The following is a 250476-nucleotide window of genomic DNA, read 5'->3' on the forward strand; positions in this document are numbered from 1 at the left end:
CGAGTCCAGCCTCCACTAGTCACTCAAACGTCAAAAGAAAGGGTTAAACATGTAGTCTGAGGATGCTGGAGGTTAATGTCAACAACAGGAGAGGTCAGGAGAAGTGTCTGGCACCAAAGTTCCGATTTACAAAATAATGAAAAAAATTAAGTATTTTCCCCTAAACAAACAAACAAACAAACAAACAAACTAGCACTTGGCATGTGTTACTGTGTGCCTGGCAGTGTTTTAAAGGCCCTGCCTTATTTCATCCTCACCAGAACCAGGTAGTTGGTAAGTTGCCATCCCCACAGGCGACACCTTGAGGAGATGGAAGACCAGGAGGATAAGTAACTTCCTAGGAGTTGTATAGACAGCAGGTCCAAAGCCAGGATCCAAAGCCAGGCAAGCTGGCATGGGAATCCATGGATTAATCCCTGGGAGAAACCAGGAACATTTATCAATCCCTGGAGTTGAGACACTGTCTTAAATACCAATCTTACCGCTGGCCCAGGGTTGGGAGTGCAGGCCTCTAATTCCAGTACTTGGGAGGCAGAGGCAGGAGGATATTGAGTTGGAACCCAGCCTGAGAAATATATTGAACTCCTATCTCAAAAAAAAATGAGAGAGACACAGAGAGAGAGAGAGACAGAGACAGAGAGACAGAGAGAGACAGAGAGAGAGGGGTAGGGGGAGAGGGAGGGAGAGAGGGGGAGAGGGAGGGAGGGAGAGAGGGAGAGGGAGAGAGAGAGAGAGAGAGAGAGAGAGAGAGAGAGAGAGAGAGAGAGAGAGAACCTGTTTTATATGGAATGTCTCATTTAATCCTTATAGTGGCCCCTGTTTCACAGATAAACTAACTGGATATGGTGACTAATTCAAGTCCCTGGTCCCGGAAATCTAAAACTGTAGTAAAAGAACATTTTGCCTTTTCATGCCACAAACTAAATATCCCGAGGTGTCACTGATGAGTAAACATGTGGCAGGTTTTTTTTTGTTTTTGTTTTTGTTTTTTTTTTTTGCAACATCTTCTTCAAAGGGCCTTTGTGTTGTTTATGACTGTTGGGGCATATTCAAACAAACAAATAAAAAAGGACAAATGGAGGCCATGGGCCTCCTGCTCCGCTTGCCTATCTGTTCAGCAAAAACCCCATCTGTCTCCACCACACCACACTGTGAATTCATTTCTGCTGCTTCTACCCAGATGTGAAAGACATTACTAATGAGGTCTGTGCTCGTGGCAAGCAGGGAACGTGCCCAGCTGTTCCTTAGAACGTTCCATTAGCAACTCTCTGTGCTTCCTGTAACCCTCTGAAGCCCATCCCAGATGATGGGTCTCATGGATCCAGTTTTCTTTCTTACCATGTAAAACCAAAGGCAATTATTTTGCTGTTGTTGCTGGTTTGGTTTGGTTTGGTTTTGAGACAGGGTTTCTCTGTGTAGCCCTGGCTGTCCTTCCTAGAACTCACTCTGTAGACCAGGCTGGCCTCGAACTCACAGAGATCTGCCTGCCTCTGTCTCCCCAGTGCTGGGATTAAAGGTGTGTGCTACCGCCTCCTGGCAAAAAGGCAATTCTTAAAGTTCTATGCTTTGGGTATTTTTTTCTCTCTCTTTCTCTTTCTGTAACCAACCTCAGACGGCCGGCTGTCACGTCTCAGAAGGATCAGTTCCTCTGTAGTTTCCTCAGAAGTGATGAGTTGATGGTATTTGGGGCTTGGGGTTTGAGGTAGGGAAAATTTGGGGAAGGAAACAGTGCGGCAGCCCAGGGTTTCTTCGTAACTGACGCTGAAGTGGAAGAAATGGCATGTGAGGAGCTCAGGCAGGCTGGCACTGTCACAGGAGTCTCATGGGAGGTCACCACAGATGTGAGCACAAGACAAGACTGTGCCCAAGGAATGGCATCACTCTGAAAAGTGAACGGGGATGACATTTAGGGCGGCAAACGGCTTTCTTGGGATTTCCCCCAAACAGGAGCCCGTGAAATATGCCAGGTTACTTCCCAAAGGTGCTCTGTTACTTTTCTATTGTGACTCCAAGTCCATGCAGATCCCGGTTCTAATCCCTCAGCCCCCTCGCCCAGCTCTGGCAACCAGCAGGTCCCAAGCCCTAGGAACAGAGCTGACAAAACCTGCCAGCCCCTCAACCTATGAGGCGGCCCTTCCTCCCTGTGCTTAGCAGTCGTGGGAGAAGACTAGAGACTAGCAGGCAGATTTGCTAGGGGGAATCAATCTGCCATGAGAGCAGAGAGAGGAAGGCAGAGCCTGAAAGCATCTGTGTATCTCTCTTTTGCATGCACTTTTCCTGAAGGCTTTCTCCCTTCTCTCCCCATTGAAGCCCGCCTTCTCTGGGCTTCACCTCCTGAGAAAAAGCTTCCTCCTATTTGGTAGCTCAGTGAGCATCCAAGCTCACTGGGAAGAGGTAGCAAATCCAAGGTAGCGTTCAGAGCACACTCAGACCACAGTAGTCCACCTGGTGTTCTGTGAGACTCTGAAAAGGCCGCCCTCTTCAGATGAGCTATTGGTGTAGAAAGATGACCATGGGCTAGTTCTCAGCCACGCACGACCCCTTGGCCCGGAGCCCTTGAACTAAGCACAAAATGCACAGCCTCATGGGACAACCTTGGAGAAGACGATTAAAATCTTCAGATCAATGTAACACGCTGCATGTGGGCATGACTCATACACGCCTGGGCACAGAAAGATGGAGAAGAATGCTCTATGTAGAAGGTGGGCTCTCGCCGGGCGGTGGTGGCACATGCCTTTATCCCAGCACTTGGGAGGCAGAGGCAGGTGGATCTCTGTGAGTTCAAGGCCAGCCTGGGCTACAGAGTGAGTTCCAGGAAAGGCGCAAAGCTACACAGAGAAACCCTGTCTCGAAAAACCGAAGAAGAAGAAGAAGAAGAAGAAGAAGAAGAAGAAGAAGAAGAAGAAGAAGAAGAAGAAGAAGAAGAAGAAGAAGAAAGGCTATGGACTAGTGGAGTTAACAGGAAGGTCACCTTCTGAATGGGGAGGACATTGCATAGGAGAAAATTAGATGACCGAGAAGTAAAGGTGAGAGGAAGCATCACCAGGTCCCATACCTCTTCAAGCTGTTTCTCCCTCCCTTTTGTTCCTGTTGGCCTTCGTTTAAAATATTTCCTCCGATGCCTTGGTTTCACTCATTCCTCATCCTTCCCTGGGATCTGTGTGCATGAGGAAGCCTGTGCTGATGCTGTCTGGGTTGAGCCTTCTCAGCGGGAAGTCACATCAGTCTCCATAGTTACGAACCTCAAAAAAAGCCATACGCTGCAGAGACGCAGTCAAAACAGAGACAGTCGAGGCTGCACAAACATCAGAGTTCCTGAATCTCTGAGGTTATTTTGGCCTTATCCTTCAGCCCAGGCAGCTGATTTTTCGTTACTGTCTCTCTGTGTGGTTTTAAAAGATAGGATTGAAGTATAAGAGACATTAACGCCAACACACTGGATCCATGGATACACATACCAGGCTTTCTTTTGGGCCATCAGCCAGCTCCCAAATCATGACACAGAGACTTATTATTAGTCATGAATGCTCACCCTTATCTTATGCTTGTCCCACTAGCTCTTAGAACTTAATTTTACCTGTTTCTCTTCACTATGTTTTTGCCTCGGGGTTTTATATCTTTCTTTCATTCTGTATGTCCTGCTCTGTGTCTGGCTGGGCGGTGGCTGCCTGATTGGCAGCCTAAGTGTCTCTCTTTTTCTCCCTTGTTCCATCTCTCCTATTTATCCTCTCTGCCCAGCATCCCTGCCTATCCTTCTCTGCCTAGCTATTGGCTGTTCAGCTTTTTATTAGACCAATCAGATGCCTTAGGCAGGCAAAGCAACACATCTTTACATCATTAAATAAATGCAACATGAACAAATGTAACACACCTTTGCCTAGTTAAACAAACAATGCAAATAAATGTAACACACCTTTACATAGTTGAAGTAATATTCCACAACAGAAACACTGTAACACACCTTTACATAGTTACAGTAATAGTCCACAACAGAAACAAATGTAACAACCTTTACATAGTTGAGGGAATATTCCACAACAGATACATGTTTGATACAATGTATGTGAGTCATTTGCCTGTTGCTCCTCCAAATAATTTTTTTTTCAAATGAAAGTATATCTTCAGAGCCCACCCCTAGGTAGCAGCAAACTGACAGATTAGAAGAACAGGCTGCCAACATATTTGTGTGTTTCCTTCCTTGCCTAATACAAATGAAGCACATAAATACAAATAAAGCTGCAAAGAAGGTTATCCGAAGTCTTCTCCTGTGAAGGAATCTTTTTTCTTTCTTTCTTTCTTTCTTTCTTTCTTTCTTTCTTTCTTTCTTTCTTTCTTTCTTTCTTTCTTTCTTTCTTTCCTTTCTTTTGTTTGAGACAGGGTTTCTCTGTGTAGCTTTGGAGCCTGTCCTGGAACTCACCCTGTAGACTAGACTGGCTTAGAACTCACAGAGATCCGTCTGTCTCTGACTCCAGAGGGTTGGGATTAAAGACATGAGCCACCCCCACCCAGCGAAGGAATCTTTTCTAAGCTATAGAGTATCTAAATTCTCCTTTAAAAGTACCATTGACAGAATTCATGGGACTCTCCTTCCATTGTTAGGGAGTACTTTCTGCTTTGTTTTGAGACAGGATTTTATTTACTTTGCAGCCAAGGTTGCCCTCCAGTTGTGATCCTCCTGCCTCAGATTCCCCAGTGATGAGATTATAAATACATGCCACTACACTTGGCTTCTTACTGGTTTGTTTTGTTTTTTGTATTGGGGGTTGTTTGTTTTGTTTTATGTGTATGTGTGTGTTTATTTACATTGAATTTACTGTATTCTGCCTTAAGGACACACCTTGCCCCCAAAGAGGCCTGTATTCTAGTCCCAGCACCCCAGCATCCCAGCATCCCCCTTTTAAGCACAAAGTGAAGTTAATTTCTTTGAGCATCAAACAGTGAGAACAGTGTCTTCTGGTTTCCCTCCCAGTCAAAGTAAGAATTAAACAGTAAGAGTCAAGGATCATTGAGAACTGAAAGGCTCTGTACAAAGTTTTCCTTTATTCCCACGCAAATCTTCCAAATATCTGAAGACATCTAACTGGCCCTTTGGTCTATGTGAGCATGGTAGTTCTGTATTTTTTTTTTTTTTTTTTAATCTGGGACAACTGTCCTCAACAGGAAGCTTCCCACTTGCCATTTCTCTTTAAAGCTCCGGGATCAAAGCGACACCCCAGGAATGGTAGAACTAGCAGAGGAGAAGGATGTGATCATGTGATCTGTGGTCATTCCCTCCACTCTGCGCCGTCCCCCCACCCCCTGCCCGGACTCCAGGCTGCTCATGGATCACTCCTTTTGTTTTTTTTATATTTTTGCTGCCCTTGGTGGCACTGGGGCTTTTACTGGCCTTTTCTGTACAGTACGTTAGGGTCAATTAATGATTCACTTAAAAAAAAAAAAAAAAAACAGACGTTTTTTAAGAATAAATTTTGGTTCACGGTAAACTTGAGTGGTGGGGAGAGAGATTTCCCATATGCTCCCTGGCCCTCTCATTTTTCTAAGATTGTTTTTTTCTTACATGAGTTGCTGTCACAGCTGACCCAGCTTTTCCTGAGTTCATTTCATGTTAGGGTGCGCGTCCACAAACAGTTTTATGTTTATACCCAATGAACTCCTCTCTGTGGAGTATCATCGTATTGCTGTCGGTCACTGTCGGGGACAGGGGGGCTGTCACACTGGCGGGGACAGGGGGGCTGTCACACTGGCGGGGACGGGGGGGGGGCTGTCACACTGTCGGGGACAGGGGGCTGTCACATCTGCCTTCAGCTGCCTTGACCTCGTGTACATGGAATGGTCTTCTGGCAGTGGGTTTCCCAGCATGACTTCTGCGAAGTTTCCAAATGTTCAGTAAACAAAACTACTTGGAGGAAGATCTGTGCTCCACAGAAGGAAATCTCCCTAATGAAGGTCTCATAACTATCATTCCTGTGGTGAGAAAAGCTTGTTTTAATAAGATTAAGATGATTGATCTATCGAAGTATTTTTAACATTAATAGATGTTTCCTTTTCTAGAGAGCTACAAACATAATTGTATTCCCAGAGACTGAAAACACGTTTCTTTGTTCTGAGCATTTTACATGGGTTGTTTTTTTTTTTAATTAAAATACTTGCTCAATAAAACACCACCTACAGATTCATGTTCTCCATCCTGTCAAACAGGATTGATGAGCCCCCACCAAAGAACAGCCGATGACGAAAAAAAGCAAAAAGGTTTCTTCTTCTGCCACTTCCTGAATGTCAGGCTAACGGGATATGGTACCCCAGCTGTGCATGCCATAAACAAACCTGTTGCTGAAACTTAAGAGAGCAAGCTGGAGACAGAGACAGAGACAGGGAGAGAATTTACTGGTTATATGCAATTAGAACACCCAGAGACTGGTGAGGTAACTCAGCAAGTGTGTTAGGACTCTGGAAAAACAGAACTGGTAGAACACATGAACACACACACACACTCTCTCTCACACACACACACACTCATTTATCAGCTTGACTTACATCCTGTGGTCTGGGTAGTACAAAAATGGCTGCCTCCTGCTGTTCCAGGCTGGTGCTGGGGTCCTGAAAGTTTCCTGGAGAGCTGCTGGTCTTCAGCCTGGGTTGGACCCCTGAAGAAGTTGGCTTCCCTATCAACCACAGCAAGAGGGTAGACCCCTTGCCGGCCAGACGGAGGGCACAGCAGACAGAAAGCAACGTTTCCTTCCCCCTTGTCCTTTGACGGCCCAGATTTAGCCAGGGTCGTCCTGCTTCCAACAATCTGCTGATGAACAGCCCTCACAGCTGTGCCCAGCAGCTTGAGTTTTAGTGGATTCCAGATGTCGTCAGGTTGACACTCAGGACCAGCCACCACACAAAGTGAAGGTCCCTGTCACCAAGACTGGTAGCCTGAGTTCAATCCCTGGGACCCACATGACCTCCTCAAATTGTCCTCTAAGCTCCACTCCCTTACTGTAGGACACACACACACACACACACACACACACACACACACACACACCACGTGCGCGCGCACGCACACGCGCACGCGCACAAGTAAATAAATAAATAAAATTTAAAATCCCCAGCAGTTGACTTCAGCAGTTCCATTCCTGGGCATGAAGACTGTAGTAACAAAATAGCTTTATTTTATTTCATATTTTATTTTCCACCCGCTTTGCTTAAAACTTTTTCTTTCCAATCTCATTTTTTTTCAGCCCCAAACAATAGTTTGATCAAACTGAAAACCTTCCCCCCCCAACCCCCTATCCCCCCACCTCCGGCACGCTTCCCGTTTGATCACAGTGCTGTCTGCAGGTGATGTTTAGGCTTTAATCTTCTTTAGTATCCAACCTTCGCTCCTTCATGCCTCTCCCACCTACAATCTAGGTCAGCACTCCTGGGTCTTAGTAACCTGCAATGAGGAAGGAGAACACAGTTTTTGTTCCAGCCGCACCCAACTCCATCTGCTGCTCACTGTGGCTCCTTAGCTGAGAGGTAGAGGAGAGAGAAGAACCCAAGAAGCAGAGGGTGAGCCTGGTGGTGTGTGCCCAGAATCCCAGCACTTGGGATTCTGAGGCAGTAGTATTGCTACAAGTTCAAGGCTAGCCTGGTCTAGATGGTGAGGCTGTATCTCAAATTTAAAGAGAAGAAGCAAAAAGGTCTTCATTATTTAGCCGGTTCTATTTTCTATTAGCCACTGGTATCCTCTGTGGGGAAAGGTATTCGTATGTCAGATGACCCTATTTGGAGGGAATCTATGGCTTTCCTTTAGAAAAACTCAAAACCAGAGCTGGAGAGGACTCATCAGTCAAGAGCCCTGCCTGCTTTTCCAGAGGACCTGGGTTCAATTCCCAGCATCCACAAGGCAGCTGAGAACTATCTGTAACTCCAGTCCTAGGGGATCTAACACTGTCTTCTGGCCTCCAAGGGCACTAGGCATGGGTATGGTGCACAGACATACAAGCAGAAGAAACACATTTTCAAAATTATTATAGGAAACACACTCAACCCTTCAAACAATCAACAGCAGTTGTCTTTCAGATAGATGTCAGTCTCCTGTTGACCTCTGATCCTCTGTTTAGATAATAAATTCCTCATACAGAGAACATTCGTGTGCAGTATCCTTTTACTGGTCACCATGTCCACCTGTACTTATCTTATTGCTGTGATAAAATACGGAATGAAAGTCAATTAAGGAAAGAAGAGTTTCCTTTGGCTTGCAGTCTGAGGATACACTTCATCATGCTGGGAACAGCAAGGTGGCAGAAACATGAGGCAGCTGGTCACACTGCACCCACAGCCAAGAGAGAAATGTCCCCCATCGGCTCAGACATTTGAATATGTACTTCTCAGATGGTGGTGCTGTTTGGGGAGCTCTAGGAGGTACAACTTGTAAGAGGAAGTGTATCAGCCTGGTGGTGGTGACACACCTTTAATCTCAGTACTCGGGAGGCAGAGGCGGGTGGATCTCTGTGAGTTCAAGGCCAGCCTGGTCTACAGAGTGAGATCCAGGGCAGCCAAGGCTACACAGAGAAACCCTGTCTCAAAAAAAAAAAAAAAACAGAGAGAGAGAGAGAGAGAGGAAGGGAGGAGGGAGGGAGGGAGGAAGGAGGGAAGGAAGGAAGGAGGGAAGTGAGGGAAGGAAGGAGGGAGGGAAGGAAGAAGGAAGGAGGGAAGGAGGGAAGGAAGGAAGGAAGGAAGGAAGGAAGGAAGGAAGAAGGAAGAAGGAAGGAAGAAGGAAGGAAAGGGAAGGAAGGAAGGAAGGAAGGAAAAGGAGGAGGAGGGAAGGAAGGAAGGAAGGAAAAGGGAGGAAAGGAAGGAAGGAAGGAAGGAAGGAAGGAAGGAAGGAAAAGAGAGAGGGGGAAGTACTTCACTGGTAGCAGCTTTGGGAGTGGATAGTTTATAGCGTTGCCACCCTTCTAGTTTGCCCTCTGCTTCCTGATGTGATCGCTCAGCTTCTGGTTCTTACTGCCTTGTCTACCATTTGCTGCCGAAATGGACTCCGACCCCCCTGGAACAGCAAGTCAAAACAAACTCTTCCTTAGTTACGCTTCGGCGTGGCGTTTGTCACAGCCACAGAAAAGTAACTAATGCAGAGGTTAATGCTGGTATTCGCTCCTTGTTATTCAACCCAGGATCCAAGCCCGAGGGACGATGTGGCCCAACATTTAGGGTGGGTCTTCTCTCTTCCACTAAGCCTTCCTGGAAATACCACACTGAGGGGTGGCTCCAGACGGTCTCATGCCAAAGCAAAGAGAAGACTCTGTACTCTGCTCACAAACCTCAAAGAACAAAGGTCAAATTCACACAAGATCGCAGAAAAATGTGTGCACGGATATTCACAGCCACACTCTTCATAACAGTCCTGTGTTAATCAGCCTCCTTATACTATAACAAAATGCCCGAGATAACTGACTTGGACAAGGAACAATTTTCTCAGCTCATGTGTTCTGAGATTCCAGTCCATGATCAAGTGACCCCAATGCTTGGGAACTCGGAAGGCAGTCCAGGGGTGAGAGTAATGAAGCAAAGTCTCTATACCATGAACCAGGAGGCAGCAGAGAGAAAGAGGAAGAGGCAGCGTTTCACAGGCCCCTACAAGAACATTTCCCCAGTGACCTAAGGGCCTCCAACTAGGCTGCACCTCCTAAAGGGCCCACTATCTCCCAACAGTGCCTTTAAAACCTGTGGGTCAGCAAGATGGTCCAGCAGGTAAAAAACATGGGTGGGCAAGCCTGATGACCTGAGTTCAATCCCTGGGACCCATGTGAAAAAGCCAGATGCATAGTTCCTATCTATAATCGCAGCACTCCTTGAGCAATATGGGAGGCATGGATAGGAAAATCGCTTGGAAGTTCACCGCCCAGCTACTCCGGAGTGCACAGCACAGCAGAAGCAACAAGTCAGACAATCTCTCAGAAAGGTAGGAAGACAGAACCAACTCCTGAAGGTTGTCTTCTGACCGCCACGGTGTGCCATGGTAGGCACATATATACACAACAATAATAACACATAAAATAAAAATTAAAAAAAAAAGTACATGGACTTTTGGGAGATGTTTCTCTAAATGATAGCAAGCCCCAAAGTCAAAACAAGCCACATTCCCAACAGCAGGTGAATAGGTTAACAAAACATGGTACAGTCGTACAATGAATAACTCCAGCTGTAAAACAGTGAAGTGCTAATAGGTGCTACACTGATGAACCTTGAAAACGTCATTCTAACTGTAAGACACCAGACACAGAAGCCACATAAGGTATGATTCCATTCAAGTAAAATATCCAGGACAGACAAACCCATAGAGACAGAAAGCAGACTGGTGCCAGGCGGTGGTGGCGCACGCCTTTAATCCCAGCACTTGGGAGGCAGAGCCAGGTGAATCTCTGTGAGATCGAGGCCAGCCTGGGCTACCAAGTGAGTTTCAGGAAAGGCGCAAAGCTACACAGAGAAACCCTGTCTCGAAAAACCAAGAAAGAAAGAAAGAAAGAAAGAAAGAAAGGAAGGAAGGAAGGAAGGAAGGAAGGAAGAAAGGAAGGAAGGAAGAAAGGAAGGAAGAAAGGAAGAAAGAAGAAAGAAAGCAGACTGGTGCTTGCTAGGGACCAGGAGAAGAGAGAGAGAGCGGCTATTTCTTGTGGCGATAGTAAATATGTTCTAAGATTAGAAAGTGGCACAACCTCATGAATGCACTCAAAACCATCGACTGCTTTGAAAGTGGACATGCGGGCTAAACAGATTACTCTGTTAATAGTAAAGTGCCTGCCTTATAAGCGCAGAGACCTGCGTTTGCTCCCCAGATCCTACATAAAAAGCTGGACACAGAGGCACACACTAGAAATGCCAGTGCTGGAGAGGCTAAGAGGGACTGAGACTCACTTGCCACACAGTCTACATAGCCTATTTGAAGAGTTTGAGAACAGAGAGACCCTGTCTCCAAAAAATGGTGATTAGAGACCCAGGGAATGACCTGAGGTTGTCCTTTGGCCCTCCACACATAGGCGTGCGTGAACGCGCACGTGCACACACACACCATGAAATTAGTGGAATATGAATTATGTCTCAATAAACTTATTATTTAAAAAAAATTCCAAGGGCCCTTTTGTTGGGAATTGTTAAGGCACCACAGGTTGTAAAAACATTCTGGGCACCTCTTAGCAAGCCCTGGAGTTGGTTTAACTCTTCTCAATCAAATGTAGGATGCTTGTCCCCTTCTGGCTCTTTGAGAGCCTCTGTCTGAGTACAAAGGAAACCCCCATCTGGCAACTTTTCACTTGGTTCTATTTCCAGGCTCTTACTAAGTAACCAAGATGCTCATGGTGTCCTCACCACCCTCCGTATGGAATAGTCATCTTTCAAAACCTCTAGCAGAGGTATAAATCCCCTTCCACACGGCTTCAGAGACTACCACTGTCTAGTCGAAAGCCAAGGACACTACAGGGCTTTGTGATCTCAGAAATACAGGAAGCGTATTCACTAAATAACATCGGGTAGGTCAACCACACTCTAGTGGTTGGCCCTAAACCCTGGAGTATATGAGCAGCACAAAATACCCTCTATCAGTTACTTTAAAATGAGAGAGAGGACAGAAGTTGGGGAGGGAGATGGGGATTCAGTGTAGGAGGAGTTAAGGGAAAGAGTGGAGGTGAATATGATCAAAATGCATTGCACAAAGTTCTCAAATAATTAATAAAATGCTATAGTAAAGGTAAAAAGAAATCCAAACACAATATTGAATGTACTGCACAGAGACCTGGTAGCTTAATCTCACACAGAGAGGTCATTTTTAGTTTTGTTCATCTTGCAGCAATTATTTCCACCACTGGCAATTATAATCATTGTCATAGTTACTGGAGGACATGTTTTGTTCACTCACAACTTTAGTGAGGGCCCACTAGTTTACACAGATGACTCCTTATTCGCATTAAGCTTATTTCATTTTAGTTACCAATTGTACTCTGAGCTGGGGTTAGAGCCCAGAGGCTGAGTACTTACCTTGCATGCACAAGACTCTGGGTTCAAACCCAGAAGAATCCCAATGATGCTGTCATACTTCTATCTGTGATTACTCATGATCAATAAAAGAGAAAAAGGGCTGGAGATGTAGGTTTAGTGGTCGATGATATGAGCAAAGTATAGGCAAGGTCCTGGGTTTGATCCCCAACACCACGATAAAGGAGGTGATGGGGGGGGGGGCAGAGAAGGAGGAGGAGGAAAGGAAGAGAAAACATTGTGGTTTAGCAGACACCAGTAATTGTCTCTAGAAAATCATCAGAAACAACTGACCTACACATGTGTGGACACACACACATACACACACACAAGCACTGTGTAAGCCTGAAATCCAACTCTTTCCAGAGTTCGTGTTTCCAAACATATACTCTTATGATCTTGTTTTCCCCACTTTCTTGTTACTGGTTACATCATAGCCAACACAGCAGGAGGAAGGAAAGGGTTTCTCCTTCCTAAAATGTTACAGCAAGATTTATACAAATATTAATAAGTAATTAATAATTGATTAATTAATATTTAATAAAAATAATTCATTGGGTTTTTTTAAGGACATTTCACAATTTCAGTGTGTAGAAGTGGTTATGGGATGTTTTTCTCTTCTTTTTTTGGTCCAAATCCTAATGCTTACCACATTTCCATTAACCAACAGACAAGAAAGCTGCCATTGATGTCCAGTTCGTCTCGCCCCTAAAAGGAGATGCTTTCCAACTTCCTCCCAACTTACAGTCCCTCCAGAACTTCATGGAACTGGCCAAAAGCTGGCTCAATGGGGACTTGCCGCCTCACTGCATCTAGAATGACTAACTATGTTCTTTTCAAGGACAAGTCCAGTTAGTTCCCTGGGCCTCTCCGTCCAGGACCAGCACTGACTTGGCCTTACTTTAGGATTGTTTGGTCTCCACTGGCCTCCACTCTTGCTCCAAAAGAGCACTTGGGGGGGGGGAGGGGGGACTGGGGGTGGGAGGTGGGCCAAAGAAACACCATACATGTTTTGGAAGGGAGTCTAAATCTAGAAGGAAGTTCCTCCTCTTTCAGATGAAGAATGGCATGTCTGGAGGGGTTAAGGAATGGATGGAGATAGATGCACCCAGTTGGTACACAGTCAGTCCTGTCTGGGCTGCATGTGCTGGGCCGGCAGCATCCTTCCAGCACTGTTTGTACACGGTTCTCCGGCATCCTTCCCTGGTACCATTCCTTCCTAATCTGTAACCTAATGACGATAATAACAGTTCTGCTCCTCTCACGAAGCCGCTGTGAGCGATGACATGTGCAAATGTGCATTAAAGCCCTTGCAAATGTCAGATGCTATTTAAAGGGGGAAATTATTTCAATCAAGAAAATAGATGCATACCATAAAGCATGGATGAGAAAACAATTCGTAAATGGGAAACACTCTGCAAATGACTTGCAGCCCTGATAATTAAGCTTTCAATTACGTCTAAGTGCCAAATAGAACGGAGGGGGAAATAAGATTGTCTTCTGCGCACAGGGCCAGAAGAAATCAGCATGTGCCTAATGGAAATTCCACAACTACATGGGCCTAATGAAAATTAGGTTGTGTCACTACAAGCCGGGCATTTTACTTTTTCCAACTCCACTGTTGACTCTGTTCATGACACCCTTGTCAGTGATGACGCTCTGAAGTTATTACCATTAGTGGAGGTGATGGGCATTTCTCATTCAGGAAGAAAGTGAGTAGCCAGGGTCAATGGAAGCGAGTCCAAGGAGAGAGACATGATTTGGAATGGTATTTAAACTGTGTTCCAGTTTTAGAAAATTCTGAGGAGCAAAAACAGGAACAGAAGAAATAAAGAAACAAACCACAGGTTCCTAAGACACTCAGCCTGCATGCAAGTCATGCAGAAAAGCTGGAGTCAAAAACATGGACCCACAGCAGGATGATTCCACTAGACTGAGTCAGAAGCACGCGTGACTGGCGTGGGGAAGGCCAGTTATACAAAAAGATAAACTAGGAGATGATTTTACCTTTTTATTTAGTTTTTAGGTTAGCATACAAAGTGCTGGGTTCTGTCACGGCGTTTTCATACATAGGTGTCATTATGCTTTGTTCTAATGTGTCATGGTTCCCTTCCTCTTCTCAGTGGCTCTCAACCTTCCTAACGCTGCGACCCTTTAATACAGCTCCTCATGTTGATATTGTGGTGACCGCCAACCATAAAATGATTGCATTGCCACTTCATAACAGTCATTTTGCTACCGTTAGGAATAGCAATGTAAACATCTAGTATGTGACTGGCAAAGGGGTCGCGACCCCCAGGTTGAAAACCACCACTCTAAATTGTCTTCCTTCTTAACATGTACCCATTACCCTCTCCACTTCCCACCTCCCTCCAGACCTCATGATTTCCTTCCCAGTTTCATCACATGTATACACGCACAGCACGCATTCACACACTGCACATGCACAGATACATATCAATATATAATTTCAAGCCTAGGCTCTGCATAGAAGAGAAAACAGGCAGTATTTGTCATCTGAGTCTGATTTATCCACTTAACATAATGATTGTCAGTTCTACACATATTCCTAAAAGTAATATTATTTCACTTTTCTATAGGATAAACAAAATTTCATTGTGTGTATACCACATGTTCATTATCTGTCTGTCGAGAGACATCTTGGCTGGCTTCCTGACCATTGTGAATAGCACAGCAATAAACAGATGTGTGCAAGTATCAAACTCTGGAATAGGTTGACGTAGTGTCCTTCAGGTATATACCCAGGTGTGGGACAACTAGGATTACTAAGAAATTTTTCTTAACCTGAGCATCAAGTAAAGACACTCCCTCCACCCCGCACATCGAGTAGCAAACTTTATTTAGTAACTCCCTCCTAAGCACAGTTATTTCTTACAGCGACCTCCTGATACACACACAGAGAGAGAGAGAGAGAGAGAGAGAGAGAGAGAGAGAGAGAGAGAGAGAGAGAGAGAGAGAGAGAGAGAAATTCCTCAACTGGTCAGCTAAACTAGATGACTCCATTAGCAGAGCAGGAGCGTCTGACTCAGCCCTTCTCGCTTGCTTCCTCCTCCCGTCAGGAGGGAAGAGTAAAAGAGGGTAGAACGAGTCATCTAGATAAGACCAGACACTAAACACTGTCCCCTGAGCGGGCGGGCAAACGGAAAGACGAGAGCAGTGAGTGGGTAGGGCATAGTGTCAGGAGAGTAAAAATAGCAGGCGGGTGGGGCAGAACGGGTCGGAGGATTTAGCGGCGCGGAAGCCTAGAGCGAGTACTGTATAGAAATCCAGACAGCAAGCAGATCTGATGACTGGCAGGCTGGAGCCTGGAACCCCGGTGAACAACAGAACGCAAGGGCAGCTTGGCAACATCAAGGCAAGACTCCTGAAGAACCAAAGACTTAACCAGAAACGAAGGCAGAGACTGGGAAAGTGGGACAGAGGTCCAGGTGTTGCTATAGAGACACAGGTGGAAGTTTGGGGAACAGACGCGCGGGGGCTCGTTCCTGGGAATGCAGAGCGGAATTAGGACCGGCTGGCCTGCACTAACACTGCAATGGCGCGGACAGTCAAACTCTGGCTCGACTCACTTCTTTTGTATTTTCCTAAATTGAAAGATGTCCCCAAATCTGGAACAACGCTAAGGGTGTGAAAGTTTAATCTTGCTGATTGGACTATGTGTTCCCATAATACCCTGTGCTATATTTCTTTTATCACTCACTTATTCATTAATTTAACCAATACATAATGCATAGTACTAACTATGTTTCAGGCATTTTGCATATCCTTAAATATCAGTGCCTACAATGACCCTATGAGGTTGGCACAATGTCAGTCACCATTTTATAAATAAGCACACTAGGCACGGAGCCGTGAAAGAACTGGCCCAAGATCACACAGCCCGCAAGTGATGAGCATGAACCCAAACATTCAGACTCAAAGTCCCGAATTGTCAACACGACCCCACACCATGTTGTGGCCTTTGTCCTGTTCCATCTGTATTTCTGTTTCCTCTAGAGTCTAAGATACCATTGCGGCTATCAAGGACTTGAGTCATCTCCAAATCCCAGTGCCTAGTGCAATGCCTAGCATGTAGGGTACCTTAATATCATAAATGCCTAACAAATCAATGAATGGGTGCCTGCCATAATGAATGCACAAACAGTCGGAGCTACAGGGTCCGTGACAGAAGAAGCAACAAAGGAGTACTGGATTTGGTTAGCATAATCTGCTTGGCAGTACAGCAGAAGGCATTCGACACCCAAGGCAAGCCGCATCCGTGTGGTGGTCTGAGTAAGAACGGCTCCCATAGGCTCATATATTTAAATGCTCAGGGAGTGGCCTTGTTGGAGTGGGTGTGGCCTTGTTAGGGTAGGCGTGGCCTTGTTGGAGGAGGTGTGTCACTAGGGTTGGGCTTTGAGGTTTTAGAAGCCAAAGCTGGGTTGGGGATTTAGCTCAGTGGTAGAGCGTTTGCCTAGCAAGCACAAGGCCCTGGGTTCGACCCAGGGCTCTTGCTCTTCCTGCTGCCTACAGATCCAATTGCAGAACTCTCGACTCCTCCAACACCACGTTTACCTATGTGCCGGCATGCTCCCCGCCATGAGGATAATGGACTAAACCTCTGAAATTGTAAGCAAGCCCCCAAGTAAATGCCTTTCTTTTATAAGAGTTGTGTCATGAGCTGGGCGGCAGTGGCTCACACCTTTAATCCCAGCACTCGGGAGGCAGAGCCAGGCAGATCTCTGTGAGTTCGAGGCCAGCCTGGTGTACAGAGCAAGATCCAGGACAGGCACCAAAACTACACAGAGAAACCCTGTCTCAAAAAACCAAATGGGGAAAAAAAAGAAGAGTTGTCATGGTCATGGTGTCTCTTCACATCAATAGAACACTGACTAAGACAGTCTGGTAGAGGCTAGGGTATGGCTCATACCCAGAGCTGTGAGTGAGTAACTTTAAAAAGTAACTGAGGTCATAAAAGACTGAGACACAGGAAATATCTGTGCAGTGAATGGTCTGCTACTTATTAATGCCCCCTTCCCCCACCTCCCACTTGCCCCATGCTCTTTTATGTCCTGCCTCTCACCTGAGAGAATACATAGACTTAGTCAATCATGATTTGCACACGGAAAATGACTGTTCCCTAGATCATTGCCAACCATCCTATATGATTGGCATACAACCATCCCTGGATAAGAGTCAGCTATAATAAGCACAGCTTGTATTCAAAACATCCAAAGAACAGAGCGGTAGTAAGCATAGAATTGATCCTGCTAATAGCATGCAGCCAGAAAGATCTCTTCTGAGAAAAGCTTTCATGAACGTTTGAGCACTTAATGGTCCCTTTGTTGCTACTGTGCACAGATACGGATAAACCTGGGAGTTAAGATGGACATTTGACACATCCACAAGTTTCCCACTGTCTCATAAGTCCCTCTCTAACCAGAAGGATAGTAGTTAGGTGGCATCACTTGTAATTTCAAGAGAAGGAGGGAAAAAAATGGCTAATATATGTTGAGCACATACTTGGCAGTGGATCTGATTCCAAGTGCCTTGTACACATTCTCTCACTGAAACATCACAACAACCTCTGTTTGATAGAAGCAGAGGACATAATGAACTTGGGCAATTTGTCCAAGGTCACTTGCCAAATAATTAGTAGAGGCTGGGTTCAAAGTCAAGCCAGTGTGTCTCCAGAGCCTGTGCTTGGAACTACAACATTAACTGGGTCATCAGCTCTTGAGTAGAGCAAACACTCAAATGACTAAAATGCAGAACTGACTTCCAAAGCCATCCCAGTTCGTTCCAGACACTCATTCAAACACCCATGCACTGGCTGCGTGCTCCAGACTGGGTCCAATCACCCAGAATGCTTGTCATCTCCTTGTAATAGACATGAAGGAATCTAAAAACGCTCAAAGGGATTCCACCAAAGCACACTAGAGTCTCCTAATAAAGCTTCCTCTAATCAGAGATGTATGAAAATAGAATCCAAGTCATCGTCTAACCAAGGTGACCGTGAACTCTGCTCCATGCTGGCGGTCGGTTCCAACTACAATTAGCTTCAAGCCGAGATCACTGTGCCTGCTGCTCCAGCACACTTTCTTTGGGTCAAACATATTATAGTTAGAGATTGCCCTAACAGGACCAGGGTGCCTTTGGCATCCAGTTTCTACCACTGGCAAGAACCCAGACTAAGAAGGCACTCTTTGGCTCATAAGGACCAAGCCCATCCAAAGCAAACAGTTCCCATCACTGTTTACAGCAGAACAAGCTTCTTCCTTTAAACAGGGCGAATGTGGAAAATCACTCTGCCAGACATTGCTTGTTATTTCAGCTTCTGAGACTCAGAGAGGAGCCCCGCCCAGCCAAGGGATCCAGTGCTCCTCCAATGGGAAATGCATAGGTTGGAAAACACATCAAGCATCCTATCAGTGCCTGTTTTTCTAAAAGAGCATCCCTGTCTTCACCACTTAGCCCAAACAGCACAGCTTGGCCCAACTTGGAAAGTCTCCCCTCTTCGATGGCACCTCAGGACTGGCATTGGCAAGAGCAGAGAAAGACCTTAGTGAGTGGCTGTTTCATCATTAGCTTTCACTGCCGTATCGTTACAGACTCCTAATTAAAAATAAGGATTCTCACATATTACCGAAATGTTTCAGACAACCAATAACGCATGCTAAGTTTCAAAAAACAGGGGTGGAGAGATGGCTCAGAGGTTAAGAGCACTGGCTGCTCTTGCAGAGGACCTGGGTTCAATTTCCAGCATCCACGTGGCGGCTCATAATCATCTGTAACTCCAGTTCTAGGGGATCCAACATCCTCTTCTGGCCTCTGTGGGCATCTGCACACACATGGATTGCATTCACACAGACACATTTTTTTATAAAGTAAAGAAAACTGAGTCTTCACAGACCCACATCTGAAATTCAGTGAGTCATGGTAAGCTATCTGGATGACATGCCCATTAGTTGACAGCTGGGTGAAACTGGAGCCGTTAAGTAGGAGAGAAAAGACATACGTGTTTGGATGAGCTGCAAGGATCTTAGCTGTTCCCCACATCCTCCATTTCTAGTTCTCAAGTACCAGGCATCTTTGACTGAAGCTTAACAGAATATTAACTGCTTTAAACTCCGAAATGACTAGGCCAACTGAAATATCAGTGTTAAGTGTACTGGGAATAGCAGTACTTATTTATATGGAAGCTGTTCTAGAAATGGAAACAGTACGCAAAGAAAAAAAAAAAGTGCTTACTTCGATTCTCCCCATTCCTAGCCTACTACAGGGAGGGGTGGGCCTCGGGGTGCAACAGCAACCTCTAAGGGCTTATTTCCGTTTAAGATATGGTTAAGTATTCAAATGCCTTACAGGGGTTAATTTGTGGCTGTCCGAGATCCTGGCAGCTGATGATCATGGGCACTACTGGCTCTGCCTTTCGTGCTTACAATGGAGCATGAGACGGCCCTCCGACAGCATCTGCTTCTCTTTGCCCTGAAGTGGAAGGCAGAGGGTAGACGTCAGCTCTCCCGTCAGACTGGCTAATGTGCCTGCCGCACATGCCTCCAGAAAGCTCTGCTCCCACAGATCAGCTTTCATAGCCCTAATCCCAGGAATCTGTGTGCTATGCATGAAATGACAGCCGCTGCCCTATCGGTCCAGGAAGTGGACAGCACCCACACCAGGCACCAGAGCTATCAGTTTGCTTATCACTCACCAAAGCATGAAGAAAACAAATACGGACATCTTTGTGTACTCTTTTTAAAATAAGAATTGCTTGAAATGTGGAAAAAAATGTATGTAATTCATTATGTCTTTTTTTTTTAATGGGAAAGATAAATTTATAGAGACTCAGATTTTCTTAAAGAGAACTTTCTCCGCTGGCTAGTTTTCATTGTTCAGGAGGATGCTATGAAGTCTAGGGAAGAAGAGTCATCACAGTCTTACTCACCCCGCTGTGAACCCTCCAAGCTACCATACAAGATTTGCCCTTAGGGCAATAGCAGCATGACTTTTGTGGGGGTAAATCAACCACTCTCTTCGGATTTAGGCTTCACAGGACGGAATCCCTAGAATTATAAACCTGGTCAAAAGCCCATGGTTGGGAAGGCCACGGGCTCTCAGGGTTGAAGGGAGGGACCCACCACTGTTGTCTTAATACATGGGCATCTTTTCAAACTGTCTCCTAAATATTTATGTTTCTATTCATAGATTAGTGCTTTTCTCAGCCTTGGTCAAGAAGTGTCCCTTTGCAGTGGATGATGATTAATACAGAGACTCCCAACTGTTCAAGGCACTGTGAACAAGTGACCGAGTACTCAGCACTAAATGGAACATCTATATCACCATTTTCAAGGCTCAGGGAGGAAGTGGAAAGATTGTAGGAGGTAGAGGTTGGGGATGGATGTTGTGAGACGCTGTCTTCTAGACGTGACCTGGCCATTGCACTCATGGACACCCAGCGGATGGGGTTACTTGCACAAGATCAGCACAAGATAAGGCCCATCTACACTCTCTCCTGAGTAGAAGAAGGGCTCATGAGGCACCACCCCTCTCTGAGGGAATGTTGACAGCTCATTATTGCTGGAGGAGAGGGAGCGATTTTCTTCAGTGGCATGAAACTATCAAAGAATAAGAAGTTTTAATTAAAAACAAGAATTCTGGCTTTGAAGGTGAGGAATTGGTAGAATAATTTCACAACCAATACTGGGTTATTTTAAAACAGACTTTAAAAGCGTATGTTCTAAGTGTCTAATACACTAATCACTATTAACGGGCAGGGTTTTATTTTGTTTTATTAAAATACATAACACCCACCTCAATTAATTTTCAATGCTCTTGAATTAAGCACGACTACCCTATCAAATCAGTGCCGCGAACTTCCGTTTGAGTCAGGTATGTTTGCCTTCTGTGTGTTTATAAGCCCCGCCTCTTCCCAGAGAGGACTTGAAGTTGCTGTTACAGTCGGTCACACAAGTCCTTCAATCTCCAAGACTCTGTGAAAACCAGTATTTCTGGTTCCTTGCTGCTTATGGAACCTTACAAGTACTGATTCATCGCGACCCGAGACCTGTGCAGACTGGCTCCAATAACCCTGAGCAGATCTTGGTGGCGAGCGCTTGGCCAAGAGTGGAGCCAGCCGAAGTTTTGAATCCTGTATGGGCTGTGTCTTTTTTTTATTGATCCAGGGCAGACAATCACTTCTGCCACTACCCCTGAGTGCACCAGGCAAAAGCTATACCCAGCTTCAGAGCAAATGTCTCAAAGGCGTCGTGTCCTTGGCTCTGATTGTCAACTGTCAACACAACCAACATTATCTCCGTTCTGCCAGCTCACGGACCTGCCTGGGTTCTGTCATCGCTGCGCTTTCTTCTCATCAAGACAACTTTCCAAATGTAGGCTTCCCATTCACATGTCTCCACAGCTTATTAGGAGCCAGGGATTTTCCAGGAAATCCCTGCTAAAGGGCTGGACGGGTGATCAGTGTTATGATAACCCAGAGACACAATGTTCTTTGGGCTATGAACCTGTTAGCCGTCACCTAACGCCAAACAATTCTTATGCAAGAGCCTTCAGAAACGAAAAAACTTCTGCTTCTACAGAAACTGGGGTTCGTGATTCAAGGGGCAATTTTTCCCTTTCAAGTTGGAGTTGAATTAACACTATTTGAAGCATGGTCCTCGAGGACTGGTTTTTTGTTTGTTTGTTTGTTTTGTTTTTTTAATGTATCATTGCTCACTAAAAGAATCTGGAAGATATTTTAATTCATTCCTAAGCATTTTTATGGTCTCTAATTAGAGGCTAGGCGGAGGTTTCTCCAACCCTCTTGTAAAATCTTCCAGGTGCGGGGTAAAAATGATTTGCCCAGCAGCGGCTCAGCATGAAGATCCACATGAGAACTCTTCAGGCCTGTTTCTTCCCCCAGCCTTTCTTCCTGGGAGCAGCCACTGTTCTTGAAGAAAATGGAAGTGGGCAGTGATAGCCCACCCCTTGTTACTGTTCAGGAAGTTACTTTGGGATCCCTTCACCTCTGTACCTCTTCAGCTCTGATTGGCAGCAAGCTCTTCTTCAATAACAGAGTGGTTCCAAGACTTACAGGAAAGACTTTTCCTTTCCAAAGAGTATTTTTTTCTTCCTCTTCCTGTATCAGAAAGTCCTTCACCAAAGCAATTCTACATTCCTTACCCAGCACATTATCTAACTCATAGCAATACCAGTAGCTTCGAAATGAATGGCTGGATGAGAAAATTTATGAATGAATGATTTTTACTCTCTTCCACTCTCCTCTTTTAACTCCAATCTCCTGGGTACTCTTTCATTTATTCTAAATTGTTAATCCACTCAGTGGGGACTTGCTTGTCAAGTTGAAAGGGAGAAGATTTCCAAGTACAAATCAGACCGCCCTATTCACCGCAGCCTTAATATTGATTGGCAACTTGACAGGGCTAGAATCACCTAGAATAAAGCCTCAGGGCACGCCTGTGAGGTTATCTAGTTTAAATTAATTTAGGAAGACCCACCTTGTCTGTCAAAAGTACCCAGCCCAGGAGCTGGGGCCTTGGGCTGAATAAAAGGAAGCCACGTACTAGGATTAATCTCCCCCTACTTCCTGGCTGCGGTACAATATGGCCAGCCACCTTATGTTCCTGTTGTTTAAAGTATTTTTTTTTCATACCTCATACCCCGATCAGTTTCCCCTCCCCTAACTCTTCCCATATCCTCCCCACCGCCTCACCCATCCAACTGCCTGCCTTTTCTCCCTCTTTAGAAAACAAACAAGTTCTAAACAAACCGAAATTAAAAACAACAAAACAAAAACAATAACAGAAAACAAGAAGAAGCACAAGAAACTTACACACAAAACCCATAAAGACACAAAATTAGAAGCCATAATATACAAGCAAAAAAAAAGTAAGACAAAAACAAAAAACAAAACCAAAAAAAAACCCAAAGCTGTCACATCCTTAAACTTTGAGTCAAGACAAACCCTACTTCTCTAAGTGGCTTTTGTCTGGTATTTTGTTCCAACAAGACACATTATTAACACAAGAGTTAACTCCACACTCAGTATTACTTTCAATGAGTGTCAGGACTCTCACAGATATTGGGGATTTCTAATTGCTCAGTCTTTATGAGCACACAGGATTTGAAAAAAGGGAAAAAAGAAATAAAAGAAAATAATTTTTAAGAATGGCAGTCTCACTGGGTATACAGATTACACTTAAGGACAGGCCCCATGCCCAGCAGTAGATGGCCAACACAAAATTAACTTAGTATTTTTGTAGACTTTTTGTCTCATATTGCTTTGTTTGGGCATATATTATATGAAAAAAATATTTTCAACAACATATACATGCATATATGTGTTGAAATATCTACACATATGTGTATATATTAAAAATGGCAGTGTGGAGGATGGCGGTACTTAGTACTAGGGACAGACAGAAAGCCTGAAAATCTGAAGACAGCCTGGGCCACACTGAAGGGCAGTTCTTTATGGTGGTAACCCATACCAGTAGTCATCGTCCTAAAGAAGATGAAACAAGAGGACTGGGAGTTCAAATCCAGGCTGGGCTACTGTCTTAGTTAGGTTTCTAGGGCTGTGAAGAGACACCATGACCACAGCAGCTCTTATAAAGGAAAACGTTTAACTGGGCTGGCTTACAGTTCAGAGGTTGGTCCATTATCATCATGGTGGGACATGGTGACAGGCAGGCAGACGTGGTGCTGGAGAAGCAGCCAAGTGTCCTACATCTTGACTTACAGGCAACAGGAAGTGGTCTACCTCGCTGGGCATGGCTTGAGCATATGAGACCACAAAGCCCGCCCCCACAGTGACACACTTCCTCTAACAAAGCCACACCTCCTATTAGTGCCACTCCCTTTGGGGGCCCTTTTCTTTCAAACCACCTCAGCTACACTGAAGGATCCTGTCTCTTTTTTTTTTTTCCAAAGAGATGTCATAGAAATAATATTTACTGAATATCTTTTTTTTTTTTTATTGACAGGGAAAATATTGCCTAAAAAAGAAGACAGTATTTACAATGGAACTGCAAAGATTCATAACTAAATCCCACATTCTTTCTGCCTCATTATTCCTATCCAAAAGACCTCTGTTTATCCACACCATCCGAAATTAAACGGGAGCAGGTTTGCAAATGGGTCTTGAGAGGTAGAAAACAATAAAGAAGTAAAAGATGTAGACATTGCCATCTCTCTATTTCCATAGCTATCAGCTGTTAATCTTACAAAAGAAAGCAGATGAAGGTGTTTGTCATCATACCTAGTAGCCTTTATCCTGTTATCATCCTTTACTACTCAAGACACTTCTGATGGGAAAAATCCAGGGTCCAAAGAGAAGCACATCAGCCCGTCAAGACAGACTAAAAACCGACTGGAGTGGTTTCACATGCTCAGCCCTTGGAACCAGAAACTTCTCTGCTGTGATTTGAGAGTGAGTCTAGACATCACCCACTTCTGTACCCAGTGATATGCAGTTTCTATTCATGGTATTAACAAGTGTGAGTAACAAGTGTGACGACCAGGCACTCCATTATCTCAAGGATAGGTTTACACGATTATGTATGAGAACGCCTAAGATAGCCTTGCCAAGTGGTATTAGTGAGTTCCCTGACACTCAGGGACAGAGTAGTTGCTCTAACATGAAAATGTCTCGTCTTCACGTCATCTGTCTTATAAATGTCAGCGAATTTTAAATAATCAGTCTGACTTCTACATTCTACTGAAGAACTCCCTCACCCATCGCCTTCTGACCACTAAACTGTGTTCTATCTTCCTGTCTTCATCCCCTTAGAGCACTCAGTTGTAATCCTCAGGAGCTCACCGTCTTTCTGAAACTCTATCTGAATCACTTCACACTGCGTGCCTCTCCACAGGATTTAGGCCATTCCTTCGGGGCCTTAATATTACTTCCTCCACTCTGTCCTGTACTGTCAAGTTCTGAATGCTTTTCTTTTTCTCTCTATGTCATTAGGTTGAGTGTGTGTGTGTGTGTTTGGTGTTGTGTGTGTGTTTTTTTTTTTTTTTTTTTTTTTTTTTTTTTTTTTTTTTTTTTTTTTTTTTTTTTTTTTTTTTTTTTTTGTCATTGTGTTTTGTGTGTGTGTGTGTGTGTGTGTGTGTGTGTGTGTGTGTGTGTGTCATTGGGTGGACTGTGTGTGTGTGTAGAAGTCAGGACAACCTCAGGTATAAGTCCCTCCCTTGCACTTGGTTTGAAACAGGGTCTCTCTTTGTTCGCTGCTGCATACTTCAGGCTGCCTGGCTCCCAAGCATCCAGCAGCTGTCCTGCCTCAGCCATGCACACTGGGTGACACTTACACTACTGCATACACCTTCTATATGGATCTCGGGGTTCCTGACTTGGGCCATTTAGGTCAGGAAGCCCTTTACACAGACAACCATCTCCCCACCCCCTCTCCCTAGTTTTTCTTGGTTCACAACTTCTACTATTACAACTGCGTGTCCAGCCGCATCACTGGTCTCAAATCTTCTCCGGAAAGAGTTCCACCTACCTCTAGGAAATCAGACTGATCATATCTAATTTGTTCCCCAAATGGCACATTCACAGGCAAACTTCCTACTCCTTCTGACTTCGAAATGTCCATGAATGGGCCACCATCTTCCCAGCACCCCAAATTCTGAAGATCTGGCCCTAATTCTTCCTGTTTCACGGACAGCTTCCTGTCTGAAGCCACGTCTTTGCTGTGTACGCATTCATACACCGCACCCCTTCTAAGCTCTTCTGTTGTACATGCGGTTTGTGGTCCTCACTGGATCTAAGCTCCGTGAGGAAAACATGCTTTGCTCAATGTAGGCCACCTAGCAGACCCAGCACAGCAGAAGTGCAAAGCAGAGACTAATAGCCATGCGTGGGTGATACATGCCTGTAACCCCAGCACACCGCATGCCGAGACAGGTGGATGCAGAGTTCAGAGTCATCTACATAGTAAGACCCTGTCTCAAAAACACAATGAATAAACAAAAAAGCACAATTCAAAAAGGACACAGGAGCATTCTTGGATACATTTCATTTGCATCTCCCACTGTTCTCTTCACATCCACAGTCCGTGGCAGTGAGCTATAATCCTGTTTAATCAGAGGAAAACGACCAGAGAAGCATTCTAAGTGATACCACAGCATGCAGAGCCCCTGCTGTATGGGGTTTATTATGTGTGTGACCAACATTGTGAGTCATCAGTGAACCACATGAAAACCAAAAAATCTATATTTGGAAGGGACAGTGAAATGCGTGGGGGACCAAATTCATGCCTCCCATTAGAGCTCTTCCCTTGGTCTGCTCCCCAGTGGTGGTGGAATTCCATCTCCAGTTGCCTGCAATTTGTTTGGCCTGTCCTCACTCCCACACTTGGTTGTGAGAGCTCCGCATTGCTAGAAGCGACACTCGAAACACTGCAGCCCTAACTCCGTGGACGCACACGCCTCTGAGAGCGACGCAGCACTGTGGTGGTGCCACATTCCCGCTGTGGCCGACGGCGGCCTGGGCCAGCGCTGTGTCGGGCGCTGCCTGGAGTTAACTAAGCGCAGATAACAACCCTTAGGCCTAGGGTTTGCTTGCTTACTTTTGTTTGACAACAAAATCAGCACACATTAAAGGTAGTGTGCTCAGACTTGCCGCTTGCCCGGACAGAGGCGTAGATTTAATCCACCAATAGGAAGGCCGCGGGTTCGGAGTTCCTTGTAGCCTGGAGCCCTGGAACAAGGCTTGCACCCACCCGCACACTGCCACAGACGACTTGAACAAACCCCTCCACTGGGCTCCTCTTATCGCGCAGGGACTATAAACAGGCAAATGAGGCATTTTTAAGAGCCGTTCATGCCACAATTTTTATTACTGTCTGGCTAGTGGGCAGTATCAAACGAGCTCCTACATACGGGGCACCAGTGCTCTGTGAAGTCTGGTTCACTGTCAGTCAGAATGCTATAGCCAGTTGTTCATTCTGGCAGAAGTAACAATGCGTTCAGAAGGCACATCTGATTCCTCTTGAATGGCTGCCATTTCAAGCTGGTGTGAGGGAGGACGTTGGCACCCTGTTCCACATAGAGCTCTCCCTGAAACAACACGACCAGGCTGTGTTCCCTAAAGCAAAGCTCAGGTGGTACCACTCCGCTGTTCACATCTTACTTCCTGTCGCCGTAGACTCATCAGTTGCTGCTACCTTAGTCCAAGCCCTCCCTGTCATACTCCGAGTCCCAGACGGTGGAACAACTAACTAGCTAACTCGGTCCCCTCACGGACCTTTGCTTCTCCTCACTCAGTGTGACAGCCAGCTCACTAATCTCACCCTCAAGTCTCAGTTCAAACCTCAATTCCCGTGACTCTCCTTCAGACCAGATACTCGCTTTATCTATTTCCGTCAGATAATTACCATTGCTTCCTGTTTTGCATTTAGTTTTTGTTATTTCTGCCTCCCTCCATTCCTTCTTACTAACATGTAAATTCCCTCCAGGTCAAACTATTTTTTTTTTTTTTTTTGTATACTTACAGCATATGCCAAGTTTTTGCATTTAGGTGTCTATTAATACAGCTTGGCATCAAAGTACAGATGTTTCCAATGTTATGCATGGAAATGGGAAGTCTTTGGTGACTTGGATGTGCTTTCCGGTCATTTTCTCTAAGCCTTCCCTTTAGGCTAATGGTCACTGCTAGGATTAGTGTGGCCTCTCATGGTGTTCTTTCCACTCCATGCTTGCTCTGTGCCGATCTTCTCTGTGGACAGTTGCAATTCTTCAGTGCCTAGTGGCTCCACAAGACTTTCTTTCCATAAGTTATGTCTGAATCAAGCGTGAGGCATGCGTTTTTAAATTGCATAAAAAGAACAAAAAAGCAGTAAGTAGCTATTTCATTTCTCCTAAACAAAGCCAGCAGTTCTGAAGCAGCCAGCCCAGAGTCAATCCCGCCTTTCCAAGTCTCCTTCCATTACCGTCTCCTCTGACATCAAAGGCATCATCATTGTCTATAACTTACTCAGTTGCCAAAATATGCCTGGCATCGTACTAAGCCCTTGAATAAAACTATAGCTTAATTGTGAAGAGTCCAGTCCCTATGTCCTTGGAATTTCCTTCTGAGTCAAGTCACGTTAGCATAAAGTATCATAAATAAGTTACAAGGCTGAATTTTCACAAGTGAATCATAAGTTAAATTTTTTAAGCAGACCCTTGGAAGAAATGCAATTCCAATGATGTTGGCAGTATCTGAAATTATTTTCAATTTCTCTTTTGATTTGTTTTAAAAGTCAGTTTATATGCTGTGTATATATAAGAATCTTTTAATCAAGTCTTATGTTTATAAAATTTTTTTTGGCTTTACCCTCAAGTGGAATTATTCAATCTGATTATCTGGATTTGTCCCTAAATGTCCATTGATGATTTATAAAAATCACTTCTATCTTCAAAAGCTGAAAACTTCCCCTAACTGGGGATATTTGAGAGAGCATGCCAGTAGCCCTGAAGGCTATTCTATAAATACCTTGAACAATAGCAGTATTATTTGAGTATATGTAGAAAAGAAGACTATTTAGACATGCTTACTTTATAGTTGTACTTAACAGGTTTCCAGAAAACCACAAGGGCAAACAGAAAAATCATTTAGAGATTATATATATATATCTTTTTCCAGGTATAGTTGACAAATAAAAGTCATATATATTTAATGCGAACAATGTATTTTTATTCACTAAGAAATGATTATCACAATCAGACTAATTAACCTAGCTATCACTCACATATTTACCTTGAAAAAAGGTATATTGTGATAAAACACTCTGACCAAAACAACCTAGGGAAGGAAAGCGCTATTTTAGCTTACAAACATAGATAACACTGAGCAACGTCAGGGCAGAAACTCAAAGCAGCAGCTGGAAGGCAAGCCTGCTTGCTCTTCCACACAGCACTACCTCCTACCAAGGGACTCATTTGTTGTGTGGAGCTGTGGAGAATGTTGCGTCACTAGCTGATTCACTGGCTGGCTTTCTTACATACTTCAGGACCATCTAGAGTGGACTGCACCCTCCTACATCTATTAACAGTCAAGACACGCCCCCACAGACATACCAACAGGTCCATCTGATCTAGGCAATTCCTTAGTCAAGGCTCTCCTCTCAGATGACTCTAGGATGAGTCAAGTTGATAGCTAATACTAACCAGGACAGAATATTTAAGATCTACCATATTAGCAAGTTTCAAATACATTGTTATTATTATAGTAATAATATCTTTAGGTCGCCATATTCGTCTTACAATTGAAAGTTTTGATAAAGTGCATGCATCAGCTTTTAAAGAAAATGTCTAAGGACTTCAGATATTCTACAGAATGCAAATACCTACTGGCTTAATTCCTCAGCTAACAGAATGATGGTATATAATAAGCCTCCTTTGACTGGTAATAGACAGCCACCCAATGTGTTCAAGGCCCTGCATGAGGTCTCTAGCACTGAAAAACATTAACAAGAATTCATTCTATTGAAGATTAACTTCTAAAAGAGCCAAAACTGAGGCCGAGGTTAGGCTGGACTCAACAAAACCCTCACACAGCCCACACAGGTGTGTAACGGTTGGAAGACGGTTCATAAATTTCTACTGTTTCTTGGGATAGCTAAATTTTATTTTAGTACTGAAAAGTTGCCATCTATTTTTCTAAATCATAATAAAAAAAAAAAGTTTAGCAAATTCGAGCTTCCAACAATGACGTTTGTGTTTCCTAACCTGTCACACAGGCATTGAGTAGAACCTTAACTCCACTGGAATGCAGGCCAGACAGCAGAAGCTATGGCCGCCACTGTGCACCCAAGACAGCACAGCTGAGTCACACCAGTTTGTGGTGGTAATCTAATTGTACTGAAATGTGATTTTGATTGTATGTTAATAAATAAAGTTCCCCCGGGGGTCAGAGCTATTAGAATCATAGCAAGAGTGTGGCAGTGGTGGCACACGCCTTTAATCCCATAGATCTCTGTGTGTTCAGGGATACAGCCAGCATTAGAGACATATGCCTTTAAGACCTAGGGGGCTGTACATTCAGACAGTGACAAGGCAGTCACGTGTTTGGGTTTACAACCAATGAGAAGGCAGAACAAAATACTTAAATAGACGAACAGACAGGAAATAGAACCCTCATTCGGGAAGCTGGGACACCGCAGGAGGAAAGGTGAGATTTTAGCTCTGAGCTCTGACCTCTTGGCTTTCTCTTTTACATTGTTTCTGTGTTTCTTATTTAATAAGACTGTTGGATACATCAACACCAGTTGGCCATGTCACACCGTCAGACTGGAGGGGGAGTGAGCAAAGCCCATGGTAGAGAAACAGACTTCCTGTGTCTTAAGTACTCTGCAGGCATCCTGCCTGATGGTGATGCTTGTACCTGTCGATGTAAACACCTCACGAACCAAATTGTATGTAAAGAGCCTTCCTACAACAATCAAAACAACCTAAGCTATAAAGATGTCAAAGGAAAAATCCTTCAAGTAAAACATTGTCATAGGAAAGGTACAGAATTAGTACAAGTACCATATCTCCCCGCCCCACCCCCAAAAATTCCTGAAGAAACCACCTTCAGTGTTATAAAGGTAATGAATTACGTAGGAAGGCCCTAAGTCTAAACAGTAATGATCACAATGCTTCTGTCTACTGAGCACCTAACATGTACATACTTAAAGGCACTGTCCTCACGTTGGCTGACAGAAAATGAACCTCAGAGGCACACAGCTAGCCGACGGACAGACTCTGTGTTGTGTGATTAGAAGCCGAGTGAGAGCTTTCTTTGGAACCTGATTTCTCTGCGAACCCGCCTCCGTTCTCATGGCTAACTTAGGTGACAATGGGAAAGGAAGAAGGAAGAAAAGCAGGGTGAGTGAGAGGGGAAAGGGGGAGATTGCAACACGTGATCCACTGCAGACAGTTTCAACGATTCCAAACACACAACCCCTCTACATCATATCCACACTCTGGTTTTTTCGGAGGACAGAACCTTTTGTCGTAGTGATGGAAGTCGCTATTAACAACCTGGCCTCCACATACGATAGTACCATCTTCTTGGAGTTTGTATCCAGCAAGACAGCATTTTCTGTGTTTTCTGACTAGTAGGTCCCCAGCACGTCGTACAAGGCCCATCACAAATTATGCCCAATTAGTATATATTGCTGAAAGGTGTATCAAATGGAGTGTTTCAAAGGGAATATGGGTAAATTTAGGGGGAAAAAAGCCACCCAACAGGACTAAAGAGCAACAGACACTTCCCCCTACTCAAATGAATCCCCCAGTGACATTCTACACTTAAGGTCCACGTAGGGTCATGTGTCCCTGATGAAGACGGTAGCATAGCAGTTGTTCACACCTTGGCGTCAATGCCTTTATTAAGTGTCTGTGACTAGGAGAGGGCGTTAAAGGAAAGAGGCATAGGAAGCATAACCAGATTTCATTCATGAGGGATAACCTGCTGCCTTTGCACCTGGGATTCCCTCTCCACTTGACTCTCAATGTTTCAGTGAGTCTCTTCTTGGGCCAACGGTTCTTTACTAAGTAAGACTTGTCAAAAGCATCTAATAACATCATCAATGCAACAATATGAGGATGGCTCTGTTTATACACTTCCTAATGGCTGACTTCCGCTACTTCTGTTCATGGTCACAAGGGTGTGGCTCTCGCCTGAGTTCTTTAATACGCCATCACTCACCGCTTGGTCTCCTGGATTTCGGCTTTATCTAGGGAGAGCAACAATATCTGCAGCTGTGATTCTCGTGTGTTATTTATCCAAATACACAATACATAGATGAAAGAGAGTTGTAAACAAATGAGAAACACAGAGCAAATAAATAAATAATACAAAATTTTTCATTTTTTATTTTTTCAAAACAGGGTTTCTCTGTGTAACAGCTGTGGCTGTCCTGGAACTCTCTCTGCAGACCAGGCTGGCCTCAAACTCACAGAGATCCGCCTGGCTCTGCCTCCCAAGTGCTGGGATTAAAGGCATGTGTCACCACCACCCAGCCTGCATTTTTTTTTAAAGAGGAACTGGTTTGCCCTCAGTCTTCAGTAGTGTGATGGAAAAACTGATAAATTTAGTCTCATAAATCAAGTCCTATCCCATGACCATAAGTACTTTACAGCTTCCTTATAACAATACATACCTCATGGAGTTGTTAGGAATGTGAAGAACGATAACATAGGGTATAGTACTTTATGAAATATAGAGCTCTATTGCTATTTAAAGGAATGGACTTGGGCTGGGAACATGGCTCAGTCTTTAAAGTGTCTAAGTACCTGAGTTCAGATCCCTAGCATACATGTAAAATCTGGGCACAGCGGTGCATGTCTACAACCCCAGGACAAGTCAAAGAGTAGAGACAGGGATCCTGAAGCTCATTGACCAACCAGATAACCAAACTGATGAGATCCAGTTTAATGGGAGAAGATATCTCACAAATAATGTAGAAGGGGATACAGGACACCTGATATTAACCTCTAGCTTGTACACACACATGCACACACCTGCAGGAAAAGTAAGACAGACAGACAGACAGACAGGCAGGCAGGCAGGCAGACAGACTTAATGGGAAATAGGCAAACTTGGATTCCAATTCAGACTCTATCATTTTTGAGCTGTGTTACATTAGGCAATTATATAATCCAAATCTCACAGTCTTCATTTTAAGGTGGAGACAATAATGCCTTTCAGGTGTGTTTTGAGGATAAAACAGAAGAGAATGCTTTGGGAGCTCTGCCTGAAACACAGTAAATACCCTGTTCTCCTGAAATGGGACTAACTTCCGCCGCCGCTTTCTATTGCACAATAATGTACAAGATAAATAATGGTAAGCGATGAAACAACAAAATAGTAAATCAATGATAAGACATAAATTGTGGTGTTTTCCTGTCTAACGATGATCTCTCCTTGTACTGGAACCGTCAGCAGCAAATTACATCATCAGACGCCCAGTCAACAGTCAAGGAAACAGCGTGAAGTAAACATGACAAGGCGAGCCAGACTGGGAAGCTCAAGGAAACTGAGGGATAACCGGGAAGAATCCTATGTGCATCCAATAACGTAAGGTACAAATTTGCTCAGACAAACAAGGTATATTCAAAGAGACTTGGAACATTTTACCAGAGAACTGTTTTTGGCTCTCAGAGATCTTGGGTTCATGCCACAAAAGCTATTGCACCATTATTGTTATTTATTTTTGGTGGTGGGGGGGGTGTAGCGAAGACAACTGTTTCTCACCACAAACAATCAAAAATGGATAACATCACACACTCTGCCCCTAAGCTCTGCTGTGTGTTATTTCCTAACTAAGGCTGCAGACAGCCTGCCCAGTAACGACGATTGATGTCTGCTGCAGGTCTCTGCGAGGAGCAAGGTGGGAGTGAGCGTTAGCTCCAGCCCACAGGAGAAATGTGGTAATTGCTATCGCTTGCTACACGGCAAATCACATCTTCCAGGAATTGCAGAAGAGCCATTAAGAGTGGAGAATCAGACCGCATAAAATTGGAGCTCTGCTCATCTTGAGGGAGCATCCCACGAGGCCGTCTCCTCAACTGTTTTCAGGTTATAAATTAATGACAATGTCATTTTTTACCATTTCAGTTCAGTTGGGGCATCATAACACTCAAAATAACAGTTTATTTTTTTTCGATCTTCTGAAATGAACCTCATTCATGTATTACCTGTGCGTGTGCACACTCGTGCATGAGTGTGCACAGATGTGCAATGGCACACGCATGTGGAGGTCAGAGGACAACTCCCAGGAGTCAGTTCTTTCTGCCTACCATGTGGCTTCCTGGGATTGGGAGTAAGAACCTTTACCCACTGAGTAATCTTGTCAACCCATCGCTTGGGTTAGCTTTACCTTTGCATCCTATGATTTCTCAGCTCTCTGGTCTGTATTTATCCTTGGCAGCTTGAAACAGGCTTTTATAATGTTAACGATGATAACCATCCTTGAAATGACGAGAAAACGTTTATGAGTGAAAAGCAATCTGGCCACTCCCATCATTGCATATCTGAGTCTCAGTTTGCTTCTTTCCTCTGCATTGAAACATGACTGTTCTCACCAATTAAATGAGAAACATAGGAAATGCATGAAACTGCACTGGATATCATGTAGATTTTACAGCGTAGGCAAGAGTTGCCTTCAGAGAATACCCCCTAATCCTCAAGAAAGACACACCTCCTACCAAAGCCATTCTTAGAAAGCAGACTGCATCAAAAATCCGATGTTGCATATGCCTCGCCTTCCAACTCATCTACCTCAGAAAAGTAAAGTTAAAATTGACCTCCAGCTCATCAGCTGGAGATCAATTCAATGATTTCCAGTATATTAAGACATTATCTAGCCACAAGACAGAAAACAAAGGTGGATGGATAGAATAAGGCTGTTTATGGAAAGTGAATGAACGTGAATATATGAATGTGTTGTACATATATATGCTCTGAAATGGAATAGTGCACAGAATGTGAGCTTATTTCTTTAAGAAAGAGAGAAAAATCTCAGTTCGTGTGTACTAAAAATTTCTAGAAGGGTCTTTGTATATCATCTTCCACATACTTGCATTATTTGCTTTTTTCTTTTACAATTTTTGTTAACCTGAAGAAATCTGGTGCAACCTAAGTCTCCGATTCCCCAAGCTCTGCAGCTCACCTCCTTCTGCACTGGTCGAGAATAACTCTATTTCAGTGGGAACCCCAACATGCTTGTTTTCTGCCAAGGGAACATATTGGCGAAGGATGCTGACAAGAGACTCAATAGTAGCTTGAAGCCTGAAAAGGGTGTCGAGCTCATATTTTGTCTAGGGTTTTCCCAAATCAGAAAGAACCCCGCCACCTGGGTTTCATACACGGTTTGGTGGTTGCTTGGGATCAGGGGAAGGTAATAAACATGTTCTCATACGAAGAAGCTCTGAGTGAATCAGAATGGACCTCAGGCTGCATTTTAAAGGATAATGTGCCCCACTCTGAAAAGAAAGACAGAAGTAAACCAAGACTTAAGGCTCAATAGAGCAGAAGAAATTGGGCTTTGGGGGCTATTTTATACATGGAAAAAAAAAAAGTGTTGTGAATGAGTTCACAGATAATGCCTTCTAGAACAAAAAGCTAAGTCCAAGCCCGGAGAGGTGGGGCTCCAGTGCAGCTGCTTGAACTCTGCCCCGGGTCAGGAACTGCCCTTCACCTGAGACAGCTTGAGGTGTAGTCACAGAACAAGAATGAGAAGCAGTTTTGAATTTGCCCTCGAAGCTGTCTCCCTACGCAAAACAGAAATGTCAGGGACAACACTCCTCGGTGCGTTTCCCTCAGTCTGCTCTTCCTTTGGAGTGAAACAGCCCTTCGTTCTACCAATGGATCAGAACAGGCTGGGGAGCGGGGGTGGGAGGCGTGGGGGGGGGGTGTTTGTTCAAGTTCCCCAGTCAGAGGCTCCTGGAGCAGAAATTAGAATCTCTCTCCGTGGTCTTAGCACCCTGGCCAGCTCTTTCCACTCTATCGCCAGCCTCTGCTCTAAACTCTCCAAATATTTCCACTAACACAAGAATTGCTTGTTTCTGGAGTGTCCTTAGCAGACAATGGTCTAGTGTTGTATTTTATCAAAGGCTCTAGCGTTCCTCTGCTAACCCCGGAAGAAAATATCTTACCACAAAGGAGCAAATCTCAAATGATGGGGAGTTTGGAGTACCCTCAAACGGGTGCTTCCTTTTTTTCCCTCTGTCTTCATACACTAAGGTTACTCCACCAGCAGTGACTTTAACGAATCTCCGTTTTAACTGAGTTGGAGGATAGACTATGGTATGAGTTTCCAGAAGCAACTCCAAACTTCAAGGCTGTACCAATCATGTCTGACTTTGGAATTTAGTTTCCAACTAAGAGCAGCACTCTTTTTCTGAGTCAGTTCCATTATTTGGAAAGTAAATAAAAGAAATATTTTCAGTCCCCAAAATATCATTTCAAATGCAAATACTTAAAAAAAAACTCTCAAAGAACACCATCAGAAAAGAAGTAGACTTTGGATGTTAGCCTTTTCAAGCAGAAGAGGAAGGGAAAAAAGTATTTTTCAAATAGAGGATTAAGCGTTCTTCTATTTACACATGGAGGAAAGTGACTAAATGTTGACATTGGTCTTTACTATAGTTAGAATTACACAAGAAGCAGTAAACTCTAGACAAGCCAGACAAAAGCAAACCTAAAGAATTTCCCTTCCCATCAGTGCAATAAGAAAAGATGGTCTTGGGCCGGGCAGTGGATGGCGCACGCCTTTAATTACAGCACTCGGGAGGCAGAGGCAGGCGGATCTCTGTGAGTTCAAGGCCAGCCTGGTCTACAGAGTGAGTTCCAGGAAAGGCTCAAAGCTACACAGAGAAACCCTGTCTCAAAAAACCAAGACAAAAGAGAGAGAGAGAGAAAGAGAGAGAGAGAGAGAGAGAGAGAGAGAGAGAGAGAGAGAGAGAGAGAAAAGATGGTCTTATAAATAATATTTAGTCTTCATCATCCCAAACTAGCAAAAAAGATCCAAGATTCCTCTTTTGCAAAAAGATGGTCCCCAAGGTTCTCTTCATTTGCAGGCTTTGCTTCTTTCTTTTCTGCAAGAGGCAGGGGAGTAGCAGTCCATCAAATTAGTTAATTGCAATGAATCAGTGGTAATAGGACTTTTACCTTGGGCAATTATTTTATGTCTTACCATGTTAATGAAGTTCCTAGACTTAAACCAAAACCCAGATGGTTTAATTTGTAATGTCAGGAATAGGAAAGAGGTTTTGTTTTGTTTTTTCCTTATGGCAAGCAATTTATCTCAGAAGGCAAGACAGTATACAACCTTCCAGGTCTTTTCACATTGTTTTGTTACAGACTCTATTGTATTGAAATTTATCGACCCATGATGGTAGAACCCGACAGGATTGAGTGCCTAATAGGCCTCATGGTGTTTAAGAGAAATATACAACATTGCTTTTGGTAAGCCTTCCCAGAGCAATGTGTGAATTCCCTTTCTAAGGGGGAAAAAAAAAACCAATTACTATCTCACAGGTTTCCATTCCTCCAACTGTTTTCTCCTTTTGCTTCATAGCACTTTCATATTCGCTGCTTTTCTATTGCTATGATAAACAATTTGACTAAGGCAATGCATAAAAGAAAGAATTTGGGGTTTATAGTTCCAGAAGGTTTGGGTCCACAATGTCAGGGACAGCAGGTGGCCAACACAGTGGCTGGCCTGGAAGCTGAGAACTCTCAACTCAGACTACAAGCAGGAAACAGAGTGTGCCCTGGAAGTGTCCCGTGGCTTTTGAAACCTCAGAGCTGGCCCCCACTAACATACTTCCTCCAGCAAAAGGCGCCTCCTAGACCTACCCAAACAACGTCCCCGATGCATCTCATTCAAACCACAACTTTCAGATTAGAATTTGGATGAAGCAGTTAAGTTGGTTCTAATAAAGTTTTAGTGTCCAATTTAACAAACAGGCTTTTTGGAAAATAAGCACTGAAGAAGTTTAGTCTGTTTAATATACTTTCCACATAATTAAATGTAAATTCTAGTCAGAGGAGCATGACCACTACCTTAAATTTTAGATTAGAAGTCTAATCATAGTAATAATTTGGGAGAAAGAAGAGAAATTCATTAGCTCCCTAACAATTTAACTTTAAAAAATACGAGACTATTTTATTATTTGACTTTGGATTTACAGTATTGTTTCTTGTCTAGGGAAGACTATTATCTTGAATTTTTTTTTTTTTAATTTAACTGGAACCTCTCGCCATAATTGCTTTGGGTGTCCACTCAAAGCTCATGCCACGGTTTTCTTCCCCTCAACATTAGTCCTTCCTGAACAAAGAGTTCCACTTTCGTTTCTTCTTAACCATGGCCTCCTGTCCAGCCCTTCAGGTCCCCTATCTCCCCACCCTGCAACTCCACCAATAAGCAAGTGCCACACCCATTTGACAGATAGGAAAATGAAACTCAAGGGTGGTACATGCTATTCCAGAACCTTCTGACTCTAAACCCAAATTGTTAGGAATAGTGAATTTCGTATGAAGTCGGTAGGTTCTGAAACATGGTTTCTAAGATCAGTCATTTACTAAAGAAAATTATAGAGTCTGAGGTCAAAGGATGTGAACACGCTTCTGCCTGTGGATTCCTCAAGGGCTGATTGTTGCACTTTTTCCAGCATATAACACTGTATCTGAGACTGCAGCCTTTCCATGAATCTCAGTTGGATCAATGAAATATAATTCAAAAAAGTATATGATTTGCAACTCAGTAGTGTCTTTTCTTGTTCCCCTAAAATGATATTTTCCCCATTGTGCTTTCCAGAAGTCCCCAGAGAGATTAATAGCTACACCGTGAGAATGGGTTCTAATGGTGGTTTGAGAAATATTATTAAAGACTTTCAAAGAGAATTTACAACGTATATTAGCTTTAAGGTTCGAGAGCTCCTATGATAATATTATTTAATTTCATTTAACTCTTTGCCCAAAGAAATCAACCTTCCTTCCTTTTGCAGAATTCTTTTTAACATCCTTCCATACATCCATGATGTATGAACTACAGCTTCAGAAGAAAAGAAAATCCTTTTAACCTGGGCTTGATGACACGCATATATAAACCCAGCACTTGGCAGGCAAGGAGTCACGACAATCACAAGTTCAAAGCCAGGCTGAGATACATAGTGAGACCTTGTCTCAAGACAAGCCTTTTAAACTAAAAATCAAAAAGATAAGAGTGGCAAAATAACATCACAAAAAAGGAGAACAATATTCTAGAAAAGGAGCAATATTTTGAAAGAAAAAAAAAAAGGAAAAAAACAACTGGTAGCTATTTGTCAGCCATTTGAAGAATTAACCCCCCAAAAGCCAGAGAATCTAGGCTGTAATGGCTCATCAGGGGTGCTTCTGTGAATGGGAAGCTCCGAGGTTGTTCCAGGTAGACACTAGAAAGAAACCCAGACGAGAAAGGCACAAAAGTCTGAAAGATTCTGTGTCAGAAAAGACATCAAGTGCCAGAGAACAGTGAGAGCAGGCTGAGAGCAAGGTTAGGAAGAACCATCTCCACGAGGGATTGGAACTGAGGGCCACAGGTTAGGTCTAAGAGCCAAGTGAGGAAAGTAGAAACTCCAGCCTTGAGAGAGCCCGGGATATGGCAAAAAGAAACAAGTTGAGAAGATACCTGTACAACTTGTGTACCTGCCAACAACACAATACTAGAGCAGGCTTTCCTGGACCACCAGCCCCCAAATCACGACATAGAGACTTATTATTAACTATGAATGCTCAGTCTTAGCTTAGGCTTATTTCTAGCTAGCTTTTTTTTTTTTTTAACTTACATCAACTCATTTCTATTAATCTACATGCAGCCCTGAGGCTCGTTTACTTCATCTACATACTTCCCATCCTGCTTTCCTGCTTCCTCCATGTCTGGCTGGCTGGCTCCCTTTTTCTCTCTGCCTGCCAACCCCACCTACCCCTCCTCTGCCTAGCTATTGGCCATTCAGCTTTTTATTAGGCTAATTAGGTGCCTTAGGCAGGCAAGGTGAAACTGCAGCACATCTTTACATCGTTAAACAAATGACTGCATAAGCTTTAAAAGCAACACACCTTTACATAATTAAATAACTGCAGCATAAATAAATAAATGCAACACACCTTTACATAGTTAAACAATCATTCTGCAACACAAACAAATGTAACATATCTTTACATAGTTAAACATTCTATTCCACAACACAATACTATATTTTAATATAGATGACATTGTATCAGGCACACAGTACAATGAGCAAGGGGCTGCCCCTGATACTAGAGCCAAACTTTGGGGTTCACTACACTCCCACCCATAGCATCTAGAGCACTAAGAACTGCTACAGTTTCTAACACACAAGGTGGGTGCTTGGAACTAAGTATCTACGTTGGTTGTGCTGGAGTCCCTTCTGCAGAAAATGAAAACTAGGCCATCTTCAGTCCCTTCCCTAAAAAAGGAAGGAAGTACGCTTATACTCGAGGGCTGCCACAAAAAAAAAAGCTGGCTAGATTGTGCACTACTACAGAGGACACTGTTACAAGATGACATGATTTGGTCACATGCTTTCTTCCCGCCTCACGTAAGAAGCATTCTTCCATGCACTCGGCTTCTGTGTCTTCACTCATAGCGCATCATGCTGGGCCCCCCTCTCCTCTTGCTCAGTTGCTATTTGCTTCACCTATGTAATAAAATTGCTTCCCAGCTGAGAGTGCTAAAGAAAAAGACGCGGCTGGTCATAGTGCACGAATGCATCTCCACCGCCCCACTCCTACAGACATGTCAAATACGTATGAAATAAACTTTCAACTGTGTTCAGCTACTGTGAGGAATGTGTCAGGACTCCCAAGACTCCTACAGACATGTCAAATACATATGAGATAAACTTTCAACTGTGTTCAGCTACTGTGAGGAATGTGTCAGGACTCCCAAGACTCCTACAGACATGTCAAATATATATGAAATAAACTTTCGACTGTGTTCAGCTACTATGAGGGAAGAAATGTGTCAGGACTCCCAAGAAAATACTGAGATTATCAGCGACGTCCACAGATTTCTTCAGTGAGTCCTCTAACTCTTCTACATTTTTCCCTTATCCCTCTACCCTTACCCAACCTCCTACCCCATCCCTGGCCTCTTCTGCTGAGCCCAAGACTTAACCTCTGACTTCCTAAGATAACCATGACCGTCAGAAAGGAACTTCCCCAGCTTTGGAATGTTCGGCTGTCTTGCATTCCTATCCACCCGTTTCTTTTCTTCTCCCCAGCGTAAAAGCATCCCCCACCCCTTACCCAAGGCTAGCTCCTCCCCAACCCCTTTGCTATCCCACCTTCTAGACTTTACTTTCCCTTCTCTCCTGGAATCACCCTTCTCGTGGATTTCTCTAGTGACTCTTATCACCAGAGTCTAAAGAGTTTCTCTCTCCAACTGTACAGTAACTACACTCCATCCCTTAACAATTCTTGGATTCTCTAGTCTTCCAGATGGCCCTCTGGAATCTACCCCCTGTCCTGAGTTTGCTTCTCTCTCCAACTCACTCTCCACCATGCCTTGCCTCCAGTTTACTATATATAAATATATATTTATATATATTATAAATATAATATATAAATATAAATAAATATATATTGCTATAAAATGGCTTATTGCATCATCCTCCTGAACCCCTGCAGGTAGAATATCACTGGGGCTCTAGCCTGTTCCTATCTTATACCGTCTTGCGAGCAATCATCAAGTGCCTCCTTCAGGCTCCGGCCACAGGAAGGCTCTAGATCAATGGTTCTCAACCTTTGGGTTGGAACCTCTTTGGAAAACCTCTATCTCCAAAATTAGTTACTTTACAATTCATAACAATATTACGTTACAAAGTGACAGCAAAAATAGTTTTGTGGTTGGGGGGGCAGGGGGTGTCACCGCAACATGAGGAACTGTATGAAAGGGTCGGGGCATTAGTACGGTTGAGAACCACTGCTCTGGAGTTTCTCCTTTCTCTCTGGTTACTCCTCAGACTCTCCAAGGGCTCCTGCCTTTTCCTCCGTTTCTTCAGTGGGGATCTTTCTCAATACTTGGATCTTCTTTTTCCCAGCCTACTTGGCCTCCATGAATGATCTTACCTGTAGTCCTGGGCCTTCACATATCCTCTTAGAACTGATTACTTCCAGTTCTTGCCTTTAGAACCAGATACCCTGCTGAGGAGCATTTACAGCTGCTGCCACAGGCACCTCAAAAGTCACGCACGAACTCATCCCCTTCCCAGCACACCCTGCTCCTCCAAGCATCTCCTTCCCCAGTGGCCATCCTGTAGCCCAGAGAATGGATTAAGAAGCCCCATGTCTTCCCACAAGGTGCTCTGGCCAGAGCAAATTTTCCTCCCAAACTCTCCAAACAGATAGACGTTCATACTGCAGCTTCAGGACCTGTTTAAAGCTGCATTCCAGCACCATGCTGTCCCCACGGTTCCTACGGGCAAGAACAAGGAAAAAGCAAATGGTTCTAAAGCCCAGACTTCTTACGAGGGCATAAAGGGTGTGGGGGTCCACGGAGGCTCCCTACTAAGGCCTTACTCAAGATCTGAGAATCTGAGCTTGCTTTGCCCAGCAGGGCTGCATGACAGGATGATTTGGGCCAAGGGCTCAGTTACCAGATGTTTTGAAGGGTCTACACTTGGCTGTACATTGTGCTTTGATCTTGAGAAGGGGAGGTTTTTTGCCTCTCCCCTTGGTAGTATATAAAAAGCCCATTAGAATAAAACTCTGGGCAACTGAGTGTTGACCCAGGGCCCTCCAGAAGCTACCCTGTGTTTTATATCTTTTCTCTCCATCTATTTTTGTACCTAATACTTCCTCATTCCTCTTTCCTCCCGGCAAGAACCCTTTGACAGGTTGGACCTGGACCCACAAAAGGGTCTTCTTTAGCCACTCCCTCTCTTTCATCCGATACAGTGGCTAACTAATAACACATCATCATCATCATCACTATGTGACATGCCGGAACCGTTCTGAGCACTTGTGCTGATTGGGTTTATTAGTTCTCACCACCATCTTGTCAGGCTGCTGCTTTGACTGTTCTTCCCAGATGAGGACGATGAGATCACACATCCTGACTAAAAGCAAAAGAGTCAGAGCTCAAACCCAGGGGGTCTGGCTTTAAGACTACAATTGCCCTCCCCGACACACCTGAACAAAACAGGGTCTCACTTTGCAGTCCAGGCTGACCTGCAACTCACTCCTACATGGCCCAGACTGGGCTTAAACTCAGCAATTCTGCTTTCAGCCTTCCAAATCCCAGGATCACAGGCGTGAGCCACCACCACCCAACTCTGAAGCCATGATTTTATCAACTGTGTTATACTCCAAACAGAGCCACTTAGAGATTCTAGATTGTTCTAGGCTCTCCTTTTTCTCTGGCCTCCCCCACCCCGACTCCCACCTAGGTAATCCCTATTCATCTTTCACATCTTTATACAGAAAAAAATAGTCTTTGGGGGAAGCATTCTGAGATTTCACCTCCATCCCAAGGCTGTGACATCACCTGGGAGCTCCCCCACCCTTCTGCGAGGCTGGCTAACTCCTCCGCCTACCTCTAAACTGAAGGGCACTCATAAAGTGTGTCTTGTGCAGTGAGTCACAGCCCAGGGTACACAGGGCAAGAGGACAGCAGGGAATGGTGGCCTCTGAATCAATGCAAGGAAAGTGAAAATACCATCTACCGACAGACTGACTCAAGGCGGACTTGCCCAGGAACGAGCTGAAAGCTCTTTCACATCTCCAGACGCGACAGAGACCACTTCCCTAACCCAAAGCCCTGGGGAGCCTGTGAGGGAAGCACTTGGGAGGCCAGCTGTCGGAACTCAGAAGGGGGGAATGCAGGAAGTCAGGAGCAGACGAAGGCTTTAGCCTCGAAGGGAGACAGACAGATCTTCTAAAGGGACTTGGGGTGTAAGAGAACCTAAAAGCAGACAACCAAGGATTAAAGAGAGCATTATTCTGGAAGGTTAAAAATCAAGGGGAGAGGATGGGAATTTGATACGAGAGTTTGATCTAAATTTAAACTCGAGAGCTTGAGGTTCTCCACCCTACACTACTAATTTGGGAGAGGCAGCCACGTCAGGGAGCAGCCCCCAGTGCATTTACTGTAGGCAGGCTTGTGTGGTTTGAAGTAGGCTCGAGTAGCTGGTAACCATTCAGTTCTTGTGGGGCAAAGTTACTTTACCACTCCAGAGAGAGACCATACTATCGAAGTCAATATGGCAGGAGATAAAATTTCTGTTCTGCTTGAAGGTCCATCAGCAATCCTTTGATATGCTTTCTCGATGAAGAGTGGTCTTAAGTTATAATCGGCCCATTCACCAGATCTTTTCATGAATCCCCGAGTCTAGGACAGACAAATCAATGTTCTACGCTAGTTCAGATTAAAGAAAGCATGGCACTGAGAATTCATTCCGGGAGCTGGGGAGGTGGCGCAGTAGTCAAGAGCACTTGCTGCTCTTCCAGAGGACCTGGGTTCAGTCCCCAGCACCCACACAAAAGCCTGCAACTCTAGGCCCAGGGAATCTGACTCCCTCTTCGGGCCTCCAAGGCTATGCATGAAGCATGCTGTGCACATGCTACACCCCACAAACGACGAGGAGCCCCAAGTCATCCTTTATTATGTAGCAAGGTCGAGGCCAGTCTGAGTGACACTTGAACTAGCCTTAGAACAAAAATTATTATAATTATTTTAAATATTATTCTTTATGTAACGCTATTAATTTGAAAAATATTATTATCCATTTCAGATTCATTAATGTGAAAGGTGAAAAAAAAAACAGTAAAAAGTTTTGATATAGACAAAGAAGTCTGCCTCTTAAACAGTTTTATAAGCATGCTTGGTATCTTACACTTGTAATCCCAGTACTTGGAAGGCTGAAGTAGGAAGTTCCAGAGCTACAGAGTAAGGCTATAAATAAATAAATAATAAATAAATAAATAAATAAATAGTGCAGAGTAAGGTTCTGCCTAAATAAATAAATAAGTAAAAAGTAAACAAATTTTTATTTCTCCCCCAGTCCCATAGAAGATTTGAACATTTTTGTTGTTGTTAAATAGAGCCTGGTGGTACAACCTTTAATTCCATCTACTCAGGAGGCTAAGGCAGGAGGATCACAAGTTCAAAGTCAACCTGGGCTACAGTGTAAGTTCAAGGCCAGCCTGGGTAAATAAGTGAGAGCCTGTCTCAAACAGTTAAAAAGTGGGGCTGGGGATAGAGCTCAGTGGCAGACCACCCATCAAGCTATGAGCCCAGGTTCGGTTCAGTTCCCAGTACCACATTTCTTTTCTACATTCTTATAACCCTACCTGGCACATAGGAAGAGCCATAAATATTAAATAATATGCTATGCTTATGCTGAAACTAAAACTTCAAGAAAATATTTTTAGCCAATTATGATTGACACAAGTCTGCAGTCCTACTACTCAGAAGGTGAAGGCAGGAGAAAAGAGAGCTCAAAGCTAGTCCATGCTGCGTAGTGAGCTCCAGGACACTCCAGAGCTGCATGACGAGACCTTGTCTCCAAAAAGAAAGAAAAGTGGGAAGGGAGGGAGAGAGGGACGGAGGAAGGAAGGAGAAATAGAGAAAAGAAAATATTTTATTTTCTTAAGAGCATAAATTTTCACTGAAACTTTAAAAGTCTATGTGCAGTTGTTGTTGCTCAATGTGTATAGCTTTTAGTCGTGTAAGATGTAAAAGTTCTGCCAGGTGGTGGTGGCACGTGCCTTTAATCCCAGCACTCGAGAGGCAGAGACAGGTAGATCTCTGTGAGTTCAAGGCCAGCCTGGTCTGCTGATGGAGCTCCAGGACAGGCTCTAAAGCTTCAGAGAAACCCTGTCTTGAAAAACCAAGAGAGAGAGAGAGATGTAAAAGCTCTAGAAAACAAAATTACACACAGAGTTAATAATACTTTAATAGACACTTACATTTAAGAGGGTCATTTTGTTATTCTATTCTAGGATGGCTTCTCAAACCAACTACATAGACCAAGTTATCCTTAAACTTGTGGCCGTTACATGTGAGGTTTTCCTTTTTAAGTATAAATTTTAGAATCTGAGTTCAAATCATGCCACTTATTAAAAGCAGATTGGGGCTGGAAAGATGGCTCGCTGATTAAGAGCATGCTCTTCCAACGGACCTGGATTCCATTCCAAGCACCCACACGGGGGTTCACAACCATTTGTAACTCCAGGCTTATAGGACCAACACCCTCCTCTGGCTATGAGGGTATCAGGGGCGCATGTAGTGCACAGCTATAAATACAGATGAAAAAGAGACCCATATTTCATTACATGACAGTCTGAGGGCTCTTGTGTTGCTAGAGCAGTTTTGGCTGCTGTAGCAAATAAACCTTGATGGTCAACGAGCCATTACGCATTCCGGAACTATATACTCTCAAGTGGTATTTATGGTGGCCAGTCAGCTTCCTTCCTGACTGAGGGACGCCGATTCCTGTGCATGTGTGACTCTAGCTTCCTTAGGGCCCGTTTGCACGTTTCTCCAGCTAGATCAAGGAAGAGGAAGAGCTGGGAGAAAGACGGAAGGTATTTAAAAACACACCTGCCCAGCAGGGCAAAGATCACTCCTGCTCACACTGTGCTGACCAGAACTATCACATGACCACGTCTAAACGCAAGAAAGACTGGGCGGTCTAGGCCCTGACTCAGCAGCCATGTTCTGGCAAGAGTTCTAGCCATGTAAGGAAAAACACATTTTGTTAGACTCCTGGCCACCTCTACTGCAGTCCTTGAATATAATGTCTATAAACGTGTTTAACCTTAATTTCAAAGGGCTCACAAAATAAATTGTCACTTTCTGCAGCACTCAACGCATTTTAATGGCAAATCAAAACAAAAAACAAAAATGTGAAAATTGTTTCGGGATTCTCTTTTCCCATTTTTTTTTTTCATTTTCCTTTCATCGTGTTTTTAATCTCCATAGAGCAATGCTCTAAATCTGATTTAAAATGATTTCAGAATCAGAATCACAAAATGTTTGTTAGTCTACCCCTGGCCACTGGGATGTTTTGCTTAATAGCCTATTACTCTTGGGAGGAGCCTTATTTATCCACACAGATTACTTCCATCCACATTTTTGATTTTATATTTTGATTAGCTTGTCAAATGTCAGACTTCCTTATGGCTTTTTCCCACATCCTTAGTTTGGGTTGACCCTCACAGACGAATCCCAGGATTCTCCCTTCTACTCTTGTATTACATGCATCCTACTACCCTTCTGCACTCCTAGTCCTTTGAAGACTCTTTCCCCCTTTTTATAGGCTCTTTCTGTTTTGTCTAGGCCCTGCATACACTCATTCCTTCACAAATACACATATAGGAAAGTTAGAAGGTAAGTGGATGGTGCACGCCTTTAATCCCAGCACTGGGGGGGGGGGGCAGAGGCAGGCAGATCTCTGTGATGGAGATCTAGCCTGGACGGAGGTCAGCCTGGTCTATGGAGTGAGACCTTATCTCCAACAAACTGCTCTGCTCTGCATGGGCACAAAGTCAGTTGGGGTTTTTAGGGACAAAACTTCAGGGCTTTATAGTTTTGTTGGAGAAAATTCAAAGCCCCTGGCTCTACAAAGTAGATGAGCTCTTTTTATTTGTTTTTCCTTTAGATGTATTTATTTGGTTTTATATGTCTGAGTGTTTTGCTTGCAGGTGCCCAATAGAGGTCAGAAGAAGGTGTCAGTTCCCCCAGAAGTAGAGTTACAGACATTTGTGAGCCATCATGTGGTTAGTGGGTATTGAACCCTGGTCCTCCCCAAGAACAGCAAACGCTCTTAACCACTAAGCCATCTCTCCAGCCCCCAGTGAGCTCTTTCTTGATGGAGCTCTGTAAGAGCTTCCTTTAGGTAAACACGGAACTTTAACATCAGGGAGGTTCAAAGTCCCAGACAAAACCCAGGTAATCCTCGGGCTTTTCTGTCTGCTAGCTTTCCCTCTCTTTCCTCCAGGATTCCTGGTATCTATTACAATGGCTAGATCCCCCTCCCCATGCTTTCTTTAGCTTCACTTATAATTTAAAGTGTGCATTCAGGAGCTCCGGGGGGGGGGGCACACCCAGTCAGCATGTGGCACTGTTAATTGTATGTTCAAATGATGTCTTATTTTTCAGACATCTTCTACCTGCTGCATCCTTCCTGCTTTTCAGTAACTAAAGTCCTGGCCATCTTCTTATGGAAATCATGTTCTCTGCTAGCATAATACTATACCCATGTTGTTGCCATCCTGTGGGCTGAATCACAGGACTCGAGGGTGTTGGTTCTCTTTGGTCTCTTCACTCCAATTTTTGCACTTTAGATCCATCATTTTAATAGACATTTTAATCACCTTTTGAATGGGGTATACACTTTGCAGTTTTCCATGAAGAACCTCATAGAAACAGTGTTTCCTTTTTTTGGTTTATGTAGTGGACATCATCTTTAAAGCTTTCAAACAGTGGGATGAAATTTTAAGAGCTATTTGACAATGGAAGACAGCTTCTCTGCCTTCAAAACTCTCCATGTCTTAAACAGCATCCTGTTTCTGGCTACAGGGGATTTAAGACGACTGAAAATCAGCCTTCAGCAGGTTTTCTTCTGTCTGGACACTGTTCCCTCATCCCAATCACCAGCATCACTCACTCCCATCCCCTTATTTTCTGTGGAGATTTTAGCTCGGTTCCCTCTTTCCTGCTCCCTTTCTTCCTTCCTTCTTTTCATTTACTATAAACAGTGGAAATCCCAATGGCTGTTCAGCCATGAAAGTATTAACTTTATTCATTCAACAAGAAATCTGGAACGAGGCCCTTCAGGACGGAGCAATGTCTGCCATGTCAAAGAGCCAGCCTGCTCCTCTCTTGTTCCACTCTCCTTAGCATGTTGCCTATAGAGTGCTCATACACTGCACATCATATAAGTATCATATGGTACATATTAATACATGTGTTAGAGGCTGGAAGGCAAACGGTCTTGGCCAGTTATGTTTATCTCCATTGGTTAAAAAAAAAAAAAAAAAAGCAAATTATTCCCCCAAATCCTGCCCCTTACTCTCAACAGATGTTCTTTTATATTTCTTGGGTTAGAATTGGATTACATGGTGACCTCTGAAGTGAAACTAGGAAGATTTTGTGGCAAACAATTTTTTTTTTTTTTTTTTTTTTTTTTTTGGTGTTTCCATTCCAGTTCCTGTGGACCTGGGATCCATATTGTTCTAGTACTCTTAGGAAATGAAATAGCATCAGGAACTCTAGACTCATCCCAGGGCAGTGCTACCCGCTCTGTCCTCCCCCGTATCCACCACCTACTGAGGCTGTCCGTGCCTATCCTACAACTGCACAGCTGTTACACTCAGTCGACTCCCTAGATGGACAGCTTTCCATTGATTTAGCTGAACTCACCTTCAAAGCATCGGCTTTATGCCAGGTACAGAGTCAAAGCACTGAGACCCCAAGTCCTCTAAACCAAGCTGGGAAGCTGGGCTCCCACACAAGCTTTGGGATACAATTCAATTTAGCTGAATTTGCTCTTATGTTCCTTGGAGTATACCCAATGCACGGTAAGACTTCAACCAATGTTTTTATGAATGAATGAATGAATGAATGAATGAATGAATGAATGAATGAATGGAAATATCTTCCTGGTGGATGTGGCTTTGAATGAGAAGATTATGCAAAGCTGAAAATCCAGAGGGAATAATCTGTAATTCTTTGTTCTGTGTGTCACTCGGAGCACAGACTTCTGGGTAATAAAAGTTCTCACTAATGATTTCTTCTTCCATTGCTATGCTACTTAGAGAAGACTGGACGATAAAGTTTTTCTCTTCCTCCTTAGAGCTTTGGGAAGAAATCAAACACACTTACTCATGTCACACAGAGAGCTGATGACCTTTTCAGCTAGCCTTCCACGTGTACAGTTTCAGCGTCTCCAACTCTGTGAGCCATGATCTATAGACGAGGATAATCGGCAGCAGATGGACCCATCTTCCTCAGAATAACTTTAAGGAAATATGACCTAACTAAGGAACCATGATAGTTTAAACACACACTGATATTTAGCTAAAGGTCATCGTCTCTTTGAATAATAGCTAAAGAAAAAACATTTTTGTGACACAAATAAAAACATAAAAGATGTTTAAAGTGCCAAAAGTATTAAGGAAAGGGGGGAAAAAACCTTTTATTTGGTGGACAGTAGAACTTCAACAAATGCTCTATGTGAGAACTCTTCAAATGAAGATGCCAGAGACGCATGAAGAGCCTTTGCAGCTTCTCATCTGTCATGGTCACTGTCAAGAAGCTTTGCAGTAGATACCCATACACATGGCCCTACCGTACCATGTCATTCTAATTATAACCTCTACTTAGTACTGCGGTCGCGTGCACAGATACAGCCAACCCTGGAGCAGAGGGACAGAGCCCGAGCAAGGCTCCAGACAAAACGGAAGCTCCTCCACGTCCCTTTGTAGACTCCTAAGTGTTGAGGGAACGAGAAAGGGCAGTAATAGAGCAAAGGCTGCTGCTGCAGCTGTGAATGCTCCCTGGTGGAACTCTTGGCAGTGCTTCGCCTTGCTAAATTATTTAGGAATAAGTTAAAAAATCAGAATGTGAGTTAAATGAGTGTGGGTGAGTAGATTTACTACAGTCTCGTGTCCTTCACATAAAACCGGTTGCAACTTGCTCGAAGGAAGAGTGTAGCTTTTCCACCAACAGTTTCTTCCCCACCCCCACCTCTCTCTGAGTTAAGAGTCCCACACGGTAGCCCAGGCTGGCCTGGGCTTGACCATGCAGCTCAGACTGGCCTCAAACTCATGGCAGTCCTCCTGCCTCAACCTCTCCAGTCCAGTGCTGCTGTCATAGAAACGAGCCACAGTTGGCGGCTACTGAAATTTTCTAACTTTGTCCACGGACCCCGGTTTGTAGGTGTTGAAACTAACATTTTACAGATTTGTAAGGAAGGTGGATACTGAGTAATTTCCTGATCAACTCTTTTGCATTAAGTGTTCAGGCAAAGCATATTCCCTGTTAACTCAGCTGGGCTGTGAAAACTGCTGGTACGTATGTATGACTTCATCTTCCTGTTCCATAATCAGAGCCGGAAGCCGCTGCTGAGCTTCTTTGCCGCGGGGAGTATGTCACGAGTAGGAAAGCAGAAGTTGCCTGCGCCGTACTTCTCTTCTGGGTTTTAAATTCCAACCTCCTAAACCCACAGAAAAGCCTGTGCTGGACCGGATGGAGGGAAAAGGGAACTGGATTTGCTTTCAGGGAGGAGGGTGGGGTGCCTAGGAAGTATGAAAAGTTGCGAAGGCCAACCCTTCTTCTTCATGCTTTTCCCTCCTACTGCCTAGAGGCACCAAAGCAGTTCTAGCTCACTGAAGACTCTCCTGCCTCCAGGTGCTGTTAAAGCAACAAGGGTCTCCATTAAAGGAGCTTCTAGGAGTACGGCAGTGAGCGCGTCCCGGGAACCTTCGTGGGCTGATGGTGGATGGGACCTGTGGCTCTCTAAGTTTGTGGGCTTGCTTGGCAGAGGGTAGGGGGTCGAGGGAGGAAACCCCAATGGTAACTAAGGTTGGATTTCTCTGCTTCCAAGGAAAGGGGGACCCAGTCAAAGTTAAATTAACTCCCCAAACCCAAACAAATGGGGCAATGTTTCCCCCCAAACAGGAGTTTGAGGATTCATGAGTGCAGGTGTTGAGAACCACAGGAAGAAAAGACTTCTTGCTTGATGAGAAAAGATTCTTCTTACCAACAACTGAAAGTCTTTTTTAAAAAAGACATCTGGTTGTTTCGGGTTTGTTTTCGTTTTTGTTTTTGTTTTCCTCTCCTGTGGTGAACCACACAGAAGAGCATTTGAGAATGTGACTTTGGAACACATATGAAGCTCTCCATACACCAACGTACATTTAAATATACAATCCTGTATCATTCCCCAGGTCTCCCCATTCATCCAAGTAATTATTTCATCCCCCCATTCATCTGTTCCCTGGGCTCACAGACACCATTTATTCCCTGTCTATATTTCCTATTACACACTCCTGTAGAATGCTTTTACTTGGCTTTAAAAACATTCAGCTTCCGACTTCTGCTATAGGTTGTAAAGCCCATAAGAGAAAAAGTTTTGAAAGGATTTTTTTCTTTCTGATGCCCTGGTAAACCCATTATTTGTTGAAGTTCTAAGAGATGGTATAATGACAAGAACAGTGAATGCAAATGTGAACCTTGATCTATCACCATCCAGCACTATTGCCAACACAGTGTCCCTCCTCCAAATTAAAGTCCAGATGGATACTGAGATGTTGCTATGGACAGGGAGGCAGAAAAGGAAGAGAGGAAATTTGCCGCAAGTATTTGCCGTTACTACGAAGCACAATTTGGTATTCTCCCAAGTATTGGCTCACAATGGGTAAGCTATAATATTTGCATTCGAATTTCTGAGAAAAGAGCATCATTGTCCAGGCACAGAATATTGTTTAGTGTTGAGAGTTGTTTGTTTTTATATCATTTTTTTGTTGTTTAGTGCTTTTAAGACCTACTATGGGCTGGACATTTACACCTCCACTTGATGTAAAAGAGGCAGGTGTGATATCAAAAGAAGAAAGGAATTACATTTGAGCACAGTTATTTTTTTTCCCCTTGGAAGAAAGCAGATAAATAAATCAAAGATTTTTAACTTATCCCTTGTATGTGTTTGAAATAATTCTTTCCTTTAGCAGAGGAAACAATAAAAAAAAAAAAACCTGAGTGTCAGATGCAGTATTTTAATGCAATTAAAATTATTTTCTTCCTTCTTGTCACATGTAGGCAGACTCACCCTTAATCTAGTTTCAAAAGTTGGTTGTTTTTGTTGTTGTTGTTGAGAAGTACCATAGAAATACATTATCCAAGCAAAGAATTCATTTCAACTGTTTGACTCCCTCACAGAGAAAGAAAAAAAATCCATCCAGACACAATTCTCATTATGTGGTTAGACATGTCCCTCCACATCCGTCCTGATTCCTATGCTTTGGCACAGCCGATCGTCACGAATGGCAAGAGTCTTTGTCTCTCTTGTGTATTTTGTCTTCTTGCAATTAATAATTCTGCTTCCCCCCTCCATCAGGTTTTCCTTCCCATTTTTAATTTATCTCTGAAGCGATGATGAGAAGGCATGCAGCATGAGGGTGACAACTTTGTGTCACCAAAGTGTCCCCAACATAGCAGGCCACTCTGCTTCCTTCTGTTGATTGATAACAATATCGCTGAGCTATTATTTAACATGTTGTGTAATCCATCAATAGCTCTACAGGTGACATCTTTGTATCATTTTAGACAGAGTCTCATGTGGCGCAGCCTATCTTTAAGCTTACTACACAGTTTAGGCTGGCCTTGAACTCTTAATCTTCCTGTCCTTACACCTTCTACGTGCTCAGGATGACAGATGTGCACCACCACACCCAGCTTTGAGTGCAATTTTTTAAGACCTAATAAGTTCTTATGCCATAGACTGATGATCTACATGATCTCCAACTATAAAACATGGACCCATGAATGACCTGCATGACACGGGCCTCACATAGTACAAAAATTTAGGGAAGGAGGCCCTTCCTGGCTGATTTGGGGGAGTTTGATGGAGGTGGCTGGGACAGGATACAGATGATCAGGGAAGGAAGAGGAGACAGTTCAGAGGAGAAATAAGGGAAACAAGAGCAGGACCACAGAAAGAGCCCAAGAACTGAGAAAAAAGACGAGAGGACTCGCCGAGTGGCATGGGGCTGAAAAGGAAGGACGCGAGGCTTTGAAGATGTCAGAAGAGCTCCCTGAGACTGTCCAGGCAACGGGGAATTGTGGCAGCCTTAAAAAATCCCTAACTATTTTCATCCTTGATGACTTGCTGCAATGGACGGAAACAGCCATTCTGGGTGGAAAGGGGACTCTGTAGATGTATATATCCAATCCTAGGTCGGGACAAAAACTGTGACCGCTCCTCAAGCACACTGAATCAAGGATGCAAACAGCTGTGGAAGTGTCTGTTCCTTGCCTTATCTTTGCTGTCCCGTTTTCTACAATATCCAGAACCATAACTAGTGTCTGTTGGTTGAATTTTCCTAAGCGCTCTATCTTTTCTCCTAGTGTTGGCAGAGAGAGAGAGAGAGAGAGAGAGAGAGACTATACACATGATATCGTCTGCAGTACCTTTCCTGTGAGCTGAGTGGAAAGGTGTTATGCTTGGCAGCAAACCGAGCTTGTGTCTGGGACAAGAGGAGCAATTTAAAAAGAAATCAGTGGGCTCTAGGTGGAAGGAAGGACCAACCAAATAGTGGATACCCGCTATAGGGAATATTTATGTCTTTTGTTGTTGATGTTTTTGATGAATACAAAAAGAAAAAAGCAAGACCATTTTGATTTTTTTTTTTTTTAAATAAAGGGTCTCTCCATGTAGCCCTGGCTGTCCTGGAACTTGATACATAGATCGATCTGGCTTCAGACTCTCAAAAATCCTCCTGCCTCTGCCTCAGAGTCCTGGGGTAGAAATTAAGGGCATGATGATTCTTTCTATGTCCTGTGCTACTATAACAAAATGACATAGGCTGTGTGACTTGCAGTGAAGAGAAACCAGTAGCTCCCAGTTCTGGAGGCTAGGAAGCCCCGTACCAAGGAATTAGCTGTGGCAGTGGCCTTCGGACCATGTGGAAGGCTGAAGGGCATAGGAAACAAGAGAGTGAACCCACTTTTGCCAGTACCAGCATTTTTATTGTGCCATTAAAATATGCAGGGAGAGTCCTCATGACCTTACACTTCCCATCCCCCCTCCCAAGCCTGTTGCATTAGGAATTAAGTTTCTAAAACATGAATTCTGGGGAGGAAGTCAAACTGTAATGGTTATTCCGAGTTATTCACCTGAGTCTGATGAAACCACAATGGTCCTTATAAGAGGAAGGCAGGAAGGCTAGGCTGCTGGCGTTGAAGATGGAGAATAGGGTCATAAAGCCAAGGAAGGTAAGATGCTCCTAGAGGCCAGAAAAGACAGTGGATATACTTGTAGAGTCTCCGGAAGGAATTAAGTTCTTTCGATATTTAACTTTAGCCTACTAACACTGACGATGAACTTCTGATCTTAAGAACTGTAAGATAATGATTTATATTGCTTGTAACCACTGAGTTTATGGTAATTTGTTATAACAATAAGTAATACAATAGATGTACACATGTACATGATTGTGGATTACAGCTCTTATTTTTAACACTATCAGAATCACACTGTTTATGATGTTTTGTGAGGTTGTGTTGGTTTGCTTCTTTCCTTCCTTCCTTTCTTCTTTCTTTCTTTCCTTCCTTCCTTCCTTTTTTCCTTTCATTTTTCCAAGACAGGTTTTTTCTGTGTATCCCTGGCCATCCTGGAACTCCCTCTGTACACCAGGCTGGCCTCAAACTCCAAGATTTGCCTGCCTCTGCCTCCCAAGGACTGAGATTAAAGGCGTGCACCACCATTGCCTGGTGAGTGATGTTGCATTTTCAAAGTAAAAATACCATACTTTTATTGTTGTTGGCTTGTTTGGGGAAAAATTACTTTGTAAGTAGTTCTGGTAGCAGGAAAGACTGTTTAGGATATTCTGTAAGGTGTTTCAAGGAAAAGAGAGGGTCCTGTGAGGGAGCGTGCCCACGGGTTCCTGTACAACCCACGTATGATGCACTGAAAGTTTGAAGAGCCGGCCTGGCAGCCCCGTGACAGCACTTAGGTGGAACCATGTTCTGTGGCAGAGCCTCGCCTCAAAGCACACGACTGAACAAAAGTTCTGAATATCAGCTGTTCATCCGTTTATTGTTTATTTTCCTTGACACGTTTCTCAAGTGACTTTTCTCAAACTGTTTAAGGAATCATATACATAAGACCACAAGGTAACAAAGGCAGAGAATAGTTCTTTAACTCATATCTGTATGCATATGCCATGAAATATGAGAAACCTAGATAATTTAATTTCTACAGATTGAGTTCCTTGTTTACACCTTCTGTGGCATACTACAGATGTATATTTATTCAATAAAAATCTGAGACACAGATGGATGTGCAGGATTTATGGAAAGATAGTACTAATTTATCATGTTCACTGCAATGCAATGGATTTCAATACTATTAAGTAATGTACTAAACACACCATTGAGTACATTGTGTATTATAATGTCAACAAAAATTTTGTTATATAGAATGTGTATGTACATATGTTTCCAGGCTCTTCAAACTTTCAGTGCATCATACATGATGTACAGGAACCCATGGGCATGTTTCCTCACAGGCCCCTCTCTTTTCTTTACAGACATCATGTGTGTGTGTAGCAGGCTTTCCTTTAGACCTTCAACCAGCTCCCAAATCATGACACGGAGACTTCTTATTAGTTAGGAATGCTTGGCCTTATCTTAGCTCTTTTTTAAATCTGTTTTTCTTTATCTGTGTTTTGCCTCTGGGCTTTCTACCTTTCTTTCTGTATATCTTACTTTCCTACTGTCTCCATGTCTGGCTTGGGGGCTGCCTGACTTCTGACCCCAGCATGTCCCTCTTTCTCCCTTATTCTCTCTCTCTCTCTCTCTCTGAGAGATAGACATAGATACAGATATATATATATATCCTCCTACTTATTCTCTCTGCCCACCAGCCCCACCTATCCCTCTCCTTCCTAGCTATTGGCAGTTCAGCTTTTTATTAGACCAATCAGGTGCCTTAGGCAGGCAAGGTGAAACAAATGCAAGACACCTTTAACATAATTAAACAAAATACAACACAAACAAATTTAACAATCTTTACATCCTTAACAAAGGCAACATAAACAAACGTAACATACTATTACTCAGTTAAAGTAATATTCCACAGCATAAACAAATGCAACACATCTTTACGTAGTTAAACATTCCACAACATGTGTGCCCTTCAATTCAAGAACTACTTATCAGGCAACTATAATGAGCTAAATTGTGTGCCCTTCAAAATTTGTATGCTGAAGCCTCAACCCCTAGTAACTCAAATTGTGAGTATATTTTCAGACCAGAGGAAATTAAGTTAAAATGGGGTTATTAGGATGTGCTCCAGTCCAGTATAACTATGGCCTTTATAAAAAGAAATTAGGCCACAGGCACATGTGAAGACACAGGGGAAAAATGTAGCCATGCCCAGACAAAGAGAGAAGCTCTGGGAGAAACTTTTTATCCTCTAGAACTGTGAGGCAATAAATTCCTGTTGTTTAAGTTATTCAGTGTGTAGTAATTTCTTATAATGCTCTAGTACAGCAATCCATTACCTCTTAAGCACAGTGATAGTGGACAGCGATGGGATCTTCAACAGTGTAAAAAGCGTATTTCTAAGCCTCAAGGATGATCTCGTTTCTGATTTCTAGCAACTAAAGGTACTGATTCACTTGACCGTTATTTCCAGTATAACTTGTCCAAAATTGTACTTGTGCCTCTCAGCTTCCCTGCTGGTGAGCAGGCTGTAACAGAAGAGGAGACACTTCCCTGTGGCCTCTCTGTCACCCACCACAGTGCCCTGAACTTGACAGGCAGTCAACATCTATCTGTGGACTTGGCAGTGATACTGATCCTCTGCTTGTAACCATTCTTCCACCCTGGGAACCCCCGGGGTCATCTTGGACTATTACGCTTATCCAATCTGTCACCTGTGCCTGTCAGTCTTTCCAAATAAAATTCAGTTCCCTGCCTTTTTCATTCTTCAGCACTTCATGTCTGGATTAATACAAGTGACCTCCAATTTTTTACCTGTTCAATTTTTTTTTACCTGTTCTTCAAGATCTGCCAAACTTTTCTTATCAGATCTTTTATCTTCCTTCTATTTTATAAATATTGCTGAACTTTTCTATATACAATATTTCATGCAAGATGCTGGGGGGGGCGGAAATCAGCATGAAGAATTCTTGGTTTCTGCCTTTTGAGAAACTCAAGGTCTTTTAAGAGAATCAGACAGATGTGCAAAGAATTGCACTACCACTGTGCAAAGAGTTTTTTGAAAGCATGGTACACAGCAATAGCTCTGTCGGCAGGAACTAGAGATAACAGAGGAGACGTGACTGATCTGTCACAAGCAAGAGCAGGGTAGAGAAGGGAGGGGGACATTCCAGGCAGAGGGAATCACATTGCAAGGCTCAGGCCTGGGGAAATAGCTGTCGGAGTCAAGTGTGGGCTTGATCACGTACTCTACTGCATTACTTCCCAAACTTTCTGCTTGGCCTTCGAGCCTCCATAATCTATGTCCTTTCATCTTCCATCCCTAAATGGACATCTTCAGCTAATCAAACAAATGCTCCTGTAATTCACTAAAAACCAACTGGCTACAATGTATTTGCTACAGCATCCTCCCACCCAAAGTACCTTTCTTTTTGTAGGGGTGATTCCAGCCCTGATGGTACTCTGCTTTAAAGGGATACCTGATGGAAGTTCATGTTTTGTCTGGTTTTTCTCTTGATAGACTTTCTAAAGCTAGGTATAACCTTTAAAGTTCAATATTGGGCATTACACACAAGCCATTCACTCTTTCAACTGATGTGAATGGCGAACACCACAAAAGCGGGTTAGTTATGTTATGTTGAAAAGCTAGCTTTAAAATAGCACTCCGTAGCTGTGCGTAATCAAAGAATTACTGGGCTCTGATTGACTGACTGCATTCACAGCCTGACGGACACAGACGTCAGGACATTCATAAGAATCCAGGTTGTTACGATAACTGCTATTGTGTAACAGTTTGCATTTGTTCCAAATAAATATCTGGAAATGTCCAGTTCTGTAGACTTTGTTGATAAAGTGCCTCCCAGGGCTACTTGTAAATATCAACTAAAATAATTTTAATATTACAAAGGGTATGTAATACCACATTCACATTCTGTGAGGCATACGAATCCCTCTTGTATAACAGTTGCCAGCTAAGGTCATAGGTTCTTCAGTTGATGGTCTGAAAGGGCCAAGGACTGTTCAGTGTGGAACACTGAGGTCTTTGACCCTCACCATTGCTACCCCAACTTCGTTTCCCCCTGGCATTCAGATGTAGTGCCAGCTGACTCTTCTGTTGCAATCTCAAGTTCTCCCCTTCCAATCCGTTTCTCTCTTCTAAACCCTACTGCACCTACAGTTTGTATCAGAGTTTTGGACTTATTTATCCTCCGGTTATTTTTTATAGGCCTTTGTCTCGTAAAATAATTTCTTGAACGCAGCGATCCTCTTTCAAATTTAAAATTGACTTTATGTATTTTGTATGTGGTTTTAAAGATTTGTCCATAAATGTGGACTTAGTTCTTTTTTGTTCGTTTGTTTTCTGAGACAAGGTCTCAGTATGTACCAACTGGCCATGAAGTCTTTCTTTTTTTCTTTTTAAGCATAACATGTTATTAACTTTGGAAAATTTCATACATGCATTCCCCTTAAGCCCTCCAAGATCCACCCCTGCCCTCAACCCTCTCAACTTCAACTTCTGTCTTCTTTTCTTTCTTTCTTTCTTTCTTTTTCTTTCTTTCTTTCTTTCTTTCTTTCTTTCTTTCTTTCTTTCTTTCTTTCTTTCTTTCTTTCTTTCTTTCTTTTTTTAAGCCCACTAACTGTAATTTGTGCTGCCCATAGACTCATGATGTGAGGTCATCCAGTGGAGACTGGTCGACCTACCAGGGCCACACCTTTCTGAATCTCTCTCCCCCAGAAGCCATCACCTGTTGATAGGGCCTCAGCAGCAACGTTGGCTGGCTTGGTCTTGTGCAGGTCTTAGGTCGGCAACCACGGCTGCTGTGAGTTCCTGAGTTCAGGCATCCTGCTGCTTCCAGAAGACTCTGTTTCAGTTTGGTCCTCCCCAACCTCAGCTCTTACAGTCTTTCCACTCCCCTTTCCACAATGGTCCCTACATCTTGGGGTAGCGGGTGAGGGACAAACACTCCATTAACAGTTGCTCTCTGCACTTGAACCAGTTGTGTGTTTCTGAATTAATTGCCATTCACTGCACAAAGATGTTTTGCTGATGAGGTCTGACAGCTGCACTAATATGTGAGTAGAGAGGTAAGAATTTAGAGGACGGTTTGATATTATGTCCATTCAGCAAAATAATGGCAGTAGGGTCACTCCTGTGGCCCTGAATTCTTATGTAGCCAAGGCTGGCCTTCAACTCAGGATCCTTCTATCTCAACTTTCCATATGCTGGGATTACAGGCAAGTGTCATCAAACAGCTGGCTAGTTGATTCATCTTAATTGTCAACTAAAGAATGCAGATTGATTGCTAAAAAATCAAGAAAAATTTAAAGCTTCATAATCGCATCACTGGACAACAAACACTTTCATCTTCTTGTAATTTCTTCTACATTTTCCCCATATTGTTTCATGAATTCACATTGCAGCTAATGTTCACAAGTTTTTATCAAGCAGGTACTGTGAACATCTTTTCAATATTTTAAATACTCCTGTAGCTAGAGTTTTCCTGCCTTGCCCACAGTCAGGACAAATCTTTATCACCCGTCAGTCCCACAGCCGCTCAGACTCAACCAAGTAAACACAGAGACTTATATTGCTTACAAACTGTATGGCCGTGGCAGGCTTCTTGCTAACTGTTCTCATAGCTTAAATTAATCCATTTCCATAAATCTATACCTTGCCATGTGGTTCATGGCTTACTGGTACTTTACATGCTGCTTGTCAGGGTGGCAGCTGGCTGTCTCTCTCTGCCTTCCTGTTCTTTTATTTCTCCTCTCTGTTAGTCCCGCCTATACTTCCTGCCTAGCCACTGGCCAATCAGTGTTTTATTTATTGACCAATCAGAGCAACTTGACATACAGACCATCCCACAGCACAGCCAAATGCAGAGCATCTCAGACACCTGCACTCAGGCCCGTGGTCCTAATCATCCTCTATGCAGACCTGCTGGGTAAAGCCACGAGGAACCCGAGAATGGGCTCCCACAAGACATACAGAACATCCCACAGCATACTCCTCTATAAACCATCATTTTCTTAAACAATTTCCTGTGAGTGGACATTTAAGAAATCTCCAGTTACTTTTCATTGCCCATGATATTTTAGATATTTTGTTCTTACTCTTTTTAGTATTTATTGTCAAATATGCAGATAAAGGGTGCATGACTCAAGTTCCCACATCTGGATTTCTTTTCATTCTTACTAATGATGAATGGCTTGTGTCTGAAGGCCAGAGACTACGTCTTATGTTTCTCTAGTAGAAACATTATTACAGAGGTGAGGACATAGTAGTCACCAAAATATTTCTGATAAGTGGATTAACAAATTAACTACTCATTCGTTGACCTATTAGTCTCATATCTGATAGCCTTTGACCTGGATATAAAAGTTATCAAAGAACGCCATCTGTTATTGACGCATAAATTAAGATGTTGACTAATATTAAAATGACCAGGGCCAAGGTGGGGGTTCTAGCTGAGCGCCTGCCAGCAGCAGATGTTTATAGTTGAGTCATTTCATGTATCAGGACAACCGCTTTCTAACTGTCAAATAAAAATCTGGGCATGGTCAGCATTTCCCAACATGTATTCTGTGGAACACTCGTCCAATGATCTGTTCCACTAGAGAAAGGGTTTCATAGTTGAACACACTTGGGATATGCTGCATCTAATACCTGTATGAAAACTTCACAGGGCACCTTACCGCGACCACTGCAAAGTCCTCCAGTTGAGGAATCCATTGTACATTGCTCATTTTTTTTTACTTGTTTGGTTAAAGGAACTCAAAGCTACTTTGGAAATCATGCCTACTGTATTAGTCAGGGTTCTCTAGAGTAACAGAACTTATAGAATATATATCTAGATAAGGGATTTATTATAATGTCTTACAGGCTGTGGTCCGGCTCATCCAACAATGGCTGCTTATGAACAGAAGTTCCAAGAACCCAGTAGCTGTTCAGTCCACGAGGCTGGCTGTCTCAGCTGGTGTTCAGTAGATGCTGGAATCCCAAAGGTTTAGGCTCTACTGCCAGTGAAGAAAGGGACTTGATAGTAAAGAAGAGGTCAAGCAGACAAGGAGAGGTCATTTCATTCTTCCATGTTTTTATACAGGCTGCCAGCAGACGGTGGGGTGTAGATTAAGGTGGGTCTTCCCACCTCGAAAGATCTGGATTGAAGGTTTTTCTTCCCACCTCAAATATCCAGATTAGAAGTCAATGTTCCCACTGCAAATGATTTAGTTAAAAGTCCCTCACAGATCATTGGGTTTTAGTTAATTCCAGTTGTAGTCAAGTTGGTAACCAAGAATAGCCATCACATCTACTAAAATCCTGTGAAGCTACTGTACTTAAGAACACACTTTGTGCTGGGCAGTGGTGGCACACGTCTTTAACCCTGGCACACTGGAGGCAGAGGCAGGCAGGTCTCTGTAAGTTCGAGGTCGACCTGGTCTACAAAACAAGTTCCAGGACAGCTAGGGCTACACAGAGAAACCCTATCTTGAAAATGGAATTACTTGGAAGTCTGGCCTCTTGGGCATGGCACTATTAAAGTTCATGCACCTGCACAGATGTTGTTGCCTTTGGAATGTTCCCTCCTTATCCGGTTAGCTCCTCCCTGTCATTAAACATGCCATTTATCTTCCCACTGGATAGGCTGTCCTGGTCTGGAAATAGACTAATTTTCTAGTAGTGGCTTCCCTACCTCCTTTATCCAGCAGTCTGTGACTTCTGAGGGCGGGAGGCAGCGAGTCTTTTTTTATCTTTGCATTCTTACACCTTAGTGGGAGCTCAATAAACTCTAATTAAGTGAATGGATTATTTCATGGCTTAATGAAACTGATGAGAACCTGCTTATTTTTCTCAATGGTGGAAAGTGACTGTTTTCTAAGATTTAGCCTTAACCAACCTTAAAACTCAGAAGAGCTGGCTAAGAGCTACCCAGAGAGCACTCATGAGCCTGTTTTGTAAAGGAGGTTTCTGTAAAAATGAGACTGCCTTGTCATGTTCATAGTCAATCTAGTAATAATATCTAGTAACAATAGGCTATTTGTTAGGTTTGGGCATCTAGGTGTTTTGAATCTCAACAAACCTAGTCACAAGGGAGCTGAAGAGGCCACAGACACATTTATATGATTTTTTTTTGTTTGTTTTGCTTTATCTTGTTTTTTGAGACAAGGTTTCACTGTGTAGCCCTGGCTATCCTGGAGCTCACTCTGTAGACCAGGCTGGTGTATGAATTATTGATTAAAAATTTTGAAGCGTTTGTCATTTATACAAAGGTCCACAGTAGATACTGTGTGGGGGGGTATAAGGATGAATAAACTGTATGATATTCATCAAGGGAAGAACATAGCATACTGAAATAACTGCAGGTAACAAATGATGAAGAGAGGTCATGGGAATTGGTTACATTCACCATTTTTAGTTTATGAGATGGTGTTTTTTTACACCAGATTATTGAAGTGCCTACTAAACTTAAAATACAAATTGCATGTATTTCCAAAGTACAGGTATCTCAAGTGTGAAGCAGCCAAATAATTGTATTGTACAGTTCTAAATACCAGTTTGGAACAGATTGTGCACCAGGTCAGGAAAGATTGTATGTCCAAAAGACGGAAACCACTTGGAAATCCTCAAGAATATCAGGAAGTAGAACGCAATTAATCAGACTAGGATTTGGTCCTAGAATAGAGAAATGAACACTCATTCTTAGAAAGAGAGCCAGAATTTCAGAAACACATGTTCTTTTTTTTTTTTTTTGGTGAAAATTCAAAATACAGAAACTATTAAAGAGCAGACAAGAAGACACGAAAAAATAACGCTGAACATTCAACGCAGCCAATTCCAGACCATAGTTCAATTTAATGCTAACAAAGTATATAGCCAAGCAAAGGTAATTTAATACTATTTTTTTCTTTCCTTTGATCAACTTTATATGAAGGTCATAATAAGGACGTAAATCGAAAGAAATCTAAGTCTGTCTAAGTCGAACCTGCATTAAAATAAGCAGTATCCGAGTAATTTGGAGCCTGGAATCATAAACTCAGTATTTAAGCGTAATACTCGGGGATACAGCTCAAGGCTAAGGAAAGACGCCAACACCGGTACTGTACTGCGAACAATTTCAATAGGGAGAACAGACACCGGGGACGTAGATGAACAGGCTTCGACGGGAAAAGGTGGAGATGAGTGGGATGCCTGAATCCTGAAAGCTCCCCATACATTGCCCGAAACTGCAGCGTTTAGGGCTAAAATCAGAGTCCCTAAAGCCGTGCTCCCACATTTTCACAATGGTCCGGGGTTGCCTGGGGCAGCCCGGGGGGTGGTTGCAGGAGACTTGAGTCCGTGGACGGCAGGCAAAGGCGCACAGCCGGGGACCGCTCTGCTCGTCGTCCCCTCGGTCTCCCAAGACCCTCGGACGGGATCCATGGAGCCGGGCTTCCCGGGAAAGGGCCACGGAGGGCGGGACCGCGGCGGGATTTTCCTCCCGGCTCATTCATTCTCTGATTCACTGGTTCCTGGAGGCGGCTCGCGGGGACGCGCGCAGGAAAGGCGGGGCGCGGAGGACGACCGCGGCTGGGTGCGGCCCCGGCGCCTGCGGGGCGGCCGGTGGTGGAGGAGGAGGCGGCGGCGGCGGCGGCGGCGGCACGGTGGGGTAGGGTGGTGGGGGCGGCTGGCCGGGGGACCCCCCGTGCGCGCGCGGCCGGAGAGGCGCGCGCCGCCGGAAGTGAGCCGGTGGCCGCGCACCCGCGCACCCGCGCGCCGCGGAGCGCGCGGCGGGGGCGCGAGCCGGTCCGCCCTTGGGCCGCACGGCCCGCTCAGCCCCGCCCTGTGTGCCGGGCCGGACGCGCGGGCTCTGTGATCCGCGCCCGGGAGGGGTGGAGTGGGGGGGGCGAGCCGCCGCCGCCGCCGCCGCCGCTGCGGCCGCCCCGCCCAGTCCCCGCCGACGCCCGCTCTGGGGCTCGGCTGGTCGTCAGTCCGTCAGTCGGAGCCGGAGCCGGAGCGCGCGCCGCGGGAGCTGCGGGCGCTCGCAGCGTTCGGGAGAGGAGCGTCGCGCCCGGCGAGGCGGCGGCGGCGGCGGCGGGGAGGAGGAGGGTGCGAGCAGCTGCTGCCTCGCGCGGGGGCCCCCGGGAGGGCCGAGGGGCTGCCACGGTGAGTGCCTGGGTCCTCGAGGTCGGGGAAAGCAAGGGATCCGGGTGCCCCGGAGGCGCTGCCGCCTCCATTTTCCCCGGCGCCCGGCGTGGCCCTCCGGGCGAGTGCGGACGGCTGCAGCCCGGGGCGGGGTCGCTGCCGGGCTTCTCCGCGTTCCGCTGCGCCCAGCCTGGCGGCCTGCGTTGGGTAGGGGGTTCGGCGGGGCCTGGGCTGTCCCTCCCGTGTCCCCCGGAGCTGCACCGTGCAGACAATGAGAGCGGGGGGCGCCCGGGTAGGTGCGGCGGGGCTTCTTACTCCGCGCTGGGCGCTGGTGCCTGGGGACCGCGCGCGGGGTGGAGAGGGACTGGCCCCCCGGGTAGCCGCAGAAACCGGTGGCTCGGTGCGGGATTTGTTCTAGCTTCCGTGCCCTGCCCGCCTTCGTAGATGAGTTCAATGCAGAGATTTAGAAAGGCGGGGCGCCTTCTGTGTCTTCTAATTAAGCCGGCGAAGAAATCGCTCCAGTGCTTCTGAGCCCCTTTCTCATTCCCGCCGGAAATCCAAACGGCAATTCAGTGGAGGACGGCAGAAAGGGAGGAGGCTGCCTAATGGTATCGGTAGGATGCCTTGGTTTTAAGACGCCTGAAGGATAGATAGCCTTTTCCTATTCAGACATTGTCCTCGGACGGCCCCACTATGTGACTTGGAGACTGCTTGATCCTTACGTAGACATCAAGATGTGCCTTAGTGTGAAATAAGAGCTTTTTGGAGAACGATCTAAGAGTTGTATGTTTCCTGTGTGTTGCATTTCATACATTCTGTGGGAAGGACAGTTTGGGGTGGATGCTGTCTGCAGCATTTCTCGTGGACAAGTGGAGAGCCGCCCAAGTAGGTAAAGTCCTCGGTAAAGGAACTGTAAAGGTAGCGGGCTAGGGGTGAGGCGTGATTTCATTATTAGAGGGTGACATTGTGTTCGAGAGAATATTGAAGTCAGCAAACAATTGCGGGAACCTCCTCAGGTACAGTGGGAGACAGAAAACGAACACCCCCCACAACACTGAGTGGTGGAAACATTGGCGCGTTGGAACAGAGTAAACCAACGAACGTTCCGTGCACTGGAATAGGCTAGCAACGTGATGGTGGCTCAGCAGGCCATTAACTCTGCAGTAGTTCCCTACAGGTGAACAGCAGTACACCACCTGTTTACCTTCCCAGCCTGTTGTCGGGAAGGTTGAATGAGATAATGTATGCACAGTTGGTAGCCCCTTGCCTGTCTGTGAGATGCCCAATGCATGTTAATTCCCTTTTCCTACTGCTGGGGGTGGGGTGTCAGGTGTTGGTCTTGTGAGAGGGTGGGTCAGAAGTGAATACTGGTAACAGTGTGTTGTAGAGGCATTAGCGTAAGGCAGAGAAGAAAAGGTTAATTCTACACTGAGGTCAGCGGGGGGAATCAACGGAAGCTGCCAATGCATAGGTGGAGCCTTTTAAATGGTTGGATCATATTTCTTTTAAAAATACCTTATCAGCACATATTAATTTTGCATAATAATGGGTTTTTATCATATTTCCATACATGTACATCATACATTTCGATTTCAACAGGACTGGTGGGATTTCAACTGTAGATTGGGAGAGAAAGACATTCCACGTGTAGGTGGTGATTATCCCTTTAGAGCTGGGTTCAGGAGCCAGACGCGGTGGATTATGCCTGTAGTTTCCGAACTCAGGAGGCTGAGGCAGGAGGATTGCAATGCCGTCCAGGTCAACCTGAGGCACAGAATGAGACCCTGTCTGAAAAACCAACAGATCAGCCCCCCCCCCCAAATCTGAATTCTCTAGGAAGAACCTTGGAGAAGCAGCAAAATAAGGACATGCTTGTTGGGTTTGCTCTTCAAATTATCTGTTATTTTTCTTTTTGTGGGGTTGAACTAATTTCCAGACACCAGTTATGGACAGCCCTGTTGAAATAAGTCCAAAAATGTCTCCAAAGCTTCATAGATGATTTTTTTTTGCACCAGAAGTTTTGTGGTATTTGGATTGCTACTTACTCCTGTTTGATTTTAATAAAGAACTATGTGTAGCCGATTCTTTGTGCTGAGTATTAGCTCTATTTAGTAGTCCACATAGACAGACTCTTCAGGCCTCACTATGATTATTCAGTTAGTGTCTGGCTGACAGTAGTGGGGTGGCATCTTTTGAGAATGTTTTCACAATTTTTAACACTTTGTTTTCTGGCCAGGTGTTTTTGACTGCTAGCTGTGAGGATAATTGTATTTTTTTTTTTTTTTTTTTTTTTTTTTGGTTTGGTTTTGCTGGGTTTTGGCTCTCTCCAAATAAATAAATGCTTAATGGACTAGGAACAAGGACAGCAGATTCTGGGATGTACGTTTGCTTTGGTTTGGAAGTCAGGAATGTCAGCATTGGTATTATCCAAAACTATTTCTTTAAGAAAAGTAATACTAATGGAGTAAGATACATAACCTCAGGCCAACTATTGAGTTCTTAATTTCTTTACCTGTTAAAGGAGGAGCTTGGAGTAGATTACTGGTTTTCATGTTATTTCTTACTGACTTTAAAATTTTTGAGGAGCGAGGATCGGTACATGAGCCTTGAGGGGCCCAGGTAGGAGATACTGAGTTTGAGGACAGTCTACCTTATGAGACTGCCTCAAAACAAAACAAAAGGACTAATTTAATTTTGATGAAGAGTTTCTAAGGGTCTTGAGACATTTGACCTAAAGTTCATTGAACAGTTTGGAGATAAAGCTCAGTGGACAAGCAGTTACTGCACATATGTATGGACGGACCTGGGTTTGATACCTACCACCCCAGAACCCAGAGTCTGACTTGTAATGTTTGAAGTCAGGAGTGGTGGCATGCTTTGAAATCAGAGCCCATGAGCAGCTAAGGCAGGAGGAGAAAGGCTAGATGAGGCTACATACCGAAGCCCCGCCTCACAAAAAATGTTTTCAATTACAATAACAAAAATGGTTACTATGTAATATGCACTATTTTCAACACTTTATGTATTGTTGGACTCCTCACCGTGCCTCTATGAAGGAGGTCTGTTAACTGAGAAAACAAGCCGCCATAATGAGTTACTTTCCCAAAGCTGTGAAGGAAACACAGAGCTTTCAAACCAGGCGCCTCATTCTTGTATTCTTACCACCTTCCTGTGCTCCCATGTGGTAAACTAACACATTTCCCCCCTTTTTAACGTGTGTTAAAGTCTTTGTACAACCTTGGCCATTTTAAGCATTAGGTAGTTAACTTTCAGTGACATGAAATATTTTCGCGTTGCTGGGCAGTGGTGGCGCACGGCTTGAATCCCAGTACTCTGGAGGCAGAGGCAGGCTGGTCTCTTGAGGTCCAGGCCAGAGCCAGTTCCAGGCCAGCCAGGGCTATACAGAGAAACCCTTTCTGCAGAAGGGAAAAAAGTTCATGTTGTTGTGTAACTGTATTTCCTGAGCCTTTTCACAATCCCAAAGTGAAATTCTACCTGTTAAACAGTAACTTCGGATCTCCCACTGCATCTTCTGGTAGTGCCTTCTCTATGCTTTTGACTACTCTGGCTACATTCTATCAGTGCAGTCATTGCTTTATTGTTGTGGGGCTTTTCTTTTTACCCAGAATCTTACAATGTAGCCCAGGCTGGACTAGAACTCATTGTATAGTTCAGGCTGACTGAAGCTCATCACTTTAGCATGTTTATTTAAAATTTTTTTTAACACGTTAGAGACCCAGATGTTCTATAGACTCAAGCTTACCTTACTATCTCTGTGTTTCCTTGTGAGTTTTAAATGAACAATTGACAGGTAACTAAATAGACGAGAGACTTTAAAACTTCAGTCTTGTGTACTGTTCATTCATATAAAATTGCCTCAGCGAACTATCACTGTGGCTAGTTTACTCTGTTCAATTAAATAAGCAAAATCAGACATTTCTATGGGGGTGTACTCATGCTGTTTAAGTCATTGCCTGTTAAAGACGACAATGAACATTTAACAGTAAGTTCTGGTAATATATCATAAATGTTTTTATAGCTCAGTGTGTTTCTTATTTTGCCTTGTGTGTTAAGCACTGTTGTAGTGCTGAGAAGAGACACCATGACCAAGGCAACTTTTACAAAAGAAAACATTTAATTAGGGGCTGGCTTACAGTTTCAGAGGCTTATTCCATTATCATCATGGCAGGGAGCTGGTGGCGTGCAGGCAGACACGGTGCTGGAGAAGGAGCTGAGAGCTACTTCCTGATCCACGGGCAGCAGACAGAGAGATGCTGGGCCTGCCATGGGCTTTTAAAAACTCAAAGCCCACCCTCAGTGACACATTCCCTCCAACAAGGCCACATCTCCTAACCCTTCCAAACAGTTTCACTCCTAGTGATTAAGCCTTCAAAATACTTGAGCCTATGGGGTGCATTTCTTCCTATTCAAGTCATCACATTGCCTTCCTGTTCCCGTAAGCTAATAGCCATACCATAATGCAAAAATGCATTCAGTCCAACCTAAGAAGTCCCCATAGTCTACCACAGTCTCAACACTGTTTAAAAGTTCAAAGTTTCTTCTAAGACTCTTGATAATCTGTAACCCCCTGTAAAACAAAATCAAAATGAAGACCACATACTTCCAACATACAATGGCACAGGATATACATTACCATTCCAAAAGGGAGGAAAGGGAGAATAGTGAGGAAATACTGGACCAAAGCAAGACCAAAACCAGTGGGCAAACTTCAGATTCTGTATTTCCATGTCTAATCAAAGGGCTCTTCAGATCTCCAGTTCCTTTGTGGACTGCAGCACACTCAGTCTGCAGCTCTTCTTAGCAGGTCTCTCAAGGCTCTGGCATCTCCAACATCGTGGGGTCTCCAACACAATCCAGGCTTCACCTCCACAGCTTCAAGCAATGGCCTTTCTGGGCTTCCATATAGGCACAACCCTGACACACTCCTGGCCTCAGCGACTTAGCTGAGGAAGGAGATTCTACAACCCCTTTCTCCTATCCTTGCTTCTAAAGGCGAAGCCACCAAGTTCTGCTGCTTGATGAGGCTGGAACCTGACCCCCTCTTCAGGAACATTTGCATCAGCTTTCTGTTGCTGATGGTTTCGTTCCTTCGCTGCTTAAGCTTTCTTTAAATCCTTTTCACAAGTTGGAAGCTTAGCTGGGTAGGGTCTTGCCCTGAGGTCACCACTCCTTTTATTTCGTTTAGCATCAGGTTTTTCTCTCAACTTTTTATCTCCTTGACCACTGGACTTAAGCTCCATTACACTTACTGGCATACCTTTTCTCCTCAAACTGTACATTTTGTATTTCTCTTCGTCCAGCTTGTTCCTTTTCATTATAGATCGGCATAAGAGTGATTACTAATAACCACACGACACAGTCAATTACTGTCCCTTGCCTTGAAATCCCTGCCAGTGTCATTAATCCCAAACTCTTCAATTTAACTTCAGGCAGATTTTTTTTAGGACAAGGCAAAAACCAGCCATAAATCTTTGCCAAAATATCGAGAGAATGTTCTCTAGGCTGCTTACTAATATTCTTCTCTGAAATGGCTTGAGCTGGGCTTCCACAGTTCAAATTGCCCTCAGCACTGTCTTTCATGCTCCTGCTAGGATGACCCATTAGACCCCACCTAAGTATCCAGCCGCTTTTCCAGTCCAAAGTCCCACAGTCTTCCACATTCCTCCAGCAGACAGCGTGGTCAGGCCATCACAGCAGTACCCCAGTCCTTCTAACACCTTCTGTCTTAGTCACGGTTCTAATCTTGTGAAGAGAAACCATGACCAAGGCAACTCTTAAAAAAGCAAGCATTTAATTGCTTGCAGTTTCAGAGTCTTAGTCCATTATTGTCATGGAAGAGAGCATGGTGGCAGGCAGGTGTGCTGGAGAAGGACCTGAGAACTACATCCTGATCACAGGCCTAGACCTGGCCAAAAAAAAAAAAAAATTCAAGTCTATCAAACAACACCGAAATACTAAATTAAATACTTACTGGATACACTGCTGGGGAAGGAATCCAGGGCCATTCACAAACCAGGCAAGGGCTCCACCACTGAGCTGTATCTCTGTTCTTTAATAGGCACTTAAAATTTTATTTGTATATTTCTTTACATCTTTTTATGTGTATGAGTATTTTTGCCTGCATGTATGTCTGTGTATCACATGTGTGCTTGGTGCCCACGGAAGTCCGAAGAGGGCATTGAATCCCCTGGAATTGGAATTACACATGGTTGTGAATCACCATGTGGGTGCTAGGAACTGAACCTGGATTCTCTGCAAATACAAGTGCTCTTGATCTCGCTCCGTATACCAGGCTGGTCTCGAACTCCCAGAGATCCACCTGGCTCTGCCTCCCAAGTGCTGGGATTAAAGGCATGCTCTACCACTGCCCAGCAACTTTTTATATTCTTATTAGTCATTTGGGATATAACTTTGTAAGACTTGCTTAATTTTAAAATTCAGTCTTTTGTTTTTAGGCTTGTAACAGTTCTTTGTGTACTAAATACAAGTTATTTATCCAGATATATTTTCTCCTAATTTGGTGCTTGCCTGCTTTTATTTATTCATTTTAATGACAAGGCTTGTCATGTATCCCAGGATGGCTTCATATTCATGGCAGTCCTTTGGCCTCGGCCTCCTGAGTACCAAGATTAACAGTGTGTGTCGTAACACCAGCTTACCTTTTTAAAATAGTTTTAATAGTGGACTTCATCAAGATTGTTAGTTTTCCTTCTTATGACTGTAGGTGTTTTCTGTGTCCTAATAAATTGCTGTTTCCAAGTAGAAAAGATATATTCCTATATTTTCTCTTGTATAAGCATTATAACTTCAGTTCTTGCACTGCAGGCTGTGATCTATTTTGAAATAAATTTTTATTATGGTACGATGTAGAAATTGAAACTTTCCTCCCTCTTTATGTCTAATTGTTTGAAGTTTTTTTTTCCCAAAAAATACTTTCCTCTTTACCTGCCTTGACCTCCTTGTTTTGAAAAATCATTTGATTATATAAGTGTAGGTTAATTCTGTTACATTGATGTAATAATTCCCTGTCCTTCTGCCAATATTAATTATTTTAAATATAATTAGTTTGAAATCAGGTAGAGTAAGTCCTTCAGTCTCTTCATGATTGTTTTGACGATTCAAAGTCATTTTTCATCATGTGAATTTTAGAATCATCTTGTTTGGTTTATTAATTTGTTTTTGTGATGCCAGGAGTTGAACCACTGAGCTACATTCCTACCTCTGTCTTGTTAATTTCTGTTTTTAAGAAAACGGCTTTCTTTTGATGTTGGTTGTAATAGCATCAACTTCCTAGTTTAGTTTGGGAAGAACTTACAAAATACTGCATTTTCTAATACATTGATAGTGTGCATCTGTCTGTTTAGGTCCCTAATTTCTCAGTAGTGTTCAATATTTTTCATATGTAACATTTTATTACACTGTTACATAAATATTGTATGCAGCCCTACTTCCTATACTCGAATCATCCTTTACACATACTTTCTTTTTACAATATAAATTAAGATTTGGTATGAAAATTTTCCAAGTGATAACTTTATCTGATGGATAGAGGAAGGGACTATTATCTATTCTGATGCCACAGTGCTAGAAATAGAAACTTAAACTGTCTTCAGAAATGTAAAACTGAAGATGTTCCCAGGGCTGGGGATTTAGCTCAGTGGTTGCCTAAACATTTAAAATTAGAAGTTTAAAGCTGTATAAATTCTTTTGGCTTGTGTGGTTTTGGATACTAATTTAGACAGACTATGTTAATGTCCTGGTTCCTTTTTTTGTCAACTTGACATAAAACCAGCCTTATCTAGGAAAGGAACACTGCTTGTAGGCAAGTCAGTGGGCCATTTTCTTGATTAATGATTGATGTGGGAAGGTCTAACTTCCCGGCAGGAGGACGCCACCCCTGGGCATGTGATCCTGGGTGTATAAGACAGCAAACAAAACAAACTAGGGCAGACAAACCAATAAGCGGTATTCCTCCAAGGCTTCTGCTTCAGTTCCTTCCTCTAGGTTCCTTCCATGACTCTTTGCTGGGAGGGACTTTTCTCCATCAGGTGAAAGAACCCCTTTTCTCCACAAGGAGTTCTGGTCGTGGTATTTTTCACAGCAGCGGAGTCCTAACTAGGACCATGAACATGGTCTAATCTTTTTAAGAATTTTAAAATTAAATTTATTTATTTATTTATTGGGGGGTGCAGTGTCAGGACAACTTTGGGAGTCCGTTCTCTCCCTCCACCACATGAGCTTGGGGAACTAGCTCAGGTCATTGGGCTCAGTGGCAGATGCTTTTATGCCCTAAGTCATTTTGCTAGCTCTGAGCTTTTTAGAATCTGAAAAACAGTAGTTTTACAAGTTTAATTGGAACGTACAATTTTACTAGTTTACATTTTATGGTTTGCTTTCTTTATTTCTTATACTAATATTAACACATCTAATGTACAAAGAAGAACACAAAACAGTCTTATTACTCAGAAATGACTACTAGTTATTGCTTTCTGATACATGTGTGTTTGTGTTTGCATAGTTCATGAGAGCACAGTTTAGTTTTGCTTCTTTTATTGAAACTGTTTTGCTTTCCTGAGCATATTTATATCTTATCTTTTCTACATTTTATATTTTATTTAAAAATAAATGTATTTTAAAATTCAAGTATAAACCATGATATAAAGTATAAAATACTACCTACCACTAGTAATAATCAGTTTATATTTTTCTTCAAATAATTATGTTTAAAGAGATGTATGATGAAACTCCTCCCCCCGATAATTTGTATTCCCAGGCATGTTTCAGAACACCCACATGTTCATAAACCTTTAGGTTTCTGGGTCGGAGAGATGGCTCAGTGATTAGAAACACTTGTTCTCACAGAGGACCCTGGGTTGATTCCCAGCACCCACATGGTGGCTCAGAACCATCCATAACTCCAGTTCTGGGGGATCTGATGCTCTCTTCTGACCTCCGTGGACAACAGAAATGCATGTGATTAACTAAAACACTCATATACATATAATTAGATACATTTGAAACACTCAGGTTGCTCTTCTGTACTTTTTGATTTATATACTTACGTTGTTTTAAAATGTGGGTTGGTTGGTTGGTTTTAGACAGTGTCTTACTCTACTCAGTCTTATTTGAACTCAAAATCCTTCACACCTAAGCCTCCAAAATGTACCTGATCAAAGATGTGATCAGCGGGCTTTTTTTTTTTTTTTTTTTTTTTTAAAGCTGAAGTCTTGCTATGTAGCTCTGGTTTGGGAGGGTTCGGATGACATTTAATGTTTCCTTTGGTGCTTGTCTCTAAGTTGGACATTTACAAGTGGTATCTTTGGAGCATCATAGATCAGTGATTCTCACTCAACCTATGTGTCACAACCCCCTCAAGGATCATATATATCAGATAGCCTGCATATGAGATATTTGCATTACAATTCATAAGAGTAGTAAAATTACAGTTATGAAGTAGCAATGAAATAATTTTATGCTTGGGGTCACCACAACATGAGGAACTGTCTTAAAGGGTTGCAGAATTAGGAAAGTTGAGAGCCACTGTTATAGATAATCTCCAATAGCTTTCCAAATGATGAGAAATGCCTACTAGAATGTTCTCCCATATCCTTCCAACCTCTGATTTACCATGCTGTTGTCACCTGGATAAGTATATATTTTTTTTAGATTTCTATAGATTTTTTTACTTAGGAAAATTGTATTGTAAATGTTTATCAAGAAGCAGTTTCAGTCACAAATTAAAACTTTTAAAGTGTGTGTGTGTGTGTGTGTGTGTGTGTGTGTGTGTGTGTGTGTGTGTATACACATGCTGATGTCATGGCCCATGCATAGAAAGGTCAGAGGACCACTTCAAGGAGTCAGTCTTCTCCTACCATGTTGGTTCCATAGATAGACTTCAAATGGTGAGACTTAGCACCAAGTGTCTTGACCCACTGAGCCGTATCAGTGGCCCCTACAAATGGAAACTTTCAGAAGAGGTTTGAATAAAAGCATTGCCTATATTTACTAATAGAGGGCAGAGGAGTTTACTGTAAAGAAATGTTAGCGGTCCTGGCAATAGGACTGATTGGAGAAGTATCTAAAATATATTAAGCCCTGAGCTGTAACATTTGTGTATGTAATTGAGATGGTTATTTGGCTAACAGAACCCATGCCTGTTTTTATTTTCTGTAAGCTTTCTGGGAGAACATATTTAATTCTTGGTAAAATAGGAAATTATAGTATTGAGCTATACTTGTGTTTATTTTAAAAAGTTAAAATTGTTTTCTTTTGTTTTAGTTTTGTCTGGTTGGTTTTTAGTTTCAAATATTTATTGAGTGCTTATGATGTTAGAGTAGAAATTACTTATTCTGAAAATGCTAACTGTATATTCTTACATCTTTATTTATATTTTTAGATAATGTCTCACTATGTAAACCTGGCTGTCCTGGAACTTGCTATGTTCCAGTATGGTCTACATAGCAACTCCAACTCACATTGATCTGCCTACCTCTGCCTCCTGAATGCTGACAAGGTGTACACCACCCACACCAGCACACTTTTTTTTTTTTTTTTTTTTTTTAACAAAACTGTTCATTTGGGGAAGGGGGTAATTTATTTTATTATTTTATGTGTGTGAGTATTTTGCCTGCATGCATGCATGTGTACCACATACTTGTCTGGTACCCATGGAGGTCAGAAGAGGGTTAGATCCTTAGGACTGGAGTTACAAATCCTGTGAGCCAGTAAATGGGTGCAGGGAATTGAACTGGTCCTTTGCAAGGACTAGTGCTCTTACAACTGATCCAACTCAGTCTAAACCTGCATTTTCTTACTTGTATATATTTGAAAAAGATTTCAGATTTAAAATATTACAACATATAGGTGAATTAATTTTCCTTTTTAATCTGAAGTTAGAAGTTAGGTGAGTTTTTTGTTTGGGGTACTTTTGCGGGGGGGGGGGATTGTTTTTGTTTTTGAGACAGTCTCTGTGTAAAGTAAGCTAGTCACATCACCAACCTCTTGCCTCAGCCTCCTGAGTACTAGATTACAGATGTGGGCTACCACACCTAACTCCACTGACTATTCTTCTGGAAGAAATTTATAGAGAATTGAAGTCATTTCTTACCTAAATACTTGCTAAAATTCACCAGTGAATACATTTAGACCTTATACTTTCTGTTTTGGAAGGCTTATTGCTTTGACAATGTCTTTCATAAAGAAGTTTAACTTTTTAATTATTCACCAGTGCTAAACCCAATGTATTCCAAATTTTCTTCTATTACCTTGTAAGAGTTATAGAGGTGGGTTTTTTTTAACCTTTTACATTTAATCTCTGTGAAATGTGTAGGTCTAGGTCTAGATTTATTTTACATATGAATGATCATTTGTTCCAGAAAAATTTGTTGAAAATAATGTTTTTCCTCCACTGAATTGTCTTTACTCCTTTGTCAAATATCAGCTGTCTCTCTATATATTTTTATTTTTATTTATTTATTTATTTTTTTTTTTTGAGACAGGGTTTCTATGTGTAGTTTTGGTGCCTGTCCTGGATCTTGCTTGGTAGACCAGGCTGACCTCGAACTCACAGAGATCCGCCTGGCTCTGCCTCCCCAGTGCTGTGCCTGGCTCAGCTGTCTATATTTGTGTGAGTCTGTTTCTGGACTTCCTGTTCTGTTTCTCTGTCCACTTGACTGTTCTTTTGCCAATACCTTCACTGTCTTGATTATTGTAGTATGTATAGAAGTCTTGAGGTTGAATATAGTATCGATTGTCAGATTTTGTTCAGTTCCTTCAGTATTGTGTTAACTATTATGGATCTTTTGCCATTCACTGGAACACCCAACTTTTCGATATAGGGACGTGGTGCTGTCATCTACAAAGTTCACTCTTGAACTGTGCAGTTGATTTACAAAAAAAAAAAATGCAAAAAGTTCTCACAGTATTTTAAGTACAGTATATATTCTTGTGTTGGCCCACATTCAAAGCTATCCTTCAGTACAGTGCAGTCCTTGAATTGGACACATTTGGTTGCCAATATCAATAAAATAACTTGGTAGACTTTTCATGGGGATTCTGTTGCCTCCATAAGTGAAGCCAAGAAGTAACATTTTGATAACAACCATGAAGGGTGATATTTATTCGGGGTTTGTTTTATATATTTATCAAATTGGGTTCCTCCTCTTTCCAGCTTACAAAGAGACTTTATCATGAATGAGTCTTGGATATGCCACCTTTTTACATCACTTGATATGATCATGCAGTGTTTCTTGGTGGTCCATTGTTGTAATGGATTACACTAATTGATTTTCAGATGTTGAGTTGGCATTGCATACTTGGGATAAATCTCACTTGGTCACAGTATATAATTTCTTTTGGTTAATTTTTGTTGAAGATATTTTCATAAATAATTTGTATGCTATTTTCTCATGTCTGGTTTTGGCATTAGGGTTATGCTAGCCTAATAGGAAGAGTTGGAAAGTGTTCTCTACTTGTATGTTCTAGAAGAGATTATAGAGAATTTAAGCAATTTCTTTCCTAAATATTTACTAGAATTCACCAGTGAACCTATCTGAACCTTGTGTTTTCTGCTTTGGAAGGTTATTAATTATTGATTCGGCTTCTCTTAGATTTGATTTTATGTGTATTAGTGTTTTGCCTACATGTGTGTCTGTATATCAATTGCATGCTTGGTGGCCATGGAGGCCAGCAGAGGGGGTCAGATCCCCTGGAACTGAAATTATAGACTGTTGTGAGCCACCATGTGGTTGCTCAAAATTGAACCCGGATCCTACAAAAGCAGCCAGTGGTCTTAACTGCTGAGCTCTCATTTTTCCAGCCTGATTCAGTTTCTTTAAGGTAATATTTTGTATGCACTTTCCTCGATATCTGTATGTATAACTTTACATTTAACATGTGTTTCTTCTAGGCCATAGGGATTTGTTGTTTTGTTTTTTAATTGCTAGGAATTGAACCTGAATACTTTTCCCTGGAGGCAAATGCTCTACCATTGAGCTACACCCTCAAACTCTAGGTTGTTTTATTTTTTATTTTTATTATTCTGTCAGTATCTATCTTTTAATATATATATATATATATATATATATATATATATATATATATATATCATCGTATTTCATGGTGATTATTAATATAATTGGATAAAATGTTTATTGGATTTGTTACTGTTATTTCTTTTTTTATTATTTTATTTTACAATATAATTTAATTCTACATATCAGCCACAGATTCCTTGTTCTCCCCCATCCTGCCCCCCTCCCCTTCCCCCAGCCTACCCTCCATTCCCACTTCCTCCAGGGGAAAGACTCCCCAGGATTGAGATCAACCTGGTAGACCCAGTCCAGGCAGGTCCAGTCCCCTCCTCCCAGACTGAGCCAAGCGTCCCTGCATAAGCCCAGGTTTCAAACAGCCAACTCATGCAATGAGCACAGGACCCGGTCCCACTGCCTAGATGCCTCCCAAACAGATCAAGCCAATCAACTGTTGTCTCACCTATTCAGAGGGCCTGATCCAGTTGGGGGCCCCTCAGCCATTGTTCCTGTTTTTATACTGTTCTCCCTTTCTGTCCCTTTTTGTTTTAATAGAATATTTTACATAAGTACATTTTCTCTTCTCCTTTGTAGATAGATCACTTAAACTTCCTTCCCTACTTTTTTGTGGTTCGTTGCCTTGGAGTTTGCCATATACATTATAGCTAATATAAACATTTTTTTTTTCTTTTTGGTTTTTTTTTTTTTTTTTTTTTTGAGACAGCCTTTTACTCTGTAGCTCTGGCTGTCCTGTAGACGAGGCTAGCCTCAAACTCACAAAGTTTTGCCCGCCTCTGCCTCCTGAGTGCTGGATAAAGCCGTCTGCCCCCCCCCCCCCCAACCTATAAACACATTTTCAGAAAGCACTGCTTCAAGAGGAGGACGGATTGTTCTGATTCTTCTCTGCTCTCCCTTGTGTCATGGTTACCATTCATTCCACTTACATGTAAGCACTCGCACAGCATGTAATACACGCCTTAGTGTACATAATCAGATACAGTGTTGCTACTGTTGGTTTGAACAAATGGGCTCAGAGGTTAAGATCACTGCTTGCTCTTCCAAAGGTCCTGAGTTCAATTCCCAGCAACCACATGGTGGCTCACAACCATCTGTAATGAGATCTGGTGCCCTCTTCTACCCTGTGGGGTTATGTGCAGACAGAACACTGTATACATAATAAATAAAACTTTTAAAAAAAAAAAAAGAAAAGAAAAGTTGATTGTGAGCTTGGTATTTCATGTCTGTGACGCCACTCTCAGGAGATTCAGGAAGGTCATCAATTTTAGGGCAGCCCAGTTGTATATTAAGATGTCTCTTATAATAATAAACAAAAGTTGAGGTTTTAGTTTATACCTTCGCTTATGCAACTGAATGACTATTGGATTCTTTGAACATTTCTTGTTAGGAGCTCCACTGGTAGTTATTCAAGTGTTGTTTGTCTCAGAATAGTTTGTTTTTCCTTCATGTTTTTCATTTGCATTAAGTTTATTTGTACCAGGACTGATGGCTTAGGGAGAAAATCTTAAAATTAGATAAAAACCAACATTTATCTAATTTTATCTAAAATTAGATTAAAATGACAACAAGCAACTTAGGATGTAACAAAAACTTTGGAGAAACGATTTTACTGAGTACTATAAATGATTTGTAAAAGTATTGAAGCCTACTATTAAGAATTTTTCATTTACATAAAGCAATAGATGTAATGCATTCATCTTCTCTTACTCTAGAAACTGCATAGAGATTACCTTCAGGGTCTTGCTTTAGCTAGAAATTCTGAGAACTAAACTTCTTGCACAGAAGCTCATCATAGTCCTCGTCTTAGCATGGGAAGTCTTACATACGTCATTGTGATAGGAGAAAGGGGAAAGAGACAGAAGTGTCTGGTAGAGTCCTGAAAGAGTCACTTAAAAAGGGACTGTGTGTGTGTCTCGGAAGCCTGTTCTCTTGTCAGAGTCACAGCAATCCTCCTGCCTCAGTCTCCCAAGTGTTGGGATTGCAGGCATGTGCCATCATGCCCAGCTTTCTTTTACTTTTGAAGGATATCTTTTCATGGTACAGAAGGCCTATGTTCATCGCTATTTCTTCTCTCAAAATATTAAATATTATACTTTAATCTTTCACAAATGGATTTTAAGATGTTAGGTGGAAGTCTTACCTAGTTTTATCTTTAAGTTCACAGAATGTTTAAAGTGTTTGACTTGGGATTCCAACTCAATAGTGTAAAAACTGGAACCCAGTTCTTAAAGTAAGGGCTGGGTGTGGCGATGCATGCCTTTAATCCCAACACTTGGAGGTAGAGGCAAGTGGGTCACAATAAGTTTGGTTAACCTGGTCTACATTGTAAGTACATGGCTAGCCAGAACTATAACATTTTTCATCTCAAAAAATGTTCCGTTTTAATAAAATGAAGTTCATTTGTCAACAGGTAATGTATATGAGACAGAAGTGGAATAAAGGACACTGGCTTATGAGCGGTATGCCTGTTTAGTATTCATAATCACAAGGAGACGGGGAACGAGAGTGGGAGAATCTACTGTAACGTGTGTGTATGTGTAGGCGTGTGTGTAGGTGTGTCTGTGTAGAATGGCTATGAGACCGTCAATCATTCACGATAGACTATTCTAACATCTTGGAAACTATTCAGTCAAAATTAAAGTGAAATATTTATTGAGAGAAGAAAAGGGTTATTTTAGCCATGATGAAAAACAGGCCATTAAACTCAATATACTGCCTGTTTATTTTTATTTCTATGCAGGTGGCAAGATGAGAACTGACAGTTTTAAATTTTGATTCTCTTTTTACTCAGTGTAGTGTCTGGTTGAAGTATCTAACAGCTAGGCATTGCGGCTTCTTTAGTGAAGTCAGTAGTTTTTTCTAAGTTTTGCTCACATTTCATTAAAAGGTTATTAGGAAAGTTAAGTAGCCTGTAAGGTCCTTACAGTCTTCCTTTTGTGATTCTCTGTGAATTTGTCTCTTTATGATAATAGAACAGAGATGATGCCACCGTTTTTTCCTTCTTTTCAAATTAGAATACTGTAATCCCTACCTCCACCCAGCTTTCCCAAATGCGTGTGTACATGTATACACAAGGTTTGGGAGCAGGAGAGGCACTAGGAATACCAAACTATAGAACGGATAAGACAGTGTTATCTTGAACCTTTAATTTTATTTGATAATAGTCACCTTTAAACACTATTCTAATCTATGTTATGGAGCAGATATGCTATCAGTTTTTAATATAGTTGTATAAAAAATTTAGGTATGAAGCAAGCCCTCTCTAGAATATTATTTATCATGGGTAGTTTGTGCTTTCTAGATTCCAGTTTTGTTGCACAGCATACCCATGACCATCCGTTCTATTCAGACAGTGGTTCTGAAAACAAGGGCAAGAATATTAAATGCATTCAGGTCAGTCACTAGAGGTCTGAGCACCTTGTACAGGGTCCAGACTCCTGCTGAGACTTCACGCATCACTGTGGATAGGGGTTTCTGGAGAAAGTGAGAAAGCCCTCACTTCACGCCTCTCCCTCCCCTTAATCAACTATGCCTAAAGGGTGAAGAGCAATTGGTGCCTCTCTTCCGGACCTAACTTAGAGAAGACTGACAGATTGGTTCAAAGTTAGAGTGAAATTAGTATTTGAATGCTCTACCTTCATGGGAGAGCGACCTGAGGAGGGGGAGGGGACCCCTCTGGCATCAGTTTATCTGTCTCACAGCTAACTAACTCCCTCCTACTTTCTGTCCCCTCTCTGCAGGTTAAGAAAACCAGTGCTAACGACTCGTTAGTGGTAAAATTAGACCAGAACGAGAATTTGAGTTTTTCAGACTCTGTTTAGTTCCAAGTTCAAACTAGAGGATTCTTACAGACTTGTTCCTCAAGCTGATCTTTGCAGTGTTGTGATGATCCGTTACTCATTCAGATTTGGGGCACACAAATAGAAGATTTACTTATTTGAAATTTCAAATTTAACAAGAAGTTGTTTTGTGGGCTGGATTGATAGCTCAGTACTTAAGAGCACTGACTGCTCTTCCAGAGGACCTGAGTTCAATTCCCAGCTCCCACATGGCAGCTCACAACTGTCTGTAACTCCAGTTCCAGGGGATCTGACACCCTCATACCAATGGACATAAAATAAAGTTAATTTTTTTTTTAAAAAAAAAAAAAAGTTTAAAAATACTTGGAGAGAGACACACAGAGATACAGTGGCATCCATGTCACTATAAGTCTAAACAAAAAGGAGACACTTACCATGTATTATTTGAATACTCAACAGCTTAAAAACTTGTATTTTATCTTAGGATTAGGTGTCACTCTGTAACACGGGCTGGACTGGAACTCACTGTGTAGAACAGGCTGGCCTGAACTCCCGAGTGCTGTAGGCTGCCTCACCCAGGTTCCACGTAGTTCAGGCTGGCCTCACAGTAGTTCAGGCTGGCCTCACATAGTTCAGGCTGGCCTCACATAGTTCAGGCTGGCCTCACAGTAGTTCAGGCTGGCCTCACAGCAGTTCCGGCTGGCCTCACAGTAGTTCAGGCTGGCCTCACAGTAGTTCAGGCTGGCCTCACATAGTTCAGGCTGGCCTCACATAGTTCAGGCTGGCCTCACATAGTTCAGGCTGGCCTCACATAGTTCAGCTGCCTCACGTAGTCACTGCCCACAGCATCAGCGCCCCACATAGTTCAGGCTGGCCTCACATAGTTCAGGCTGGCCTCACAGCAGTTCAGGCTGGCCTCACATAGTTCAGGCTGGCCTCACATAGTTCAGGCTGGCCTCACAGCAGTTCAGGCTGGCCTCACAGCAGTTCAGGCTGGCCTCATGCAGTTCAGGCTGGCCTCACAGTAGTTCAGGCTGGCCTCACGTAGTTCAGGCTTGCTTGCCTCACACTTGCTCTGTTACTGAGGGTGTCCCTGAACATTGCCAGGTAGGAGTAGAGCTTTTCAAAGAACACGTGGAACAGGGACACCAGTTCAAAGAACAGCTACATGACAAATGTGATTTCCTTTTAAAAAAAATACATTTATTAATGGGTATGCATGTACCCTCCACCCCCCCACACACACACACAGTGTGCCTTGGCACACTTGGAGATCAGAAAACAACCCACAGGAGTTGGTTTTCTCCTTCCACATGTGAATCCTGAGGCTCAAACTCAGTGCTTTGAGGCAAGCACATTTTCACCTGCCTTATGAGGTTTCTTAATATTTTGTATTTGAATGGATTCTTTTTTAAAACCAGTTTGAGTTTAGGCTTTGTCCTTACTAATATGCATTTGTTATTGTTAGCATAGCTGCTAAATCATGTCTTAAAATATCCTCAGGGAGACATTCAGCTCAAGTTGTGTATAGTAGAAGTTTTCTTAATAATTGTGCTATTAGTGGAGAAATCAATTTTAAAATGTGTTGGTTCCTTTGAGTATTTACTTATAACCAGATAAATTGATCTTTTTTTTTAAGAAGTGTACCTTTAACTTTGAGCCATCTTAAATTAACATTAGCTTAATTTTTAAGCATCTTAAATTGGTAATATTTTGGCAAAAGAGCAAGTGTTAAAATTTAGATCAGTAAAGAATATGATTCTCTGATCATTGCTCTAGAATGATAAATGGAAAGAAGCTGTTACGTTCTCTCTTTCCAGAAACTTGTAACCACATGGGTGCTGGGGCTGATGAGGCCAGTGCACAAATAGCCAGGACGTTGTACAAGGCTGATTAGCTGGCTTCAGGAGGTACAAGGTTCATGGTCCTTAAAGAGAAAGTAGTGGCTAGTTTCTGTTCATCTCGCACAGCGTTTTAACACGTTCGTTTTTTAAAAGCTGAACCAAGTGTGCGATGGGTATAGAAATACAAAAAAAAGAAAGGGCTGAGAAAGCTTCCTGCAGGTTTTTCTACTGTAGACCAACCACCTCTTGGGTGGAAATGGAACCAGGCAGCCAGTATACCACCTGCAAGAGATAAATAACAGCCCGCAGCAGTGAAGCCTAAGGACTCGGAAGGCAGAGTTTAGCTTAAATTTTTTTTCTAAGTTTATTTTGGAATTTGATAGTGGAAGGCTGTGTGGCATTGTGAATATAATCAGGAGTCACTGAATTGTACAAAGTTAAAAGGTTAGAGGCTATATGTTATGTCTGCTTTTGAAGAACAAAAATGAAAGCCTCCTGACACTGATGAATGTATAGTGGTGTCACTTTTAGTTGATTGGTTGGTTGCATGGGAAGCAATATTGAATTCATCTTCTCTCAGGAATTAGAAAATGTCTTTTCTTAGAAATCTTAAGTTTATACAATAGATGAAATGAACATCTGAAAACTTTGTCAGGTAGGGGATAGCCGATCAGTGTTGTTTCTGAATGTTGCCAAGAGGTCAGGGCATGCTGCATGCACGCGCGCGCGCGCGTGGTGAGGGGCCAAGAGACTTTGGTTTCTTTGGAGCTTGAGTTGCAGGCTGTCTTAGGCCACCTGACTGACTGGGTGCTGGGAACAGTGCACGCTCTAAACCGTCAAATCATCTCTCCAACCCCCATTTAAAAAAAAAAAAACCTAAAGTCTACGCTTTAGCCTATTTGGCAAGTAGCAGAGGCCTTTGATTTGGAGCTATGTTCTGATGTCTTCCTGATGTTGGTGTGACTTTAACCAGCTTCACCTGAGTTAGTTAGCGCTCCAGAGGGAATCGGAAGTGGAGTGGAGACATAGCCTTCCTCTAGTCCAGGCTGGCCTCAGCCTCCTCCTGAATGGTGTGATTATCAACTAATGGTTAGGGTTTGTAACGTTTAGAAGGGAGTCTTTGAATGTCTCTTTAAATTATCTGAGGAGTAATTATTTTTCCAATATGTTAAACTTCTCCCTGCATTAAATAAAGCTAAATTTTTATCATGGTCAGAATATGTCTAAAAAGATAGTTGAATAAGCCAGGAAAATACTTCAGGAAAAGTAATATATATGCACATATAATTTTTAAACTATATTTTAAAGAATTATATAATTATTTTTCAGTCCTTAGACTAAGTTGTATATTTAGTGTATTAAGAAATGTTTAATAGCCTATGTTTTATTATTTTAAGATTATTCTGAATTTCTATATATTGATTTTGTATCTCAACTAAATAACTTCCTAAGACAAAGACTCTCTCTCATCCCTCTTCTTTTTCTTTTTTTTTCTTCTTTTAGTTCCTTAGCTTATTTTAATATAATTTCAGAAAAGTGGTGATGTCACAGAAGTATAGACTTTGTCTCCTCAGATCCATCTGCTGTTTACATTTTGCCCATTTATCATTTCTTATCTACCCCCCTGAGTACCCCCCCATCGCACCTAACACATGCGTGCACACACTCTTTTCCTCCAGTCTGATGAAAATATCATTGCAGACATTGTGCCCCTTTACACAAGATTCTTTAAAACCTTTTCACTGTATATTCCTTGTACATGCTGCTACTTTACGTAAGGACGTGAGCGTTCACATTGAGCGTATCAGCCTCGGAGACCTCCCTCTCCTTCCCTTTTATCCTCTTCTTACCCTTTAATCCTATGTTCCCATGAACAGTTTAGCTTCTGCATCCATAGCGTATATATACACACACACACACACACACATATATACACACACACATGATTTTATATATTTATGTAAGTTAAAATCTAGAATCACACGAGATAACAAATGATATTTGTCTTTCTGGGAGACTGGATTAATTTGCTTAATACGATTATTTCCAGTTATATCCTGAAAGTCAATCATTTCATTGTTCTTTACAGCTGAAAACAATTCCGTTGTATTTATATGTCACATTTTCTTTGTCAGTTCATCTGTTGTTAGGCACCTCGGTCGACTCCGTACTTAACTATTCTGACGAGTGCCGCGGGAGACACGGCCACGAAAGTGCCATCTCTGTGGCGATGGTTTGAAGTCCTTGGGGCAGATACCTAGGAGTGCTATTGCAGCTGTGTCTTGCATGGTTGGAGCACCCCTTGAATGTGGAAGTCTTCACATACTGCCGACCGAAGTTTGCTTTACAAGTACGATCAACATTACCGCAGCTTAGGAGATGTGTCAACAGACCATTTCTGAGAGAGAGCTGATGAAAAATAACTGGAAATAAAGAACCAAAATTGTTGGAATAAGTGATTAAGAACAATTCTGTTGTAATAGAAGAGAAATAATTGGTTATTAGTTACTTTTTATCCCAGCGATGCCCAATTTCTTTATAGCATACTAGAATATTACTCTAGTTTGTTCTGTCTTTAATCTAGTTGCAGCTACATAAAACTGCATCACTTGCTGCCCTAAAGTCTTCCCAGTAACTGTAACAACACAGTCATTTATACTGTAGTTGGCAAGCTTTAGAGAACATAATGCCTGGAGGAACTTTTTTCAAATGTTCTACCTCCTTGACATTAGATAGGTCATTATATTCTGTCTCTTAGGGGGCTGGAGAGAAGGCTCAGTTCCTTAGAACACTTGCTGCTCTTCCAGAGAAAGATGCGGTTCCCAGCTCCCACATCAAGCAGCTCACAGCTGTCTGTAACTCCAGCTCCAGGGGAGTTTGACTCCCTCTCTTGGCCTACAAGACACCCACACATAATGGTATAAACTCGTGCAGCAGATATAGATACACATATACAAGAAAAGAAAACAAATCTTCAAACAAAAAAAACCCCTGGCTTTTAAACAACATCTACTCCCAGGTACTTTTGGTGTATAGCATGAACAGACCACAGCTAGAAAAACATTGTCCTACAGGATAAGCATCTAACTCTTTCATACGGTGTAGAGTTTTGCATCTCCTCATCCCCAGCCTCCTTTTCTTCCATGTTTGTACTGCGCCTCGGGAACACCAAGCCACTTAGAATTCATAACGTCTTACTTTCTCAAACCGTTCTACTCTTACACATAGTAAATGCTCTGCCTAAAACGCCCTTATCCGTCTCTCCCTTGTCCATTGGCTTCCTGTCTCACTGAAGTATGTCCCTCTCCTTCTGCCTTCTCAGACTAAGTTAAACTATACTCAACATACATAGCCTTGTGTATAGCACTTTTTATTTTATTATTGCTGGTTTATTGGTCCTCCTACTAGGTATCTATACCTTGAGATTAAACATCATTGTGTTCATCTGTTTTTCTGCTGTGTGGCACATAGAAAATATACCATAAATATTAAATGAAGTAGAAGCTTCTCGTGCAATTTTTGACACATTGAACATATTAGATCCAGGAGAATATTGTATGGGTAACCCCACTCTACTGTTTTCTGGGATTTAGGTGTTTTGTTTTTTGGCTGTTGTTGTTTATATGTGGTTTGGTCAGCAGATTATTTATTGCAATATTTTTCCTTGTTCTTAACTAGTGGGGTATTCTACTACATCACCAGTGATGTCATTTATGACATCATGAGGGTGGCAGCCATACACATTCCAGCTCACAGACCGTGCACTACAGAGGATCTCCTTAATAGTTCCACAGAGTTTTCTGGCTGTAGACTGGGCCACATCTGTCAGAGTGCTGGTAGTCTGTCCCTTCAGAAGTGGTGTTTCCACTGTGCTTAATGTTTTTCTGCTGCTTTCAATCTCCATGGGTCCTCAAGGACTTGGGTGATCAGGGCAGGAGGTACAGCCTGTCCAGGCCTGTCCATTCTGACTGGTCAGTTTCTCGGTCATCCTAAAACCTTGGCAGTCACTGTTTGCCTTGGCAGAGTCATTACCAACTTTTTTGGAGACAGACCCACTGGACTGAACTTGAGAGCAACACAGGTGTGGCTCTGACCTTACCTGTGCACCTCAGGTGCAGGACTTCGGCCTCCCTAGGATCGAAGGGGAGCCTGGTGTGGTGATATTATGTTCCCCAAAATATTGTGCACCCTAATAAACTTACCTTCTAAGATTCATGCAACAACCTGGTGTCAGATAAACTGTTGCCCATAACCATAGCTGCCTCTGAGTTAAACCTGAGTGCTTTCTGAGATTTTTAATGTGGTTCTAAATACAGAATACATAATTTTGTAAAAAGCATTTTTAATTAAAGGGACAAAAAAAAAAATCCTCTGTAATGAGTAAGGTACCCTGACTGTGTGTATCATGAGTTTTTCTCATGACTTCATAAGCTTATGACTTGTGTAAGTTGAGATTCCTCCTAGATCTTCAATTTCCTTAGATATAATTATCTCTGCCTAGTGTTTAGAATACCTTTCCAGTGATCTTTCCCTTCTTATGCAGTCACTCTGTCCTCTGAATAAAAACCAGCTCTGTCCCTTTCCCCCCATCTCTACCACATTAAGGCTGCAGTTGCTTCAGGGAGTTGTGGACGTGGACGACGAAAAGAGTGGCATACGAGCTTGGCTTCCCAGGCCTGTAAGACAAGACCTTGCCTTAGTCCTCTTGTGAGTTCTCTCTGCTCTGTTGTATTTGAGTCAGCCCCGAGACAGTCTCATCCACCCTCCCTCTCTCCCTCCCCTTGCTCACTCCCCCCTCACTTCTGTACAGCTTATCCTACCGAGAATATACTTAACCAGATTCCTAAGCCTCAAGAAGCCCACCCTTCTGCATAATTACAGTTCCCTCCTCTCTCAAAGAAGAAATTGACTAATAAATGAGATTCTCCTAAACAGAAAGTTCATAGGAGAAATGGGCATGAATAATTAGTTTCATGGAAAATTTAACAGGAATAATATTGTTTCATATTAAAGCATACCTAATGGATAGTTACATTGGGTACAGTTGAGTTTGCTATATATACTACAATCTTTGACCTTTAACAATGGAGCACAATTATTTACTGCCTAGCATATAAAAATGGTAGATTACCAGTCTTCTTCTCTTTGTTTCTTTAAGCCTTGATGGGACTGGCAAGATGATTCAGCAGGGAAGGGTGCTTGCCCCTAAGCTGGACAACCTGAGTTTGATCTCTGGGACCCCCATGCTGGGAAGACAGAAACGATTCCCACAAGTTATCTTCTGACTTTACATTCCTCACGCCAGTAGACTAGGGATCCACTAGGAAATGGATCTTAGCTGACCTCATGTCACTGTGCTTTCCTTAGCATAGTGCCCGGCATAGGAGAGCTAGCTACCCAGTAAGTGTTATTGAACAAATGAATAAAAATACGTGGTATTTAAATTATTTTACCCTTCTAGCCAGGTAGTGGTGGCGCACGCCTTTAATCCCAGCACTCAGGAGGCAGAGCCAGGTGGATCTCTGTGAGTTTGAGGCCAGCCTGGTCTACAGAGCGAGATCCAGGACAGGTACCAAAACTACACAGAGAAACCCTGTCTCGAAAAACCAAAAAAAGAAAAAGAAAAGAAATTTTTTACCCTCCTCAAACTTATCTATATACATAGTGGCCAGTAACAGCAACTCTAGAATAGTCAGTTCAGAAACCACTAATATAGTAAATAAGTCATACAATTTTTTACGCTGTTATTTACTGTTATTAAGCTTGGGGGAAGTTACTTAATTTTTCTTAGCCCGATTTTCTTCATTTGCAGTTAAATAGTTTTAAATAATTGGTATAATGTTAGCTGGGAATGTAGTTCAGCTGATACAGTGCTTGCCTAGTATGCATGAAGTCCTGGGTCCATCCCCGGGACCCCATAAATTCTAGTGTGCACACCTGGAAGTCCCCAAACTCAGGAGGTGGAGACAAGAGGATCAGAAGTTAACTATTTATCCCATGTGTATGTACCAAGCATACGCTTGTGGACTGTGTATATGCAGTGCGTGTGGAAACCAGAAGAGGGCATCAGATTCCTTAGAACTGGAGTTACAAACAGCTGTGAGCAGCTGGATCTGGAATCTGGGTCTTCACTCCTACAGAGTTAAGAACCTACCTGCTTCTGAAGGACTAGTACTCAGGGTTTGTTTTGGTCCTTTATTATTTGTGTAATAATATTTATCTTACGGGCTTTGGTCCTAAGTTCTTAGGGACCTTTTAAAAAGTGTGCGTGTGTGTGTGTGTGTGTGTGTGTGTGTGTGTGTGTGTGTATGTGTGTGTGTGTGTGGGCGCATTTAAATACTCATTTATTTAAGCAGATACTTAATGACACATCTGTGACCCAAGTGCCAGCCACTCAAAGTATGTAGATGCAGGAAGGAAATGGACCCTTACTCTTAGGGATCTTTCCTTCCAGTGGAGAAGAGAAAGGATAAATGTGACTGTGGCTAAAAGTGCTATGAAGACACCACCAGAAAACCCACAGAATCAGTCAACTAACCTGAGCTTATAGGGCTTCACAGAGACTGAACCAACAACCAGAGAGCCTGCATGGGACTGACCTAGGCCCTCTGTATATATGAGACAGTTGTGTGGCTTGGTCTTGTGGAGTTCCTAACAGTGGGAACGGGCTGTCTATGATTGTTGTGCCAGCTTTGGGGACCCTTATCCTCATAGTGAGTTGCCTCGTCCAGCCTTCAACTAGATATGCCGTGTTTGGTTGATATCCATGGGAGGCCTGCCTTTCTCTGAATAGAAATGGAGGAGGCGTGGGTGGGGGCGTGGCGGAGGGGACGCCATGAGAGAGGAGCTGGGAGGAGAGGAAAGAGGGGGAACAGTGGTCGGGTTGTCAAAAATAAGTGAAGAGAGAAAGAAAGGTGACAAGCCGGGTGTGGTGGCGCACACCTTTAATCCTAGCACCAGAAAGCGGAGGCAGGTGGATCTCTGTGAGTTCAAGGCCAGCCTGGGCTACAGAGAATTCTAGGACAGCCGGCACTACATAGGAAAACTCTGCCCTCCCCCTCAAATAAACAGTCCTATGAAGAAAACGGAAAGCACACAGGGGACAGAATGTGACAAGGATGGGATGCTCACTTAGGCCGAGACCTGAATGAAGCCAGGGCACAAACCTGCGCGGATCTGGAGGAGAGAGCCCGGTGGGAGAGTTGACTTAGAAAGGCTGGAGCTTGGAGCAGGTCCGTACGTTCCACAAGCAAGAGAGTTGAGTCTGGAAAACTGGAGGGGTGTGGTAGCAGGAGGAGATGGTGAGGGCGGTCCCCGAAGGCAGGGTTTTGCAGAGCTTCCTTGACCTGCCGGTGACTTTGGACTTTATTATATCTTCAGGAACTCTACGTGTTGGTACATGATTTGAAGTACAGTATGTTCAGGGTTTCAGAACATAGTCGTCCTCATGTCACAGATTGGGAATTTAAGTGAAATCTTAACATAGTCTACAAAATGTCTAGCCTCATATTTGTGGAACTGTGTTGAAGTCTTTGAAACTGTATTTGGAGTATTACAGAGCCAGTCAGCAGAGAGCCTGGCACGCTCTGCTGGTTGAAAGGACTACTCTGTATATTTTGGAAATCGCTGTTTGTGACTCTAGTCCTACTTGATAGTGTCCCTTTCTCAGGGGACTGACCTCCCGTGCTCGTCCGGTCCTTGAAGAACTGAGGCTTCTTACTCTGCTTGTCGCCATTGTCTTCATTAATCGTTCCTGTTTCCTAAGATCTGATTCCAGAGAGTCGCGTCATGTGTCAGGCCTTGTACTGAATCATTAAGTTGACTTTGTACCTGCTCGCTCAACACACGTACCTGCATTTCAGATGGAGCAGTTGTCGGATGAAGAGCTTGACCATGGTGCTGAGGAAGACAGCGACAAGGAAGACCAGGACCTGGATAAGATGTTTGGAGCCTGGCTCGGCGAACTGGACAAACTCACTCAGGTTAGACGGGTTACCTGAAAAGCTGGCTGCAGGTTGAAGCTCTCACCGCATGGTTAAAGTTTGACGTACACACAAAGGTGTGGGTGCAGGCTAAATTTTAAAGTACTGCTAAAAGAGAAGAAAACCATGAACAGGTAGAGGGATAGAAACTTTACAGTGCAAGGCAGTATCTTCTGTGGTTATTATTTGTGTATGCTTACGTGGACGTGTGTGTGTGTGTGTGTGTGTGTGTGTGTCTGTGTGTGTCTGTGTGTGTCTGTGTGTGTCTGTGTATGTGTGTGTGTGATACGTGTGTTCATCTGTGTGGACATGGCCATGCAGGTAGAGACCAGAGGATATCCTCAGGGTTTCTTCCTCGGAAGGCCACAACTTCTTTGAAACATAGGGTCCTTTCGCTCCTCTTCTTCCCCCTAAGCACCCCTCTTTTAGTGAAGCAGAGTTGGAGATTTTATTAAAGATAAGTTTAATACAGGTTTAAGCACCAGGACTAGATGTGGGCAAAGGCGCTCAGAAGAAGGTAGGGAAGCATGGGTATGGTTTCCGTAAGAGGAAGTCACCAGATGAAATAGGTCTTTCATTGGCTTTCATGATGCTTACCGATTGGGCCAGACCTGGGGGCTCTTCCTGTATCTGCCTCCCCAGGCTAGGATGACAAGAGCCCACCATCTAGACGTGGGTTGAGGAGGCAGATGCATGTCCGCGTGCTTGCAAGTGCTTTACCAGCCCAGCTGTCTCCCTAGCCCCTTTCTGTGCTTATTCTAAGGTTAAAAAACAAAACAGTTCTTTAACAGGGTTATGTTAATACGAAAGGTGATTTAATATCTTCCATAAATTTGAGATTGTAAGCTAAAACAATTTTAAAGTCCAAAGCTTAAAAATCTAAATTTTGACAAATTTTGCTCTATAACAAATTTAAATACACTTTATGGCATATATTGTTTGTATTTTCTGTCTCATATTTTCAAAATACTAACAAAAGTTCATTCCAGGCTACATTTGAAATGGTTCTAAAGTTTTTTGGTTTGGTTTGGTTTTTGCTTTGTTTTATTGGATTGTGGATTTCTTGTTGCTGACAGTGTGGTGAGTGGTTGGTTGGTTAGTTTTTGAGATGGGGTCTCATGTAGCTCAGGGTGGTCTTGGACTTGACATATTGATGTTATATGTCAAGGTCCAGGATGACCTTGAACTGCCAGTCTTGTGTCTGCTGCCCGAATGTTGAGATTATAGGCCTGGGACATCATGGTGTGCATGTGTTCATTTGTTTTGGATCATAGGTCTTAATTTTTTAATTTTTATCATTACGTTGTATGTGTGTATGTGGGGGCAGGGGGGGGGACCAGTGCATGCATGCCTCAGTTTGCATGTGGAGGTCAGGGTACAACTTTGTGGAGTCTGCTACCTTTGTATGGATTCCTGGGGTTGAGTTTAGGGGCCAGGTTCTCATGGCAAGCATTTTACTTGCTAAGCCGTTATCCCCTATGCCAGGACACTTTGGAATAAAAAGATGCAGTTTTTATTTCCCTGGTTAATATACTGTATGTAATAATGTATAAATATGGTTATATTTATTAAAACTAATTTCATAATACTGAGAACATTATAATTTATTTATGTTTAAATAATTTCTTTGGGAATGCATAACTATGAGATTCCATAGCTAATGGAAAAATAAGATGAATGTGTAAAATGAATGCTTACCTCTTAGCTGTGGGTCAGTTTGAAAGGCACATACATTTGTAGCGTTAGTCCGTTACTACTAGGTTTGGAGGAAAATGTTCTCAGCTCTGCTAGGATTTTGTGTGAATATTTCCCTTCTTCTCTGTCTTACTCTATTGCTATAAAGAGACACTATGACCAAGGCAACTTATAAAAGAAAGCATTCAGTTTGGGGCTTGCTCACAGTTTCAGAGAGTGAGTCCACATTCAGCATGGCAGGAGACAGGCAGGCATAGTGCCAGAGCAGTGGCTGAGTCTTAACAGCTAATCCACAAGCAGGAAGCAAAAAGAGAGAGGGAGACCTAAAAGCCCACCCCTCAGTGACACACCTCCTCCTACAAGGTCACGCCTCCTAATCCTTCCTATCCAGTCCACCAACTGGGAACTGAGCCGATGGGGGCCGTTCTCATTCAAAACTCTACAAGCTTTGTAGTCAGAAAAGGTAACATTTTTGTCGAAATGTCTTTTGGTGTCTGTAGATACCAAACCATTTCTGTTTAATTTTCTACTCTGCGAGTGCAGGGGCAGGCGTGTGGGGGTGGGGGGTGGGGTTACACATGTATATGGAGTCCAGAGGTTGACATCTGGCGGATGAGACACCATTCTCTAAAAGAACAGAATGAATGCATATATATTAAGGGGAGGGGTATCAGAGTGGCTTACAGACTGTGAACCAGCCAGCAGTGACTGCCTCCTGGTGGGAAGGCCAAGAATTCAGCAGTTGTGCCCAGCTGCTTGGGTTTTATTTGGTTCCAGAAGTAGCCAAATTGACAACCAAGATTAGCTGTCATATCTGGTCTCTTCTCTATCTTTTTATTGCGTATTCATGCTGTATGTGGAGGGAGGGAGTCATGCATGCCGTGGAGTCGGTGGAGGTCAGAGGAGAACTCGAGGGAGTTGTGGTTCTCTCCTTCTACCACGCGGGTCTCAGGGATTGAACTTAGATTGGAAGGTGAGGCAGCAAGGGCCTTCTTAACCTTCTCAGTTATCTCTCTGGCACTCCGCCTTATTCTCTGAAACAGTCTCCTGCTGAACCTGAAGCTCCAGTTGTCTAGACTGGCTGACCAGTAAGCCCCCGGGATCTTCATCTCTCTGCCACCCCCTTGCCAAGATGACAGGCCCACACCACTCAGGCACACATGCCCGTCCCTTACAGGGGTCCCGGGATCTATACTCAGGTCCTCGTGCATAAGCTACAAGCTCTTAACTGAGCCATTTTCTCAGTTCCTAAGTCTTCATTTTTACAGAAAGCAGTTTTGTCATAAAGACGATGACTAGTATTCAGTTCTGTGCTGGTATGGTGTTCTCAATAATAAATGTTCCCTATAGGATTAGGGTTTAACTACTTGGTCCGTAGTCAGTAGCTCTGTTGGATAGGTTATTGGATTGGTGGGTGGGGCAGCCTTGCTGAAGGAAATAGGACACTGGGGCACAGCTTGAGAGTTTAAAGCCTGACACTTATGATAGTTTGAATGTAATTGGCCCCCATAACCTCATAGGACCATAGGGAGTGGCACTACTATGGATGTGGCCTTGTTGGAGGGAGTGTGAGGACGGGCTTTGAGGTTTCCTATGCTCAGGATACTGCCCAGTGAGTCAGTTGACTTCCTGTTGCCTGCAAGATGTAGAACTCTTAGCTACTCCTCCAGCACCATGTCTACCTGCATGCTGCCATGCTTCCTGCCATGATGATAATGGACTGAACCTCAGAAACTGGAAGTCACCCCAATTAAATGTTTTCCTTTGTAAGAGTTGCTGTGGTCATGGTGTCTCTTCACAGCAGTAGACGCCCTAAGATGCACCTCTTCTAGTTTACTCTCTTTGCTTGTGTTTGTGGTAGAAGACGTGATCTCTTGACTTCCTGCTCTTACCAACCCTCTTCTCTGCCATGATGGACCAACTCTTATCCTTCTGGAACCCTAAACCCGAATAAACGCTTTTCTATGAGTTGCTTCTGTTGTGACATTTTTCACAGCAATAGAAAATTAAAGCAGTTGGGAAGAAATAGAAATGATAGTGTATAAAGGAAATTGTCCAAGGGCCAGCAGGTATGTTGGTTAGGGTGTCTGTGACCAGGTGGTTGTGTATTTCAGTAGGAGCCCAAAAGAGAAAATGGCAAGTAGGAATGAGCCAAGCTGCCTCCGTGAAGTAGGAACTCCAGTCAGGTGGCATTTCTCACTTGGTGCTATAGTCTCGCATGTATTTTTCGCTTGCCTACCTTTTCATCATAGAAATCTGTCATTAGAGAGACACATTAAAACCATTGCATATTGCATTTGTTTTTATACATATTTTAAGAAATAGTTGACTTACTAAGATTCAGATTTATGTCATTACTTAGCTCACTACAGGGTTACCTGTGCATGTATTCAGTGTTAATGGTTAATCAAACTTAAGATTTAAGGAGTTGATGATTCTTCTAAAAAATTTGTATGTTGTCCATTTTTCTGGGAGAGGATCTGTAGGTTTTTGTAAATTCTTAGCAACCTCCCCAAGAGTTAAAAATTGCCATATTACCAATTTCTTGAGCTGAGAAGTGTTTCTCCATATTTCCTTTGTTGCCTCAGCACCATGGACAGGTAATTAAAATACATGTTCATTTATTTGAACTGGAAAGAGGTTGACTTTTCATAGGTCTTCAGTGACAGTCAAGTTATTTTATAGAAAATATTTTCCCTTCAGCTCTATTGAAAGGAGTAATTAAAATTGCTTCTGAAGAATTAAGTTTGAGGCTAACGGAGAATTTCATAGCTGTCTTTTGAAATAAAACACTGAGTTGTGGATCACGTTTATTTGATAGATAGCTTCAAAAACAGGACGAAGAACTGGAGAGATGGCTCAGTGGTTAAAAACACTGGCTGTTCTTGCAGAGGACACAGGTTTGGTTCTCAGCACCCAAGTGGCAGCTTGTAACTGTCTGTAACTCCAGTTCTAGGGGATCCAACTCCCTCTTCTAGCCTCCACGGGTACTGCATGCACACATGATACACTTACATTCAGTCAAAATACTCACATACATAAAATAAAAGTAAATTTTTCAAAACATAATGGAGATTGGGAGTGTAGCTTAATTGGTAGCACGCTTCTCTAGCAACACAGAGACCAGGTCCCATTCTTAGGACCACATAACACACATAGCATATTGGTAGCATATAACTATAACCACAGCACTCTAGAGGTCATCTTCTGCTACATACAATGAGTTTTAGGCCAGTCTGAGCTATAGGAGAATCTATCTTAAAAACAAAACAAAACAAAACAAACAAACAAACAAAACCCCAAACAACAGAAAAAAATAAATGGGCCCTATTTGTATGAATTATCAAAATCTTGAGATATGTAAATAATAAAGATAGAATTCTAATATAACTTATGTTTCTATAAATAGAATACATGAAGTTCCTTATTTAGTTGAATTCCTTTTCCTTCTCTTTTTGTTGTTGTGGTTGTAATTTTCTGTTTAGACACCTCTTCCTTATTGTAGAAGGCTACAGGTGAAGAGTATCATTGTAAGAAGGGGATAAGGGCTAGACGTATAATCCAGTTGTAGATTTGAGTGTCTGCTACACACAAGGTCTTAGGTTCAGTCCCCAGCACCACAAAAGGGAGTGAATGAATGAAATTCAAGATTGTACTTTGCATTTAGTCATGGATGATACATGGATTAGGCTATGCTAGATCAAAAACACAACTCTTTGAGGAAAGAGATAGCAAAACTCCCTTCATGGTTCTTTACCATGTCCATATTCATATACTTGGATTATTTCACAGTGAGCTTATGTAGAATCATGTCACTGACTAAACCGTATATTTGAAAAGATGTTTACCCTGAACTGTGACAACTCTGAGTCTCGGGTATCTTAAAAGTATGTGTATATTTAGAAATGAGAGCTAGCTAATGAAAACCAGTTATGTTTTTCCTTGGGACTATCTTTTAGAAGAAACTTTAGCTTTGTTAATGTGTGTGCTGGATAGTTTTATGTCACCTTGACACATGCTAAAGTCTTCTGAGAGGAGGGAACCTCAATTAAGAAAATGGTTTCATAAGTTGAGGCTGCAAGCAAACCTGGAGGGCATTTTCTTACTTAGTGATCAATAGGGGAGGGTCCAGCCCATTGTGGGTGGAGCCATCCCTGGGCTGGTGGTCCTGGGTTCTATAAGAAAGCAGGCTGAGCAAGCCATGAAGAACAAGCCAGTAAGCAGCACCCATCCATGGCATCTGTCTGCATCAGCTCCTGCTCCAGGTTCCTGCTCTGTTGAGTTCCTTTCCTGACTTCTTCAGTGACAAACAGTGATATGGAAATAATTATAGTGTTTTATTGCTTCAGTAGAAACCCTAACTGAGACACTCATCTTTGTGTGTAATGGAAACCCACATTAATATTACTTGTTAAACTTTCTTTTTTTTAAAGAGTTTGGATTCTGACAAGCCCAAAGAACCAGTGAAAAGATCTCCTCTTCGCCAGGAAACGAATATGGCCAACTTTTCTTACCGTTTCTCCATATACAACTTGAATGGTAAGATCTGATTAAGTCAAGTCTAAAATAATATACTGAGTTCTATAACAGAGGAATAATAGAAATGCAATTCTAAATGTAAAACAGTATAAAAATTATATACATAACTTGACTGAGTTTTGTTTCTCCTTTTTTTTAAAATTGTGTGTGTGTGTGTGTGTGTGTGTGTGTGTGTGTGTGTAGGTGTAGGTATGCACATGAATGCAGGTACCTGCAGAAGCCAGAAGTGTAAGATCCTCTTAGAGCTGGAGTTGCAGGTGGTTGTGAACCATCTGATGTGGGCGATAGGAATTAGCCTCAGGTCGTCTGGAAGAAGAGTCCATGTTCTCAGGCACTGGGCCGTTTCTCCATTCTCAGTTCTGTCTTTCTTGATTTGTGCATATTAATTCAAGGTAATCAGAAGAGTTCAGAAGAAAAGGCAGCTAGAACATAACAAATGGTTTTCTTGTCGTGTATTTAATACTTGATACTGTGTGTGAAGAAATGAGAAAGCCCACAGCAATCTGACTGCATTGTTTTCTGGCTGGATTAAAGCCCCAAGAAAACTATTCTTGGTGATTTTAAATCAGCCCATGTGACCTTTATTTAATGTACCTAGCCACGTCTTAGTGTTTGGAATAAATGTTGTAAATGTTTTAGACTTTTTCCTCTTTATGCTCTTCTCTTGGTAGTACTGTATCGACCTGGACACTGACTAAATCTTGTAAATGTTTTAGACTTTTTTCTCTCTATGCTCTTCTCTTGGTAGTACTGTATCGACCTGGACACTGACCATGTTAAGTTGTTTTAGTTAGGGTTTGCGTCACTGCAGTGAAACACCATGACCAAAGGCAAGTTGGGGAGCAAAGGATTTATTTGCCTTACACTTCCACACTGTCGTCCATTATTGAAGGAAGTCAGGACAGGAACTCAAACAGGGCAGGAACCTGGAGGCAGGAGCTGATGCAGACAGATGCCATGGAGGGAGCTGCTTACTGGCTTGCTCCCCATGACTTGCTCAGCTTGCTCTCTTACAGAACCCAGGACCACCAGCCCAGAGATGGCTCCACCCACAATGGGCTGGGCCCTCCCCCATCAATCACTAATTAAGAAAAATGCCCTGAAGCCAGCTCTCATGGAGGCATTTTCTCAGTTGGAGGTCCCCTCCTGTCAGATACCTCACTTGTATCAAGTTGATGTAAAGCTGGCCAGCATAACTGCAGAGTTACTGGGAGATTTGGTTAAAACCACGGAACAGTACAAGGTGTTTTCAGTATTTTGTCTTTGAGCTTAAAACCTAATTTTCATTACCAGAGATCTTAAGAGATGGACTATTTTCTCCTAAAAGTTCTCTTAGAATATAAAACAAAACCTATTAAGTATCTTATTTGATTGGTTTTAGGCCCAGTGAAATGTATTCTTTTGCTTTTTTCCTTCTGCCTGTGGCTGATGTATGGTAGAATGTATAGATTTTGATTGTGTCCTGGAAACTCATGTCTTCTTTGCAGAAGCTCTGAATCAGGGAGAGACTGTGGATCTGGATGCCCTGATGGCCGACCTCTGCTCCATAGAGCAGGAGCTGAGCAGTATTGGCTCTGGAAGCAGTAAGCGCCAAGTCACAGAACCAAAGGGCACTCAGAAGCCACCTGCCGGCCGACATCCATCGAAACATGGCACCCTCAGAGCCTTACCATCTTCCTCCGCTAGAACAGCTAACCCTTCCCATGCCAACTACTCCCTGGATGACATCACCGCGCAGCTAGAACAGGCTTCCTTGAGCATGGATGAGGCCGCTCAGCAGTCCGTGGTAGAAGAGTCTAAGCCTGTAGTGACGAATCAGCACCGAAGGACTGCGTCGGCCGGCACCGTGAGCGATGCCGACGTCCGCTCTATCAGTAACTCCTCCCGTTCCAGCATCACTTCCGCAGCGTCTAGCATGGATTCTTTGGATATCGACAAAGTGATGCGTCCTCAGGAGCTGGATTTGACAACGCATCAGGGCCAGCCGATTACTGAGGTAAGTAGATGGAAAGGTTTCCTCTCTTAGTTTGGCCTCAAAATACAGAGAAATGATTGTTTTTGTTTTTTAGTCTTTTTTAAACTGACTTTCTTCTTTATCATTTAAAGTTTATCAAAAGTACTTCTCAGCTGAATAAGGCCACAGGAGAAATACACACCAGTCAGGGTAGTGTCACGAAGATGAGCTAGAAGAGGGTTGGAGTCTTCTTTCTGTCTTTTGACCTGTTAGAACCCTTCAATTAATATTTCACGTGATTAAAAAATTGAATTATGATTTACAAAGCCATGAATACTTAATAAGCTGGTAATCGTTTTTAACATGATTAAAGACCGTACGGCCACGTAAATCGTCATTGTAGTCTTTGGAGAGTCTCCTGTTTGGAGTTTGCTCCATTCTGTTATCAGAAGGGCTGGTTAGTGTGGTAGAAAGAAAAGCTGGACATGAAGAACCTTTTTGTCACTTGATACCATGGAACTCAGGTGAGTTTAGTTTCTCGGAAGAAAACTTTCATTCCTGTTACCTGGTCTGCCTTCCTCTCTTCCTCATAGGGTGATTCAGAGACTCAGAGTGATGTGGGTGATGTAAGATGACGTTTCCCTGGGTGTTTTAGCGTAAGAGTAGGAGATGGAGTTGTGATAATAGAGTTAACAAAAAGAAAGATTTCTCTCTTGATTCCTTTGCATCTAGAAGATAGCAGTTTTGTTGTATGATGGCAACAAGGAAAAAAAAATGAATGGAGCAGAACAGAGTCAGCCTTTCCAATGAGCTTGTGTTTATATATTCTCTTACAAAGCAAAAGGATGTGTGCGTTATCGGCACTAGTATGGAACGCCGTCAAACACTCTTGAAAGAATTACAGAGAAACTGGACATTTACTCTCTGGCATCGTTAGACTCTCCCCTACCCACCTGATTTAATTCTTCAGATTAATTTAAATGAATCAGCAACTCTTGGTACTTTACCCAAATGCTTAGCTTTGATTTAGGTACTGTGGAGCGCAAAAAGCATTAATCATCGTGGTTTAGAGACAAATGAGTTATTGCAAAGAAAGGAAGCAAGTCATATGAACCTAAAGAATAAACTCTGATTTATCTAAAATGGGTCTTGTCTGCATTCTGTAAAGAATTTGAAAACCAGTTTCTACTTTATGAAGAAACCCAATAGACTTTATGACCTAAGAATTCTAGCTAGCACCAGCTTCTCATTTCATGCCTGTCAGGTTTCCTGCTGAGATTGAAGTGAGCAGTGTTTTATTAGAGATGTGTTTTTACCTTCTTTGTCTTGTATGTTAATACCTCCCTTCTGCTCTGTTTTTTTGAGTTAGATCAAAATTCGTGAGAACAGATCTGAACTAATTACTAAGGATATTCTCTGTGGCTGTGGCTGTTGACTGCCTGTCCTGTCCATATGTCTTTCTGTCTGCAAAATACCACTCACCGAAGCTCAAACAATGTAAAAGAATATAAAGTGAAAAGACCCGTCTCTCAGGAAACATATCACATGCTTCTGGTGATACCCATGGACAAAGATAACAGTATTTGGTGGTGCAGTATTTAATATAATATTTTTAATGAGGTTTGGTAGGGGGAAATGGTCTAAAGTCTTATCTGGCCTCCTCTTTTAGTTTGTCCAGAGTGATTTTAAAAAAAATGGCTTAATAACTTGCTTCAGTATCCTTTTTTCTTGATAATACTGTGTTCTGATTCAAATGAACAAACTGAGATGAGCTCATTAGATCCAAAACCCATGTATCAAATCATCTTAAAATCAAATACAATTTTAAAACTTACAGTTAGCTTTCACACATGAAATTTAATAGTTCTGTCAGGCTTGTGAAATATTTTCTGCCATGCACATGTCACATTCTGCTCCCAGAAATAAGCACTTTCTAATCTTTGAGCTAGTTCTTATACCATTTATCTCCATATCATTAAATCCACACTTACATCACTGTATCACTTTTTTTTTTCTCCCTGCTTCGTATATCCTGTACTGATTTTGGAAAGTGAGACTCGGTCTTGTCTTTGGACGGCACCTTTCTCTTCTCTGCTCCTGTTCCATCCTTTCTAGCTCTCCCTTCTTCTTCCCGTCTCATGTTTAGTTACTGCTGTTTATTTCCTTTCTTTTTTGTGGTCTTAGCGCTCAAACCCAGGGCCTTCCTTGTGCTAGGCAAGCACACACTCCACCACTGAGCTAACCCGCCAGCCCCCAGTGCACTCGGTGCTTTTATTCTAGCGACCGTCCACTTGAATTTGCTGCACAGCTGCATATTCTTTACTTTCTTTTAAGGGATAGCAGTTTGCTTTTAAAACACAAACAAAAGCACTTCATTTCCTCTATGTTTATCATTGTTTCTGCTCTAATTTACCACGGTTGATTGAGTCTTGGTTAGCTTGAACAGAGTTCATTTCTATTCATTTCTTCCCTCTTCAAATTCTTTTTCCTCCTAGTCTCTTATTTAGGATTATTTGTGTCTTTTCTCTCAGACCACTAACCTTCTGCAGAGAAGATTCTGCCAGTTTCTGGCACGAAGGGCATGTGCCTGGCAGCCAGCATTTCAGCAGCCCAAGCAAAGGTTTGGATGTGGGACTGTTTCTCAATGTGAACTTCACCTGATCCTTTAGATTTCTCAACACAAATATAACCGACACTTTGGGCTACATGGATTTTAGTTATGAGAGGCTGCCCTGGACATTGTAGGGTGTCTAGAAGCACCCACCCCTAACCTCTATTCGGTAGGTGCCATTAGGTAGACATGTTTACATATCCATGAAAGATAAATTCACTCTCATTTGAGAATTTTCTCTCTAGGTAGAAAATTAAAGCAAGTCAGAACCCTCTTTTCAGGAAAAATGACCTTGTTTTTTTCTTGGAAACACACTGACTTAAGATTAATTGTAGATGGCTAGTACAGGAGGATAACTGTGAGTTCTGCAGCCTGGCTGTAGAGTGGGATACTGTTTCAAACAAAGCAGAGTGAAAGATTGGTTATAGACTCTCTCTAGGTAGGGCCAGAGATCTAGCCCAGTGGTAGATACACTGCTTAGCTGGCACACACAAGGCTCTGCGTTCAGTCTGCAGCACCAGAAAGAAAATGCTTGTCAGAAGAGTCGCCAGGTATTATTGTTTACTTTAAATATGCCCCGGAGTAGTAAGTGCATACAGAACAGGAAGAGTGCCTTGAAGACCATGGTAAGGCCTAGACCCTGACTTCCTCCTGTGGTATAACTTGTGTAAGTAAGAGCAGGTCTCCGAGGGGCCTTAGCACTTACATTCATTCCTATAAGATATGACCGGTTCCTGTGGAGTGTGGCGTTTTCCCAAGTCCTGCTCATTTCTGTTCTTGCCAGTGTGGTCTCTCTCCCGTACAGCCAGCTGGCAGTTAGTAGGCCCAGAAAGGTCCTTGTGGGCAGCACGGACTCCCTCTGAAGATGACATGCCAGAGGTGGCAGCGCTGAGTGAACTCATCTCCAGCAGTGGCCCAGTCTGTTGGGTCCTGTGAGTGACTATCAATCTGAACATGCGTCCATTGCCGATGGGCAGGTGAGGAAGGAACTCTAGGGATTTCCTGCTTTCTCAAATACAGTGTCTGTCTGTGGCCCACGGTCACGACTGCTGCCTCCGTGACAAAGCTGGGTGCTGGTCTGCTTTGCTCCGGGGCTGGCTCTGCGTTCACCGTGTGTTGGGCCTTTCGCGTAGGTCAACCTCGGCCGTGTGCTTTGTACCTGCCAGAAGTGGTCCTTGCCTGCGTGTACGTTTGTCATTTTGAAAGCGCTTGGTTTAGCGGGATTTGGAAAGAGAGGAAGTTCCTCATTAGCCCTCTTCCTCCCCGCAGCCTCTTGACTTCTGGAGTGCCCCACAGACTAACTGTTTTCATCACCTCCTTCTACACTGACAACTCCAATTGTAAACTTCTTTAAACAATTTGTATACAAAACAATCATGATTTCCCTCCCCCAGTTCCTCCCAGATCCTCCTTACCTCCTTACCCACCCAACTCAGTGTTCTCTCTCTCTCTCTCTCTCTCTCTCTCTCTCTCTCTCTCTCTCTCTCACTCTGTCTCTCTCTCAAATAAAAATAAAACAATAAAAACCAAGAAATAGACACACACCAAAAAAACTCTCAAAAACAAAAACAAAATCAAAAAAGAATAGAGACAAAAGATCGAATAAAGAGCAGAAAATGCCCAAAGAGAAAGCCAGAAATGAAATTACGAAGAAAGTCTACAGAAATACATTGAGTTCATTTGACGGTGCCTGCCCTGAGGTGTGATTCACATACCCTGTGAGACTCTCATGGAGAAAACTGGTTTTTCTTAGCCACAGAGTATTCATTGCAGACAGCTTCTCTAGGGATGGGGCCCCGCGTCCACTTCCCCCCCTTAGTGCTGGGACCCCACCAGGATTAAACCTGTGCGTGCCTTGTTCATGCTGCCGTGGTCTCTGTGAGTCCAGATGTTCATCCTGCTGTGTCTGGAATGTTACCTTTTCACTCATTTGATGTGTGTTTTTCCCTAAACTACTTGAGTTGGCTGCATTTGTCATGACCCTTTTCTGTTTGTCAAGTCTGCTACTGTCTCTATTTCCTGAGAACTATATTGACCACATAGAACTGATAGACCTTATTGATCTGGTAACTGAAACGGTGCTAAGAACATGTTTAATAGATAATACATAGAAAAGTGGAAAGTTTTTATCTGACCAAGCATATGACATGAAGGCAAAGCAGAATTAGGTATCCGTTCCATAAGTAGTTACTTAAATATTCCATAGATACTCAGTGCCTAGGCACTGCCCTGGAATATAGAGGATAAATTGCCCTTATCAGGGACTGGAGAGAGAGCCCAGTGAGGTAAGTGCTTGTTGGGCAAGCATGAGAAGCTGAGTTCAGATCCCAAGCATCCGTATAAAAACTGGGCATGATGATACAGGTCTGTAACTCCCGTGCTGAGGGCAGTGATTAGGTGGATCCCAGGGGGGTTGGTAGCCAGCCAGTGTTGTCAAATCAGTGAACTCCAAGTTTAGTAAGAGACCCTGCTTTAGCAAGTAAGGTGGAGCATTATTGAGGAAGACATCAGACGTCAGCCTGTGACCTACATAGGCACACACGAACCCAGCATCACACATGCAAGGTCATCAATAACACTGAAGATTGATTTCAGAATGCTTAGCAACTCGAAGGATGAGATCTTTGAGGGGAAAGATTGCAGAGAAGTAAGGAATTAATGAACGGCTAGGAAGTGGTAGAACTGCCGAGTATGGGTTCAGGAAATTTGGCAGGATGGAGAACGAGGCAAGAGGAAGGTTAGCCAGGAGAGCTGAACATTTTGTGGTCCCTTTCTGACCCCGGTGGGTTAATGTGATTGAATCCTGGAGGAGGGATGGGTCAGACTGAAACACACATAGCTTGGGGGGAGGCTGTTTCATATATTTATTCCTATAAAACTTGAAAGGATGGGTGGGAAAATAGGAATTTAGTAGAGAATACACTGCTGGCTGAGATGTGATTTTCTTTGTAAGAAAGAGGTAAAGGGAAAGCCAGAGCTTGAGGAATGAGGACTCAGCACAGGCTCTGAGGGGATGACTAACTGTGGGAGGAGATAAATAAGGTCCTGCCAGTGGTCCCGGGCAAGCAGAGGGTCCTTAGCATAACCTGCTTCCGGCCACAGCACTGCTGCTTGTTAGTGTTGGCGCAGAGCTGCATCGTCCAGAAGTGAAGTAGGCCATCCTGACTTCACTTGATGAGGAGTAGGATCATCTGGTTCTTAATTTTCTAATTTTCGTGTAAAAGAATGGACAGTGAGATAATTGCATGCAGTTTTTTATTGCTGTTTTTGTTTCGTTACTGTTTATTTCATTTCAGTGACCCATTTCTCTCCCTGCATGATGAAGAGCTGCTCTTTTCACCTCCATTACCTATCATTTTTTCCTTCCTCCATTTCCACAGCATGCTATTTCTCTGAGATGCCCCAGTAAGCAGGCCAAGCACCACTCTGACGTCACAGAAGAGCAGGCTGAGCTGACACCTGTAAGTTCTGTAAACACATCGTGGGGTTGTTTACATATCAGTGAAGAAAAACAGATTCATTAGAATTCCAAATGATGATGTCTGATCATATAATAATGTCAGTTTTTCTCTTATTCAATAAACTTAATTATTTTAAAAGACTTCTAAACAAACAAACAAATAAAAAAAAACCCACACCAAAATTAACCAGACCCAAAGTTAGTGAACTTCCATACAGTTAGAGTAGGCATTTGTAATGGGAAAGCCACGGAGCTTTACATTAAATTTTACAATTTCATTATTGAATATATTTTATGTACTTACCCATCGCCAAAAAAAAAAAAAAATCAAAATTCATGGCAGGCAGAAATAGAAAAACAATTAGCTTTATATCCTCTTTAACAATTCATGTCCATTACCTGCATTCAGTCCTTCCCTATCCCCTAAAATTTAACTTTTTGCGTTCTTTATTCATGTTATACACACATGTGCATTTGTTTACCTATATACACATTATTAGCCGGATTCTGCATATGAGAGTGAACATGCATTTTTTTTCTTTCTGAGATCATATATATTATATATACATTCTAAGCCTATTTTCCTGCAAATTTTTTAATAGCAAATACATATATCACTACCCCTTAGTAGGAATATCAGATATTAAAATAGTCTGTAGGAAAAATCAGAAGGAAATTATTACTAAGAACACACAGGAAGATTTTTAAGCTCTTATAGACTTTGCATGTCCTTTAATTGTAAAGATACATGTCTGAAAGATCCCATGCCCTACGTGATGGTCAGGGAGATACATCAAACTTCCCTTGCCATAAAGACTTCTTCCCACCCCCTGAAGGGGAATATGGAACGCTGCATGGACTTGTGTGTCTTCCTTGCACAGAGGCCATAATGACCCCTCTGTCTTGTTCCAGCGTTAGTGTATGTGCTGCGAAAGTGAGCACTCTTGAAAATTTGTTAACTTCATTTTTCTATAGAGCTGAATAGTATTCCGTTTTATAGATGTACCAGATTTTTATCATCCATTCATCTGCTGATAAACTAGATTGTTTACAATTCTTTGCTATAATGAATAAAGCAATAATAAACATGGGAATACAAATATCTCTGAGGTAGGGTGTGGGGTTCTCTGGGCATATGCCTAGGAGTGAAACACCTGGGTCATAAGATAGTCTATTTTCAAACTTCTGAGAAGTCTCCAAACTGATTTCTACAATGGCTATATTAAATTACACTCTCACCAGCAGTAAACGGGGGTGCCTTTCAACATCCCCCAAACTGGTTGTCATGCTTGTTGATGGCAGGCATTTTGATTAGGGTGAGGTGGTATCTCAAGAGTAGTTTGTTTTGGATTTTGGGTTTGTTTGTTTTGGTTTTTTTTGAGACAAGGTTTCTTCTTATAGCCTTGGCTGTCCTGGATCTCACTCTGTAGACTAGGCTGTCCTCGAACTCACAGAGATCCACCTGGCTCTGCCTCCCAAGTGCTGGGATTAAAGGCATGCACTGCCACTACCACCACCACCACCACCAGGCTTCAGAGTAGTTTTAATTTGCATTTCCCTGACGGCTAGGGATATTCAACACTTTCTAAAGATAATTATTGGCCGTTTGTATTTCTTTTTTTGAAAACGGTCTTTTCAGTTAATTTGCCCATTTGTTGATTGACAGTTTTATTTCCATAGTGTTTGATTTCTGCCATTCTTTGTAAGTTCTGGATATCAGCCCCTGTCTGGAGTGTGGCTGGTAAAGATTTCCTTCCATTGTGTTGGCTGTCTGTTAGCTGTGCCGAACTTTTTATTTTCTTGTAGCTCCATCTGTTGGTACTTGAGATTAGTTCCTGTGTTGTGTTCTTTTACGAGGTTTTGCCATCCCCAGGGTCCCCAGGATATCACCTGTTTCTTTTAAAAGTTTCAGTGTTCAGACTTTAAATTAAGGTCTTTGATCCATCTTGGATGGGTTTTTGTATACAATGTGAAAGATATAAATATAATTTCATTCTTCTGCAGGTAGAAATCCAATTTTCCTAGCACTGTATGTTGAATTTTTTCAAATAAAAATGAAACCAAATTTAAAAGAAAATGAGCAAAACCAATAGTCACCTTCCTAGAACAGTGCTGTTGGGTATTAACACTCTCTGTAGACTACCGACAGAAGGGATTTGTGTTGGAAGCACTTCTTCAATTCTGCCTCTAAGGGCTTTCACGAGCTTCTTCAGACACTGACGAGTTAGCTGTTCTTCAGGGCGGGTTCACGAAGTGCGGTGTCTCTTCCACACCGGTGCCTAACTAAATCCCTGGTCTCGGGCTGGTGTCCTCCTTACCAGGCAGTAGCTCCCAGTCCTTTTAATCCCAGCACCCCTTTTGAAGTAACATAATTTGTAATACCATCTTCACTACCCCCAACAAAACTCACAGCTAACATAATCTACCTACATTCCAACAGTATCAAAAAATATAATGTCTTAATGCCTAGGATGAAAAAAATTAACCCAAATAATTTGTAATAAGAATATTTAATACATAAATGTTTGGCTGCCACTATTGAAGGGTGTAAGACAGTAGGGAAAACCGACCTCCTCTTAGTCTAGAATTCTCACTGAAGTCATCAGGAGTGCATTTGCTGATGAATACCCAGGAGAGGAAGAGTGCCACACGAGCGACTCCCAGAGCTGCAGTGTGCCCCGAAAGTGACAGGCATGACCTAGGGGTGCGGTGAGAAGAGGGGAAGTGACCTTAGCTGAAGCAGGGATGCGGGGTGCTGAGACAGTCACAGTCCGAGAAGGGACAGTGGGAAGGTCTTTGCCTTCTTCTTGCCTTAGCAATACTGAGTGCTGGGGTCGTAAGCGTTCCCCATCTTATCTGGCTCCTGAGATAAGTGTCTTGCTGTAGTTACAGAGGTTAAGTGAGATGGGTTAGTAAGAAATGATTTTTTGAGAGTTGATTTTATAAAACATAACAATTCTCATTGTAGTATACTTAAACAAAATAATAGGAAATATTTTTAAACAGCTGTACTAATGAAGCTCGGAGAAATCCCTGCATTTCATATTTTTACCGATACAGCCTTTGTTCTTAACTTTGTTCCGAGGAATTTCCGACCCGGGTGTGTCTGACGCCGGCTTTGCCAGGCGTGACGTGGCAGCGCTTTCTTTGAGCGAGGGTTCCATTGGTCAGGGTCTCACGTCATTATAAACAGTTTATAAAAAAGGTTTTAAAGGACTCCGTGGAGGGTAGGGACAGCATGGTTAAGAGGAAATGTGAGTATAAGCAAAGCACCATGTTGATATGCACGAAAGTTAATCCAACCCATTATATTTGATATTCTTAAACAAAATGGAAAGTACAGAATTTCCTCAACCTATTTCATAAGATGAAATGCTCCAAAATTATTGAAAATTAACATTATACAAGATTACTTTGTGTTTATATGTAAAATATGCAAAGTTGTTCATCTATATCATTTTCCATGGAAGGACATAAATGTCTTGTGGGATGGGTTGGGGACTTTTATGCAGTATTGTGCCATGCTTTAGGACAGCTGGCATTTTCGATTTTCTTCTCAACAGATGCTTTTAACCCTTCCTCTTGTCTTTATTGTGACTCCCAAAACACCCTCACCATTTTCTGAGATGCCAAGTTAAGGACAGTACTGCACCCCGAGAACCAAGTATTTGCTTATTTTTTCATTTCCTCTGCTCGTCCATCCTTTTCAGCCTCCTTCTCGTCCTCCAAGACTGTGCATTTTTTCCTGAACACTCTCCTAAGCCCCTGACTTTGGCATAGGGTCTCCCCGCTCCTCCTTCCCGTACCACCTAGCACACTGCGTTGTAGTCAGTGGATGATGCAGGGCTGTGAGGGAGGTGCAGGCCAGGCAGAATGGGGAGAGCAAGTACCAAGTGCCTGCCCCGGCTCCAGGCTTGAGGTTAGTCTAAAAGATGACTGAATAGACACAGGGAGAGCATGCATGGAAGAGAAAAGGAAAACGTATAGGCCTTGGCTAGCTAGCTGGCCATTCATTCATTCATTCACTCATTTAATTTGGTTTTTCAAGACAGGGTTTCTCTCTCAAACAGTTGTGGCTGTCCTGGAACTCACTCTGTAGACCAGGCTGGCCTGGAACTCACAGAGATCTACTGCCTCTGCCTCCCAAGTGCTGGGATTAAAGGCGTGCATCACCATCACCCGGCCTTTTATTAATTTTTTTTTACTTTGATGTGTTTGTGTGGGCATGTGTGTCACAGTGTGCATAGGGGGTTCAGAGAACAGTGTTGTGAAGTTGGTTCTTCCCTTCCACTTGCATGGGTTCTGGGCACCAAATTCAGGTCCTTAGGCTTTCACAAGTGCTGAGCCATCTCGATGGCCAAGTGTGATTGTTAACTAGCAACACGTGCCGGGATACCTAGGCGTTAGCTGCATGCACACTCCTTTACATCTGTCTTCAGTGAGAAGGCGCATTCCTCCTTCCTTCTGAAAGCGGGACTTAGGAGCGGTGTGCGACTGAGGGCACTGAAGGGAGGGAGACGGGTAACGTAGGCACCGATTTAAAGGAGAATTTCTTTCAGCTTCTGGGTCCTAGGTGCATGTCTCCTGTTACCCGCGCCTGTAGTTTACATAGAAGGAACCTGGATCTGCCCTCCCTTAAAAGGTCCTGGCGTTCTGCTTCTAGTGAACCATGTCCTGTTCTTCAGTAAAAACTTAAGCTTATTATTTTGCTTCCAGAGTATTGCCCCCACTAGCAAAGTACATTACAGTAGTACTTTCGTTAAGTCAAAATTTTATTATCTATAGTAATCACTAAAAAGCATTATGATAATATATTTTTGGGTCTTTTTTTTAACCCCTGAGATCCAAACTATGGCTTTTTTTTTAAATATTTTAAAAATGACTTTGTGTTTAGGTGTTGTGTCTGCGTGTACGTCTGTGCACCATATGCATGGCTGGGGCCTGTGGAGGTTGAAAGAAGGCATCAATTCCCTAGAACTGGAGTTAGAGACAGTTGTGAGCCACCATATGGGTCCTGGAAATCAAATCTGGGTCCTCTCGGATCTCTGTGAGTTCGAGGCCAGCCTGGTCTACAGAGCAAATCCAGGGCAGGCTCCAAAGTTACACAGAGAAACCCTGTCTCAAAAACAAAAACCACTCAATTATTAAGTGGGGGAGAGGAGAACGTGCTCATGACGCCACACTTGTGGAGCAGCCAAAGAACAACCCCTTTGGGAATTGGTTCTCTCCCTCCAGGATGTTTTAAGATAGCATTGCTCTTACTGTCTCCCCCATACTGTATATTCCAGGCCCTTATATTGTCCGAAAAAGCCTGCCATAGGAGTGCTGGGACCACAAATGGCCATCTAGCCTTTTACCTGGGTTTTGGGATTCACTCGTGTGTGTGTGTGTGTGTGTGTGTGTGTGTGTGTGTGTGTGTGTGTGTGTGTGTGTGTATGCGCACGCGCGTGCAAGCACTTCCACTGCTGAGCCATCTGGTCCCCTGGATCTGTCTCTTAAGCAACAACCAGAATATTTTCTGAAAACCAGGTGCCAAAATGTTTATATCTGATTGCTACATTAGAATTCATGTCTGGAGTTACATTTCACCAAGTCATAGCTTTTGTGGATGGCATGAGGCAAATTTCATTTTTTTAAAACTTGAAATGCAAGGCTAGCAAGATGGCTCAGTGGCTAAAGGCACCTGTCACCCAGCTCTGTGACCTGGGTGTGACCCCCAGGACGTGCATGGTGGAAGAAGAGAACTGGATTCTTGCAAGTTATCCTCTGACCTCTACTCTGTAGAATATGTACACCAACACACACATATGCCATAGAGGCCCCAAGACATATGTACATACATGTCCACAAAATAAATACAATTATAAAAAAAATTAAACTTGAAGTATGGTTACATGAATATTGATATTCCACTATTTGGGGCTCTTTTTGGAAAAGTAACCTTTGGAAGATAAATTGAGATGTCTTCAAGGAATTACTTTCTTGGGCTGGAAAGATGGCTAAGGGGTAAAAAGCACTTCTTGTATAGATGTGAGGACTAGAGTTTGGATCCCTGGAACCCACATAAATGCCAAGTGGGCACGTAGCCTGCCTGTAGTCCCGGCCACTGGAGACAAAGAGGATTCCAAGAAAAAGCTAGCGAGCCAGACGAGTGAAGTCAATGAAAGACCCTGCCTCCTTACAGAAGCTGGAAACCAGCTGAGGAAGACACCCAATGTCAGTGTCTGGCCTCCACAGGCACACATACATGTAACTACAACATACACACATACCTATACCTGGAGACACAGGCACACACTATACACACATTGCTTTCTTCAAATCCATGCTGTGTTTTACATATTTGTGTAAAAATATTTTTTTCTTGTGTAGAAGACAAAATAATGAATGAGAATAGTGGAAGTTATAGCTGACATTTTTAAATTTTGCTTTTTAGTCTTTATACTTTTGTTTTCTCTCTGGTCTGGGCTGAGCAGTAACCTTAACCTAAATCTGAGTTTTCAGAAACTTCTGCCTACCTACAGTTTTACGGATGAGATACCTAGCCTTCCTCTTTGGGAGAACTGTAGCACATAGATAAATGAGGGTCTAGGAGTAATTGACTCAGTTCTTAATGTTTGTTCTTTTTAGTGGTGATCATGAGGAATCCCCTTCAGCACACACTGTTAGGTTTCTTTTTGTTGTTTTGGGGGAATGGATAAGAGGGGCCAGTTTTATAGGCTCATCTTAAACCAAAAGGAACTTTGGCAATACAAACAAGTACCATGTAACAGACTGAACGTAGTGTAGATCCGAGCTAAGTTAAAGGTGACATCTTTCATAGTAGTCTTCCAGTCTTGAAGGAATATGCTGTATCATCTATGTGGACTTGTGTCTACAGGTCTTGTATCTGCTCATTGGACTTGTTTCCAAAGAGCTTTGTCAGAATAATTTGATACTGTTAGATTTATAAAATATAACATTATGGAACATTTTCTTGGTACAGTACCTTCCATTCACATTCATTGCTTTCAGTGGTGAAGGTAAATACTAATTCAGATTTATTAAGGGACAGGCAAGTCCAATGATACACATACTAAACGGTCTCAGTTTAAGGATAAGTATAATACAGTTACATATGCTGGTACTGCAACGTGTTATTTATCAAGAGGGGCTTGAGAGATGAATCAGTTGTTCAGAGATTATACTGCTCTTCCAAAGAACCTGAGTTCGGTTCCCAGCACCCACACCAGGTGACTCACACCTGCCTGCATCTCCAGCTCCAGGGGGATCCAACACACCTGGCCCCCATGAACACCTGGACTCCCATGCACACACAGACACACAGACACATCATTAAAATAAAATGAATCTTTTTTTAAGTTACTAAGAAGGTGTAAATGGTGGTTAGGGACCATGTTATTTGTGTCATTGCTGGAAAAATATATTAATTGAATAAGTTTAAATCAGTTCAAGAGAAAAATATTCAGTGTTCATTTTCTATGAAAGTCCTTCACTGTGTAACACTGTCTTATAATGAATGGATTAATAAAATTTCACTGAAAACAAAAAGCAGGCAAAATACGTATGGGTGTTTTTCCTCTTGGTATGGCTCATTGAATTATGGGAAATGGCTGCCAGTTTTTCAAATGTTTCTGTTCTAAACACAGAATACTGTTGAAATCTCTGTAAACCTTTTACAGATTTTTTAATAGGAAGAACTATAGTCATCAGCCTTTGACACAGTTTTGTTTGTGCTCCGTGCACAGCCCTCTTGACCACTGACTTGTAAACCAGACTGGCTCTGTGATCTTTGGATATGTTATGTAGAGCCAGAAACCAGCAAGTCTCCTGGAGCACATCCACGGGCACAGACAGGCCTGCTCTTACTCCTTTCTGTGGGTGGTGGTGGTGGTGATTTGGTTTTTTTTAAATACTTTTTTCTGGATGGACATAGTTCATTTTACAAAAAATAGATATGAGATTAATTATAGAGTCATTCTTGCTCTGTTTTATTTTAAGCCACATAAGCGTCCACTGACTTCTCTCATTGCCTTTTGTTTTCTCTCTCTCTCTTCCTGCACAAGCACTCCTATCTGGACAGGGAAACCTCCCTTCTTCTGAGAAACATTGCAGGAAAACCTTCTCATTTGCTGACCAAGGTGACGCCATGTCCTCCACGTGCATGTAACTATTCACTGCCTGTAGACAGAACTTGATCTCTGGTTGGGATTGTATTCTCTGTATCTCTCTCTTATTCTGTAGTACCGCTGTCTTTAGTCCATGGTGCTTTTCCTCTTGCTAAAAGTAATTGTCTTCCTAAGCTAATGACTGTTAATATTCAGAGCCAAAAATATGTTCAGTAATTTCCACTTGTTTTTAACTTCTACAGATGCCCAGTGTTCTTCCAAGTGTGTTAAACTTTTTCTAGTGTAATTTTCTATTGCATTTCAAAGCCTAAAAACATCGCTTTAGTTTAACTTTTGCTATTAATGGTTTTATGCTATGGGTTTCTTTGGTAAGCTTTACAACCCTTGCTTACATTATTACCTCGGGTTTAATTACAACACATAATGACATAGACAGAGTTTTGATTTATATTAGCTTAGTCTTACTGGAAGAGAAGATCATAATGTGAATTTCTCGGTTTTCTACCTCAGTTTGATTCAGTTCAGCTGGATTTTGCTGGGATACTGTTTTACAACTTAAAATCTTTCATCAGTTCTCATTAGTAACTAAGTAACAGTAATCAAGGAGTCGAATGACTGTTTTCTTAATCATTGTCTTAATAATTATCTTATTTAAATAGCACAGTGTTAAGCTCAAGAATGCCAGATGTATATTTCTGAAGAATAAACAGTGTAGAGGCTATGTATGTTATTATACCTGAGAGGATTTTTTCTTTCATTTATTCATATTCATAGCATAAATTTTGGAGAGAAGGTAACTGACTAAACTCAAAATCCCTCTAAGAAGCAGCTCAAAGAAAAGACCCCTTGACAGAATAAGTAGTGAGACCTTTTCTTCCCCTACATTTCCTTTCTAAAACAAATCCAGAATCAGAAGCATAAAGGTAAGAGCAGTAAAGAAATGGAAGCAGGTTTCGTTCAAGTACTTTCTAGCCCAAGAGTCCACCATCATAGCTTAACTAGGATCTGTTCCAGAAGAGAGTGCGTGTGCACTGTCTCTCTGTCTGCCCCCTGCGTTTCCAGATAGTTGACAGCTGTTAGGGTTTCCTGACTATTACCAGCATCTTAATCACTAACACTTAAATCCTGCAGAAGCTCCTCATCGTCTCCCTGGGCCCACAACTCCCTACCAGTGACACAGGCTGAGCATTCTGACCGGCTGTCCTGGACTTCTCACTTAACATCTCAGATCTGTGATGAGCCTGTCGGAATCCTCAGAGTCTACTGGATTTCCCGTCTGTTCCGTTCCCTGGCCTCCGCCACACTAGCAGCCCCTTAGCGCTTGCTTACCCAAGCACTAGAGTTATCTAACTTTGTCCCTCATCTCTTTCTTACACTGTTCCAGATTGAGTTGAACGTTTCCCTTGCCTGTTTGTCTAGTCATCTGTATTGACCCTTGCACTACAAAGTAGACTAGTTAGTGTACAGCACTGTAAAATGGACACGTTCCTTGTAACAGTCTGTTATAAAGATTATAATAGCCAGGCACCGTGGTACACACCTGTAATCTTAGCACTTGGAAGATAAAGGCAAATGGATCAGGAGTTCAAGGCTATTCTCAGCTATCCAATGAATTCGAGGCCAGCCTGGGGCTATAGGAGACCCCCGTGTGTGTGTGTGTGTGTGTGTGTGTGTGTGTGTGTGTGTGTGTGTGTGTGTGTGTGTGTGTACGTACACATATGCATACACACACATAAAAATACCTAAATTATGTTAAGTGCTGTGAAGGGAACAAAGAAATAGAGGCTCCCGCGGAGAAGATAAACAATCCGTCTCACTGGTGGCGAGGCCAGAAAAGGCGTTTTTGGTAGGTGGAATTGAAGTTAAGTCTAAAGGATGAAAGAAGCCGGCCTGAAAAGAGAGGCATGTTCCATGTGGGTAGGCCCAGGGCCCAGGGGGTCCGACTTGAGAAGCAGCTAGAGTCTGTAGTGCTGAGACGACCACAAGACGACCATGATAAAGTGGAGCTACACATGCTTTACTTCGTACTGGTAAACATAAACAAGAGCCAGATCATTCGAGGCCTGCTCGGACCTTGACGTTTCTCTAAGTGCAGTGGAGGCTAGGGAGGGGAAGTCATCATCTGTTCAGTTCATATTCATTGGGTACCTCCTACGTGCCGATGTCTGTGGTCCTGGGAATTATAGGCAGTAAACCAGTTCTTCCCATGGAAAGAAGTGTACCTGGTAAGTCTGAGATTAAACGTGGTAGTAACTTCCCATCCCCTTCTGCCAAGGAAGCTGTAGTGCAGACTGAAATATGAAAGCTTTCTCCCTGCAGCTTAGAGTGCATTGGCAGTGTATCGGCTAGCAGCATCTGGGTTGCTAACCAGAGATAGCGCAGCGTAAGGAGGAATAGTAGTACCCCGCTTGTGCAGAAAGAAAGCTGAGCAAGAATGTGATTCAGTAGTGTGGAACCTAAACACTTAAGAACGGACTTGGGATGGCATCATGGGAGGCGGCACATATTCCTAACAACCCAGACCGCAGAGCTCCGATGAACCTTACTCTGAGGTTGTCGGTGCCCTCTATCAGAGCACCTGCCTCTTGGGAACTGTGTGTCCTTCCTTCTTTGGTGCTGGGCATTGAATCCTGAACCTTCCATATACCCACCATGTCCTCTGCCATTGGGCTCTCCCTTCAGCCCCAGGTATGTGTACCACGAACATACCAACCTACAGAGGAGTAGTCTGGCTTTCTACCAGCAAGCCTGATACCCCAGTTCCCAACCTCCAGATGTCTACCAGAGTTTAAGAACTATGCTAGTAGTAACCTTCGTTTTCTCTGCTTCAGAAAAGATGCTAAAATACTTTTACATTATGTCTTTAACAAGTACTTTTATTTATTGATACTCCAAAAGCCAAGGCTATAAACCATTAGGACATAGAAACTGAGATTATAGTATAATGAATATGTAGTTAACTAGTTAATAAATATGTGTATGATCTTAAGACAGCAATCTTTATGCATTGTAGTCGGCACAGTGACTATAATAATCACACAAGCCTTGTATCTTTGAATTTAAATTAGATATCATATACAACATAACTTGTGGTTCAGCAAATCTTAGATAATTAATGTTAGTTCTCTTGACGAGAGTTTAATATAATTTCATGATTTCTTCAGAGAAACAGTTAGCTATAATTACTTTGATTCTGGGCAGCATTATACATTAAAGCATCCAATGAATATTAGATTATCACTTCAAATTCTCTTTGAGTTCATTGGTTACTTTTTCATTGTTGCAGTCTTCCAGAGAAATTGCAAACCACTATTTAGCACCTTAATTTCATTATGTTTGTTCTGAACCTATAAAGTCTTAGTTTCTCCATGGAAGTCATTCACTGCCCCTCTCTCAGCAGCTGTAACTCTCTAAGTACTGATCTTCTGATCTTGACACCCCAGAGAATGTTTCACTCTGAAACGCAGCATTGGTTTTCATTTAATCACGAGATCTGTACCCTGTTTTTGTGCTATGTGCAAATTTGAGGAGGCTTGGCATTTGATGGCGAGTGATAGCCACACAGGAGTTTTTCAATAGAGAATGGGTTGTCTCTTGCTCTTTTAAGAGAAGAAGCAGGAGAGAAAGTTGTTTTTATATGAGTGAGGTATCACTTACTATGTTTAGGATAGCTGTGAGACAACATGAAGAAAGAACTAGTCAGAAAATACGGGGCAGAAGACTGACCATCTGAGCTGGTCAGCAGAAAATACAATGGAGGAAGCTTTGTCCTTTGAATTAGTGAACACAGGCTAGCGTTGCCTTTGTAAATAAACTACTGAAAGTCTTCCATGTGTTACCTAAACACATCACACAAATTTAGTGATCTGCTCCTTACTGCATAACACAAAGAATATATAAGATGGTTTTCTTTTTTCCAGTATTGCTATGGTTAAAAAAATACAGTATGGTTTAATTAGAAAATGCAAACAGAACCCACAGAGGAAGAGCATGAGGCCCAGAGGAAACGTGGAACATGCTACTTAATTGTTTTTATTTATAGTTTGTTCTAGTAGCAACGTTTAGATCCCACTGTAGCCAGTTCTGTTTGTTCAAGAAAGATTATCCTTGTAATAAACTTGAGAAGAAGAGACTAAAATTCACCTATTTTGAAATTTGAACAGCTGGCTCTTAAATTTGATGCTATTTCTATAGACCAGTTTATAAGGACCTGAGATGTAGCCCAGTGGTAGTTATTTGCTTTTCACATGCGAGGCCCTGAAAACAATTTTTAAAAGGAAATTATATTGACCAATTTTTATAGGTGAATTTGAATTTTTTAGGAAAGCTTTACATAGCTTTTTTGCATTAAAAAATGACTCCTTATTGGTGTGTGAGAAGTGTAATTTGTTAAACATTTGTGAATTGGTTACCCAGTTCTCTTACTGTTCAGTACTTGCAGTGTGTGGAGCAGGAACGAATCTCTGAGTTTAACGAAGCTAAACCTGTCATGGAATTGACATACAGTATACACTAAAGTAAAATGGGAGCATGCAGACACTAGTACTGTATGTATAACTAATAAAAGTCCAATGTTTACTTTTGTTTATTCTTTTGTAGACATTCTTAGAACAGTTTGTAGTTCTGACATGCTGACGTTATCATCCATTGCAATATGAGAAGCAATAGTCGCTCTGCTCTGAAGGCCTCTGTAGTCTGCCTAACAACCCTGTTTCCTTCTCAACCCTGACAACCACCGAACTCATTACTGCCCTTTCCAGAGCACAATATAGTTAGGATTTAATTGTATAATATGTCACTTTTACGGAATGAATTCTTTTATTTATTAACGTGTTTACAATCCCTCTGTGCCCTCTTGTTGCTTGATAGCTCATTTCTTTTTTAGTGCTGAATAATATTTAATTGCCAGGATGTACTTATTCTGTTAGCTTATTAGAGGTCATCTTTGTTGCTTCCAAGTACAGGTAATTATGAATAGAGCATATATAAACATTGTGTGCAGCTAATCGGAGTGAATACATAGAAGCGTGGTTACTGGATCATGTGGCAGTGGTACGTTTAAATTTGTGAGAATCAGCCAAATTGTCTCCCAAAGTGCCTGAACCATTCTGTGTTCACTGGTAGCGAACATCAGTTCTTACGTTCCACGTCCTCACCAGCATTCGGAGTTGGTGTTTTGGATTTGGGACATGGTAGTAAATGTATAGCTTTTTTTTTAATAACTTGCACTTCCCAAAAGACAAGAACTATTGGCCATCTTTTCATATATGTATTTTCTGGAGAGATGGCTCAGTGGTTAAGAGTTGCTGCTCTTCTAGAGGACGCACGTTTTATTCCCAATCCACATGGTGGCCCATAACCATCTATAATTCCAGTTTCAGGGAATCCAGTGTCCTCTTCTGACCTCTACAGGCAGTACACACACCACACACAAATACAAGAAGGCCAAACACCTGTACACATAAAATAAAAAAATGGCAAATTTATTTTTAAATATTTTATTTTTAGATGTTCATGTTTGTATTTCAAATATACAAAGCATTAATTCCAATTCAGTTTCTCCCCAATAGCCTTCAAATTTACTTTTCAGAGACATAAATGAAACTTGTAAATGAATACATTGGCGAATTTTCCTAATCTACAGCAGTCATTCATGCCAGTAAAACATTGAGGCAATGGTGAATGCTTTCTATTTTTTTTTTATTATATCAGTTACATGATTGTTTAAAGTATTTCAAATTTATTATAGAGCCTGGCTGTGTTCATCAACATTGCATATTTGGTGATTTACTTAATAATGATTTTGTTTTTCACTTCTAGAAGACTCCATTCTAGAAACAATTTTAATAATACCAGCTTAAGTTTCTTACAGCCTGTTTTTCAAAAAAAAAAAATTACATTAAATGTAATCTACATATTTTATGATGCTATTTAATCTTTTAGTCAGAGGAACAAATCTGTAATAGTACAAGAATTAAGTATTAATCCTCTTCATTATCAAAATAAAGTTCTTTGTTCTTTAACTGTTGGGTTTCCGGGCCCTGGTCATTCTGTTAATTCAGTGGCTCCATTCATTGAAAGGGATCCAGTTTCTGGACAGAAGCTCACTGCCTTCCCCTGCCCCCGTCTCTAGGCCACGGCAGTAACAGAAGCCTGTAAGGAGACACAGCCTAGGAGGGAATGGAGAGAAGAAGCCGTCGTAATTTTAGTGAATAGGAAAAAAAAAATCAGTAAATGGATTAGCTTTTTTTTCCCTCTACCCTGGAAGTGTTAGCTTTTTATGAAAACTAACACACATGGGTTGTGGGATTTGGGGCACAATCCAGAGAGGATAAAATTTGGCTGATAAAATTAGGTTTTCCTTTGTTTTTGTTTTTTAAACGAAGACATATAAAAGGATTACAGAAGATGGCAGTTATATGGATATTTAATGTTTTGTAACAGTATTCAAAAGCTTAGAAATAGAAAATAATCCTTTATAAACAGAAGTTTACTTATGTGAATTTTTTAAATTGGAAATTACAGCTACAGTGTTTATTATGGCCTATTGCTGGGCATTACCAGTAAGTATGAACTAGTGTAGAATACTGATGCTATTAGAAAAATGGACAATGCTTTGTTTTTAATTCTCTATAATTTTTACTATACTTTATAATAGGTTTTCTAAAGTAGAATTACTTACAATTGGGTTATTTGTAAAGTTACATTTAGCATTTTAAAAGAGCGCATTGATGGATTAATGAATTAGAATTTACTGACATGTTGTGTTGCATGATTTTCCAAATCAGTAAAACTTAAACTATAAGGCGACCTCTTATTTGTATTAGCCTGTTAGTGAGAATTAATATTAGTACCTATGCTTCTTATTTGTTAAGGGGTTTATATTATTGAAAATAAACTAGATTGGTTTTCTGCCATATATATTTTTACAGTGATATTAAATTTTCAGTGTAACAAAACAAAACTGTAAAAATCCTGCATGAACTCTGGAGGGGGTCTGAATGCAGAGGAGCGGTGTGGTGTAAAGGAAGGCAGGGGGCATCGGTCATTCTCTTTCCCCAAACCCACTGCTTGAAAGTCATTGGCTTTCCTTATGTTGACAGAATGGAACTTAATTACTGCTTCACGGATTTCTTTTTCCTCTGGAATATGGAATCTAATCTTACTCTCGCACCTGTTACAATATGTCCACTTCATTTCGTGAACACGGCCGTTTTAAAAATGGAGCATTATGTTCTTAGGGAGATTCAGTCCTAGCCCCTCTGAGGATGAAGCCTTCTCCGGTGTCCGCACCCTCTCGGCAGCAGTTGATCTGAAATGCTCTGTGTTTGCAGGAGGAACAGGCGGCGAAACTGAAAGCTGAGAAGATCAGAGTTGCCTTGGAGAAAATTAAAGAGGCCCAAGTCAAAAAGGTGAAAAGGTGGCGTGCGACTCTGTGGGGTCTGAAATGGTCACTGTGTTCCCGTTCCTTTTGCTTTGTGAAGGATTCTCTTGTTTCTAGATAATGTTCCCCTGGTTTATGGAAAGGTGGAAGTGTGTTCTTTCTGTTATCTGTTCATGTGTGGGTTTGTGGTGAGGTGTTCAGGAAAGCCAGCCTGTTTCTGGGCAGGTCCTGAGTGCCTGACTCAGACCCCTGCTTGTCGTACATCTGATCTGTCTTGTCACTCAGATATGAAATAAAGGCTTCTCGCTACTTTCAAAACAAACAAAAATCAGTAAGACAGAATCATCTTAGCACAATAATTTATATTTTAAAGGCTTAAAATTTATGTAGGCAGGTTTCTTGATATTCAGGTTTTACCTTTAATAGTAAGAGCAGCATAGTCATAATATGTCTTAATTTATTTCTAAAGACTTGAATCAGAATGCTATTTAACACTGGGGAAATGCTTTCCTGGAACACCATGTGTAAGTTGCCATCTAATTGCCTTTTTACCTGTTGCAGCTGGTGATCAGGGTCCACATGTCAGATGACAGTTCTAAAACAATGATGGTGGACGAGAGACAGACAGTAAGACAAGTGCTGGATAACCTGATGGACAAATCTCACTGTGGCTACAGTTTGGACTGGTCGCTGGTGGAGAGCATTTCTGAGCTACAGATGGGTGGGTAGTACGACTGCTTCGTTGCCTCTTAGTGTCTGTGTGACCCGAAGTCTTCATTTGATAGGGGCATCTTGAGACGTTTATGCTTTTCTTTCTATAAAATTATCAGGCACTTTATCTTATTTAAAATATGGCTTTTTAATATTTTTCCTAGTGTATCTGAAGAGTTCTTTGAATAAAAGATGAATTCCAGTTCACTTCGGGTTTTTAAAATGATTAAAGCAAAGTTTTTGGTTTTTTTGTTTTGTTTTTCCAAAAGAGGGTTTCTCTGTGTGGTTTTGGAGCCTGTCCTGGAACTCACTCTGTAGACCAGGCTGGCCTTGAACTCACAGGGATCTGCCTGCCTCTGCCTCCCGAGTGCTGGGATTACAGGCGTGTGCCACCATGTCCTGGCTCTAAAGCATTTTTTTAATGATAAACAAAATGCTTTTTCTTTGAAATAAGAGCTGCAGTCGGGCGGTGGTGGTGCACTCCTTTAATCCCAACACTCGGGACGCAGAGCCAGGCGGATCTCTGTGAGTTCGAGGCCAGCCTGGTCTACAAAACGAATTCCAGGAAAGGCGCAAAGCTACACAGAGAAACCCTGTCTCGAAAAACTAAAAGGAAGGAAGGAAGGAGGGAGGGAGGGAGGGAGGGGGGGGGGGGGGGGGGGAAGGAAGGAGGGGAAGGAAGGAAGGAAGGAAGGAAGGAAGGAAGGAAGGAAAGAAAGAAAGAAGAGCTGCATAAATACATTTACTAAAACCTGTTATGGAAGATTTTTACTTTTCCGTTTACTTATGTTATGTGTCTGGGTGTATGTACCTGCATCATGTGCATGAAGAAGCCAGAAGAGGGTGTGAGACCCTCGAGCACTGGAGGTACAGGGGGTGGTGAGCTGCCTGATGTGGGTGCTGAGAACTGAACCTGGATCCTGTGCAAGAGTGCTTGGTGCTGAGCCATCTTTCCAGCACCGATACTGTTAGCATTTACTGGTGTTTGTACAAAAAGCCTTTAACTCCAAGGGAGAACAAAGCACATCAACAAACCCGAAAGAATACTTTTAACATGCATTCAGTATTATTTCGTGTGTGCGCGCGCGCGCTCGTGCGTGTGTGCGTGCGTATGTGTGTCTGTGTCTGTGTGTGTGTCTGTGTGTACAGACTTTAGTCTGACACACACACACACCACCCTGAACCCACATTTTAAAAAAATCCAGTTGCAGAACCATGCATCTGTAATTCCAGCCCTGGGGGGATATAGAAAGGATGGCAGAGCTTGCTACCCAGTCAGGGTAGCTGAATTGGTGAGCTCCGTGTTCAGTGAGAGACTGTTTCAGAATGTAAGGTGGAGAGCAGTTGAGGATGATACCCGCCTTCAACCTTTGGCCTCTGCCCTCACAAAGATTCTGTAATTCTGATAGGCTTTATCTTGCCTTTTATGTAATTCTGGTGAATACTAACAAAGAGCTGGTATTTTATTTTGGAACAGAGAGAATCTTTGAAGACCATGAAAACTTGGTTGAAAATCTTCTTAATTGGACAAGAGACAGTCAAAACAAGCTTGTATTTATGGAGCGTATAGAAAAATACGCACTTTTTAAAAACCCCCAGGTAAGCCTGACTAACTTATAAGTGCTGAGTCATAGACTGGCAGACTATGATTGGGCATTGTAGCTGCAAACCCCTACAAGAGAGCATTCATGACTACTGAGGTGGACAGGAACTTGGGCAGGTGTTAGGCCTCAGGTTCCCAGTCCCACACAGGGTGAACTCTGATAGAAATGTAAATAGTTCCAGGGATCACTAGGTTTCTTCTCTGTAAATCCAGAGTTTGGTGAGCCCAGCAGCTCATTAACATTTGAGGCTCTTATTTCACCAAAGCAGGCCAGGGGGTTTTATCTAGCTAATTATTTTAATTTCTTTGCTGAATTACATAATACCTCTGTTTGTCATCTTTTATTATGACAATGTAATATCTGGGTTAGAATTCACAACACTTGTGCTTTGAAAATTAGCAGACTAAAGTAATGTGCTTCCTTATAGCATTTCCAGACATACTTTATTCTTTTTGTCCTCCTGCTTCTCCCCATGCCCCTCCCCTCCCCTCCCCCTCTTTCCCTCCCCTCCCCGTCTCCCCTCCCCCACTCCTGTCCGTCCACTTCCTCCCCAGTCGGTCAAGAAAAGCAAGAGCTCTGCACTAAAAGGCAGTCAGGTTCTACTCCTCAGACTAAGTTGTGGTTGTTTAATGAAGAATATATGTTAAGAAGTGTCAATGGGTCTTTTGTAATCATCATACTAATGATTACAGTTCAGATTTTAATTAAACCAAGCAAAGGAGACTCTTACAGCCATGGCAGAATTTGAGATTTCCTCTTAAAAAGCCAGAATATTAATCATCATCTGGAACGGCATGCTAGGTCCAGAATAGAACTATGCTGGCTTAGCATATCTCAGGAAACCTTTCCCGATTTCTTCTACTTAATTTCTAATGCTTTTGGGTATTTTTGTATAACAATGAAATATCTCAAAATACTTGCTGTTGCATATATTGTCACCTCAGAATGTGGGGGAGGGCGCTCTGTGGAATACTCCATAGCATGCGTTGGGCAAGGATGTCGGTGGATGAGGAACCTTTAATGATGATGCTTCCATGGAGGGAACTTCCCTCCCCTGCACACTGGCACAGCTGTGGAGTGGCCACTTCTCTAGAGCAAGTGATGTGTGTGTTTCCTCCCCAGGGAACGGCAGAGTGAGTTTATCCTTGCATTTTTGTCTCACTGTTTCTTTAGAATTATCTTCTTGGGAAAAAGGAAACGGTTGAAATGGCCGACAGGAACAAAGAAGTGCTGTTAGAGGTATGGTTCCCTCTCCCTTCCCGCACATTTGAAAGTGACGCGTTAGCATCGTTGGAAGTCAGCTCTGTCTGTGTGTGCCTGTGAGCCTCTAACAAATCTCTTACGAACTATTCTTTTTGCCAAGCAATGTTCTAGTGGATTAAAAGGAGTAATGACCTTTTAAGGGGTTCCAGATAGGAGGAAGAAAATATGGCTGTGCTGGTTACACCAGCTTTTCCGTCAGGTGGCCCGCAGTAGCACTTTCTGAGCAAGCATGGAGACGCGCTCCAGCCACCTACATGAGAGCCAGGCAGGGCAGTGTGCATTTGTAATTGAAGCAGGTTCCTGGTGTACACAAACCAGCTGACCTAGCCTCGGCGCTCTCGGTCAGTGAGAGTCCTTGTCTCAGAAACTTAGGTGGAAGGCAGCTGAGGAAGGCGCCTGACATCAGCCTTCAGCCTCCACACGTGGACGTGCTCATCACCACACATCCCAAACACGCAAAGAAGTGGGACTCAGTAGTGTTATATGCAACTCTGTAGAGTTCAGAGGGAAAGTCTTTTTTTGTTTGATTTGTTTTTTGTTTCGTTTTGTTTTGAGACAGGATTTCTCTGTGTAGCCCTGGCTATCGTGGAACTCGCTCTGTAGACCAGGCTAACCTCAGACTCACAGAGCTCTGCCTGCCTCTGTCATGACTATAATAAAGACTGTTTCCCACTGGGCAATGGTGACGTACACCTTTAATTCCCAGCACTTTGGTGGCAAACCTTTTTGTGGTGTGGTGTGTGTTGTGTATGTATGTACATGAGCATTTAGGATCACACATCCCTATCTGCAGACACAGGCTAGAGAAGAATGCAGTAGTCTTCTTTCTTTCTCTCTCTCTCTCTCTCTCTCTCTCTCTCTCTCTCTCTCTCTCTCTCTCTCTCTCTCTCTCTCTCTCTCTCTCTCTCTCTCTCTCTCCCTCCCTCTCTCCCTCTCTCCCTCTCTCCCTTTCTCCCTCAGTCCCTCTGAACTTGAAGCCCACCTTTTTAGCTAGATTGGCTACCCAGCAAGTACTTGCAGCCATACCCAGCTTTTTATAAGTGGTGGGATTCCAACTGTGAGGTCCCATGACACATTTTTATTATTAAACACTTTAGGATTGCTACGGTAATTCTAAAGTAAATTCCTGCTATGTTTAGAATAGAAAGTTCTTTCAGAAAGCTAGTGCAGTTTTCATACAAAACTGTTTTGCTTTATCTAGTGTTACGCATCTCACAGGAGTAGATAATTCATTTTCTGAAAATATAAGGATCATAAATCTTTCCAAATGATTTTTTTAAAGGAATGTTTTTGTGGAAGCTCTGTAACTGTCCCAGAAATTGAAGGAGTCCTTTGGCTGAAAGACGATGGCAAGAAGTCCTGGAAAAAGCGTTATTTTCTCTTGCGAGCATCTGGCATCTACTACGTCCCTAAAGGAAAAGCGAAGGTATGTCCCTTTTCTGCCCGTCTGTACTCCCGATGTTACACCAGCCCCTTTTACTCCATAGGAAGAATACTGTTGTGCCTGTGTCGGACATGCAGGAGATCATTTTGTTTATTCATCTATTGTAAAGAAGATCATTTTGTTTCTTCTGTTGTAAAGAAGAGGAACCTAAGAACTGTTCACTTCTCTGCCCATTAGTTGGCTTCATCTCAATTCGCTACCGTTTTGTTTTGTTTTGTTTTGTTTTTTTCCTGTCTGGATTTGTTGTAAGGGAGGATTTTATCCGTGTAGCCCAGGCTGGCCTCAGACTCACTCTGTAGATTAGGGTGACACTGAACTCTTGGTCCTCTTGACTCCCCTCTTCCACTTCACAGGTGCTGGGCTTACAGGTATGTATCACCACCTCAGCCAAACAGTTTTACTATTGGGGGGCAGGGGGAAGGTCTTGCTGGAGTTGTGGGAATTTCATTTAGGGAGAATGGCTTTCTAGGATTACATTGACTTCAATCTTGAGTAATGTGCTTTTGCTGAGGAATATGCTGTCATTCGTTCTTATTTGGGTTCAGAGCTGTCCTAAGCATTTACAGTATCATCCTAGTCCTATAAACTATGAGGGTCAGTTATTATTGCCTCTGCCTGCTCAGGGGTGACTCCCAGTTGAGAATCACAGTAGTAGAGGTTTGCATTATAGCCATTCAGCTACTTGATAGAGTCTTGTTTTTTCAAACTCAGAGTGTTGCTGTTCTCCTGTTAAAGTACCAGCATTTTAAATCAATATTCATTAGGAATTAGATATAACAAGCAAAGTAGATTGCCTTTTTGGTTACATTGTAGATGAAGAAAAATCTTATCATCTTACTTTCTACCTAATAAAGGTTTGGTTCTCAACTAAAAACCCTTACCTGGTGTGTGATACTTATTTATTTGCATTATTAAATTAATCTTAGGTATCTCGGGACCTGGTGTGCTTTCTACAGCTGGATCACGTCAACGTGTACTACGGGCAGGACTATCGGAGTAAATACAGAGCCCCCACAGACTGTTGTCTGGCGTTAAAGGTAACGCAGCTGCATCAGATAGAGGTCACTTGACATCTTAAAGTAAATAAAATTGCTGTGTCTGTGGAAAAGGATGGAAGGACTAGGGGTGCCTCAGCAGTTAAGCATTTGTTTCGCTCCATCCTAGCACCAGGGAGAGCAAGGGTAAGGGTAGAGTTTGGCCTAGCAGCTCACACCAATAATCCCAGCACTCAGGAGCATCAGGAGTCAAAACCAGACCCTGTGCTGGAGAAACGTTTTTTACAATAACACATGTATTTTTTGTGGTTTTCCTCAACTTTATCAGTAGACCCATCAGAGGGCACTGTTCCCAATTCAACACTCCCCTGCTTTCATCTAGCCAAGGAGTAATTCTGTCTCTACCATCCCCCCAGATTCTAGCCACACTAGTCTGTTGTCTATGCTGTTGTTAGGGAATTTCTTCTTTTTCAGTCAGACGTTAAGTTCCTCACACTAATTGTGGCCATGCATTAGAGAAGAGTGGACATGTTTTAGTATTTTTAGTCATCTGAATTGACGTTTATAAAGAAGATTCAGGAAGAATTACTGAGAGCAGTAGTTATACTTAGAGGCTCCATCTTCAGGACTCTCGATGTTACCTACGTCTGCATGTTTGAATCATACTTTTTTCTTGAGAAGTCTTAGTTGGGTTAGGGAGTGCCGTTTGTTTAGAAGTGGAGGTGGGATTCTGATTAGACAACATGAACGCATCGCTGAGGTTAGTTACAGAAGCAGCTTGGTTTGGTTTTGTTTTTTAACTTGACTTAGATTTTTTTGCTTATCTTTATTTTTTTTGAGACAGTCTTACAGTGTAGCCCATGCTAGCTTCAAACCTGGGCTCCTTCTGCCTCAGCCTTCGCAATTCCTGGGATTGCAGGTGTGTGTCACCTACAGTATCCAGTAATTCTTAAGAAGTTGACACAAGGTAACTTCAGCCAATGGATTGCAAAATAAAGTCCAAGGTCCCGTGGGAAACCCAAAGACCATGATAGCAACATTAGGTTTATAATACTGAGATGTTACATGTCTGCCACATTCTTGTTCTCTCAGTGTGTAGTAGAGTTTCCTCACAGCTTTCATAATGAGATTTTTCCTGTCTTAACTATTAGGAGGGATTTAGGGACAGTTGTGTTCTTCTATCTTAATGTTTTTCTCTTATTTTAACTTCTAATAAAGTAAATATTGCTGGGACATAGTAACCTTCAACACTGTCCTCTTGTCCCACCAAAGAGTTTGGGAGAGAGAGAAACCTACAGAGTATTGTTCCACCAGTCAGGTGTGACCCTGGACTTCTGTCCTGAGTATTGTGCTATATATATTCCTTACATGCCTGATGTAGTTGTTTACCCACAAGGAAGAACCTTCTCCTTTGCAGCTTCTAAACCACGATTTCCTGGGTAAACATTTCTTTTCCATTTTCAATCTTACAGACTGAGAATTCCACTGATTTAATCTTGATAGAGTTTTTCTTTGATATGTAAAAGGGAATATTTGAGAACTTCCCAAGTAGGAAGGTTTGCATGGACACCTTGACCTAAAATTTGACATGATATATACTTTATTTAAAAAAAAAAAAAAAAAGTATGGGCTGTTTTATTCCATTTTATGGTTGTATAAGAAGTATGTACTGAGCTGGGCATAGGGGTGCATGCCTTTAGTCCCAGCACTTTTGGGAGGCAGAGGCAGGCAGATCTTTGTGAGTTTGAGGCTGGCCTGGTCTACAGAGTGAGTTCTAGGACAGCCAGGACTACACAGAGAAACCCTGTCTCAAAAAACAAGCAAGAAAAAAGTATGCACCATTTACTATTTCTCTAAGACTGTAACTTCTCAGGGTATGTTTAAGTACCAGTTCCCTAGAAGACTTCCCTGGATTCTGCCTTTCCTTATGCAGCACCCACAGATCCAGAAGAAGTCTCAGTATATCAAGTACCTCTGTTGTGACGATGTGAGGACTCTGCATCAGTGGGTCAATGGGATCCGAATTGCAAAGGTACCTTTCCTTTTCCTTGGAGGCTGGAATAATGAAGGGTTAGTTAGACACTTGGGATTGTTGATGGTGGTTCTGGTTGTTGCATGCTCATCATTTGCTAGTGTCTAGTTTCCTCAGGCCTAAGGTCATGTTTTAAATGCCTTTTTTCCTTGGTGGTTGGGAAATATGTTAATGTTGTGAGGCAAGGCCAAGCTCTTCCCCCTGCATCAAGACTGGGTGAGGCATCCCTGCATGGGGAATAGGTTCCCAAAAGCCAGCCAATGTGCCAGGGACAGGTGCTGATCCCACTGCTGGGGTCCCACAAACAGACCAAGCTACACAACTGTCACCCACATGCAGAGGGCCTAGGTCAATCCCATACAGGTTTCCTAGCTGTCAGTCCAGAGTCCCTGAGCTCCCATGAGCTCAGGTCAGCTGTCTCTGTTGGTTTCTCCATCATGATCTTGACCCACCTTGCTTATATAATCCCTCCTTCCTCTCATCAACTGGACTCCAGGGACTCGACCCTGTGCTTGGCTGTGGATCTCTGCATTTGCTTCCATCAGTTACTGGATAAAGGCTCTTTGATAATAATTAGGGTAGTCACCAATCTAATTAAAGGAGAAGGCCAGTTCAGGCACCCTCTCCATTATTGCTAGGTGTCGTAGCTGGGGTCATCTTGTGGACTCCTGGGAATTTTCCTGACACTAGGTTTCTCCCTAACCCAAAAATGACCCCCTCTATCTAGATATCTCTTTCATTATTCTTCCCCTTCATCCCACCCCCAACTTGATCAATCCAATCCCTCATGTTCCCATCCTCCCATCCTCTCCTCTCCCCCCTACCCCCAGTTTACCCAGGAGATCTTATCTATTTCCCCTTCCCAGGGAAATCCATGCGTCCCTCTTAGGGTCCTCTTTGTTGCCTAGTTTCTCTGGGGCTGTAAATTGTAGCTTGGTTATCCTTTGCTTTACATCTGTTATCCACTTAAGAGTGAGTACATACCATGTTTGTCTTTCTGGGTCTGGGTTAACTCACTCAGGATGAACTTTTTTCTAGTTCCATCAATTTGCCTGCAAATTTTATGATGTCATTGTTTTTTTTATTACTGCTGAGTAATACTCTATTGTGTATATGTACCGCATTTTCTTTATCCAATTCCTCAGTTGAGGGGCATCTAGATTGTTTCCAGGTTCTGGCTATTATGAATAAAGATACTATGAACATAATTGAGCAAGTGTCCTTGTGGTATGATTGAACATCCTTTGGGTACATGCCCAAGATTGGTATAGCTGGGTCATGAGGTAGATTGATTCCCAATTTTCTGAGAAACCACCATAATGATTTCCAAAGTGTCTGTACAAGTTTGCACACCTACCAGCAGTGGAGGAGTGTTCCCCTTACTCCATATCCTCTGCAACATAGGCTGTCATCAGTGTTTTTGATCTTAGCCATTCTGATAGGTGTAAGATGGTATCTCAGAGTCATTTTGATTTATATTTCCCTGACAACTAAGGATGTTGAACACTTCCTTAAATGTCCCAGACATTTCATATTCTTCTGTTAAGAATTCTATTTAACTCTGTACCCCATTTTTTAATTGGATTATTTGGTATTTTGATTTTTAGTTTCTTTACTTCTTTATATATTTTAGAGATTAGCCTTCTGTCAGATGTGGGGTTGGTGAAAATCTTTTCCCATTCTGTAGGCTGCCATTTTGTCTTATTGACAGTGTCCTTTGCCTTATAGAAGCTTTTCAGTTTCAGGAGGTCTCATTTCTTAATTGTTGCTCTCAGTGTCTGTGCTACTGTTGTTATATTCAGGAAGTTGTCTCCTGTGTCAATGCATTCAAGGCTACTTCCCACTTTCTCTTCTATCAGGTTCAGTGTAGCTATATTTATGTTGACATCTTTGATCCACTTGAACTTAAGTTTTGTGCAGGGCAATAGATAGATACAGATCTATTGCTTTCTTCTACATGTTGACATCCAGTTAAGCCAGCACCATTTGCTCAAGATGCTTTCTTTTTTCCATTAAATAATTTTGGCTTCTTTGGCAAAAGTCAGGTGTTTTTAAGTATGTGAATTTACATCAGGGTCTTCAATTCATTTCCATTGATCCACCTGTCTGTTTTTGAGCCAATACCTTGCTGTTTTTATTTCTATAATTATATAGGAGAGCTTGAAGTCAGGAACTACCTCCAGAAGTTCCTTTATTGTACAGGATTTTTTTTAGCTATCCTGGATATTTTGTTTTTCCATATGAAGTTGAGTATTGTTCTTTCAAGGTCTGTAAAGAATTGTGTTAGAATTTTTATAGGGATTGCATTGAATCTGTAGATTGCTTTTGGTAAGATTGCCATTTTTACTATGTTAATCCTGCCTATCCATGAGCATGGGAGATCCTTCCATTTTCTGATAACTTCTTCAATTTCTTTCTTCAAAGACTTGAAGTTCTTGTTATACAGGTCTTTCACTTGTTTGGTTAGAATTATCCCAAGATATTTTATATTGTTTGTGGCTATTGTAAAGGGTTTTTTTTTTTTTTCTCTATTTCTTTCTCAGCCTGTTTATCATTTGTATATAGGAGAGCTACTGATTTTTTTTAAGTTAATCTTTTATCTAGCCATATTACTGAAGGTGTTTATCAGCTGTAGGAGTTCCCTCGTAGAATTTTTGAGGTCACTTATGTATACTATCATATCATCTACAAATAGCAAAAGTTTGACTTCTTCCTTTCCAGTTTGTATCCCCTTGATCTCCTTTTGTTGTCTTACTGCTCTAGCTAGAACTAGTACTATATTGAATAGATATGGAGAGAGTGGACAGCCTTGTCTTGTTCCTGATTTTAGTGGAATCATTTTGAGTTTCTCTCCATTTAAATATGATGTTGGCTGTCAGCTTGCTGTATATTGCTTTTATTATGTTTAGGTATGTTCCTTGTATTCCTGATCTCTCCAAGACTTTATGATGAAGGGGTGTTGGATTTTGTCAAAGGCTTTTTTGGCATCTAATAAGATGATCATGTAGTTTTTTTTTTTTTCCTTTCAGTTTGTTTATATGGTGGATATTGACAGATTTTTTTGTACGTTGAACCATCCCTGTATCTCATGCCTACTTGATCATGGTGGATGATTTTTTTGATGTGTCTTGGATTCAGTTTGCCAGTAGTTGAATATTTTTGCATCAATGTTCATGACGGAGATTGGTCTGTAATTCTTTTTCTTTGTTGCATCTTCATGTGGTTTGGGTATCAGGGCAACTGTGGCTTCATAAAAACAATTTGGCAGTGTTCCTTCTGTTTCTATTGTGTGGAACAATTTGAGGAGTATTGGTATTAGCTCTTCTTTGAAATTCTGATAGCATTTTGCAGTGAAACCATCTGGCCCTGGGCTCTTTTTTTTTTTTTTTTTTTTTTTTTTTGGGAGGCTTTTAATAACTGTTCTATTTCCCTTAGGGGTTAAATAAAGGTCTATTTAAATTGTTTCTCTAGTCTTGATTTAATTTTGGAATGTGGTACCTATGAAGAGAATTGTCGCATTTCTTTTAGATTTCCAATTTTATGGAGTACAGGTTTTTGAAGTGTGACCTAATGAGTCTCTGGATTTCCTCGGAGTCTGTTGTTATGTCCCCCTTTTTCACTTCTGATTTTGTTAATTTGGATTAATTATCTCTCTGCCTTTTGGTTAGTTTGCATAAAGGTTTTTCTACCTTGTTGATTTTTCTCAAAGAACCAACTCTTTGTTTTATTCTTTGTGTTGTTCTCTTTGTTTCTAATTTATTTTCAGCCCAGAATTTGATTATTTCCTGCCAAGTGAATTTTATTATTTCCTCCCCCTGGGTGAATTTGCTTCTTTTTGTTCTAGAGCTTTCAGTTGTGCTGTTAAGTCACTTGTGTAGGATTTCTCCAAATTCTTTTTTGTAGGCCCTTAATGCTATGAGCTTTCCTCTTAGCACTACTTTCATAGTGTCCCAATAACTTTGGGTATGAGCCGGGGGGGGGGGGGGGGGGGGGGGGGGGGGGGGGGGGGGGGGGGGGGGGGGGGGGGGGGGGGGGGGGGGGGGGGGGGGGTTGTGCACACCTTTAATCCCAGCACTCGGAGGCAGAGGCAGGTGGATCTCTGTGAGTTTGAGGCCAACCTGGGCTGCAGAGTGAGTTCCAGGACAGGTGCAAAGCTACACAGAGAAACCCTGTCTCAAAAAAGAAAAGAAAAGAAAAGAAAAACCTTCCAGTTTTTTTGTATCTGTTGAGATTTGCTTTGTAACTGAGTATGTGGTCAATTTTAGAGAAGGCTCCATGAGGTACTGAGAAGAAAGTATATTCTTTTGTGTTTGAGTGAAATGTTCTGTAGTTGTCTATTAAGTTCACTTGAGTCATAACATCTGCAAGTTCCCTTGTTTTTCTGTTAAGTTTCTTTCTGGCAGACCTGTCCAATGGTGAGAGTTGGGTGTTGGAAGTCTCACTTTTTGTTTTGTTTTGGAGACAGGATTTCTCTCTGTAGCTTTAGAACCTGTCCTGGAACTTGCGCTGTAGACCAGGCTGGCCTCGAACTCACAGAGATCCGCTTGCCTCTGCCTCCCAAGTGCTGAGATTAAAGGCGTGTGCCACCACCGCCCAGCTAGTCTCCCACTATTAATGTGTGGGGTTTGATGTGTGATATAAGCTTTAGTAATTTTTCTTTTACAAATTCAGGTACCCTTGTATTTGGGGCATAGATGTTCAGAATTGAGGCTTCATCTTGATGGATTTTTCCTGTGATGAATATGAAATGTTCTTCTCCATCTCTTTTGATTAATTTTAGTTTGAAGTCTGTTTTGTTAGATATTAGGATAGCTACATTGGCTTGCTTCTTAGATCCATTTGATTGGAAAATCTTTTCCCAACCCTTTTACTCCAAGGTAATGCCTGTCTTTTAAGTTGAGGTGTGTTTCTTGTATGCAGCAGAAGGGTGTATCCTGGGTTTCTTTTTTTTTTTTTTTTTAATCCATTCTGTTAGCCTATGTCTTTTTATTGGGAAATTGAGTCCATCCATGTTAAGAAATGTTAATGACAGTGATTATTAATTCCTGTTATTTTTTGGTTTTGGTGGTGGTGGCGGCGATGATAGTGTGTGTGTTTCACTTTTTTGGGTTTTGCTGGTATGAGATTATCTATTGCTTGTGTTTTCATGGATATAGCTAGCTAGCTTCCTTGTGTTGGAGTTTTCCCTATTGTACTTTCTGTAGGGCTGGATTTGTGTCTAGGTATTATTTAAACCTGGTTTTTGTCATGAAATATCTTGTTTTCTTTGTCTATGGTGATTGAAAGCTTTGCTGGGTAAAGTAGTCTGAGCTGGCATTCGTGGTCCCTTGGTGTCTGCAGGACATCTGTCCAGGACCTTCTGATTTTTAGAGTCTCCCTTGAGAAGTCAGGTGCAGTTCTGATGGGTCTGCCTTTATATGTTACTTGGCCTTTTTCCTTTGAAGCTCTTAATATTCTTCCTTTTATTCTGTAGTGTTTTGATTATTATGTAGTGAGGGGACTCTTTTTGGGGGGTGGGGTCCAGCCTATTTGGTGTTCTGTAAGCTTCTTGTACCTTCACAGGCATTTCCTTCTTTAGGTTGCGAAAGTTTTCTTCTATGATTTTGTTGAATATGTTTTCTGTGCCTTTGAGCTGGGATTCTTCTCCTTCTATTCCTGTTATTTTTATGTTTGGTTTTTTCATGGTGTTCCAGATTGCCTGGATGTTTTATGTTGGGAATTTATTGGATTTAACATTTTTTGACTGATGAATCTATTTCTCCTATCATATCCTCAAAGCTTGAGATTCTCTCTTCTATCTTATGTTAGTGATGCCTTCATCTGTAGTTCCTGTTTGATTCCCCAGATTTTCCACTTCCAGAATTCCCTCAGTTTATATTTTCGTTATTGTTTTTATTTCAATTATCAAGTCTTGAACCATTTCCTTCACTTGCTTGTTTTTTTCTTGGCTTTAAGGAGTTTATTAATTTCTGCCAATTTTTTGTCTGGTCTTTTCCTCGATTTTTTTTAAGGAATTTTTCATTTCCTCTTTTACGGGCCTCTCAGCTTCATAAAGTTGTTTTGAAGGTCATTTTCTTGTGTTTCAGCTGCACTGAAATGTTCAGGTCTTGCCGTTGTGGGATCACTGGGTTCTGTGGAGCCACACTGCTCATTCAGTTGTTGAATGTGTTCTGGCACTGGCGTTTACTCAACTGCTGTGGGCCGGGCCTGTGTCTGTGTCGTCTGTTCTAACCAGTGGTTGTGGGTTATGTCTGTGCCTGTTCCTCCAGTGGGTGTGGTTTGTACCTGTGCCTATGTAGTCTGCTGGGGTTGCGGAGGAGTGCTGGCCATGGGGAGGATGTTCAGGTGTGAGGGGTGGGGTGGGTCTTGGAGGGACAGAGTCCAGTGGGTGGTGGGGGTCGGGGTGCATCCTGGAGGAAGGTCTCTCACATTATATGATTATGTAGCCAAGTTTAGCCTAAGCAGATGGGTTTTGTTGTTGTTTGCAGATCTGTCCAGCCCCCAAATAAAAAGTCTTAAATTACGGTTATTTATCAAGTAGATCAAGTATCCCTGAATAGAATAAGAATCTAGTGGGGGGGGCAACTTTTATTTCTATTATAAACACCAATAAAATTGGCTTCCTGCTGTCCTTACAACTAAGGAAAACGAGTACAAATGTAGCTTTTCTAGAATTGAGGACTATTGAGAGTATTGTGGGTATCAGTACAGACTGAACAAGTACACCAGTGTTTCCCGCCCTTTCTCACATCCTTCCGTACCAACTTGGTTAACGTCATCATTTGTCTCCTTTGTTAGTATGGGAAGCAGCTCTACACAAACTACCAAGAAGCCTTGAAGAGGACAGAGTCCGCTTACGACTGGACTTCGTTATCCAGCTCCAGCATTAAATCTGGATCCAGTTCTTCCAGCATCCCAGGTAGTTCACAGTAGCACACAGCACGACTTTACTACCAATCTGATGTCCTTATCAAGAGTGATAGAACTTGAAATTTCAGCTTGTTTCTAAAAAAACCACAGCCATACCTAATTTCTGATCAGTGGATACTTTTTTTTGTCTTATTTCCCCACAAAGTTATTAAAAATGCAGTGCTATAAACTAGTTCACAAGCATCTGAAATGCACTTCTAATGCACTGTTATAGTTTATACTGATGACGTGATTTGAAAATTCACACATACTGATAAGACGTGATGTAGAAGCCACTTGGAGAAGTACTCACAAGCCCTCAGTCAGGACACTGCACTCCTACACAGCTTTCCTGACATTGCAGTGCAGTGAAAATAACTTCCAGCTAGTTCAGAATTACGGCGAGGCAGCCATTTAAGCTGTCACACTATTGGTGACACTCAGAGGGGCTTCTAGATCTCCACATCTTTAAAATCAGAATGTCGTACTTTAAAATCAGAATGTCAGTTAAATGCTTCTTTCAGAATCTTCCCTGAATGATAATCCATGTCATTCTTTAATGACTTGACATTATCTCTGAATAATAAAAGCATATTTGGGATTGTGGTACATATATACTAACCTGTGAAGATGTAATGTCTGTAACCCACGAAAGCACATATTTTCTGGTTCTGACAACTGAAGGGGCCTAGAAGAAGTAACACCCATAACAATGAGACTGACCACAGCCCAGTCACCGAAAGAGGGAATCAGTGCTGACTCTAAAGCTATGGGAGAGAATATACAAGATGATTCTTAAGCAGAAGGACTGAAAAATAGAGTAAGCGTTTCTCAGAGGGACATAGATGCCAACTTGAAAGAGCTTCAGTGCCTAAAGCTGGAATAACTTTGAGCAAAAGAAATATACAATGTAGCATAGAATTATAACCAAATTAGAAGATATATCACTGAATCCATGATAACATAATTTCCATACAAAAGATTTTAAAGATTTTAAATACATTTTTAATTAAAATATGACATCACCTTCTGTCCCTTCCCTCAGCTCCTTTCATGCCCCAACTCTAAAAAAGATTTATTTTTTATTATGTGTGTGTGTCTATATGAGTCATGTGTACCATGCACATGCTGGTGCTCACAGAAGCCAGAAGAGGGCATTGGGCCCCTGGAACTAGAGTTATTAGCAGTTGTGAGCTGCCTAATGTGGGTGCTGGGGCAGAATCCAGGTCCTCTGCAGGAAGGGTACGCTCTAATTGAGCTAGCACAAAATATTTTATTTATTTATTTATTATTCTTACATTTATTTATTTTTTTTTTATTAATGCCGAATGCCATTTATTGAAGGAGGGAGGAGGTCTTAAATACAGGCTTACAGCACAATGGGAGGACCCCGGAGGGCAGAAGTTCACTACTGATGTTTTACAATCTTGCATCTAAGCTGTTTATGCCCATTATGCAGGATACACAAACAAGGAACTTCCCTTAAGCATTCAGGAGCGTGGAACCCGGCAGAGAATTAGCATAGGGAAGATATCAAGGTCAAGGTCAGCAAGCAAGGCAACAGTCACCCAAAACAGGGGCCAGGGCCCTGCAGGTCCCCCTTTTACTAAAAAATGAGCTTCTGACTTAGGTTGCATGGGATGTCAGCAGGTCACCTTACCCGTCAAGGAGACACCTGCCCAGGCCACACAGGTGCTCTGTCTTAGGTTGGTGAGTGCCCCTCAGGCATTACCGGTCTCTGAATAAAAATATTTCTAAATGATTTCTGTATACACTTTGCCCTCTTAAAGAGCTACACATAGTGATTTCCTTAAAAAGGAATAGGGTTGAGAACGCAGTAACTTCACAGTGGGGAAAGCAGACAAGCAGCTTTAGTCACAGGGTCCCTTGATACAGTGTGATGAGACTTGGCCAGTAGTTCTCAAGACTATCAAAATCATTTTAAAAAAAAAACAACTGTCAGAGGACTCAAGATAACCAACTATAATGTGGCATCCTGGACCAGAATATGGATACATGTAGTGTGGCATGTGGTTATTAGTAAATCAGTGTCCACTTCATGGCTGTGGCAAATGCACTATAAATTTAAACAGAATTATGGGACAAGTAGGTGCTGAATCAGTAAGAATGCAAACTTACTCTATTCTAATATGAAAGTAATATATAAAAATCTAAAATGAGATGTTCATTAGAGTGGAAAAAATACTCTAGAAAGTTGGACTGGAAAGTTGGACTAGAAAGACCAAGGTAAGAAAACCGTGCAGCAAGTAGGATTCAGAGAAGGCCAGCAGGCTGAGGAAGGTGTATTCTGTTTTCACATCATGCAGCACTGAAGTCCATGTCCTACGTTCCCTCAGAAATACTGCACCTTCCCTTCACTGGTGTCCTTGTCCACTTTATTGAAATGTTAGGCTTTCAAGGGGAAAACATAAGAGCACAAAGATCCATGTGCTCCAGTCTCACAGTCTGTTGTTAGGGGTAATAAATGAGCTTTACTGTCACAGATTTTCATCATATTCCTTGTATTTTTACCTGAAGGATAGCCTTAATGAAGAACTTGGGGCTTAGGCTACTGAACTTAGGTTAATAGCTTCCATTCTTCACAAAGTGATTGATGGCTGGGAACAGCTTTGAGTCTCCACTGCTTGCCAGGCATCACCTAAGGTACATACATAATTACCTTAGAATCCAGAGAAGTCATCTTTCCAGCTCTTCCAGTCCAGACGTCAGTTTGAGGTGCATGTTACCCTCAGCCACAACCCCTGTGCCTGCTCCCCACTATCACCCAGCCTGAAGCTAGCTGTAGCCTGGCTGCTGCTCAGCGGTGCCAGGACCTAAATCCCTGGGAAAAACACTTTCTTCTCAGTTGGAGGACTCACTAAATACTGTTGATTGCTAGAGAAGGGTCTGAATTTAGAAGCTGCTCGGAAATGGCCTGAAAAAGACTGATTCTTAAAATAATGTAGATGTAATTGATGGCTCATCAATTCTTTTTTTTTTTTTAAACCTGTTCAGAGTAGATTTTTATCCAAGACAGGTTTTCAGGGTCCTAATGACTTGTGTCAGTCTCTCATGGTGAACAATTAAAAAAAAAAAAAAAATTAAAGAGTAAAATTTTCTAACTAACTGTAAGATAAGGTTTTTCTACTAGACTGTATTTTCTGAATCTAGAGTAAGAGAAGTCGATTTGCCATTCTACCTAGTCCTTAACCGTAACATTTAAAATGTGCATATCCATAGATCCAATGGTAACTGCTGAAAGTTTAACTATTTTAAACAGAGTCTCAGTCAAATCACTCCAACCAGTCTGACAGTGGAGTCTCTGACACCCTGCCAACAGGACACGTCCGTTCCCAAAGCACTGTGAGCTCCATCTTCTCGGAAGCCTGGAAGCGTGGCACTCAGCTGGAAGAGTCCGGCAAGGTAACACACGTTAACTTTACATATAAACCTGTGGTCGTCCACTGGCTAAGCTTGTGCTCCTTTAGTCCTTATTAGTCTCATTTGGCATGGTTTGTCTTCCTTCTTAGATCTTCAGTCATCTTCATCAGAGTGGGGAAACCATTTTAGAGTTGTCTGTCATGACCAGTGACCTAGGATCTTCATTTTTTAGGGGCAGTTGTTTACACACTTGAATCAGCGGCTTACATTTTTAAGTTATAACACACACCCCCCTCCAACTGTCACCGGTTGGCTGGAGCGACACCATGCAGTGCCATTGCCCAAAGCTCCAGAGAAGTTGCTCACAATTCTTTTTCCTTTTTAACTTAATTCAGATTCATTCCTTACTTTCAGTCTTGAGGTATGCCTGTAGGCCTCAATAAATTTTCTCAAGATATGTTTTATGCAGAAGGCTAAATTTAAATCATTCTTAAAATTTTGGGTTCCTGAATCTTGGACAATATTCAGTAATATTATACAGACTATAATATTGCGAGCTTTTTCTTTTTTTTTTTTTAACATATGAAAATTTCAGACATAAATACAAAGTATTTTAAGAATAACCCCCACTCCTTCCAGAACCACCTCACCTCCTAATCTCATTTCCTTTTTTTTCTTTAAAAAATCCACTTAGTTCAGTCTGTGCTGCTGACAGACACATAGGTGGCTATCCACTGGAACGTGGGTCATTCTCCAGGAGCCGCTCGGTGACAGAAAACTGGCTCTTCCATTTTCCAGAAGCCTCCAGCTATCAGTTGCTCCCCAGTTGGGGATGGGGGCTCATGACCCCCTCCCACTCTGCTAGAATGCCTTGAGGCCGGCAACCACAGCTGAGTCCATTGGTCCAGCGGTTCTCTCATGCCCTGAAGACATTATCCCACTTGGGTCCTCTCCACCTTAAACTTTTCCTTCTCCCTCTTCCATCACGGTCCCTGGCCTTGGGGAGAGGTGCTGTGACATACAGGTGTCCCTCTTGTAGCTGGGCCTCCGTGGTCACTTCCTCTCTGCACTTGACCTGTTGAGTTTCTGCATTCACCACTCTACCGCACAGAGAAACTTCTCTGCTAAGATTTGAGAGCTACCTTAGAGGCTTTTTTTTTAAGTTAAGTTGGAAGACATGGTAGTTCTTTGTCAAATAGCCTCAGAATTCCTATAGAAAGGATGTGTTCTGGCTGTAGTCACCACTTAAATCAGAAAGGGTGTGTTCCACCAAGGAACGAGTGACGCCCTGCCTGGACTATTTTGCTTTTTATACAGTCAGCATTTTGTTTTGGGTTTTTTGTTGTTGTTGTTCTTGTTTTTTGTTTTGTTTTTAGTTTTTTAGTTTTTTTTGGTTTTTTTTTTTTTTTTTTTTTGTTTTGTTCTTTTGGTCTGAGTCACAGATATAAGCACATTCACAAATGAGAATCAAAAGGAACATTTAATTTTGTCCTTAAAACAAATTAATTACATAATTTGCATATGTGGTTGATTAACTGGCATGGTGGGAGGTATGAAAATGAGTAGTCAGTGATTGGTTTTAATAACCTAAATTACTTAAACACAGTTAAAACTCCCCTATCAGAAAATTTTAATAAATCTCTTCCACCCTAGAGTCCTTTCCCCCAAGTACTGGGGATTGAACCTAGGACCTTGCACATGCTAGGCAAACCCTCTGTCACGGACCTGCGTCCCAGTCTTTTTTTAAATGTTTTGAGATAATCTGTCACACTTAGTTTTCCTGGCTGTCCTTCACCATGTAATCCTCTTGTCTCAGCCTCCAAGTAGGACTGTGTCACCAATCCCAGTTCCTTGTGAACCAATTTAGATGAAACTAATACTCTAAGCATACACTAGAAACAGTAGTCTATGTAATTTTAAATGTCTGAAGAATGAAATCTCAGCCTTGGCTGGAGATGTAGCTCAGTGGTAGAGCACTTGTCTAGCATGCACAAAACTCCAGGGTAAATTCCCGCTGCTGTCAAAAACAAAAAGCTTTTACCTTAAACATGATTAACAGTGAGACCCAGATGCTCTGTAATTAGGAAACAAGTCTGTCATTGTGGTTTCAGAAAGAGAATGACCCCCCGCCCTGCAGAAATGTCAGTTTGTTTGAGTCTTGATCCTTCTGTGTGTTTCTTCTGTTACCTCAGTCTCAGGTGCCACATGAGAAGGCCAGCACAGCTAAGGTCTGCATCCCTGAAGCAGCCAAGACAGGGTCAAGTTAAGGTCAGGGTCTATTCTCTGAAACACATTAACCTGGGTGACTCCTATAACCAAATCTTACAAACTAATGCTTTGATTTTGATGTATAATTTTTAGAGACACATGGGAACGTCCTGATAGACATTAGAATTCAGCCCTATGAATGAACACTTGAGTTCACTAACTTAAGTCCCCTCAGTGCCAATTAGATATCATTTGTGATGGAAAACCGATGGGTCACCTCATGTCTTCACAGTTGTTCGAAGAGCCTAAGAGGTGTTCCCAAAGTTATTAAATCAAAATTCCTTCCTTTGCTTATTTCAGAAGTCCTTGAACCACAGACTTGTTCATGGTTGGTTCAGGCAGTAGACAACCAGAATTAGTCATTTCAGCAGCGCCGAGTACCACCCAGAGGGCAGACCCTGGTTCCCGCTTGCTGATGAGTCCCGTTAGCTCTCCAGAGTTTCCTCTGGTTTTCATCCGGCTTTTTCTGTATGATGTTTTATCTTTTGCTGTAATGTTTACAACACATTTCTTTATGTATTTTCCAGTAAAGCAAATGTAAAGAATGCTCCCCCTTACCTGCATTGCTGGACTTCTGTGCATGTTGGATGTCGAGCGCTTCCACACCAGAGTGTGTGTGTCGGGTTCATTCACTCCCGTGTGACTGCACAGCTGCCGAGCATTCTCCTGCTCACGCGTCAGCTGACTAGAGTCAGAAAGCCGTCCTCACTCCTCGGGAGCCCCACTCCTCGGGAGCCCCCCACCAGCGAGCGTCCCCTCCCCTAGGACTCCATCTGCTTGATGTGGATGCAGTCATGGACTGAACTCTGGAGCCCAGGAGGGCCTGGGGCAGGGTTTATGACAGTCCCATTGCCAAGGTCAGAAATCATACATCCTGTCACCACCCAGATGGCTTTGCAACAGGAACTCATTCCTAGACTATTAGGCAGTGTAGCTGTTAAAAGAATATTGCAGGGTAAAACTAATTTTCTGTGTCCTTGTTACCTAGGGAATCAGATTTTAACCTTCCTGACATTGTCCGTCTTTATAATCACCAACCGCTGCATCCTCTTCATGCATGCCCCAGACCCCTTGCTTTTTGGTTTGATGGAGTCCGAGCTTGCTTACCTCTGTAACTGTTTTGTTCTGTTTCTCTCTCTCCCGCTGCCCTCTCTACCCCCTCTAGGCCAGAATGGAATCTATGAATCGGTCCTACACTTCACTCATGCCCCCTCTGTCCCCTCAAACTAAGATCCTCACCCCTTACACTGCCTCACAACCTTCACCCCCCCTGCCGCCTCCTCCACCGCCACCTCCTCCCCCTCCTCCACCCCCACCCCCTCCCCCTCCCCCTCCCCCTCTGCCCAGCCAGTCTGCACCTTCTGCAGGCTCCTCGGCCACCATGTTCGTCAAGTACAGCACAATCACCAGGCTGCAAAACGCAGCTCAGCATTCAGGGCCCCTGTTCAAGGCTCCCCCGCCCGCAGTGATGCAGCCCCCGCCTCTGGCTTCACAGTCCCTCAAGGCGCAGATGGTGGTGCCCCCCAATGGAGTTATTCCTCCACCCCCTCCTCCCCCACCACCCCCAACCCCTGGGTCAGCCATGGCCCAGTTAAAGCCGGTGCCGTGCGTCCCGTCCCTGCCCCAGTTCAGCCCCCAGCCACCTCCGCTGAAGATTCATCAAGTCCAGCATGGTCCTCAGGCGGCCCCTCCCACACCTCCACCGGCTCCTCCCATCCCTCCAGCTGGCCCCCCTCAAGCGCCCCCTAAGCCCCTGGTGACCATTCCTCCCTCAGCCAGCACCAAAACTGTGGCGCCCACGGTGGCCCAGTCCGTACCGCCCGCCCCTGCACCTCCAGTGCCCCCGGCAAAGAAGCAGCCCGCTTTCCCCGTTTCTCACATGGCACCCTCTCCCCCTGTCCAGCCTGCCCCGTGTCCCCCACCGACACTGCCCAAGCAGCAGAGCTTTGGGGTGAAGCCACCGCCCTCTCCTCTGTCCCCTGTGCCCTCGGTTGTAAAGCAGATAGCCAGTCAGTTTCCACCGCCTCCCACTCCTCCTCCTGTGGACGCGCAGCCCCCCAAACCCCTCCCAGCAAGTGTCACCCCACAGTCCCCTCCTGCGGTGAAAGCAAAACCCAAATGGCAGCCCAGCTCAATCCCTGTCCCTTCCCCAGATTTCCCTCCTCCCCCTCCAGAAAGCAGCCTGGTGTTTCCTCCTCCGCCTCCTCCAGCCCCGGCCCCGGCCCCGGCCCCGCCACCAGCGCCGCCCATGGCCTCACCTCTCCCCGACAAAGGCGGATCTCCGGGCAAAAAGCCGAGTAAGACGTCCAGCCCCGGGGGGAAGAAACCCCCCCCAACCCCGCAGCGCAACTCCAGCATGAAGTCGGGCAGTTGTGCGGAGCACCCCGAGCCCAAGCGACCCTCGGTCGACAGTCTAGTCAGCAAGTTCGCACCGCCAGCCGAGTCGGGGTCTCCCCACAAGGAGACGCCACCACCTCCGGCAGCACCCCCCAAACCTGGGAAACTACACCTGTCTGGAGTCAACCTCCCCGGAATCCACCAGCAAGGGAGTGTGTCTACAAAACCCTCCGTTCTGAGTGGCCGTGGGAAGGACTCCGTAGTGGAATTTCCGTCTCCTCCTTCCGACTCTGACTTCCCACCCCCTCCACCCGAGATAGAGCTTCCTCTGCCCCCTATTGAGATTCCCGCCGTGTTCTCGGGAAACACCTCCCCCAAAGTGGCAGTTGTTAACCCTCAGCCACAGCTATGGTCTAAAACATCAGTGAAGAAGGCCCCTCCGCCTACCCGGCCCAAACGAAACGACAGCACCCGCCTCACCCAAGCTGACATCTCTGAGCAACCAGCGATGACCACAGTTGTGCCCCAAGTGCCCACCTCCCCCAAATCCAGCCTTAGTGTCCAGCCTGGATTCCTAGCCGATCTTAACAGGACACTGCAGCGCAAGTCTATCACAAGGCATGGCTCCCTCTCCTCCTCACGCATGTCCAGAGCAGAACCCACAGCCACCATGGACGACATGGCGCTACCCCCACCCCCACCAGAACTGCTGTCCGACCAGCAGAAGGCTGGCTTTGGAGGTAGTCATATTTCCGGCTATGCAACATTGCGAAGAGGACCCCCTCCTGCTCCCCCTAAAAGAGACCAGAATACTAAGCTCTCGAGAGACTGGTAGCCACAAGACTTCTTTTCATGTTATCTATAATCAGTTCTACAATCAGTTCACCTGATCATCTGTGAATCCAGGTGTTCAGAGCCTCCCGATATGTTATTCAGGTAGTGTCCAGCTATGTGTGTGTTTGTGTGTATATGTGCTGCGTGTGTGTACATACATGTGCACACAGCTCTATAGATTGTGTGTGTATATACACGTATGTATACATCTGTGAATGTGTATATATAGAGAGAACTGATTCTATTTATTCCATTTGCCTCCTAATCAGAAAATGGGGTTTTGTATATTTTGAGTGGAAGGACACATAGGAGGGGATATGTTGTCATTTATAATTTGTTTATCATATGGATTGGACCAAAATCTAGAAGGTATTTCATCAGTGTCTGTCCATGTGCCACCTATCTGTGCATGTTTCTAGAAGGAAGAAATGGATGGGCAGTTTCTCAGTTTAAAACTATCGTCCAGATGTTTGGTATAGCTGTAGGCTGTTTTGTTGGGTTTTCCGGGTTGTCTTGACCGACACTTAAATACTCTATGGAAAGGGCACTTTCAATCAGGAAAACCTTCATGCTACAGAACGGGTAACTAGAGCAGGAAGGGCCATCCTGAGGACACTGTGGTTGGACGTGGGGAAGTCACGGCTCTTGTAGCTGCAGTAGGCCTGCCGGGACCCAGCCACACCTGCAATGGCTTCACAGGTCAGTTTTTTGCCTACAACACAACGAATATTTAATGCTCCACTTCTAATCCTAGCCACTTTCAGTACTGTCTTCAGAAGCCTCATCAACTTGGCTTCATGAGTCTTGCTTTATTGTGAGAACGTCCAGTACACACTGTAATGTACTACCCCAGTTATTTCTTTGGGTCAGTTACCTTTGCATATAGTATGTACATTAACAGACATTTGAATCCGTGGATAGTCCAAATATGAAATATACTCCGTGTGCCCAATGCAGTACATCATTTAAAACAAAGTCAACTTCTGCAATGCCTTCTTTACAAGTTGTTCTCTACGAGAGATGAGGAAGAAAAGACAGAACTGGGCTTTTCCTGTCTGTCAGAACTGTCTGTCATTTCAGACAGAATGGCCCTGGACCAGTGTCATTCATCAGGTTGTATTGCAAAGAATCCATTTAGGATATAACAAAATGAGTTTTCATAATTTCACCCATAGCTACTGGAGCTGCTAAGATCTTTGCTGTTTACAGCTGGAGTGTAGAGATTTTACAGGTGACCAGGTGTTCTGATGGAGCAGTGTCATAGTCCAGTTACAGTGACAGTAGCATATGCATGTACCGTTGGGCAAAACTTAGGAGCACTACTCTGATGACACTACTGTGCTTAATTTTTTTCTTGGTACATGAGAAAAGTATGTGCTTGTCAACTTACAGTGATAGGTTGATGGGACTAAAATGCAGTCTTAGCTATTTTTAAGTAAGAGAATAAAAACTGGCCATCCCACCAATTACAAATGAACACATCTCGTAAAGAGAGTCTGTGCCTATTATAAAGATAACCAGTGCTAAATGCAGACATCTTCTGGTCCAGTCCCTCGAGCAGAAAATAACTCCAGCGAATCTGGGTAAAGAAGATAAACAATTGTTGAATATAGTCTCAGTACTGTGTGCCAAGTTTCACTACAATACTCTCCAATGAGGAACTGCATCATAAAGATGTGTAAGTGGCACTGCCCATCACATCTGCAGCCATTCGTCACTACAGCCATGAAGTTAGGGGGAAATGACTGTAAGTCATTGTGCTTTTTAAAAACCCAACTTAAAGTTACTTTTTGGATCTTTCAAATTGCTCACCAAGTATTTATGTGCTTGCTATTCTTATGATTATGACCTTTAATCTACCTGCACTGTGAGTTTCAACATGCACAACAAACGTAGCTAATCTGAGCACAGACGCCAGGCCACACTGAAGTACTTCCTCATGCTCATCAACCTGCAGCTCTACATTCAATCTACAACAAACCTCGAGTGTGGATCCAGTGACCTCTGGTGCTTATCTCCGGGGGTGTTTTTGTTTTCTTTTTAAATTAAGCCAGGTAGATAACTTAAGGCTTCCTTGAGTGGAAAAATACGTACCTCCAATCTAGACTGAGCCCTAAATCAACAACTTTGATTTCTTCAGGGTTGACTTCAGGGAATTCTTAGGTCCATCCCCAGCCACTGCTCCTGGTTTTGTTTTCAAGGGAGAACAGGTATCTTTGAACACTAGTAATGTTCAGAAAATGAGAGGAGGTCAACTGTCCATTTCTGACTCCTCATGTGACAGATGCAGTTTCTTTCTATTTCTCCAAAGACAGACATAGCTGTTAATTTAAAAAAACACCAAAGGTGACACATTGCCATCTTCCTTTCACTGCCCAGTGTGGGGAGGCTCTGCTGAGGCTCTGCTGAGGTGTAGCTTCAGTCTTGCTCTGGTGGGTTCATGGACAAGACCTGCTGCCCGCTGACACCAGTTCTGACGCCTTCACTGCCTGCCCTCAGCTCAGCAGCTCCAGCCTCATGACCTTCGCAGGAGGCTGCCTGGACACTACCTAGTGGGCAGGATAAATAAGTGCTTTTCAGAATCGGTGACCCCCTCAAGTTTTACTATATAGGGAATTTCAAGTCTCTTAGTGCTTAAAGTCTGGGCACCAACTCTGAAGCAGAACTTATTCCGACTATAACAACCTACCTGCGGTTCACAGGTTTTGGCATGAATACTGTTCTTTCTCTTTTCTTTTAAGTTTTTCGAGACAGGGTTTCTCTGTGTAGCTTTGTGCCTTTCCTGGGCACAGAGATCCGCCTGCCTCTGCCTCCCGAGTGCTGGGATTAAAGGCATGCGCCACCACCGCCCAGCATGAATACTGTTCTTAGTAAATCTCCTCAGCTTGGCTTTTACTCCCACAAGATTTAAATGCACTTTCTCTTTTCAGTTGCTGGAATTCTCATTTGGAGGGGGGGGAAAGTTTTCTTCAGACATCCACGTAACTGTATAATGATTTTTTTTCAATGTCTAAATTTTTAATGAGAGAAAGATGGCTGGATCTTAATGATCAAAAAGACCTATTTTCATTAGACAATTAAAAGTAAGGAACAATGGGTTTTTTGTTTTGTTTTTATAAAGTCCTTCAAAATCAAGGTGCTCCTACCCACTGATGTCCTATCTTGTAAAGGGCTGAAAACTGTTTTAGGTTTCCTCTCTTTATTGTACTTTGATGTTATAAATAGTACTGAGTTTGTCTAAAAAGTTAAAATTGAGGTCAAAGTAATTCTAACAGGGTAACAACTCTAAGGTCAGGATCAGCAGGAATCCAGGTTTCAAAAGCTGAGCAGTAGTGTGAATTGGTTCATCAGACTTCCAAAAGAACACGTCACCTTTGCTACTCAAATAAAACAGCTTTAAGTTACAGATACAAGGTGGTGTTTAAGCAAGTAAAAAACCCATTCCAAACATTTTCATGTATCGTCAGAACTAGCACTAAAACTGATGTAACTCCAGATTTTACTCCAATTTAGAACAATTAAAACAATATCCTGTATGAATGTGATGGCTTCATTTAAAAAAAAAAGGCTTAATTATTTTTGTTTATACATGAAGATGGCTTTCCCTTAGAGAAATTCCTTTCAAATTACACAAACCTTTTGGAACTTTAATTTTTTAAAAAATGTTTAACTTTATGTTTTCTGTAATATGTGACCCCTCCAAAGTTGACCCAAAAGGAAATGCAAGAAAAAAGTCCCACCATCTTTTAAGATGGTCCTTTTAAAATCCAGTGAAAATGTGTTATGAAACAATGTATTTCATACACAATGTGTTGGCAGGCATGGGCTCTGGTTTGCTGTGAAGTAAGCCAGTTAGAAAGCTATCTGCTATAACATAATCCCCAGTGCCTTGAACTCACTAGAGGAATAGCATCTAAAAACAACAGTCACCAACTAAACTTGGAGGTGCTAACCAAAGTGAAGACAGGTAAGTATTTTTGAAGGGGGGAATAACTGTCTTAAATTACAAGAGTTTTCATCCACCTAAATGGAGTCTGGCTGTTTTCTACCAAAGATGTTTAGAGAAGCGGCCCGCGTCAACACTGGGTCCTACTTCAGAGGCAGCCAGATCTGGGAGCCTGTTGTCCATGAATTTCAAGCAAGTGATGGTTAAACTTCTTAGGAAGACGACGTGGCTGCAGCACTTAAGGGAGACGGGATACATTTTTAGGAACTATCCATTCATTAAATTTGTTACAATTTAATACCAAAAACTGCCGTTTTCATAATTCCACCTCCTAGTTTTTCCTGTATCTGTAAATAGTTCCTCCTAGGAAATAAGCATTAACTGGAATGTTTGAAATGACTGTGCTTAGTTTTACTATCAGCCTCTAGTGAACTCTTCTTGCAGAGATGCGTAAGGTAAACTATGATTAGCTTGTGCTCAGTGTTGTAAAAATACTGTTTACTGTTTTCAAAGAATTGCACATTATCTCTAACCGGGGTTGTCTTCTCCTTTCCCTGGAGTCAAGGCTCACGCTGACTTCTAGCTGTGGGAACTTTGTCATAAACAGATATAATGTAGAAGTATACTTTTTTAAAGCATGAAGATAACAAATGTACCAGAAAGAGGACATTATTCAGAGGATTATGCACAGCTTGGTAAAGATGAAGTTGTGGTTTTCTTGCAGCCTTTATTGTTTTCTTCTGCATAAATGTACACTCATTTCATTATGTGCCTTGCTCCCTGATTGTGCAAAGCTATATATACACACAAATATATATATAGATATATATGAGAAAGAGATATATTCATTCAGTACTACTGACATGTTTTTATTCTACTGCTGGATTAAGTTAGTTTCCGAGTTACACTTGCCACTTGTCATAAACTATTGTAATGGCTTAGGACAGTCGTCAGAAAGCCACAGAAAATTTGTTTTTCTAGTTACATATTTTATGTCATCTAGCCCAATCCTTAATTTAAAAAAATTAAATAGATTCCATTTAAACACAAGGATTTCGAGTGTTTTGGATGAGTACCACTAGGAACCTGGTTTTGTAGGGCTGGAGAGATGACTCAGCTATTAAGAATGCTTTCTGCTCTTCCAGAGGTCCAGAGTTCAGTCCCCAGCACCCACGTCAGGCAACTCCAAACTGCCTATAGCTCCAGCTCCAAAGGATCCAATGCCCTCTTCTGGCCTCCAAAGGCACCTGAACACACGTGGCATACATACACATAAATAAAAGTAAATTCTTCAAAGAACCTGGTTTTAAAGCTTGTGGTGTCAGGAAAAATCAAGTGTTGTAGGGGAATTAACTACAGTTCTTCCATATGTTTTGCTTGTTTATACTAACAGATTGGAGATCATTAAATATTACTAATTAGGAAGTGATTAGGGGCCAACGAATAAAGGTGTTTGCCAATAGGCCTGACAACCTGAGTTCTAATCCCTGGAACTCAGGTAGATAGGAGAGAACCAATTCCCACAAGTTATCCTGTGTGTGTGTGTGTGTGTGTGTGTGTGTGTGTGTGTACGTACACATACACAATAAATGTGTAAAAAAATATTATAAAACTAGTAATAGCTTTTTATGGGCGGTTTTGTTTTGTAAATTAAAAATAACTTAGGCTGGGTGGTGGTGGCACACGCCTTTAATCCCAGCACTCGGGAGGCAGAGCCAGGCGGATCTCTGTGAGTTCGAGGCCAGCCTGGTCTCCAAAACGAATTCCAGGAAAGGCGCAAAGCTACACAGAGAAACCTTGTCTCAAAAAAAAAAAAAAAAAAAAAAAAAATTTGTATTAGCTGGGCGATAGTGACATATGCCTTTAATCCCAGAACTAAGGAAGGAGGCAGAGGATCTCTGAGTTCAAGGCCAGCCTGGTCTACTGATGAGAGAGTTCCAGGACAGTCAGGACTACAGCGAAACCTTGTCTTGAAGCCCCTCCCCCTAAAAAGTGTGTGTGTGTGTGTGTGTGTGTGTGTGTGTGTGTGGTGTGTGTGTGAGAGAGAGAGGGGGGGGGGAGCGGGCCTTCACACGTGTATGAGCTAGAACTACAGCTAGAGACTGTGGGAGCCAACCCAGGTTCTCTGAGTGCTGTTAACTGCTGAGCCATCTCTCTAGCCCCTGAGCTATTTTGTTTTAAATAAAGTACAACTGGGTAAAATCTAGTGCCAAAAAGGTTCTCCTCCCCAAACGCTGCAGTGATCGGCAAGTACAATGATGTCCTGGGACTGCCAGATCAAGTGGATCTGTTTAGTTACAGGTTACAAACCACTTTACCATCTATCATCAAACTATTAATAAAAGTTATTCACCATCTGTCAGTGCTACCAATTGTGGACCCTTTTATTTCTGGAGAAATCCCGTTCTTGAAAACATTCCTTTAGAACGTGTTGGCTGACCTTCCCACGTCCCATGTCATGGAAGTGACAGGCTCTGAGGACGAGGGCCACAAGACCTGGAGCAGTATTCTTATTCTGGAGATTGCCTGTTTACTCAGAGAAATCCCTAGAAAAACTTTTGTAGTCAAATCATTTACCCTCTGGGATCTTAACCAACACCTTTGTTTTTAATCGACCTCACTCTAATAACAAGAACTTACACTTAACAGGATTTAGGTACACCTGGAAAAAGCAGCTCAGAATTAAATAAGCACATGTCTTCAAAATATTTCAGAGATCAAGCTTGTTAAAGGTTCATCTCTATTTAAAGTCTTGAATAGTCCCATCAATGCTTAGAACCACCTTAGAAAGAAGTAGTGAATACATAAATAATTCTGCAAGACACTGGAATATACTTCGTGTGATTTTTATTTGGGTCAAGTTCTTAGTACACAGCAATAATTATTCCAAATACAATTTAAAAATTAAGTGAATGTCCCTCGCTCATCTGGAGGTGCTCAATGGCGCACAGAAGGCATGTCACTGGCACACTTCCCCACTCAAGTTGCCTGAATGCTTTTTTACTCAGTACCGCCAACTCTCTGGGAGCTGTAAAGTGTAACTGGCCAGATCACAAATTGTTTACATTCTTTTTGTAAACCATTTTGTTAAGAAAAAAAGGTACACGGACACAAAATATGATTAAAAACTGCTTTTCCATAGAATTCCAAACTTGCAAAAGAGGCTTCAGTTTAATGTGAAAATAAGCTTTTTATTTTCCTTACAAAAAATTTAGCATTTATTAGCAAGGATCATTTACACAGCTAGGCCCTGTCACTTCATTTGTTGATTTTTTTTAAATAGAGATTCTCAATAAAACAAAGAGATAACGTAAACTTAGATAGCCAAGCTCAATGCCTCCATGTAGTGACTCAGTGAGGCTCCTAAGTAAGGCTGTGTACTGTGCTGTGCTCTGATCTACTCCTGCCAGAGTAAAACTAAAGACAATGCCTTCTTGCTACACACAGCTTTATGGAAAGGTGTTTACGAATGAAGTTTTAGAGGGTAAATGAAGAGTATTTCCACTCAGGTTGCACTTAAACTTGAAGCAAATGAATACTTGGGTGGTTATTTATCAAAACATGGCATATCTTTTCAAGTATAGTCCTGAAAACAAGAACTCATGATTTCTAAAGAAAAATACAGCACATTGAATTATATTTGGTACAGTGGAGAATAGACTGAGCTGAGTCAAGAGCTAACTAGCTGTTTATCTGAAACAAAGCATCAACCCCATTGTTAAAGTGAGACTGGAAAAACATCTTTAAACCTTATTAGTTCCATAATTCTAAGATATCAAGGAAACAGTGTTAGGGAGATGTCAGCTCCACACCCATTAGGAGTTCCTGGCCAAAGCTATTCAGAAGTGAACGGCTCCCATTCATTTCAAAGATCTGGCAGTCAACCTACCATTTATTTCTTCACCAAAGCCCTTTCCAGAAGTCAAGGCGGTATTCAGGACACACCACGTTCTCTCCGTAAGAGAGAAGGGAATAAAGGTAAAGCAAGAGTTGTGCTGCAGGAAGGGACCTTTAAAGAACACGGAAACTGGAAAACAAATGAGCTGTCACTGTGATGCCCCATCCGTAAGAATCCTCTCTATCAACAGAAAACTGTTAAGAGTCCACCTCTGTTGCAGACTGTAAAGACACAAGCCCGTCTCCAGCTGGGTGTACACAGCAGCCGGACGGGGATAGGAAGGAGGGATGAGATGTCACCCAGTGGCTTTTAGGAACAGCAAAAGCAGCAGGTCCTGTACCCACCCCAAAAAGGTGTCTCTTAGGAAGACAGAAGGAAGTGGCCAAAAGGAAAATACTGTAGGAGACATCTTAAAAAGTTCATATTTATTCCAAACACAGCAGGCTGAAATCTCTTGGTCTAGATTTCAAACATTGGCACTGTTTTTGTTTCTAATTTGCCTTGGCTATAAGGTCAAACACAAGAAGGTATTTTCACTCAGATCCATGGACCTTCAAATATTAATAGCAAAAAAGAGACAAATGTCCAGTCCCATCTCGCCCCGCCCCCCAAGGGTAAAGGAACTGTCCACAGAATCAGACATTTCAGGAAAGAGAGCGCCCTCAGGGCACCCGTGTCCTGGTAAAGCAGGTGCTTACTGGTCACCTAAGTTTCAACATTCGTTTAAGATTCTTAGTATCGACCATATTTTAGTTTATGGGCAAATAAATGGGAAATTTTACAATAAAACAGGAGATAACCTCACAGTATTAACAGCATGCAATCTACAAAATATTACATACATTAAAAGTCTCCAATTACTCTAGGCCTGGCTCATTGTTACAGAGTATCCTTCCAAGACAATTTATAGAATTCAACACTGAAATTTAAAAAAAAAAGAAAGAAAAGCCAACAGACAGTGTGTTTTGTTGTTACAAAATCGCATCAGTACTCATCAATACAAGTGGAGGAATGAGCTGGCCCATGGATTACCCCCAGCGCAAGTCTTCAGCACAAAGTACATCACTAGTGTATTCTGCAAACCCCAGTTCAGCAGGGGTCCAGAAGGTAAGCTCTGCCCACCACCAGCTGCTTCTGTAACTAGACAATACAAGCTAGTTGTTTCCTGGGTTTCCAAACATCGTCTTATTAATCCACTAAGCTCACTCAGCAAAAGGCAACTTAAATAAATAATTAGTGCAACTATTTTCAAAAGTTTCCATGTACCAACACAAGCAAAGTTAAACATGTTCATATACAGTCTTGCTGGGTCCATAATGGAGCTAAAGGCTCAGAGGACATTCAGGGACATATCCTGAAGATAGTCGAGACGACCTAACAAAAGCATGAAGTAGAAAGTGTACTAGAAGCAAGTTAAAGATGAATCCAAAGTGTTCAGAAAAATCTAAAGTATAATAGCTGATGTGTAATGTCATGAAAAGGGAGGGAGGCCTGCTGCCTAGCATAGTGGCTCCTGCTTGTAATCCTAGTATTAGAGGCTAGAGCGGGAAGAACACCATGTCTGAAACAAACAACTGCAACTTGAAAGCAAAAACAGTCTTGGGAAGGAAACTGTTTGGATCTCAGTTACACAGTGAAGCCTCAGGCTCAGATAACAGATCTCTAAGTGGAGTTCGCTTCTGCCTGTAAGATCTGCTTTTCACGTCTACAACACTTGTTCAGTTTTCAACCAAATTCTTCTAGCATCACTAACCAGAATGTTCAAGGCCTGCATCTGAATTACAGACAGCTATTACTTTCTCTTCCTTTTCATTCTTCAGGTGAAGTTACCCAGCCAGATTCATTCTGGCCAACTCACTGGACTGATAAGAATCCACACTGGAGCTTTGAGCCTAAATACAAACTCGCCCATCACCATGGTATTCACCTACAGGGCAGCAACACCTATCTTTTTTCCCCCCAAGTATTCCTTATACTAATTACAGAAGTGATTATTAAAGCCACCAGACATATAAACTCCACTGAATTTAAACTGATTGTGAATGAGGGAGATGCCAATCATTTCAAAATCACACTGGTTCTCATCAGTGTGGAGTGGAAAGTATTTCGTCCTAGTCTCCTCCACTAACCCTCTTTAGTCTGAATCCCAAGGTTCAGATTCTTACTAGGAGAGTCTACTTTAGAGTCCAATCACTTCAAATCAGGAGACTATTTACTTTTCTACAGCTGAGAGAATAAAAATGACTCAGCATCAGCTAACACTGCCATTGATAACAGTCCAAAAGCACAGTAGCAGCCTGTCATTCCCTATCCAGTGACTGTCCAGAGACCTGACAACTAGTCTCTTTTAAAAAGGAGAACAAATGTTTTAAGTATCAAAAGAACAGCAATAGCTGGCCTGACTTCCTAGTCCTGCCCTCAGAAGCAGCACCTAAGGTAAAAGGCTGGAGCTCTTCCCTTCAAAGCCTTAGGAACCTTCCTGTCCAGCTTCACACAACCACCTCAGTACAAGTACATACCACATTTCACAAACCGGCTGTTATTGGCAAGGCAGTCCCATGCAACAGTGCATTAAAATCAAACTGTGGTGACTGTTAGCCCTGGGAATGTTTGGAGACTTTCACATTATGTCATCCTTATAATCTACAAACAGGACAGGATGCAAGGGAGTTCAGTCTTAACTCACCTAGCACACTCCAGTGCTAATAGAACACAGGATTTACAGTGTTAAAGAAAAACAGCCTTTGAAACAACCAAAAAGTAGTTAAATATGGTATTTAAACACTGGTTCCTTCCTCTCCATATAGTGGAAGAAAGTAAGGGGCAAGGGTGTCCATCTGGCCACGAGGCTAACCCCCAGACTGAGGGAGTGAACACCCAACATCACAGATTCTGCAGGAAGAGAAATCCACGGGTGTACAGGATTCCTGAGAAAGATCCCAGACTTTTTCTCAAGGCATTCTTGCTCTGGTTTGCTCTAGCGACATGTTTGTGTTGTGATACCGTCTATCGATTGGGAAATGGTCACATTTTCAACCCAGACAGCCTCGGACAAATGACAGCAAGAAGATCCATTTGTTCAGACTCGGCTTTGATGGTTTGTTTTGAATACTAGGGGATGAACCAAAACATAGTAATAAAAGAAGTAACTTCATTTGTATGTTTCATTTGTCTCCCTGGGAAAAAATTCCCAGGGCCTCTAGTTAATCTGGGAAGACCTGACCTCCTGCAAAGAAAGCACGGCTGTGCTGAGCTTTACTCCGAATAGTGCATGATGGACTCAACGTAATTCCCAGGGAAGAGCCCAGTCACTCCATTCATAACTCCCTCATACCAACCATCGTCATTCTTCTTGATGACATAAATAATGGCTCCCTCCTGAAAGGACAGCTCATCTTCCTTGTCCTTTGTATAATCGTAAATTGCCACAACTGGGGGAAACAAAACAGGATGTGAATGAGAATACTATTCCCAGAAAAACGAAACCAAATCAGCACTCATACACAGCAACTTTCTAAACATTACAATTTACATTCATGTTTTCTAATAACCAGTTCAATACAATCAAATACCCTTTTCTAGAAAAAGGTTCTAAATCCAGTATAAATGGCAAACAAGCAAAAAACAATCACATTTAGTTACCCTTCAATGGCCTATAAGAAAAAACTGCAGAAAAGAAACATAATCTAAGCATTATGAAAGACAGCTATTCATTTGAACTTATATAAGGTACCATTTTGTGTAAAAACAAATGCATATATTTAAACATTATTCTACTGTTGTGAGGTACACTATGAGGCAACTGAGAAATGAGACAGACTAAAGGAAGAGGGCCACAGCTCCTTTTCTGGACTCTGACTATCGGTGAATGGGAACTCAATTCCTACATGTTAAGTCCACTCTACATTTACTTTTACTTTCAAACATATACTGCATTCTGTTACCAATTTAATGCATCCACACTAATAAAGTGCTAAAAGAACCAGGACACCTGTAAGTTCCTCTGTGATTTTTATGGTTTAAATAACTTGGCAATGGGCCTCTGAACGTTTATCTCAGATCATCTCTAGTTCCCACTATTACAGTTACCCTCAAGAATTTTGATAAAATGGGATGCCTTAGAACTTAACTCACATCCACTTAGACTTAGTCTTTGTTCCAACCACCTGTATCTTCTGCACACCACAAAGAACCTTTTTCAACAATAATCTCCATTTGGGCCAGAGAGATGGTTGGTGGGAAAAGGTACTAACTACCAAGCTGACAACCCAGTTCAGTTCCTGGGACCCACCTATCAGAAGAGAATGGCCTCCACAGACTGTTTGAGCTCCACCATGGTGACCTCCACCATGGTGACCTCCACCATGGCACTCACAATGTGTGCACAACATGGACATTCACACATGTGAATAAATTATTAGTATCTCCAGCTGTTTTTCTAAGCAAACTCTGTAACTTGTCTTAAAATTTGAGAGCTGGGATGTATCCCAGGGGCAGAGCTATTGGCCTTGTGCTTCTGGAGCACTTTAGTAAAAATCTATTGGCTTCCCTCATGCATAATTATCTTCTATTCTTGGGATCCACTGAGGACATCAGAAAATATTTTTACAGAGGCCTAATGTAGAAGAGTCAGGGCTGTTTCTAAAAACAATTTAGTGTAATTATACGACAAGTCTGAATATAAGAAAATTAGAATTCAAGCGTTTAGTACTGGCAGCCAGTCAGTATTTTCTGGTTTTTTGTTGTTGCAGATGCTGCTATTTTGTTTTGTTTTGTTTTTTAAGAAAAGGCAACATACTTGGTACTTAGAAAAATGTACCCACTGAAAAGTAATCCAGAAGATAATTGTATTTATATTTTGTAGCAACAGAGTAATTTAATAGACAAAGTTATTGCACTCAAGGCATGCATCTATTCTTTAAAATACAGAAATTGGAGGCTATGGCTGAAGCTTGGTGGTAAAAGACCCAAGGTTCAGTCCACAGGGAGGGAGGGAGGGAGGGAGGGAAGGAAGGAAGGGAAAAAAAAAAGAACCTGTCTCAGAAAGAGTTCACAGTAAACACGAGTCCCTGAGCTCCGGTTATAGTGGCACGGGAGACCCTATTTTTAAAGGTGACAAAATTAGTGATCAATTGAAATGTTTATTTTAATCCCCTCAAACAATGCTGTTAAAATTACCAATTTTCATTCCCGGGGAAACATAGACATCCACGAAATGTCACACATCGGGCTATTTCCGTCTGGTTACAAGCAAAAAAACTAATGGTGCCTCTATTTTCTCTCAATATTTCCAGTATTAACAACATGCAAACACTCTAAATTCCAAGGTGTATGACATACTTGAGCTGAGCAAAATTAGGAACGGGAGGAGGAAGGAGAATTCAGGAGGGAGGGAGGTGGAACAGAGATGGTTCGACTATCTTCTCATAAAATATGAAAGTTGATACAGACAACAAACACCACACACTGAAAACTGGAGACACTGCTCACGCATCTCTTGCCAACACAAGGACCAGACATTTCTAAATAGATCTATGGTCAGTCAGTAGTAAATATATAACAAATATTCGTTCAAAGGGAAGTGAGAACGGTCTGGAGAAGTATGATAAAGGCGACAGATACGCTGTAGAGCACCAGCAATCACATCAGCAATGAACTGCTTGGGAAGCCACTGGAAAAATCAGAAGGTAACCAAGTTTCTCATCTCAATATACTTTTTTACTGTCATGTTATGGACTAAGATGATTTTACTCACATGGAGAGTGAAGGCTTGTCCTAAGGCAGTAAAACCCTGTTTAAGATCATTTGGAACTGATATACAACTTGCCCTGAGGTAACCAAAGTTGACTTTGTCATTATCACTAATAAACTTAACAATGCAAACTGAACTAAAAGTAATTTCAGAACTTCTTGTGGATGTTGCTTCTATGAAAACAATGCCCCTTTGTTAATGAGGCCATGTTCCTCTGCCTCCGCCAGGCTCCTCAGACGTCACACAAAAGTGACTGACCAAGTGTCTGGTCCTTTTGAGACCCTTGGTCCTCTCACCCTGCACTGCTTGGCAGCGAGTACCTATGCTCCCCCTCTTGACATCTCCCTCCAGTTTCCACCAACAGTGTCTTCTATTTCTCTGGCTGCTCCCCGAGTTTCTAGGAGTTGGCCTTGCCGTCCCTAACACTTTCTCTGTAACTCAAGTCCTGTTATATTCTGCCCCCTGAACCTCTGACCCCGAAGTCCTGCCCTCATCGCCGTGGTCACTGTCTTCCAGCAGGACCTGGAGGACATCAGTTCTAAGCAGTGTGAGCACTGAAGTTTAGACTCTTCCTGACTTTCAACTCCTATGCACACTACTTCCTGATGTAGTCACCCTGGATGGCAACTTGGTCAACTATCAATCAAGGTTCCTTTCTGTCCTTCCAATTAACAAAAGTATAAAAGTGCACTATCTTCAAGCACAAAAGTACTCCTTGATGCCAGAAAAAAAAAAAAATTCAAAACCAACTGACCTTTACTAACCCAATCCTTCTGAAAGTCAAATTGCTCCCATCTATCCTTTTGCAGGCCTTAAAATGGAGATATCAGCTAACACATCCTAAAAAAATATTTTTAAAGACAAATTATTTGGTTTTAACAGGTAACTCTGAAAGTGCTGAAATAACTGAGAACCAATGCACTTAGTGGACATTTCTAAGTTCTAAATTGATCATACTGAATGCCATAAATGGTAGAGCACAGAGGCCAGCAAATCCCAGAGCTCAGGACAGGAGGAGAAGGGTGAGTGCCACAGTTCAAATCCAACTCAACTATCATTTCATAACTCACAAGTCTACTTAACTTTTCCTTAGCACTTTGTAGGAATTACAATAGTTCTCTCATTTGTTACCTGGAAGCACTGTTAGGTTAAATGCAGTGATTCACACATAAGCAAATCATTATTAGTTTATTAATAAGTTCTGTAATGTGACAAGCATAAAAAGAATACACAAAAATGCCTGTCACTTTGGGTGTGATGGTATTTAATCTAGCACTTAGGAGGCAGAAGCAGGTAGGTCTCTGAGTTCAAGGCCAATCTGGTCTACATAGTTAAGTTTCAGGACAGTTAGGGCTACACAGTGAGGCCTGTTTCCAACAAAACAAAACAAAAGTTTGCCTCTATCCAAGTGAAGTCAGGGTACATAACCCCTTCTTGATAACTACATCAATAAACAAGGAACTAAAATGAAGCTTATGCTGTGGTGGTGGTGGTGGCGGCGGCAGCGGCAGCAGCAGCAGCAGCGGCGGCGGCCACAGCCTTGGGACCATACAAGGAACTGTAACAAACTGTCAGTTGTTTTGGGAAGATTCTGTTGTTTTGTTTTGTTTTGTTTTGTTTTTGGGGGGGAGTCTGTCTGTGTTTTGTAAGACAAGATCTTGCTGTGTGGCCAAGGCTGGTCCTTAACTCCTGAGATCAAGTTGACCTTCCTCTGAACCTCCCAAGGAGCTGGGGTGAGAAGCACGAGCTGAGGTGAGAGAATGTTACTGAAGGAGGAAGACAGAGGCTCCCAAGATCCCCAGCATGCACTGGCTGCAGAACTAGAACTAGGCCTTAAGGTTTGAGACAGGAAAACTCACTAAGTAAGGACCTCAACATTTATTCACAAATAAAAGACACAACCATAAAACTATACCCTGAGTAGTTCCTTCTGTTTGCAACAAGACTATGGAAGTATTCATTGGCCTTAATGTCTTTATTTTTGTTTGGGGGATATTTGGATTTTTATTTTTAAATATTTTCAGGTTACCCAGAAGTGCAGTCCTTCATCTTCTGCCTCTTGAGAGCTGGGATTACAGGTCTGTGCCACAACACCTTAGTCCCTGTTTTGAAAGGCTTGAATATTAACAGAAATCTAACCTTAGAAACATCGGGCATATTCTTTTAAACTATGGAGAATTAGCTGAACAGAAAACTTCCTTTTCAAAGTCTCTTCAGATTCTTACATGTTAGTGAGGAGTCACTCTGTTTAAAGTGAACTTTCACTGTGATTCTTCTAAAGGAATAACTAAGTGGGCTCTCAGAGCTGCACACTGCCGACACCTTTCCTACAAACTTTTTTTTTTTTTTGGTTTTTCGTGACAGGGTTTCTCTGTGTAGCTTTGCGCCTCTTGCTCCGTAGCCCAGGCTGGCCTCGAACTCACAGAGATCCGCCTGGCTCTGCCTCCCAAGTGCTGGGGTTAAAGGCGTGCGCCACCACCGCCCGGCCTACAAACATGTTTAAATGAGCTGGGGAGTCCTCCTTACAGTGTAAGGTATAAGTCAGACAAAACACACTGATTTAGTGTGTCCACCAATTGAGTGCTCACTCAGCCTCCTGTAGAGTCGGGCTCAAAGGCCTTCCTGCATTAGCAGGGTCAGGTACGCTACCTTTTTGTTTTGTTTTTGGTTTTTCGAGACAGGGTTTCTCTGTGTAGCTTTGCGCCTTTCCTGGAACTCACTTGGTAGCCCAGGCTGGCCTCGAACTCACAGAGATCCGCATGCCTCTGCCTCCCGAGTGCTGGGATTAAAGGCGTGCATCACCTCCGCCCAGCATGTTACTGACTTGGTAAGTCTTTCACATTTTTGATATTATAAAGCTCTTATTCTTACATTTGAATTTTCATTATGAACCATCAAATACTATTTTTGTACCAAATATTTATTTTTAATTTGTGAAGACAATTACATAGACTAGTTTTTCAAATGTTAAGTCAACCTTGCATCCTAAGTCTAAATTTTACTTAGTCACAATATATTATCCTTTCCCCATACTGCAAGATCTCACTCAATGAAAACTCTAAGAATGTTCCTACTGTTTGAGACAGGTTCTCACTGTGCAGGTGTAGCCCTGGCTACCCTGGAACTTGCTCTGTAGACCAGGCTGTCCTCAAACTCACAGATCCTCCTGTCACTTCCTCCTTAGGGCTAGGATTAAAGGCGTGAGACACCATGCCCACCTTCTGTCTATTTTTATAGAATAGTTTCAAGGATTTTTGTTCTTAAGTAAATTCAGTGTAATTCTGACTTTGTCATCCCTGTTCCTCAGTTCATCAGACGTACTGCCTCCATTTCTACCTTCTGGTAAGTTTCTTTCATAAATGCCTGAGGCTGGAATGATGGCTCACCGGTTAAGAGCACGGGCTGCTCTTACAGAGGAGTCAGGTTCAGCTCCCAGCAACTACACGATGGCTCACAACCATCTACCTCCAGCACCAGGCATGTTTTGTCGAATATTAAGATGTGTTACATTTGTTTATGCTGTGGAATATTTTTTTAATGATGCAAAGATGTCTTGCATTTCTTTATGTTGCATTTGTTGAACTCTGTGAAGCTGTGTTACTTTGCCTGTCTAAAACAATGATGGTCTAATAAAGAGCTGAACGGCCAATAGTGAGACAGGAGGAAGGACAGTAGGGCTGGCAGGCAGAGAGGATAAACAGAAGGAGAAATCTACGATGAAGCAATGAGATCAAGGAGTGGGAAGAGGCCAGCTACCCAGCCACCCAGTCAGCAAGCCACCAAGATTACGAGTGAAGGTAAAATTGCAAAAGCAAGAAAAGGAAAAAGCCCAGAGGCAAAAGTCACACAGGACAATTTAAGAAAAGCTGACTAGAAACAAGCCAAGACAAGGCTGGGCATTTGTAAGAATAAGCATCCGTGTTATTTCTTTGGGAGCTGGGTGGTGGCACCCGCATAGAGCCAAAAGAATAAAGAGAAAAACAACGACAGGCGTGAACATGGTGGGCAGACACACATGAAAATGAAGGCTCGAAAAACCAAAAAAAAAAAAAAAAAGAAAATGAAGGCAAAGAACACCCAAACACATGGTTTTGAAAAGCATTGGCTGGAACTTCTAGAGAAGCTCCCTGGGTCTGGAGTTTCCTGAAGGAAGGCTTTAAACCATAAACTTGGTGTCTTCCCTATGTGGGAATGTTCCAGGTACCTTTTTCATTCTTGGTGCTGGAGATGAAACCCAGGACCAAGTGCTCTACCACCCAACCATATCCCTAAGCACATCTCTCTCTCTTTTTTTTTTTTTTTTTTTGAGTGAGCTCCGCTAATTTGTTTTTGAGAACTTGTTTATTTCCTCTAAATTATTAAACTTATAGGCATAAAGTTAATCAGTTAATCATATTTTTATTATTCTCTTAGTGTCAATAGGACACATAATGATACCTTTCAATTTCATTCTAAACATTTTTAACATGTCATTTAATGTTATAAATTTCTTCTAAATACTGGTCCACACATATTAATATGTGTACAAACACACACACACACACACACACACACACACACACACACACACACACACACACAAAGTAAGGTAAAAGTAGGCTGGGGAAATGGGTCAGTGGTAGTGTTTGCCTGGCACACATAAAACCCTGGGGTTCATTCCTCAGTCAGTCAGTCTGTCTGTCTGTCTCTCACACATAAACCTAGTTTTTCTCTTTTAAAAAAAAACCAACTAACTCCTTTTAAGTGTTTATTTCATTTCTAAATGACTGACTACCCCTCCTGGAGTGGTATTTTGTTTGTTGGTAATAGAGATGGCTTACGACGTCACTGCGACTGGCCTGGAACTCCTGGGCTCGAGAACTCCTTCCCTGTCTCCCAACAACCTGGGGCTACAGGACTGTGTCACAATCTCAACTTATTTCTGTTTTCTATTTTAGCAAAATCCTATTATGGTCAAAAAGTGTACTTTCTTATCATTTCAAGCTTTATTTATAGAGACTTTTTTTATAGCCTAAAATACAATCTACATCAACCAAAATGAATGTAGTATTTTAAAGGGATATATATTATATAATTCCTTGATGAAATGTCCCATACTTCTCAAAAAAGGCAAGTTGATTATTTATATGGTTCATGTTTTTCCATATCCTTATCGATTTATTATTTCTTTTGTAAAAAGATATAAGCAGGAATACTAAAGTCTAACTAAAATTATGATTTGCACTTTTCCTTTCAGGATTTTTCATTTTATAGACATAGGATTGCTATATCTCCTTTACTGAAATAACTCAATTATCCTTAAGTACAGTCTCTCTTATTGTATATAATATCCCACACTCTGAAATCTTTGACATTAATACAGCTAACCTAGCCCCTCTTTTGATAAATATTCTTATAATTTTTTTCTAATAGTATCTTAAAGTGGGTTTCTTATAAGCAATATGCACATCTGGTCTTTTGATGTAATCTCTCAATTCTCATCTGAGGTCCTTTAAGTACTTTACTTTTCAGTGCCCATGTGGATAGGCTACATTTCCAACTGCTAGCTGTGTATTCAAATCCAGTTTGTCTGGGCTGGGGAGCTGGCTCAGTGGGTAAAGCCTTCAGCACACAAGTTCCAATCTCCAGAACACACACGAAGCAGGCCAGCAGCAGGCCTGCAAGCCAGTGTTCCCCCAGCAAGGCAGAAGGCAGAGACAGGGCCACCTCGCCTGCTCCACACAGTGACAAACATTAAGAGAACTTGTCTCAAACAAGCTGAAAGGTGAGCCTGCCACCAAAGGTTATCTGCTGAACTCCAGAGTGTGCCTGCATGTACTCACGAGATTTTTTTCCCCTTAATTCTGTCTCATTACTTATTTTTCTTCTTGACTCTTTTGAATTGAGTATTTTAGGTACCTTTCTAATTTGCATATAATCTAAACTTGGTTTTCTGTGTTTTTCCTGCATATTCTACAGCTTACATTATTTACACAGTCAGACATGTTCATACACTATGGCTTTAAGAATATACTATTCACAGGCAGTCCATAAACTTTATCTTGACTTGCACTTCCCTTCCATTGTTTGTCTTCGTGAAGTCCCTTTCATGTGTTCTAAGAACCACGTAGCTATCTGTAGAAAGTTTAAGACATCAAGCAGATGTGTATACCCGTATACTTACCATTTACTATTAACTCTGCCTTTGGAGAGCTGAGATTTCATCTGGTATACCTTCTGTATCAAATCTCTTTTCAAATCTCTTAGCATGGCTCTGCTAGTCAGGAGGTCTTAGCCCTTTCCTCCCTTTTGGTCTGTAAAGGTCTTTAAAAGGATATTCAGCTATGCGGTGGTGGCACACACCACATCCCAGCACTTGGCAGAGGCAAGTGATCTCTGTGAGTCCCAGGACAGCCAGGACTATGTAAAGAGATCGTGTCTCAAAATAAGTAAAAATTTAAAATAGCAATAATAAATAAATAATAGAGTGCTTTGGCTAAAGAACTTCAGACTGACATCATCTTTCATTGCTCTGAAGATGTTCTACCTCCAATCTGCAGGAAAACTATGCAGTTATTCTTTGTTTTCTTATGAGTAATGTGTCATTTCTCCTCTAAAACTCTTTTAATATTATTCTCTTTATTAGTGGTTTTTAATTCTTTATGATGTGCCTTAACATGGTTTTCTCTTCTATCTGGAGTTTACTTCTTTATACTATGAATTTATAGTTTTTGTGGTAGATAACTTCCAAATAAGCTCCCAATGATTTCTGCCTCATGGTACTTGAATTTTTATGCCAAAACCCACTCCCTACATTTGGCTAAACCTACTGACTTGCTTTTATTAAAACTTTATAACCTTTACTTTATTTTATGTGTATGGGTAGTTTGCCTGCATGAACATCTGTGCACCACATGCATGAAGTATCCACACAGGCCAGAAGAATACATCAGATCCCCTCAGAATAGCAGTTCTGAACTGCCATGAATGTTCCGGAAATCAAATCCAGGTCCTTGGAAGAGAAGCCAGTGCTCTTAAGCACTGACCCAGCTCTCCAGCTCTCCATCTTGCTTTAATAAACAACTTGAAGGCTGGGGAGATAGCTCTGACCATAACACAATGCTACTGAAGCATGACAGCCTGTGCTGTGGAACAACCCTTTGCTACACTATGACTATGCATTACTCTCATTGGTTAATAAAAAGCTGATAGGTCGGTAGCTGGGCAAGAAGTTAGGCAGGAAAGCCAAACTGAGAATAATGGGAAGAAAGAGAGCAGAGTCAGGAGAGACAGCTGCCCAGGAAGCAAGATACGCTAGGGGACAGGCACCGCCACGAGCCACATAGCAATACATAAATATGGGTTATTTTAAGTGTAAGACTTAGCTAGTAATAAGCCTGGGATTAAACCTCTGAGTGGTTATTTGGGAATTGGTGGGTGGGAAAGAAATGTCCAACTTCAGGCCTGTGTTTGACCTGGAATACTAATATAAAAAGTCTGGTTGGTGATACACATCTGTAATCCTAGCACTGGAAGATGGGAACAAGTAGATCTGAAGTTTGCTAACTAGCTAGTCTAGCCTAATCAACAAGCCCCAGATCTCAATGAGAAAACACTGTCTCACAAAATAAGGTGAACAGCTCCTAATGAACAATATCCAAGGTTTTCTGGCTCTACATGCATGCGTGTGTGCACGTGCACATACTCACACTCCACAAAACAACATGTTGAAACTGTAAACCACTGCTGAGATGAGGTCAAAACCTTCGTCCTGCCAACACACTTTCTCTGGCTCTTCTTGCTTATCCATTCTAAGGAGGGAACTGTGACTGCCCTATGGAAAGACCCATGCAGTCCAGAACTATGGGCAACTTGGCTAAAAAAGGAAGCTAAGACCCTCATGTCAATAATCCAGGATAAAATTAATCCTGCCTTAGGCAGATAAATGATTTTGAGAGTACGTTCTCCCTTAGTCAAGTCTCTTATACAACTGTAAGCGGCAGTGAATACCTGATCTACTACCATGAGAGACGCCCTGGGTTACAAGGCCCAGCTATGCCACACAGACAAGTAGAAGAGAACAATATTTTGTTTAAGACAGTAAATTCTGAAACCATTTGTTAGATAGCAATAGACAACTAGATGTATCTTCTTCAGCTGTGCAAACATTTTGACTATGATTGTGTCAAGTCTATTTTACCTTTTCTAGAGGCTACAAACATACACACACACATATTTGATCTGGCCCTATATACCTACTGGTTTGCTTTTTTAAATGTTTCCTTCTTTGTGGCACAGTGTGAATGTTTCTATTGCCGGGGTCAAGGCCTCTGATCCCTTCTTCTGTAATGCCATTCCAGATACTCTATTTTTCATCTCCAAGAAGTTCAATCTCTACAAATATTCTGTTTCTCTCTCATGTTGATTTCCTTCCACCTCCTTGACAATCTGTAACATTTACAAAACCCACATAGCTGGAAAGAACCGATGGCCTTTTGTTGGGGGGGGGGGGGGGGGGAGCTATGCTACCACCTGCTGCTGAGTGTCTGAAGGAGCACTGTTTTGTGTAACCACACACACACACACCCCGTTCCTGTTTGAAGACAAAGAATAAATCTACTTATTGTTGCTCAATCTTGGAAAAAAAAGTTAAGTCCACTATTTATTTAAGATTGACTTTGTTTTTGATAATGTGAATTTGCGTGTCTGTGTGACAATATGTACAGAGTGCAGATGTTCACAGAGGCCAGAAGCATCAGATCCCCAGAGCTGGAGTTAGAGGCGATTGTAAGTCATCCCACATAGGCACTAGGAGCCAAACATGGGTCCTCTGCAAAAGTAGTATATGCTCATAACTGCAAGCCACCTTATCAGCCCCATAAGCTCTATTTTTTCATAAAAGCCCACAGGTGATTTTATGGTGGTTTGGATGAGAACCTATGAGAACCCCCATAGGTTCATATGTTCGAGTGCTTGGTCACTAGTTTGTAGACTGATTAGGAAGGATTCGGAGTTGTGGGAGTTGTGGCACTGTTGGAGAAGGTGTGTCACTGGGGGATGGGTTTTGAAGTCTCAAAAGCCCACACCAGTCCCAACCCCTCCAATCCCTCTGTGCCTCTCTCTGTCTCTCTCTCTCTCTCTCTGCCTGCTGCCTACAGATCAGGATGTGTAAGCCCTTAGCGACTCTCCAGTCTCTACCTATCTGCTTGCTGCCACACCCCCACCATGGTGATGCTGGACTAACTTCTGAAACTGCAAGCAAGCCCCCAATTGAATGCTTTCCTTCTGTAAATTGCCTGGTCATGGTATTTTATCACAGCAATGGAACAGTAACTAAAACATGATTCTAACATGTTTTGAGACATAGTGGGTGGTTGCTTTGGTCTCTTTAACAGAAAATTTCCTGCTACATCAACAAAATTCTCCCCCCATTCTAAGCTGGTTAGATTTTTTTCTCTTTTTCCTTTTGAAGCGGTGTCTTACTCTGTAGCCCAGGCTGACCTGGACCTCACCATGTAGATCAATCTGGCCTTAACCTCCCAAGTGCTGGAGTTGTAGGTATGACCCACCTGATTAGTCTCCAGACTTGGAAGCTCCTGTCCCAAGGTGCTATGTTACAGTCACCTAACAGAGGCAATCTTACACACACACACACACACACACACATACACATACACACACACACCATTCTACAAAAGATACTGAGACATCATTCTTTGGAAGAAAGTTTCCTAAGGAGATAATCAAACTCAAACATGTAAAAACATGTCAAAATTAATTATCTAAAAGTTCAGCACAATGGAACACACCTGTAATCTCAGCATGGGCAGAAGGATCAAGAGTTAGAAGCCAACCTGGTTTACCTGGTGAGACTGCTTCCACAAGAAGAAAAATCAAAATAATAATAATGCTGCTGATGATGGATGAAAGCAGAGATAAAAAGAATTTGGAAAAATAATCTTCTTCCTGGGGGATTACAAAGCCTAACTGTTTTTGTTTTATGTGTTATACAAATAATTTGTGAAAAGCAAGTTCAATACTAACAGATAGGCATAAAATGTTACCAATAACCTTCAAAATCATAAACACTGTAAACTGACTGAATAACCAAAATGGAACAGATAATACAAATAAGTAAAGTTTTACTTATAAATAAAAACTAAACAAGACTCTTTTCTGTATGTACCAGCAAGTCTCATATCTATGTACAGATGTCTTCTCCCTCCAGACCACCCCGACACTTACCTTTTTCCAAGTAAGACCTTGGAGCCCATGGTGGGTCCTCTTCAGCATAAGGATCACTGTACTCAACCACAGCTGCTTCCTCCTCCTCATAATCTTCTGGAGGTGGTGGGGGAGGGGGGGACTCGTCGAAGACTGGCTCTTCCACAGGCGGTGGTGGTGGTGGTGTATCTGAAACTAAGAATGTATCAAGCTGACAAACTATATATTATGTAAAGTTCAATATTTAGCTGAGCTTCTAGATTAATTAAATATAAACCCAGACTTGAAAATGATCATCTTTCCAAAAATTGAATGAGTAAAAGGAATTTTCGCACCATTATAGTGTTTTAAATCACCAGCAAACTTCTCCCTCCCTTCTGGGTTAGTGTTCTTGATGGATGCTGAATGAGGTTTGGTCAAAATATTTACTATTGGGCCTCCAGAACCTTTCAATAATAATACATAATCACCTTTCTAAAGAAATTAGTACAATATAGTTGGGCTTTATACCTTATCCAAGGAATTCTCAGAGATATTAAAAATTTGAATACTCAGTCACATGAGTAAAATGAGTCAAAGTAGTAGTCAAATGTTTACAGTGTGCTACTTTGTTCTCTGTTTCCTATCTATTTACTCAGACAGGTTCTCACTACACAACCCAGACTGGCTTCAAACTCACAATCCCACTGCCTCAGCTAGGTTTATGAGGATTCACCACCCTACCAGCCTAGTTTTCATTAAACAGAATTGTATCAAATTGGGGAGGAAAAATCACTAACAACTTTGGGTAGCTTCAGACATTAAGTTTGTTTGTAGAATTTGAGCTAATTCAGGTTTAATCATTATTTAAAACTTCTTGACACTACATGTCCATATGTATTATTAGAATCAATCTCATCATATTGTAGCATGTAAAAAAATAATCTCCAAGACAGGCGGTGGTGGCGCACACCTTTAATCCCAGCACTCAGGAGGCAGAGCCACACGGATCTCTGTGAGTTAGATGGTCAGCCTGGTCTACAGAGAGATATCCAGAACAGGTACCAAAACTACATAGAAACCCTGTCTCGAAAAAAACAAAATACATACATACATACATACATACATAATCATCTCCAAACCCAAAAAACTCAAAGTTCTCAAAATGCTTGGTACATACTTGCACATAACGAAGCAAAATAAATTTGCATTGACCAGATACTCAGTTCAAACTTCAGCACTTATCTCACTATATTAAAAACACTAAAACTGCACACATGAAACTCTCTGTGGTCAGCCGTACCCATCACACTCGGCTACTTCTGTGTTCCTGCCGCAGGCTTTACCATCCTGTACTCACCTATGCTGTACACACTGACACCTTAAAAACCTTTACTCATATGGGCTTATGGAGTTTGAGGGGTTTTTCCTGGTTGGGGGGGGGGGAGTGTGTCTCACTGTGTAGCCTAGGCTGGTCTTGAACTTGTGCCTGACACTAGTCTTGTTTTTTGTTTGTTTGTTTGTTTGTTTGTTTTGTTTTGTTTTTCGAGACAGGGTTTCTTTGTGTAGTTTTGGTGCCTGTCCTGGATCTTGCTCTGTAGACCAGGCTGGCCTCGAACTCATAGAGATCCACCTGGCTCTGCCTCCCGAGTGCTGGGATTAAAGGTGTGCGCCACCACCGCCCGGCTTTTTTTTTGTTTTAGGTTTTTTTTATCTTTTTAAACATAAAATAAATCCATGCTCTTAATATACCCCTTATTCAAATTTCATGTTTTTCATACAACGGGGAAAACAACAGTGAAACTTCTGTGTACATCATAAGAGAGTGCGGCACAGAAACAGAGATCCAGGGACTTTCAGGAAAATCCAAGAAATTACGCGATAAATTAAAATACCAACACTGATCATTTTTACCTCCCTTATAATTTCCTCAAAGCTAGATGACTAGACTGCCACAGTTATTGATTTTACCTGTGCAGTGTACCAGTTATTCAGCTGGTACTTTAAAACACATTATTTTACTTAATCTCTTAGATAATTTATTTTTACTTTTTTGTGATTCTAGAGCTCTATTCAAGATCCTTACACATCCTACACAAACCCTCTAAACTTCACTCCCAAGCAAAGGTGTTTTTATTCTTAATTTTACGGATGTGAAAAAAGATTAATGTTCCTGTAGCAATAGATGAAAAAACACCTGAGTACTTCCCTCTGCCCATTACCTTAGAAGCTACACTATACTGGAAGATAAAATTTATAGCTCTTAAGTCATGCTTCATCATCACTAGGTAAATAGCACCCAAGAGCCTCGTGTGGCTAGGAACTAGGCTCTGCACTAAAAAGAGTATGGTGAGCAAATGTCACCAAGAATACGGTGGGCCAGAGTCACCAAGATGTGAACAACCAAATTCTGATTTATAATTAAGCAGAAAAAAGCTTTAAGAAATTATAGTAGCACGCATTATAGACCAAATTCTTTATATGTGGACCAGAAAAGGCTTCCTGAGACCTGATGGATGAGGCGAGTTAATGGCTGGGAGGTAGTAGGGTATGGGGGATAGACTTCAAGTTAGCTGTAAAGAATAAAAGTATTTTTTTCAAAGTACAGAGATAAAGCAGGAAGGAAATTTTCAAAGAATCATCCAAAGTTTGGACGGACATCCAAAGCTAGGCCGCAGAGGCGGCCTAAAAGAACTCAGCACAAAAGGGTTTACTAAGTTTGGGCTCTACTCATGAGTAACAAGGGGCACCATCTGAGAATTCAAACTAATAATAATAGAGGCTTCTGTGCATTTTATCACAGTGTAAGGGGTTTGATATATTCAATAATAGATACTCCAAGTGATTCCAGACTCTTCTACACATTATATTTAATGCAAAAAAATATTACTTCTATAGACTATGTTTAAAATAATGCTGACAAAGCCGATACACAACTTTCCAAGGTGCATGTTTTGAAGAAAATAACATTCCTTTGAATGTATAAGCTCTGCCACGACTGTTAAGGCAGTCCCAGCATACATCATAGGCAGGGAGAAGGGAGGAACTGAAAGGAAGGGGGTTGAGCAAAGGCAGTCAGTTACAATAGGAACCAAATTAGAAGAGGCTTTTAAAACACTAAGAGTGCTATTCTAATAATGTTTCACAACTGTCCACTCACGCGGCAAGTCTTGACCACCACTATGATCGAGTACTTAAATAATGTTAAATTAACACACTACTTTGACTCATGAAATATTTTGATGTTTCTACAAACCTAATAACTTACACTAATTACTGGTAAAAGTTATTGACTAGTTCCATAATCCTACTCAACTTTGAAGTCCAATGGTTGAAGGAAAAAAAAAGAAAGAAAACATTCTGACAGATTGTTAGTCTTCAAAGTCAGTTTCAAAATCTGAATGCTCATCTTGTCAGCTGACTTAAAAAAGTAACTTTCCACTTACTATTCAACTGTCTTCTTTAACCAGTTGAATGTCAACTGATCTGTGATGGAGGAAATGTCACTCCAACTGTAACGACACTTCAACTCACCTGGAAAATCCTTCAAATTTGGAACTCCAAAAAGCCTTCTCTAATCAGTCTGCTATTTCAGGACATTTTAAATGCAGTATCTTCTAACCTGCAGTTAGCCTCAAAGCCTGGCTGTACTTGGCACACACTAGACCAGCTGACCATTGCTAGAACACTTCCTCCTAGGTCAGCATGAGTCACACAAGCCAAAGAACGGTAGAAAGCAAAGGAGTAATTTAAAATATAAAAAACGTTCTTGGACATACATGAAAATACCTCTTAAGTTTAAGAAAACATCTTTAAAATTACAGTTTTAAAGCTCACAGACATTCACAGAGCACCTTCTAACAGAAATAATAAACGAGTATTTTTATGCATCATCATAGAATAGAAAAGCAAACAGAAAAGCAAAGGTACCTGACAGATCAACCCTTGGGCACTGTACTGCCTAGTTTTCTGTCAACTTGACAGACTGTCACTTTGGAAGAGGGAACATCAATTGAGAAAATGCTCCCAACCAGACTGGCCTGAGGCAAGCCTGTGATACATTTTCTTGATTTATGATTGATGTGGGAAGGCCCAGCCTATTGTGGGTGGGGCGATCCCTGGGCTGGTGGTCAGGTGCACTATAAGAAAACAGGCTGAGCAAGCTATGAGGAGCAAGCCTCCATATCAGCTCCTGCATCCTGCCCTGCTTAGTTCCAGCCCTGACTTCCTTCAGTGATGGGCTGTTACCTGGAAGTATAAGCAAAAGAAACCCTTTCCTCACCAAGGTGCTTTTGCTTGTGGTGTTTATCACAGCAACAGAAACCCTAACATAGATGGGCACTAAGACTGGACTACAACCAGTTAAAATACAAACACAAAATACGAAAAAGGAGGGCCCTAACGTGCCAGCTATGGGCCAGACACTTTCTAAGTGCCAAGGCCACAGGCAGCAGACAAAGGGTGCTCTGACACACCTTATACTCCATACTGTTAAATGCCCACGTCCAGGGATCTTAGCAAGGGATTAGTATTACTTCTAGTCCCTGAGTGGCACCCCCTTTTAGAGGAAAGGTGCACAGTGGGCTACTACAGCCTGATGACATTCTATCTTAATATACAATTTGACCTTTGAACAAAGCACAGATTACAGCACCTCTCCCACAATCACCAACAGTCAGAAATGTCCACAACTTCTGACTCTTCAAAAACCTAGTAATAGCCTGATACTGACAGGAAGCCTTACCAATTAGTCAATTAACACATATTCTGCCAAATGTATTATATACAGAGAAAAATTATGAGATCACAATTAATCCCTCAAACACCCCTCCCACCTAGGGCCTTTGCTCATCAGACAAGTGCTCTACCACCCAGCTATACCCCACCCTCGGGAGAACACTTTTTACCTTAATAGACAATTTACTGATAATAAATCAGGGATAATAGCCTAACTCTGCATTTTAGGCAGCTCTGTAACATGAGTTCACAGTAGTACCAGGAAGTTACAAAGTGTTAGAGGAGTAAAGCAACACAGGTAATTTCATGCAGCTATGATTTCAATAATACTGCATCTTTACATTTGCTTACATTTTTCTTACAAATGAGGTCACATGTGGCCTGTGAATGTTTTTATGCTTCAGTTTGATAAAATTTTAACTTTTTAAAATAGATTTATGGGCATTTCCTGACTTGTGTTAGTTATTATTGAAATTTGTGTTGTGGGTGTGCAACAGTCTTGTCTGTCCTTTACTATCAAACAATGCAAACCATGTTATTCAAGGATCAACTCTAAGTCCCCTAAGTTTAGATTCTATGACATCATGCAACTTTATGGCTGAAGCGGCCCCTTAGTAACCTATCACAGAGACTGTTCCCCCACCTCCACCCCCTTTCTGTAGCAGCCACTCATCACTAAATGTTGATACAGGCTTCCCAGTTTAGAATACAAGCCTCCTGAGTTCCTTAATGCTTCTCCAGAAGACTTGACATACTAAGAAAATTAGATGTATGACTATGCATGATTCAACAGCAGACCACAAACCAAAGAAAACTCACTGCCAATATATGGCTGCTTCTTGGGAGACAAACTGGCAGACTGATCGTCTGTGCCCGACTGTGGTGTGGTCCTTATTATACTTGGAATGGGAGATAGTGATCTACTTAGGCCACCTATAACACATCTATGACTCTAGTAATAGCAGACTAGCCTACCGCTTTGTTGAGGCAATTGAGAAAAGAAGCAGGATTTTTTATTTGGCAATTATATTATTTGCAAAAAAAAACCCTCATGCCGTTTTTCTTCTCTTACATTTATACTATTTTATATGTATTTGTCTTATCTTTAAAACTATGTATCACTAGTGGGATTTTGGTTATGGTTCTGAGGAATCAAACCTGGGATCTCATGTAAGCTGAAACTGTCATTTTTAAAGCTATTGGAAAGTAGAGAAATTTATCGTCATTATCTTTTAATTTTATTGTTAATTATGTGTGTAAGTGTGGATATGTGCATGTCAGTGCCAGTGTCTGCAGAGGCCATAAGTGTGGGATCCTCCTGGAGCTGGAGTCCAGGTCCTCTGCAAGAGCAGAGCAGACTGTCAGCCACTAAGCTCTCTCCAGCCCACCTCTGACTTTATCATCACCATCAGCCATTCTGACGACGACTTATTCAAATCTGTAAAGCATTAGTGAGTGACTACTCAGTCAGTCATATGTATATTACACTGTATGCCTGTAATCTGAACTACAGCAGAAAGAAGACATAAACTTACTATTTTCTTGGACTCTGGCCACAAATCCCATTAAAGGTAACTGAGGAGTTACCTGTAGGATGGGAGGAGGAGGAGGAGCAAGAGATACTGCAAAAACAAAAAAGGTGTGGAGGATAAGGGGTAAGGGCAGGTAACAGCAAAAGGAAGGGCAATACAATAAAACATATAAAGGAGGAAAAGCATGTCTCACAAACATTTGTCTACCTTAGCGATCCACTTTAGAGGGGAATGTCATAAACCAAACACACTAGAGTCTTAGTAAGCCTGAAACCTACGGCAGGAACCATTTAGCATGCGCGGATCTGCTCTACGTAATGGGAGCCAATCCTCTTCATATCTACTGCAAATGCCTTCTCTGCTGATTACCGTGAATAGTGTGGTTGATTTTCTGATTTTATCTTGAAAGTTACAAACTTAAACATTTGTCAGTATAGGATAAAAAATATGACATCCCAGCAACCTAAATAGGCTTTTTATTACTTTAGTAACAAATAACAAGCATTAATTAGATCTCCATTTAGATAAATAAGTAGGAACTGAGTTCTTACTGAGTGGCAAGGACTCTGCTAGACCAGTTATCGGAGCCTTTCATTGAGAGATGCTCTTACTGAAGGTTTTCCTAACTCCAATTCATTGTATTTCCTCCTTAAGCCTACAGAAAACACCACTGTTCTTCTCCCAGAGTGTGTTCCTCCATCTCAAATGTCTGGCATAGTTTAGGAATACTGCAAACCTTCAATAGATATTTATGTATGAACAAACAAATAAGGCAGATGCTCAAATAATTTTTAGAAGGTTAACTCTACAGTTATGGTTCTCTTCAGAAAGCAAGAATAGGCAGTGGTAGTGCACACCTTTAATCCCAGCACTCAGGAGGCAGAGGCAGGCGGATCTCTGTGAGTTCAAGGCTAGCCTGGTCTACAGAGCGAGTTCCAGAACAGGCTCCAATGCTACACAGAGAAACCCTGTGTCTTGAAAAAAACCAAACCCCCCCCCCAAAAAAAAAAACTAAAGAGATACAAGTGTTTCTTCTCTCAAACAGACACACACACACACACACACACACACACACACACACACACACACACTCATCTTGAATCTCTGTCTAACTTTCCAGGAGACAGTGCTGGCCACAAGGAAGAAGGCTACCGAGAATTGGTCTCTGAACAAATACTTGAAGAAAAGATGTATGCTAAGAAGACAGAAGATGAGAAAAATCAAACTTTAGGAATCAAGTTAGGACAAAGGCTTAGAGGCATAAAACAGCATGAGCAGAGATCACAGAACCAAAAATATTTCCTCTATATGGCTAGTAGGAGATATGTTTAAAAATTGAACCAGGCAATAGTGGCACACATCTGTAATCCCAGCACTCAGGAGGCAGAGGGAAGCGGATCTCTGAGTTTGAGGACAGCCTGGTCTACAGAGTGAGTTCCAGGACAGCCAAGGGCTACACAGAGAAAACCCTGTCTCAAAAAAGCAAGCAAACAAGCAAACAGGACTGGAAAATTGGCTCAGCTGTTAAGAGCACCTGTTGTTTCTTGCAGAGGACCCGAGTTTGGTTCCCAACACCCACATGGTGGCTCACAACCATCTGTGACTCTAGTTCCATGAATCCAAAAACCTCAATGACCTCCACAGGCACCTGGTGTGCATGTGGTGCATATACCTTCATGTAGGCAAAACACTCAAACATAAAACAAAGATAAAATGTTTAATGAAAATCACAAAAAGGTAAGCAATGTGGGCATGAGAAAGAGAAGGGTGTGCACGAAGTGCTTGGTGTGAAGAGACTGATTTTGTTTTAAGTCACTCAGCCTCAAATTCTTAAAGTTACACTTTCTGTGTTTAGACACCATGACCATTAGACCCTCTGGATCTAATCCATAAATGTGATAAGAGAAACAGATAATGCAACCCTATTTCACAGAGTGGAAGCAAAGATTTTATTTCAAAAGCTTAATTCAAGACCTGGCACACAATAAATCACGGCAGATTCTAGAAACAAAAGAAAAACTTGGTTATGTGTAGGTAAACCAGTATCTGGTAACTAATGATTAAACTAGCATACAAAGTTGAGCAAAAAGGCAAAGGGATTATAAACTTTCAGCCTCGTGATTAACGTTAAGAAGCTGTTAACTCACTAACCCTGGCGGGTTAGTACTGGAGAAGCAGAGTGGTCAGTGTAGACAGAACCAATGGGTAACTTAAGCATAAAATGAGAGGCAACAGGAAAATATGGGTGGGATATATTAAAACTCAAGAAGTGTAAGGTATAAAGAAGTCTACTATCAGTAGAGTGGTAATGGCTGCCAGTGTGCAGAGACATGCAAGAACATGTAAAACGTACAGAGAAAAGCTAAGCAGACCATTTTGAAGAGTATCTAGATATAAGAAAACCAGCATAACCTCAGAAACTGGTCCCTCTCTTCAAATACTAACTTAGGGTTTAGGTTTTTCCCTAAAATCACTTCTTGGCAGGAAATCCCTGACTCCGAAGATTAGAGTTGTTGGTGCCGCATCTGCATGTTGCCAGGAGACAGCGAGCAGCGTGGGGGGCAGGACAGCAGCTTCAGTTGAGAAACAGCAGCACACAGCACAGGACATCAGGAAAGGGGCCACCACTGACACACATCCTGCGACACTACACAACCTCTTCTGAGAGCAGACACACCAAACTTCCTCCCTTCCCCTCAAACAGAAAATGGAAATCTCTCTCCAGTTATTGTTTATCCACCAAATAAAAACATTAACTTTTGTACTTGGCAAAAAAGGGAAAGAAAAAGTGCATGCATATTTTAAAAGCAGTCTTTTTATGGACAAATCAACTTATTAATTTTTAAAGAAATATGCCTTCTTTTCTAGACATGAGACTACCACATGCTTTTAAGAAGGCCACCAAAAAAAGCAGCCATGGAAAAGCTGATCTCAGACCTCCCTTAAACAGAATAACTCTGAAACAAGCTGGGTTTTTTGTTTGTTTGTTTTGGTTTGGTTTGGGTTTTTTTGGTTTTTCGAGACAGCGTTTCTCTGTGTAGCTTTGTGCCTTTCCTAGATCTCGCTCTGTAGACCAGGCTGGCCTTGAACTCACAGAATCCGCCTGGCTCTGCCTCCCAAGTGCTGGGATTAAAGGTGTGCGCCACCACCGCCCGGTGAAACAAGCTGTTTTTCTAAGCTACTCTCAGGAAAATTTCAAAACCTCATTGTGGTGGTATGAAAGAAAATGTCCCCTCATAGGGAGTGGCACTGTGAGGAGGTGTGGCCTTTGTCGGAGTAGGTGTGGCCTTATTGGAGGAAGTGTGCCAGTGTGTGTGTGTGGGGGGGGGGGGGGTGTTAGGTCTCCTATGCTCAAGCTCCACCCAGTGTGACATAGTTCACTTCCTGTTGCTTAATGATCACGACATAGGACTCTCAGCTCCTTCTCCAGCACCTCTGCCTCCACACTGCCATGTCCTGCCATAAAGATAATTCACTAAACCTCTGAGACTATAAGCCAGCCCCAATTAAATGTTTTTCCTTTATAAGAGTTGCCATGGTCACGGTGTCTCTACACAGCAACAGAAACCTTAAGACACTGATCTAACCAGAATTCCATTCTTCCTGATTCTGTGCATTCCTCTGAACAGGAAAGAGCAGGAAGCAGAAGCTGCTGACAAATCAGTAGTACAATGTGTGCTTCCTGTGCCAAAGGCTTTAAATTCCATCCTCAGTAACAACCAAAGAATGGGAAGCATCTTTACCAACTTATATATTCCTTTATTTACTCATGATGTTTCCTCATATGATAAGACCTTTACCCTAGAACCACAGAAAGATCTCTGAATTAGAATGAGTTACATTATTTTTATTAAAATACAAAGTTGGCTCAGTGGTTAAGAGCACTGGCTGCTCTTCCAGAGGACTCAGGATCAATTCCCAGCACCCACATAGCAGCTCACAACCACCTGTAACTACAGTTTCATGAGATCCAATGCCTTTTTTGACCACTGTGGTAACCAAGTACTCATGTAGTGAGTACACTGATACATGCAAGCAAAACACCCATACACATAAAATAAAATGAGAAAACGACAATGGTGTAGTGAGAAGAGACTTACCAGGAGCCTGAGATTCTAGAGTTCTTAAACTGAGCAGCAATGAGAACTATAGTGTTGAATAGAACAGCACTGAGACACTGAAGGACAAGGCTTTTCCAACAAACAGACTCACAGTGAACATGCTGGTAAAATAGACTTTATAAATTTCAGATGGTTTATAAAGCCCTCTGAAGCATCCTTGAGGCCTGATACTTCAAATATCCAGTCAAGAGTTTTAAAGCAACAATGTTGGGCTTTTTCATCTTATTTTTACAAGTTTTATAAACATTCTGGAAAAAATAATAAAAACTGCATCTGAAAAAAAAAAATGGTTCTGGGGAGCTGGCTCAGAGGGTAAGAGCACTGCCTGTTCTTCCAAAGGACAGGGTTCGATTCCCAGCACCCACATGGCAGCGGTCTGTAACTCCAGTTCTAGGGGATCTGACACCTTCACACAGATATACATGCAGGCAAAACACCAATGCATATAAAAAATAAAATAAATAAAAATGCTAGTTTAAAAAAAAACTGCTTCTAGCTGGGTGGCAATGGTGGCACACGCCTTTAATCCCAGCACTCAGGAGGCAGAAGCAGGTGGATCTCTGAGTTCGAGGCCAGCCTGGTCTATAGAGTGAGTTCCAGGAAAGGCGCAAAGCTACACAGAGAAACCCTGTCTTGAAAAAAACAAAAAAAAAAACAAAAAAAAAAAACAAAAAAACCTGCTTCTGATACTAATAAAGACATTACCTTTGGTAAATACATTAAATTTAGTTGCTGGTATTTTACATTCCAGGGAGGGAAATGATTTATGCAATTTATTTTAAAATATATTTCCTTAAAATAACTATCAACCTAGAATGAGGGAGATAGAAAAGATAATCTGAGTGATCAGTAAAAAGAAGGCTGCCGATGATCCAACTGGGGTTCCTGAAGAACTGTCAGCCCTGCAGTCTCAGGACATTTAAAAACCTAGCTCATTTGGATATTCTTTTTCAAATACAAAGTCACCAAAAGCTGTTATGCCAAGAAAAATTAGCTGATTATGACTTACAGTTTAAAGACAATTTGCATTGTATAGTCAGTACTAAGTGTCTATTTGTTTTACTGGTCGACTGAGAATGCACTTAACTTTAGCTGTGTTTTTTGGTTTGGTTTGCTTCTGTCCTCCCCTAAGAACTATCTACAATAGTGCTCAAAGTTAGCTCCTTACTACTGCTCCTGTTTACTAAGCCACACCAGTTTCCAGTCTTCTGCAGATCTGTGATAATACTAAAGTCACTGCCTTTAGAGCACTGGTTCTCAATCTGTGGGTCAAGACTCCTGTGGGGATCAACTGGCACTTTCACAGGAATCCCCTATCAGACATCGTGCATATCTGATATTTACAATTCATAACAGTAGCAAAGTGACAGTTATGAAGTAGCAACTAATTTTATGATTGGAGGTCACCAGAGCATGAGGAACTGGACTAAGGACCCATGGCATTAGGTGGGAAGTTGAGAGCCACTGGCTTAGGTGACAGCGCAGCCTCCACCACGCCCACACTGCGTTTTTACTGTTTCCATTTACATCCCTGGGAGGGACATAACCTAAATGCTCTAAGATTATAAAGCCTCTATTTTAAGAAAAACTGATTATGCTAAGTTAACCTCTACAAAAGGCTTCATACTTGGAAATTATATGATTAATGTCTTACTAAAGTAGGTTCATTATGTGTATATGAATATGTATGCAAAAATGCACATGTAATTATATATGCATTCTTTAATACCAAGGTGCTTCATATTCTTAAAGAAGATATTAATGAGTAATTATATATGTTTCTGTAACTCTCTTCACTGTTTGCAAATTAATTTCATTTCTGTGATTCTAGATTTTAAAAAGAGAGACTCAAGAGTGTTTGAGTTATGTTCTAATCTACATGTGTCTTCAAGTAACTTGTTTGTGAAATGATTTCATTAGAACACAGCTACTATCTTCCTTGGACTCGGCACTGTCATCCCATATTTTAATTCCTGCCAGACCTCCCTGTATTAGGATCAAAACAAACCATACATTAGGAGGAATGCTGTCAGATTTATACCCCACAGAACCCCACTGCCTTGTCAAACTTCATTCTTTAGAAGTATACATCCAAGGCTCTGACAACAAAATATAGGTTCATAAACACAAGCATCATTCCGTTCACAAAACGCTTCACTAAGCAGTACATCTTACAGAAGAGCTGTCAGATAAAAGCCGTGCTTGGGGTTGAGGTGCAGGAAAATGGCCGAACACTGGCCTAGCATGAATCCTCAAAGATCATGGTTCAAACGCCAGCAACCTCTCCCACCAAAAGAACCTAATACAGTTTTGTTTTTGTTTGAAAAACACTGATTAATGATAGATAATATTAATAATGATTAGTTATGATTAACTAATTAATTATAGCACATAGAGCTGTAACTGTCTTCTTTAAAGTTACCAAATTCCAAGAGAAGAAAGGCAGAATTTAGAGACAGAAAACACTAAACGATAACTGAGCTGCCTCTCATGGTCCCAACAATTCCAGTTTACTTTATTCCCTTGAGTGTGAAAAATACTTAGATTAAAATCACTCCCTAAAGATTTAATTCTACTTTAAAATACATTCTGGCATATATGAATCTGATTTATAAAGAAAGTATTATTGAAATAAGAAATCTTTAGTACATTAAAAATACAAGTCAAGGGTAGAGCACTTGGCTAACTAATACAGAGCCCAGATTTAGTACTGCAAAAATTAAATACATGAAACAGATGTTTAAACAGCCGGGTTTTTGTTTTGTTTGGTTTGGTTTTTTGGTTTTTCAAGACAGGGTTTCTCGTGTAACAGCTCTATCTATCCTGGAACTTGCTCTGTAGACCAGGCTGGCCTCAAACTCACAGAGATCCACCTGCCTCTGCCTCCCGAGTGCTGGATTAAAGGCATGCGCCAGCACGCCCGGTTACAGATGTCAAATTTTATCTACAGAGTTCTCATAGAACTACTGAGTATATACAAGCAACATGAACTACTCCTCTATAATCTTACTAAGTACTCTGTACAGCTGGTATCAAAGCTGTAACAGTGAAACCTTTCCCAACTGCATTATGGATCTAATCCATTCTAGATTAACATCATTGTTTCAAATCTTTATATAAAGTAAGAAAGGTACAAGAGATTATAAGAGGTAATTTCCAGATACCCAGGAGAGCTAGCCCATCTTCTACAGAACTATTAAGCAGACTGTAGCTAATAAACTAAAATTTAAGGGGGGGAGGGGGATATTTAATGGTCAGCCATGGTCCACACACATTCAGGAGGCTGAGACAGGAGGATTGGAAGCCACAAGTTCAGAACCAGTCTAAATGAGACATTTTTCTTCAAGTGGGGAAGAAAATTAAAGTACAAACCACACTTGAAATGCAAGTTTGTAAAACATGACTAGAAGCAGAGTATGTGACATATTCTGGCAAATTTTAAGATGAAAATGAATTTTAAGAAAGAACCCAGCCTAAAACACCAGGCATGAAAAGAGAGATGTATTTCAATCAAGGCAATCAGGTGGATGCACACTGCATTTTGATAAACGGCAAATGCAGCATTCAAAAGACAAGAGGAGCCAAGGAGAGTGAAGAGACCGGGTTAAAGAGACAAGGCTTCAGTCAATATTCGACACCATCTCTGAACATTTTCTCAAGACAGGACTGCACAAAAACTAACAAGGACTCCTTGTTAGAGTAGTACTCAAGAGTGTGCTCTACACTGTAACAGGTTTCCATAGTGTGCCCTACACTGTAACAGGTTTCCATAGTGTGTCCTACACTGTAACAGGTTTCCATAGTATGTCCTACACTGTAACAGGTTTCCATAGTGTGTCCTACACTGTAACAGGTTTCCATAGTGTGTCCTACACTGTAACAGAGGTTTCCATAGTGTGTCCTACACTGTAACAGAGGTTTCCATAGTGTGTCCTACACTGTAACAGGTTTCCATAGTGTGTCCTACACTGTAACAGGTTTCCATAGTGTGTCCTACACTGTAACAGGTTTCCATAGTGTGTCCTACACTGTAACAGAGGTTTCCATAGTGTGTCCTACACTGTAACAGAGGTTTCCATAGTGTGTCCTACACTGTAACAGGTTTCCATAGTGTGTCCTACACTGTAACAGGTTTCCATAGTGTGTCCTACACTGTAACAGGTTTCCATAGTGTGTCCTACACTGTAACAGGTTTCCATAGTGTGTCCTACACTGTAACAGGTTTCCATAGTATGTCCTACACTGTAACAGGTTTCCATAGTTTCTACACTGTAACAGTTTCATAGTTGTCCTACACTGTAACAGGTTTCCATAGTGTGTCCTACACTGTAACAGAGGTTTCCATAGTGTGTCCTACACTGTAACAGAGGTTTCCATAGTGTGTCCTACACTGTAACAGAGGTTTCCATAGTGTGCCCTACACTGTAACAGGTTTCCATAGTGTGCTCTACACTGTAACAGGTTTCCATAGTGTGTCCTACACTGTAACAGAGGTTTCCCTTCCTCTTTTTTCTCCTTACCAGAAACAGAGAAGCCCTGGCAGGTGAAGAGCAAATATACCTTTTCATCTGAAGGAAGGTAGAACAGGACAATAGAAAAAGCATGAAATACAGAATCAAAAAACATTAAGTTCAAGGCTATCTTGACCATCACCTTGGCCTTGGTTTTACACAAAATACATATGTAAACATCACCATTTTTGGGGCTGGAGAGATTGCTCAACAGTTAAGTGCACTGACTGTTCTTCCTGAGGCCCCAGATTCAGTTCCCAGCACCCACATGGCAGTTCACAACCATCTGTAGCTCCAGTGTCAGGGGATCCAGTTCCCTCTCCTGACATCTGTGGGCATTAGGCACATACATGGTACACAAGCATATGTACTTGCAAGCAAAACACTTGTAAACACATAAAATTCAAAAATTTAAACAATTTAATTATCATCAATCTTATTTTCTATATATGAATCAAATGAGATAATAAATAAAAATAAGAAGAGAGTCAATTTTTTTCCAAGATTCTAAAGGGTATAACTAAGGTATCACTAATAGATAGCAGCCTTTAGTAGATAAATTTCTGCTCCATAAATTCAAGGCTTGTGAGAGATGGAATGGTCTGTCCCCCAAAATCAGAGGAACTCACACAGGCTTAATTATCTTTGGGCAAAAATTAAAAAACAAAACATTAAGTTGACTACATTCCTGTAATCATGGTGCCTAAAATTTTCTTGAATTCTCTAGGAAATGAACAAAACGCTGATTATGTGTAGCATTAAATGTACAAGATTAGCTTTTCTGTATATATGATTCAATTCTTTTTTCAATTGTTATACCTGGATCAATTTCGCCAAGTCCCTCATACTCATCAGGGTATTTGATGTGGTAACTGAGTTCGGACAGTTTGACTGCCTAACGCAAACACCTTCATGTGTATCCAACTTTACTTGTAACTCATAAAGCAATGATGTCTTTTATTAAACAAAAAGAAACTACTGCTCTTCTATATACGCCACTTGAGACAGGATCCCACTCTGCAGCCTAGGCTGCTACTCTCCTGCCTCTACCACAAGAGTGCTCAAATACAAGTAAGCACATGCATGTCTAGCTCAGAATTAGTTTTTAAAAGCAAATTACCATACAGGATGGGACTCCTTAGCTTTACACCAAGTCATGTGTTGACTTTTTAAAGTGGAATCAGTATTATTAAAAACTTAGTATTCTTAGTATTCATTCATTCATTCTTTTACCCATTTAACAATCATTGTTTTAATAATTTATTTATTTGTATTTTATGTACATTGCTCTTTTCCTGAATGTGTGTCTGGGTGAAGGTGTCAAATACCCTGGGATTGGAGTTACAGACAGTTGTGAGGTGCCATGTAGGAGCTGGAAATTGAACCCTGGTCCTCTGGAAGAGCAGTCAGTGCTCTTAACTACTGAGCCATCACTCCAGCCCCTCAACAAAAATCTTAACTACCTATTACATAGGGATAACCACCTACTATGTATGGGTTAATTATTTGTAACTAAGAGTTTTGTTTTGTTTTAAGGCTCAATGCAAAAGAAATGGAAAGAAATAGCAAAAGCAAAGTCTAACCTGGATTCTGGTTATAAAAAGGCCCTCCATTCATCTGACTCTGAAGGCTTGTCTGTGAAGTTATGGAAGGAGGCCGTCTATAGGGCAACGAGCCCCCTATTGTAGGTGGCGTATGGCGAGAGGCAGGCCTATTCATGCTGTAGAACTGAACAGGATGACCTGGGAAAGGAAGAGAACACAAATACCTCATTAAAAGAAACTTATCTCAGATAATGAAATACTTTAGGTACATTACTCACTTTCTAATAAGATTATTAAAAATGACAGTAGTTAGCCAACTTAACACAAGATGACAGCTGTTGCTCTGCTGACGCTATCAAAGCACAGAGTAGGAAAGAAAAAAAGCTACACTCTAAATCAAAACTAATTAACATTGTGACTTCCTTATCATTTGACCATGGTTTAAAAGCACCACAATTATGTTGGCTGGTGGTGGCCTTTAATTCCAGCACTCAGAGACAGAGGCAGGGGATCTCTGTGAGTTCAAGGCCAGCCTGGTCTACAGAGTAAGTTCAGGACAGCCAAGACTACACAGAGAAACCTTATCTTGAAAAACCAAAAACCAATATCCAAAAAAAAAAGCACCACAATTAATTAAAATTTGTATCTCTACTCCAGACTGAGTGTGCCACCCAAAGCTAAATCTCTAGTGCAGTGGTTCTCAACCCAGGGGTGGAAATCAGATATCCTGCCTATCAGAGATTTACATTGCAATTTGTAACAGCAGCAAAATTATGGTTGTGAAGTAGCAACAAAAATAATTTTATGGTCAGGGTCCCCACAGCATGAGGAACCTGTATTAAAGGGCGGCAGCACTAGGAAGGTTGAGAACCACTGGGCTAGAACATCAGTGTTGAAGGGAACAGCTCTAACGATGATTAGGTCATGAGGGTTCCACTTTCATGAATGAACGTCAGTGTTGAAGGGAACAGCTCTAATGATGATTAGGTCATGAGGGTTCCACTTTCATGAATGAACATCAGTGTTGAAGGGAACAGCTCTAACGCTGATTAGGTCATGAGGGTTCCACTTTCATGAATGAATAGTGCCATTATCAAGAGTGGGTTTTCTCCTTTCTTATCCTATAGTCTCTCACCAGACAAGGCCCCTTGATATTGAATATTCTGCCTCCAGAACTATGAGCCAAACAGACTAATATAATTTATAAGTAATCTAGTCTGCAGTATTGTTACAGCACACAAAACTATAGATAAAGTTTCCCCCTCCTCTCCAAAAAATAAATTATAGTTTAAAGCAGTCACTAAACACTGGAGACTAAACAAAGAATGACATTCTGGGAAAGAAAAAATAATGTTTGATACAATCATATTCTAAAATAATGGTGGAGATAAGTTATCAAGGAAAGTTGTTTAAAAGGAAACAAAATATTTCAACAAAACACTTGATGCCGTAACTCCAAGTCAAACCCATCTTTAAACAACACAAAATATTCACCTTCATGAAGCTAGAGCACTCCTGAAAATTAGTTTACAAAATTTGTATCAGCACCTCAGAAACCTACCCACATTTACTGCTCATTTGAACCTATTTCACCTTTTCAGAATTATTCACAGCTAACATCAACTGGAAATATTCTTTCCCAATCCATCCAGTTTCCTAAGAATTCAATCCCAATCTTTACCTTGCCCTTACCCTCACCTGGTCCCCACCAGGAGAGGCCCTCTGGAACAGCATTACAACACACTCCAGTGGGCAACAAGGCATGGGAAGGACAAGGGATGACAGGAAGATGGGGGAGGGGAGCGGGTACATGAGGAAGGAAAGAGGAGGACCAGGCAGAGGAAGAAATAAAGGTACTATCCTAGGATCTTCAAAAAAAAAATCAACACCATTATAAATTTTATAAAGTTGGACCCAGTCTAAAATTGCAAGTCTTAAGTCTACAGTGACATTCAGAGACACTGTATCAAATAGGCTCAGCAGTTAAGAGCACTTGTTGCTCTTGCAGAGGACCTGGGTTTGGTTCCCAGCACACACATGGCAGCTCACCATCATACTCCATTAACTACAGATGCAGGGAATCCAACGCCTTCTGCTGATGTCCTTGGGCACCAGGCAGGCATGTGGTGAACATACATACATTCAGGTCAAACATTCATACACATAAAAATAAATATAAAAAACAATTTTTTTTTTTTTTGGAGAGTTTCAAGACAGAGTTTTTCTGTGTAGCCCTGGCTGTCCTGGAACTCTCTCTGTAGCTCAGGCTGGCCTCAAATTCAAAGAGATCCATCTGCCTCTGCCTCCTGAGTGCTGGGATTAAAGGCCGCCGCCGCCGCCGCTGCCACCGCCGCCGCCACCACCACCACTGGCTTAAAAGGACAATTTTAAAGACATCTATTTATATAAACTAAAGCTAGAACCATTAGCACCCCACCCCCAAAATGGCACATGAAAGGATGCCCAGCCTCAGCACTCATTAGAGATATGCAAATTAAAACTGCATGAAAAACCACTGAAGTTTAAACAAAAAATGTAGTTACTTAGAAAACCACTTGATAATTTCTTTAAAGGTTGAATATTCCAAGCATGTGGTGCATGTCTTTAATCCACCACTGAGAGGCAGAGGCAGGCAAATTTCTAAGTTCCAGGTCTGTCAGGGCTACACAGTGAGACCCTATCTCAAAATAAAATAAACACATTATACATTCCCTTTACAACACAACCTAACAATTCTATTCCCTAGGAATTCACCCAGATGACATGACCTGAACTCACACAGAACCCTGTACAGGAATGGTTACGGCAGCAGTACTCAGAAGCCTCCAAACTGAAAACTGACTGAACGTCCTTCAACCTGGATTGGCCCTGGTTGTAGCACATCCACAGAAGAGCACTGCCAACAGTCAGAGGGACCACGAAAAGGAACAGGATCCCTCAGCCAAGCTCCTAGCACCACCACCAGACCCAGCCGGCCACACTGCCCACCACTCCCACTTGTCCGTCTGCATCCATTCTCGGGCACAGGTCAACAGTGAGCAAACAACAGGGTGAAGTGAACAGGGGCTTGGAGGTGATCGGAGGGGTGACATATTGTTCTAGATCCTACCTGTGGTGGTAGCTACAGGGTACATATAAAGAATTCACTATATTTACACCTCAAAAGGCAAACTTTACACATTTTATACCTTCAAATAAAAAGTTAAGGAGTTTTCCTTTATGTTTTAAAAATAACTTTCTACTTACATAATAAATGTCTACTTGTTTAACACCATGAATCACCCTTTGATTTGGGGGGTGCAGGTGGGAGTGGTCCTCGGTCCTCTATTATGCAGCGCTGTCTGGCCTGAAACTCACTATACAGTGGCCTGGAACTCAAGAGATCCACCTGCCTCTGCCGCTTGGGTGGCAGAATTAAAGGCATGCACCACCACGCCTGGCCAAGCACTTATTTTTAAATTATCATTTAATTACTAAAATTCTTAGTGAGGAGTCATTTATTATTTCTGGGTCTATAGCATTAGCAAGATTCTTAACTAGCTGGACTAGCGTACCAGCTGCATACCTCCATCAAATGACTGCCTATATTTTCACTCATCCATTACAGAAAAGTCTTCTTCATAAGGACTATTATAGAAGATATCACAATAGAACACCACCCAAAACCCAATGTGGACAAAGATGTCTTTTAAAACATGTTTTATAGCCAGATGGTGGTGCATGCCTTTAATCCCAGCACTCGGGGGGCAAAGGAAGGTGGATCTCTGAGTTTGAGGCCAGCCTGGACTACAGAGTAAGTTCAGGATAGCCAGAGCTACACAGAGAAACCCTGTCTCAAAAGAAAAAAAAAAAAAGAAAGAAAGAACCTATTTACTAACCAGCATCGTATTAACTGTTCAATGTCTTCGGAGGTGACTGAGTCTTTACCATTTATCCCAGCAAAACGTATTTGAGATTGAGCTCTTTAAAATGATGATTACATTTATTTATACAGAGGGTGCACTCATACCATAGTGTGTGTGTGTGTGTGTGTGTGTGTGTGTGTGTGTGTGTGTGTGAGAGAGAGAGAGAGAGAGAGAGAGAGAGAGAGAGAGAGAGAGAGAGAGAGAGTGTGGCATAGATTAGAGAACATACAGGACCTGGTTTTCTCTTTCCACCATTCTGGGTCCCAGGGATCCAAACTCTAGTTGTCAGGCTGGGCAGCAAGCCCTTTACCTGATGACTCATCTTCCTAGCACTAGATTGAAATCTTATGTAAAACACCCATCAACTTAAATAGTCCTGAAGTCCTTTGGAAGTATAGTTAATGAGTTTCTGGTAATACTAAAATATAAGCAAAAATTCCATTATAATAAACACAAGAGGTTTGTAATTTGCTATATAAAATATTACATTAAAATATATTTTTCAATTGTCATATACTTGTTTTTTGCTAATTACTTCACCTGCAATATTATTAATATGTGTACTCATACAAATGTTATATGCAGAAACACGTGCATGTGAATAATTGAAGATGCAAAGCCAGAGGTCAACCTTTGTGTCATCCTCAGGAGTCATCAACCTTGTGTTTTCAGTGTCTCTCCCTGGCCCTGACCCATTGGGACAGGCTCATTGGACAGCCAGCCCAGGGACCCACCCGCCTCCAGCTCCCCACACTGGGATTACAAACACACAGCCCTGCCTGGTTTTTCCCATGGGTCCTGGGGACAGAACTCAGGTCATCATGCTCGCACAGCAAGCCCCTTACCACCTAAGCCACTTCCCGGCTCCCTGTAAGAGTTCTACAGGTAAGTGTTCCAGACGCCATACCATGTCCACAAGTCTTCAACAGATTAAAGGAAAGCAATATTTATGTTTGTGCTACTTTATTGGGCAAATGTTATCATAGACTTGAGCTTAATTTTCTCAGTAAATTCTTTGTTCACATACCACTTTCTGATTAAAATACTAACCATTATTTAAAAAAAACAAAAACAAAAACAAAGTAAAACCAAACCAACAAATATCATGAAGCTGAAGTTTCTGGCAAGAATGGCCAGATGACTGGATCTGTCTGCCATGCCAATACTCACCTGTGGGGGGATTGGAAGAAATAACAGGGGGAGTTGGAGAAGTGAAGCCATCAGCAAGGGTCTGCGCACCCCCCGCAGCAGCATCTGGGGCAGTGGAGGAGGGGACAGTAGCAGGAACAAGAGGGGTAGGAACAGATGCAGAAGTAGCGGGAAGGGGAGGAGTGCCAGCCGAGCCAGCAGGGGCTGACGGGAAAGAGGAGTAAGAGGCAGCATTAATAAGGCAGTCACATTAGCATCAGAAAAGGCATTGGAATATTAAGAGTATTCAGCGCTTAACACTAGCCAAAGAAATAGAGCATTGAAAAGGAATGGTTAAGGTTATTATGTGAGCAACAAATAATTCAAGATGCTCAGGTAGTATAGAAAAATGTTAGTTAAAAACAAACATTCCTTTTTACCTGAAAGTCACTAACCTAGGAGAAAACAGTTCCTATATACTGTTATTTTTATCATGACACATCCTATGTATATAAAACTATAGTACCTTAAAAAGCAACAATATACTATTAGAATTACAACACAAATCAGAAAACAGGCACATATTCCAGACAGGAGAGAGAGACAGAGAGAGAGAGAGAGAGAGAGAGAGACAGAGAGAGAGAGAGAGAGAGAGAGAGAGAGAGAGAGAGAGAGAGAAACAAACTTCAAACAAACTTCAAACAAACATGCACAAAATTTTTCATGATTTTTGTAAAAACGTATCTATTGCATTATTAGAATTAAATATGTTGTTTTGGTTTTGGAGACAAATTCTTACTACACAGCCATCGGCTCCTAGATTCTCTTGCCTCAGCCTACGCACGCTAGATTACAGGCCTGAACCACAACCTACTTTGTGACAGTCTATCATGCTGGGTGTGGAGTTGGTTTTAGTTTAGTTTGGTTTGGTTTTTGGTTTTCTGAGACAGGATTTCCTTGTGGAGCCTGGCTGTCTTAGAACTTGCTCTGTAGACCAGGCTAGCCTCAAACTCAAATATCTATCTGCCTCTGCGTCCTGAGTACTGGGCTAAAGCATGCGCCAACATACTCAACTCATTCTGCTAGTTTTTTAATAAAGAGTTTTATTTACACATGTGTAAGCCTAAAAGACGTTAAGTTCACCATCTGCATGGAGACGTTCAGAGGCCAGAAGCGAGTGTTGGATCAGCTGGAGCCACCCTGCGTGGGTGCTGAAAGCACCCCTGGGTCTTTCTACAGGAGCAGTAAGGGCTCTATCAACGGACTGTCTCTCCAGCCCCTCTTGATGGTTTTGTGTTCATGCTTCTAAAACTAAATTCAAACTCTGGGTTTTCAAATCAAACAAATACATTTTTCTGTTTCAGGGAGGAGGGGGAATAGTTTTTCAGAAACTACTGAATTATAATGCTCCTTTAAATTTACATCTCCCATCCTTTGTTACCAAATTGGTTCTCAAGGCATGTCCTCACCAATTCCAGGAAGTGTACTTACTGCTCGAACACTAGCTGAAACTAGAACAGTACCACACACCTAAGAACGTGAACCTGCAAGCGCCAACTGAACTAGCAGCAAAGACATAAAGCAAAGGGCAGACAAGCAGAGAGACCGTGGAGTAATGAAGACCACTGGACAGGAACATAAGTCTCTGCAGACTGCCAACACCTACCGTGTGCTAAGGAGATCCTCTTTAAAATTTTCATTAGGAAGAAAACCCATTGTAGGAGACTCTGGGTTCAACAGCCAGCAACATACACATACACATGCTCGCAAGGGCGGGCGGGCACACACATGCACACGCGCGCGCACACACACACACACACACACACACACACACACACACACACAAAACCAAGAAAACTCACTATAATTCAATAACAAATTGAATACAAACTGGCAGAAGAAAGCAGAGTAAATGAGCACTACCGCTTTACCTGGAAAGACGCTGGGAGGGGATGGCGTGGGGACAGCGATGGGGACCCCCACACTCCCACTGCCACTGTTCTCCCGACTGCTGCTGCGACTACTGGGGTGGCTCCCCCCACTGCTCCCACTGCTGCTGGAGGAAGAAGAGCCACCAAAGAGTGAGCACAGAGAACAGAAGAGTAGGACTCCCAAGTAGTTCTGAAATGACAGCTACAAGAAATCAAATTCAAAAAACTTCCATTTCAAACATGAATTCTTAATAAGTAAGGAGAAAACCTGAGTTCAGTACACTTGTTTTGATACCTATTTATGAGGTCTATCTTACAATTTTTTTAAAGAAACCCTCTATAAATGTAAGGGTAAACTGTTCGTGCTTAACACATCAAAATAATAAAAATTACCTTTTATATCCGGATTTAATACCTATATGAAGAAACTTATAGTAAGTTTTACTAGATTATTTTATTTCCGTTTGTAATGGCACGGTGATATACTAACATTTTAGTATGAATAGTTTTTCATCTGTAAATTTTCACAAAAAAAAAACTTGCAATTTTCATTCCTGGTTAATAACGTTTTTTGAATTAACTTAGGTTTTATTTTGTTGGTAAGTTTATACTTTGAGAGGTCTTTTGAACCTTCCTGGTTGCTCAAAGTTGTATCAGAGCATGAGGAGAGAGAGGAAGAATTAGATGAGGTTTGGGAGAGCAGAGTGAGAAAAAGAACTTAGTGCTTGGAAAATGAGAGAGATTAACTCGAGTTATCTGAACAGATTATGGTACTCTGACCATCATGTTTTGCGCTGAGGTAGAGAAAATACCTGTAAGTTCGATTTCTTTGATTCACAGAAGCTGTCCTCACAGGGCTCTGCTGCGAGGGAGCCATATTACGGGTTGGGCTAGGTACGTAATCATTTGGTACCACTGGAGGACGCACTGGCTCCAGTGTGCGGTAGGGGGAGTGCCGCCTACAAAAAGAAGAGCGTATGTATGGTGTGATTAATAAGTTTCGGCACGATCAATTCCGAGTTGCCAGTGAAATACAATTTGTAGCAGAGACAGGAAATGTGGTTTGACCCAGCTATCAATTTGTCTCCTATGGTACAACTCTCCCACCATTAGAGAGAGTTCTGGGGAGTATGTAGTGTAAATTTCAATCTCCAACCTCATTCCCTATGCTAATGTGATTTTGTTCATTTAGTCACAGAAAACACAGGTTTTCCATTGTTTCAGCCAATGTTTCCTAGACTCCACTCTTCTTAGAAGAATTTGAATTAGTTTAGTATCATGTCAAAATCTCCCAAATGCACTGAATGAATGCACTAATTATCTTCTTCTCCTCTCTCTCCCTAACCAAAGATTTAAAAATACACAACAGATCTAGATTTTTGGAGTCACAACCTCCACATGATGATCAATATCAGCCATAGCTCACTCCCCTTTTTATACACTAAACACATGGTAATTAAAGATGTACTGCTACTTAAAAATGCACTGCTTCATTTCATTTTCCATTTTCACCCCTTTCTCCTTCAAGTTCACCTTGATTGCTCTGCTGTTTCCTCCTCAGAGTTCAACATTGACAGGGAATTTTAGAAGACTACTTACTTAGGTCCTTCTGTCTCAGTTACTTTCAACTGTCGAGCCCAAACCAGACAATGTTACTAACAGATTGTTTCCCTTTCCCCCATTTCCTTCCAAGGAAGAACAGGAAACCAGAGAGGAAATGCAGCACAGCAGTGCGGCCTGAACACTGCTCAGCACCCACTCTGTTGTTTTCAAGGGACCAAATCCTTCAGGACAATGATGCCTTGTAGGTGAGAGGAGGCCTTTAAAAGAATTTGTCATCCCAAGGTATGAAAATTCAAAAGCTTTCTTCTCTTGCAAGGGGATGCTGCTCAACCGGCTCTTCTATTTCTCAGTAACTCACTCCCAACCAGGCTCCCAGAGTTTCTTTAAGAACTGATTTCCTGGACACTTGGGCTCACTGACTTTGAATGGGATTTCTTTTTTTGTGTGTGTGTGTGTGGGGGGGGGTTTCTAGTCAGGGTTTCTCTGTGTAGCCCTGGCTGTCCTGGAACTCACTTCTCAAACTCACAGAGATCCACCTGCCTCTGCCTCTGGAGTGCTGGGATTAAAGGCGTGCACCACCACCACCCAAATGAGATTATTTTTCAAAGGCACTGTTTACTCTACTTCCCTTGGGCATGATTCAATAAACAAAATAATTTACAACTCAAATAAGTAAGGGACACTGTATGTGCTACTGTGTCAAAAGGAAGGAAGGGATGCCACAACTCTGAATTGAAAATATTTTTTTTAAATTCAAGCATCTTTGAAATTAGAATGCATATATAAATTTATATATATATCAGAAAATTAATCTTAAATTCTACTTGTGATAAGGTTTCCACACACTAAAATGTGCCATTCTATCTTCACTAACTGAAAGTTCTACAAGAAAACAATGATACAAACAAGGTTAAAAAGGTAAAATAAACAGGAGGAAGAGGAGTAATAGGTGACCAGGCAAAGACTAAAGAAAACAGCCATGACCATCAAGTGGACAAATGGAACTTAGCCACTCTGGTCTTGAAGGAGCAGCTGAACTCATGCTAACACCCAAGAAAACGCATTACGAGTGTATGAGTCATGAGTCCAAACTCTGAGTGCAGAAGAAATTTTCATTTTCCTAGAGACTTGATAACATTAACTTAACCGCTTACAAACTCCATTAGGTAGTCCACCTGAGAAAATGGAAGTCATTCTACAGGAAACAAAGGAAACACTGCCTCTGGACCATCACACGCTACAATGTCATGTTCACTCTACCTTGAATTTTAAATCTTACTTGACCAGCTAGATTCTTTCCTCTGTATTCTAAGGACAAAAAGATCATTTTAGATAAAGCCTAAACTGGATTACAGGCACAAACCTGTAATCCCAGCATTCCAAAATTTGAGGAAGAGGCAATCAAGAGTTCAAGACCAATATAGGCTACATTATATAGTGACACCTGGCTTAAAAAGCAAAAATAAATTCATTAAATAAAACCATCCTATTCCTGGTTTCACATTTTGTTTTGTTTTCTACTGATCAAACTATAATCCCCTTCCAACATATCATCCATTATATTTCAACTTGCCTTTGTCCTATCCAAATCCAAAGTGACTGAGTTTTGACAGGGGAGGGCATTTTTTTGTGGTTTGCCAGTTTCCTTTTTTTTTTTTTTTTTTTTTTTTTTTTTTTTTTTTTTTTTTTTGAGAAAGTATCACAAAGACAATAGTTCTGAAAGCATTTGTCCTTCTTGTCTTACACATTTTTAAAAATCCCTTTACAGATGAAAAAACTAAATTGTTGACAAACTGACCATAGAACAAACAGCAGAGTTAACCAGAATTTCAGTCAACCAGTTCTGGATTACATTATACCCACTTAATCACAAACTTCAACCATGATAAAGCTAGGATATACTGTATGAGAAAAAGTCACACTTTCCTGATAACTGGTAATTTATGAAATAAAGTCAACTCCAGAGTCTAAATCAGAGCTCAAAAATATAACAAGTTAGAACAGCCTGATAAATGCAGCTGCATTATAAAAGGATCATTAACATTTTCTAAGAAAAAAAAATTAAAGTTAGACTTCACTTTATAATTAACCATGAATTTAGGTGAGGATTTTGTACCAATTTAAAACTCACTACAAAAATAATTTCTAAACAACCACTTTTAAAGTATACACTACAAAAATAATTTCTAAACAACCACTTTTAAAGTATAAAGATGTGCTTACCAGGAAAAAAAAAAGAAAGAAAGTTACACACACAAAGGTAACACTACGAAGAAAATCTTCTCCCTACTAATTTCCATAGAGACTGGTTTGTTCTATTTCATTTCTTTAACACAACAGTACACAACATGGTTTTCTATTACTATATACTCACCCAAGTGTCCCCTTTCCTGACATAGGGGGACTTGGAGGTTTCTGAGTTGGAGGTGTTGTACGTGGCAGCCCACCCATCTTCATATTCTGGGTACTCACCTAAAAAAGTGTTCAAGAAAACACAACTGAACATCTCTGCAGATAAGGAAGTGGCACTGGAAACAGGGAGGGAGGTTTAAGTAAGAACACAGAGGCCATGCAATCCGTGTGCAACCCCACTCTACCACTGGCAGTTGTACTCAAAGGACTCTTCCTAAAGGGTTCACATTGGTCTCAACTTGTGTGTGGAGAATTTATTTGCCATTAGGCCATCACACCAACAGTCACTGGTTAGACTATGTGATATTACACTTAGCTAAAATCAAATAATATAGTTATAAAAAAACTTTAGTGTAACAAAAAATAACTCAGTTAGAAACAATAAGCTCTTTAATCAGTTCTTCATTTGGGGATTGTTTCCTTTAGATAGCAAGTATATCATAAAACATATTTCCCAGCTAAAAATATGCAATTATGCATATGTCCAGTTGTAACTTGAGAATATATAATACAGATAAATTGTATGATGTACAAAGAAAGTTCAGCTATTTAAACTTGTGAGTCACTCTCACAATTCAGATTTAATGTTCTCCTTATGCGGAAATCACCTACCTGAACGCTGCTAGAAGATCAAGGCAATGGCAGGGTTGAGGTAACCCATCACTGAGGACACAAAAGCCACTGTCATTGTATGACTTCTAGTGGGAATTAAACCCACACAGGCCCAAAGTGAAGGCTAACTGAGGAATGAGACAGTGTGACATAGTCCTGAGTCAGAGATGGACCATGACCACATTCATAGTTCTATTCCCAACTGAAATTTCAAATACAGAAAAGATGGGCAATCTGGGAATAATGATGCCATCAAAAGAGTATGTCAGCACATTTAGAAAACCCCTAAACATCCATTTATCTTATAAGGAGTCAGTAAGGAATACAGTGCAATGCAACCTCACATTGTTCGAGACTACCAGTAGATTAAATTACTATTCACAAAGTAGATCCACACATGCTCTATTTTCAAGTCCCTATTATCTTAGACTGCCATCATCACAACACAATATCAAGTTTCTCATAATACTATCTTCAGAATTAAAATGTATACTTACAACATAAAAGGGTAAGATATTATACCATTGAAGTTGGAAGAGACAATTATAATTTTTAAATACAAATATATATATATATATATATTATTATATATATATATATATATATATTTGAGACAGATTCTCATTATGAAGCCCCTAGCTAGCCTGAAACACTATGGAGACCAGGCCAGCCTTGAACTCACTGAGATCCGCCTGTCTCTGCCTCCCAAGTGCTGGAATTAAAAACGTGCATCACTACTCTTGGCCAATTTTAAAATTGAAATTTTATGAAAACAAATCTTAATTATATCAGATTACTGAGGCGGTCAAAATTAACTCTGGCTAGGGTATATTTTTTAACTTCTAAAATAATAATAATTATTACTTATCCAAATAGGCAAGAAATAATATCAAGCAATAAACTCTTGAAATGAATAGCCCAGTGAACAAGTTGTGTGTGATGTCAAAACCATCTTTAATGACAAATGGCACCTTTGCAATGTTATTACCATTTTAAAGTAAAGCATTTGTCTGAAATCCTTCTGCTGTCACTTTTAAACAATAAATACTAATTATCAAATAAATTATCCTTGTTATCTTTAATAAGCAAAGGGTATGTGAATTTTATCTTTAAAATGGCTTAAAAAATTCACATTTGAAGAAAATTTTGTAAGTAATCTGACAACCACCATAACTTTTTAAAATTGCATGTTTTGATTTATGACCCCACAAGATTTGAGTAGTAACCAAAGTCCTTTAAGCTCAACCTTAAACAACATAAAACCCAAAGTTACTGTAAGTGATGAGAGCGAAGTGACCCGAACACTCGACTACAGCTCACTTGGCTGGAGACAGGAGGGGGAAGGAGGAGGAGCGGGAACAGAGAACAGCAGAGCGTTTTATTCTATATATGGGGCAGCTGTGGTACCTGAAAATGACCCCACTGTAATTGGTTCACGTCTCAGTATTCGAGGCGCTTTTGTTTAAATTGCAGTACCTTCTCTACGGCTTCAAGTCTGCCCTAGTAACTGAGTAAAGTAATCTTTCAGTTAAAATTGAATGGGCCTATATAAACAAAAATGAATACATTTTATGATCTTTAAGTTTCTCAAATGACTGAATTTGTTTGGTTAGTGGGTTGGATGAACAACAAATCACTTAAGAACTAAGGCCCTGTGTCATGTCCAAACCACCTAATTTTATTCATATACTCCTCTCTACTAAGCTAAGTTTGTCAGTAGTTTCTCAAGCAAATATTCCTCTGTGCAACATAAAACAGTAAGTAGTGTAGAGAATATGAATACAAAAACTTAAGAAAACAGTAGTGACAAAATCTGATTTTTTTTATAAAGGGCAAATTTAAAACTAGAATTGAATAGTTCAAATCTAAAATAATTTATTCAAAATTCTTTACTGAATAGATATCATGATCCTAGAAGAAATTTTGAGGTGTTTTAGAGAACATATTTCCTGACAAATATGTTTTCCTGGCGAAACACCTGGCTAAATTATGGCTGTGGTAGAAGACTACATGTGTGAGTGTGCTTGTGTGTATGCACATACCATAAACGTCGAAAAGGAAAACAAAAACTGCATCTACTTTGTAATAGTAACTCCTCTTGAAACATGTGTGTGCATATGTGCACTGCAACCACATTGTAACAGTAATTCCTCTTGATGTGCACGCATGTGTGTGCACATGCATACCAGAGTATGCACATAAAAGTCAGAGGAGAACCTTTGGGTACAACCTCACCTTTTCCCACCTTGTTTGAAACATGATCTCTTTCTGCTGAGTGTACCAGACTACTTGGGGTGGTTCTTTCTAGTCAGGGTTTCTCTGTGTAGCCCTGGCTGTCCTGGAACTTACTTCTTAAACTCACAGAGATCCACCTGCCTCTGCCTCTGGAGTGCTGGGATTAAAGGCGTGTGCCACCACCACCCAAATGAGATTATTTTTCAAAGGCACTTTTAAGTTGCTCTGAACTTCCGCACTATTTCTGAAGCTGGTCAGCCTCGTATCTCTAGCTCACCAGTGGGATCACCTCTGATAAGCAATCTTATACTGACAGATGACCTGCTTCAACAGAACAGTAGCAGATGCATCCTAAAATGATTTGTGATATAGCCATTCAGCTGTCAATCACTTGCCAGACTACTATATACAAGAAAAAGGGCTCTAGCGGAAAAAAAGAGTAAAGTGGTCTATAAAAGGATTATATGAGTCATGTTTAAAACAAAGAACCATCTCTATAAATAAGGAAATGTTTTTTTCAAAAAAAGGAAGTAGTAGTTGTAATGTGGAAAGAAACTGTTAGAAAAAGGTGGTGTGTGACTTTTTCTAGGAAGATGTGAACAAATATCTATTCATCCCAGGGGGCTGGAGAGATGGCTCAGCGGTTAAGAGCACTGACTGCTCTTCCAAAGGTCCTGAGTTCAATACCCAGCAACCACATGGTGGCTCACAACCATCCGTAATGAGATCTGGTGCCCTCTTGTGGCCTGCAGCCATATATGCAGACAGAATACTGTGTACATAATAAATAAATAAATCTTTAAAAAATATATATATATCTATTCATCCCAGATACGGCATATGCTAACAACAAACTGGAAAAAGGGTTTCATCCAAGTCTGTGTTGCTGACTTGATTGATGAACGGAATTAGTTCTTTACAGAAACGTGAGTGAAAGGTTGCTTACAGAGCACGACAACTCACAAACAACTGCGCCAGCCTCTAGAGTCCCCTCCAGAAATTGTTAGCACTTGTTTATCCTTAGGGAGGACAAGGAACTGCTGAGCAAACTCAGGATCTGTCTCTTGAGCTCTCCTCACCATTCCAAAAGAGATGTTAGTGAGCTGCATCTTGTAGGCCTTGTATGAACAGCCATAACTGCTCTGAGTCAAGGTGGCAATAGCCACATCCAGAGTTCCACAAGAGAACATTTCACAGAGAAAAGCAAGCTGAGTGGAGACAAATGGGTGGGTGGAAAGAGGGAAGGGGAAAGGAAGAAAGATCAGATGTGGTAGCACATGTCTCTAATTTCAGCACTTGAAGGGTGAGTCAGAAGACAGGAGTTCAAGGCCAGCCAGTCTCAACTACACAGTGAGTTCAAAGCCAACTTGGACTAACATGAGACCCTAAAAAGAAAGGATCTGGGGTTGGGGATGCAGAATCAGTAGTTGAGTTCATACTTAATATGCTCAAAGCCTTGGGTTTAATAATCTATTCTTTAAAAAAAAATTTAAATAGAGAGAAAAAAACGAGGACTATGAATAATTTTATCTATACATGGATTAGAAGAAGTGGAAAACAGGCGAAGCCTATAAGTTTCTGTCCAACGTTATCCTTCGCGATAGTACGATCTAGTGTAATTATTATACTAGTACAGTCCTTTGGGATTCTAGTGTGAAACTTCTTGGTTCAAAGAGGAAAAATGTTGAGGCATCTTATCCAAGCATAATTTGTATAGGATCTTTCTAGAAAGCCCTCAGGGGACCTATGTCTCACATGAAAACAGACATTCAAGGTCAAAAAAGAAACACAGCCCAACCCAGAGAAAAGAAGCAGGGAGAACGGCTTAGACAGCAGACTAAACATTAAGAGAAAGGATCTGCCTATTGCTGTGTCTTTATTCAGTTACTATCTCTGGGCGTTGCTACCATTTGTAGGTAAACAGGTCAAAAACCAAAATTTGAATACTGCCTACCTTTTTCAGTCTAGTTCACTTAATTGAGCCATTTTAAAGAGAAGGAACGTTCCCACGATTCCACATATCTAGGTTACCAGGAAGGGAAAGGCTTAGAGCCTATTCTCCGGTGTGACTTTCATGGCCACGGTTACTTCTAGGTAATACAGTCATCCTGTCTCTTATCACCAACTACACTCAAGATATGGGAAACTGCAGAGTAACAACAACAAAAACATATTTGAAAAGAAATCACAAAATCTGGCTAAGGAAAAAAAAGAAATGCATAAGTTTGATGAAAATCATTTTAGTGACACTGTATTTGATAGGCTTCTTGAGTATAGCTGAAATGCTTTTATCATGGATCCTTCAAAATGCTAAACTATTACACAGGCCACAACAGGAAAGAGCGCCTTGTTTTGTTTGGGTGTGTGTGGTTTATCTTATTTGGTTGGTTAGTTGGTTTCTAGGGCTAAGAGACTGAACCAGGGCCCTCCACACGCCAGGCAAGTGTGCTAGCACTAAGAAATACCTTCAAACACGATATCTAATTCTTAATTTGTATTTTTTTAAATATTATCATGAACTTTGGATGAGGTGCATACAAATAACATTCACCTTTAAAAAGACTTAAGGTGAGTTTATAATTGAAATATTTTATACAACCACTTTAAAAGGACTATTTTGTAAAATGTACTGCAACTTAAAAAAAAGTATATGATGACATTTTTGCTTTTCAGTTTTTTGTATTAGAAGTCGAAAGATAATGGCATGTTGTTAACAAATCATATAATTAAGCACACCATTTATAGAATAAAAAGCTATTACACAGGGGGAGGGTTAAAGAAAGCATGTTAGTTAGCCCTCCAATCAATAACAAATTTCCACATTTATAAAGACCCAGATAATTTTCTCTCATAACACTTTACAACAGTGTAACATATTTCAGTTTCACAAAAGCACCCACTTATTCAGCAAATACTTACTAATCACCTAATGTGTTTTGGTTCTGTTCTAGACACAACAACAGGGCAATGAACAAAATAGACAAAAATACCTACCCTCAGGGAACATGAAGACACACAACAAAGTTGCTAGACCAAAATAAATAAAGAGGACTAATTTGTTGGTTTTAAAAGGCCAAAGGAAGAATCTCTCTTTCCTCCCCATATGTAACATTCTACATCAGAACACAGAATGGAAATTCAGCCCTGGAATCTCTTACCTTAAATCTAAGCAACCACTTAATGCATAAATGGAGCAAATAAAGAGGGAAGGGAAAAAAGCATTGAAAGGTTAGTTGGAACTTCAGGATGTGAAGTCAAAAGAAAGAAAACAAAGAAAAACAAGTTAAGCAATCAGCATTAACAAAATAATGTTTCAGTAGATCACAGAAAGAGTGGTCAAAGCAGAATGTGTCATGACCAGGAGTTTCATTGATGACATAAAACACTGTTTTATTCACAACCTTAATTCCTTTAAAGAATTCTTCAAATTAACGACCACTAAACACTACAGTACAAACAACAGAGGCTATAGTCCTAAAAGAAAAATATTTTAAGAATTAAACAACAATTACATGAAGGAATCATCTTTTAATATATAAACAGGCAAGCACAAATGTGGTATTTTATATTACAAGTATCTTCTGGCATCAGATTCTGGTAGCAGCCTATAACATTCTACTAGCAAATGTTAGTCTTCAACAAATTTTCCTCAAGTTAAAATAAATTTCAGTTTTAATTAACCATTTAATTATATATCCTATTTTAATATGTTTTAATTAGTCATTAAAATATATGTAGAAATCAACTATAAAATTAAATATCAAATTCTAGGTAATAATGCTTATTCAAAACTCGATGCCAGGTGTGGAGGTACACACACACACCTTTAATCCCAGCGCTCTGGAGGCAGAGACAGGCTGATCACTGTGAGTTCAAGGCCAGCCTGGCCTACACAATGAGTTCCAGGCCAGCCAGGGCTAAAATAATAAAACCCTATCTTTAAAAAAAAAAAAAAAAAAAAAAAAAAACACAACAACAACAAAACCCCAAAACCACAACTCTGAAATAAAAGTTGTTTGATAAGTAAGCTTATAGTTTATGTTTTATTTTTACATAGATAAACATTAAATTTGAATTTACTGATTTCTGGCCAAAATGGTGGTGTATGTTTTATATAAATAGATTTATATCAGAAAAATATCATATGCATGAACTATACAGCTTCAAGATAGACATATGTGTATATTTATTTGAAGTCATACTTAAAGTGTTTTTCCAATCACTACTGAAATATAAATTGTAAATAATGTACTCAGCTGCAGCTCTGAATGGTTTCCTCAGTGCAAATACCTACTTATAGAAGTACACTTTTACCCAGCTGGAGTTAGTAGGTGTTCTGAAGTACTAGTGCTAGGACACAGGGCCTTGTGTGGAACAGCTCCTAATCTACCACTAGGCCACATTCCCTATACTCGACAATTTTGATGATGGTACTTCATATGCATACTAGATACTCAGTTATCTTTAAAAGACGGCCAAATAAAGACACAAATTTAAAAGCATTGGAAACAAACAATAATTTGCAACTTTTATCTATACTACTCTTATTTATCCAAAAGGTTGAGATAAAATTATTCTAGAAAAAAAAAAGAAAGTTCATATTTAACAACATATGCTGTTCTGAAAACTAATGCCAAAAGTCTGCTGATAAATTTTTGAGATAAGAAAAACATTTTAATAATATGCTAGATGATTGTTCTGTCATATTAAATCATTAAAAGATCAGAACAGCTACACTATACTTAATTTGATCTATGCAAATTATCACCGTAACTAAGCAAATCCCTTTGAAAGATGACTGCTTCTCAACACACAGCACTAAAGAAACACTGAAGGACACAACAGTTAACCGTAGTGAGCAATCTTCACAACTGTGTTAAGATTTTTGTCCTTTAGGAAATGAAACAGATTTTAAATCTTCCAGAGCCCTACTACAGACTATGACTTCTGAAAGCCTGACAAGAACTGCACCTACCTTTACTCCATGTCCAATGTCATCTAGAACTGTGTAATCAATAGGCTTTCGAATATAACGAACTGGCCGCTCAAGGTTGGCTGGTGCAATAATCTTATGGGTTCTTGAAGTGTTTTTATTGGTAGTCAAAATACCAATTTCTCTTCTTGCAACTTTCTCTTTATGAATATCAACTGTCTGCAAGATATAAAGACAAGACAAAGACAGATAGCTCTGGTATCCAAATAAATAACAATCAAATGTCTGAAGATTTAATATTGCTTTATATTCATTTCATAAACTGCCTTCTCTCTAGACTACTGTCTTTATCCATATTAACCTAATGCAAGGGCTGCCAAAGCATACCCTCAGATCTAATCTGGCCCACTACCTGATTTTTATAGCCCACATGTTAAAAGCAGAACTTAAAATGTGCATGTGTGCAGGTTTGCATATACGTATGCACACATTGTGTGCACATATATAGGTGCTTATGTGTGTGTGATCACATGGAGGAGTACACATGTGTATATGTATGCTTGTGCATGTGGAGACCAGAAGTCAACCTTGAGTGTCATTCTTCATAAGCTGTACACCTAGTTTTTTTTCAGACAGAATCTCAGATTGGAATATAGGTCCTGCTAATTTGTCTAAACTAGCTGGCCAACCAGTCCCAGGCATCTGTCTGTTTCTGCCTCCCAGCACTGGGATTACAGGTGCACATCACACCGAGCTCTTCACATAGGCTCTGGGAGTCGAACCCAAGTCCTCACAGCTGTGCAGCAAACACTGGACCGACCAACTCACTTCTCCAACCCATGGTATCTTTTTCAACAGTTTAAAAATATCAAAATAAAGCCAGGTGGTGGTAGCACATGCCTTTAATCCCAGCACTCAGGAGGCAGAGCCAGGCAGATCTCTGTGAGTTTGAGGCCAGCCTGGGCTACAAGGCAGATCCCTGTCTCGAAAAAAACAAAAACAACAACAAAACAAAACAAAATAAAAGTTATGTCATGACATATGAGAATTATATCAAATTCAAATTTGGGTTTCCATAATTTTATGGGGATATATTGTTCACCCATTACTTGTCTATACCTACTTTTAAATTACAGTAGCCCAAATAACTAATCACAAGAGAAAACTTACAGATTATGAAGTTGAAAATAATTAGCTCTTTACACAGAAAGGCTGCCTGCCAGCCACCAGGTTAAAACATGTCAAGTGTTTCCCTTCCCATTAAGAGTTATCCTTACAGGGCGCTGGTGGCTCACGCCTTTAATCCCAGCACTTGGGAGGCAGAAGCAGGTGGATCTCTGTGAGTTTGAGGCCAGTCTGGGGCTACAGAGTGAGTTCCAGGGTAGCCAGGGCTACACAGAGAAACCCTATCTCAAAAAACCAAAAAGAATCCAAGTACTATTCCTTTCATCATATTTGTTACTATGTTATCATGGGTAGACATGGCCTACAACACTTCCCACTCTGAAATAAGCAAAACTGTCTAATGTTTCCAAACATCTCTGTGAGGGTAAAAGTGCTCAGATCAAAAACCAAAGAGCTACAAGAACTTTTTTTTTTTTTAAGTTTTTTGCTAAGGTATACATTGCTGTGGGATGGTCTGTATGTCAAATTGTTCTGATTGGTCAATAAATAAAACACTGATTGGCCAGTGGCCAGGCAGGAAGTAGGTGGCCAGGCAGGAAGTAGGTGGGACAAGGAGAGAGGAGAATTCTGGGAAGCGGAAAGCTGAGGCAGAGAGACACTGCCAGACGCCGCCATGACAGCAGCATGTGAAGACACCGGTAAGCCACCAGCCATGTGGCAAGGTATAGATTTATTGAAATGGATTAATTTAAGCTGTAAGAACAGTTAGCAAGAAGCCTGCCATGGCCATACAGTTTGTATGCAATATAAGTCTCTGTGTTTACTTGGTTGGGTCTGAGTGGCTGTGGGACTGGTGGGTGACAAAGATTTGTCCTGACTGTGGGCAAGGCAGGAAAACTCTAGCTACAATACATTTTTTTCTTTTTTTTAATTTTTTTATTACACTCATGATATTCATTTAGTACACTCATGATATTAGTTACATTTGTGGTATTCATTGATTACATTTGCAGTATTCATTCAATAATTATATTTATGATATTTATTAATTACATTAATTATATCAATTTATTACATTCATGATATTATGTCCTGATACAACTGTCCATTTGTGGGACTTAGGAAATCACTGTTCCAAATTCCTTTCTTCTCCATCTTGAGATAACATCTAATCTTTCTGTCTCTATAAATTGTACTATTTCTCCTGCAGTTGTACATAAAATGTTTTTACATTCAGAAAAAGAGACAAATACTACAGAATTATATTACATGAAATATATAGAATATACAAATTTATAGAAGAACTTCTGATTTGTTTCTTACATTATTCACTTAAATAACAATTGTGACTGCCTGTGCTGGCCAGATTTTATGTCAACTTGATGAAAACTAAAGTCATCTGAGAGAAGACAACCCCAATTGAGAAAATGCCTCCATAAGACTAGACTATAAGCAAGACTATAGGGCATTTTCTTAGTAATTGATGTAAGAGAGCCCAGCCCATTGTGGGTAGTGCCACCCTTGGGCTGGTGGTCCTGGGTTCTATAACAAGACAGGTTAAACAAGCCATCAACAGCTAGCCAGTAAGCAGCCCCCTCCATGGCCTCTGCATCAGCTACTGCCTCCAGGTTCCTGCCCTAACTGCCTCCAATGATGAACTGTGATCAACTGTGATGAACTGTGATCTGGAAGAGTAAGTGCAATAAACCCTTTCCACCCAAGTTGCTTTTGGTCCTGGAGCTTCATCACGACAGAAACCTTAACCCAGACACTGACTGAGAATATGTATTTGTGTCAGCAACTATTTTTCTCATTAACTTTTGTTAATGTCCACAATAAAGAAGGTCATTCGTGGTGTTCTTGCTGTACCAGGTGGAACTGCATGAATCCTGTGGTGAAAGTCAGATCTGAATTTTAGAGAAGTGGTGTGTTTTTATTTAGAGACTGAGTGAAGACTTGGTGACAAGCACTAACCCTATTATTTAAGGAAGTTTTCAACGGTCACCTACAAAGCTTATAATCCCGGCACTTACTTAGGATGGAGACAAGAGTATCCAAAGTTCAAGGCCAGCCTTCACTATAAACTGAGATCAAAGCCAGCTCCAGCTACATAAAACCCTATCTCAAAAAAAAAAAAAAAGCGACCTAAAATGCAATGAATGGTAACAAAAAATCAAAGTAACATAATAAATCTATTTCTATACAGCCCACAAACTAAGAAGGGTTTTAACATTTTTACAAAATTGTCAGAAACACAAGGATGCACACAAGTGCATCCTGGGCAACATACTACCCGGTTAAGACCTTGACCTTAAAACAAAACAAAACAAAAACAAAAATAAATGATACATGTGTTTAAAAACAGTACAATGAGATGGCTGTGTCCCACAAACCTACAGCACTTACTATCTGCCCCATTTAAGTTTGCCAATGCTGCTCTGGAGTATTTCCTAAGTACCTGCTTTCTAAAACACAAAACATTTTCTTTATATTATATGTTTTCAGGGACTAGAGACAATTCGGTGCTAGAGTACAGACTCAGAATGTAGAAGGCCTTCGGTTCAATCCTTGGCACAAAATAATAATAATAATAATAATAATAATAATAATAATAATAATAATATTCTCCCAGTCTAAAGACCATCAAATAGTTTTTATATTAAACTGGTTGTTTTAAACATAACTTTTGGAAGTTTTAGGTGCTGCTTGATGGTTCAGTGGTAAAGTGCTTTCTATAAAAGAGGAAGACATGAGTTCAGATTCCAAAGGCCTTTGTAAAAGCCAAGCACAGCACACGTCACCTCAGAGATAGGAAAACAAGAAGATTGCTGGGGCTCACTGGCCAGCTAGTCTAGCCAAATGGGTAAGCTCTAGAGTCAGTAAGAGACCCTGCCTCAATTAAAAAAAAAAAAAAGAGTGAAGAATGATTGTAACCTCAAGCCTACACACACACACACACACACACACACACATACACACACACACACACACACATCTGTGTATGTGCAAATATACAAACTTGTATTACTGAAATTGTATTACTGAAGCAAATTCTACAAAATCTAGAATTGTGCGGCTGCTCTTGTGTCTTACATCCATCCTTTACAGTCCCTCTCTGCAAATGCACTAAGACACACTTGGATAATCACAGAATCTACTGCAGCAATGTAGTCCTCCCCATCCAGGTACGGACCTCTAGAAACACAACTCTAAATTAAAAGGGTTCAATGTATTTCCAACAACTCTGAGATTTCCCAATTCTGACCTACTAACCTCTACCAGCCTCTCTCCTACTTTTCACTCACTCCATCAGATTAGCTTCAGAAGCTAACATTAAGTAGACATATGATTAAATGTCAATGTGCAATATGCAAACGTAGTAGGGTTGGGGGTGGCTCGGTGGGGAAACGCTTGCTGTCCACGCACGCACACAGAACCTCAGCCACACACACCCACAGGGGAGCCAAGTGTGGCAGTGCACCCCTGCAAGTGCAGAGGGGGCAGCAGGCGGGAATCCCTGGGACTTGGTGACCAGTCAGTCTAGCCAGTGAGCTCAGGGTTTAGAGAACCTGCTCAGAAAAATTAAGGTTGGAAAACTATTGAGGAAGACATCCAACATCAACCAATCATTTTAATGCTTTTAAAAATGCATTTTGCAATTAAATAAGCTTTCTGTCACAGCATTTTTTAAGGTAAAAGTCTTGCTATGCAACACAGACCAGCTTTGCATTCATAACCTTCCTGCCTTGGCCTCCCCAGTGCTCATATTACAGGTGTATACCACTGTTCCCACCTATAAGACTACTTAAGTGGACTTACAATACAGGAATGATTATGAAAGCTATACAAATAGGCAGCCACTGAGAAATTATATAGAGATTCTAACAACATGAGAATGTGTTTCAATGCTAACAAAGCAAAATCCCAAATTCTGTACCTATTACAATCACAGTTATATCATAAAAACTATGAGTAAGTAGACTATAATGGAAGAGAAAAAAGGTGAAAAGCTTAAGCAATAATAAAAAGCTTGTTTTTCAATTTTCTTCCTGTATTTTCATAAATATGGCTTTTATTTTTATATAATAAATTCAAACTTTATCATAAAGAACTTGCAAATAAAGCCATCTTATAGTAACATTAGCCAGACATGAAGTCTATACACCTCAATGAACATCTATATCATTAAAACAGCCATGTTAAAAAAAAAAAAGCCACGTTAAAGCCAAGAAGTTTGCTTTGAATTTTACACTTGCACTAGCTACAATATTTTTATGTATTTATCCAACACATACATACACACACACACACACACACACACACACACACACACACGCACGCGCGCACACACACACACACACACACACCACACACACACGCATGAAATATACGTTTACACTGTGTGAAGATGTGTCTGTGTTTTGCCTCACCTGCCAAAGGCACCTGATTGGTTTAATAAAGAGCTAGGCTGGAGGGAATAAGCAGGACTTCTGGAAAGAACTCAGGGTTAGAATATGGCGTGGGAGGAGATGTCTTTGAGACATTGAGGGAGTCTAACATACAGACTGGAGGAGAGGTAACAAGCCACGTGGCAGAACATAGATTAATAGAAACAGGTTAACTTAAGTTATAAGAGCTAGTTGGAAACAAACCTAAGCTAAAAGCCAACCTTTCATAATTAATAAGCCTCCTTGTAATTGTCTGGAGGCTGGCAGTCCAAAGAAAGTCTGACAATAAAGACTAGCTACACACACACACACACACACACACACACACACACACACACACACACACACACACACTCAAAGAAAAGCCCACCAGAGTTAAAATTAGAAAAATAACTACCTTTTTATCCCTTCATGACTCAAGTCCTTTATCTGCATTCTGTCCTTCCTTATCACATAATTCTATCCTTTCCTGTTCTCCTTTATAAACAGAGCTTTCATAAGGAAAACTTTAACTTCAAGTTTCATGTAAAGGTATTTTTATATGGGATGCTAGTCTCTAAACTTCCTGTTCTACAAATACGGCTGGCAGATAAATTCTCGTAAACATGAAACCTGGGCTAAGTGGGAGTTTAACTCGCTAATAAAGTGGCTGTCTAGCATGCTCAAGTTCTAAGTTCAATTCCCAACACCACTGTGGTGGTTTGAATAGAAATGGCCCCACAGGCTCATACCTGAATACTTGTTCATTAAAGAGTGGCCTTGTTGGAATAGGTTTGGCCTTGTTAGAGGAAGTGTTCCTGGAGTGGACTTTGAGGTTTCAAAAATGCTTAAGCCAGGCCCAAAGGCTTCTTTGCCTGCTGCCTATAGATCTAGATATTGAATTCTCAGCTATTCTCCAGCACCAAGTCTGCCTGCATGCCACCATGCTTCCTGCCATAGTAACAATAGACTAAAACTCTGAACTATAAGCCAGCCCCAATTAAATACTTTCCTTTGTAAGAATTACCGGAGTTGGAGCAAAGGGAACACTCCTCCACTGTTGGTGGGAATGTAAACTTGTACAACCACTGTGGAAATCAGTATGGCGGTTTCTCAGAAAATTAGGAATCGAACTACCTCAAGACCCAGCCATCCCACTCTTGGGCATATACCCAAAGAATGCTGATACATACCATAAAGATACATGCTCAGCTATGTTCATAGCAGCACTATTTGTAATAGCCAGAACCTGGAAACAACCTAGATGCCCATCAACGGAAGAATGGATGAAAAAAATGTGGTACATATACACAATGGAGTACTACTCAGCAGAGAAAAACAATGAAAGCATGAAATTTGCAGGCAAATGGATGGAACTAGAAAAAATCATCCTGAGTGAGGTAACCCAAACCCAAAAAGACAGTTATGGTATGTACTCACTCATTGGTGGATTCTAGATATAAAATGAACAATCAGACCACAACCCATAGAACCATAGAGGCTATATATACAGCATGGAGGTCCCTAGGACGACTGTGGAATATAATAAATTTCAGTTTTACTCAATTATTGAAAAAAAATAGCCAAATGAATGGAAACACATGAACTATGAACCAAAGGCTGAGGGGCTCCCAGCTGGATCAGGCCCTCTGAATAGTTGAGACAGTTGATTGGCTTGATCAGTTTGGGAGGCATCTAGGCAGTGGGACCAAGTCCTGTGCTCATTGCATGAGTTGGCTGTTTGAAACCAGGAACTTATGCAGGGACACTTGGCTTAGTCTGGGAGGAAGGACTGACCTGCCTGGACTGAGTCTACCAAGTTGATCACAGTCCTCGGGGAGGACTTGTCCTGGAGGAGGTGGGAATGGAGGGTGGCTGGGGGTAAGGGGAGGGTGTGGGAGGGGGAAGAATAGGGGAACCCATGGCTGATATGTAGAACTGAATGGTATTGTAAAATAAAAAATATATATTGCTGAAAAAAAAAAAAAAGAATTACCTGAGTCATGGTATTGTTCACAGCAATAGAACAATAGTTAAGACAGCCACCAAAAAAGGGTTAAAAAAGCCTGACATGAGAAAACTTTAAATTAGCCACCAAGCTTATAAGTCTTTACTTGAAAAGCAGTAAAAACACACAAAACCTGTCAAAAGACTTTTTCTTTACAAAAAAAAAAAGATAATTTTTCACTTTAGGAGTGATTATGTTACCACAGCAACTGAGTTCTAATAAAATCCATCAAATTTACTTTCCTATCAAACTATAAAAATGACATCACAAAAAGAATCATAAAAAAAATGCAATATTAAGTTTGTATTTTCCAAATGGTACATGCACATTAACTTGCATAACAAAGGCAGTGTTGCTCACAGGCAAACAGAAAAGTAACATGGTCTCACTTGTGAAATATGGTTGATTGAAGATTCCATCCTCCGTAACTGGGATGCCTGGATATCCAGCATCTGCAGGACATTGTTGGCCAAGGTGTTTATCAGATACGCAACACTTGCTAAGGATTGGGTGGTGTAGGCTTTGGTTTCTTCTAGGGCTCGCTGCTTATCTGATGACTAGGGAGGGAAAAAAAACAGTGACTATTAATTTAACAGAAATTTATTTCTAGCAAACTAACTTACTCATCTGAATCCTTCTGTTACTGAACTTACATCAAGTCAAAAATATTTTGAAAACCATTGTTACGCAAATCCAAAACGAAATGATTCAATGAATTCTCTGATATTTCAAGTTAACTATACATCTTTGTATAAGTACAAATAAAATCTTGAGGCTATTATTTAAAATCTAAGTTCTGATGGCTACTTTGAGCAATGACAGTATATACATACCTTTCCAATTTAATTACTTAGGCAACATTGATATGAATGTACAAAGTCTACTTACTTATTCTACTTTTCTGAATCTTGATTTTCTTGCATTCTCACACATAAACTGTCTCATCAAAGTATCAATAATGATAAATAAAATGGCTGATAATAAAAATAAATGTTGCTGTGGGCAGGATGTATTGGTGCACATCTTTAATCCTAGCACTTGGGAGGCAGAAGGGGGATGTCTGAGTTCGAGGCCAGCCTGGTCTACAGAGTGAGTTCCAGAAAAGCCAGGGAACACAGAAAAATCCCATTAAAAAAGAAAAAGAGCACCGGGCGGTGGTGGCGCACGCCTTTAATCCCAGCACTCGGGAGGCAGAGCCAGGTGGATCTCTGTGAGTTCGAGGCCAGCCTGGGCTACCAAGTGAGTCCCAGGAAAGGCGCAAAGCTACACAGAGAAACCCTGTCTCGAAAAAAAAAAAAAAAAAGAAAGAAAGAAAGAAAAAAGCTGCTGTGGTCATGGTTATTTACAGCAATAAAAACCCTAAGACACCCATCATGACTTAAAAAAAAAAACTACAAAAATTTATGTATAGAGGAACTGTACTTCAAAACAGTAAATACTATAGATGATGAAAAACCCCCAGTCTACATCATACTCTGGCTGTTTTTTTTTTTTTATTATTGTTATTTTGGATTCCCTATAAAATTTAAGAGTATTTCTAGTTCTGTGATAGATACCATTGGTATTTTATCCATTGAATCTGTAGATTGCTTTAGACAGTGATAACATTTTAATAATATTCTTCTAATCCAAGAGCTCACTGGCCAAAACCTATCTGAAAAGGTAAGATTATTTTTCAGTGAGAAGACTCTGTCTCAAGTCAGTAAGGTAGAAATCAAAAGAAGAAGATACCCAACATCTTCCATCAGCATCCATATGCACAAACACACAAGTGCAAATACCTCTCCAAACTCACATGAATGCACTACACACATACATATAACACACACATATATTCACATAACACAAATACACAAGTATATACATACACACAAATTCCACATACATAAGCATACCAGACATACAACACACATATGAAGTGCACCCATACACATATGCATACACCAACACAAAACACACATAATACACCACACATACACAACATACATATGCAAAACATATACATATGCATATACCACACATACACCACACCAACACACACACATACATACAGCACATGAACACACAAAAAAATTCAAACAACAAAAAAAAAAACAATTTTTACTTTTAAAATTTAAAAGTAGCTAGGAGTAGTATTCATGCCTTTAATCCCAGAATTCTGTAGGCAGAGGCAGGAGGATCTCTGTGAGTTCAAGGCCAGCCTGGTCTACAGAGCAAGTTCCAGGGCAGTCAGGGCTACAGGGAGACCCTATCTACACACACACACACACACATACACACACACACACACACACACACACACACACACACGGAAGGGAGGGGGAGAGAGGGGAAGAAAAAATGATTGTGGTTTTGGGGTGCACTGCTCTGGCACACGTATGGAGGTCAGAGGACACTTGTGGTAGTCAGGTCTCGCTTTCCACCAGCAGGTCCCAGGGATCAAGCTCAGGTTATCAAACTTGGGGGCAAGTGTTTTTACCACTGAGCCATCTCACTAGCCCCTAAAAACAAGTTTCTCTCCTTCCTCAGCTATTACTTCCAGGCACTGGACTGAAAATATTTTATCTCTTAAAATTCTCCTAATCCACATTTCTGTTTACATGAAATATTACTTGGTACATTATATGACCTTAATATATCTGTAACTCATTCTTACCTTCCTATAAGGCTGTCTTCCACTTGTGTTGATAAGATCACTATTCTCTCATCTTGAATACTTCCCAACTCTGCATCACCCGACTATCCACCTGCCAAGACTTCCAGTCTATCCAGGTTTCTCTTTAGGGGCATACTGGCGACATAGTACCCTAGTTATCTCTTGCCAATAGTTCTGTACTAATTTCCAGGACAGAACATAAAGTCTTAAACATGGTACAAAAGTTTCATCTTTCCAAACCAGCTGAAACCTCCATATCTTCCTGTTACCCACTTAAATATAAACCATTTACAGCTTTCCCTAATAAGACACACAAGTTACTTCTCATGCAACCTTACTGGGTCTTCACTTATAGAAAAATCAGTTTTATGATTTTATGAAAAATCTCAAAATATGGATCAGACTTCCCTTCCTTTGTCTCCTTCACCTGAAGTTTTTGCCAACGTTCTATGCCCTGTCTGGATTTCAAGGAACACTTTTCTGACTAACACTTATGAACCTTCACAGCAATTTATTCCAGGCTAACATAACACAATAATAGATGCATGTTTCACTGCCCAGACGCACATATCCCATAACATACCCTGAGGCAGGTGGTAACCTGACACATCTTTGCATATTACTTGTGAGTCACCATAGTTCTTTTCTATTACTCTTTTTCTGTTTTGTTGTTGTTGCTGTTTGCAGTGATGGAGATCAAATTGACATGCTAAACATGTGCTGGACTGCTGTGCTTACCCCAAGCCTCACCCAGCATCTCTTTAATGGGTAATGTACAAGTTCATTTTCCTACCATTCTAATGGTTGATATTTTTCAACAGAATGTATTAAGTATTATATTCTTTCTGTGGCAGTGAGACAGAATTATGCTTCCCCCCTAGAAAATGACAGCCACAAGAATGAAGCATTTAACCGAGACTTCTAAGACTTGTCCTTCTCACAAAGCACTGTCCTCTACAGTCATAGAGAGAGCTAAGCCCTAAGAATGGGGAACTGGGCACAGGCTGGATGTTCACTGATCCTGCAGCTAACCAGATGCCAGATGCCTGCTCAGCCCAGCAGGAACTCACATGGCCTATTTCCATCACCTGATGAGGGGGAAAGAAAGAAGAAAACTGGGCCTCCAGAGGCTGACACCATCTAAATGACTTACTGTGTACTCAATAAGGGGGACAATTAAACTTGCATCTCAATTTGATGTAATACTAGAGGAATACAAAATACAAATAAGAATCCCACACACCCTCTGAAGACACTCAACTGCAGTATTATTACACTTGTTTCTTACTGTTATTTACCTCACTGATTTATTTCTACTAAACAGGACAGCAGACTTAGTAGAAAAATTAGGGTGTAGATGACTCAGGAGGTATAAGAAAATAGAACCTGAAAAGCAAGAATAGGCAGTGGTGGCACACGCCTTTAATCCCAGCACTCGGGAGGCAGAGGCAGGCAGATCTCTGTGAGTTTGAGACCAGCCTGGTCTACAGAAAGAGTTCCAGGACAGGCTCCAAAGTTACACAGAGAAACCCTGTCTTGAAAAAACAAAACAAAACAAAACAAAAAAAAAAAGCAAGAATAGGAATACATAAAAGGGAATTCTCTGCACAATGTTCCTTAAGACTTTGGGACTAAGACATCTGGACAAGACCGCTCAGAAACTAATAAGCCTGATCAGCTGAGTCCCAGGAAACCTGAACTGTTTCCCCTCCATAAGAGTTACAGAGAGCTCCAAGGACACAGCTTTCATGAGTCATCATCCAGGCAGGGGTGGAGTTTTTGCTGATGCTACTGCCCTTGAGCCATCTCTGTTCCTCTAAGTGACCTCTCATTCATATTCATTACATCTTTAAACAAATAAATAAATGAATAAATAAGCAGGCTGGAGAAGCGACTCAGTGGTTAAAGACACTTGCTGATCTTGCAGAGAAGTCAGCTTTAGTTCCCAGCACCCACACTGAGCAGCTCACAAGTGCCTATAACTCCAGCTCCATAGGATCCAAGGACCTCTTCTGGCCTCCACAGACAAGTGTACAAATACAAATACACACACATGCACGCGCGCGCGCGCACACGCGCACACACACACACACACACACACACACACACACACACACACACGCTAATTCAGTAAAGTAGCAGGATACAAAGTTAACTCATAATAGCCTTCCTATATACAAATGACAAACAGACTGAGAAAGAATCAGGGAAACAACACTTTTCACAGTAGATGTGATGGCTATTCTTGGTTGTCAACTTAACTACATATGGAATGAACTATAATCCAGAATGGAGGGCATACCCTTGAGAGATTATTTTTGCTTAAGTGAATTCACTTCTGGTCTGGACCACTGAGGCAGAATGCACACATCTTTGATCTGGATCTTGAGGTGGGAAGACACAACTCTAATCTGGGCCACATCTTCTGCTGGAAGCCTATATAAGAACATGGAAGAAGGGAGCTTTTGCTCTCTGCCTGCTTACTCTTGCCTCACTATCAAGTCCATTCTGGCATTAGAGACTACTTCAGAATTCCAGAATCTATTGACCAGCTGAGACAATTCGCCTCATGGATTGAGCAACCACTGGATTTTTGGACTTTCCAGTCATAGCCCATCATTGTTGGATTAGTTGGACTGCAGCCTGTGATTCTAATAAATTCCCTTTGTGTGTGTGTGAAGAGATTCATTTTGTAAGTTCTGCCACTCTAGAGAATCCTAACTACTACAATAGCCAAATGTCTCGAAAACAAAATTTAGAATAACTAAGCAAGTAAAGACCTGTGTAATAAAAACTTAAAGACCACTTAAGGAAGAAGCTGGAGAAGCCACCAGAAGATAGAAAGATGCCCCATTCTTATGGTTGGTAGAGTTAATATTGTGAAAAGACCATTCTACCAAAACCATCTACAGATTCAGTGCTATCTGCACCAAATGTCCAACACAATTCTACACAAAACTGAAAAAAAAAAATCCTGAAGTTCATATGGAAACAAAAAACCCAGAATAACTAAAAATTTAACAATAAAAAAAAAAAAAACTGCTGATCACCATTACTGATTTTAAGCTATATTACAAGGGTATAGTAATAAAAACAGTATGGCATTCCATAACAAGACACACTGCTCGACTGAACAGAGCTGAAGACCTGAACACAAGACTACACACCTATGCTTCACCTTTTTTTTTTAAATATATAAACAAAGAAACCATACACACTGGAAGAGACAGCAGCAGCAGCATCAAATAGTGCTGGCCAAACTAAACAGTCACATGTAGAAGAATTAAAACAGATTCAAATCTATCACCTGCACAAAATTCAACTCCAAATGGATTAAGGACCTTAACAAAGACCTGACACCCTAACTCTGCTAGAAGAGAAATTAGGGAATACTCTCAAACCCACTGGCCCAGGAAAGACTTTCTGAACAATAGAAGAGAAATTAGGGAACAAACTCAATCTCACTGGTATGGTGATATTTTATTTGTACTGAAATGTGATTTTATTTGTATGTTAATAAATAAAGTTGCCTGGGTGTCAGAGCTAATAGCAAGCCATAGCAAGAGCCGGGCAGTGGTGGCGCATACCTTTAATCCCGATCACATGACAGGCAGATCTCTGTGTGTTCAAGGATACAGCCAGCATGGAGACACACGCCTTTAATCTCAATACCAACCATAGAAGACCTGGACAGGCAGTGACGAGGAGGTCATGTGGTTGGGTTTACAACCAATGAGAAGGCAGAACAGAAAGTCAATAAAAAGACAATACACAGGAAGTAGGTCTCTTTCTGAGGGGAAGGACAGCAGCAGCAGGAAGGGTAAGAAGGTGGTTTTAAGTCTCAGCTCTCAGCTACTGCTCTGACGTCTTGGGCTTTTAACTCTGTATTTGGCTCTGTGTTTCTTATTTAATAGACCGTTACATCTACACACTGGCCCAGGAAAGACTCTGAACAATAGAAGAGAAATTAGGGAACACACTCAAATTCACTGGCCCAAGAAAGACTTTCTGAACAAGACCCCTAGAGCATAAGCATTAAAATCAACAATAAATGGGACTTCATAAAACTGAAAAGCTTCTGTACAGCAAAGGACACCATCATTCAAGAGGCAGCCCACAGAATGGGGAAAATGTCTTTGTCAATTATACATCTGAAAAAGGGGTTAGTATCTAGAACAGTGGTTCTCAACCTGTAGGCTACCAAATAAAACTCCCACTAGGAATGGGTGGGGTTTCGGTTGTTTTTTATTGTTGTCTTTCTGAGTTGTTGGTCAAGAGTCCTATAGCACCCCCCAAACATTCCAGACTATTGACCAATGTCATTGGTTACCTTCTACAACCTGACAGTATGGCCCTACTGCTGAAGACACTACATACTTATGTCATAAACCGTGGAAAAATCGAGCTGGGACTCAATGGGAAGCTTCGCTCCTACTGACTGGTGGTCATGGTGCCACTAGAAGACTAACAGGGAAACGCAGTCATCATCAGTCTCACCCAGCTACAAACCCTGAGAGCTCTAATAGCAACCTGCCTGAAAGATATGCCTACCAGTGCAATAGTGGTACTATGTTAAGAGAATAAACAATCTTTTTTAAACTGGATTTAAGGTGTACTCCCTGAACCCATACATGACACTGTTAATAAGTGTCAGAAACTAAGACTAAACATAAATAGGTCATGAGCCCTATGGGAAAGCCTACTACACCATCATCCTGTTAAGTCAGCATAGCAATAAACAACTCCTAATGACATATGGCTATACCCACAGATCAGTGCACCACTAAACCCTCACAGAAGCTCCTTCTGCAGTAGAGAGAGACAGCCCCCCCCCCAAGTGGACAATGTGCAGAAAGCAACAGACTTTGGAGCACTCAACCCTAAACGGGATGTCTTCATCACATCCCTCCTCTCAGGCTCAATGGGAAAGAGGAGGCAGAAAGACTGTAAGAGCCAGAAGGGGTGGGCAACAGACTATGACAACATGCACAAGACCTGCACAAAATCCTAACTTAAAGAAGGGGAAGTGGGGGCTGGAGAGATGGCTCAGAGGTTAAGAGCACTGGCTGCTCTTCCAAAGGTCCTGAGTTCAATTCCCACATGGTGGCTCACAACCATCTGTTGTGAGATCTGGTGCCCTCTTCTGGCCTGCAGCCATACATGCAGGTAGAACACTATATGCATAATAAAGAAATAAATCTTTAAAAAAAGAAGAAGAAGAAGGGGAAGTGGGCACCAATCCCCACCCCTGCCCAGAAGCTATTTGTGATGGACAGTTGCTGGACAGAGAACACCGGTTCTTCTTTAATGGAGTGGAACTGGGTCTATCAACTCTGCTGAGGCAGACGCCGTGCTCAGAAATTGTTGGCTGACACTAATGGTCTCCACGTCATTGCTGTTTTCTGTTTTTAACAGAGAGAAAGAATGTGAAGCTGTGTGGGTAGGGAGATGGGGGAGCACCTGGGAGGAGTTGAAGGGAAAGAATATAATCAAAATGTATGAAATTCTCAAAAACAAAAACACTAAAATAAGAGGAGTGTAAACAAAGATTTTTTTTCTTCAAAGATTAGAGTACGTACATAGCAAATGTAATAAAATGAATTATGCAGGAATATAAATGAATATTTCCTCCAACCTATGTCTTGTTAGGTCTCCTCTTCTGCTTCCAGGTTATACCAAGAGATGCACTGCTCTATTAATGTCTAAATGTTAAAACAATTTCATTCTCAAATATTAAAAGGAATCCCTTTTGTTTGGCATCTTGGTACACAGCTGTAATCTGAGCACTAGGGAAACAGGCAGGACAGCAAGTTTGAGGATAGACAGACAGACAGACAGAGAGATATATTGAGAGAGAGTGATCTGAGTGGGAAAAATGAGCTCAACTTAACATCATAACTTCAATTACTCTACATCTCTAATCCTGACCCCAACTGGCAGTTCTATAAAATTTCCTTTACTATGATGCTAACCTTTTTCTCCTGGTCTCCACCATTTCGTTTTGCTGCTTCTAGTTTTTACTCCTCTCTTCTAGGACGAGAGGTGCATGACAAAGAACAACAGTACGAGTGCTGACGGAAGAGTGCATGGTCTTTCTGTAGTGTGCCTGTGTTCTGGAAAGCTGGCCTCAGAACGCCACAATGTTGACCCTTGACCTTCTCTTCTAGAGAGCTTTCTACGTGCACCTCAGGGAGCCTTCTTAACTGAGTGCTCCATGCTCTGGCTAACATGCCATACTCTGAATCTTAGTTTAGAAGGCACCAACCACACACTTGTCTTCTGGTAGGACCAGCTTCCTTCAACAAGCAGTTTTCTTAGGCAAGACTGTTATTTAAAAAAAAAAAAAGTTAGGGTAGAAAATAAATTAGTTACAAAACTTCTGAATTGCAAAGACAGGATAATGAAATATTTTCTCTAAATCTGCCAAATACAGATAGACTGGATATTGTAAATGCAATTCTCACCTGATAATTGTTCTTTTATACACACACACACACACACACACACACACACACACACACGTATAGTTTTACTATATATAACAAGAACTATATATAATAATTAGAGTTAAAACCTTTCCTTTTTATTTAGACAAAAGGGGAGAAATGTTGTGGGATACACACTGTGTGATGATCTATTGCTCTGACTGATTTAATAAAGAGCTGAACAGCCAATGGCTAGCCAGGAGGTATAGGCGGGACTTCTGGGCAAAGAGAGAGGAAGTAGAAGAAGAAATCTAGGCGCAAGAGAGACACGCCAACTGGGGGGGGGGGTCAGACATACAGAATGAAAGGTAAAAAGCCACATGGTAAAATGCAGATTAATATAAACAGGTTAATCTAAGTTATAAGAGAAGAGCTAGATGGGACAAGCTGAAGCTATAGGCCAAGGTTTCATAATTTGTAAGTCTTCCTGTCATTATTTGGGAGCTGGCTGGTGGGACTGACAAAGACTATACACACATGTATCCACATACACATGTGCCCACACCACACACATACAGAGAGAGAGAACAACCCACTTCTATTTCCAATTACCTCCTAAGCCTAAGGTATGAGGTCAGCATTTTTGCTCCTCTACGCTCTAGAGGAAGAGGGTCCTAACACTACAGCCCCCCCCCACTCCCCTAATTGTCCTTAACCTTCAGACTTTTCTCAGGCAAAGATCAGAAAAGTTTCCTTGGCCCGTTTTCCAGGACCCCTAGTTCAGACACAGGTCGGGTTCTATCGAGAATTCTCTCAAACACTGACAGCACAAGCAGTCCTTGAGTAGGAAGCCACCAAATGGGTGAAGTCTCAATGTTCCTATTAATAGAACGTACCAATTTCTAGGACTCATTTCCTCTTGTCTGTCTGTCTGACTGACTGATTTTCTTTCTCAGACAGGGTCTCCTATAGCCCCAGATGGCTAGGAACTCTCTATCTAGACCAGGTTGGCCTTGAACTCTGCCTGTTCTGCCCAGTGCTGGGAATAAAGGTGTGTGCCATCATGTGGAACCCAGGACCGAGTCTGTGATTTTTGTCTTCACTGACTTTTTTTTATTAAGGAGAGGACTTCCAGAATAAGAGCGTGACAGGGTGAGTGAACCAAGTCCAAATCGGACTCCATGACAGAGAGAAACCCTGGAAGAGCACTGAAGACCACAAAGGAGGTAACGGCAGCTGACACAGACACGTGACAGCACAAAGGAGCAGGCACTTCCCTAAGTCATTGCTCATCTTGGTGTTTGCCAAGTGTCCAACTTGGTTAGTACTCAATCACTTCAGGAGGTGTTTCTTCCTTCTCTAAACCTTCATTTCACTTTTATTTCAAGTGACCAAGTACAGCAGGCTGGAGATGTCCAAACTACAATATGAAGAAAAAATTAGCCTGCCTGGGAAACAACACTGAAGTCCTTGGAATACCCCGCCTGATAACAATGTTAACATACAACTGAGGCCTAGGACCAGAGTTTTCTCCAACCTTGTAGATTTAGTCAACACCTACTTTTACTCAATAAGCCATGCTTCTGTGAATAACAAAGAAACTGTTCCAGACTGAAGAAACAACAACTAAAGGAGACCATCATGTATAAAGTGTTCTGACCGCATGTATGCATGCAGTCCAGAAGAGGGCACCAGATCTCATTACAGATGGTTGTGAGCCACCATGTGGTTGCTGGGAATTGAACTCAGGACCTTTTTGGAAGAGCAGCCAGTGCTCTTAACCTCTCTCCAGCCCCCTTAAACTGGATTCTTTGTATACAATGTTTTGGGGGACAAATGGCAAAATCTGAATGGAGATCTGAGAATTAGATAATGAAAATAAATCAGTATTATTTCTCGATTTTGATGGCTGTTTGTGACTAGGTAGGATAATGTTCTTATCGGTAGGGAAAAAACTAATCAAGTATCCAGAAGCAATGACATTCCCAAATGGCTTGGGGAGGGGTGCCTTGTTATATTAAACAAATTATTCAGATCTAAAATGAGGGGTAATAATGACATGTCACTAGAGAAGCATCAGATGCTTCTTATGCAGAGACCTCACAGAAATAACATAACAAGAGGACTTTCGGATGTATCAGTCCACCATGGAGGGAAGGGATGGGACATCAGGTCACAGTACCGTGGCCAAGACAGACAGACAGACAGACAGACAGACAGAATGCCTAAACTCTCACTCTTTCTCCTCCCTTCTCCCCTTTTATGCCACGCAGGCCACAACCTATGGGGAGGTCTTCCCCTCTAGAGTTCTATGGGAACACCCTCACAGACACATCCAAAGTACTTCTCAACCCAATCAAATTGATAAGATTTACCATCTTGGGAAAGGACTATGCGGGCAATTTCTGCTTGAGTTTGTGAACCTAGAACTTCTCTAAGAAATAAAGCCTAGGGCCTAGAGAGATGGCTCCGTGGTGAAGAGCACTTGCTGCTCTTGTGGAGATGACAGCAGAAACATAGCAGCTCACAGCATCTCTAACTCCAGTTCCAGGGGATGTGACACCCTCTTCTAGCTCTGAGGACACCAGGCACGCATGTGGTACACGCACGCACGCACACATGCACGCACGCACAAAAAACACTCACACATGTAAAATAATGATGTTTTTAATAAAAGAAAGCCTATCAAAAAATAAAGGCCAAGGGTAGTAGCTCATGCCTGAAATCCTAGCACCTGAAATTCAGAAACAGTCAGATGTGAATTCAAGACCAGCCTGCCTGGTCTACATAGTGAGTTGCAGACCAACCAGGACTACATAGTAAGAAGCAGTCTCAAAAAACATAAACTAGCCAGGTGGCAGTGGTGCATGCCTTTAATCCCAGCACCCAGGAGGCAGAGCCAGGCGGATCTCTGTGACTTCGAGGCCAGCCTGGTCTACAGAGTGAGATCCAAGACAGGCACCAAAACTACACAGAGAAACCCTGTCTTAAAAAAACAAAAACAAAAAACAAAGAAAAAAATCAAAAAAGCATAAACTTAAAAAAAAAAAAAATAAATTCTATACTTTGTCCAGGTAGGGTAATACCAAAATACTATTTTTTTTTAATTTAGGTAAATTTTCCATTAACTTAAGAATTCACTGTCATTTAAAAAAAATAGTTTATAAACCCTACTGTGTGTGTGTGTGTGTGTGTGTGTGTGTGTGTGTGTGTGTCTGTCTGTCTGTCTGTCTGTCTGATACAGGATTCTTAGTAAGCACCCCTGGCTGGCCTGTCACTCACTCTCTAGACCAGGCTGGCCTTTAATCCGAGCAGTACAGGGATGTGACAGCACACCTGGCTGCTTCATTCCATTTTATTGTTTGTTTGGTTTTGGTTTCTCGAGACAGGGTTTCTCTGTGCAGTCCTGGCTGTCCTGTAACTCTGTGTAGACCAGGCTGGCCTCAAACTTGGAGATCCTCCTACCTCTGCCTCCCGAGTGCTGAGATTAAAGGCATGCGCCACCACCCAGCAACTCATGGTTTTTACTATCGCATCTGAAGATGATTGTCTCTTGTGTACTACATAAAACAGCAACTGAGTTTTAAAGAACTTGTGTTTAATGAGACTATCACTCATCCAGAATGAGTAAGATTAAAAGCATGAAACGACATTTATTTTAACACAAGATAGTGGTTGTAAATATTTTTTTCTTTCTAATCATTAATACTTCGTGTTAGTATTTGATAATCTGGTTAGTAACCAAATTCTATCCAAAAATAGCCTATATTTAATTTCCTTAACATAAATGCCAGGCCTTAAACAAAATGCAAACCAAGAACTTATTATCAAGTCCTAATAACTAATCAAGCAACCACCATTTCCAAATTTGAAATATAGTAGTTACATTAGTCACAATCATCCCTATATTCGAATCTCTTGATGTGTTTTCTGATTCTTGAGGCAAGCAGAACGTTCTGCCACAAGCCTGATGTGCTGACGACACTGTTCCTGTCACAGCTGCCGCCCTTCCCTGACACCAGAACATGACTTCGCCTTCCAGCATGCTCAACGTGGCCTGAGGACCAGCAGCTCTCCAGGAATCCTGAACACTGGTGTGCCATCTAAACCACATCACTGAAGCCAAACCAATACATCCCCCTTTGGTAATTATTCATTCTATTGGTTCTCGTGACATTAACTTTGTATATAATTTTATTATTTATACATAGTTCATAATCATACCTATTAAAACATCACAACTGTACGTATGTAAGGAGAGCAAAAATCTAGAAACAGGACATCAGCACCACAGAATTTAAAAAGAACTAAAAACACTGTACATTTATAGTCAGTGACTTTTAACTTCCTTTTGAAAAAAAGTAGTGACTATGTTACTATATTACTTTTCTAGATCTTAAGCTAAGGAACTAAATTTCTTTCGAAGAACCTAGTCTGCTCTTCTAGCCTGAGGACACAGTTTCTGAAGAGGAATCACTGCTCAGCACCACCTCCCGGCAGGGGCTTGCAGTCACACATGTTGGCTGCAGGCAGAGGCCCACACCCTGTCTACTTTCCCATTCAGATGGGTTTCTGTAGGTTCCTCATGCTCCTAACAGTGCATCTACTGAAAGTCTTCAATAGATAAGTAAAGGAGATAAATAACAGTAAGAGAGAAGGAGAGAGGGAGAGAGAAAGAAAAGAGAGAGAGAGAAAGAGAGAGAGAGAGAGAGAGAAAGCTCATGTTAGTTCAACTTCACTAATTCAAATTTTACAACAAAGGCTCTTCACAGGAATCAAAGCCAAAATAAACTAAGCTGCTGGCCATGAACTAGTCACTACTGAATTCTCAGCAGGGAAACACACTTAAGGACATTTTTGTTGTGTGTGTGTGTGTGTTTTTTTTTTTTTTTTTTTTTTGGTTTTTGTCCTTTTTTCTTTCTCTCTCTCTCCTCCCTTCCTTCCTTCCTTCCTTCCTCCCTCCCTCCCTCCCTCCCTCCCTCCCTCCCTCCCTCCCTCCCTCCCTCCCTCCCTCCCTCCCTCCCTCCCTCCCTCCCTCCCTCCCTCCCTCCCTCCCTCTCTCTCTCTCTCTCTCTCTCTCTCTCTCTCTCTCTCTCTCTCGACAGGGTTTCTCTTTGTAGCCCTGGCTGTCCTGGAACTCACTCTGTAGACCAGACTGGCCTTGAACTCAGAACCACCTGCCTCTGACTCCTGAGTGCTGGGACTAAATGCATGCATGAGCCACCACACCCAGCTTAACGAAATTTTTAAATGAAAATATTATATATATAAAATAGTGTTAAGATGATTTTTAGTGTTAATCAAACAAAAAAATTACTGTAGAAGCAGAATGAACAAGCAAAACAATATAATTCCTCTCCTCAGAACTTCAGTCTAGCAGAGTCAAAAGTAACTAAGTTTACTTACCTAATTTTCTAAAATGGAAGTATCTCCCCTGCTAACTTCCAGGGAGCTATAGATAACTCAAATATTTGAAAAGCATCCACTAAAGCACAAGCCTTGCACTAGCTAATATAAATGAAATGAACTCTAAAACACCAACCATGTATGAAACACTAGTCTCAGTTCCGTGGACTATGTCGCTGTTAAATACTTGGGAAAATATGAACTTCCTTTTTTCCTTAGCACAAATCTATACACTATTCAAATTTATAAAACTAAGTTATTTTACTCACCTAAGAATTTTTCCATTCTTTGCTAGAAAAGACTCAATTTATTGATTTAGCAAATAATTTGTGGCACTATATCAGGTTCTGGAAATGAAGAAGATACAAATAAACAAACAAGTCAATCCCTGCCCTCACTGACAAGAAGGAAAGCAGACAAATGGACAAACAGTGTCTGCAACATGGTGATATGCACAAAACACGACACCACACTGTGGAGAGAAAAGTGGACACGAAGGGGAGAGTCAGCGAGGGAGTGGATGGCAGTCATGAAACCATCCCGAGAGCATGCGCACAAAGCGGAGGCCTGGGGGCAGAAAGGACACACACCGACCTGGGGTAGGGGGGAGGAAGCCAGGGGCTGGGGAGATGGCTCCATCAGTCAAGTGCTTGCCACATAAGCATGAGGTCCTGAGCTGGAACCCCGGAACATGCTAGGCACAGTAGCATGGGCTTGTAAACCCAGAGCTGGGGGCTGAAAGAAGCAGGGTTTGCTGGACAACCAGCCTGTCATAATTGGTAACCAAGACCAAAGAGAAGCTGACTCAGACAAGGACAGCTCTGTGGGGAGGGGACCCGAAGCTGACCTCTGGCAAGCATCTGCATGGATGCACGTATACCAAAGGTAATAGGAGATGAGGGCAAGGCGCCATACCATTTGTGGTTTGTGGGCTTTTTTTCCTTTGGAAACGTCTTTTTGAGCTTCACTGATACATAATTAATAAAAGTTGTATATACTTTAAAGAATACATGGTTTCAAGGTACATCAACACTGAACAACAGCAGCAGCATTCGGCAGTTGAGCACTCACCTAGCATAGACCCGAGTCCAAGCTCACCAAAAGAACCACACAGGTATACCAAGATAATCTGATCAACAGACAGTAAGTGACCATCACAGCTTAACTCACACATCCATCATGTCACACAGTACCTATGGAGGAGGCACTTAAGATCTGGTCTTGATCACTTTCAAGTATATACTATACATCATTAACTATAGTATTTTATCACTGACCTAACACAGTACATCAGATCTCCCAAACACATTCACTTGATAGCCTGATGTCCTGATCCCTGACACCACCCACAGCAACCGCCTTTTTTACTAAATAACATTCCTCTGTAAATACGCATTTACATCACTTTTTTATCCACTCATTTGTTGGACACTTGTTCCCACCTCTAGACTGATGAAAATTATGCTCAAATGAACATGTGAGTGCAGATACTCTATAAAATATTGTTCATTTATCAGAGGAAGGTCCAGAAGTGAGATATACACCCAAAGGTGGGACAACTAGGTCACAATATTGTCCTAGCTTTCATTTTCTGAAAAATTTCCATGTCGCTTTATATAGTGGCTTTAACAACTCACATCCGCACCAAGAATTCTCTTTTCTCCACATCTTGTTTAGATGTGAAGTCTCACTGTCTACTTTTGGTTTGCACTTCCCTAACAATTATCTGTGCAGGATTCCTTCCATCGACCTGTTTCTCACATGTTTGTCGTCTTTAGTAATCGTCTATTCAAGTCTGTAATAGTCAACAGTAACTGTGACCTTGACAGAAACACCCAATATACAGGCTTCTGGGAAATTCTGGGAGGGATGATTTTATTAATTATGTGAGAATAAAAATGCATCTTAACTGTGGGAACACTATTCCCTGGGCAGGGAATCCTGGACAGCATAAAATGGAGAGAGTAAGCAAGCAGTACAGCATGCATTAATCACTGTCTGCTGCCCGAGGGTGGAGGCAGCATGATCAGCTGCTTCAGCTCTGCTACTTGGATTTCCCCACCATGACAGACATGAACTGTGACCCAGAATGACCCCTTTCTCCACTAAGGTGCTTTTGTCAGTCGGGGAATTATTTTTATCATAGCAACAGAAAAAGAAACTAAGATGATGTTCTATGCCCAATTGTTTTGTTCTGTTTGTTTTGGGACAGGGTTACTCTATGCAGCCCTGAACTCAAGAGATTCACCTGCCTCTGCCTCCTAAGTACTGGGATGGAAGGCAGGTGCCAGCACACCTGGCTCTATGCCTATTTTTTAAACTTGGTTTAAGGTTTATATGAGTGATTTATACTTTTAGTCTGGTGCATTGTTCTTATTATCGTTGCTTCTTTTGCCTGTACTTTGGTGCTCTGTCCAAACAAAAATTGACAATACCCATATGAAAGAATCATAAACTATTAAGTTTATTAATTCAGTTCTTACATTTGATTAATTCTTTAATCTACTTCAGGTTAATTTTTTTTCAGTTTTGTGTGTGTGTGTGTGTGTGTGTGTGTGTGTAAGAGAGACAGACAGACGGACGGATGGACACACATGCCACAATACATGTGTAGATGTCAGAGGATAACACGGGAATCGGCTCTCTCCTACCATTTTTATGTGGGTTCCAGGAATCAAACTCAGATGACCAGGCTTGTGCAGCAACAACCTCATGCACTGAGTCAGCTTACTGTGCCCTCAAGTTCAGTTCTGTTTTAGAATATAGAGTCCAATCTCATTAATTCACATGTGGACACTGTTTTCCCAATAAACTACAGAGACTATCTTTTCCCTGTTGGATAGTCTTCATTTTATATCAAAGAGTAGTCAACAACGTATTTCTGAGCTCTCTATTATGTTCTATTGTCTTAGGACTACTTTATGCTGGTACCATGCCTTTTTGGTTACAACAGCTTTGTAATATAGTTTGAGAAAATAAAGTGTGAGGCCTCCAATTTTGTTATGTCAAGAGGGCAATGAGTATCCAGTCTTTGAAGTGCCCTATAAATTGAGATTTTTCTGATTTTTGTGAAAAATTCTACTGGAATTTTTAATGAGTGATTACACTGCACTTACAAACAGCTTTGGGTAGTATGGGCATTAACAATCTATGATCACAAAAATCTTCCACTTATTTGTATCTTACTTTCATAAATGCCTACAGTTTTCAGTGTACAGATCTTTCACCTCCTTGGTTATTCCTAAATTATTCCTAAGCACTTTATTCTTTTTGATGGTATTATAAAGGATTATTTCCTTAATTTTTTTCATGTAGTCTGCTGTTAACATATGGAAATATATGACTTCTGTGTGTTACCGTTTATACTGTAATTTACTGAATTTGTTATTTTAATCTTTTTGATGTTATTTTTAATCTTTATATTTTTCTATTATAGGATCATAGTTTTCTGTCCCACTGTCACCAAAAAAAAGGAGGAGGAGAGGAAGAAAAGAAAGGAAGGAAGAAAGGAAGGAAGGAAGGAAGAAAAAGAAGGAAAGAGAAAAGCAGTTATCTGTAAACAAAAACTACTTTTCCAGTGTGCATATCTTTTATTTCTTTTTCTTTCCTAAGTGGCCTGACTAGGACTCTAGTACTTCTCATAAATGGTGTCATGTTTAATAAACTATGAGCAGCTATAGAGATGGCTCAGTGCAGAGATGGCACTGGGTGCAGAGATCTCTGTGTAGAGATGGCTGCTCTTGCAGAGGAACAGGATTCAATTCCAGCCCTTGCTCACAACCATCTGTAACTCCAGCTCCAGGGGATCTGATGCCCTTTTATGGCCTCCATGAGCGCCAGCATATATGTGGTGCACAGATACGTACATAGGCAAAACATGCATACAAATAAAAATTAAATTAAGTAAAATAAAATTAAAAACTATGACAGGGAACTCCTAATTCAATTAATAAACTTTCAGCTTTTCATGGTTGAGTGTGAATTAGCTTGGCGTTGTCATAAATGTCTGTAACAGCTATACAAATCACACCTGACAAAACCAAATGTGGACAAGGATGTAGAGTAAATGACCTTTGCTGGTAGGAATACAAAATGATACCCAGAAAAGAGTGGTCGTTTCTGTAAAGTTAAGCAGTTTTACCACGTGGTTCAATAAGCCCTGTTTTGTTTTGTTTTGTTTTGTTTTAAGCAAAAGGAAACAAAGCATGACCTCACCTAAGCTCCTGTTGGATTCAGAAGGTCCACTATTTGTAGAAAAGCAGCAAAAGTCAGGTCTTGTACAAAGCCAAGGAAAACAGTGCCACAGATCTACACCATGGATGACCGACACTCGTGAGGAACTAATGCCGTCCTACAGCTGGGATTTTATAGCCATGGCTCCACCAACAGCAGTGCAGGCAGGAAGCCGTGTTCCATCACAACCGGGGGACAGGAAACTGACAGCCTTCTTGACAGACCAGAAAGTGAATGAGAAACGGCTCTGTGGCAGCTTCCCACAACCCTCTCATCTCACAGCACAAAGGGAACACAAGTGCTCCGCTGAGTCCCACATTTAACTTCACCAGAATGGAATGAGGGAAGGAGCCATTCACTTACAATTACTCAAGAGCCACCTGTAGGCAAATGGTTACAGCAGTATTGATCATTGGATAAAGCTAGAAACAATCCAGAAATAAAGTAACAGAGGATTCAATAAACTCTAATTCTTCCACATACTGCAAACACCCCCTGTCAACAGAACAGAACGGAATGACACAGCGCTGGTGTTCAAATACAGTATGTTAAGTGCAGGAAGTCAAACAGAAAGACTAAATGATCAGTTTAGAAGGCATTGTGAGAAAGGCAAAAACTACAGGGAGAGAAAACATTGTGTGTGCCAAAGGCTGGAAATGAAAGGAAGGACTGAACACAAACGGTATAAAGAAAAGCTTGTGCCGGGCGGTGGTGGGGCACACTTTTAACCCCAGCACTCGGGAAGCAAAGGCAGGCAGATCTCTGAGTTTGAGGCCAGCCTGGGCTACAGAATGAGTTCCAGAACAGCCAGGTCTACATAGAGAAAACTTGTCGGGGGGGGGGGGGGGGGGGGGGGGGGGGGGGGGGACGGGGGACGGACAGACGGATAAAACAAACAAAAAGAGAAAAGAAAGCTTGTGTGTTATGGAGGTAATAAGAGTATGACAGGTTGTCCTTTGGCTGGTTGTTGTTTTTGTTTTGCTGTGCTAGGACTTGAACCCAGAGCCATACTCATTAAGATAGGTACATTTCCACTGAGCTACACCCCCAGGGTCTGACTCGGTAACAGTTCATCAAAACTCAGTTTGGGGGGATTTATGTGGAATATTTTGCTAGCATGATGTATGTGTGCCACATGCATTCCTGGTGCCTGCAGAAGCCAGAAGAGGGCATTAGATGCCCTGGAACAGGAGTTAGACATGTTTGTGAGCCACCGTGTGGGTGCTGGGAATCAAACCCAGGTCCTCTGCAAGAGCAACCAGTGCTCTTAACCATTGCACCATCACTCCAGCCCCAAAGTAATTCATATATAAAAGTAATTCATATATATAAATATATATAAGTAATAATACATACTATTTCATGAATCCAAACTACAAACTAGTTCCATAAAAATTCAATTATAAAAAAGCATTTTAAAAAATTCTAGTAGCCTAATTCTTATCCATCTATGAAAAGACTACACTTACACTCACTACCAGAGTTTCCTGAATTTTAAAATAAAGTCAAAACAGCGTATGCTCAAAACTATCTACACTAGATATTCTATGAATAAGTAAAACAATTTCACCTATAACTACTTTCTAGGAGAGAAAAGACTCTGGATAAAGGAAAACTATCACACATTCATACGTTGTCCTATCACAGAAAAGAAACAGTAAACATAAAGGTTTTCAATGTTTGGGCAAAGGGACAGTTTATAGTGGTCAATGCTTCAAGAAAAGGCAAAACAAGATACTGCTAAAAACCCTGTACCAACATAAATTACAAAGCTACGGAATGAAATTCCATAGCAAGAAAACAAGGTATATACAAACAACATTTTTAAAAGAGCAAGGTGCTCAGGGTACAATGTAGTCTATTTTGTAGTCTTGTCAAAGGTATTAATAATGACAGGTTTGTCACTGAAAACCATTCACCAAGATGTTTCTCCTGGAAATTAGGATTACTTTCTCAGAGGCTGAGAAGCATATAGTGTCCACCTAGTCGGTTCATTCCTCAGTGGAGGCCAAAGACAAAAATCAAGGAGAAGGCTGTAACTATCGGTATTCAAATTTCTACTCTCAATGACTTCCTTCTTCATGCAATTTTAAGTTCTTTTTGTTTATGTTTTCGTTTTTTGAGACAAGGTCTCACGATGTAGCCTTGGCTGTCCTGGAACTCACTACGTAGACCAGGCTGGCCTTGAACCAGGATCAACCTGCCCCTGCTCCTGAGTGTTTGAATCAAAGATGTGCACCACAACACCCAGCCTGCATTTTTAAGTACTTTTTAAGGTGCTCCATTTGTGAACTCAAAGCACAAGCACAAACTCATTCCTGTAAGTACTGGGACAACCAGAAAAGAAAGGCAGTCCTGACATTAGTATTGTTAAATGTTTCTCAGCTGTACACTGTGACACATGCCTGTAAATCTGGCACACGGAAGGAGGCTACGACACGCGGAAGGAGAGGCCACAGCATGCGGAAGGAGGCTACGGTAGAAAGACTCTGAGGTGGAGGTCAGTAAGGCTACACAGCAAGATTCTGTCTCACAAAGTGTCTTCTTAGAAGAAAGAAAAAATCAAAATCGTTCTCAAAAGTTTAAAAGGTAATATAGACTCTAAATCCATTTCTCTAGAAATATGTAACATCATTTACCAAAAATATTAGGAATATAGATGCCACATATGTATTAAAGATGACTGGGTAATTTTTAATTCCTTTAATATCTAGCCACTTTATATTAATTTTTCAAACTAAGCATGCATTCTAATGGCATTCATTAAGCTAAAAATTTTAATCTTTGCCAGGTGTGGTGGCTCAGGGTTTGTGAGAAGCAGAGGCAGGAGACTCTCTGATTGAGGACAGCCTGGTCTACAGAGTGAGTTCTAGGCCAGTTAATGCTACATATAAAATCTTGTCTCAAAAAAACACAAAAAACTTTGCATCATTTTACTAATTACCTTTTTATGAAACTCTTTGATAATGAACTGTATTTTATCACCTTACAAACGTTTCATGTTGTTTTTAATGAATTATAGCAGTGTCCATGTTGACAGAGAAAACTATTAGTGAAATGTTTTCTTTTGTTTAAAAAAGAAATATTTCAGAAAAAAATTAAGGTAACCTCTCAATTTTTGTTCCAAATAAATCTATCTCATAGGATGACTCTGCACTTAATATAATACACATATATGATTTTCTACCTACCTATATGAATTATCACATAAAAGAAACAGTTAATTTTATTTAACTAAAAATTGTAAAGATGGACACATTGATTTTTCATATTTACTGTAGGAAAGCAACAAACTTATTTAAAACATTAAAGTGAATCACAAAATTCTTTTAAAATGTCTTAGTTCCAAGTTAATCAAAAAAAAAAAATTTTTGGACATGCAAAAAGCTCTGGTCCACAGCACCACACCTAACTGTGGAGAGTGGTGCATGCCCACATCCCAGTACTTGGGAGGCAGAGGCAGGAGGATCGGAAGCTCAATGTCATCCTTAGCTACACTGCAAGTTCAAGGCCAGTCAAGAGTAAGACAAGCGGGGAACAGTGAGTGGCACAAGCCTTTAATCCCGGCACTTGGGAGGGTGAGTTCGAGGCCAGCCTGGTCTACAGAGTAAGTGCCAGGATAGCCAGGGCTACACAAAGAAACCCTGTCTCAAAAAAAAAAAAAAGTAAGACTTAGTCTCTTAAATTTTTTTAGCCAGGCAGTGGTGGCCCACACCTTTAATCCCAGCACTCGGGAGGCAGAGCCAGGCGGATCTCTGTGACTTCGAAGCCAGCCTGGGCTACAGAGTGAGATCCAGGAAAGGCGCAAAGCTACACAGAGAAACCCTGTCTTGAAAAAAAAAAAAATTTTTTTAAAAGAAGGGGGGGATACCCCTGAACATTTTCTACAGGGTTAGGCATTCCATATTTACATTAATAAGGGAAGAAAAGAAACAAAGGTATTAGAAGTATGGCAGCAGAGTCTGTACTAAATTAATTTGGCACTTTTTTTTCTTTTGTGTGTAAACGCCACACCTTCTTCACTGAGGAAGGGTCTCTCAGCTGACCCAGAGCTGGTCAATATGCTGAGTGTAGCTAGTTAGCTTGCTGGAACTGCAGGCAACCACAATGCCCACCCAGTACTAAGAAGCTTCTAGGGTGTGAGCTCCAGTCCTCACCCTAGGTTGGTTGTACAGCAAGTACTTTAGCCACTGAACCACCTCCTCTGCCCCCCCCCCAAGTCATTTTCAGTAGCGAGAAATAACAAGCAGGCCAAGCAGGGGAGGCAGCGTCTGCACTCAGCACCCAAAGGCCAGGTCAGGCACAGGCAAGGTGAGGAACCCAGTCTCAAGAAACAAACAATAAGTCAGACTTCCAAGTACTAGCAAACTACAGTCACAATTCTTATCATCACACTTTAGAAAAACAACTTTTCACCAGGCACAGCTGTGCATGCCTTTAATCTCAGCACTCAGGAGGCAGAGGCAGGAGGATCTCTATGAGTTCCCAGACAGCCAGAGCTGTTACAAAGAGAAACCCTGTCTCAAAGGGAAAAAAAAAAAGAGGAAGGAAGGATGGAAGAAAAAGAAAACAATTTTTCCTGTATCCTAGAAGCTAGTAACATAAAACTCTCTAATATTTTATTAATAACATTTAAAATTTCAATGTTCATTATATCCTAGAAAATAACTTTACATTTATTTGTGTGTGTGTAAAGTGTGTGTGTGTAAAGAACTATAGCCACTATCTGATCTCTCCTAATGCCTACTGGTATATAGCAAATGTAATTTGCTAAGTAAGAAACATTTTAAAAGACTACAAGTACTTAAGACAACACAATTATTTCCTTTCCTTTTGCTCAAATCTTACACTAATTATAATTTACAATTAGTGTATTTTTTTTTTTTTTTTTTTGTCGTTTTTCCAAACAGGGTTTCTCTGTGTGTAGCTCCGGCTGTCCTGGAACTCACTCTGTAGACCAGGCTGGCCATAGAGATCCGCCTGGCTCTGCCTCCAAAGTGCTGGGATTAAAGGCGTGCGCCACCACCATCCAGGCCTATTAGTGTATTTTTATTTGCCTATTTTATTTCCTAGACATAAAACCAGATATTTAACACCAAATAACAACAATTATACATGATCAACATATTTTGTTCTTCCTTAAAAGTTACATTTCAATACAATGAAATGAGTGTTGAGTTAGTTAACTGGAGCTAGAAGCTAAGACACAATGCCATAAAAGGGTGAACAGACCATTTGCCCAGTGGTCCTGCCAATTAACTTTCATGTATCATAGGGTCACAGACAGCATCAGGACCCCTGCTGGTCAGTCCTTTGGTCCTGTGCACAGCTGGCTCAGCACTAATCAACTATCACCACCAGTTCTAGTTATCACGTAAGTACCATCCTGGGAGAGTACAGCAGCAATACATCCAGTGAACCCCGAAGCAGAGGATAACCTAAGGAATCAAAGTGTAAACTCTATGTCAGAGGCTAAATCAAGAATACAGATGGTTCAAAATTCAAAATCCATTTCTAGGAAATCAGTATTTATCCTTTTACAGTGGGTTGAGTATAATTCAATTGGAGAGTGTATTCTTAGCACGTACAAGACCCTGAGTTCAACCCCAGCACCAAAAATGAACAAGTAAATAAATAACATGCCAACTTTGACACTCTTCTCTTTCAGCTAGAATAATTTATAAAATTTAAGACAATGTTCATCTTTCACTTTTCCACTTTATCAGTTCATGTACTTTTCCCTTTATGTGGCAATTATAACCTAAAATTAAAGTAACATTCATCTTTCAAAGACAGGCAACTCTGTTTCTTATTAGTTGGCCACACTGCAATCCAATCACTTTTTCATCCCCATTTTCATCTTATGGGAATGACACTTTCCCATAAGATGATACACATGGCGACAGAATTAGTCTTTTAGGTTTTGCCTCTCCTAGCAGCTGTGAATCCCTGAAAATAACCATAGCCTTCCTACCCACAATCCACTACGAGGTATAAATTAACTCAGTATCCAGTAGGGGTTAGTCCTAGGACACCCCACATACCGCACCCATCAAACCCTCCATCCCAACATCTTTGGATACTCAAGTCCTTTACATAAAACCACATAATATTTACATTACCTATCACACATCCTCCCCTATACTTTATATAATACCTAATAAAATGTAAATGCCATGTAAGTTAATTGTTACACTGTTATTTACAGAATGACAAGAAAAAGGTCTGTCTGCATTTATACAGAGGAAATATTTTCAATCACCAGTTGAAATCACCAGGACCACCAATGTAGGACCCTCCAACAAGGAGGGCTGATGGTATATGGTATAAGGATGGATTTAATTCCCTCACAGATCAGCCTCTTGAACTACATTATATACCCCTGGAGACTTCAGGCATGTACCATCAACAGTTCTGGGCCAAAGAAGACTAGTGAAATTAAACCAGAAAACCTTTTCATCATTTCCACACCGCTCTGTATTAGCAAAGCATCTAACAGACAGACATTTGTGAGGGTTTGGTTTTGGTCTTGAAATGCATCTTTAACCCTAGCACACTTTCTTCCTTCTGAACATACACTTTCAACCACTTCTTTGAAGGGGAAAGGATTCCATCATGTCCGATTCGTTCTCCAAGACAAATGTTTGCTACACAGTGACAGAGCTCAGTGCATGTGTAATCAAACAAAATCTAAGGGCATCATCTTTGATTAACCACGTGGTCCTCAGAAAACTTAACCTGTAAATTACAGTACTTTAAATATATAATTCATACTAAGAACTGAGAATGCTTTCCAATATAACTGGTGTTAAAGAAATCTGCAGAGACCGGAGCAGGAACAAGAATGTTACAAACAGGTAACAGTTGAACACCTCCTTCCACTTTATCCAGAGAATTTAAATCAGTATATGGCCCGATGGAAAACAATAAATGCTGGATTTGCAAGCCATGAGTTAATTTTTAAAGCGTTGCTTTAATCCATAAGATTTTTACATTTCTCCATGACCAGCTGGTTCTCATCTCGCTCAGGCCTTCCTCCCACCCCACCTTCTCACCTTCCTACACACACACCCACTATGAGTCCCGGTGCCAAACCAATCACCATGGGGGGAAAAAAAAAAAAACTAAACCATGTGGTTCATTTTCCTAATTCTTTGTGAAAAATAGTCATAGTTCTTTTTCCCATAGGAAAATTACCTATTCTAACGGGGATTGGGGAGGAAAAGCAGCTCATTATCAGGCAGTTTCCCATTTCCCATAGGGAGAAAAATGGCATTAACCTGTAATAAGAGCCGTCCCACCGGGTCGTCCCCCCCCAAAAAAAAAAAATTAAACTTAAGGGTTAAAGAATTTTTGTTTTGTCTTCAGGGGGGCTTTGACAAGGGAAGGGAAAACTGAAGCAATCCACTCTGCAGGAACAGGACCCCTTAAAGCCCCCCTCCGACTCGGGCAGGCAGGAGGTAGGTACCCCATCCCTGCACCACCCACAACCCTGCCACCCGAGCAGGATCCCGTTATCCACCGAGCGCCGCCACTCTCCCCCTCCTCCGCCCTCCGGAACCCTGACAGGCGAGTGCGGGGGCGACGGGGCAGGGACCGGGGAGGCGGGCCGCGACAACGCCAGGCACCGGGGACCCGCACGGGGCTCCGGGGACGGGGGTTGGGGGGGGGGAGAGCACGTCCGACCGGACCCCGCCGCTTCCTGCAGCCACCGCCGCCGCCGCCCTCGTCCCCGCTCCGTCCCCACCCCGGGGCCCGGGCCGGGGCCGAGCCCGCCCCGCGCGCGGCCTCCTCGGCTCGCCGGCTCGCCCCGCGCACCCCCCACCCCCGCGCCCCGGCGCACCGGGGAGCCGGAGGGAGCGAGGGAAGCGGGGACGACGGGGACGGGGACGGGGACGACGGGACGCGTCGCACCTGGATGTAGTTGTTCTCGCAGTAGTCGGCCACCCGCTCCAGATTCGTGTAGCTGTCGAAGAGGGCCCGGCGGCCCCCCGGGATCTCCTCCTCCAGCAGCATCTGCAGCTCCGCCATCTTCACATCCTCCGCCGCCGCCGCCGCCGCCTCCTCCTCATACAACCCGCAAGGAGGCAGCGGCCGCGACGCCCTGAGGAGAGGAGGAGCGGAGCGGAGCGGAGCGGCGGCGGGAACCGGGAGGAGCGAGCGAGCGAGCGGCGGCGGCGGCGGCGCTCTTCCCCCTCCCTCCTCTCCTCTCTCTCCTCAAGCGCGCGGCTGCGGAGCGGGGCGGCGGGGACGGAGGCGGGGCGCGAGCCGGCGGGCCGCCCGGACGGTCACCGCGGCGACGGGCGCGCGGGCGGCGAGCGGCGCGCGACGCGCACGCGCGCGCCCCCCTCCCCTCCCTCCCTCCTCCGTCCCCCGTCCCCCCCCCACTCCGAGCGCCCGAAAAAAGATTCCCACCCGCGCCGCCCCTCCCCCACTTCCGGCGTCTCCTAGCGACGGGAGGCGGGGGCCGGGATGCGCGCGCGGGAGCCGGGCTCCCGTTTTAACCCTTGGGCCCCGCGCGCGCGGGCTTCCCCGGCTCTGGAAGTCCCTGGGCGGCCGCGGCCCTTTGTTAGCCGCCGGGCAGGGAATGCACCGCCGCCCCCCTTCCCTCCCCTGTGCGCTGCACCCGGGGCCCGAGCCCTGGGGGGTGGGGGGGGGCATCCTCCCGAGGAAGCTCTCCAGGCCCCTCCGGAGGCCCAGGGAGGGCACAGGCTCAGAGCAACCTCAGCCCCCCCACCCCCGAATTTGCAGGTAGCTCTACGTGCCACCTTGGACCTCATCCTCTCCTTTGCAAAGTAAATTGCAGTTACCTAATCCCAGATCTATTCTTCATTCGTTCATTCATTCATTCATTCGTATTCCCTGCCTCCCAGCTCTCCTCTTTTTTTTTTTTTTTTGCAAGGTCTCCCCCATGTAGACCAGGCTAGCTGAAATTACAAGTATATGCTGTGGTTGCCCAGCCTGGGTCTCCTCCTCTCTTGACTTTTTTTTCCCAATTTTCCACGGTGGTTTTGCGGATACTCTTGATTATTCACGTGGTTGTGGCATGAACAAAATTAAAGACTGAAAAACGTTTAAGTACTACAAAAATTCAAGGTAGTTTATTCTGATCTTCCTTGTAATCCAGATGTCAAATCTTTTTCATAAATATGATTACCCCACATGTCGAAAATTGGGGAGCAAAAAAGATAAAATAGACATCTGAGATACTGAGGCCACGACCTTTATTTGTTCTGTGGAAAATGCAAAGGTTAACATCTTAGAGGGTAGTTTAGGATCTGTGGTTTCAACCTTTTATTGCTCTTGTGGTCATTGGCCCTTCTACAATCAATTTTCAGATGATGAGGAAACGATTATACATTCCTAAAAAAAAAAAAAATCAAATGCATGCCATCACACATTTGTGGAGTAAGCCCTGTGTGGTTACATTAGCTTTATGATAAATACTTGACCAATCTGTGTGAGCTTTTGTTCCAGAGCCCAAAACAGTATTTTTTAATGTTGATGTGGTCCAGCTGGGTCTATTCTTAACCACTTTAAACACCTGTCTTAGTGTGAATGTTAGTGTGAATGTTCTCTACGTGTGAGAAGCTTCTTAAAAACAAAAGGGAGAGCTGGGGTTTGTAGCTCAGCAGCATTGCATGTAACATGGGGGGGGGGAGAAAACCTAGAGTGCATAAGGGATATTTTATGTAAATGTCACATACACTTGCTTCAGGCAATGAGGTACAAACAGATGAGGAAAACAAACTGACTCATACAAACTTCAGTAGATCAAAACACAGTGTTGATCAGCACCTGGAGAGATGGCTCAGCAGTTAGAGCACACATTGTCTCCAGAAAACCAGTTTGGTTCCCAACGGCCATGTCATGCTGCTCACAGTCACCTGTGACTCTAGCTCCAGATCTGACACCCTGCTCTGGCATCCACCGGACCCTGCATGCATGTGACGTACACTCACAGAGAAACACACACATAAATAAGAATTTTTTTTCGAAGAATTTGTTAATGTAAAAATCATAGCTCTCATCTTAAAGGGAATAAGAGATGGTTTATTCTGGAGCCATTTTGAGTGCTGTGGCCAGGGAACACAGTCTTAGGATACCCAAATCTCATGTTCCAACATGGAAGCAGTTCCATCACATTTTTATAGTTTTAAAGAATAAAAGTCATTAAGTCAAGGGGATAGAAAGATGGCTCATCAGTTAAGAGCATTGGCTGCTCTTCCAGAGGACCCAGGTTCCATCCCCAGCACCCGCATGGCTCACCATCGTCTGTAACTCTAGTTCCTGGGGAAACGCAGGCCAAACACCAAATGCACATTAAAAAAAAAAAAAAAAAAAAAAAAAAAAAAAAAAAAAAAAAAAAAAAAGGTAAGTGAAAGAAGCAAGTTTAAAATACATTGGTGGGTATATCAGAGAGGCCGATGCATCAAGATTGGAGGAGCCCTTCTCTAAGCTCAGGATGCTATCTGATGACATTCTTAACTTTTGGACTGGTTGAAGCTAGTTGCCTGCTAAGTTAATAAATACTAAAAGATTTTTTTTTTTTTTTTATCTATTGTCACAAGATGTTGGTTCCAGCACGGGAGGGGGCCTGTGCTAGGACTGACTTTTTGCAGGTCCAGAGCTTAGCCCAAGATAAGAGAATTAGCCTCTGGACCTGCAGTATTCCAGTCTCCACAGGACTGCAGTTCTAATCAGCCAGCCAGTCTCTGCAGGTCCAGAGTCCCTTCAGTTTTCCTTCACCATCAGATGTGGCTTCTTTTCAAGTTTCCCTTCACAAAGTCTACATCCAGGATCCTTCCCTGCCATACTTTTTCCCGACTGGCATTCTTTCAGATGCTGCCTAGCAATTGTTCCAAAACACAAATTTCCTGGGGAAGGAGTCCTCAGATCGCCAAGGGGAACTTGTAGTGCTTTCTCTGATGTGTGACAGCGTCTTTGGTTCTTTGATTCCTTATCAGAAGTAGGACTGGAGCTCAGTGCTCCAGCTCGGACTAGCATGCATACACCCTTTAACACTCAGAAGCCTGAGGGCCCAAGGATGTAGGCGTACATTTTTGCTGCCACCAAGATTGATTAAATAAAAAAACAAACGCAAAATATCTATAAAAGACTCAACAGTTATTAGGGTCTAGGACCAGACTGTATACCTTTTGAAAATTCCCACCAGTTGTCCCACACTTGTTTAAGTCAACGGATGTAATGGAAATCGACTCATTTTTGAAGTTTTTCAGATACATTGTTATGGTGAAACAGGAATTCATTTATACAATCAAAAGTAACAAAGTAGCCAGACTGTGGTGGTGCATGCCTTTAATCCCAGCACTCAGGAAGCAGAGGCAGGTGGCTCTCTGTGAGTTTGAGGCCAACCTGACCTCTATATAGCCAGGGCTTCACAGAGGAAACCCTGTCTCGAAACACCAAAAGAAAAACAAAAATACATCTAGGAAGTAGGGGTATGGTAGTAGCCCAGTGATAGAGTGCTTGCTGAGTATCATCCCACCACGGCAAACAAAAATAAACCCAAAAGAAAGGAAAAGAAAAAAAAAAAAACCTAACCCCAAGTGCCTATGAAACAAGTTAAATCTTTGAAGCAAAAAAGCTTCTGTGTGTGAGCAAAAACAAAGGCCCCAGAGTCTGCTCTTGGCATTTCTAGAAAGCTTTATCATCTGAAATTGGGTTTCAAGTTCAAGGCTATTTAATTGTTGAAAATACCAAACTATGAAAAAGTCTACATTGCCAGGGATTGTACTTATCATTCATTTCCCTTCCTGTGGCTCTTGCAAACATACTGTATAGAAAATCGTATGATTTCAAAAATTAGCAAATTGTATTCATATTCTGTCTTAAATTAGGTTTTTACTGAAAATGGCAATGACTTCATGTAATAACATGAATCTCCATGATGGCAATGACCTTTATGTAATAATGCCCCGAGTTTGAAAGGTATCAGTTTTTCCCATGCATTAACAGCATTAAAACTTGTGTATTAGGCCTATGGGGAGGGTGGCACATACCTTTAATCCCCCCACTCAGGAGGCAGAGACAGGTAAATCCCTGAGTTCGAGGCCAGCCTGGTCTACAGAGTAAGTTCCAAGACAGCCAAGGCTACATAGAGAAACCCTGTCTCGGGGAAAAAAAAAAAAAAAACTTGCCACCAGCCCTACACTAACTTTTTTTAATGATAATCTCCTTTGTGTCCACTTTGATAATATACAATCAAGTTATGTTATTTTGTCTGTGTTCTGACAAATAAAGCTTGAATGAATATCAGAGGGTGAGCTAGCCATTAATAAACCATAGAGGTCTGGAGGTCTGTACAGACAGGAGACAGGAAATGACATGGCTGGGCAGAGATAGGAGCTCAGCCCTTTTTGGTCTGAGGAGTTGGAGAGGTAAAGGTGACTCTGGCTGTTCCTTTGCTTCTCTGATATCTGATATACTCTGGGTTTTTATTGATAAGACCAATCAAGATGGCACTTCAAAGTTATACTTGGGGCCACCTGCTAATTAGATATTGTGGTAATGATGTCTCACTTCCATAGTACAAGGTAGATAAGAATAAGACAATTGCTTATTATTTAATCTGTTTTCTGTTACTATCGTTAAATATTATGCACTGGGTCATTGACAAGAGATAAAGGGCCGCTTAGCAGCCATTCTGAGGGCTGGGCGGTCTGAGGGCTTGCCTCAGGCGCCTGGTGGCGCCACAAACGGTGAGACAGAGAAAACATGCTACCTCAGGCCTCTCTCACAAATCCACCAATCCTATCCCAGGATCCTATTAGCTCCACTCTACTGTAATAAAATACCTGAGGCAATTCACTTACAAAGAGAAAAGGGGTACAAGATCAAGGGGTCTTAGTTATTAGGTCTTTGCCAAGGACAGCCCAGCATGGCAGAGGAAATCACTTCCCTCAGGAACCAAGAAGCAGAAAGGGAAACTAGGAAGTTCCAGCTGTCTCATCGTGGCCTTCAGGGGAACACCAGAAGCTTTTCGTATAGTTTCTACCACCTTCCAGAGCTACTAAGTCAGCACACAGCTTTAAGCACATGGCTCTTCTGTCCAAACTATAGCCCAGCTGCCCTTATGATGTCATTTGGTCCTAAGCACATCCCAAACGCCCCACCTCAAAAAACCATTCACTTATGAATTAGGGAATTAAATGTGTAACACTTGAACTTTGAGGGAACACGTTCAATCGATAGGTCTGTGAGTTTTGTCAAAGTCATTGAATGTAGCTTCTTGGAAATACACGAACACAAAAAAAAAAAATCTTGATATCTTAATGGCAGGGAAAAGTGGATTTAACGTCTTCCAGGAATTAATAGCATATTTCTTACAGATAAATGTTAAATGCATCTATCTGTGTGAATAAGAGAATGGCTCAGATGACTATTTCATGGCACTTATAATGAAATTTCAAGGGAAAAATTCGAAGACTTTCCAACAGAAAAAACATCTTTGTCCATTCTGATTCGTTATGATTACAGGAAGCTAAAAGGTTCATTCACATTGACAATAGAGGTAATGTTGAAAATACTGTTGGTACCTAGAATAAAGTCAATATTTCACAATCCAGGCCTGCTGAAGACTGTTTCACAAGTTTAGAAGCCGGCCATAAACCTCAAGAAATTGTCAGCATCTTTATTCCAGCACTTATGAAGCAGAAGCAGGTGGATTCCTATGAGTTCAAGGTCAGCCTGGCCTACATAAGGAGTTCCAGAACACCCAGGGCTACATAGTGAGACCCTGTCTCAAAAAAAAAGGGAAAAAAAATTGTCAGTATATTGACTGTAACCTGCAGAAATAGACTTCATTATTACTGAGATCCTTCTTTTAAAATTGATGATGTTTGACTATCTTAAGTGGTATGTTAAGCCCACATTGTTCTTTTCATGTAATGGAATTTAAGAATAGACCACATAAGATAAGAAAAAAGCAGAAAATATATTACTGTCTTTTGTACTTTGATAACTTCCAAAAAGTAAATGGCCAGTTTGAATTTTTTGTTTGGCTTATTTTGTTTTTTTCAAGACAGGGTTTCTCTGGGTAGCCCTGGCAATCCTGGAAATCATTCTGTAGACCAGGCTAGCCTGAAACTCAGAGATCCACCTACTTCTGCCTCCTGATTGTTGGGATTAAATGCATTGGCCACCACCACCTGGCTCAGTTTGAATGTCTTTAAAAATTAAGAAAAACACAAATACAGCTCTTTAACAAACATATCAGTATTTCAGGTTCTCATGTTGAGTTCACAAATAATAGTCTTGGTTACTGTTACCATAAGGTACAAGGGACTACCTAGGCTCTTATCAGTCATTTCCTTAAGAAATCTGTAGTGGGTAGCCATTCCAGCTTGGATCTGGAAGTTCCAACCCCCATTGAGACTCTGGCAACTGTCACGCCTACCAGGTGGGGCCAGGGGAGGCGCCTGGAGACCCGAGATCTGGACGGGCCAGCGCTCTCTCTGTGCGCTCTCTGTGCCGGGACCCTGAACGGTGGAGGTGGACTGAGCAGAGCTCCAGAGAACACCACTGGACTGCTATACACCTTCCCCAGACCCTGCGACCTACCTATCCCTTAATTTGTGAGTTACGCCATTAAATAAATATCCTTTTAACTACGTGAAGTGGCCTTAATAATTTCACCAATATCTCATGCCCAACGTGAGGCACCATTTGTAGCTAGAGTTTTTCTGCCTTGCCCACAGTCAAGATAAATCTTTGTCACCCGCCAGTCCCAGAGCCACTCAGACCCAACCAAGTAAACACAGAGACTTATATTGCTTACAAACTGTATGGCCATGGCAGGCTTCTCACTAAGTGTTCTTATAGCTTAAATTAATCCATTTCCATAAATCTATACCCTGCCACACGGCTCGTGGCTTACCGGCATCTTCACATGCTGCTTGTCCTGGCGGGCGGCTGGCAGTGACTCCTTCTGCCTTCCTGTTCTTTCTTTTCTCCTCTCTGTTAGTCCTGCCTATACTTCCTGCCTAGCCATGGACCAATCAGTGTTTTATTTATTGACTAATCAGAGCAACTTGACATACAGACCATCCCACAGCACAGCCAAGTGCAGACCATCTCAGACACCTGCACTCAGGCCAGTGGTCCTAATCATCCTCTATGCAGACCTGCTGGGTAAAGCCATGAGGAACCCAAGAACGAGCTCCCACAGGACATACAGAACATCCCACAGCAGAAATCTGTGGGGGAAAAAAAATAGTGTGGTGGTGCAAACCTTTAATTGCAGCACTTGGGAGGCAGAGGCAGGCAGATCTTGGTGAGTTTGAGGCCAACCTGGTCTACAGAGGGAGTTCCAGGACAGCCAGGGCTATACAGAAGACCTGTCTTAAAGAAGAAGAAGGAGGAGGAGGAGGAGGAGGAGGAGGAGGAGGAAGAGAGGAGAAGAAGAGAAGAGGAGAGGAAGAGGAGAAAAGAAGAAGAAAAGAAGAAGAAGAAGAAGAAGAAGAAGAAGAAGAAGAAGAAGAAGAAGAAAAGGAGGAGGAGAAGAGAAAGAAGAAAAGAAAGAAAGAAATCTGTAACACTAAAACTGAGGGTAAAAATTCCCTCCCAAATCCTGCTGCTCTCCTTGCTCCTGAGGGGCGAACTGGAATTTGAGAGTGAGAACACCTGAAACTCGGAGTGGAAGGAGAGATGTGATGGGAGCATTTCTCTCTCTCTCTCTCTCTCCTGCTGGAGTTCAGGCCAGAGGCAGCTTGGGCTCACCCCTGTGCACAAGCCTGCCACGGTGAAGTACCTGTGCTTTGGAGTCACCCTGTGACATCAACTAGAGTACATTTAGACTGTCTCAGGGAAGCTGCGTCACCATTGGCCAAACTTTCTAGGACTTTCCTCTAAATCTCTTAGAGAAGAATAAACAGAAATGCAGAACACAACTATGGATTTCCTCCAATACTAATTTTTTTTTTCTTTGAAATCAGATCAATTATGACCAGAGAGAGAGAGAGGGGGGGAGAGAGAGAGAGGACATTAATCTTGGCAGGCAGGCTCACATGCCACAGAACTGTTCCGTCACTGGACTCACGTTTTCCAAAATTGTGATTTCCACGGGGTGCCACCCATATAGAAACAGCACAGAGCCCAATTCTTGTGATTAGACTCCGTTGGAAAAGATGAAAACCTCAGAGAGACAGACATAAAATTTACACACATATTAAGGAAGGTTGTCATGGCAACTTTGCTAGGAGATATGTATTTTTAAATCTAAGTAAATTTAGCATTCAAAACACATTTGCTTCTCCCTCAAAGGTTCTGTATCAAGAACATTTTAAAACTTGTTCTCAAATTCCTTTTGAATCTATATTCTGAAAGCTTTATAAAAACCCCATGACTGTAACAGCAGCCTAGGCTTAAGCACATATTTTCCAAAGACCTTACGTGAGAAATATCTAAAGAGCAAAGCCTGTTACTTTTATGCCATTCCCAGAAGTCCTACCTAGGTGGCTGTCTCTACCATTTCGGTCCAGCTATGCCATCAAATACTTGGAAGATCCAGTTAAGCTTTCAAGTCAATTCTCTATTAGCCGATGGCCTTGCCACATAAGCAACGGATGGTGAAAACTATACACACCCAATGCAAGAGTGTAATTAAACAATTCATAGGAATGGCTGGTACTGCTAACAGTGGAACCAATTTTCAGCTATGTTCCCTCTTACTCTGAAAGCTCTCCATTTCTCCTATTTGAGCACCCTTGTCTTCCTTGGTAAGGTACTGAATCTGAGCCTCTTGTTCATACACTAAAAATGAAGCAATGGTTTGACTCCAAAGGGTTTTTCTTTTCTCTAAGACAGGGTCTCACTAGGTAAGCCAGTCTGGCTTGAACTTTTCCCAGAAGACCCTAGTTTGGTGCCCAACACCCTGACAATGAGGATGAGGGAGAGAGCAGGTACCAGGCCTGAGTCAGTCCCACAGTATCTCAAAGCAATGACCGAAAAAAGGACCATTCCTGTAACCCCCTGAAACAGGCCTGGACTTGCCCAAATATGCCCAAATACGGAAAAATAAAGATAAAAAATGTATTCATGTAACAGCTGTTCCTGGGATTTCCCTAGCCATGCTTAAAAGGACCTGCAGGCCTTTGTCCCGTGTGGCCATTTTGTACAAGTGGTGACCCCGCATGCTGGAATATTTGCATACAACTTGAGTTGGGGGGAGGGTTTCCTCAGCGATTCTCGGGCCCTTACACTGGAGCATGAGAAACATACCTGTGATTAAACACTGAAGAAAAATGGCTCCCTCCACAGCCGTTAACTGTCAATAACTCCTTAGCTAGGGTAGGGGATTAAACCTGAGAGTTGTGGGAAAAAGACAAGTTCTACAATGTTTGAGCCAAATGTGAGGCAAACTTTAAATACTGGCCAGGATGACGCTCTGGCAAGACCATCCTTGAGAAATGACAAGCCACATTTTGCAGAGTCTTAAAAAGGTAAACCGTAAGTATTTCCCATCAGGTCCAATCAGGGACAAGCGTATATCCTGACATACTTCCTGCCCATGCTCCTCCTGCCTACACATGATCAACACATCCGATGCAGTTGGGTCAAGCCAATTTTAGGGGAATGAGAACATGTGACCTGTTATCTCCCAGAAACAGCAGCCGCCAGCATTCCAGGAAGCTCTCTGTCCTTGGGCAAATGGGGCTCACAGGTTAACAATGGCCCTCACAGGGGCTCATGAACCAATCCTCCATATCACTTCATTATCAGTTAAGACTAAACTCGAGTCCTGTAAGAATCTTGCGACCAGTAACAATGAGGCCAAAGAGTCAAGGGACAATATTTACTCAGGTTATCAAAACCTAAACATTTTGTGTATATGGTACTGGGTTCATCCCCAGAGCCTCAAAAATGCTAATCAGGTATTTTCATTGAGCTACATTTTTAATCTTTTGGTATTTCTAGTGTGTGTGTGTGTGTGTGTGTGTGTGTGTGTGTGTGTGTGTGTGTGAATGAACTGGGTGTCTGTGGAGGCCAGAGGACATCCCAGGTGTTATCACTCAGTCGTCATTCATCTGGTTTTTGAGACAGGGTCTCTCACCGGCCTCCCTCACAGATTAGACTGGGCTCCCTGGCCAGCGCGCCTCAGGGCTCTGTGTCTCCACAGCCTGTGATCACACAGGGATGTCACCACACCGGACTTACATGGGTACTGGGAATTGAATCATGTTCTTATGCGTTCGTGGGTAAAAAATATTTTACCATCTGGGGCTACTTTTCTAGCCCCAGAATTTCCATTAAAAAAAAAAAAAAAAAAAAAAGACTCTAGAACAGACTTTGTTATGCCTTAAATTAACTGTGTAACTATGGGCACAACAGGCTCATTCAGCTGACTCCTCTGCGCTCCATTTTCCACACCGCTGGTCATTAGTTATTCCACACCACCTCATTTATTGACAATTATGCCAGGCTCCCCTCTGGCTTAGTCAGGGACCCAGTCTCTGCCTTGATAATTGCTTAGCAGGCCTCGCTTGCTTTAAAATCACCCTTATTTCAGCAGATCCCACTGACACCTGGTTTACATATCAATCGCCAACTCTAATCCTTTTCCAGTTTCCAATCTACTCACTAAACCTGGACAACACAAAACCCAAACCACAGGAAACACAGGTGGGAGGGGCCAGATTTAACAATCTGACAACTTCTAGAAACGACATAATAGTAACCAGGAATAGATTTCATTTAAAGTTTTGGAGTATATTTCACAATTTAAATGTGTGTACGTTAGAAATAAATGCTACAGCTTGATTATGCATCTGTAATCAGTAGAAAAGGGAGGCAGGTCGAAGCAATTAAATTCTATGTTAATTGGTCATAAATAGTTCTTACAATCATCTGATCAACAAACACACCATAGGATAACTCAAACAACTAGGGGATGTGTGTATGTGTGTGTGCATGTGCACTTGCTTTATAACACTGATATGCATCACTCTTGGAAATTACAAATAAAATTCAGTGGTGTAGCCAGGTGTGGTGGCGCACACCTCTGACCCCAGCACTTGGGAGGCAGAAGCAAGGGGATCTCTGTGAGTTCGAGGCCAGCCTGGTCTACAGAGCAAATCTACACAGAGAAACCCTGTCTTGAAAAACAAACAAAAATTCAGTGGTGTTAAAAATAACCAGTTTGCAATTAATTCCTTTCTCTATCCGTTTGGCATCCTTCCTACAGTTGTCTAAAAACAAATGTTTACAAAAAAAAAAAAAAGGGGGGAGTTTTTGTAAATGCCTAATTGTTTTGTTTGTGTGTGGGTGGGTATATTGTGTCAGAGGACGACTTGTAGACGTCAGTTCTTTCTTTCCATCCTGTGGGTCTCGCTTGGATCAAACCCAGGTCATCAGTCTTGGTGGCAGGTGCTTTTACTGGCTGAGCCACCTTGCAGACCCAGAAAAAGGATTTCTTAAAACAAACAAACAAAAACAAGCAGCAGCAGCAGCAGCAGCAACAGCTGAAGTGGGGTGAAGAATCTGGGGTTGGGGTGCCAGCTCAGTAGAAGAGCAGAAAGGAAATTCACCATTTTAGCACAAGACAAAAGATGAACTAAAACATAATGCTATCAATAAAGCATTAAAAATAAAACTTGTTTGTAGAATATTATTTTAAGATGTGTTACATTTGTTTATGCTGTGGAACATTTGTTAAATGATGCAAAGATGTGCTGCCTTCTTTTATGTTGCATTTGTTTAACTCTGTGAAGCTGTGTTAAAGAACTGAATGGCCAATAGTGAGGCCAGAGAAAGGATAGGCGGGGCTGGTGAACAGAGAGAATAAACAGAATGAGAAATCTGGAAAAAAACGAAGGAGGAGGATGCTAGGGGCCAGCCACCCAGCCACACAACCAGTAAGCGTGAAAGTAAGATATACAGAAGAAAACAGAAACAGCCTAGAGGCAAAGAGTAGATGGGATAATTTAAAGCTAAGAAAAGCTGGCAAGAAACAAGCCAAGCTAAGGCTGAACATTCGTAAGTGAGAATGAGACTCCATGTGTGATTTATTTGGGAGCTGGGTGGTGGGCCTCCCAAAGAGCCAAAGAACAAAAACAAACCAACAACACTTGTTAGTGCTAAAGTATATTGAGAACGATTCTTTAAAATATTCCCTAAGTAACTTCAGTACCGCTGTGCTTACTAATGACTGAACACTGCTGCAGAGAGTCATCAGCCATTTCTCTGTTCTTCTGTCCATGCATCTTACTGGGTGTTTTTCTTAACCTATTTGTTTCAATTTTGTTTGTCTGTTTGTTGTCAAGGTGCTGGGGATTGAACTCAAGGCAACACATGAAAGGCAAGCGATTTACCACCCAGCCACGTTCCCAGATCCTTAATGTCTGTGTGAGCCCTTCGCCTGTAATATGCATATTTCCTTGTCTACCATACGGCTTACAATTTTTTTTAAAATTTATTCAT

General features: G+C 41.8%; 2 protein-coding genes, 1 long non-coding RNA gene and 1 other non-coding gene across 39 annotated transcripts; 2 read left to right on the plus strand and 2 right to left on the minus strand.

The window, feature by feature from the left end:
- The first annotated feature begins 64413 nt into the window (after positions 1-64413).
- On the plus strand, positions 64414-149811 carry Raph1 (Ras association (RalGDS/AF-6) and pleckstrin homology domains 1). Of its 8 annotated transcripts, XM_028856387.2 has the most exons (17): positions 64416-64593; positions 91146-91265; positions 97394-97499; positions 98987-99495; positions 105445-105525; positions 113591-113665; positions 120988-121065; positions 121599-121758; positions 123226-123347; positions 124526-124591; positions 125898-126041; positions 126986-127096; positions 128988-129086; positions 135885-136005; positions 139276-139418; positions 141569-141644; positions 142810-142895. In XM_028856387.2, exons 2-16 carry the CDS (start codon positions 91146-91148, stop codon positions 141641-141643), a joined length of 2010 nt encoding a protein of 669 aa, XP_028712220.1. In that variant the 5' UTR covers positions 64416-64593; the 3' UTR covers position 141644; positions 142810-142895. The 8 variants fall into 8 exon arrangements, with proteins under 8 accessions (XP_028712216.1, XP_037066247.1, XP_028712217.1 ...); XM_028856383.2 differs by lacking the exon at positions 141569-141644 and having other exon boundaries at positions 64414-64593; positions 142810-149811; XM_037210352.1 differs by lacking the exon at positions 141569-141644 and having other exon boundaries at positions 64414-64593; positions 139336-139418; positions 142810-149811.
- Positions 106361-106466, minus strand: LOC114682494. The gene has a single exon (XR_003733050.1). It is a non-coding gene; the product is annotated as a U6 spliceosomal RNA (small nuclear RNA).
- Positions 149812-151591: 1780 nt separating the features above from the next.
- Positions 151592-238206, minus strand: Abi2 (abl interactor 2). 28 transcript variants are annotated; one of them, XM_037210357.1, is made up of 12 exons: positions 237952-238206; positions 211707-211874; positions 203800-203976; positions 201983-202000; positions 195940-196037; positions 192815-192961; positions 192003-192124; positions 190114-190296; positions 185078-185236; positions 174866-174952; positions 168636-168809; positions 151592-156090 (listed from the first exon to the last, which is right to left on the minus strand). In XM_037210357.1, the coding sequence occupies exons 1-12, from the start codon at positions 238066-238068 to the stop codon at positions 155915-155917; spliced, it is 1626 nt and encodes a 541-aa protein (XP_037066252.1). In that variant the 5' UTR covers positions 238069-238206; the 3' UTR covers positions 151592-155914. The 28 variants fall into 28 exon arrangements, with proteins under 28 accessions (XP_037066252.1, XP_028712204.1, XP_028712201.1 ...); XM_028856371.2 differs by having other exon boundaries at positions 190114-190197; positions 192003-192127; XM_028856368.2 differs by having other exon boundaries at positions 192003-192127.
- On the plus strand, positions 183142-183481 carry LOC114682489. 2 transcript variants are annotated; one of them, XR_003733049.1, is made up of 3 exons: positions 183142-183234; positions 183289-183384; positions 183445-183481. It is a non-coding gene; the product is annotated as an uncharacterized LOC114682489 (long non-coding RNA). The 2 variants fall into 2 exon arrangements; XR_003733048.1 differs by having other exon boundaries at positions 183319-183384.
- Positions 238207-250476: the final 12270 nt, after the last annotated feature.

This window comes from Peromyscus leucopus, chromosome 13, assembly GCF_004664715.2.
Source record: "Peromyscus leucopus breed LL Stock chromosome 13, UCI_PerLeu_2.1, whole genome shotgun sequence".
NCBI classification, from domain to species: domain Eukaryota; kingdom Metazoa; phylum Chordata; class Mammalia; order Rodentia; family Cricetidae; genus Peromyscus; species Peromyscus leucopus.

Bases quoted from the DNA above. Each gene is read 5' to 3' on its own strand.
- Raph1 (XM_028856383.2), top strand. From the start codon at position 91,146: ATGGAGCAGTTGTCGGATGAAGAGCTTGACCATGGTGCTGAGGAAGAC. The intron at 121,759-123,225 runs GTGGGTAGTACG...ATTTTGGAACAG, and splicing joins CATTTCTGAGCTACAGATGG to AGAGAATCTTTGAAGACCAT. The intron at 139,419-142,809 runs GTAACACACGTT...TACCCCCTCTAG, and splicing joins AGCTGGAAGAGTCCGGCAAG to GCCAGAATGGAATCTATGAA.
- Abi2 (XM_028856368.2), bottom strand. From the start codon at position 238,068: ATGGCGGAGCTGCAGATGCTGCTGGAGGAGGAGATCCCGGGGGGCCGC. The intron at 192,128-192,814 runs GTATTTTCTCTA...TTCTTCCTCCAG, and splicing joins CAAAGAAATCGAACTTACAG to CAGCAGTGGGAGCAGTGGGG. The intron at 156,091-168,635 runs GTAAGTGTCGGG...TGTTTCCCCCAG, and splicing joins AAGGTCTTACTTGGAAAAAG to TTGTGGCAATTTACGATTAT.